The following is a 284,800-nucleotide window of genomic DNA, read 5'->3' as shown; positions in this document are numbered from 1 at the left end:
TGGGGAGTCATTAGAGGCAGTGGGAGCATGGGGATCAGAAAAGGGGCAGCGGGGATCGGAGAAGGGGCACCACAGACATTTCCCAGGCCAGGCCAGAGCAGTGCTCCTGGGGAAGCCCCCCAGGGGCACAGCTCCCCACTTATTTTCTCCTTCTCATTAGATATCCCCTCACCCAGTGCCATCTCTCTCAGTCTCAGCAACTTGCAAAGGAAACAGCACCACCACCCCCACGAGATCCACCAGCTCAGCAGATTCCTCCCCGCCGCATGCCCCTTCCCTGCTCCATCTTCCCACTCAGAGCCTGGGGAGCCCAGGAAAGTTGCAGACAGGCAGGACCCAGCCAGGCTTTCTGGTTTCCTGGAGCTGAGAGTTTGCATTCATTTATTATTTAGCAAATATGTCTTAATCACTGACTAACGGATGTGTAAAGCACCCCGAGGTGGGGGGGGTAGGAGTGTGCCTGTGAGTCTGTGGCTGGGGAGGGGGCTTCTGAGATGAATCAAGGAGGTGGGCCCAGCAGGTGTGCACATGGGGGAGGCAGGTACAGCTGCTGTTCACAGCAGTGGAGATGGAGGGTGTCGTGACGTGCCAGGACCTGGGATCGCATCACCAACAAGACTGACCCCAGGATGAAGGCCCAAGAGTCAACTTTACTAGGCAAATTTGTGCTGTTTCTGGAAGGGGAGGAAATGTGGAAGAGTTTGGTTTAAAGCTTCTTTTAATTTATTTTTTTAAATTGACATTACAGGCTCCGTTTCAAAATATAATACATGTCAAAAGGTAATACACATCCGCCTCCTGCCCTCCCTGTGCCCCAGTTTCTCTGTGAGGGAAGAGGCTGGAGAGGCTTGTCAGTGCTAGAATCCCTTCCAGATGGGGGAGTTTGTTTTAGACCCCACAGGGCCTTAGGGATCATCTCGGCCAAACTCCTTCCTTCCACAGTGGAGAGTGAGGGGAACTTCCGGTTGACAAGGCAGGTTGGGGGTGCAGATCGGCTGCTAACCAGGGGCAGGTGGGGCTGCTAAGGGGTCTCAGGACCCTCATAAGACAAGAGCCACAGGCTTAGCAAGACCTCTGACAGGTGAAGGCCTCTTAGGGTCCGAGCCAAAGCAGGATCCCATGGCTGGGGCCCTAGACAGGGCATCACAGGATGGCCAGGGAGGTCTCTTTCCTCTTCTGTCTCCCCTTCAGACTAAACTCCTTGAACTGGAGACTGAGACGTGATTGGTCATCATTTTTCCAGTCCCTAGCAGAGGGTTGAGATGACATAGGGATCCAGGGGATGTTGGAGGGATGAGTGGAGGAGCCAAGAAATATGTGTGAGTGGGTGGGTGAGGAGTGAGGGAGAAAAGAAATGAGTGAATGAATGAAGGAATGAATGAATGAGTCTGTGAAAGTGTGAGTGGATGGGCAAGCCAGTTGGCCAAGAGCGGGAAGATGTGCCTGCTAAGTACCAGGCATGCTGAAATGGGCCCTGGCTAAGGTGGGGGAGGGTGAGCTGCCAGTGCCCAACCCCTTTGCCATGGCAGACTTAGCACCAATGGCTTCTCCTTTGCTCTCTGCCTCTGCACCTTGGCCACTCACTCGCTTCATGGGCAGCCTCTGGGAAGCTCACAAAGGCCCATCTGTGAGCACAGACCCGGTAGCTTTTCCTCCCCCCCTCCCCCAACCCCAGGGCTGGTCTCAGCCCTTCTCCCTTCACCCCCCATTAAAATAAACATTCATTTACCAGGATTTCCTCTGGGCACCTCTCCCCTCCCAGGGCAGCCCCACGCCTGGCTCTCCTGACTCAACTGGGCTGGCCTGGCTCATAAAACTGCCTTCTCTCCTCTGGATTTCCTTTTAATTGTCCTTTTCCTTTTACTTGCTGGGGGTGAGGGGGTGGGGGAGAGAGTGGAAGGGAAATACAGCTGGGCTGGTCCAGCTGTTTCCCCAGCAGCCTGGAGCTGCTTCGGAAACGAGGTGACAGCCGGCTCCCCCAAGCCCAGGCGAGGATTAAGTTAACAGGCTGCCAAATGTTCTGGGCCTCCACCCCTGGCCCCTGCGGTTTGGGGGTTGGGGGGGTGGGAGTGCGGAGGTTGGTAGATGAGAGGGGAAGTCTGCCCCAAACTCTGGGGCTTCCTACAGCTGCCCCCCCCCCCCCCCAACCTGGTCTTGTTTCTGCTGAAGCATCAGTTTGCTGTCTGACCACAGGATGACTTCGAACCTCTCTGGGCTCCCATTTTACCATCTGGAAGGTGGGGAAGAAATAACGAGGCTGAGAGGGTGTTGGACTTGTACCACTCCCAAAGTCCCTCTGGACTGTGAGATTCACCCATCAGTCCCTGAGTTCACGCATTGGTTCATTTAGCAAGAATTTTCTGGACTTCAGAATGTACCGCATCACATGCACAAGGGCCTACAGGGAGCAGAGCAGGACACTTCAGAGGGGAGCACGGATTGCTGCTGCTGGGCCCAGAGAGGGGTCTGGGTGGGTCCATTCCGGATGTTGAGAGGTCAGAGGGGGCTGACATTTGCAAGACCAGCAGCAGTTAGCTGGTAGGAGAAAGTCCTCACCAAGACCCGAAACTGCCCAAGGTGGGCCAGACAGCTTCTCACAGGGTCCCTCTCATCCTGTGTTTCTGTCTTTAAAACCATCCTTCAGCTTCATGGGGGTCTCTGTGCCTGGACCCCACTATTTCCTTTCTGGTAACCGTCTTCTACCTCCTCTTTCTTCTGCATCTAACTTGGAATCCAACACCCTCCACTCCCTATCTTTTCGCACTGACCTGTGAAATTCCAACCCTACATGAGTTAATTCTCAGCTTTCTCTTTACCTGCACCAGGATAGTTGGAGAAAATCACCCCCTAGAGCAGACTGGTCCCACGGGAAATGGTGGATGGCTCGATGGGCCCTCACAGTGCCCAGAATGCCCCAGAGCACGCTGCTCTCCCACTCTCCACAGGGTCTGTTCCAGTCATAATTGCTGTGTAACAAACGACCCAAAATGAATTGGCTTAAAACGTTTATTTAGCTTTCAAATCTGCAATTTGGACAAGGCTCTCCTCTGCTCCATGCAGCGTCAGCTTGGCAGCTCAGCTGGAGGTTGGAGGATCTGCTTCATCTGGGTAAAGAGTACATGGGTGTTATTTGCACTATTTTCCTTTTCCGCCATTTTGAAATGTTTTCCAAATAAAAAGTTAAGAAAATGGAAACGTATTATGCAAATTTTAATCCTTAAAAAATTTTATAGTTACCATATTGCTGTCGATTTCACTGTGGTCAGAGACTGGACCATACTCTGTATTTTTTAAATCTTTTGAAATTTATTTTATGACCCAGTAGAATCATTTTGACAAATTCCAGGTGTCTTTGAAAATAGACAATTGAATGTGTTTCTCCAGACATCACCTGTAGTTTGTTTGTTCATCTTGTTATTCAAATCATCAATATACTTACTGATTTTTTTGTCACCTTGCTATAAATTACTGAGGAAGGTGTGCTAAAATCGCTCATTAATGCTATTCATTTTTCTATTTCTCTTTGTGATCTTTCAATTTTTGTTTATGTGGCATGAAGCTCTATTTACAAACAAACAAGAATAATGCAACCAGCCTTCCCTTAACCCCACCCCCCCTTCCAGCTACCTTCCTCTCTGACCTTCCCCCACAGCCGCCCGATCTCAAAATATGTGTCACTCTGTGTGACTGTGAAAACCTTGTGGCTCACGCTCTCTCTATCCAGTGTATGCACAGATGAATAGAAAAATGGGAACAAAAATTATATGAATAATAGGGGGGATGGGATATTTTGGGCATTCTTCTTGCATTTTTATTCTTATCTTTATTTTTATTTTTTGGAGTAATGAATGTTCAAAGATTTATTTTGTTGATGAATGCACAACTATATGATGGTACTGCGAACAATTGATTGTACACTGTGAACGATTGTAGGGTATATGAATGTATCTCAATAAAACTGAATTGAAAAAAAAAATATGTGTCATATTAGTGCAACCCAGCGTGGTCTGAGGAAGTGCAGCAGCATCTCCTGGGAGCTTGGACGAAGTGCAAGTTCTCTGTGCCACCCCAGACCAACTGAACCGAAACTCTGGGGGCAGGGCCCGGGAACATTTTAACAAGCTCTCTGGGTGATTCCTAGGCACACCAGACCTTGAGAAGTGTCACGCTCATTGCTTGCCTTGTCCTCGCCTTCCATTTATTCCTCAACTCCATCTGGTCTGGCTCCTGCCCCATCACTCTTCCAAAAATTATGCCCCCCCATGAGGCTCAAAAAAGACTTCCATGCTGCTACATCCAATGGGAATTTTACCCCTCCACCCTCTTGACCATTTCCTCCTTGATTTTAGAGAACAATTTCCTTTATTGTTTTCTGTTAAAATAATACGTTTCTTATAAAAAATTATTACCGATTCCATGGAGATGTGACCCACCCAACTATGGGTGATAACTCTGATTGGATGATTTCCATGGAGGTGTGGCCCCGCCCATTCAGCATGGGCTTTGATTAGTTTACTGGAGCTCTATAAAAGCTCAGACAGAAGGGAGCTTACTACAGCCAAGAGGGACACTTTGATGTATGCACAGGAGCTGAGAGAAGAGCTGAAGCTTACAGAGACATTTTGGAGACAGCCTTTGAAAGCAGTCTTTTGCTCCTGAGAAGCTAAGAGAGGACAAATGCCCCAAGGGCAACTGAGAGTGACATTTTGAAGAGGAGCTGCTGCCTAGAGAGGAACGTCCTGGGAGAAAGCCATTTTGAAACCAGAACTTTGGAGCAGACGCCAGCCACGTGCCTTCCCAGCTAACAGAGGTTTTCTGGATGCCACTGGCCATCCTCCAGTGAAGGTACCCGATTGTTGATGACTTACCTTGGACACTTGATGGTCTTAAGACCGTAACTCTGTAACCAAATAACCCCCTTTATAAAAGCCAAAACAAAACAAACAAAACAAAAGTAATTACAGATTGTGGACCTGAATAATGTAAGAAAAAAAAAGCCCTCAAATCCTATCACCTGGAAGCAACTGTCATTAATATTTGATTAATACAATTCCAGACAGCTCCTTACTCATACATATATACAGAAGGATGGATAAATACCTAACAGATAGAGAGATACATGGGAATCACATGGTATAATAAATATATATTTTAAAATCACAAGTATCGCCTTTAATTTTACTGGCAGTATAAATTTTACTTTAATAGTATAAAGACAAATCAAGTGGAGAAAGGGAGCTGACCTAAGTAACTTTGGAAAACAGTGTTTTGATTGGATTCTGTATGGATAAAGAGGGAAAGAAGTAAACACAAATACTGTATGCTCTATTGTAAATTTTGTTTCTTAGAGGGTCTGGGTTAGCCATCCAAAAACTACTTTTACATATATAATTGGTTTAAACAAATAAGTAAATACACTGTAGATAATGAGAGCCAGGTTTTTCACCGACAATGAAAGAAGTTAGAAATGAGTAAGGAAGTAGGCTAGAACGAGCCCTCTAATACTTTTTTATAGTCAGAGATGTCTGTGTGAACTTGAACTCCTGCTTGTTTTAGTATATATGCATATATATATAATGCATATTATACACATACACGGGTTATTATACATACATATATTTCCTAGCTCTGTCTGCTAAGAAGGCCTGAAAGCAGTGAAACTCCAGTAACACTGAGTACATCTGGTGCCCAGATCTTGGTTTCTAAATACCATTCTCCAATAAAAGTAACAAGGACTCCTTGGAAAAATGGCTGATTCTAAGGCTGAAACCAAGAAAACATAAGATGAGCCTGGGGCATCTTGCAGTGGCAGAAAGGAAGAAAGTGCTCACCAAAAAATTTAAAAAAAAAAAAAAATGATGGAGGAATGATCAAAGGACACAGAAGTCAACCTGAAAAAGCCTCCAATGGCCAAGGCTGGAATAATTTAAGCAAAAAATACATGGCGATAGTATTGGAATATAACCCAAAGTATAAAATAAATATCCATGAGACCACACTGATATAAACAAACGATTGACTAAATAAGTAAATGGAGGAGAAAGGCCAAATCTTCTTTTACAGTGCTCCAAATAAGAAGTAAGGGAAATAGAAAAATCGCCATTAGAACACCACAGTGACAATTGCTGCAGGAAAGCTCCAAAGATGAAGAGCCACAACTTGCCTCTCCAAAAATTGCTTGCCTTACTTATTAATTACTGTGGTGGTTTTCACACATCTGCAAATTCTTTGAGATTCCTTTCTCCAGCAGGTAGAGATTAATTCCCCATCCATGAGTAAGGGCTGGACTTAGTGACTCACTGCTACCAAATAGAGTATGGAAGGGGAAAGATAGTAATTTAGAGCAGAGAAACCTGGCAGCCACCACCTTAACCAAGAAATCAAGGTCATGTTGATATCATGTACCTCCTGATGTGATACAGTAAGGACACTTTGACCTTATAGAATTCTTCCCCCAAATCTATGGTCTCAGATTAGTCATGAGAAAACATCAGACAAGCCAAAATTGAGGGACGTTCCATAAAATACCTGACCAGGACTCTTTCAAAGGGCAAGAAAGCACTGAGGAACAGTCACAAAGTGGAGGAGACTGTGACAACTCAATGCAACATGATGTCCAGGATTGGATCCTGGAACAGAACAAAGACATTAGTGGCAAACTGAGGAAATCCAAATAAAGCCTGTAATTTAGTTAATGGTATTATACAAGTGTTAATACCAGTGACATATACACCATGGTTATGTAAGATGCTAACGTTAGAGGATGCTGAATGAAGGATATATGGGAACACTCTGTATTATCTTTGCAACTTTTCTATAAATCTATAATTATTTCAAAATAAAAATTTTAAAAATAAGTTATTCCTTTGCAACTGAAGAAAATGCTAAATTTTGGATACTTTTTTATTTTAACCACAAGAGATATTAGTTCCTATCGAGCCCTCTAAAGTAAAACAACATAATTATGTAAAATCTTAATGATGAGGTTGGAATAAGTATGTTAGTTTTAAAATGACATTTCCCAAATTTATCCCATATCTATTGACTATTGCTATGAAAAATGAGGAAATTAGTACATTCACATTTCCTCCTGCCACTTCTCCATCTCCTAATGCTTTTTAGGTATATTAGTATTATTACTTTCATTGTTGATGTTTAGAATCTTTACATCATCTTTTATACTCCAAATTCACAAAAAGTTTTCCATCTATACTTACATGGATTAAGCGCTTACCACCAGTATTTTTGCTCTGGCTTCTCCATTCTGAGTTATTTATTTTGGTAAAACCTTTCATTGACTGGATCTCACTGCCCAATATTTTGTTTCAGGGACTAAGGGGTTCTCATTCTCTAAGTTCTTCAATGCTTGAAAATGTCTGTCTGTGGGCTTCACATTTAAAGGAAACTTCTCTGGGTATAAAATTCATACGTCATACTTTTGATCTTCAGAACCTCATAGAAGTTGCCCCACTGACTCTGGCACTGTTCATTTCTAGACAGAAGTCTGCAGCCAGCATGATTTTGTCCATTCAAGTGACTTGAGATTTTTGCCTGAGGACCATATGATTCTTTCTTTAGCCTCCAAGCTCAGTAGCCTCTTCAGATTATACTTGATGCTGGTGGTTCTGAATTAATTTTTTATCTTCAGATTCAAGTCTTTACTTCAGGAAAGCTTTTGCCCCATTATGTTTGAATAGTTTTCATTGTTGTTCCATTTGTTTTATTTTTCTTTTCAGGAACATGAATTATGCAAATGTTATTTCACCTTGGTCTGTTCCTATACTCCTCAGTCACCCCATTTTTATGTAGTTCTTGTCACAAATTACATATTTATACATGAAGAGTCCCAAACCATTGATTTATCATTACATATTATGCATTTGCCTTTTAGATCCCATAGGAAGTAGAAAGTGAGTTATAAATAAAAAATACAATAATACTGGTATTTAAATTTACCCATGTCATTATCTTTACTGGAGATCTTTATTTCTCCATGTGGCTTGTATCAATTGTCTAGTGTCCTTTTCTTTCAGCCTACAGAACTCCCTTTTGTAATTGTTATAGGGCCGTTCCAGTGGTGACAAACTCCCTCAGCTTTTGTTTATCTGGGAATGTCTTACTCCCTCCCTCAGTTTTGAAAGACAGTTTTGATGGATGTGGAATTCTTGATTGGCAACATTCTGCTTCCAACACTTTAAGTAAGTCTTCCTTCTGCCTTCTTGCCTCCATGGTTTCCAATGAGAAATTGGCACTTTATCTCACTGAGGCTTCCTTGTATGTGACACATTGCTTCTCACTTGTGGCTGACTTTCAGAATTCTCTCTTTATCCTTAGGACACAACAGTTTGATTATAGCACGGCATGGTATGGATCTATTTGGGTTTATCCCGTTTGGAGTTTGTGGAGTATCTTGGATGTGTATATTCATGTCTTTTTTTTTAAGTTTAGAAAGTTTTCAGCCATCACTTGTTTGAATATTCTCTCTTCCGCTTTCTCTCTTTCTTCCGCTTCTGGGACTCCCATAACCCATATATTGGTACACTTGATGGTGTCCCACAGGTTCCTGGGTCTCTGCTCACTTTTCTGCATTCTTTCTTCTTTTGCTCCTCAGACTGAGTGATTTCAGTTGCCTTATCTTCAAGTTCACTGATTCTTTTTTCTGCCAGTTATAATCTGCTGTTGAACCCCTCTAGGGAATTTCAATTTCTGTTACTGCTACTCTGTTTTTGTCATCTTCCTCATCTCCATTTCTCTATTGATACTCTCTTTGTTTTCATCTACCATTTTCCCGATTTCCTTTTGTTCTTTGTCTATATTTTCCTTTAGCTCTTTCATTATATTTAGGACCTTTTTTTGTTTTGTTTTGTTTTGTTTTGTTTTTTAATAACTTTTATTTTGAAATAAATTCAATCTTACAGGAACAGTTGCAAAAACAGTACAAACCCCATACACAGAACTACAGCATACCCTGACTCCCCTCCCCCGATACCCCGATCCACCACATTTAACATCCTGTCACACCACCATTTCTTTCTTTCCCTCCCTCTCTCCCTCCCTCCCTATCATCCATCATCTATTGCTCTGTCCTCTGAACATATGAGAGCAAGCTGCACATATCTTAGAACAAACAATATAATTCACGTATACCTTTCCCATGGACAAGAACATTCTTTTATGCAATCTCATTAAGCACAGCTAAGAAGTTCAAGAAATTCAACATTGATATAAAGCTTACATTCTGTATTTCCTTTTTTTTTTCTTGTGTCCCATCTGTTTCCCTTTGAGCCTCCTCTTCTCCATCCTCAGATCCCATCCAGGATCATCCTTGGCATTTGTCATCTATTTAGACTGTCTTTTTTTTTTTTTTTTTCCAATTGTGGAAACATATATATAGCCTAAATCTTCCCATTCCAACCCCTCCCCAGCATTCCATTAGTGGGATTAATCACATTTAGAATGTTGCAATGCTCTCACCTTCCCACCATCCATTTCTAGAAGTTTCCCTTCACCAAACAGAAATCCTACTCTCATTTCTTAACTCCCTGTTGTCCCTTCCCCACTTCTCAGAACCCCTACTCTACTTTTCATCTCTATGGTCATAGTCTCTGACACTTTCTTTGTGTTTACAGTGGGGCTTAAATTTAACATCTTAAATCTATAACAATCTTGTTTTTCTTTGATACCAACTTAACTTCAATATGACACATAAACTACATTCCTAAACTCCATCATTCCCCCACCTTTATGTAGTTCTTGTCAAAAATTACCTATTTTACATTGAGTAGGACCATTTTTAAAAGTCTTTGTCTGGAATGTCCCAGGTCTGATTCCTCACTGATGGTTTCTGATATTTTAATCTTCTCCTTTGCCTGGGTCATCGCTTCCTGTTTTCTTGTATCTTTTTAAATCTTTTTTTGAAATCTGCACATTTTGATAAAATAATGCATTACTGCTGGAATTTAGACTCTGAGGTATCTATACTTAAACATGTATCCAGTTAGTGTTATGACAGAGTTTTCCTTGAATGCCAGGAGCTACCAAAAAAAATATTAGAAGATAAAAAGAAAATACCTTTCCCAGTCTTTGCAGATTGACCTGTGCTAGTGGTTTTGTTCAGAGCGTATCCATACAATGAGTTTAGAAAATAGCTCCAAGCCAAAGTGTAGGGGCCTCCCTGGTCCTTTCTGCTCATGAATCTTGTTTGGGGCTACATGTTTGGCCTTAGGAACTCCCCCATTTACACCGATACAAATGTCCCCTCTTCCCTAGAAAAGTTTCCTCAGGGTCCTGGGCACTACACTCGATGTCCTACAACCAGCAATTCCTTGCTCCAGGCAGCCACTGAACTGATCTCCCATGGTGTTCTGTAGGAGAGCTCTGTGAACAGCCTTCTACATACAGGGCACATTCTGGGGGTGGCAAGTCCCTCAGGGCCACCGCCAGACACGTTGGGTCAGACATACGTGCTCCTACATGTGCATGAGCTGTACTCTGCTCCTTCTAGAACCAGGACCAGGGATCTGCACTGGAAATGCAGGCCAGCTCCGGTGAGGGGTGGCAGAGGGCCAGCCAGGGTGCCATGAGACCCTACCACTTTCAAGTGGCCTTTATCTTGATTCAGCACTAGCCCTGTTGTTGCACTCCTTTAACTCTTTCCTGGAGCTTTGAGAAAGATGTGTTTGCTAGTTCTTGCTGGTTGTTTAAAGCTTCTGTTGGGGGAACAGAGTCCTGAAGCTTCTCAATCTGCCTTCTAGATTGGGGTGGGGCTAACTCCCTGCTTTCGTTTTGATGATAAATTCTAAGAAATGGGTTCATACACTTAAAGTATAAAGTACTAAGAATTGTTTCTGGCACATTGTTCTGGTTTGCTAACGCTGCTGTTTTGCAAAACACCAGAAATGAATTGGCTTTTATAAAGGGGGTTTATTTGGTTACAAATTACAAGTCTTAAGGCCATTAAGTGACCAAGGTAAGGCACTGGAGAATGGTCGATGGGGTCCGAAAACTTCTGTTAGCTGGGACGGCACGTGGCTGGTGTCTGCTTGCTCCAAGTTTGCGTTTCAAAATGGAGTTCTCCAAAATGTCAGTCAGCTTCCAACAGCCGTCTTCAAAATGTCTGTCTCAGCTGCAGCTTGTCTGAGTTCCTTCTGTTTATCAGTTCTTTAATATGGCTCCAGTGATTTAATTAAGACCCACCCTCAATGGATGGGGCAACACCTCAGTGAAAATTATCCAATCAAAGGTCTTGCCCATGGTTGATTGAGTCACATCTCCATGGAAACAATCAATAGTTTCCAACCTAGTCAACACTAATACATCTGCCCCCACAATATTGCATCAAAGAACACGGCATTTTGGGGGACATAACACATCCAAACTGGCACACACATAATAAGCCCTGTATCCATGTGAGCTCTTTTTAAGTTATCAAGCCAATACCTCTCTTTTGCAGTGATAATCCACAAAGGAAAGACGTTTTTCTAGACTAGGATTTTGGTTCTCACATTAGTGTTTCTCAAACCAGGGCCAGTGGACCTGGGAAAATCAGGCATCCACCAAACACATTTTTCTGCTGTAAAGGGAGTCTGCTCAGTATTTGTTTGAATAAGAAACACAGGTCCGAGACTCCCAAAGAGCAGGAAACGTGGGCTCTGGATACCTCTTGTCTCTGCTCGTGCAGCAGCCTTGCAGCCAGGGGGGACTTGCTTTTTCCTGAGGTCGGAGGAGACTTTGGAAACACACTCACCTTTCCCAGGAAAATGAGTCCCTGAGGAGGCCTCCCCGCCTGCAGGCTCACTCCGGCACCTGTGTTCTGTAACGGGGCCCTAACTGAAATCACATTAACATTATGATTCCATTATGGGGAACAAGAGGCTGGCTGCAGGAACGCACCCCATGGGGCCTAATCAGCTGGACTGGATCATTTATAAAGGGCTGTACATCTGCTTGGAGCTTCAGTGTTAAGTAAGGCAGACAGGGGCCTATTCATTATTAACAAGGCTTTATGCATTTGGCAAGGCAGGAGTACAAAGCCGGTCGTGAAAGCAGTCTGAGGGAGGAGAAGTATTAAGGCGCTGATTACAAACACCCCATCAGCCTTGCCCATCATTGGAACCTAAGATGCCTTTTTCACATGGAGATGACTTCCTGTTCCCAAAGCCCTGCCTGTGGCACCCCAACAGGGTGATGGGAGAAGCTGAGTGACTTGTCCAAATGCACATCACTCATATGTGGGGCAGTCAGAATTTGAACCCAGGCAGCTGGGGCTGGAGCTTATGTGCTGAGCCAGTTTGCCATACACAGTCCACCCCTTCGCAGTTTACCCCTGGCCTGAGTTGTGTCATAGGATCATTCAGTATTCCAGGAGCTCAAGGTCTCTGAGGTTGGGATATAAAGGAAAAGAGCACTGGACTTAGAGTCCCTCAACCTGGCTGGAGGTTCAGCTCTCCCATTCACTTATCTCATTTGTAGTGCTCATTCTAAGTGCCAGTGGTATGCCAGGCACTGTGCTAGGAGCCACAGTCCTTGTGCTAGTGGAGTTTAAGGACGACTTGGAAGCAAGGACCAAGGACTCACATGGTCTCATCGAATTCTTAACTGTGATGAATGAACCCTACATTATTATGTAATGTATAAGAACTGTAAATAGAGAAATCAATGAAATAGAAAATTTCATTTTAAAATAGAAAATATAAGCATGTCATTAAATACGCAATTAACTAAATATGACCAGAGACAATATTGTATGCTGGTTAGGAATGCAGGCTATGGAAGCCGATGTGTTGCTTAATTGTAGCACTGCCCCATCATGTGACTTACCAATTCCTTCTGCCTCCCCTAGTCCTGAGTGTGAGGGATGGGTGGGAGGTGGGCACTGGGAGAAGCGATATTGACATCCTGTAGGAAGAGGCATTGCGTAGTCACCAAATCCCACTTTGGAGTGGAGAGAGACATGGGCGGGTGGATTGTACTGGTTGAGAGAGTGTGTGCTGAAGTCTGACTGGACCTGGCTCCAAGTCACAGCTCCACCACCAATGGCTGTGTGACCCTGGGTGCGTAAATCCCCTTAGGACTCAGCTTCTCCATCCACCTGTAAGATGGGGACAAGAGTAGCACTTTACAAAGTCATTATGTGGATTAAGGGAGATGGTCTGAGACATAGTAAGGGTTTAAATACCTGCATATCATTTTAAAGGAATGTAAAGGTGTGATGGGAGCACACCTGGATTTCCACCAGCTGTGACCTTGGGCAAGTCTCCTGGTCCACTTGAGCCAGTAAAATGGGGGTGGTAACACCAGTGCTGTGGGATTGAGGGGAAATAATGAGAATAGATCTGTTTTGTAAATGATAATGCAATGCACAAATGTGCAATTCTCTGCATCAAGCACCTACTATGTGCCAGCCTAGTTCTTGGATCTAGAGAGACATGGTCTCCTGCCCTCAAGGAGTTCCCAGTCAGGGGGTGGGGGGAGGTATTGCAGGAGCTCAGAGAGCCCCACATGAGTGGTATCAACCAGGACCTGCGAGCCCTTGGAGGGCAGAGAATGGACAGAAGGGCAGCTGGCTGAAGTGCCTGGTCCCTTCTCCGTGCCCATGCTGCTTGGCACTTGTGGACTGTTTGTTCTCTGGGGCATGAACATGACCTCACACGTCTGCTCCCCACATTCAAGGGGGTCTGTGTGGCTCCCTTCCCTCCAGGGTACTGGGTATGCTGAACCTGCCTAAGGGATAATTTTTTAAAAACTCATCCTTTATTTTGAGCCAGGCCCTGAGTTAAGCCCTTTGTGTTCAACCATAACAGCCGTGCTGGGAGGAATTTCATAGATGAAGCAACTGAGGTTCAGAGAGGTAAAATGACTTGTCCCTGGGTCCAGAGCTGGTGGGTGTGGCCTGTCTGGTGCCCAAGTGCAAGCTCTTGTTCATGATGCTGATCTGGCCAGCACCTCTTCCTACCCCAAGGATGCAGTTTGTGACCGTGAGAGGCATCATCCCATGTCACTTCTTACTCCAGTAATAAGAGACAAAAGAGCAGAATAGGTCAGGGGTCTAGTCTACAATAGCCCCCTCCCCAGCTCACAGCCCACCCAATAATGGTGACTTGGGACTACTTGCTTTTTCATCCCAATCGTCTCATGAATAATAATAACAATAATTATAATGACCATTCCAGCTACCATGTAATGCTTACTACAGGTTGGGAATCACACATGCCTCATTTCCATTAACCCTCAGCTGCAGGAGGGAGACACAGTTGTTACCCATGTTGGACAGATGTGGAAACTGAGGCTTAGAGGGGCTGAGGAACACACCCAAAGCCCCTTAGCTGATGCGCAGTAGAGTCAGGATTGGAGTCCAGGCAGTCGGTCCATGAAATTCCAGCTCAGACACCTTTAATGCTCTTCAAGCACTTCCTCTCTGCACGTTCTGTGTGTCCTAAACACCGCACATCCACAGTCTCACTGAAGCCTCAAAACATCCCTGCAAAATAGGTACAATTGTTACCCCATTTCTTAGATGGGGCAATTACGGTTCAGAGAGGTTAAGTGACTTGCTTCAAAGCACATAACTGAAGTGGCAGAACTGGGGCCTTCGGAGGTCCCAACCCATGTTCTCCACCTCTCTTGTCTGCATAGGAGGGGCTCCCAGGGACCTTTGTCACGCGGGGACTAGAGAAGAGGGGGCTCCCAGAGACCCCGCCAAATCAGCGCTGTAGGGAAGATCCAGGCAGAGTTCTTTTCAAAGAGGCCCCAAAGGACCCAGTTAGTTGTCTTCACTAAACTGCCCGATTAAAAATAGAGCATGCCAGTCTGGCTGCCCAGCAGCCGAGCCGAGATCAGAAACCATTTCCAGCAAGCCTGGGTCTTTTAAGTTATTTATCCATCTGCATTTTTCATCATTTGCCATTGATTTGCAAGGGCCCTTCCTGAGAGCCCCTTTGGTGTCCACCTGGCAGGGCAGCTGGCCCTGCACCTCCCCCAGCCGTGGGGTTCCTCCTCTTTCCTGTAAGGCAGACTAGCATCAGCTGCCGGCTCAGCAGCCCCGAACCTGATCCTCCAGTACCAGAAAGGCCAGGGCTGGTGGGCCTTTGTCCGTTTCTTCTCGCGACTTGCACCTCCCCACAACAGGAGGGGTGGAGAGTTCTGCAGCAAGTGGATCCGAGCACAAACACAACTCTTGTCCTCCTCTGTCATATCCCCCACCCCATGCATACTCTGCCCCTCCCCCACCCAGCTCTGCCCCTCCCCCATCCATGCTGCCCCCCCTCCCCCATCCACACTGCCCCTCCCCTATCCATGCTCTGCCCCTCCCTGACCTGGGACATTGGCCTCTAAGGATGGCCTTGCTGAGGCAACAAGAGCAACCAGAGAGGGGGAGGATGGACGGGTGGGTATTTCCACAGAGGCTCTGCAAGTGGCTGCTTCCCTCCACCATGGCCCCTCTCCACCCCCCCTCTGTGGCTGGCCCCTGGCTGCCTCAGCCTCCCTTTTTGCTTTACTTCGCCCTGTCCATGCCTTTGTGAAGTCCCTTCATTAAAATCTTAAAATCCAGCTGATATGACTTCTCTTGCCTGCCAAGACCCTGAATGATCCACAGGAACTCCTGGTTCTGTGAAATGCAAATCACAGGCAGAAATAAAAGTTCCCAGGGCAATGCTGCCAGAGACCCAGGAGAGGCTCATGTTTATTTCTGGTTAGATGGCAGAAGCCACACTCCACCCACCAGACACCTTAGGTGAGGAGTCTTCATCCCAGTTTTTCTTTCATGAGAGATAAACAGGGAGTCTCTGCTTCATCAAAACTCTCTTTACAGCTGCTTTGTCTAGAAAAGTCTCTGGTGTGATTTGAGTCTTCTGGAAGGAAGGGGCAGAACCTCCTGATGGCAGAGTGGGCTTGGGTCAAAGAACATGTCCCTAGCCATGGTCTGACTTCAGGCAACTTTATCACAGACCTTACTGAGTACATCATTTGGGATGCTTTGGACTGAAAGTGATAGGAAGCCTAATGAAAACACTTTGAATAATAAGGAAAATATTATCTGATCCAACAAGATATCTGAAATGAGGAGTTCCAAAGTTAGCAAATTCAACAGCTCAACTGAGGTAGGACCCTCAGTTGGCTTTGCTTGGCTTTCCCCCTCAAGGTCGCAAAATGGCTGCCACAGTTCCAAACATCATATCCTCTCACAGCAAGATCTAAGTCAGGAAGGCAAGAGTCCCTGTATTAGGTAAGACACTGGTTTGACTGCTGTAACAAGACCCAAAATAGCAGTGGATTAAACAAGATGGAAATTCATAGTCCAAGACTGGTTCAGGGTTAACATGGCAGCCTGATGGTATTAAGGACAGACTTCTCTATCCCATTGTCCTCATCTGCAAGGATGGGGATGGCTCATCACTATGTAAACATTTTAGTCAGCATGGAGGAGGGAAAAAGGGAGGGGAGGGCATGCCTTGTGCTCTTATGGGTACAACTGCAAAAGCTGCACACATGACTTATACTGACATATCACTGGCCAGAACTTATCTACATGGCTACACCTAGCTGCAAGGGAAGCTGGAAAATGTAGCTGAGCAGGATGTGCCCAGCAAAAAACTCCCCCAACATGGAAAAAAAGGGAAACAGACACTGGGGGGATAAAGAGCCATCTCTCCAGAGTCCCTACCTCTTGTCTTCTTTTAATAATAAGGAAAACTTTCCTGGACACTGCACCCTTCCCCCCTCAACTCCACTTTACATCTCATTGGCCAAGGTTCAGGCCATGCCAGGTCCTATCTGCAAGGAAGCCTGGTCAGGATGCAGGCTCTGCCAGGAGAAAAGGGCAGGGATGGCTAAGTGGTCAACTAGCATTGTCTACCATAAGACACAGCTACTACCTGGAAATCAGCTTCCTTCTTGCATCAAGAAGTTTTGTTTTGTTTTGTTTTGTTTTGTTTTTGTGGCCTGCAAAGAAACTGACCCTGTTTACGTAGGCCAACAGAGAAACTTATTTTATGAAGGGATTTAGGGTGTCCCACATAATGAAAGGAACAACCAAACAGTGAAAAGGCCTGGGGTGTCACTGAATCTCAGGGACTGGAAGCAGAAAATCAAATATCACACAGGCCTCTGGGCTCTCTCTGCAGGCCATCCTCATTCCCTGTCCTTGTAGACTGGATACCCCACCGGTAGGGAACGTGGCCAATGAGCCCATCCAAACCACATCTGCTCCCTTCCTTTTAAAAATTCCAGTTTAAAAATCTGTGGGGAAAAAAAAAAAAAAAAAAAAAATCTGTGGAAAAGCTCTGATTGGCCCAGCTGGGATCAAATACCCACCTCCTGGATCGATCAACCATGATCTAGGGGGTGGGTGGGGTCATGTAACCTAGCAACCCCCTCCAAAAGCCTGATGAGAAGGTGGGGGAGGGGAGCGGTGCCCCCAGGAAGAAGGGTGGGTGGAGCCTGGACAGATAAAGCACTTCCAGTCTTTTCTCCATCTGGGGCCTTCGGGGGTGGGGGCAACAGGACCCTAGAAAGCTGCTCAGGTTTCAGGAAGAACTGTCCCTCATTGAACTTTATGTGGGTCATAGTTTTGCTGTGTTTTCCCTGGTTGAGATACAAATACAGTGTCTTGGATGGTCTGTGTGCTGGTTTTCAAACTGTGCTCCAAGGAACCCCAGGAGGCTGGAGGTGTGGGGTGGAGTTGGGAGGCCCACCCCAGTGAGAGCAGTGTCGTTTTTATCCATCTAATTATGTTTAGCTGCCACATCTAATAAAATAGCAGTAATAATAGTAGCTATTCATAAAGTTGCTTTTAGGATTAAATTAGATAATCCATGTAAAGTGCTTAGTGCAGGGCCTGGCACACAGGAAGGGCTCCAAAACTTTTGGCTAGTGTTATTAGTACTTATTATTGTACATAAGATATTGAGACAAGGGTTCTGCAGCTAAAGGAATTGAAAACGACAGGTCTATTAGGAAAGAGGTTCCAGGAGTTCTAAAACCTTGTTCAAATCCCAGTTCTGCGATCTGGCAGCCGTGTGATCCTGGGCAAACCACGGCCACCTCCTGCCCACCCAGTGCCCTTGTGCCACCTGGAAAATGCACACCCCTCCTGGTGGATGCAGTCCCATCTGACCCTCGAGGTGCGCAACCTGCCTGGCCAGCTACACATGCAGCCCGTGCTTCCACCCTCCGTCTCCCATTTGGACAGGTAGAGGTCACACAGCACCCTGCTAGTCTGTCCGGGTGGCTGTGAATGTCACTGTGGCGGTGGCCGTGCCAGGGTCTTGCACCTGCTGTGGAGGAGGGGGTGGGGTTGTGGCTGCGGTGAGGAGTCTGTCTGGGAAGCACTGGTCATGGGAGGATGGGGGCTAGGGAGGGGGCAAGTAAGAGCCCTGGGGAAGATGAGCTGGGGGAGCTGAGCTCCATCCTGACCCCTGAGAGAAGTGTGGGGGGTTTCCATCTGTCACCCTCCCCTCCTGGCCTCACCCCAGGGGCTGACAGACCCCCGTTGATCTACTAGGCCCCGAGAGCCCCACCTGCCAGGGCCTTTTAGAGGAGGCCTTTGACCTCCTGCTGTGCCCGAGAAGGGGAGGCAGGGTATAACAATTCCCCCACCCCTACCAGCCCCGGGGCAGCCTCCTGTCCACCCTTCCTGAGACGTCTCAGCCGTAGAGACCCCCCTCCCCACTGTCAAGCCACAGCCCTAGAAGCCTGTCCCTGCCGTCTGGGTGATTTCTAGCTCTTTCTGGGGAGATTCCTTTTTCCAGACACGCCTGGTTGTAAGAATCACCTGGCACACTTGTCAGAAATTCAGTTTCCAGAGTCTCGCTCCTCGGGCACTCCAATTCAGTGGGTCAGTGTGGGGCCCAGGAATCTGCATTTTACAGGCAACTCTGATGATTCTGGTGGACACTGGGGTTGGAGAGTCACTGCCCTTGAAATTAAGAGGGTGGGCTCTGGGCCCCTTCTGACCTGGATTATGTACTGTGTGACCATGGGTTCCAATGGAGACAAAAGGGGGCCAAGATAGTACCTCCCCCAGAGGGTCACTGTGAAGCCAGGAACACTTAGGGCTGTGCCTGGTAAGCCGCAGAAGGAGGTAGTGGGGCCTTAGTCCTCTCGTGATTGAAATCATGTCTCACCCCCCATCTGTACCAGGCCGCAGTGCCCTTAAGTGAAGGGGGCAGGGACCTCAGGCGTGTGCCCCAGCGCCTGGCCCTGTGTTAAGCCCGTTCAGTCCTGTCTGTCCTCAGAGCCTGTTAATGCCATTAGCTCCTCGGCCACGTCCCCTCTTGCCACACTCAACACCTTCCCTCCCCAGAGCCCCATTAGGCAGCCCCGTCTGCTTTCCCCATCAAGGCTGCCCCACATGCTGCTCGCTTTGGGGTGGGGAGTCGTCGGCCCCACTTCAGGCGAGGAGTGGAGAGCCGAGGCAGACCCCAGACTGGGGACTGGGGAGGGGACTGGGGGAGGGCAGGGTAGGGGTGCAGTAGGAGGGCCTGCCTTGGTCCTGGGCCAGCCGCTGAGTCCAAACTCTCACCTGGGCTACCTGGAGGCTGGGCTGAGGCTACCTGAGAGGAAGACAAGGCGGGGGTTGGCACAAGAGGATAAAATCCCAGCCCTCTCATCCACCTCCCCCAGCCTGAGGGTGTGGGGTCCCAAGACCCAGAAACCAGATGTTGTTGCCAGCTCCACAGCGCAGGTGGGGACTGCAAAGGCTTCCTCGCTGCGCTCTCACCTCTGGCAGCATTTTCTCAGGGAGGAAGATGAGCAGGTCCAGGCTGGAGTCCTGGCCCTGCTATTGGGGGATATCAACCCCCCTGGGCCTCTACTTCCTCATCTGTAAAATGGGGTCTCAACAGAGCACACCCCTGCAGACTCCGTGAGGACAAATGACAATAGTGGGTAACAGCCCATGTAGGTGTCACCTCTCAGGTGTGTGCTTCCTTCTTAGATCTGCATAACACAAACCTCAGTAATGGAAAACAAAATTGAGTCACAACCCCCTGCTAGCTTGGTTCCCAGGAAATCTAACTGTTCTTTTCCCTGACCCTTTAGTCCTTGTCCATGCTCAGATCTAATGCTTCCAGAGTTGCAATTTGATCTGCAGCCAGTGTTGCAGTCTGGATTTTTTCCCTCTTAACCTCATATTGTAAATTGTTTTCTAGTCACTTCTGTACTTCACTCATTTCATTCAATTCAATAAAACCCTACTGAGTACCTCTCATGCCTGAGGCCCTGGGTTTTAATGTCTTGAAGGACATTAATTCACAAAACACGACAACTCCCTAGGAGCTGGGTGGCTTTATTATTCCCATTTTAAGACAAGGAAAGCAAAGAGCAGAGGGGTTAATGAGCTTGCCCAGGCTGCCCACAGTGAGTGGGGGAGGCAGGAGTGGAAGCCAGGGCTGGCTGTCCCCAAAGCACCCCATTCTGCTTTCCTGAGATCAGATGCAGCCCCTTCCTAGGAATTCTCAATCCTGTAAAGGGCTTCAAGAAAATCTGAGCCCTAGATTTGAACTCAGCATTGCTCTGTGGTGGGGCCTTGAATCATTTCTGGTTGAGTTTTTTGGCCTTCCTTTATGAGTTTAATGATTCTGAACTGCTCCCATGGTCTGTGTCCCTTCCCTACATTGGGGACAGTGCTTGTGTTCGTAGTTTCCACTCAGGCTGAAAGATCAGAGGGAGATGTCCTCTTCGTTCCCACCCCTTCCCCAGCCCTCCATACCCCTACACAGACATGTTCTTCACCTTAATCTGTGTTCCTGTGGGTGTGACCCCACTGTCAATAGGACCTCATGAAGATCTTCCTTTTAGTTAAGGTGTGGCCCAACTGAATGAGAGTGGGTCTTAATATACTTTACCGGAGGCCTCATGAAGAGAACCGGGAAATCAGCGGGAATCCAGAAGAGACAGGAGAGGACATCACCATGTGATGAGAAAACCAAGGGACCTCAAGGATTGCCAGCAGCCAGCACCAGAATGCTGCTGTCTTTGGGGAGAAAGCAAACCTGACCAATATATTTGATTTTGGAGTTCTTCTAGCCTCCAAATTGTGGGCAATACATTCCTCTTGGTTAAGCCAACCCATTGTGTGGTATTTTTCATAGTAGTTCAGACAAACCAAGACAGTTTCACAAACTACTGTTTCTGCCACATGGTTAGGATGAAGATGTGGTGGAGGGGAGGGATAACTGCCTATCTCAGCTCTCAGACTTCCAGCCTCCTAGAGGGCAGGTGTTAAAAGCCCAGATGCTGGAACCAGACTGCCTGGTTCAAATCCCAGCTCTGCTGCTTACCAGCTGTGTGGCCTCAGGCAAGTCACTTAGCCTCTCTGTGCCTTCACCTCCCAATCTGTAAAATGGAGATAAAAGCAGGTCCTCGTCGTAAAGTTATTGTATTAATTGAGTTAATGCGCAGCAAGGAGTAAGTGCTTGATCCTCTTCCTGGGTCCAGCCCTCTGCGGCCAGCCTGGCCATGCCTCTGACCTGAACAGAGGTTCTACCCAACTGGGAAAAGCTGTTGCCTGCCCACTGGCTTCACAGAAGCCCCCGAGCCACCTAGATTCTGTTTTGGCTGCAGCAACATTTCACCGTCAGACAAACACTGTTTCTTATTCTGAATCAGACCTTGACCAAAGCCCATGGAGTTGGCTGCCAACTTTTCTCCCAAAGGGATCTGATTTTGTTTCCTGTTTCCTGTCTTCACCACCACAGCAATGAAAATAGGCCTGGATTTGGAGTTGCAAGTCATGGCTTCCAACCCAGGCTTTTTGATACCCTGTTTGGTTCTCCTTGCTCTCCACCATGTTGATTCTAAACATCCAAGGCAGAAAAGCTCCTCCTGCTTCTCACCCTTATGGACTTCTCCACTTTCGTCTCCAGTCACAGCCTTCCTCCTGCTGTACTCTCTAGAAATACCACATTTCTACATCGGGCTGTTTCTTGCCTCTCTACCTCTCTTCATACTGTGTTCTTGACTTGGAACTCCCTTTCTACTTTTCTGCATTTGACCGACTTTCTCAGGCATCACCTCTTCCTGGAAACCTTTCTGCAATTGCATGAAGAAGGGATACGTTCACGTTAGCACTCAGCATTCTATTGGTTACACATGACAGAAATGCAAACTGGATGAGGCTGATTAATGGAAATGTCAACAGGTGGGGCTTCAGGCACAGCTGGACCCAGGGGTCTGCATTATGCTCTCAAGACTCAGTTCTGGCCGTCTCTCAGTTCTGCTTCCCTCTGGGTTAGGTGTTCTTACCCAGGGGCCAGAGAGTTCCCAGCAGTTCAGGGCAGTTCCTCTCAGCAACTTTTGGCAGAAAGGCAGCTTCTCTTTCCAGAGAGTTCCAACAAGATCCAGATTTTTTTCTGTTTTGGGCTTTGGGTCACTGAACTGGATTGACCATCATCCTCAGTGCATGACACACTCTTGTTCGTGAATGGTTCTCCTTCGTTTGTTGGTAATAAAGACTCAGGCCCTGGCATCCATCCCCAGTATTAGTGCATTTACCAAAACTCGCATCTGTCTGTGGGCTTCCTCCCTATTCCCTCCGTCAACCTCCCCCTACCGGAGAACATGCTCTTCTGAAGCCTGCTCCAGTCCCATAAGCACCCCTAAACTAATCACCATGGCCCCTTGGGGGTCTTGGATCATGTGCCCACACCTGAAGATGGGGCAGAAGAAGATGGGGTGGGGGCAGAATTAGCCCCACTTGAAGCACACAGATTAAGTGGGGGATGGGGGGTTTCCCAAAGGCAACCTAAGGGGGACCGGATACCAGGCAGGATAACAAGAGCTGTCCTCCTCCCTTAGACCCAGGCTCAGTGTCCTGGGAAGCTAGTCCTTCCATGGCACCGGCAAGCTCAGGCCTGCCCCCTTGCCCCAAAGCCAGGACCTTGGGCTCTTGGCAGTGATGAGGGCTGGAGAACAGGGAAGTCCAGGCTTCTTCTCATGTACTGAGCCACTGCCCGGGATCCCCAGCCCTTTGCCCCCACCTTGGCTGATAGGGTGGCAGCATTTGGGATGACTAGTTGAAGAGCGGGGGCACCAGGCTGGAGTGGCCGGGGGTCCTGGGTTCCTGTCCTGACTTCACCTCTGCCTCCTCATCATGTGCTCGGGGACCCCTGAGGTGCTGGTCTCTGCTGTGCCAATTATTAACTGTCAGCTTGGGCAAATTCCTCAACTTTCCTGTGCTTCAGTTTCCTAATGGGGACCATAAAAGTTGCTATCTCCTAGGGCTGTTGTGAAGGCCAAGCAAGTTAATCTCTGGGTAAAGTGCTTTGCGTTGTATCACAACATGGTTAAAGGCTTTATGAGTGGTAACTATTACTAAAAACGCTGTTTATTAGCTTTCATTTTGCAATTAATTATATTTGTAATATAATTATAAATAAAACGGATTATCAAGTAATTATAATTATAAATAAAACAATAATCCAACAGAATTTAAATGCTATTAACCTCGGAAGTATAAAATAAAAGCATAGAACCAGCAAACATTAGGGATTGATCACTAATTGCCTCCCTTTTCATGGAGAGTTGTCTAGATATTGAAGAAAGCAGATAAGTGAAGAAACAGGAATAGATTTTTTAAAGTTTAGCTCAGGAAAACTAAAACAAACCAGGAGTGTTTGGAAGAATAGAGAAATTTACTTTTTATTATTTTTTAACTATATGTGTATATTCATTCTAGGAGGAAAAAAAGGTTTAACACAAAAAAATTTCAAACAAATAAATGAAGGCTCATCCAACAAATGAGTAGCAGTTAAAAGAAAGCAATTTCTCCTTCTGTGCCTCCATAAAAAGGTGTTCACAGCACATTATTTAGTGTAAAAACAAATCATAGAAAAATAGATTCAATCTGATGTGGGCTTTGTGGAAAAAAATATATGTATAAAATATTATATAAAATATTATATAAAATATTTATATATATAAAATATTATATATAATATATAAGTGAGTGTGGTTGGGCATTCAGCAAAAAATGTCTAGAAGGGTCCACGCTAAATTATTAACCATGCCAGCCTGCCTCTGGTTAGTAAGAAAGAGGAAGGAAAAGAGGATTCTACACTGCTGTGCTGTTGGGAGTCCTTTTGACTGCAGGCATCTATCAGTTACAAAGTGAAAAAATGTAAATCAAGGAATAAAGTAGAAGCTAAATGGGATGGGTTTTATTCCCAGCAGGGAAGAATGTGACCCCAAAACCATTCTCCTCGCCCTTTCCCTGACTTTGACCGGGCCTGGGTGGACCCCTGACCTCCATCCTCGGATGTTGCAAAGACACAGGGGCAGTGAGTCCTGAGCCAACCCTGGCTGGGCCTTTGAATCCAGGTCGTGTTGTCTCAGATGCCCCAAAGCCAGGGCGAAATTTACCCTGAGTGTCTTGCTGACCCAGAGAGGGGCCACCTGGCCGCAGGGGTCAAGGAAATCTTGTGCTTAAATGGCCCCGTGTAAGGTTCTAGAACCAGGAGCAGACAGGCCCAGGTAGGCCCGAGCAAGAGGCCGCCATTGTGTGGTGATATGAGGGGCACCAGAGAGCCTCCCTCAGCATGTCTCTAGTCATTCATTCATTCCTCCATCAAGCATATATTGAGCCTTTAATAATAATGTCTGAGTCTTACAACCTCATCTCGCTCCACACCACTGGTTCTCAACTCTCATACCCAACACCCTCTTTTTGTATTAAAAATGTGCACCCTTTAATGCTCTGAAATGAACCCCTTGTATAATCGAATCTAACTACACACATAATTTTTAAAAACTCCATGTATTGCCACAACTGTGATATAAAAGAGAAATACAAAGAGCATCATGTAAAATAAACTCTGAGTGTGAACATGTAAGTGCCCAGCCCCAACTGCTCTGGGCGGTGAACAGCTACAGATGCAGACGGACACGGGGAGCTGAGTGGAGACCCCAGCACTCCAACAGCGTCACGTCGGATGTGCTTTTCCGAAATTGTGAGCAAGTCTTGGCATGTTCTGAATAAAACTAAATATAGACATCTCTTGTTTTTGTCTTTAGCTGCATCCCCGGAAAATTCCATGTGTATTAAAATGGCACAAAAATACCTTGTATTTACATGTGAAGCAGAATTAAAGTCTAGACTCATAATTATAAACAGATTTTTGTCCCCACGTGAATGTCCAGCAGGACATTTGAAGGGCATGTGAACTGTGGGTTAATTCCTCATATGGCAGGACTGTCCCACTCTTTGCTGAGCACCTGCCTTCCCTGCTCCACTTCCTGCTAAATACAGCAGTGCTCCCCACCACCCCCATATCTGTAACAATGCACGATGTCTCTGCCAATCTCCAAAACATCCCCTGGAGGCAGTGCCACCAGTTAGGGACCACTGCACAAATGCATCATCTCATTATCTCAACAACCTGGTTTGAGGGGTACTAATAGGATCCCTGTTTTACAGATGAGGAAACTGAGGGCACCCAGGTAGGAGTGGCTGTTACTGGGCCCCCACCCAGCTTGTCTTCAGTCCACCCAGCCTCCTTCCCTGCCGTCCCTCCCTTTTATCAGGTGTGGGCTTGCACCGAGGACCCAAAAATGAGAAGAGTATAGGTCCTGCCTTCAAGTCACCTGGGGGAGGCCAACACTTAGACCCCCTGTCTCTACAGCGTGGTGAGGGTTTGGATGCAGGAATATGTGAAGTGCTGGGGATGTGCAGCCAGGAGTGATAGAGTAAGAGCTGCAGAGCTGGGCCGGAGCTGGCCAGGTAAGGAAGGTGGATGTGCAGCGGGAACAGTATTCCTGCAGGGGGAACTGCATGAGTAAAGGCACAGAGGACAGGGGAGCAAGCTCAGTGAGAGGCCAGGGACTGGAAGCAGGTCTGGACAGGTAGGTGGAGATGCTGTTGTGACGTGACCGAGGGACCTGGCAAAGCTGCGTGGTTTGGGCTGGGTAGGTGTTCCGGTTTGCTAATGCTGCCGTTATACAAAATACCAGAAATGGACTGGCTTTTATAAAGGGGGTTTATTTGGTTACAAAGTTACAGTCTGAAGGCCATGAAAATGTCCAAATTAACTCATCAACACAAGTGTACCTTCACCAAAGGAAGGCCAATGGCATCTGGAAAACCTCTGTTAGCTGGGAAGGCACATGGCTGGCTTCTGCTGATCCCGGGTTGTTTTCCAGCTCCTCTCTCAGCTCCTGTGCATTCTTCAAAATGTTGCTTTTAAGCCATTTTTGTCCTCTCTTAGCTTCTCTGGAGCAAACTCTAGGCTAGCATCTCCTAAGCATTAGCAAAAGTCTGCTTTCAATGGCTGTCTCCAAGATGTCTATCTAAGCTGCTCTGAGTTCCTTCTGTTTGTGAGCTCTTTTATAGGACTCCAGTGATTAAATCAAGACCCACCCTGAATGGGCAGGGTCCATATCTCCATAAAAGTAATCCAATCAAACAGTTTGCCCACAGTTGATTGAATCACATCTCCATGGAAACACTCAATCAAAGGATTCCAACCTAATCAGCGCTCATACATCTGTCCGTGCAAGACTGCATTAAAGAATATGGCTTTTGACAGGACATAATATATCCAAACTAGCACAATAGGCAATGGGGAGCCATGGGAAGTTGTTGAGCAGGGAAGCTACACGATGATGCTGGTTTTAGAACAATCCCTGGGTGTGAGGCGGAGGACAAACTGGTGGCGTGAGACAAGGCTGCAGGGCTAGTCAGGGAGTGTCCCACGATCCAGGCAGCAGCTGGGAGTGGGTAGAAGATGTCAGACCATTTCAGAGTCGGAATTAGCAGCCTTTGGGACAGATGGCTCTGGATCAGGGTGAGGAGGAGCCTTGAATGGCCTGGGAAACAAGGTAATTGCTGAAGGAGAAACAAATTCTGGCAGCCACAGTCTGGGTTTGGCTGTTTTGACTTTGAGCTCTTTCTCTCCACGCGGCAATCCTCTGCTTGGAACTGTCTCCCCCAGTTTTCAGCATGACCAGAGGCTTCTAATAAATCCTCAGTCTCTTTTTTTTTTAAAAAATAGTTTTATTCACACACCATACAATCCGTCCAAAGCATACAATCAATGGCTATTGGTATAATCACAGAGTTGTGCATTCACCGCCACAAACAACATGAGAGCATTCCCATTGCTCTGAAAACAAAACAAAACTCCCAAATCCCATACCCCAAACCTCCCTATTATTGATGCTTAGCATTGGTATAGTGCCTTTGTTATAGTTGATGAAAGAATATTACAATGTTACTGTTAACTATAGACCTTAGTTTACATTAATTGTATTTTTTCCCATATACCACCCTATTATTAACACCCAGTAATAGTGACATACGTTTGTTCTAGTTCACAAAAGAACTTTCTTATATTTGTACAATTAACCACCATCATCACCCACGACAGTTTCCGCTAAGTTATATAGTCCCATGTTTTATCCTCTAGCTTTCCTTCTAGTGACATACACAACTCAAGTCTCCTTTAAATGTCTACTCTTCAGAGAGGGCCCCCGACTGCCCTGTCTAAAGTAGCCGTCTCCTCCATTTTTCCTTGTCCCAGGATTTTGCCTACATCCTTTATAACACTACTCACAATAGGAATATTACTATTCTCTACCTACTTGTTTTCTGCCCCCTTTTTTCATCACTTCTGTATCCCCAGGGCCTAGCACTGTGCCTGGCATATAGTAGTTGCTTCAAAACGTTCGTTGAATGAATACATGAAATACCGGAGGGAGAAATACCCAGCAAGCACTTAGAGACTCACCTGCTGCCTGAAAACCCACCATTTGAGTCTTTTTCCTTTAATGTCCACCCTGATCCCTCCCCATGCTCCTTTTAAAAGTCAGAACAGGGCGCCAGCACTTCTCTCTATAGCCTCCCCACCAGGAAAGGTGTTATCAGACTACTAGCGGCAGCCCGGGGTTGGGGAGGGCTCGGCAGCCCGGGGTTGGGGAGGGCTCTCCGTGGACTCTCCCCCACTTGCTACAAGAGGGTGGTGGTGGGGAGGAGGGAGGAGGGAGCCCAGAACTGGGGTCTTTCTTGGAAGCTGGAGGCAGGTTGCCAGAGACGCAGACTCCTGAAGCGCCCAAGCAATTCCAGGGTTCCAGGGGAGGGAGCACCAGACCGGAGCCCAGCAGGTCGGAGCTGCACCCCACCCCGGCCCGCCCCCACCCCCTTTGGAGGTGGAGTGGCCCAGCCAGCACCCCCTCTCCCTCCCACAGAGCTCCTCCAGGGACTGCCTGGCCTTTATAATATATGTTGAATGTCCCCAGTAGGGCCTTGACTTCCGTTGTCTCCCCTAAATTCCTATTTCACAGAGAGGGACACTGAGGTTGAGGGAGTTAGCGTGACTGGCCCAGGGGTCCAGAGCCAGGCGGAGGAACCCCACCTGCTCTGAGCCGCACCGGCTGCTGGGGCATCACCCTATCCCCAGGCCTTGTCCCCACCATCACAAACACTCACAGGAGGGTCTGCCTCTTTATCGCTATCTGCTTGGGCAGGAAACCTGGCCAGGGGAGAGATAAGGAGGAAAGAAAGGTGGGGGAAGGCCTCTCTGGAGCAGGGCCTGCAGCCCTCCCACCCCACATGGGGTAGAAGAATAGAAGGAAATGGCCTGAGAAAGGCAAATATCTAGTATCTGTGGCTGGGGGGAGGGGGAGCAGACACGGGTGTTATCAGCTATAAATAACTCTAGCCCTGATCCCCAGCTGAGGGGCGGAAGGGGCTGAGGCCAGAAGGTCTGGTCTCTGAGGCTGGGGTGGGGGTGGTGGCCGTGGTGTCTGTGTGACATTCAGATCAAAGGAATAAGGCCAATGACATGAGCCAGGACCCTCCCTTACCCTCTGCTGGAGACGGCTGCCCTGACCCTGTAATTGGCCAGGCGGGTCATGCAGCCATCGACCCATTCTTGATCCATCCATCTACTCAGCCATCCATGCACCCAACCACCCCTTCCTTCAAGCACACGTTCACCCCACCCACCCATACACCCTGTCCATCTCCCTGCCCCTGAATCTTCCCACTGGCTCTCCTGTCCCCAGGCTTCCTCCTTCCTCTTCACCTTGCAGGCTTGTCCTCCAGTTCCCAGCTAAGATGCAATATTCTCTGGGAAGCCTTCTCAGATCCCCCCAAGTCTGTGGTGAGGAGCGTGGCCCACGGACTCCCACAGCCCTCGTCTTCCTTTTCTGTGGTGTGTATCACAATTACAACTTTATATTCACACCCGTCTTCCCAGCTCCCCAAGGGAGCTGACTATTCTGCAGCACCTAGGACAGCGCCTGGCACATAGTAGGTGACCAATAAATTCAATTAGAATGTTTGTTTCCATGTCTGTCTCCTCCCTCTCTCCTGCCACACTTTCTGAGCATGGATCCCATGCCAGTCCTGATGCTTGCCAGTGCCCTGGAGGATGGCAGCTTCTGGTGGTGAGAATAGAGAGGAGAGAGGGCCTGTCCACAAATCACACAAGGTAGAAAGAGATCCACGCCATGATGGGGGGCAGGAAGGAGAGGAAAGGGGGCTCTTTGGATTTCAGGAGAGTGAACAAACAGCTTTGGGGGTGAAGTTGAGGTGGTAACAAGGAAGGCTTCAGGGAGGAGGTGGCACTTGAGCAGGACTTGACTGTGGAGACGTCAGTGGGCCAAGGGAATGGCTCAGCAGGCCCAGGAGGCTCACAGGCAGGAAAGCACGGGCTGGCTTTAGGGAGCATGAAGTCCATGGAGGAGGAAGCCTCCCTGAAGCCAAGGGAGGCAGAGGGCGAGTGATGAAGCAATGGCCAGGGGACAGAGAGAGAGAAAGAAACATCAGAAAGATAGGGGAGAGCCAAGGAGTCAAAGCTACAGAGAGAGACGGGGATAGATAGAGTGTGAGGTGTCCGCAGATCCCACTCCCTACCCAGGTGTGTGTCGGGGGTGAAGATGGTCCAGATGTCCTGGCTCTGAAGAGTGGACAGACCCTGTGTGTGTGTGTGTTTATGTGTGTGTGTTTATGTGTGTGTGTAGCTGACTCCTAATCTCCTAGGAGAAATGGTTATCAGGCCTTAATGGAGCCGATGACTCATGGCTGGAGGCCGCTGCTGTGTGTGGTGGGGGGTGAGGCCCATGCAGACAGCAACTCCTGCGACATCTCTGGCTCCAAGGCCGCAAGGCTGGAGCCAGGGCCCGGCACCCCCACGTCCGCCGACTGCCTGGATGCCCCTGACATGGAGGGGCTGCCCCCCAAAGGGAGAGGCCTGGCTGAGCCCACTTTTGAGCCTCTGGACAAGCCAGGCCGGACTTCCCTCCCTCCAGCCCCTTCCCCCCTCGGGCTGGGAGAGGGTGGTCTAGAGCCTTCCTCAAGCAGGGTGGCCTCCTTGAGGTAGCCAGGAGATGGCAGGAGGGGGAAGAACAAATCCTGAGGTCACTCTGAGGGTGGAGCTGGGGAAACCCAGATGTGCAGACCATCTATAGAAGGCTGAGCACAGAATCTCCCATGTGCAGACTGCGGGGTGACTCAGAAAGTGAATAATTACAAGCCTAGGTAATTCCTGTGCTTGGTGCATGATGTCTGAGCCTGGCCTTTCTAGCCCAGGTCTTAGCAAACCCAAGGCATCGTTCAGGCTCAAAGTCCAGGGGAGAGCAGACTTCCCATCCACCCTCCAGGAGGACTAAATTATTGAGAATTCACTTTGTGCCAAGCACGAGGTGATGTGCTTTTACAAAACACTGTGTTTGATCCTTCAAATAACTCTTGTGACAGCACGAGAATTACCCCATATTAGTCTTCTATTGCTGTGTAACAAATTGCCCCAAAGCTTAGCAGCTTAGACAGCACACATTTATTATCTCACAGCTTCTGTAGATCAGGAATCCAGGCACGGCTTAGCATTGGCCAGAGCCAAGGTCAAATCTGAAGGCTCGACCGTGAAAGGACCCACTTGCTAGTTCACTCAGTGGTTGCTGGTAGAAAGCAGTTCCTTGTGGGCTGAGGCCAGAGGCTGACCACAGTTCCTTTCCATTATTGGTTTCTCCCACCCACTGCTGGCTTCATGAAAGCATCCAAGCCAAGAAGGCAATAGAGAGGCTCTGCTAGCAAGAGAAGTCACAGTCTTATGTAACCTAATCACAGTTGTGATGTCCCCTTAATGTTGCTGTATTCCATTGGTTAGAAGCTAGTTTCTCAGGGGAAAGGATTACATGAGGCCGTAAACCCCAAGAACTGGAATCATTGGACACCATCGTAGAGGCTGTCTGCCACACTTCCATTTTATAGCTGAAGAAATGGAACCATGGAAAGTTAATCACCCAAGTCTCAGCTAACAAGCAACTTGGCCAAGACTTGTAAGTGGGTCTATCAGACCCCCAGGCTATAGTGATGCTGAGCCCAGGCTCTGGTAATAAGACCGGCTCCCCCACTTTCTAGTGGTTGATCTTGGGCAAGTCAGTTACCACTCAGATCTTCAGTTTCTTCTTCTGTAAAATGGGGGTAACAAAAATAATGACATTAAATTTATATAGCACTTACTGTGCGCCAGGCACTCTCCATGCATGTTCTTTTTATGGAATAACTCATTTTATTCTTACAAGCACCTGGATGAGCCCTCCTAATTCTGCACACAGTGAATCATACCATGTCATTCCCTTTCTAGAACTTGCCAGTGGTTTCATTTTCCATTTAGAAGGAAATCCAAAGTCCTCATGCTGGCTTCCAAGGGCGTGCAGGATTGGTCTTCTCGGTAGCTCCTCTCTAGCCACTGGCTTCTGGCTGTTTCTGAAACACGAACACACCAGCACATTCTCCCTTGGGGCTCTCACACGTGTGGCCCCCTTGGCCTGGGATGACATTCCCACAGATACAGCCCCTCCCTCACTTCAGGCAGGTCTCTGCTCCAGGGCCCTGGTATCTTTCATAATCTGCCCTGCTGCCACCAGCTGCCATGCCTGATGGCCTACACACAGACTGGGGCATCCCACCAATGAGCAGGGGCCTGCCAGCCTTGTCCACTCGCAGGAACTGCTGATTTCCTGGCTGCCAAGCGGCCCCACTCAGCTGGGACCACTGCAGGTAGGCAAGGCCACGAGGCTAGGGAAAGCAGGAACACCACTGTTGGCTGGGTCCCCGGGCTCTACCCAGCAAAGCAGGCAGGAGCCAGGGGTGACAGAGCTTTCCCTGTCCTGGGGAGGGTCCTCTGCCTGAATCTCATAAACAGCCATTGCTCCCTGGTTTAGGAGTTTTGTTTGCAAAGCAATATCCCTTATATGATCTTTTAATTTTGTTTAAACAATTCAGTCAGATAGAGCAGAGACTTCAATTTCCATTGTCGAGATGGAGACTGCAATAATTAAAAAAAAACAAAAACACACACACACAAATGCACAAATGAATGCAAATACAAATACTAATAGCTTTTGTTTACTGAGTACTTTCCAGGGCCAGGCATGGAGTGGGAGCTTGAACGTGTCACCCACTGACTATCTTCTCCATCCTACAGGTGGCCCAATTGGCGAGGCCACTTGCTCAAGGCCCACATCACAGCCCTACGGCGGTGGGACCCAGGTCTTATCAGCCTTCGTTGCAGTGTTCCTACTTGCCAGCCCAGTGGTTCTCAAATGTGGGTGCTCATAAGAATCCCCTGAGAAGCTGGTTCAATGAGGATTCCTGGGCTCCATGCCCTCTGGGTTCTGGGCCAGCAGATCTGAGATGGGAGCACAGAAGCTCTTTGCAGAAAGCACCTCAGGCTGCTCCTGTTGGCTGTTTATCCAACAGCCATTCCCCTTGAATCAGTCAGGACAGGCAAGGTTATGCTGCAAAAGAAAACAACCCCAATGTGTTCGTGACCTAAACCACTAGAGTTTATTTCTTGTTTACGTTACATGTCCATTAAAGAGCAGAAGGAAGCTTTTCTCATTGATGCCACTTAGTGACCAGGATAACAGAGTAGCCACTGTCTGGAGCCTTGCTAGTCACCTTATGGGGGGTGGGGGGCGGGGGGCTCCGGAGGGTCTTACCTTGTCGATTAATTACTCTGGCCTGGAAGTGATACACGTCACTTCAGCTCACAACTCATTGGCCAGAACTAGTCACATGGCCCCACACAAGGACCCAGGGGCCAAGAAGTACAATTCTGTCAGGTGCCCAGAATGGGGAGAATAAAAAATATTTGGCAGGCTCTCCTCATTACTACTACACTCCCTTTCTTCCTGGCTAAGAGGACTCCAATTGTGCTCAGGTGTCAGGAGATCCTAGGGAGGCCAGACCCTGCCCCAGCCCTCAGGGTAATTTGATGGGACAAAGACATCTTGGTAACCTATTGCCTTTGCCAGGTTTGGGCAATGGCGTGAGTGCAATTCTGGTCAGTGAGACCTGAAGGGAGGTCTGACTGGGTGTTTCTGAAAGGGTTCTCTCCCTCTTAAAAAGGAGCAGCAGGAGGAAGGGCCTACTCTCTACATGCCTGTGGACTATTGTTTGCACATGTTCTTCCTGGAGCTGCTGCAGCCATTTTGTCACCAGGAGGTGAGCAAGAACGGGTGAGAAGAAAGACGGAGGGTCCTTGATGCCATCACTGAGTGTTGATTACCCATGCTAGCTCTAGACTACTATTTATATGAGAAAATAAAATTTCCTTATTGTTTAGGCCACTTGGAGTTGGACTTTCTGTTATTTGCATCCACGCTGATGCACCACCAGCATTCCAGAGATGGACGTAGACCAGGGCTCTTCTCTGAGCCTCAGAGAAGTGGAATGACACATCCCACATCATACGAGTGAGTGGGGACACTGAGAGTCAGGCCCTAACTTTCTACTCCAAAGCTTTGGGTGAGGTTGCCTTGGCCTTGATGGGTTGTGCGGGTCAAGATCCCTGTAACCTGAAACCATCTGGCCTCCCACACTGCTACCTCAAGCAGTGAGGACCCAGAGGGCAGACCCAGGGTCAATGAGGGTAAATTTGATGGAAGTGATCATGGACTCAGGGAGAGCCAGGACGCAATCAGAGGCAGGGGCCATGGACAATGGAAGAGGCTGCCTGGAGGCTTCAAGCCTCAGTTTCTTCCACAGTACAATGGGAATGATAACAGTACCTATCTCTTTGGGTTGTTGTGCAGATTAAATGAGAAAATGTAAAATGCTTGGAACAATGTCTAGCCCTAGTATATGGCCATAGGTCTTAGCTATTACTATCATCAGTGCTTGTCCCCTCTGTCCTCTAGGCCCCAGGTTGGGCCCAGCCTCCTCCCACCTGGAACAGCAGCATTAGCTGAAAACTGGCTTTGGAGATGTCTTAGTCTTTCGGTTATAGGAGTTAGTCTCAGGTCATTACAAGTAGCTCTTGTAATGTTGTATATTGAAACCCAAGAGTTCCACAGGCATGAATGGAATTCAGGGAAGGGGTCCCTTGGGATCCCCTGTGTGGCTGCTAGGACCACCCGCTTTCTCCTTCTGTGTCAGCCTCACTGAACTGTGCCGCGAGGGCCCCCCTGGGGTTAGAGGAGCTGTGGTTCCAGCTGATGATCAACCCTGCAGCTACTGTTTATGCAGCAACCACTGTGCACCTCATTTCATTCATCAAGGCAACACCCTGGGTGGTAGGTATCTTATTTCTCTGTTCCAGAAGAAGAAACTGAGGTTCAGAGTGGTAAGGTCACTTTTCCACAATAAGTGACAGAATCATAATCTAGAGCTAGGGCTCTTGGGATCCAGAGCTTGTGTTTTTTCCCCACTCTCTCACACATGCTAGAATGCAGTCATTTGACCTGACCAAGACTAAAATGAATCAAGGGTCCAAATTATGGACTGATCACCAAATCCTGCATTTAATTAGGGGTTCCTGGTGTGTGAAACCCTGTGCAAGGAGCTGTGTTCCAGACCCCTTTTGGTGATTCACAATTTACCTTAGTACAGTAAAGGCTCTGAAAAGCCCTGCTGCAAGGAACCTGTTTACCTTTGTGTTTACCATTTGTTTGACCAGGGAGCTCTCCTCTAAGAATCTCATTTTCATCCCTTGTACAGAACCCACTTTGAGAAAGGCCGGTTAGAAGAAGGGGGTGCTGGAAAGCGTGCTTCCTGGGCCTTCGGAGCAAACCTACCTAGTATGGCCACTTCCTCTCCATGAGCAGATGCTGTGGTGGGAACAAACCTTTACAATATCAATCACTATTTTTTTTTCATGCCCTCCCCACTCCCTCATCCAGGTGTGCTGCACTTATTTGCCTCAGAGAAGCAACGGCACAGAAGGAGCAAAGAGCAAAATGGGATGGGCTCCTGGCTTTGAGGTTCAGAAGGATGAGAATTACTCAGGAAGCTGGATGTTAGATGGGATGGGCGACAGGGAGGACTTGCTGAGGGAGAGGGGTAGAGGACCCCTGAGTGATAAGACAGGACCTAACTGCAAGGAAATGGAAACCATTCTAGGAATTTTAAGCAGCGAGTGGATTAGAACAGGGAAAGAGATGTTTACAAAATTGTTTGGAGGCCTGGAGAAGTGACAGTCAGGGGCTGCCCCCTGGGCTTTTGTTTAAAGGGCCAGAATACCATAGCTGTGACTCGGAGGTGTAGAAGCCCCATGCAGCCACCACAATGGTGCACACCAGTGAGGCCGTGGAGGCGATGCTGGGCCACCACAGCTGCAGGAGATGCTGCTGCCTCTTTCCCTCTTCCACTCCTCATATGCATGCATCTAACTATAGAACCTCATTCACAGCCAGAATCCTAGCTGCAAGGGACTCTGGGAAATATGATCGTTTTAGCTTTCCAACCTCCCCGAAAAGGAGATTGAGAGAGCCCATGCAAGATCTGGCACATCAACCGACAGTGGGTTGACATTACACAGGCAAGGACAGCAAGGAAGTTGGGGGTTGGGCATGATTTGGGGGGAGCCGGTCAGCAATGGCTGCCACAAGACACTGTCCAGCCAGAAAAGATTGGAAAAACCTGGAATGCCTTTTCCTTTTGCTTGCTCCTTTTTTCAACATCTGAGAGCCACCAAATCCTGTCCATAACTCCATATTTTCCTCCCCGTCTGTTCATTCCTCTTCATTCCTTCTAAGCTACGGAGGTCTCTGGCGTGAAGACGGAGGCAGAGATTGGAATGATGAATCTAGGGCCGCCTAGGATTGCCACCTGCCACCGGACGCTAGGAGCATCAAATGGGTTCTCTCTCAGAAGGGACCAACCCTGCAGATGCCAGGATTTTGGGTTTTTGGCTTCCAGAGCCATGAAATAATAAGTCTCTGTGGTTCTAGGACACCAGGTTTGTGGTGATTTGTTACAGCAGCCCCGGGAAACGAATACTCCTACTATGTGTCAGGCACTGATCTGGGCACCTGGAAAATTTTCAGGGCACAAAACAAAGTCCTGCCCTCAGGGAGCTTATATTCTAACCAACGGAGAGAAGCCACAAGCAATAACCATAATAAATTCATAGGTAATCTAGCACGTTGGACAGTGACCAGTACCATGTAAAAAGAAACATAGAGCAGGATAAGGGAAATCAGAGATGGAGAAGGTGAGGGTGTGATTTTAAATGTAGTAATCAGGGTGGGCCTCATTGAGGAGGTGACCCTTGAAAGAAGATGTGAAGGAAGTGAGGGAACGAGCCTTGAGGACATCTGGCAGAGGGAACAGTCAGCGCAAAGGCCCTGAGGCAGGTGCTTACCTGAAGTATTTAAAGAAAAGTAAGGAGGCCAGAGTGCAGGGAGTGGGGAGAGGAAATCAGGGAGGAGATGGGGCCTATAGGCCATTGTACAGACTTCAGCTTTTTCTCAGCATGAGATGGAGCCATTGCAGAGTTTTGAGCTGACGAGTGACATGTCTGCATGTCAACAGGAGCCCTCTGACTGCTATGCAAGAAAAAACTACGGGGCAGGAGGCAGGCCAAGCATGAAAGAAGAAATTTAGGGGCCACGGCACTAGCCCAGATGAGAGCCAATGGTGTATTGGACAAGATGGTGGAGGCTAGGAGGGGAGAAATGGTTGAATTCTAGGCACGTTTTACAAATGTAGCCAACAGGATTTCCTGGCGGATGAGATGTAGGGTGGGAGAGAAAGAGATGAGTCAAGAACAAGGCCAGGTTGTTTGCCTGAGCAACTGGAAGGATGGAGTTGGCGTCAACTGGAGAGCGAAGGTCATAGAAGAAACAGGTTTGGGGGGAGGTAGGAAAGATCAAGAGCTCAGACTTAGACGTGTTAAGTTAAGTGGTTCAAACTCTTGTTCATCTCCCAAACTGCTGCCAGACTGATATTTCTTTAAGAAGAAAAACAAAATGCCCCTACTAAGGCATGGAGTCCCAACTCTTTAGCCTAGGTGGAAGGGTCTTTAATCAAATCTGCCCAAACACCTCTTTCCAGCTCTTCTCCCTCCACCCTCTCCATGCAGCATATGCCTCTAGCCTCCACTGAACCTTTGTAGCACATTCATTCATTCATTCTTCTAGCATTTAGTTAGCATCTACTCTGCCAGACACTGAATTCGGCATTGGGGCCACCAGCTGTTATGGGTTTCACAAATACCCACCCCCACATGGCCCTCTCCCACACCCCAGTGCTTTTCCACAAGCTGTGTCATTTGCCTCAAATCTCAGTCACCCTCTTTCTCCCCCCTTCTTTGCCACTCAAGGCCCAGCTGTTAGCCTCTCCCCTCGGGGACCTCCTTAATGCCTCAGACACAGGGAGAATGGTGTTTCCAGAATCCTCTATGTCTCTCATCTTTGGGGGTTCTCAAAGGCAGGGACCTATCTTTACTCAGCTCCCCACACCTAAGGTCTGCCTGAGACCCCTGCCAAATGTTTGAATGAATGAATGGATGGATGGATGGATGGATGTCAGCAAGGATTTAGCAGCTTTGAGCTTGGCTGGACTCCCACTTGGCTAATGGCGTTGTCCTAGTCAAGGCCCCTGAGATGACCAGCATCTGTGGGTCTAACATCTCCTTTCAAATGAACAACCAGCAGTGTTCTCTTGGGAATTGTGTGGCCCCCTAGAGAGTGGTGGTGGGTTCTCAAGGCAGGAATCCCTTAGGGAGGAGGGAGGCCTGCTGAGGAGGGGCATGGGAGGCTGGGGAGGGGCTCCTGGTCCTGGATAGTCTAAGCCACCAGCATCAGCCATCCCCATGGCCTCTGAGGAGATCTGATGTAACCATGGCAACCAGGCACTGGAGCCAGGAGCAGGATGGGGCCCACCAGCCAGGCAGGGCTACGGGGCCACTCTGTGACTGTGTATGTGTGGGGGTGGGGGGAACCTGGGGGTGTCCCAGAGACAGGGGATGAACTGGATGTAGGAAGAGGAATCTGTAAGACACAGAGTCCAGGCTCTGGGTTAATTAACTATCCTTGTGCTTCACACAGCACAGGGTTCTCAGGGCTTGGCTCCCTTCTCTGTGAATCAGGAAAGAGAGATGGAGACAGAGGTATAAAGAAAGAGTCAGGCACCTGTAAAGAGAGGCAAAGACACAGGGAGCCAAACAGAGAGAGAAGTGGGGGTGGGGGTGGGTGGGTGCAGAATAGGTGGACAAATCACAGAAAGCAAGAGTGAGAGTGAGAGCAAGAAAGCGAGTCAGATCCTCATATAAAGAACATGCTGACAGATGACAAAGAGAAAAAGTGACAGAGAGCCCAAGAGACACACATTGATGGAGAGACTAAATGAGAAGAAGGGAAAGAGCTAGTAAGAAGTGGAGTGTAAAAGTGAAAAGAGAAGGTAAGACAGAGATAGAGAGAGACAGGTACAGAGAATAAGAGGGCTGGGAGAAAACTGTGGCCAGAGAAACAGAATCAACAAGAGGGTAACACAGAGAGAACATAATAGAGAAGGATAAAAAAGACAAAAATGAGAATGACCAAAAATGAGATAAGGAAAAAGGAGAGTCAGATTAGCAGGGAAGGAAGGGAAGGAGAGAGAGAAGGGAAGGGAAGGGAAGGGAAGGGAAGGGAGAGAGGAAAGGAGAGGAGAGACAAAGAAAGGGAGACAGGCAGAGAGGGAGTGGAAGGAGATCTGAGCTGAGAGATGATCAGATTGGCAGAGGCCCCCAGCCGTGCCCCATCGTGTGAAGCACCCCTGAGGGAGCTCCAGTCTGCCCCAGGACATGTCACCAGGACTCCGCTCTTTCCCTGCCCAGGAAAGTGGCCAGGCAGGTGTCCCATCAGATGCCACCGGGCCCAGACACTGTGGGCGGGGGATATTCAGCGGGACACTAGGAAGAGCAGCAGTGGCAGGCTGGCTGCAGAAGTGTTTCCCGGTGGCGACTGCCCTCCCAGGATTTTCCATATGTTCCTTGCATGTGTTGAGCAACTTGCCTCAGAACTACGAACTCTGACTGTATTTACACCTGGGGCTGGTGACAGCCTATTGTTGGGGAAAGGAAGCTGGCAGTATTTTCTTTTTCAAGGTGGTGTTGCCATCTTTCCAGGTTGGGATTCCCAGGCAACTTGCAGCAACTGCTAAGCAAAAAAAAGAGCTGCTGCTTTGCTTCTAGAAGATAAATTTCACTTTTTCACTAAGAAAGACATTTTCTCTTTTGAAGAACTTAATATGTATTTTTGTAATCCTGAAGACAAATAAGAGTTATGGAACCCAGTATCTCCTTTCTTCCTTGGCTGCCAGGAAGCTCAGAGCTAAGTTGCAAAGATTAATAAATTTATAAGCAGTTTCTTAACCAGAGATTCTTAACTTGAAATCCAAGGATCTCAATGCCTTTCTAAAGCTCCCAAAATTGAATGCAGTATTGTGTGTCTGTGTACTTTTTTTCCACCTTTTAAAGGGAGTAGTGTCAAATAATCTGTGGACATATTTTAAAACCACTGTGCACATGTTGTCCTTGAGCAGCCTCGGCTTGTGTTGTGAGAGGGTGACATATACAACCCCCATCACACCTGCATAACCCCCATCCTCTTTCCCCAGGTACAGGCCTCCTGTCCTCTCACAGGGTGGTGGCTAAAAACACAGGCCCTGAAGCCAGTCTGCCTGTTCAAATCTCAGTTCTGCCCCTTGGACGACTAGCCCTCCCCTGGAAGTCACAGCTTCCTTTTATGGGAAAAAAGGGCATGATAGCAAGGCTGCCTGATAGAAACTGTCCATGGATTAAGCGATCAATGCATACAAAGCTCGGAGCAGAGCATCTGGCTGATAGTAGACGCCTGATAGCTGTTGGTCATTGCTATTGTTTTAGCACAGTGCCCTGTACACAGTAGGCACTCAATAAATGCGTACCATCCTGCCCGACTCACTATCCAGAGCTTCCCTGTGTCCCAGGTGCCTCTAACAGACTTCAGGAATCAGAGGCTGAATGAGAGGACATTGAAACGAAAGGGCAGGCGTCAGAGAAGATTTAAGGAAAATAAAACACATGGATGTCTAAACCCCTCTTGCAAACGGTCCCTCCCATGAACACAGATCTAGCAACGCTTGCCTGTCCCGGCTCCTCTGAACGTTCCTTTCCTCTCCTGGAACGGGGAGCAGAGGGGCTCCAGGAATTAAGGAGGAGCCCGTCTCCCTCTCCCAAGAACAGCAAACAGGGTCCAACGTGGGGGAGCTGCATTTGTACTCAGTGACAGCCCACCCTGTGCCCTTCGCAGCAGCTTCATTTATCAGCCTGGGGTCTCATTACCGCAAGGGCACTCACCACACTGCATTTCATGTGTGTTCTGCTTCATTAGTGGATGATATTTAAAAGACTGTCCAGGGCTTAATGGGTCTCCTCCTTGCCATTCCCTTGTGGGAGTGGTCAGAGAAATGGATGCCAGGAGGAAAGGGGCAAAGTTCCATTCCTAGGGAGCTGGGTAAAGGAATAAGCATCATTCATCCATCTGTCCGTCCGTCCATCCATCTATCCATCGATTCTATTAACAGGTAATCATAAAACCCCTGCTGGGAGTCAGGATTTGAACCAGGCACCTTTCCTATCTGCTAGGAATGATCTTCAGACACAGGTCCCAGAACCCAGGCTGGTGTCTGGTCCATAGTAAACATTTTGAAGCTGTTTGTTGAATGAATGAATGAATTCACTACCCTGCTTAAGCCCCAGCCTCCAGAACTTTCCATCATCTCCAAGATAAAGCTCAAACTCTTTAGTTTAGAGTTTTATGAGCTGCCACCACGTACTTCTCCAGCTTTGCCTCTTATTCCTCTCCAAGGTGTATACCATGATTTAATCCTATAAAGCCCTTACAATTTCCAGAGGGCATGATGCTCTTTCACACCCTCCTCCCTTTGACATGAAACACTCTCCCCCTTTCTTTACCTGTGAACACCTACACATCCTCCAAGACCCCAGAGAAGCATCACCTCTCACGATAAGCCTTCTTGGCCTCTCTGGTCATATAGGATGTCAATATCTCCCTTTTGCCTGCTCAGCATGCATGGGCTGCCCCAAGCGAGGCTTTTCTCACATCTCTCTCCTCTGCCACCTTTAGGGCAGTGCAGGCTCTGGGACCAGACTCATGTGTCCAAGCCCCAGCTCTGCCACTTATGACCACTGTGACTTTGGGAAAGTTACTTAATTGCTCCGCACCTCAGTTTCCTCATCTGAAAACGGGAGTGAGAACAGTGCCTACCACTTAGGAATTAAATGAGCACATGCACATGAAGCACTTAGAAGAGTGCCTGGCAGCTGCGAGTGCTGAGTAAGTGTGTGCTCCCGTTGCCGCTCCAGCAGCAGTAGCGAAAGATCAGCAGGATTCCCGGTGCCTTCTGCTGTTCTCAGCACCTCAGTGGTCCTCGGACAGGGTCAGCTGCACAGAAACAAATCTCCCAAGGCCCTGCCCCTGCTCACTCAGAGAGTCCTTGTCCAAGGCTCTCATTCATTTCCCCAGAGTCTACGTTGCACCTGGCTTTGTGCTAGTGCAGGGAGATAGCGGAGGACAAAACAATGACCCCTGCCCTCAGTGAGCTTCCCTTCAAACATAAGTAAACGATTCAGAACCTTAAAAGATACCAGGTGCTGTGAAAAAGAGGGTAGGATAAGTGGGGCTAGGATTGCAGTTTTATGTGGCCAGGGGAGTCCTTGCTGCAACATTGATATTTAGGGGAAGATTTTAGAGACGAGGCAGTGAATCACAGAGCTGTCTGGAGGGAGAACATTCCAGGCAGAGGGAAGAGCGAGTGCAGAGGCCCTGGGGTGCAGCCACATCGGGCATGTTGGTGTTAGAGGAGTGGCGAGGGACCACTGTGGCTGAAGCAGATTAAGCAAGGTGGGGGGACTAGAAGGAGATGAAGTCAAGGCAGTGAGTGAGGGACAAGACCAGGCTGGGCCTGGTGGGTCATCAGCAGGGCTTTTACTCCAAGAAGCAATAAGGACACATGCAGGCTTGTTCCCTGGGTCAACATTCTGCCCTGGTTCTCAGAGGTCTCAGTGGGGAGAGGGTGCTCTGTGCGGACTGCCCAGTAGAAGCAAACTCCCCTGCAGATGATGGAGAGGAAGGGCCTGGATCCCAGGTCTTTGGCAAGCCTCAGGGTGGCTGGAGAAGGAGGGTCAGGGGTCTGCCTGAGCCATGACCTCATGGGCAATTCTAGCATACACCCAGGTGCTCCCTGAGCCCCTGGACCACCCCAGCCCTGCGACTTTCCCTTTAGACTTCCAAGCCCAATAGTGAGGATTGGAGCCTTCTGTGCTGGGCCTGGCCAAAGTTTCCTAGGAAACTCACTCTTTTCACGCCTTTGAGGAAGGAACTTCAGGCCCCTGTAGTTCGGCCTATGGTGGAGCAAGTATCCAAGGATGATGAGACGGTCTCCTCAGAGGAGACACAACCTGGGGCGCAGGTCCTGGATCTCTCCATCTTCAAAGACCACTACTGAAACTAAGCAGGTCTCCAGGAGCCCCCAGGAAGAGGATGAGAAAGGGAGAGGGAAAGAAGAGAAAATGGAGGTGTGATGGGTAGAGTGACTATAAAATTTATCATCCAAGCCTGGACAATTTTGAGCCCTCTTAGGGCTTAACTGATCCCTTGAGTTCTTGTTAGTTTCTTTGTTTTAGGGGGAAGAGGTTCCAGGCTATGGAAGGTGGGGTATGGGTGGTTCGGTTGGATTTCATCTGTAATAGTGCACTGTTACTCGCCTTGGCTTGGCCTCTTGGGAAGGGGGAGGAGTCACCAGGATTCCCACAGGTAGTCCTCGGGGGTCTTTCCCAGGCTCAGAATGTGAGGAGCTGCTGGGGCCACTTCTACATTTACGGGGCAGCTCACACCAAGTGTATCGCACTGCAGACAACCTTTGAGCTCCACAAAGAGGCACCACGGCATTATCTGCTGGAGATTTCTCTAGCACAGTTCCAGGAATGCAGTTGGCACTCCGAAATAATGCATTGGTGATTGAAACTGCCGACTTGAGGGATATAATCCAGAATGTGGAATGATATCTCTGAGAACAGGGCACTCAGTGGCATGGATAATCAAAGAATAAAGTTTTCTTGGCCAGGGAGGATATGCTACTTGATTTTTTTTCTCCTGTAGAGGACTTAACTTCCTAATTCTGTTTTGCTAAAGCTAATCGTTATCGATTATTCAATTCATTCCTTTGTTCGCTGGATATTTATCAGGCTTCTATGAGGTGCCAGGTTCTGTGACTTAAAAACTAGACGAGGCCGTTCCAAAGCGGCTGGCTCATACGCACTCAGGCACGAGCTGCCTACGGTCTGCTCTGTTGCAATCATCCGAAAGGACCCAAAGCCTTGTAGCAAAGGTCAGCCTCTTAGAAAAATGGAGCCAGTAAGCAAACATTCTGGGGGAGCTTTATGGAGTTAAGCTGTTTATGCTGGGGAAGCATTTCTAAAAACTGCACATGGGGCCTTTTATCCACCTTCTAATTGGCTCTGGCTCCTCTGTGACTAGGGATAAATCAGGCATAAGCCTGTCTCTGGGTTTATTAGAGGTTTACATATTTGGAATAAAAAGCAGACAGGAGAGGAAAAGGAAGAAAACCTGGGAAGACCGGAGAGACGAGGGTACCTGGGCTAATGGGCCGCTGCTGGTTCTGCTGCGAATCAGTGGGCAAGTGGTGAGCCTCTCCCTCACCCTGGCAAAATCACTCTTGGTAAACTGTAAAACAACCCTCTTAGTCCTCTCTTCTTGGAGTCCCCCTTCCCTGGCTTCCTTCGCAAGCTCTGGTACATTCTCCTTTGACAGAATGCTTACATGGAGGTCAGCAGGCTTTGCTGCAAAACAAGCAAAAACCAAAGAAAAGCTGATCGTTGTCCAATGCTTGTTAACTCCGGAACAATCTACGCTTCATATTTTTTTTGGTGGAAGGGTCTTGAGGGTCAGTTCACATGTTGGCACAGGGACTAGCTGTTCCCATTAAATGAGTCAGTCAAGATGTGAACATTAATTTGAGTAAATGAATCAGCCTCACTATGGAAAAAAAGAAGCCACTAAGCAGTGCGGATGTGTATCAACACACGCTCAAGCATGAACAAGTAGCATCTCACAAACATAGAGAAGCCTCGACATGTACCATCACCCCCCATGCACGATATACAAGCACGGACACATACCATCACCACACTCACAGATACAGAAATGCGCACAAGCATGGACGTGTACCATCTGACACACATGCACACACATACACACAAGCACAGACACGTGCCACCACACACATGTACACGCACACATACACAGACATGTACCATCTCACAGACATGCCTACACACGTACATTAGCCTGGACATGTATCACCACACCTGGACATGTACCATCACTGATGCACGCACATGGAATTACCATCACACACACACCTACAAGCATGAGGTTAGAAAATCACCATGGTTCCTTCCATCTCCAAGGCTCTGTGGGCTCCATGATGGGAACTAGGACCTCAGTGCGTGTAAGAGGGCTTGATTTTCTTCCTACAAGTCTAAGTTTTCCCATTTAACAGACTGGGAAGTTGCTGTAACAGGTTAAAGCTATTAGAGGCAGCAGATAATGTGGTTAAGAGCTTGGGTTCTGGAGCCAGATTGCCTGAGTTTGAATCTCACCTCTGTCACTCACTTAGCTGTGTGAACTTCATCAAATTACTTAGCCATGCAGTGCCTTAATTTGCTCTCTATGAAATGGGGATAGTAGTAGGTAATGCTTAGAGGGGCACCTGACGCATAGTGAGGGTTATATAATATTTGTTATGTAAATAAAACATTTGTGAGTCACTGGCCAAGCTGGAGAAAGTCTCCAGAGTTCTCTCCTTCTGGGCAGCCACTCTGAGACAGCAGACATAGAGCACAAGTGACAGTGGGTAATAGCATGGGGTAATTTCTTCTGAGCCTTGTCACCTTGAAGAATATGTTTCAGGGGTAGAGGCTAAGTAGGGGTGAAGAGAAAAGGAGAGGGAAGGAAGGGGACAGAAGAGAGGAAGAGAGGCTGGAGAGAGAGGGAGCAGGAGCCAGCCTGTGCAACCAGGGTAACAAGCAGGAGATGGGTCCCACCCCCTCGAGGGGCCTGTGCTGACACACGGCCCGGTCACCGCGACAGCCAGGTGCAGAGCTGTCCTCAAGCCTGGATGGAGATGGCCTGGCAGAGATCCAGTTTCCTCAGCCCTGCTCTCTACTGCTGACACCATCCAGAACATGGAGCAGACATCACAATGACAGGGGTGGACTGGCTTTCTCACCACTACACCCAGCTCGCATCTCCATGGTCACTTAGCTTCCTGGCTGGAGGGGTCCCATAGTCCAGCCACCCAATCTTTGTCTCAAATTCACAGCTCCTGCAATCAGAAGACCTGGGGCTCTTTTTTGGCTCTGCACCAGCTCTGCTGGGTGAGTCACTTTATGTCTCGGAACCTCACTTTGCTCATCTGTAAAATGGGAATGATTCTACTAACCAAAGTGTTTTGGGAAGAGAGAAAGAGATAATGGACATGAGATACTGGGAGTCAGGACACAGTACAGACTCTGGAAAATGGCTGCCTGGGGTTCGAACTCAGCTCTGCCACTCAGCATTCGGAATGACCTTAGGCAAGTTACTTAACCTCTCTGAGCTTCAGTTTCTCTCTGTGTGTAATGGGGACAATAATAGACCGTTCCTCACAGGATTGTTGAGAGGAATAAATGGAGGTACAGGGTTCAGCAACGTGGATGTTATTCAGTTACAGTTCTTGGCTTGTGGCCTTTATCGTTTGCCTCCCTTTAAGCACACAGTAGACTCTCAATGTATGCTCCGAGCATCAGTGAGACTGGGTCTGCTAGGAAAATAGATACAAAGGTCATTTCTTTAATACTGTGTGCCCTGTGCTAAGCACTTTACATGTGTTATTTCAGTTAAACTTCCAGTTCACAGAGGAGGAAATTGAACTTCAGGGAGGTTAAGCTATTTAAATGCCCAGGGTCATGGTGGGGCTGAGATTTTAGCTCAGGTCTAATCTGCTCCCAGAGTCCAATGGCCGCATCATTCTGATACTGCAAGGAAATTCATCTTAATCTTTGTTACTTCTGTGGCTGGAATTTTAGAGACCCAGATGAAGTATCCATTGCCTGGGGACAGGAGAGCCCTTGGCCATACACCTACCTCTGGAGCCTTGGGGAAGGGGGAACTCTTGGATGGTGCCTATAGTCCCTGGTTGACTGATAATGTGTATTTGTGTCCCCATTCCCTCTCCTTGGAAGTTGTTTGCGTCACCGAGCAGAAGGGCCAGATATTAGAGGCTCTCGGGATGGGGAGCAGGAGGGTGGGGACTGATAGTTCACAGAAGAGGGCATCTGCCAGCAACTGAGGCTTGGAGAGCAGAAAATGAGGTAAGAGGTTTGGCCCAAAGAGCGTTCACTTGGGAAGTACTGCCCAAACTCCCCTAAGCTATGGAATCAGCTTGCTGGCAGATCTTAGCTAGATCACCCCTGTTCCGCCCCTGGCTTAACCTCAGTGTTTTCATCTATAAAATGGGAGCACTGCTGCGTAAGGCAAATCTTACATAAAAACTTCTCTGATAGTGTCGATTGTTTCCCCATTAATCATCCTAATGGGGACAGAGACCATATGCATTCTTGGTTCTTATTCGGGTTTGGCTGTTTAGGTACGGAGCTGCACCTTCACAGGTGCAATGACGGAATGCATGACTAATACCAGGTGCCTCTGGAGGACCCTGGGTTCCAAACGTGTAATCTCAGCTGTCTACACGGATGATAAGGGTGACAAAAATATCTTACATATATTACATGCTCTCTGCAAAAGCCCCTTTGCAGATGTCCTGTCTTTCGTGTTAACAACCCTGGGGGATAGCTGTCATATTCCTTTATACATGGTAGGCTTATAGATGTTGGGCCACTTGGCCAGGGCCACTTGGTCAGGGCCACACAGCCAGAAAGGTAAATCCCAGGCCTGACCCCTGAATTTCTTCTGACCTTCTCCCTGCCCACAGCTCTCTCTCTCCCTGTGCTCATGGGCACATGTTTAATATGTACCTGAAAAGACAAAGGTACGAATCCCAGCTCTTTATTAGCTTGGGACTTTGGGCAAATGTCTCAACCTCTCTGAGTTCCCCCTTCCTTATGGGGATATTTGGAAGCTTAAGTGAGCTGGTGCCCTTAAGGCCTTATCACCATGTCTGGCAGACAGTAAGGCATTCATCATGTTAAAGATTAGGAGTCAAAAGCACAGAAAGGCAAAGTGTCTTGCCCAAGGACACAGCTGGTGAGCAAAGGAGCCAGGCTTTAAACCTGGGTCTGTGGAACTTCACAACCTGAGCTTCTACCCAAGTAAGCATTCCATAAATGGTATGACATTGTTATCGTTGTATCATTTACTCTCAACTAATAAAGACAGTGAAGGAGCAGGATGAAGGCTCTGCGGACTGCAGACCTGGCAGAATCTCCCCTTGCTATTCCTGGGGAGCTGCTTTCTGGAAAGTCCAGCCGCAAAGCGCCTGGAGGAAGCTCTGACCCTGGGCCCTTCCCAGCAGAGCCATCCAGACTCTCGCTCCTTTCCTGCAGAGGGGGGAGGAGGGGCGTGCGCACCATCCCTTCCTTTCCCAGCTCACAGCCAGCAGCATTCCTGGGGGTGGAGGAGACCTTGGTGGGCAGGCCCTTGGGCCTTGGGCTGAAAACACTCAGAAAGGCCCGTCCCACTTGTTGGGGGGAGAAAAAGAGAGAAAGTGGAGATCCCCAGGTCCTGCAGGGTCAAGAACATGTCCTTCAAACCTCCAACTGGGTCTCCTGGACTCACAAAGGGTGTTCCTAGGATTTGTGAATTTATTTATATGAAAATCTTTGCCAAGATAAACAAATTCAATCATGCTCAGTTGTTCATTTAATGAAGTGTCATTTTTTGGAAATGATTGCAAATTACATACAAAAAGACAATTCAGAGAAAAAAAATAGGGGAGCAATGATTAAATATTTAAAATGCAGACTGCTTAGGAAAAGCTAGGATGTAAGGTCAACCTGCCCCCTGGGGAAAGGCTCTGACTGCTCGAGCGTCGTCCAGCGAACCCACAAGCCACACAGCTCAGGTTCACCTTTATCGGGCACTTATATGCCAGGCACTGGGCCAAGGGCTTTTCCTGAAATTCTCACAGCCCCCCAGTAGCAGAGGGGTTATTACGATCCCCATTTCGGAAATGCATCCACTAAGGCTCAGAGAGTTTAAGTGACTGGCTCCAAGTGGCATAATAAGGGGTGGCCTCCAATATCCTACAGAGCATCCTGGGGAACTGGAGACGAACAAGGCAGGGCCCCAGCACTTGAGAAGCCACAGTCTAATCAACCATAACGTTACAAATGTTAGAAGTGAGAGCTCATCTCTTCCAGTGCTTTCAAACTTTTTTTTTTTTTTAAAGTGAAGGACACTTTTTCCTTGAAATCTGATGTGAGACACCATCATACAAAACAGATGCAAAGGGAACGTGCTCTGGCTGAAGCTGGAGGGAGATTTTCCTCTCTCTCCCACAGGCCTGAGGGCACCCTACGAGCAGGACCTCCCAGTGCAGTTTGAAACCTGCTGATCTTGCCCAAGTGCCTCATTTTACAGATGGGAGCACTGAGGCCAGAGAGGGGAAGGAATTGCCCGAGATCGCTAGGACTAGAATGCGGTCCTGTCCCAGGTTGGGGCTCTTGGCTCTGCATCCCGGATGAGTGCTCCCAGGAGCACCTGCCACACTCTGGCAGGTTTGGGGCTTTCAGGCCAATTCCAAGTTTTCTAGGTGCTGGAGGAAACAAAGTCTAAGAGCCCCTTCGAGAGAGGTGAATAATTTCAAAACCACCATCTCTACTAGACCACCATCTGTAAAGCAAGGTGATTGGATCACAATAAGTTCTGCATAAGGTTCCTTCTGGAATGAGCAAATGGGGCTTCTAGTACCTTCGAGGTCGGGCCACTTCTGGGTCTAAGCCCACCTAAACTCCAAGCGGTCAGCACTGGCCTTTCACTCCTTTCTCTCCCTCCTCTGGACTGCTGAACCTCATCCATGTCCCACCCCAGCATTTTCTCCCTTCCCCAGCCTCGACCCTCCCCAACCACCACCCTTTATGAAGCCTTCTCCTCCATTTCCTGACGAGCCACTTCTTTGGTTCCTTTCTTGTTTTCAGCAAAGCGCAAAAGGTATCTCCCAGGCCATCTGCTCAAGCCCTTGTTTTACAGACACCGAGATACTGAGGCCAGGGAAAGGGGTGACTTCCCTAAGATTACCCCACAATACCAAAGTTGGACTCTCCTTCGTAACCTGGATGACCAGAACTAAAATCTTGTATTTCCTAGCTTTTGACAAAAAGTACTTTGTTCCTGATACTCCTGAAATTGTGTTTCCCCAAACGTGGGACATCAGAATCTTCAAGGAGATTTTCATTCACTCAGGGCTGGACCTTCAGTACTGCTGACAGGCCTGCCGAGGAAAGGGAGTCCCTTTCCAGTTCTCTTTCAAGCCTTCTGTCTACACAGCAAGAGCCTCGGTTGCTGCCACCATCTTTAACACCTTTCTAGCCCTTGCTGATGTCCCTTTGCAAGAGATAGTGGGGCCTGGGGCTCTCATGTCCTCCCTCAGGCAGGGACATCTTGTTAAAATTTAACAACACTGTTTTATTTTCAATACATTTCTTTTTTACAGTTACCTCCTATTTATAGTAATGTGATGCTGATTCTCCATTTATGGTAATGATAGAACATTTCTTTTTAAAAAAACAAGCACATTTAAGTTTAAAAAAAAAAAACAGAAACAAAACAAGAGTTGATTTAAATGATGCTATTAAGCAGACGTCCCTATCTGCTGCACAGATAGGGCATAATTCTCCCTGGAACAGGGGAATGGCTGAGCTCTGGAGCATCTGACCTGGACTGGAGTTAGCTTCCCAGCTGGATGTCTGAGTTGGCTTGCCAGCCAGCCCTGGCTTCATCTCCCTGGCACTTTCTTCCCCTACTCCCTCCTACCGGTTTTCCCCCTCCTCCAAACCCTCAGAAGCTCCCTGTTTCTCAGTCTATCCACCCTCTGTCTTTTGCCTCCACCTCCCAAGCCCCTGCATCTTCGCTCTATGTTCATGCTTTTTGTTTTTAATTCTTTAAATTTATGTGGCGCCTTGTATCCAGTGAGGCTCACACAGCCAGCCCCTTCCACCAGCGCCAGCCTGGGGGGCTTCTCAGCACGTGGGGTCAGCCTCTTCCTCCAATCCTGTTTTGGCAGCTAAAGGGGTGAAGGTGGAGCCTGCAGCCCTTTCCTGGTCCTCATTTTACAGAAATCCTGCTATCAGAGATTTTCTTTCCTTGAGTTTAAGTGCTGCTTATGCTGGGTCCATAAAACCATCCATCCAAGGGCTTTTCCTCCCAGCCACACGAACCCTCTTTTAGCCCCTCCTCAACTTACCTGCAGATTCCATGAAATGGATGAAAAGGACAGACAACCCCAAAGTCCTTAGAGAGACTCTCCTTTTCCTGGAATGTGGACAAGGAAAGGCAGTGACTTCCTGCCCGTGGAAACTCTGCCCTGAGGCCTGATATCACCAATATTCATAACATTCATATCCGAGAAAGGAGGAGGCTCCTCTCCCATCTGTCACTCACTCAGTGCACATTACCTGTCCCAGGGGACCAAGGTGGGGGGGAGGGTGCTGCCTCGGAGCTTGTGCAGCGTTGAGTGAACTAGGGCATAGGGACTGGATGCGTGAGCTTCGGGTCTGGCACCTAAAAGTGAGCTGCCATGGAAGGGGAGTGGGCAACCAGAGCCCCTATCACCTGGGCAGTTAGTTACCAAGCACTTTCACTTGGGTTGTCAGCTTTGATCTGTTCTCCCATTTTTTCTGGGGCAGGGTGGGTAACTGTTCTGCAGAGGAGACTCAGAGGTTAAGGGTCTCAGTGATGTCAGACTGGGGAGGTGGTACGAAGATGAAAAGATAAGACCCCTTTTCTCCCTCCCCCCAAAACCTCCACTCCTGAGGTTGGAGACCCAGGACTGTGCAGCCAAGCCATTTGCTTCTGGCCTGGGGTCAGGCCCCTCCCCGCTGCAGCTCCAGCCAGTGTCTTCAGCTATCTGCAGTAGTCAAAAAACAGCTCTGGGAAGGCAAATCCCCCAGGCTTTCAACAGGTCCTCCCAGGACAGCTCCTCCGGGCCCTGGGAGCGGACGCCGAGGAGTGAGGTCTGCATGGAGGTGCGTCCCACCCCAGCCCTGTCCTCGGATCAAGGGGTGCAGCGTGAAAGTTTCCCTGGAATAAGTACTACGGCTCTACTGTGCCGCTCTCCGCACTCCCCAAACAGGAGTCTGAATTCAGACGAAGCGAGGCCCCCTGAGCAAAGTGGGGAGGCGGCAGGGGGTCTAGGAAGAGTAGAGGGTGGCCCCAGGGACCCCTCCTGCCCCACCAGGGCAAGGCCGGGATGCTGGACTGAAGGAGGAGACCGAGGCAGGGAGGAGGCGGGGGACAGCTTGCCGGAGGAGACGTGCCTTCACGGCGGCCGCCACGGCAGCAGCGGCGGCGGCGGCGGCTGGAGACTGAAGGGGAGGAGGTTTGGGGAGGGGGAGGGAGCCAGGGGGAGAGGGAGGGACGGAGCGCTGGCTGGGAGGTGGGGCCGGCGGGCGGGCGGCTGCAGCTGCTGCCGGCGTCTCGGGGGCTCCAGGCTGCGCGGCGGACTCAGCTTCGAGTGATCCACAGCCGAGCCGCGCGAGGCCGCCCGAGCCCGGCCCCGAGCCTGGGCCCCGAGCCCCGAGCCCCGAGCCCCGAGCGAGTGCCGCCGCCGCCGCCGCCGCCGCCGCCGCGAGGAAGGCAGCCGGCGCGGAGCAAGTTGCGAGCGCGCCTCTCCGCCCGGGGAAAGTTTCCCCCGCGGCCGCAGGCGGGAGTTGGTGCGGGGTCCGGCCGCCGCCGTTGGAAGGTAAGGGGGATCCACACCTCCCTGCCCTAGGTTCCCACTGTGCGCTTCGCCGCTGCGCCCCGGGGAACTTGGAGACGCAATGCGCTCTCCCCCTGGGAGACTGTTCGACACGGTGGGGGGCGGTGGAATGGAGGGGGGATCCCAGGACAGTCCCGGGGAAGCCCAGGAACCAAGTTCTACTCAAACTAGCGCGCGGGGGGTGGGGGTGGGGGGGTGGGATGGGGAGGGGAGACGTGTCCGCCAGGAATCTCTTCCCCGAATATGCCGTGGGCAAGGACTTTCTCCCAGGACAGGTGCAACACCTGCGAGGCGGAGGGCTCTGGGTGTCTGGGGGCGTCAGGAGAATGGCGTGGGGGTGGCAGGTGTGGTTTCAGGGTTCGGGGTCTCGGCGAGGACTGCGTACGGGGTGGGGGGAGTGCGTCACACTGCCCTGTCGGAAGGCAGGTGGGGACTCGGGGGGGGCGGATTTAGGAGTGGGGGCCGGTGCAGCGAGGACTGTTGAGCCTAGCAGGGGCCTTGAGGGCGGGCCACCTTCGGGCCCCTGGCAGCTGGGCGGGTAGGGTCGCCACGCTTTCCTCCGGAGCCTTCCTTACTCCCAGTAAGGTGTGCGCGGTTTGGGGGAACGGAGATTCCGTGGAGTGCTGTGTGGATCCGCAGCCCGGGCATGTCCGGATTTAGGGAGTCTAGTGGAGAGCGATGGGAGGGTCGTTCCGCCGGGGTGGGTTCGCGCCGGCTCTGGGTTCTGGCTGGATCGAGGTGCCTTGGCTCCCGCCAGGGGGCGCCTTTCCCCGGCCCTTTCACACTCGGGAAGGCGAGTCCTGACTCTTGGGAGTTAAATGCACCGAAACCCAGGACCAGCTACGGACCCAACAAAACACGCGGGTCCGCTGGTAGGAGGCCCCGTCCCCCCCAGCCGGACTGTGAGGCTGGGGTGTCCCAGTTCTAATTGCACCGTGTGTTGGAATGCTTTGTTCCCCTGAGGTGGTTTTTCGGGGAGGCGAAGGTGGTGGTGGGGGGCTGTCAGAGTAGGTGGCTGAGTACAAATTCACCCCCAGGAAAACGACAACAAATAAACTTTACACTGACAGCAAGTGATGTGGAGAAAGTGGGACATAGAATTAACTTTTTGAGGTTTCTTGGAGTTGATGAAACTCAAACCACTGAATGCATCCTTTTTGTAAAAGTTGCACCTTTGTTCCTTGGTTCTTGCTAAATCCTTACTTGGGGTGGGCAGGATGGATGTCTCCGGGTATATCCCTTCTTCTCGTCCCTGCTCTGGGCACCAGTAAACTGAAGCACAGGGTGGGGTGATGGGGGACCCCTAAAGACTTTAGCAGTCTAGGCTGAAGTGTTACATTTCTCATTAATTAGCAAAAGCCCCCACCCCACCCCAACCCCTGGAACTGGGGTCCATAGGCCACATACATCCAGTCGTTCCACAGTTATTGGTGGAAACCTGCTAGGTGGCCCCATTGTCGGAGCTCAGGGCCCCTGAGTGTTGAGTCTGGGTGTCTGCGCTGAGGCCTTGGGAAGCTGGTGTTTGTGAAGTCTTCCTGTCATCTTTGTCACGTGTGGGGCGTTTGACATGGAAGGGACGCTGGAGGGATTGTTGCCTCATCTTTCTCACTAGTTGCCTCTCTCCTTCCTCCCCACACCCCAAATGAGTACAAATGAGCAAATCAAAGAGCGCGCAGTGGTCTAGTTGATGCCAGAGGAAGTTGTCTTTCTCTTGCCTAAAAAATGTGTGCTCCTCCGATAGCCCCTTTCCCCACTCCCACTTCCTCAGAGGCCTCTTCAGAGGTGATGGAGACGGGGTGGTCCCCGAAAGGGAGGTGAGACTCTTGCAGTTCAGATTAGCTGCCAGATGTTTTTGTTGGATGCTACCGAAATGCTCTAGGACGAAGTTATCATACAAAAGATCAGCGTTGTTTTTATTTCAAATGGAATAGGAGGTGTAGAGAGGAGAAAGAATAAAGGGTGGAGAAAACCCACTGTCTCTGGAAGAGTCTTCGAGACATTCCATGGGCCAGAAAACAAAAGGAGTGTTTTGTTTTGATTTTAAACGACTCTTGTTTTTTTTTTTTTGCTGGGAGAAGCATGCTGGTGAACAGCCCTGCCCTCGGAACTTGTGTGTGTGCATGGGGATGTCCAGAAGGCTGGCAGCTCGTGTACGCTGGGTGTCCACTGCTCCTCTCTGCCCCCCCCCACCATGCAGCCCACCTGCCCCAAAGAAGAGAGGGCTTTGAGGTCTCTGAGGACTTCTAATGCCAGTGTTTGGACTTCACGTATCCTGTGTGGACTCAGATTTCTCCCAGGCAAACTCTGAGATCTCTGATTTCAGCAAATTTCAAGTCTTGGGCATTCTGTCTCCTTGTTCCCCCACTGTCCCCATATCCCTTGAAATGGCCGGCCCTCGGGATGTTGCTGAAACGGCAGAGTATAAATGAAGCTCCAGGACACTTTCTAGAAGCAGAAGTTAGTTTGGAGTTGGCGTTAGGACATCTGGGCTTGACTCCAGGAAGGGATCTCCCCCTTTTAAAAAAAGTTCACGTTAGCCTGGAAATAGCTCCCTAAGTTACTGAATGAGATTGCAATGGTCTTGGGGGAGGGTTGGAGACAGGGTGCTGGGCAGGGACAGGTATGAGGAGTTCCAGGGCACTGATTATGGCAGTGCTTTGTGTGAGGGAGACAGCAGATTTGAAATCCAAATCTTCAGGGCTAGGGTGGGTCACTTCCCTTCTCCAACCTGCTATCTCAGTCTGTGAAATGAGAGTTGGCCCAGGAGATGCTGAGGGACCTGGCAACTTAAAATCAGGAGAATCTAAGTGTCTAAGGCACTGGCACTGCCCACGGGCCCCTGAACTCCCACCCAGAGGAGGGCACCCCACCCGGCTGTCTTGCCCCAGCCCCACCACTCTCCTACACAGAAAACTCCTGCCATGAGCCAACGGGTGCATTAAAAAAGCCATGACTGGCATCCTTTTTCAGCTTGTCTTTCAGTGGGGACCAAATGCACGGTGGTTTTGGGTAGAGAAGGTTATGTTGATGGCCAGTTCTGGCTGAGAGCCCCACATATGTCTGCAAACTCCTAAGTTGCCCTTCTTTCGCTGACCCCGCTCCCTCCCCTTCCCTAGGGAGAGCCAAGGTCAGTGGCCAGGCTGCTCGTTTTAGGGACCCTCCACCCCCACCCCTGCACTGCCTTTCCAGAGGGCTGCTCCTCTGGCCTAGTTCATCAGCCATTGAGAAAGAAAATCAGGAACATTTGTTTGCACTCAGCTGGGATGCAACAACAAGAGGGGGGCCTTGGAAATGGGCACTTTGGTCCCCCGGAGCAGATGACGCCGTGGATGGGGTGTTTCTGCAACCTGATGCCATTGTACAAATGTACCAGCTTGGGCTCCTCCTGCTGCCCTGGCTGGCGCTTTGGACCCACATCTGAGCTCAGATCCGAGGGGAGGCTGGGGGGAGATAATGAAACACTTTTTCAAAAGAGAAGAAAAGTGAGATGATGAGCCACAGGGCGTGCAGCTGCCAAAGCAGGCGTTTCATTCTGGCACATTATTTTAAGGTCCAACCCTTGCCCCTTGTCACTAACCCAAGATTCTGGTTCTATTGGTGAATTAAGCAACTTGGAGATGAGCAAAAACATGTTCACTGGTCGTGTGCATTGCATATATGTGTGCATGTGTGCTTGTGTATGTGCTGAGAGGCAGCAGGAGGGCGTGGACAGGTCACTGAAACAGAAGTTAGGAGACTTGTGTTCTAGTCTGGGTCCTGTTAAATGGAGCTATGTGGACTAGAGTGAGTCACTGCCCCTCTCTGAGCCTCAGTTTCCCTTTTTCTTTTGAGGTTGAGCTGCATGGTGGTAGGACTGCCTGGGTACAAATGTTGGCTTTACACTGCTTATCAGCTGTGTGACCTTTGGCGAATCACCCTCTGGTGCCTCAGTTTCTTGGTCTGTAAAGTGAGACTAATAAATAATTCCTCATTGGGTTATTGTGAATAGTCAATGAGATGAAATCTGTAAAGCACTTAGCACTGTACCATGGTACATAGTAAGTGCTCAACAAATGTCCAATTTCACCTTTGTCATTATTACTATTATTATGAAAAGGAATAGACCAGCTTTAACCTTTTCCAGCTCTGATATTCTGGAACACAGGGTGTGTGTGTGTGTGTGTGTGTGTGTGTGTGTGTGTGTGAGTGAGAGAGAGAGAGAGAGAGAGAGAGAGAGAGAGAGGAGAGGGAGAGAGAAGAGGGAATCTGCTGCTTTGAGGTGAGAGGACAGATGAGGGTGAATAAAACAAGTTGCTCTTTTGGTTTTTTCTTCCCTTCCCTGCTTCATTGAGAGAATCCTCCTGAGTTAAAGTCTTATGATTATTCTCATGGTAGACCCATCTCCATGGCAGGATGCCCACTTTGACGTCACTGAAAAAATCCTGGTTTCTGGCACTTGAGGGATGATATTTCATCAGCTAGTATTTGCCCATCCTTTCCCATCCACCCTTTGTTTCCTACACTTAACGAGAGTACAAAGACCATATGTGTAGATAATGAGTTTGAGCTGATAAACAATCCCCAGGTCCACCCGTCTTTCTAGAAGACACTTTTGGTTTTAAAATAAACAACCTGGTTCCTCTGTTACATTGCATTAAGTCTGGGCGGCTGGGCTTCCCCTTTTCTGTTCTGCCCTTTGGTCTGTTGCAGGGTCGTGGGCTGGGCTGGGTCTGTGGTCTAAGATTTTGGGTTTTTTCAGTGGTCCTGTCTATGGCAGCCTCTTCCAGCTCCTTGGGAGGGAACCATGACCAGACTGTTCCCCTGTCTTGTCTCCCTCCAGCAAGGCCATGAGTGACCCCAGGGTGGTCATCACGGTGGCCGACAACTAAGGAGTGCCCACGTGGGCCAAGAGCTAGACAACTCTTCCACCTATAGGGCTGGTTCAGGTGTTACCCACATTTTACAGATTAGAAAGTAAGGCTCAGAAAAAGTTGAGAGTACGTGCTGGGGCTGGGATTTGATCCTAGGTGATGTCACTACCAATCCTGGGCTCTAAATCACTATGTGATATCTCATCTTCCCTGTTCCTCTTGTATCAAAACCTCCTGTGACCCCCAAAGTCCCAGGAAAGATGGCCCTGAGCATCAGTCAGTCTCCCTCTTTTCCACTTTTGATCATTGCCCAGGCTTCGGGTGCCTTATGAGATTCCCTGTTTCCATCCTGCATTGCTTTCTCAGCCCTGCTGGGGACATGAGGGGTAAGAGTTTTTTTGGGCATGGCTGTGTGCAGGAGGGGAATGATTTCATGAAGTGACAAAAGGTTGTAATGGAAAGAGGATGCATGCTGGAGTCACAGATCTGAATCGGAATCTTGTTTCTGCCACTTCCTGGCTGTGTTGCCTTAATTGCCTTATCTGTGAAAATCAGAATAATAGCAACCATGACACTGTTAAGCTAAGTAGCACTAGCTGAGACAGCAGATGACCCCCCCAAGTCTTAGTGGCTTAACAGTTTGCTCATATTCCCTGTCTAACGTGGGTCTCTGCTACTCACAGTTATTCAGGGACCCAGGCTGATGGTGATTCCAACATGCTTTTAGCCGCAGCTTCTGGAATCTGTGGCCTCCAAAATTGTTGCAGGAGAGGAAGGAAGAGATGGAGAAAGCACACTAACTCTTAACTGCTTCGGCCTGGAAATGAAACATGCCACTTCAGCTCCGCTCCATTGGTCAGAACTAGTAATGCTGGCCCCAAACCAGCTGCAAAGGGAGGCTGGAGAATGTAAAGAAGCACTGTTAAGCTAAGTAGCACTAGCTGAGACAGCAGATGACCCCCCAAGTCTTAGTGCTATTTGAAGAGCACTTACTCTTTCTGCATCTGTATTTATCTAATAAAGTTCTTTGAGGATTAATTGAGAAGATGCATTTAAAGCTCCTAGCATAGACCTAGTATGTAGTTGGTCCATAAAACACGGAAGCTTTCTCTAATAATGCCTAATGTGTATTACTCTTTATAGATTACAGATTGTGTATATGGAAATTACTTCATTTGAGCCTCTTGACGGCCGTCTGAGATAGACCAGGTGGACAGACCATGTTGTGATCGTAACACACTGGAAGGAGGGCGGTTCAGAGAAGTCTAGCCACTGGGAAATGAGCATACAGTTTGCTGTTGAGCTTTCTGAAATTTACTGCTGTGAGCTTACTGAAGTTTACTGCTCCGAGAACTTTTCCCAGAATTCTTTCCAGCATCTCCCGGAACGTACCTCCGTCCCTGTCTCCCGCCCCCATTCCCTAATGGTGTGGTGCTTCCATATTCATCGTTCATTGTGTTTGCTGGGGAGGGGAGATTATCTAGAAGGTGCAGGGGAGGGGGGCATGAGGTGAGAGAAGCCATAGCTTTACATATTCCTAGTGAAAGCTGTAGGAATCTGGGCCCCACATACACTGCTTTGCAAACTGCTGTGCATTTGAGCTTTGGGGTATCCCCCAGATGACTCATGGGGTTACCTGTGGTTCCGGCCCCACCTATGCAGCACTTTGCTGACCCTCCGCTTCCTTGTGGGATCAGGCAGGGAAGGAGAGGGAGCTTTATGAGGCTTTCCCATCCCATTTTCCTGGGGACAGTAACACGTCAGGCCTGGGTTCGAATCCAAACTCCTATCCTTAGCACTCATTCATCCCTCTGAGCCTCAGTTTTCTTCTCTGCAAAATGGGGGTGGTGGTGGTCGATATAGGAATGGTGAGAGGCTACGCAAGTGCCCAGCACGCAGTAGGTGCCAAATGCTTGCTCATCTCTCCTTTCCCACTTGAGTAAGAAGGAAGAGCTGCCTTCTGGAGGGAGCAGGGTCTGGGGAGAGGTTAGGTGCAGGCCGACACACCTGCTCCTAACTCCTGCCTCTTGGATGGAGAGGGAGTGGGTCCCCCCTCCCCCCAGCAGCAGCAGCCTCAGGGCTGGGCTCTCACATTAAAACAAATAAGGTTTTCCTTGGAAACAGGAGCAGAGTTTGGAGCCCTGGCTCTTGGACCTAGGCCTGTCTTCTCCTGTCTCATTACCACCTGGAGCGGGGGTCTGCTGGGCGAGGCCCCCGCCATCCCTGCTCGCTCTTGCTGTTGCCTCTTGGCTGGGACAGATTGCAGTGCGCTCTCGCTGGCCAAGTGTGGCTGAGCCTCGTGGGTGAGCGCCCCCGCCACCTGGTACCCGACATTTAGAGCTCCTTCCAGCAGTGCAGGCCCAGTGTGCTCATCAGCCATCGCGTTTCAGCCGCCGAGGAATGAGGCATTTCTCCAGGCAAAATGGAACTGCTCTGGGACAGTTGGGGGGGGGGGGGGGGCGCGGATTAGCTGCTCTCTTGGAAGCACCCCACAGGGACTAGCTGAGGGAGCTGGACACAAGGAGTGGTGGGGCCTTTAGGGGAGGAAGGACTCACTCCCCAAGGCAGGATGCTGTGGTGATCCACTCCCCATCTGGACCTAGTGGACACATGTTCTTGGTGGCACTGAAGAGAATGGCCTTCTAGGAAAGCTGCCTCCAAGAAGTAAGGGAGACATGCTGATATGTTGGGCCCCCTGGGGTCCCTCAACATGCCTCATTCACTCCTGCCCCCAGACCTCAGCTTCTGCAGCCCCTCCCATCTGGAGCCCAGGGCAGGGGCTTCCGAGCTCCTTGGCAAGTACTACTCATTTCCTCCTCAACAGCATCAGAAGCCCTAAAATAGGGATCCAGCCTATTTTACAACTGAGGAAACCAAGGCAAAGAGGTTAAGGCATTTGCCCAAGTTCACACAAACTAAGTGATCCGTGAGTCAATCTCTACATTTCAATTTTCTCATCGATAAAGTGGAGATTTACACGCACCTCCAATTTACTAGGCGTCAAAGGAGGGAAAAGCCTGCAGCAAAACTCACTTTGTAACCAGCTAAGCCTTTGCCAGATGCTGTTACTCCTTTTGATCCCTCCTAATGGGCCTGGAAGGGTCTGGGGGTTTCCTCTGGCCTCAAGAAAGAAATACCAAGATGGAGATCAAATGTTTTCTAGAAGCAATGACTTGAAGTGACTGAATGAAAGGTGTGAAAGGGGCCGTCTGCATACTTTCAACTGGACTTTCTGGAACTGCCAGCCCTCCCCCTGTCCCCTGGCTGAGATGAATTGTTCTTTCCTTGTATTTACCCTGGCTTCGCCTTTAGCGCCTTCAGTACCGGAAGCTGCTGTGCGTTTTGCAAGTTGGGCTCTTCTCCCCGGGGGCAGTGTCTGGGCGTCTCTGCAGTGGGAGGGGGGCCTCGTGGGGCTCAGGAACTGATTTTCAGCTCCAGAGTCTGTCCCTGAGAGAGGACCAGGACAGAGTTGGCTAGAGGGTTCAGATATGCAGCCTTGTGTCCATGCAAGGAAAGCAGAGGAGGCAGCATGTCCTTGAGAGTTAGGAGTGCAGCTTCTGAGCACAACTGCTTGGTTCAAATCCCAGTTCAGCTACTTAGGCATTGCATGGCTCTTGGCAAATTAACTTTTCTGTGCCTCCACTTTCTCTCATAGGGTTTTGGGAAGACTACATGGGATTCAAATGCATAAGTGTATCTCTTAGGATGGAATGCGGCATATCAGAAGTATTCAATGAATGTTACAATTATTATAAGTATTTTATTTATTGTCTGCTATCCCCCAATAGAATGAGGGCAGAGACCCTTTTTGTTCTTCATGAAACATGCAAGGTGTAGCTCAGTGCCTGGGGTTTAATAGATGTTCAATACTTATGTGCTGAATGAATGAATGAATTCTTAGAAATAGCTTCTTTGGGATCCTTGAGTTCTGTTTCACATCCTTCCTTGCTTTGCACCAAGGCACTACCCATAAACCCTTCTTTGTGGGGCCTCTGGGGATACCATGGCAACAGACCAAACGGGGAGCCCTAGGGCACCATGAAAGCATGCAAGAAAGGCACTTCACATAGTTTGGGTTTGGAGGATGAGGACAAGCCAAGGAAGGGGGCCTGGAAGAGTGTCATTACCACAGGGAACAGAATGTGTGGAAGATATCTAAGCCCAGTAGAGAGATCCAGATTCAGTGTGGGGGCTTCTTCCTGACTTATGGGCCAACCAGATGACATGGTCCATCAGAGACACTTCCCCCACACTTTTGACACACCAAACAGAGGCCCATCCTTATTCAGTATAATCACCCAACAGGTGCATCTCGCTTTAGGCAGCCCAGATCTATAGACATGCCAGCTGGTTTAGAGGGTCATCATTCAATAGGCAGACCCCTTAACTTTTAATTCCTGTCGCTCCCTGCTACCTTAAAAATAAAATCTGATTTTCAGAAGTTCAGTGTACATGCTTTGTTAGGGAAAACATCTGTTTGGTAATGTGATCGTGTTTTAAGCCACCTGGCTTAAAACCCTTCAGTGGATATTCAGTTTGAGTTTGAAATGCTTTCAGGTGGCCTCTGCCCTCTCCCTGAACCAAGCGTGAGTCCCTCTGCTGCAGCCCACCTGCCATCTTATTTCCTTCTCTTGCCCCCAAACATGGGGCCGCTGGATGTACTCTTCCTCCCCACTCTGGAATGCTTCTCCCTGCTTCTCTAGCTCCCCAACTCCTCCTCATCCTTTGGATCCCAGCACCTGCATCACCTCCTCCGGGAAGCCCTCCCTGACCCACAAATGAGACAAATTCCCCACTCGTTGGCTCTTGATTGCTCCACGAAATCCTTCTTAACGGTGTTTTGTCACAGTTGGGAGAGTGTATATTTGTTTGTGTGATTAGCATCCATCTCCCTTGTGCTGATTTGAATGTATTATGTCCCCCAGAAAAAGCCATATTCTTTGATGCAATCTTGTGGAGCAGACATTTTAGTGCTGATTAGATTGGAATTCTTTGAGTGTTTCCATGGAGATGTGCCCCATCCAACTGTGGGTGATGACTCTGATTGGATAATTTCCATGGAGGTTTTACCCCACCCATTCAGGGTGGGTCTAAATTAAATCACTGGAGCCATATAAATGAGCTGACAAGCAAGGAACTCAGTGCAGCTGAGAGTGACATTTTGAAAAGGAGCTATAGCCAAGAGGGACACTGAAGAAGGCACAGGAGCTGCAGATGAGAGACAGTTTGAAGATGGCCGTTGAAAGCAGGCTCTTGCTCCAGAGAAGCTAAGAGAGGACAAACAACCCAAGAGCAACTAAGGGTGACATTTTTGAGGAGCTGAAACCTAGAGAGGAACGTCCTGGGAGAAAGCCATTTTGAAACTCGAACTCTGGAGCAGACGCCAGCCACGTGCCTTCCCAGCTAACAGAGGTTTTCCAGACACCATTGGCCATCCTCCAGTAAAGGTACCCGATTGCTGATGTGTTACCTTGGACACTTTATGGCCTTAAGACTGTAACTGTGTAACCAAATAAACCCCCCTTTAATAAAAGCCAATCCATCTCTGGTGTTTTGCATTCCGGCAGCATTAGCAAACTAGAACACCCCCCACTCTAGTGTAAGCCCCAGAGGGCAGGGGCCCTGCTGTCTTTGCTTCTCCCTGTATCCCAGAGACCCAGCTAGTGCCAGGAGTTTGCAGGTCCTTTTCTTTCCTTCCTTCTGTCTCCTCCTCTGCAGACCAGGCATTTTCAGGTTGTTTGGGGATAGTGATCACAGCTAACATACACCGTCACTTGCTGTGTGCCAGGCACTTGTGTGTCTGATCTCGTGCAGTTAGAATGGCTGACAGCGTGGACTCTGGCTCCCCCTGGTTTGATTCCCAGCTTTCCCCCTTACTGGCTCCACTACCTCGGGCACATTACTCGACCTTTCTGGGCATCATTTTCTTGACTATAAAATGGGACTAAAAATAATTCCCAATTTACTGAGTTGTTGTGAGGATTAAATGAATTAATTCACATCAAGTGCAATACCTGTAAGTATTTAATGAGTATTAATTGTCATTATTAATCCTTAACATCCCTTCTAATTCAGGACTCTGATTATCCCTATTTTATGACTGAGGAAACTGAGGCACAGAAAGGTTTAGTCACTTGTCGAAGATCACACAGCTGATAAGCAGAGGTGTAGAAATGTAAACCCAGAGAGTCTGAACCCCAGGCCCACACTGTAGAATTAGATGGTCTAGATTCCGGCTCCATTACTCTGTGGGACACCAGGGTCCTCTGGATTGGAGCTGGTTTGTTATCCTGGGAGGAAATCAGGATCCAGGTATCTCAGAGGCCTCTCACCTGGCCCTCTGCTCCCTTCCAGCCCTCCTTCGTTCCTTATTCATTGGCAGCTGCTGAACCTGGAAGGGAATTGGAACTTCCCTCCTGCTGCACCTGGGCTGCGAGGAAGGCAGACGCCACCATGGTGGGGAAGGAACTGAAGGGGTCTCAAGAAGTGAGGAAGTTTTTTTTTCCCCAAGAGAAAAACTTCATAGTTTTCTTTTTTTTTTTTTTCTGAAGAGGGTATCAGTGACTCATTGAAAATTATGTTTTACTGGTGAAAGGCTTAAGAAAAAAATCAGAGTAAATGTGTAGGAGCCTATGTAAATAGAACAAAAGCAGATTCAATGGAAAATGACTCCCACTCTTCCCCTAGTCCCCTGGCTCAGGGATAACCAGTGCTACCAGCTTCTTACCTCTCCTGGGTGGTTCTGCCGCAAGTGAGCACTTGCATGCGTGTATTGCCTTCTTTCTCCTATACCATCCAGCCATAAGACTCTGCAGCTTGCTTTTTTTTCACTTGGTCTATATTAGCATATATACCTTGTTTTGGTTGAGTGTCTACAAAAGCAGACCCTGAGCAAGGATTTGGGTCCAAATAGTTTATATATGTGGTTGATTCCAGGGAGCACTGTGAGGATGTGGGCATGGGAATTATTTTTTGTCCCATTTTATAGGAAAGGAGGAGAGCCATAAAGAAAAGGTGTGCTAATTAATGAGCAGCTTACTGGAACAGGGGACAAATGGGACTTATTCCCCTGGGGGCCCTCTGAGCCACTCTGTAGAGCACACCTCAGGACCATCCCAACCAGCGCTGATGAAACTGGGAAGTTTGTTCATCAGCTCATTGGTTGAGGGTTGTTTTTGGGGGCATCAGCTTCCGGGTGCTTCCAGCCTGCTGTGTGGAATGGGCTGAGTGCTGTCCTGCAGCCAGGGGGGCAAGAGACTAAAAGGGGTGGGGGGCTATCAGAGTGAACAGAACTGCCCCAAAAACTATCGGGAATCTCCAGGTAGGCCAGGGGATATGGGAGAGGAATACCTCACATGTCTCTTCTTATCCTTTTTGGTGATGGATGGATGTATCATATTTCACTGTCTGGACGGCCATGATGGGTTTGCCTGGTTTCCTAGCCATAGACGGAAATGTTTTTCTTGTGCACACCCTTTTCTGATGCTCCATGAAGCACATAATATGTGGCGACTTCCCTCTGTGCAGTGGCCGGCTGGGTCAGTGGCTATTCTCTCTCTCTCAGTTGCTGGGCCTTCTCCAGCTGCCTCCTGCCCCCTGCCCCGTCCCCACTTGGTCCATGCAGGTGTCATCTTGGCTCTCTCATCCCATCGAGTCCAGGGGCCTGGGCTAGGCAGCGTCTGGGAACGAGCCATTGGGGCCCTTTTGTGGAGGACTGTGAGGAGGAGGCTGAGGGTCAAGACAAAGGGCAATTTCCACCCCCTTTCAGTGTGAGATGGCGTCATTGGTTGGTAGATCAAAGGGTTCTTTGCTGTTGTTTTATTTTGCTTTCTAGAGACTTCTTGCTGGGGGAGCAGGCTGCGGAGCCAAGGCAAACAGAGCCAAGCTCTGTGCCTGCTTGTCCTGCAGGAGGACAGGGCCGAGTGGGGTGGTGAGCAGGGCCCTGGTGCTGCTGAGGGGCTAGGGCTGGGACCACAGGTGGGCACTTTCCCTGAGAGCCCCTTCCCTCATTCCCACCTCTCTGAGTCCAGAAACCAGTGGAGATGCTGGGGCTGAGCTCAGAGCCTGATGGGTCTCCAGGAGGACTAGGAGGCCTGGGAATGTGGATTAGCATGGAATTGAGGGAGCTGTGGTGGGGAGGCCAGAAAGCTGGGCAGCCTAGAACCAGCCTGTGAATCACCAGGCCCCACTGTTTCTCAATTGATGTGATGGAGAGAGCACTGGACTGGGAGTCCAGAGAATCAGAACCAAGTCCTGGTCTAGCTCTAATGCACTCTTATTTCCCCAATGGACTTCTGATTTCTCATCCCCACAGTGGAGGCTGCTGTGTCTCCTGTCCCCTGGAGAAAAGCGCTCAGGAAGCTGAGGCGTGGTTGTTGATGGAAGTGCTGGTGTTGTTTAAATAAATTAAGAGCGAAAGAGGAAAATCCATCAGCTAGCATTATTTTCAATAGCTGAAATGATATGCATAACATTTCCTCCCTTTCAGTTGATAATTTTCCCTTCTCAAAGTAGTTTGAAGAAAGTGTCTGATGATTTGACACACAATGGGCTCAAATAAAAATATTCTTTTAGAAAGCGGTTGCTATGTAATTGAATTTAAATAATGGGCAATTTTTGTTTCCAAGTAGTCCAACCACTCACAAAGGACTATTCAATCCTGTTTGAGAAGTTTGCATGTGTGTTTGTGTAGGTGTGCAAAAATAAAATAAAAAGACCCCACTAATAGAGTCTTTCTGGCAAAGTAATAAATATGATAATAAAATGAAATCAGTTTGCATGTATAAGTTCATGAAAGTCATCTAGTAAGAAATATAACCACCCATTCCATTGAGCATGGGATTAAAATTGGGTACCTTGCTAAAAGGAGGAGTTCCGAAGGCAACTGTTGAGTCCAGGAAGCTCCGAAGTTCCGAAGGCAACTGTTGAGGGGCAGGAAGCAAGGGAGGAGAATTTGGCTTCTGGAGTTCCTCAGATCTGGGTTCAAATCTTGGCTCCGCTACTGCTACTCACCAACCGCTTGACCTTTGGCAGATTATTTATCCAGTCCAAGCCTCAGCTTCCTTATCTGGGAAAAGGGGACAGCAAAATGGGGTCAGGTGCTTAGCCGGGTGCTGAGTGAGCCTGGGAGCAACCTGCCACATGGGCTTAATCTCCTTCCCTTTTCTTTCCAGAAGTCCAGCAGGGCTTGTCCACACCCCTCCACAGCCGAACACATTATCTCCTTTCATGCTCAACCATTGATTTGGGTGAGTTTTTTTTGTTTTTGTTTTTTTCCCATTTTACAGAGTCACAGAATTCTGGACACAGAATTCTGGAAATCACTCAGGAGGTGGAAAGCGGTATGGAAAACTGGAAGGATTTGTCTTGAGCATCGTAAGGCCTGGCCCTTTCCATTGTAAGGGAATTTTTGCCTGTAAGTCCTTTCAAATACAGGAATGGGTTCCTGGTATTGCTTCTTGTAGCATTCATTCATTCTTTCATTTGTTCTTTCATTGTGTGCCCTAGACTTTTACTGAAGATTTGAGGCTGCTGGTGGTGCATTCAGAGGGTGATTACATCACCACCCAGCCCAGCACATAATTTAGAATTAAACATTCGCATTTTCTCTTCTTAAAAGCCCTTGGGCCAAACCCAACACCAGGAAGCCCCTCCCAGGTCCCTGCCTCTGGCTGGGCCCTCACTCCCACTCCTCTTGTCTCTCAAGCGTCTCAGGCCCATCCCTCCTCCCTCTGAAGCCCTCTGAGTTTATTTAGCAGCGTGTTCTGCTCTCTTAATCTCACCTGGAGGCCCCCTGCTCCCTGCGTGGCCACTCCGGCCTGTACTGTCCACACACAGAGCTATGGAGGAGATGGCCGGGCCTCCCTAACGCACAAACACTTTCCCTTCCCAAGACCTTTCCTTACTGCTCCTGTCAGGGGTCGGGGGCTGAGGGCAACCAGGGGGCCAGGCAGGCCGGGGCCTCCTGGGGCAGCACCTGTGCTGGACCTGCAGAAGGATGGTCTCACAGGGCCCTGGCACCAGATCCCACAGTCTGCTTGATGCTGCCCAATTCCCTGGACCTGACCTAGCCTTGGTACTGGGGTGGGGGTGGGGAGTGTCCTTAAAAAACAGTGTCCTTAAGAGCCCTCCTGCAGGAAGCCGCAGATTCTCTTCCTCTCTCACCTCTGTATTCTCGTCTCTCCTGTTGGTTCACAGGGGCTGTGAACGGAAGTAGCATTCCCTGCCCTGCCCCTGGCAGAATTTGGGAGCTGGTAATGGGTGTATGGCACACGCCTGCACTTGCACAGGTTCCAGCCGGGCCCTGAACCCAGGCCTGACGGTGTCACCAAGGGCCATGTTGGAAATAAGTGATGCTGAAGGCGGAGGACAACCGTGGCTTTGGGGTGAGGAGGAACAGGAGCTGGTGAAGGCCCTTTGCGGCCAGTTCAGTGGGTGATGGGAAGGGAGCTGTGTGGTGCAGTGGGTAGAGCTGGAGCCTGGGGTCAGGCCACCATGGGTGGGTGCATCTCGGCCCTGCCACTTTCTGGTTGCGTGACCTTGGGCAGGTTAAGCCGTGGGGCTCCCCTTCCCTCACCTGTGATCCTAGATACCAGCAGTGTCCACCTCACGGGTAGTTGGAAGATGAAGTGGCTGAGCTGGTGCAGCACTGAGCCCAGAGCCTGCGAGGGCTCCTCTGTGGGGCAGCCGGGCCTCACTGTCAGCAGCTGAGTCCCCAGGAGTCTGGGGAGAGGGGAGAGCTGCACCTTCTGGACACATGCATTCCTGGAGCTAGGAACTCCCCACAGTTTGAGCTGCCCTTGTGCCCCTTTTCCATTCTCCTTCTCTGTTTTGTCACCTCTGGGAGCAGCAGGGAGCCTCCAAAACCCTGCAGCCTCTCTGGACCCTGCCTCCACTTCCGGGACCTGAGGGGTGTGTGGGATGTCTTACTCTGCTCCAGGCGGAAGCCCCAAAGCTCCGTACAAGGAAGAGGCTTTGGAGAGGAAGATAAAGCTGGCTCCTAGGGAGGAAATGCCATTGGAACACAATCCGTGGGCCCAGTTTCAGGCACATTTTGCTAATAATGGCCTCAAAAAGGGCAGATTTACAGATGTCCGGGGACTTTTGGATTTTTTTTTTTTTAAGCTTTTATTTATTTATATTTTTTAAAAATTTCCAGCATTTGTGAGGAGAATAGAATAAGGAGCCATCTGGCCTGGCTGAGGGGAGAAAATGAGATTGCTTGGTTTTCGTTTGCGGCGAAATGCACTGTGAGTTTTTCTACAAATGTTAATAGAGACAGAGAGTGGGAGGACAACAGAGGCCTCCTGGGTTGCTGCTGGAGCCTCCTCTGTGGGTTTACAGGTCTGATCACGTCAAAAAGAGCAATTTTCAGCCATGTCAGATCGCCGATCCCAGCTGCATTAGGGGAGATCTCTGGTGCAGCACCGGCTGAGTGTGGGAATGACGCCTCGCCGGCTCCTGGCTCCTGGCTCCTGGCTGCAGCCTTGTCCCTGCTTGAGACCCCAGCCTGCAGCCAGCCTGCTCTCTGTCTCCGCTGTTTACTGCTTAGCAGGGAAGAAGTGAAACAGATGTGATTGGTTTTGAGATGAATGAGTTTACTGTCATGTTTCTGGCCTTTCCAGTGGGTCCTAATTGGTTGCGAGAGGTCCGTGAAGTGGGGATTAGGGGTGGGGATGTGGGTTTGAGTTCCAGCGTTGCCACAGCCTGGCTGAGATGCCTTGAGCAAGGTGCTGGCCCTTTCTGGGCCTGTTTGCCAGCTATAAGACGAAGGCAAAAACGAGAACCAACAAACAAAAACACCCCAGGGCAGGGATTGATAATTATCTCCATCACTAGTTTTGCAGGGTTGGTGTGGGAGTCAGAATCGAATAAGCTGTAGAATGGGGGCAGGCTTGGGTTTGGTTCTTCTGGGTGGAAGAAGGCTGAGCTGCCCATGACAGTGACAAGGGCTTCTGGGGGCAGTGCTGGCAAGGGGGGTGGGATGGTGTGGTACCTGGATAGCAACCACTCTTCATCTCAAATGCCACCTCTGATCAATTAGTAGGGCCTGCCTTGAGCCCAGATGAAGGATGGACAAGGCCTGTTCTCCAGGCTCAGCAGGGAGGGGTGCAGAGTCAATTATTGATGTCTGCCATGGTGGGTGGAGGGTAGTGTGATAGCAGACAGGGTTGATTTGGGGAACCCAGGGGTGGTGTGTAAAGCCTTGATCCTGAGGAACCTGGATGCTCTGTCACTGGCTTTCTTGCTGCATGACCTAGGATGGCAGTTGTCAATTGGGCTGGATTTCAAAATATTCATGCCAGGGCATCTCCCTCCTTCATAAACTCTGCTTGGTACTCTGGAGTTGGGCGGGTATTGCTGGGCATGTGTATTTTGGAGAGGCTGCTCAAATGATTTTAATATCACCTCATCCTGGTAGATAAGCACCGACTAAGGTCAGCTGCTGGCAGCCTGTTTAGGCCTCCACCCTCTCATCATATGGTGGGGTGTTAGAATTTGCCCAGGCTGCAGGATGTGAATTTGTGAGGTGCCAGTGAACTCATAGGAAGGTTGTCTGGCCAGTGGCTAAAATGAATGAAGCACGTGCACCAAGGTTGTAAAATGATGGCCAGAGGCTGAGTCCAAACTGCAGATGTGTTTTGTCTAATTTGCACAGTATTTTAAGAAATGAAATTGACCCAACATTAAGAGATTGGGAAATGTAACTGAAGTGGGCTCTACGCATACCAGAGGACTCAGCCATCCTGCTCTTGGGTATATACCCAACAAAAATGCATGCATATGCTCCCCCAAAGGTACGTGTCCTTGATAGGCGATAACTGGAACAATCCCAATATCCATCAGCAGTGGGACAGATGAAGGAGCGGGATAGCCATGCCATGGCATACCATAGAGAAAGGGAATGAATGAACTCCCACTACCGACAACAACTTGGGGGAATCTCAGAATCATTATGTTGAGCAAAAGACATCTGATCTGAAAGTGTACACAATATGAGTCTATTTATATAAAGTTCAAACTCAGCAAAGTGAGTCTATGATGCCAGAAGTCAGGGTAGTGGTTGCCTTTGGGGCCAGGGGAAATGGGCTTGGAAAGGGACTTGAGGGGCTTCTGGATGTTGGGTTTTTTTTTTTTTTCCTTATTCTAGTTCATGGTTATACAGGTATGCTCAGTTTGTGAATATTCATCGAGCTATCACACTTAACGTTTGTGAAGCTTTTCTGTGTATCTGTTATACTTCAATTTAAAAATTCTATTAAAAAAACAGAAAACGTGAAAGCTGATTCTAAACAGCTAAAAAAGTGGGAGATTTAACGTAAGACTGGATTTCTGCTTTGCTGACACGTGGGGTTCCCTGAAGCCTGAGCCTGTATGTGGAAACAGTGGGCTGGGGGTGAGCTGCGGTGGCCCCCTTTGGCGGGGGCATACTTCTCTCACCCACTTTGCTTTAGGGTCCTCGTTGGGATTTGCACGGGTGTCCCCTGGCCAGTGCTTCCTCCGGGTCTCCCAACGGCCGCCAGAGTGAAGAGCTTTGCAGATGAGTGAGGGGATGAGTTAGAAGGAGCAAAGGTCTCAGGGTCACGCTTGGGTTCAGTCCTGACTCTACCTAGATTTATTTTCTTGATGGCTTTGGGTGAGTTATTTAGACTCTCAGAGCCTCTGTCTACTCATTTGTAAAGTGAAAAGAGTAGCATTCACATCAAAGAATGGTTGGGGGTTAAAAGATTATAATTAGGAAATGCCCAGCCTGCCTGGCAGACATGGATCCTTGGTTGATCTGCATTTGCTGACTTCCCACGACCACCTGGTGCCATCCCTTCAGGCCCTTTGGCAGAGGACACACAGTTACAGGGACATGGCTGCCTTTGCTGACGTTGGGGTGGGAGAAGGGAAACTCGTTTCCTGGGGTCCGGGCAGTACTCTCCTCACTGGCATAGCCCTGCACACCAGGGTCCTGCTCTCATGGAAGACGGCAGCCTTCCCCTGGCTGCCGGGGTCAGGGCCAGGCGAGATGGTGATCACAACTCCCAGCAGCTAGTACTGCTGGTCACGGCACCAGGCACTCCCACAGAGGTGGGCATCTGCTTTGCCTTGTGGGGCAGCCGGTGCTCAGGAGCATGCTGCCTTCCTTCCTAGCTCCTTGGTGCCCTTCCTCCATCCTGCTCACAGCAGTCAGAGTGGCCCAGCCTTAAAGGGGGTGGTCCTCGGGTGTGCAGCGCTTCAGCAAGAAGCTTGCTGCTTGGATCTCGGCTGCCCACCAGGCTGCCTTATCCCAGAGGTCACTTGGGCAGGGAGGTTTGGGGGTTCAGATGACTTCTGGTCTTGAGCCTCAGTAGCCTTATCTGGAAAATGGGTGTTAGTAACACCTCCTTTTAGGGCTGCTATGAGGAGTGTGCTGGTTTGAACATATTATGTCCCCCTGTGCTGGTTTGAATGTGTTGTGTCCCCCAAATGCCATTATCTTTGTAGTTTTGTGGGGCAGACGTTTTGGTGCTGGTTAGATTTGCTTGGAATGTGCCCCACCCAGCTGTGGGTGATGATTCTGATGAGATGTTCCCATGGAGGCATGGCCCCACCCATTCAGGGTGGGCCTTGATCGGTGGAGCCATATAAATGAGCTGACTCAAAGAGAGGGAACGGAGTGCAGCTGTGAGTGATATTTTGAAGAGGAGCAAGCTTGCTAGAGAGGAACGTCCTGGGAGAAAGCCATTTTGAGGCCAGAGCTTTGGAGCAGACGCCAGCTGCCTTCCTAGCTAGCAGAGGTTTTCCGGACGCCATTGGCCATCCTCCGGTGAAGGTACCCGATTGCTGATGTGTTACCTTGGACGCTTTCTGGCCTTAAGATTGTAACTGTGTAGCGAAGTAAACCCCCATTTTATAAAAGCCTATCCATCTCTGGTGTTTTGCATTCTGCAGCATTAGCAAACTAGAACAGATTTTGGTACCGAGAGTGGGGTGCTTTTGCTGCTGAGTCTGCAAATACCAAACATGTTGGAGTGGCTTTTCAAATGGATAAGGGGAAGATTCTGGAAGAATTGTGAGGAGCTTGATAGAAAAGGCCAAAACTGCTTTAAAGAGACTGTTTGTGGAAATATGGACTCTAAAGATACTTCTGATGAGTCCTTGAATAGAAATGATGAATATGTTGTTGTAAACTGGAAAAAAGGTGAAAAGGTGATCCTTGTTTTAAAGTGGCACAGAATTTGGCAAAATTGAGTCCTGGTGTCAGATGGAAGGAAGAATTTGAAAGCGACAACCTGAATACTTAGCTGAGGAGATCTCCAGACTACATGTGGAGGAGGTACCCTGGCTTCTCCTTGCAGCTTATAGTAAAATGCGAGTGGAAAGAGATAAACTTAGAACTGAACTCTTGGGTTCAAAGAGAACAGAAGCTGATTACTTGGAAAATTATGAGCTTTCAGGGGGTAGAATCCCTGAAGCTATAGCCCAACATGAGGATGTAACCAAACACGGAACCCAGCCGCCATTTCAGTACAGGCCAAGATTGGAGATGGAATTATCCAGAAAGGATTTGTGGAAAGTCCTATTGTCTAATGGCTTTGACCCCTGTGTACTTCATGCAAAGCCAACAGAATTTTTGCGAGATCTTTATAGACAGAGCCATTGCCGGTCTGGACTGGAGGAGACGGACAAGGAAAAAATTAAAGAAAAAATCTCTTTAAAAGACAGAGCCATGGAGGTTGAGGTCTGGAGTCAAGAGGTCTCGGGCTGGGAGAGCGGAGCAGCCCACATGCATGGAAAGGGTGAGTTTGCCCTAGAGGTCGAGGGCGGGCCTTCCGCCTCGATGCTCTGGAAGAGTTTTGCCATCTGAGGTCCCAAAGAGGGCGGAGCACATTCCCAGGGAATTGGGGAGAGCCTGGCTGCCACCACACTGTTCTGAAGGGGTTGAGCATGTGCCCTGGAGATGGAAAGGAATCCGGGAGCTGCCCCAATGTTTGAGGAGGGTGGGGCCAAGAAGGTGGTCTCCCCAATGTGTGGATATGTTGGAGCACTCACCCAAGCATTTGGAGAGGAAAGGGCTGCCAAAAAGGCCCTTAAGAAGAGTTAGGCTCCCGCTCTCTCAAGCCCCACAGATGCAACGTCATTCTGTAAATTACTCTCAGACTTTGAAATCTAATGGAGTTTGTCCTGCGGGTTTTAGGAACTGTTTTGCTCCTGTTAACCCTGTTTTCCTTACTGTTTCTCCCTATGGCAATGGAAATGTTTATCCTATGAATGTCTCTCCTTTGTATATTGGGAGCACATAACTTGTTCTAAGTTCACAGATCCACAGCTAAAGAAAAATTATGCCTTAGGACTGGCCATGCCTATAATTGATTTTGATGGGATCTTGTACTTAACTTTTGTTACTGAAATGATTTAAGTTTTTGTGATATTGTGATGGAATGAATGTATTTTGTATTTGGAAAGATAATGTCATTTTGGGGTCCAGGAGGTGGAATGTGCCGGTTTGAATGTATTATGTCCCCCAAATGCCATTATCTTTGTGGTCTTGTGGGGCAGACGTTTTGGTGCTTGTTAGATTTAATGTGCCCCACCCAGCTGTGGGTGATGATTCTGATTGGATGTTCCCATGGAGGCGTGGCCCCACCTGTTCGGGGTGGGCCTTGATCAGTGGAGCCATATAAATGAGCTGACTCAGAGAGGGAACTGAGTGCAGCTGTGAGTGATGTTTTGAAGAGGAGCAAGCTTGCTAGAGAGGAACATCCTGGGAGAAAGTCATTTTGAGGCCAGAGCTTTGGAGCAGACGCCAGCTGCCTTCCTAGCTAGCAGAGGTTTTCCGGACGCCATTGGCCATCCTCCGGTGAAGGTACCCGATTGCTGATGTGTTACCTTGGACGCTTTGAGGCCTTAAGACTGTAACTGTGTTGCAAAATGAACCCCTGTTTTATAAAAGCCTATCCATCTCTGGTGTTTTGCATTCTGCAGCATTAGCAAACTAGAACACCCCCCAAACGCCATTATCTTTGATGTAATCTTGTGTGGGCAGACCTATCAGTGTTGATTAGATTGTAATTCTTTGAGTGTTTCCATGGAGATGTGCCCCACCCAGCTGTGGGTGATGACTCTGATTGGATAATTTCCATGGAGGGGTGGCCCTGCCCATTTAGAGTGGGTCTAAAATAAATCACTGGAGCCATATAAATGAGCTGACAAACAGAAGGAACTCAGTGCAGCTGAGAGTGACATTTTGAAGAGAAGCTACAGCCAGGAGGGACACTTTGAAGAATGCACAGAAACTGAGAGAGTAGCTGCAGATGAGAGACAGTTTGAAGATGGCCGTTGAAAGCAGACTCTTGCTCCGGAGAAGCTAAGAGAGGACAAACACCCTAAGAGCAAGTGAGAGTGACATTTTTGAGGAACTGCAACCTAGAGAGGAACGTCCTGGGAGAAAGCCATTTTGAAACCAGAACTTTGGAGCAGACGCCAGCCACGTGCCTTCCCAGCTAACAGAGGTTTTCCAGACACCATTGGCCATCCTCCAGTGAAGGTACCGGATTGTTGATGCATTTACTTTGATACTTTATGGCCTTAAGACTGTAACTGGGTAACCAAATAAACCCCCTTTATAAAAGCCAATCCATTTCTGGTGTTTTGCATCCCAGCAGCATTAGCAAACTAGAACAAGGAGGAAGTGCTTGTACTGGGCCTGGCTTATCCTCACTGCTCCAGAATTCCCAATATAATCTTGAATATCATTGTTACTCTTATTATTGGTGATGAGAAAGCAACAAGTAGGGCCATTGGGGGTTGGCTTTGGTGTTCAAGGGAAGTGGTCTGAAATAACCTCTTTGTCTCAGAACAGTATGTTTTGATTTATTTAACTGTGGGAATTTGGCCAAATGTTTTTCCTTCTTCTCTCTCTCCCTCTTCACACTCAAATTTCCTCTCACCCACCCACACCTGTATTGCAAATTCATTCTCATTCACTCACTCATCTCCACTAACTTGCTCATACTCATACCCTCACACCCAAGTTAAAGTGCAGGTGGAACTTCAAATGGTCCAAATATTTTTGACAGGTCCTGCTCTCTCAAGTACATATACTCACACACATGCACAGTTGTTCTCACACTCAAACTCGCCCTCCCTCTTCACTCCCCCATCCCCTGTGGGTGTGAGGTCAGGGGACTGGTTCTTCCTCCATCTTTTTTAGCAACCAGCTGTGTGGCTGTGTGACATGGGCCAAATCACTCAGCCTCTCTGGGCCTTGGTTTCCTCTCTCTGAATTGAAGCAAAGCTGCTGGTTTACATTTCTCCTATAGTATTTAAGATGATCTGAGATAAGGTTCTTTCTGCTTCTTAAATTCCATGGCCCTGTGAATGAGTGAGTTTGATCTCATGAGGCAGGTTGTGTGTCAACCTAAAATTATTCTTTAGCCTTTTCCTGGTACTGAAAAGACATCATTTTATTTTAAGCTAGAAATTAATATGAGGTCAAGAGAAGTTGGAAAGTTCAAGGTGATGATGATTCACTCCTGACTTTAGAGGTGACACACATTATAGCATCTCTCTTGGTCTCATTCCTCCCACTTCCCCCTGATGCCCCTGCAGAAGTGAAGGGGTGTTCCAGTTTGCTACAGCCGCTGTTTTGCAAAATACCAGAAATGGATTGGCTTTTATAAAAGGGGATTTATTAGGTTACAAATTTACAGTTCTGTAAAAGTGTCCAAACTAAGGCATCAACAAGAGGATACCTTCATTGAAGAAATGTCAATGGTGTCCGGAACACTCTGTCAGCTGGGAAGGCAGGTGGCTGGCATCTGCTGGTCCTTTGCTTCTGGGTTGCATTTCAAAATGACTTTCTCCAAAATGTCTCTGGACATCTGTCTCTCTTAGCTTCTCTCTGCTCTCTGCTTGGTTCTCCTGGGGTGTTTCTCTCTAAGCATCTGGGAGTCTTCTCTCAGTTTCTCCGGGGTAAACTCTGGGCTTCACCTCTTCTTAGCTTAGCATCTCCAAAAGTCCTTCTGTCTACATCTCCCGGCGCCTCCAAGCATCTGGGTCTGTGTTGGCTCTTAGTTTCTCCTGGGGGCAGACTCCAGATTGCATGTCTTAGCTTCTCTGCAAAATGTCTCCTCCAGTGTCTCTAAGCTCCTTCTGTCCGTGAGCTCTCTTAAAGGACTCTGGTGATCTAATTAAGACCCACCTGGAATGGGCAGGGTCACACCTCCATGGAAGTGATCTAATCAGAAGGTCTCAACTACAGTTGGGTGGGTCACATCTCCATGGAAACAACCTAATCAAAAGGTTCCACCCTAATCAAAAGACTAATAAGTCTACCCCCACAAGACTGCATTAAATAACATGGTTTATGTGGGGGACATAGTAGATTCAAACCAGCACAAGGAGGGAACAGACAGTGGTGAAATTACCGTTTCCTGTGGGGGAAGGGTGGTGGACAAAGACCCTATGTTCTCTGTGTCAAATCCACCAGAAGGATCTGCTTCATTTTGGTGTGTCCCCCTCCCTGCCCCCCAGGTTCCAGAGATGAAGGGAGCTAGCATTTATCAAGAATGTACCACCCACCATGTACCATCCTGTTAAATCCTTGCAACCACCCTGTGGGTTAAGTGTGAATATCATTCCCATTTTATAAATGGTGGAACTGGAGCAGGTTGAGACTGAATAACTGGCCCCATGACACACAGTAGATCAGTGGCACAGCTGGGACTTGTACTTAGATGGTCCAATTTTTGAACTAAGCTTTGGCCACCAGGCCAGGACTCTCCTGCGTGGCCCAGTGGTGCTGAGGTGCAGTGGAAAGACCCAGGATTTAAAGATGGGAGTCTGAGTTTTTATCCTACTCTGCTACAAACTCATTTTGAACTTTGGGCAAGTCCCTTCCCCTCTCTGGGCCCTTTCCCTCTCTGGAAAATGGAGGAGAGGAAGCAGCCAATCTCCAAGCCCATTTCCAGCACGGGATTCGGTGCTCTCTGGGGCAGTATATTTCAGGCAGTGATTAAGAGTCAGGGTGCTGGGGCTGAATCTCAGTTCAGGAGCTGTGTGGCCTCGGGCAGGTTAAACACCTTCTCTGATGCTTAGGTTCTCCATCTGCAAAATGGAGACATGGTCAAGACTGTTGCATAAGGTTGAGCGAGGCCAAGTATCTGGGACGGTGTAAGTACTCCCATGCATGTCACCTCTTGCTGTGGTTTTATGATCTGTCTCAACACACTCCTTTGCTAGGGATGTGGGCTTGCCACCTGCCATGGAGACCCCATCCTGAGCTAGAATAATTCCATCCTCGAGTGACATTCAATATGCATGGTTCACCAGGATGCCTTTGGATAAAAGCCATTTGGCCACTAGTGTGCCTTGGTGTTTTTTGTTTTCTTCTTAAAACAACACAAGTTTATTTTCCGACAGCTCTGGAGGTCAGGAGTCTTAAATGGGTCTTTCTGAACTAAAATCAATGTGTCTGCAGGGCTGCATTCCTCTGAGAGGCTCTAAAGGAGAAACCGTCCCTTGCCTCTTTTAGCTTCCAGAGGCTGCCCTTGTTCCTTGGCTCGTGGCCTGCTTCTACTGCTTTAGATTGTTCTTTAGCAAAGTATCTCCTTCAGCATTGTAAATGCTGAAGAGGGAAGGACCTGGATGTGGCATAGTCGTGTGCTATTCGACTGCTTTTAGCCGTTAGAACTCAGAGAGCATTCAACATGGAACCCAAATATGAAATAGCTCCTAATGGAGCCACCCTGTTGAGGCAATCTGGGGGCTGCATCGCCATCCCCCACTCCCCTCTCCTCGTAGGGATCTCCTGAAGAACGTCTGGGGAACCCATTTTGAAAACCACAGGCTGTTATGTGAGGGATAATGAAACTGAGACCCAGAAAGGAGCAGTCACACACCCAGCAATCAGAAGTGGGCACTCCTCCTAGAATCATTTTCATTAGCATTATTGTTTTCCTCTTTTTATAAGAGGGCTCTCCTGTGTTTCTTTTGGCCATTGATCTTAATTAATCACCTAGAGATGCGTCTTTCAATATTGACACTTACTTAGTGGCTGACGTTTCTGAATTCTTCCTTCTCCTACCTTGCTCATAGCCGTAGGTAAAGGTTGGATGGGTATTTATTGTTAAATGAAGGAAAATTGGGCTCTTTATTTGGAAGCGTTTGAATCACAGTATTTACCCGAATAATCCTGCCTGAGTCTGCAGGTGTTTGGAGACCTAGGAAAATATATTTGGCAAAAAAAAAAAAAAATTGCGACCAGAGTGAATTCACAGATGGGTGGTTTGTAGGGGCTCTCAAGAGCTCTATTTAAATGAAGCATCTCTCTCTAACTCGCTCAACTCCCACCCTTTGCAGCCCCCTCTCCGCTTTGGTTTTCCAGACCACGTGGTATTCTTCCCTCAAAACCTAATTTCTGCACGGATTTAGCCGGCAGTGACCTGCCATGTGAAGAGCTTCAGTGAGAATCAATAAGTGGGGGTCCCTGGTGTGGGCGCCACGCCTGCTGCAATGTAAAACACCCTGGCAAAGACGAGGAGCAGAGAAAAATTGATGTTCGCCAGCCACATCCGGGGTTTCAGCTTCAAAGACGGGGTGACGTGCCCAGAGAGGCTTGGTCACTTGTCCAAGGTCACACAGTGACTTAGAGGCAGAGCCCATATCCCGATTTCCAGCCTGGGGGCCTTTTCTGACACATTCAGCCACCTCTTCTTGCTGCAGCCAGGCTGCCTTTGAGTTATTATCTAGATAATAAACCAGTTCTTTAGTGCCTGTGTGAGCAAAGAGGAAAACGGAGTGAACTGTGAATCCGAGAGGCTTTTGGAGCACATAAGTGCATTTAGCTCGAGGTGACGCTGTCCAAATGGGGAGCGAGGGGCTCACACACATTTGCTGAGGGGACGTTCAAGGACAGACAAGGCCAAGTCCCTGCCCGCGATGGTAGGAGCGACACCCGTGAATTCAATTCCAGGCTGGTGAGGCTTGTGCTGAGCTTCACGGCATGCGCTGTGCGCTGTGCCCCAAATGGGTGGAGAGGCTGACCCGGGCGGCCAGGCAGATGTGTTTATTTCTGCCGTTTCCACTTGGAAGGCAGGCGGCTGGCAGGGTGGGGAAGCAGGCGTCTGGTGGGGTGGGAAACCAGGCGTCTGGTGGGGTGGGAAACCAGGCAGGTTCTCGGCCCAGGCTGCCTGGGGTTCAGAGCCTGGCTCTTAGTTGCATGGTTTTAGGATAAGGACTTATCCTCTCGGGGCTTCCCTTACCTTATCTGTAGAATGGGGATAGTAATTGCACCTTTCTCATAGGGTGGTGGAGAGGCCTTACTGAGATAATCTATTTAAAGTGCCTTAGAACAGTGCAAACCAGGGTAGCATGCAATAGCTGTTAGTTTGGGGAATCTTTGAAGGAGTGTGAGTGTTTCTCCTTTAAAAAAATAGTGTTTATTACTTTTTCTTTTCTGATTACAAAAGTCATTAATGTACATATGCCAACTAAAGATATCCGTTGGTAATATTTTGTCATATTTCTTCCCTGTCATTTTCCCCTGTGCATTATGGGTGTGTAAAACACCCATATATAGAAATATAAAACGCTCATAAATACTGTGGTAAATTCAATCATCTACCCCAACAAAACACATGTTCTTAATCTTTTTTTGCCTCCTTTCTTAGAGAAGTTGTGGGTTTGCAGAACAATCATGCATGAAGTACAGGATTCCCATATACCACCCTATTATTAACACTTTGCATTGGTGTGGAACATTTGTTTCAACTGATGATAGCATGTTTTCATAATTGTACTACTGTAATATAATTGTAATTAACTATAGTCCATGGTTTAACTTAGGGTTCACTATTTGCATAGTGTTGTTCCATGAAATTAAAAAAAAATTTTTATTGTGTTGCCATATATACAATCTAACATTTCCCCTTTTAATCTCATTCAGCTATATATTTCAGGGCTGTTAATTACATTCACAATGTTGTGCTACCATCACCACCATCCATTACCAAAACACTTCCATCATCCCAAATAGGAACCATGAATGGTTCTTCATCTTACTGTGGGTTCCTGTGGGCTTGAAGCCATTTGTAAGTAGGACCCTTTGAAGATGTAGTGTCAGTTAAGGTGTGGACTCATGGTGAATAGGATCTTCCAAAGTCCTCTTTAGGTGTGGCCAGACTGAAGCAGGGTGGCTGTAATCCATATAACTAGAGGCTATATAAAGAGAAGCCAGAAGTCAGTGGAAGCTGGAAGAGCCGACACAAGATTGCCATGTGGTGGGGGGCAGAGAGGTAAGCCAAGAAACCCCAAAGATTGCGGCAAGCCAGCACCAGAATGCCACAGACTTCACTGACAAAGCCTGGCCGCCTTGCCTATGCCTCGATTTTGGACTTCTAGTATCCAAAACCTTGAGATAATAAATTCCTGTGGTTAAGCCAGCCAGTGGGTGGTATTTGTCACAGCAGCCCTGGCAAACTAAGACATACACACTCACACACACATAAAGACACCCATATGTATACACGTAATTGGGTATGTATTGTCAAAGTATAATTTTCAAAACATTAAAAACCTGAGTCTCATATAAATCTAGAAGGAACATGGGTCAGAGATGTATTTAACTCATTAACAAGGGAACCAGCAGATGGTAAAGCTGGTTCTCAAAAAATTACAGGAACAGTGGCTATTTAGGCATGAGGGCAAGAATGCTCAAATCAAGTGGCAGGATTGGATGCAAAACTGGTTAATGCCCCATAGGGCAATAAAAACCATAACCCTAGAGGTTATCTTTTCTACCAGACAAAAAAATCGACATGTTCAGTGTGTAACTTTTAAAAGGCAAGTCAGACAAAGTTAACATTCCTCTAGAATCCTCTAGATAATTAAATAATCCTTGGGTGGGCCTGTTAAACCTCCTCCAGGATGACATTGAAGAGATAGGCCTCCCCTTGCCGTATTTCCAAGTTTGGGGTAGTTTTGCTTAGCAATATCCATATAGTCTTTTGATCATACACTAGATGATGTTATATAACTTGCCTTTTACACGTAATATTATGTCACGTTCATTTTTGAAAGGAAGTCTTGAGGAAGGACCCGGAATCCCCCAAAGGGTGTGACCTGCTCCTAAACCCAGCTCGAGGTTGAAGGAGACGTCCTTCACAGCGCCCCTTTCCTGGGGTCCCAGCCCCCCCACCACATGTTGTAGTAATTGTCAATTTCCGGGTCTCTCTCCCCATCTAGGCTGTGAGTTTCTTGAGACCAGGGATTTGTTGATCTGAGCTGTCTTCCTGAGCCTTGTAGCCCAAGCACCTAATATGGTGCCGGCACACAGCTCTTCCTTCCGGAGGTGCTCGCTGGGTGAGTGAACGCTGACGCATGGGAGGCCTGGCCTTTGTCAATTTTAAGATGAGCTGCCCTGTTCGGAACAGGCAGGGGCTCCTCCGCCTGGGCTGTGTCCTTCCCGTGAGTCGAAGCTCCCAGCCCCCCAAAGCAGTGTGACAGTCTTTGCACCACCCCTCATCCGTGGTCTCTGATTCTGCCATTTAATTACATCTTGAGGACTTGGACACACTCAGTCTGGAGGACCCGTCTCTTTTCCGTGAACTCAACTGAGCTCTCGGATTTCCCAGGAACTTTCTTTCCTAATCAAGGTCTTAAAGGGGTGAAAAGTTCTTGGCTGATCTCACGCTGGGGAATGGAGTAGTGTGACTTGCAGAATTAATCTCCACTCTATGAATTTTAAAGCGCTCTGGTCCCACGTGTTGGGAAAACCCATCAAAATGCTAATGGTTCTGAGGTCTTACCTCCCGCAGACCCTTTTCTGCATTAGAATATATTTACATGGACTGGAGTAGGGGAGAATTACAAGGAGTGGGGTGCTGATTTCCCAGATTCCACCACAACTCTGTCTGAATTAATAGCGCCAGGTTGTGGAGGAAAGGGGCTGTCCCTTTCACTCCACTCCTGTTTTGAGTTCCCAGCTTTTGGCTTCCTTGCTAGCTGCAGGGTGGCCAGATGAGAAACATCTCTATTACTGTCTCGTGGCTTTTGAGGATGCTGCTTTCAGAGGCAGAATATCCTTGGACATGTGTTCCCAAATTTATAAGACTGCATGTTGGAGCCACGTTGAGTTCAGGGTCTGAAATGTGTTGAGGCGCAATTCTTACCAAAGCCAATTTCAACACTAAAACCTGTCGCCGTTTGTCCTGGAACCATGTGCCAGAAACACGGCGGTTCTTAGGGAATTTGGAATCCCAGTGACCCGTGAACCTCTCAGATACATCCCTGGGAGGATGGACTCTACTGTGTTGCCCACCCACGTCCCTAATTTAGGCTGCACTCTGTGGGCGCCCTGGCTCGGTGGACTTTGGCCACAAAATCCTGGGTTCAGGTCCTCCCTCTGTCTGCCTGGTGTAGCTCTGTGACTCTAGACATGCCCCTTAACCTCTCTGAGTCTCTGTCCCCTCCTTGGCTAGCACTGGTCCACTTGGCAGCGGAATTATGGGGCTCACATCTTTTGCTTGTTTGTTTATGCGGATAACACAGTGGAAAGGCAGTGGAATTTGGAGTCAGGGGGCCTGGGCAGGCCAGGCTTCACCTCCAGGAGTAAGTCCCTTAAACTGCTAGGGCTTCTGGTCCCTCCAGTACCAAATGCCCAAGGTCTGGGATTCCGGACCGCTTGCCCTCCTGGAGAGCATGAGTGCGTTTTAGTAGCCATCATTTATGTTTTCTGTTGAAAGAGGAACTCCCTTCCTCTGTGAGCAACTCACCAAAGTTTGGTTACGTAACGATGCTGCAGTTCGCTCTCCTCACCTGTGAAATGGGGAGAGTGATGACACCCCCTTTTATGGGTTGAATTGTGTCTGCTGCAAAAAGGCTCAAGTCCTAACCTCTGGCCCTGTGGCTGTGAGCTCATTGGGAAGTTGGGTCATAACAGCTGGTATTAGGCAAATTAAGATGAGGTCATACTGGGGCAGGGTGGGCCCTTAATCCAATCCAATGTCTTATAAGGACACCATTCTTCTGGTGTCCTTGTAGAAGGGGAGATGAGAAACAGAGAGAGAGAAGACAGCCATGTAATGACAGTGGCAGAAAGTTATGTTGCAACATAAGGAAGGCCAGGGATTGCCAGCCACTGCCAGAAGCCAGGAGAGAGGCAGATCCTTCCCTACAGATGTCAGAGGGAGCTGGCCCTGCTGGCACCTGCATTTCAGACTTTGAGCCTCCAGGACCCTGAGACAATACATTTCTGTTATTTTAAGTCCCCAAGTTCATGGTCCTTTGTTACAGCAGCAATTCCAGGACACGAAGATTCTTCTCGTGCATGTGGAGAAGAGTGGAGATCAAAGGCAGAGGGAGGCCAGGGGATGGTCTTTGTGTTTACAGACAGGACAAAGGGGGGAGCAGATGCGGAGCAGAGCCTGCAGGTGACGAGGGGTCCCCCAGGCTCCCCCCGGGGGCCGCCCGGTCTCCTTCCTGCTCACTGTGTCTGTCTCGTGTGGGTACTACACAGCGGGGTACCGAGGGACCCTGGCTGGCATGTACCATCTGCAGAAAGGCCCCAGACCAGATGGGAGGCGCAGGACGAAGAGAGAGGATTATTAGTAACAGTTGTGCTGAGAATAAACCACTTTGTGTGTTAATTTAAGGAGGTGGCGCTTCCCCTCCTTCCTGGCCTCCCTGCCCTCCCCAAGCCGCCAAGTGCTAACAGTGCTAACGCGCTCAGCTTGGGGGTCCTGCATCCACTGGGCAGACCCTCTGGGGAACCTCCCTAGCCCTGCCCAGAGTCCACTGCGCGGTGTCCAATTTCGGGTGGGGAGCCGCACCCTTTCCCTCAGCCAAAATATATCCGAGTCTTCCTGAGAACGCCTCAACTCCCACCTCAGTCCCACAGTGACCCTGGGGCACAATTAGCACGCTGATTGTAGGACTTGTTATGGGAACAGAGGGTGATGGCACTGAGTGACAGGGTGGGGGCCGGTGGGGTGCGCCCCCACTCTCCCCAGCAAGACAAGCGCAGGTGGAGAGATGATGGCGAAGACCCGCGGCGCTCAGGTGGCTTTGTTAAGGGCCTCCGTGGGGATGGATGCAGCAGGAAGGGGTCCTGAGCACGCCTTGGCTCCTCTCCCTCTCCCCCACCCCACCCCAGCCCCATGCCAACTCCCTGCATTGTTAATTTAAAACAAAGCAAAACAAATCCCCAGCTTTGCTTTGGAGCCATAAACTGTGGAGCTTGTGTCTGTCAACAAGCAATGCATTAGGCTGGCAGGGCCTGGCATCAGCGTGGGGAGAGAGGCTGAGCTGGCCTCCAGGGTCTCTGAGGATGCTGCCGAAAGATGGAGCGTGCTGCTGGTCACAGGGTTCAGAGGAGTGGCTGTTCCACCTAGGAGCCAGGAAGAGATGTTGAATGTTGAGGACAGGGAGTGCAGAGCTGGGAGGCAGGGTGGAGGGAGACAGACAGAGATAGAGAAAGAGTGAGAGGTTGCTGGCAGGGGCTAGCCAGGACAAGGCTTCTCATCAGGCTGATTCCTTCCCACCATCCCCTCCTCCTCCAGGAAGCCTTCCCTGAATACTCCAACCTCCCCTGCTTTCCTCCTCCTCTGAAATCCTACTGAGTTGAGATTCTAGGATGTCAAGAGACTCTATACCAGTGGTCTCCAAAATTATCTGGAAACTTAATATTTAAAACATCCAAAATCCCAGCTGTTGTGAATGAAGTTTTGGAGTATGTATGGGGTATAGGCCCCATCTGTTCTTTGTGTAAACCCCTGATGGAGGGAGGGAAGAGCTCCAAGGAGTGTAACTTGCAACCACTGGTCATGGCCACTACCCCTGTTACAGAAAGCAGCAGTGGTTTCTATTTTACGTAATTCCTGCTTCCTGCAATTCTTGAATGTTTATTATGTGCTGGGTGTGGTAGGAATCGGTTGACATCCATTAGCTCATCTAATGTCTGTGAGGTAGGACTATGTCCACATTTTGTTGTTAAATAACCTGGGGTTTAGTGGAAGAAGGAAGTTTACCAAGGTCTCATGGGTGGCAAGAGCCAGAGTCGAAATTCAAACCCAGGTCCAGGGACGCAAAAGCCTGGTCTCTCACCAGGCAGGTGGCTCTCCCATCACTGCCCACAGGCCGGCCTACTGCACAGAGTTGGCAGACCAACGCTTCTGTGGAATGGGGCTTGATGAGACAAAGGAGAACTTTTGGATTCCTTATGGTACTGTTGAATTCTTCACTGCCTGGACTGGCAAAGGCCAAGGCAAGTGGGAGCTGTGACCACTCCTTCCTGCAGGCCTCATCTTGTAGCTTCACAGGTAGAGCAGGTGGTGAAAGGGGGTGGAGCTGGGGGATGACAGTGTTTGATCACATGGTCTCTACTCAGATCCACAGACTCTAGAGGCACCCTTCATAGCTGCAAGAGTCTCAGCCCCTTGAGGTCCAGAGAAAATTATACAAGTAATTAAGAGTAATCCATTTCCTTTCTTCTGTCCATTAACCTAGTTCTGCCTTCCCACCTTCACTTAACTCATTCTAGTACAGATCCATTCACCTTCCATCTATCCTTCTATCCATCCGTGCAGCTATCCATTCATCCATTTCTGCAACCATCTGTCTGTCCATCTATCCATTTATACATACATCTGTCCATCCACCCATCCCTGAAATCAACCATAACCCAGTTCCTCCTTTCTACCATTCAAGCTGTTTTAAGATCCATTCTCTTTTCCATTCATCCATCTTTCCTAACAACAGTCCATCCACCCAAACTATATTTGCTGTGTCAGGAACTGCAGCTACAAAGAAGAATAGACACTGTCCCCATCCTTGAAGAACTCATGACTGGTGGGTGGGAAAAATCACATCAACAACAAATGTACTCTGTTGTGATGCAGACTTGACTATCTGTACGCAAATGGTTATGGGAGTCCAGAGAACAGTGATTTTTCATGCCTGCTGGGCTCTGTGAAGGTTTCCCAGAAGAGATAATTGAAGAGAGGTTTTGAAGGATGAGTAAGAGTTTTGGGGGAGCAGGGAGAGGGGTGCAGCTCAGGGTCAGGATAGGAAGAGGGCGATTCTAGGCAAAGTGAACAGTACTGAGATTGAGCATTGCTGGTAGGGAGAGTGCGTTCAGGTGAGTTCAGTTTGTGGGGTCCATGCATTCTAGAAGGACCTGAAGATGGGCCTGGAAAGGCAATTGGGGATCAGATGATGAAGAACGCTGTGTGTAAGCACAGGGAAGCCAGGGAACCCATTGAAGCTGGCAAGTGACATGGTGTTCCATGATTATGGGCTCACCCTGATAGCAGGGAAGAAGCTGGCTTGAGGGCACAGAAGCTGCTGGCTGGTGGAGCAGCAGACAGGCAGTGAGGAGGCCAAACGTGGGCAGGGACAGGCAGGGGCAATGGGGAGGGGATGGAAGGAAGGGATGATTTGGGAGACCTGAGATGAAAGAGAAACAATGGCTTGGGAAAATAGAGAAGAATCCTTGATTTGTTTGTGCTCTGTTTGTGAAAATTCAGCAAGCTGTATACTCAGGGTATGTGCACCATTGTGTGTATGTATTTAAGTATGCTATATTTTAATAGAAAGCTTTAAATGTAGAGTAGGAAGAATCACGGTAGATGTTAAAAATCTCTCGTCCGGACCTCATCCAGGACATGAAGTGGCTCACAGAATTTTTCTTATAAATTGAGAGCTCAAACCTTAGTTTGGATGAAAGAATAGGAGAAGATACAGCTTTTGAGCCAGACCTCAAAAAATGGCAGGACTCGGCTCAATACTCCTCATACTCACCACCACTTAGTAAGCTCTTAGTGGATTTTTTAGATCCTAAGGCATTTTTTTTTAATGCTTTACTATCTCTGAAACCAGGATGCACCCTACAAACAATGACATATCACAATAAATTAATAGGTAGTGCTTTCTCCTCCTTAGAAGCACACAGAATACCAGTGTGATTCCAATCCACAGAGTCCTCTGTCCAAGCAATATGCCAGCCAGGCCCTCGGTGCGGTCCTGTGGACACAGTGGTCCCGTAATCCTCTTAGCAGCCGACGAGTTGGCAGCCCTTGTCACTGTTTCACAGATGAGGCGTTGGGCATCGTCAAGGTCACAGAGCGAGTAAGAGCTGGACTCGGGATTTCAACCCCCCGTGCCTCCTTCAACTAGGGAGGGATCTTCGTGCAAAGCAAGAGCCAGTTTGGGGCTGGGAGGGTGGTGGTGAGGTGGGAGACAGACCTTTCCCAAGCCCGAGGCAACCACGTCCAGCGTGGCCACCACCTCCCGCCATCTTCCAACGCTGCCTTTTGTTCACCCTGGCACCAGTCACCCCTCCTGGCCCTAAACCCTGGGAATCGTTCCTCCCTCTCGGGAGAACTCGGGGTCTGACATCCATAGTGACCAACCCCTTCCCCCAAACCCCAGGGAAGGGGGCTCAGATGAGATCTCAGGGCGGGGGGGAGGGGGACGGGAGGGGGAAAATTCCAAGCCAAGGCAGACTTCCTAAATGGGATTTAGGATTAGTGCTGGCTTTTGCCTCTCTTGGCAGGCTGGTAATAAACTAATCTCTCTGGCTGCTTGAAGGCAGAATTCCACCAGAGACAGCTTAAGGCTCCGGAGTGCAAAACCTGGAAAGTAATTTTGTTATCGATGGGCCCTGCCCACACCGCCTGACATGGAGCCTGCAGCGCCTTCCCAGCGCGGCCGCAGCCTTTAATTTCGTTAATGTGTGACATTCACCCAGGCTGCTTGGCTGACGGGCACGCTTGACATTAATACGTGTTCCGGGCTGTCCCCAGAGCTCATAAAAGCTCCTTATCAGTTCTGAGCCAGTAAATGCAGTTCCCCGCTCAGGTGGCCCGAGTTCCTCCAAGAAGCCCCCAGGGAAGTGGGGCAGTGGGTCCTCTGCTGAGCCAAGAAACACATCCCATCCTTTGTCCAGGGAATGCAGTCTCCTAGGCCACCAGGAGGGACCAGAAAAGCTGTTCACCAGGCAGAGCCCTGGCTTCAAATTTACCTCCAAGGAAAGGGGTTCCTTCCACCCTGGTGGTTGAGGTGAATGGATCCAGCACTTTGGGAAGGCAGTTTGCCAGCATCTGTCCAAAGATGGACGGTGCCAAGCTTCTGCCCAGCAGCCCTGCTTCCAGGCATCCCAGCTACGGAAATGCGTGAGCAAGTACCCGAAGATGGGGCACCAAGAGGACCACCGTGGAAGGCTGTAATGGCCCGAGAGGGAAATAACCCACATATCCATATATTATGATCCACACACACTATGGGGAGATCTGTATATTCTCTCACTGATGGTGGACATGCTATTGCTGCTAAGTGACCTTGGAGAATAGGTGGGTTAGATCCCCTTTGTGTGAAAGTCACACCGTCTGCATGTGCACCCACAAAGGCACATACTCACACACACACACAGACATAGAAGAAGATCTAGAAAGTCACATTCCAAAGTCTTTGCAATGGTTCTAACTCTTGAATAGGATTGAAGGGTAAGGAAGAACTTCCACTTTTGTAATTAAAAATGAAAATTATATATGCGTATGTAGATATATGTATTTATGTATGTATACATATACACACACATGTATATAAAATGAATTCCTCCAACCGTAGCCTTAGTCTGGCCCACGATGCACGAGGTCCCCCTGGGCTGACACTAACTGGATGGACAGCTGAGGCAGATATAGCCAAATAAAGCAAGGCCATGTCCTCTGGTGAGCCCTGCCGCCCGTCGGTCAGCAGGGAGTCTTGAGAACCCCTTTTGTGCTTACTGTCCAAGTGCTGTGGTCTGTAAAGTGGACTTGAACTCATTGCTCTCCTATTCATACCTCTCTCCCCACAGTGATAGGCTTGTCTTAAGTTTGACTTCCCACAGCCTGAGTTCTAGTCCAGCTCTGCCCCACCTTAGTGGTATGACCTTGGGAACTTCTTAACTCATGGCCCTCATTTCTAAAGTGGTGGTACCTTCACATGGGGTTGTGGGGGACATCAGGATGATTGTCATCATCATTTGAGACAAAAGGATACTCGATCAGGGTTTCCGCTGTGGGGCCCAGACTTTGAGGGCTGAAGGAGTCTGGGAAGGGAGAGACTGGGGATGTGGCTCCATCCTCACTGCACTCCTGGCCGAAAGATTTGTTTTTACATTTCTCAGTAGTGCAGGTGAGCAAGCCGGTTCCCAGGGCTGGCCTAAGCCTCAGCTGGCAGGTGTGTGTCCAGAACATGGTGCATTTGATCCTTTCCTGTGACCTGGGTCTCTTGGTCAACAGAAGGGAGGGTGGGGGAGTCTGGACTTCTGGCAGTGTTTGCTCTGGAGCTGCTTTTTTTTCCCTCCACCACCCAAGACCTTGCTTCTTACTACTTATCTCCCTGTGGATAACATATTGTGAAAGTGTTGGTTTGCCCAAAGAGCCTGCATTCCTTAAGTAATGATTAATTCTCTTTTCCATTTTCAAGATTACTCAGAAAGCCTTTTTTTCAGCTTAGGAAACCAGAGTTCCCACACCAAATTGATAATATTCTAGCTAGAAGCAAAGAAAAACGATGCCATGTTTTGATTAAATGTGCAATGCCATCCCATGGATATTGTACAGGCCTCTGGGCTGTTTTTGAAAGATTGAGAATATTCCCCGATCCGTGGGCTCTGGGGATCCTGGCCTGGGAACTCTGGTGTGGGTGGGGTGCTTGGTTTTGCTTCCCAGAGTGGGTTCCCCTGCTTGGCATCTGCGCTCGCAAAGATGGAAGGAGGGAGCAGATGCCTCTGAGAGTGAGGTGCACATCAGGACCGAGGTGACCCTCCCAGGAGCCACATGCCCACTAACCTTATCTTTTTAAAATTTGTTTCTTTCTCTTCTCCCTTTAGAGTTTATCCTGAAGCCATCATCACAGAGACCTCGAGAGAATCTTGACACCCTTCAGCTGAAAGGAAAAGACACCAGTTGAAAGAGGTATGTTTGGCAGCCTGGTCGGGTGGCATCTTAACTTATTTGAGTAAAGAGGCTCTGACCCCCTCTCCCCTGCCTGGTCCCCAGCCCCTCCATTTCTGAGTGCGAGGGCTCTCAGAACATGCCCAGGAGGTACAGGGCAGGTGAAGGGCGGCGTTGCTCTCGTCTCCACCCCCAGATGCTTGATCAGGGACAGGAGCAAAGAGGAGGCCCAGCAAGAGTATGGCTGAAGTGGGGTCTCACCAAGGTTGTCTGCTCCTCCATGGAGGGGTCTATAGGTCATGGTGGTTCCTCACGGTTGACTCAGGAATTGAGGGTCTACAGATTTAAGGGAGTGAACTCTTCAAGGGAAAACAGAGTCCCTGGGGGTCCACTGAGGGCCCCGTCTGTGTCAGAGACCCCTCCCCTGCCTCACCCCTGGCCTACCACTGCTTTCCCCCACCTACCACAGTTAGGCACTGGCGGAGGAAAACGCTTTCCCAGGGTCAGCCTCCCATCAATCACCACATTCCGTGATGGGGTTGACTCTGGAAAATCTTTGGTCTGCTTCTTGGGCTCTGGGAAGTCCTTATCTGGATTTCCCTTGATCCCAGGCCCCTGGTGATAGGCTGGGTGGTCTCATAGAAGGTTCCTGAATAATGATCCAGGACCTCCAGCCTCTGCCACCAACATGCCTGGGAGCCCTCAGCAAGCCATTTCCCTCTGTCGGCTTTGTTTGCTCATCCATAAAACAAGGCAACAGGGACTCCAGTCTTTGTTCCAGCCCTTACATCTTCAGCTTATGAGATTCCAAGACCAGGGCTGAACTAGAGGAAATGATGGGTGTGGTGGGCCTGCTGGGATGCAGAGACGGAGTAGAGGCTTCCAGAAGGCCTGGGAGAGGAGAGGGGACGTGAAAGCTCCAAGGAGATCTGATTGCTAGGCTCTGACAGAGAATGGTGACCCAGGGCCTGAGGTGTAGGCGGACCTGGGTTTGCGTCCCAGCCAATAAGAAGAGTAAAATTAAAAACTTTTATAGAAGGCCTTTATATATAAAGCCAAGTGCAATGCTTTATGCATTTATGCTAATGCATCATCTCATTCAGTCCTTTCAACCACCCTGCAATCTTGGCACTGTTATCACCTTCATTTTAGAGAAAAGAAAACAGGGCCACAGAGAAGTTAAGTGACTTGCCAAAGGTCACACAGCAGTGACTAATGAAGTCAGGATTCTAAATCACTGCCTGAATTACCATACCATTCTCACATCCTTTGCTTACTAGCTCTATGACTTGAAGAGTAAGGTTAAAAAAACAATCTTTCAGCCAAATCACCTCTCTGAAACTCCATTTCCTGGGAAAAAAAAACAAAAAAAAAACAAACGTAAAAATGATTTGTTTTCTTGCCTTCCATTTTTTCTTTTTAAACTTTGGGCTCTTCATAAAACCTCTGTGGGCCTTAGTTTTCTGATCTCAAAAATGGGACCATAACTCCTAGCTCACAGGGTTGTTCTGGGGAATAGGTAAGAGGAGAAGGGGCATAAAGCTCCCCACATGGTTCCTGGGACAGAAGGTGCACCTCACACCGACATGCTGCCCCTTCCTTCCCCACCCTTGGCCTGTGGTGGGGTGGGTGGGGTGTGCGGATGATGTTTTCTATCTCAGGTGACTCTGGTGCCCGTGGCTGGGAAGGGCTTGGCCGCTTTACAGCCAATGACCTGATACTCCCCGGTCTCCCTCTCCTTTTTGGAGTGTGCTGCTGACTGCCCCGGCTTACTTCGGGCTGATGGGCACCCTACTCGGAATCCAGGGCTCCCAGCAGCAGATAAAAGGGGAAGAGGCTGGAGCTGGGTGGATAGTGCGGAGGGGCAGGGAGCCCCAGGCCACGCCCACCCAGCCACCCCGGGCCATCACCAGAACCGCAGCCTCCCAGGGCCCCCCCACAGTCCGGATCCCCACAGGAGGCTGCGGCCTTATGGAAGAGCCCGGCTCCCACCTGGTTTTCCTAATGAGGAGAAAGCGCCGAAGCGAGTCAGATAAAGCTTAACTTCCCCAGAACCTTCTTTCTGAGGGTGTTTCTCCATCAGGGGAAGCTGTGGGCCTCGTGTGGAAGAGAGAAGAATCTCTTTTAAGTGCAGGAAAAAGCAGCGACGGAGCTGTTGCTCTTAGTTTGCCTTCAGGAGGGGAACCCAGGGGTCCGAGCGATTTCGCCTTGCCTCTCTTGTTAGCCAGGAAACGGAAACATGTTACCGAGTCACGGGAACGTAGAAAGATGGCCACAAAGCAGCAGGCGGAGAGGAACGGGCCGCTGTGGGAAGTGCTTGTTTGGGTTTGGCAGCCAGAACGCTGGAGGCTGAGTTCCCCGCGCTGCCCCGTTCAGTAGCTGTTTGACCTCAGGGGGAGCGATTGGCTTCCCCACGGCCTCGGTTTTTCATCTGTAAAATGGGCACGTGCGATGCACCTCACTGGGTGACTGTGAGGGCGAGGTAACGGCTGTGGGAGGCTCCCGGTACACTGTGAACACTGGTAGCCCCCTTGGATAACGTGGCCCCCCAAGGTGACCTCCATGAAGAGGCTCAGCTTGCTGGGACATGAGAACTAAAGTGTTTGTGACCAAACAGCAGGTTACTCTGGAGATGCAAACTTTCTTCTGCACATGTCTAAAAACGGGCAGTGTGTGGGGCCTGGGTCATGTCAGCTCCCTGTTCTGACATCTCAGGTGTGAACAGTTGTTCTACTCGCTCCATCACCCTTGCTGTGCATAACTGCTAACCCTCCCCACACTGTGGAAGGCAGGCATTAGTAAGTTCTTTACAGATGAGCACTGCTTCCTGGGGTCAGAGACCAGGCCTCACGTCTAAAAAGCAGCCAGACTACTATCCAACGCTCCAACACTGGGCTCTCACCCTGTGCTCTGTGAGTGTGCCGAGGCCCTTTTATTGAGGGCTGCTCTATGCCAAGTGCAGTGCTCAGCATGCTGCATGCATCATCTCATTCCGACCTGTCAGCCCACCCTGCAATCCTGGCACTGTTGTCACCTCCATTTAGAGCAGAGAAAACTGGGCTGCAGAGAAGTTAATTGACTTGAGGTCATATGGCAGTGACTCACACAGTCCTCGGAGCAGCCTATGGCACCCATGGCAGCACCCCACGGCACCACAGAGGCACCCCTCCACTCATCCCCCATAGTGCTACTCAGGCTCCCCCGGTGTCAGTGTTAGCACCCACCCACCCACTGTGGCTTCCACAGCACCCATAGAGGCACCCCACAGGACTCACAGCATCACCCCTTGGCATGCATGAGGGCATAGCCCCCAAACACACAGCAGCACCTCACAGTGCCCACAGTGGCACCCCTGAACACACAGCAGCACCCCGCCATGCCCACAGTGGCCCTCTTCCTGCATTCCCCACCAAGCCTTGTGCAGAGCTCAGAGCTCGGGCAGAGTGGAAAGTCCCCTGATGTTTTCCTCTCCCCAGCAGCCCTCTGCAGCCACAGGCTGAGTGAGCGAAGGCATTGCCTGTGAAGCATCACAGTCCTCTGGCTGAGGCAGCAGAGGGCAGGGATGGGTGGCAGAGGCTGGCTGCCACGGCACAGCCTGTCCCTGGGTGCTGGGGACCTATTGATATGGCCCAAAAGGTTTTGGCCAAGTGCTTGAAGGGTTGAAGACAGGGGTGGGCTCCCCACAAGGCTCCTATAAAGCAAGTTAGAAACTAGCACATTCCCTGTGGGTAGATGTAGCAAAGGTGTCCTTATGTGAATTAGAAAATGATGTCCTTTCCCCCAGCACCCCAGGGATGCACCCATCCCTCAGCCAGGTGCCCTGGGCTGCAGCCCTTGCTGGGCAGGTGGTATACCATAGAGGGAGTCTCGGAGTTTTTTGGTGACTTCTAGAAGTCACCTCATCCATCCATCCACCCATCTATCCATATTGAGCAAACACTTGCATTTCTAGTGTTTTTTAGAGCAGTGTTTTCTTAGCTATGACACCCAAAGCAGTAGCAACGCAAGAAAAAAAGATAAATTGGATTTCATCAAAATTAAAGATTTTTGTACTTCAGAAGATGCTGTCAAGGAAGTGAAATGGCCACCCACAGAATGGAAGGGAACGGATCTGATTAGGAACATGGACTTCACGTGTGCATTGCTCCGTGCAAGGAGTTGGAGAAGAAGATGTAGATACAGAAATATGTTTGCTCCCAAGAAAATTATAATATACAGGGAAAGCCAGGATGTTTAAAAAAGAAATGTAAACAGAGGCGGTTTCATTCAGCAAACATTTATTTAGTGTCTTCTCATGCTGTCACTGGAGAGATGGTTAAATAAGACGGGGCTCTCACCCTCCTGGAAATTTAGTTTAGCTGGGGAGAGAGAGACACAATCACAACTATGACAGGGTAATTAGGGAGGAGGAACAGAGGATTGGGGCAGCAGGAAGAAAGTGTGTGTGTGTGTGTGTGTGTGTGTGTGCGTGTGCGGGTGTGCACACCCCACCTCATTCCCAAAAGTATTTGAAGATTATGAAGACAGAGAAAACTAAGATGACATCTGACGCAGTTAGTTTTTAGAGAAGGAAGAGTTAAAATTCTGCCTGGTGAGGAGGGTCAGGAGAGATCAGGGAAGGCCCCCAGGGGTATTGATCACCCAGTGCTGGGCAGCGAAGGATGGGTAGAAGTTTGCTGGGGGAACAACTGGGAAGGGGTGAGAGTTTCCTGATGGAAACAACAGCTTTTCCAAGGCAGTGGGGCATGACACAACCCAGTGACTTGAAGACATGGTAGTGTCCATTTATCCCCGGAGCAGAAGGTGGGGTAGCTTGGCGTGGGGGGTGGGCAAGGCGGATGATTCTGAGAAGAGTCTTGTGCTTCAAGCCAGGGTCTCTGGGCTTGGTCTCTGAATCAAAGAAGAGAGAAGAAATCAGACTTAGATTTTTGGACCATCTCCGCGGTGATGGGGTGAGGGACAGTTTCGAGCAGTGGCTCTCAGCCCCAGCCACACCCCAGGATAATTAATTAAATGAGCAGCTCTGGGGCTGGGACTCAGCGTGACTCCTATGTGCTGCCAAGGTGAGAACTGCTGGTTTTAGGAGGAGATAAGGCACAGTTAGGGAGGCCGTTGGGAGGAACAGTCCAGGGCGAGAGGATGCAGCCCTGAAGCAAAGGGGCAGCCATGGGGGTGGAGAGGGGGCGACGGAGCTGAGAGACGTTAGGGAGGGAGGCATCCTGACTCTCCCTAAAGCAGGGAGAGCCTTGCAGAGGCCAAAGTTGGAAACACAAGCCAGTGGTCCATGTGAGCTTGATTAACCCGACCCACCCTCCCACCCAAGTATGAATTGGTGGGAGGCCTGGGTCCCAGTCCCAATTCTGCCGTACTGTGCGGTGACTGTGGCCAAGTCCCTCGACGTCTCTGAGTCCCTTCATCACTTCTAGAAGGTGGATCAACGTTCTCTACCTGATGATGCAGAGGTTGGGTAAGTGTCAAATGGGTCTTGAAGGCGGTTGAATGCATGGCAGGATGTTCTTGCCAGGTGGTCCTCAGAAGCTGCTTGCCCGTCTCCAGGGACGCGGGGTTCAGTACTTGCCTTTTGCAGCCTATGCCGCCACGGGCTGGATCTCCTTGTGCTGAGTTGAAATCTCTCCTCTTGTACCCTCTGTCTGCTTGCCCCAAATCTGCCTTTTGGGCTGCAGAGAACAAGCTCAGTCCCTCTTCCTCCTGCTTACCCAGCCCTCACCTCCTCATCAGTAGCCTGAAGAGTCGCAGCAACCGCTGCATCCCTCTGAGGATGCAGGTCCGGGAGCTTCTCTGGGCGGACTCTGGCCTGTGCTTGGCATTTTATGGTTTGGCAACTAAAGCTGAGGTCAGAGCTCCAACTGTGTCCTGACTCCGGCCAAGGTGGTGGGACCATCACCTCCCTCTGACTGGACTGTATGCTTCTGTTCATGCACCTGGAGATGGTGTTCGGGGCCCAGCGAATCCACATCCTCATTGGAGTCATACTCCCCAACTGCTCACTGAGCGGGGAGAAAAGGGACTCACCATTCCTCATGCATCTCAGTTGTGAATCATAAAGCAGTCGAGCCCTGCAGTCAGAGCAGAGCTTTGGCATTAGGTGAATTTCAGGGCTATTTTGTAGCTGGATATTAGCTTGGGCATGTGAACTCAGTTTACCCTCCTGTTAAATGAAGGCAGTCACGGCTACTTGCAGGCTGGGTGGTGAAGACGAAATGAGATAATGGATGTCACTTGCAGAGCCCACAGCCCTGGAAGGAGTCAACCTTCCAGAAAATGGCGGCTCTCATTACAATTGTCATCAGATGCTGCCTTTCATTTTTCTCCAGTTCTGGCACATGGGGCTCCTGCCTTGAGCCTGAGAACAGGAAGGGGCAGTAGCCCCAGGCCTTGTCACCCTTTCTGGCTGTCCCCCTACCCCCATGACATTCTATGTCTGGGACCCATATGTGAGGGGACAGGATGGACAGGCCAACCCTGTGTCCACCTGTAACTCATAAGAGCCCCCTGGTTCTTTTCTGCCCTTTCTGAATATTTGCCAGTGCAGACCTCTTCTTTCTTTTCTTTTTCAACTGTAGTTTTAAATTTTCATAGGGAGGTTCATCCCAGGACCACCCACCCATCATCCCTGAGAGAGGCTAAGCCAATGGAATTTTTCCCTGGGAAATTCCCCATCTCCCTGACACTGTTGTCTGTGAGAGCAAGGCCAGACAGACCCATTAGCTCTGGGAGGTAACTGCTCCTTGACATCATGGAGAGATAAGAGTACATCTTCCTTCTTCACATCTAAAGAATGAGGAAATCCTTGCTTTTCTCTTCATGCAGCAAAAATTAGCAGAGAGTACCCTTAAAAGACATTATTATTGTTGTTAATAATGGCATAGATTGCATTGTGAATCACAGTTTGAGAAGAACTTTCAAACAGCCAGGTGTGGCAAACAGGGAAGGGAGTAGGAACCCTCTTTTTGGATGCTTCAGCAGCATCAGAGAGGGAAAATGACTTGCCCGAGGTCACACAGCTACCAAATGATAGAGAAATGCCTAGTCTGCAAATCTTCCGACCTAATCTGGTCACGTTCTGCTACACCCAGCCACCTCTATTATTAGTCAAAAGTGTGCAAAATAATTTAGATATTTTAATTATTAGGTCACAAATAAAGAAGAAAGTCAAAATCAGCCGACAGTACCTCTTTGTTGACTGTTGTGGTTTGTTACCTGCCCAGAGCTGCCGACATGAGAGGAAATGGACAATGTCCTTCCCTGTGCTTTGAGTTTGCAAAGGTGTCTCTCCCCAGGGGGCTCGGACAGGGCTGTATTAGGAGGGAAAGGTACTGAGGGGCAGAGAAAGGAGCATGAGCTCTGGGCTCTGATGTTTTAATCATGGCTCTGTCACTGATGATCTGAGGGAGCTTGGGCAAATCCTTTACATTGTCTAGCCTCAGTTTCCATGTCTGAAGAATGGATGTAGTGATAGCAATACCTAGCCCAGAGGTGGTTCGAAGGCAGACGTTAGATGTGAGTACGCATTCATTTATTCCATATGTATTTGTGGAGCCCCTACCATGAGCCAGGTGCTGGTCTACATGCTGGGGATTTCACAGTCCGTTCTGTGCCCTCATGGAGGGTGCGTTCTACTTGGGAGAGGGAGAGGTGGAACAACCAAACCAAGCTGTACACATTGAGTGTCAGCCAGAAGAGGTGCTCTGAAGGGCAGTCACAAGAGGAAGGGGGCAGGGCGTGGGGTGGTGATCAGCTGTCCCTTCAGCAGACATCCAAAGAGGATGAGGAGTGAGCCTTGCCATCATCTGGGGGAAGAACATTTCTGGCCAAGAGAGCAATGAAGGTGAGGGCTGTTGGGCAGTTTTGTGGTCCCTTATTGCAGACCAGCAAGGAGGCCGGGGTGCTGGAACAAGGGGGAGAGTAGAAGGGGAGAAGGTCAGGAGGGAGTGGGAGGCCATGCTGGCAGGCCCTGTGGGCCAGGCTGAGGGCTTTGGCTTTTGATTCTGAGTGTGGTGGGAACCATTGAGCTAGGAAAAGCCAGGGTCACATTTGCACTTTGCCAAGATCACTCTGGCTGGCTGCTGGGGGGGAGGACAGAGTATAAGGGGATGGGAGATGGGCGTGGAGGCTGCTTGTAGAATCTGGGCAAGATGAGAGGTGGTTTGAAAGGGCAAAAGTGGTGGTGAAGGTGCCGAGAAGCTGGAACATTCAGGACCTATTCTGAAAGTAGAGCTGTTGGGATTCGCTGATAGATTGGACAGGGTGTGAGAGAAAGAAGGGAGTCAAGGCCAACCTCACAGTTTCTGCCTGGGATGGAGGAGCTGGTGATGGGCTTTGATGGAGGGTGGGGCAGGGGCCATACTGAGTTTAGTTTGTGGCAGTTTAAGTTGCGATGCCTGTTAGCCATCCAAGTGGAGGTGGCAAGGAGGCAGATGGAGAAGGTCTGCCTGGAGTTGAGGGGTGAGATCAGGGCTGGAGAGACATATTTGGGAGCCACTGGCTCACAGAGAGTATTTCAAACCCTAGGCCTGAATGAGACCACCCAGGGAGGGAGCGTAGATGGAGAAGATGTTGGGGATGGGACTGAGTGCCACTGGCAGGCTGGAGCCTGGGAGACCTGGGGAGGTTGCTCCTGGAAACTGCTGAAACTTCCAGAGGATGCCCATCCAGCACACCAGGCAGAAAGATCTTATTTTCTCAGTGCCCTGGGGAGCTTTGAGTGGCCTGGAATGAGTTCCCCCTCTGTACCTGCTGCCTTTACATGGTTGGCCAAGATGGATTGGAAGACAAAGGTGAGCCCCAGAGAAAGAGACCCAAGGACTTTGGTTCCAGGTTACAACTTAAAGGGGAGAACTTCCCTCCCCACCAAACCACCCCACGGCACCCTCCACCCACACCAGGTCCTGGCAGTGGAAGAGAAGGGCCATCCATGGCTGGATCCTAAGGACGTCCAAGGGCCTGGGCTGGCGCATATTCTAGATTAGTCCTGAATGGAGACCCACCTGCCAGTGGAATTTACTGGGTGTCAGTGCCTCCTTCCTGGGAGTCCAAATCAAGGCCCCCAATTTCTACCCACCATGCACCCACAAGACTTGGGGATATGAAGCCCCACTCTTTCTCTTACCAGCTGAGATGACCAGGTGATGGGCAGCAGTGTCTGCCTCAGGGTCTCAGGGGATCTCTAGAGTCAAGCACTGGAAATGGGCTTTGTGAAGGGCAGTCGCTTGTTGAGTAGATTCTATTGCCAGGGAAGGGCGGTCTTGGCTGTAGCAGAAGGGTGACACTTGGGCCAGGGACACACGTGAGAGGCTTGAGGATGGGGGTGGAAATGAAGCTCTGTGCCTTGCTCCTAGGTCTTCCAATGTCTTCATTGTTCATTCGCTCATTCATTCATTCATTCATTCACTCATTTGTACCAAAGCATTTATCAAGGGCAACTTTGCCCCAGGCACAGAGCTGTTTACCTTTGGGGCCCAGAGGTAAAATGACACTTAATGTCTGCCCTGAAGAGAGCACAGTTCAGCTGAGATGCCCGACATAAAATATAACAGGTGCAGCAGGGGCATACTTGAGGGAGATGATGTTTTAATACTTGCCTCCTTGGAACAAAAACATTATTTTCAGTAACAATGATGAGACAAAATTAATTTTAATAATAGGCAGAAAAGAAATACAGACAGTGAAAATTTTCTTTTAGTGAACTTCATATATATATAAAATGATGCCAGAAAGTAAATGAACAAATATTACAGTACTAAAAATTAAGAGTAATAGATCAACACTTTTTAATTGTGCTCATATATATTTTGAAGAAAGAGGAAAAAATACATGATGAAAGACCTGCGAATGAGTGAACCCCACAAGGTTCAGAGAATGATTTGCAGAGGGAATGAGAGCTTGGCAGTGATTCATGTTCTGTTTCATCACCCGTATAATCACCAGGCTCTCCTTGGTCACTTCAAATCGACTGTTTAAATGCAGGAATATCTAGTACCACAGGGGTTGGAGATGCTATCCATCCTCAAAGAGAATCCAAACAATTCTGAATCCTTATACTCGCCACGAGCACACATAGCAGAGTCTGCGTGTGTCAGGGCTTGACTATATGTGTGGGTGTTCTCTGAATTATCTTCCATGCAGGCACAATGTTTATGAAAGGATGAGTAATAAAAATGTGCTCATTTGAAGCTTGCATACATATTATGAAAACTCACCAGTGACGGCAGCAATTGTTTGGAACTTCGACCCACAAAAGATTGTTTTCAGGGCAGAGTATTTTATCGCTGACATTGTTAGAATTATCTGCTTTTAGTTGGTTTTAGGTTTGTTTTTAAATTCCCTATAGATAATTCTTTCCCCTTTTTGCATGGACCCTGGACAGAGCACTCCCACTGCCCCACCCTTGGATTGCCATCAGCAAGATGTTTCCAGGAGGGTTGTTGCTGGGCGTGGGGGGAGTGGGGTGGGAAGGATGGGGGGAGATGAGGGGTGGAGGGGTCGGCCTGCAAACAGGGTCAGAAGACCCCAAGGAGACCCTGTGGCTGAGTCTTGCATATGACTAGGTGGTTTCCAGGTAGACAAGATGAAGAAGGGCCTTCTGGTGGCCATTCCGAGCTGAGGCATGGAGGCTGATAGAGCCTGGCATCCCAGGGGACTTTGAGTCGGTAGATATTTGGCTCCAGCTCCTGGAAGCTGTCAGGGTTCTGGGCATGGTCAGAGCATCTAGGCCTGGCATTGTGGAGAGTCCAGCACTGAAAGCTGCATCCTTACCACGATGGTCTGCGCGGTGGGCCAGGAGGCACGCAGCTTCCACCTTGGGGAGACCTCCCGCCCTGCTCAGCGGGACCCCTGCCCTCTCCCCCTCCCTCTCTCTCTCTGTCCCTTTCCCTTTCAGCAGAGCAGTCTGTGGAGGCAGCCATTCCAATTAAAAATCTCATAAATACCAGGAGATAAGAATCCAGAGGTTTTGTTTCTTATTTCTGACCAGACTCCCCAGGGAGTCTTTTCTTTAGGAAATGTCGCTTCAGAGCTGAGATTTTCTCCCAGACTTCAAAGACAGGCGTGCAGGGCTTCTTGGGAGCACAACATCTGTTTAAACTGCACTTCAACCAAGAGGCAGGCCGGTCTCCCGGGAGAGGGACAGGGCCATGGCCCAAGGGTGCAGCCCAAGGGTGCAGAATCGCGTTTTCTGTCTCTGGGGGAAGCACCCCAGGCTTGTTCCTGCATCTGCAAATGTGTGCCTTGCTGGGCAAGGATTCTCAGTAAATACAGGGGGTTGGGTTGCAGCGGATCAGGCCAGAGACTTGGTTTTGTGACGCCTGTTGTCTGAAAGAGGCAGCCAGCCTGAGGAAGTCACTTGCCAATGCGGATTTCCCAGCTCCTGGCACGTATACTAACAGATGCTCCTTCACCTGCCCTCCGTCTTGCCCTCCGGTTCTTCTTTGCTTCTTCTCTCACCCATTCACTGAGCATCCTCTAGGATACAGAGATTAGTTTCCCAATCCCTGTCCTCAGAGAACTCACAGTCTGCTGAGAGAACCAGCTTACTCTCAAAAGATAAGGAAAAACGAGCACTTCTGTTGCATGTGTGTGCGCATGGGCTTGTGTGTGCACTGTTATTGTTAAGACAATGAAACAACAGTACAGAGAGCTTGGAAAACTGAGGGAAACATCATCCCTTGGTCCCCCTGTGGGACAAGAGGCCTGTTCATTTCCTGCCTTTGTTCAGACACAGGTGCTTGCTGGTCAGGCGCCCTGCCGCTGGAAAGGATGGTCGGTTTGGCTTCCTGCTTTGCCTTGCTCATCATCTCCCACTGCATGACTGGGCTGTGTGGGATTTCACCCTGGTGGTCACTGGACTGGGGAGCCCCTGCTACTGGACATGCAGTTTGCTTCTTATGCCTGTGGTTATGGGCGTGCCTCTTGGATGGGGTGGTCAGATTTAGCAAATAAAAATACAGGGTGCCCCTAGAGACTTGAATTTCTTAAAGACAATGAATCATTTTTAGTATACATATATCCCATGAAATATTTGGGACAGAGACTAAAACATTATTTGTTATTTCTATGAAAGTCAAATTTAACTGGGCATCCAGGCAACCCTTTGCCTGGAGTATCTTTGGTTGTGATGTAGTCAATGCTGCTTTATTTAATGATAGCAAAAGCTACCTGGCTGATAGGTTTTCATTCCCATGTGGTGGGGAATGACCTCCCTAACTTGCATCTCAACTCCAAATGCCACTGCTCTGCAGCTTAGCAAACTTGGAGGTCACTGAATCCAGTCCCTTTGGGCCTCGCCTCTAGGCACATCCATCCTTTCCCAGCCTCCTTCTTGTGCCTCCAATGACTAAAGGTATTTGGTTTGCTCCTTGTAAGGGAGTTGTTTTCGTTTGCTAAAGCTGATGAGATGCAATATAACAGAAATGGGTTGACTTTTACAATAGGGATTTATTAACTTAGAAGTTTACAGTTCAGTGGCCTTGAAAAATGTCCAAATCAAGGCATCAACAGGCGATGCTTTCTCCCCGAAGAACGGCTATTGGCAATTGTCAGCTTCTCTGTCACATGGCCGGGCACATGGCAACGTCTTCTGGTCTCTCCCTTCTTTCTTGTGTTTCGTTGCTTCCAGCTTCTGGCTTCAGTGGCTTCCTCTCTGAGTTTCTGTATCCTTTTCTCTCAGCTTCTCTGGCTCTCTTAGCTTCTCTGGGGCTTTTTCTGCCTTCTCTCTGTCTTTTATCCTCTTATAAAGTTCTCCAGAAAGAACATTAAGATTCACCCAAAATGCGGTGGGTCACATCTTAACTTAAGATCTTACTCACCAAAAGATCCTACTCACAATGGGTCCACACCCACGGGAATGGATTAGCTTTAATAACATGGTTTTCCTGGGGTTCACAACAGCTTCAAGCTGCCAGAGGAGTGGAAGGGGCTGGTGGGAGATGTGAACTAGCACTCCCCCCTTGAGCCATGGAGCTACCTCCTGCAGCGGCCCGGAGCCTCTCTGGCAGTGATGGAAACAAGAAGTGTGTTCTCACTGCTGTGTTAGAGAACAGCATTTGGGCTTGTGGGTCCTGGGCTGCAAACCACAAGGGTTTGTGGCATCTTTCTCTCCATCAGTGAATTTATGTTTTCATTCCAAAGCAGCTTCAGGGTGCTAAAAATATAAATCTACATGGCAGAAAGTTAAAAAATAAAGCGAACGACTTAAGTCTGGGGAGACAGGGTGTTGCCTTGTGGTTAAGTGGATTTTCTGTTTAACTGAGGGTTAAGTAGAAAACGGGTTTTGCTTCAACCCTTGTTGTTGCATATCTTTCTAAAGTGTATCAGCTGCTCCCTGGTTTTCCTAAGTGCACCATAATGGGCATAATTGAATCTCTCTGCCGGCAGAGGCTCCTGTAGGGCACCCGGCTCACCGTTGTAAGCGTCAGTCTCCAATTCCTGGGCCACTTTTTGCCTTTAGAGCCTGCTGCGTAGGCGGGTGTGCTCTTCAGTGCCCTTTACTTTCACTGCCATCTCCTTCCAGCTTCCCAGCTCCCCTGGGGCAATGACTCAGGGAGGGAATTAGTAAAACTGTTTTATGGACATGGGGATTGAGGACCACTGGGCAAAGGATTTGCCCCAAGTCACATCTGGCTGGTGGAGGAACTGGGCCTGAAGCCAGCAGAGGTGGCGGTGGTGCATTTGTCCAGATTTAAATCCTGACTCTCACTTGCTGGCTGGAGAGCTTGGAAACCCATTAAGCATCACGAGCCTCAGTTTCATCATCTGTGAATTGGGCCTCATAACCTTTGCTTGCAGAGCTGCTGCTGGCATTAAGTGGGGGGAATAATGGGGGTGGGGGGTGCTGCACCCCAGGACCTTCAAATATTTAAAGGGAAAACAGCACCCCCCCCCCCCCGCCCCACTTCCCATAAAATCAAACATACCCTTGTGTGCCCAGATGCTGAATCCGGCTTCTTTCCACATTGCTGTCCTTTCTTCTCTGTGCACCAGTGGATTTGGGCATAGACCCCGGGGTTGGAAGTTCTGAATTTGAATCTTGACTCCACCCCCCCTTCTGATTGTGTGACCTTGGGCAAGTGATCTAGTATTTCTGGGTCTCAATTTTCCATCTATAAAATGGGCATCATAATAGTGACCTGCCTTCTAGGGCGGCTGGGAGGATTAAAGGGAAGGGAGCTGGGCATGGGGCAAATGCTACTTCAGGGTTTGCTATCATCATCCTAAAACTTGTTTAAGCGAGTCCAGGTTAACTAAGCTGCCCTGGATTCGATTCATTTTCTGACCATTTTAAGAGGCTTGAGCTTTGGGTCTGAACTCCCTGTTGGTGCCCTAGGAGTTTGCAGGCCATTCTGGGGAGGAGGAAGGAGATCCCCTGCCTCCTGCCACTGTCTGGCTGATGTTTGCCCCTCCCTGGGTGCTCCCTGGGCCTGATCCTGGGGAAAGACATCAAGAGCATCCGTTTGGCAACTTATGGGGGTCCTGGGTCCTGGATGGAAGCTGCAAGCCCTGCCACGGCCCCTACCACAGGGCCCCCTACCTGGGGGAAGCTGGGCCTCAAATAGCCTCTCTGTTTGGCACCTTCTGTGCCCCCTCTGCCATAAATGCATTTGTAGCGTTTCAAGAAGGCATTTGTTTTTTTCCTTGTTCAGGGATCCAGGGAGCACAGAAGCCTATCTGTGAGCGACTTCTGAACCCTCCATGGGAGGTCAGGGTGGGGATGGGGAGGAAGCTTTGCCAAGCCAAACCCTGGCCAGGGAGGTGGCGTCTTCTGGCCTCAAAGCTGCTGGGTCAGCCACTCCTTGTGTACGGTAGGCAAGTCTGCTTCGGCTCCTGGGTGATCAGCACAGACGCCTGCCCAGCCACCTCTCTGTTTTCCAACACACCCGCTTGCAGACACCCTCTGGGAGTCTTTGGGGAGGATGGTGGCAGCTAAGTAAATAGTCACCCTGGTATTTTAGGGAGAGGAGCGACAGCCGGCATGCAAAGCCCCAGGGCAGAGCTGGTTTATTTATGTGTTTATCTTTAATGGGAAGGCTGAGAGAAATTGCATGGTTTGTGAATATTTACAGGCAAATTACTACAGGGAGGAAATGAATTCATTCTCTCTGCTCTCCCACAGTTAATAGATCACACTGTGGTTCCCCGACGCCTTCCTCCCACCACCTCCCTTTCCTATCTTGCAGTTCCTTGTAGAATTGATGCCAGCTCTGGAAGGGGCAGCTGGGTAGACGCATCAATTTAATTTGCCCTGCACTGATTGAGCACCTACTGCATTCCAAGCCCTGATTCAGGTGCTGGGAGTCACCAAGGTGAACCATACATCTTGCCCTTAGGGGTTTTCTGGTCTAGGGGGATGTGCACAAAGAACAGCAGTGCTCTCACAAGGAACCAGCTGCTTTGAGACCTCTGAGGAGGGAGCAGGACTCTGGAGAAGGCTTGACAGAGGGGTGCCACTTGTCCTGGGCCCTGAAGGATTTTTTTTCCCAGCAGAAAGGGCCATCCAGGCAGAGGGAATAGCACAAGGAAACACTTGGAGGTGTCAAAAGATGGGATTTGGGGGCTAGGTGGGCAGGGAGTAGTGAGGTGTCCTTAGAGCTTAAGATCTATGGGAGGAAGTAGGAGCAGGTAGAGCTAGAAATGTCGATTAGGCTGAACTATTTCTCTTTTTGAGCTTGGGGAGGAGGGTACCAAGAGGGAAGTGGTTGTCCAGGGTTGCCCAGTTTCTGTAGATATCCAGGCTGAATGCACCTCCTGTTGTAAGAAACTGAGCTGGAGAGGGACTTAGGGGAGAAGGGGATTTCTCCTTTGTCTCCCCTTTCCTTGTGGCCGGAAGGAGCACTGTAAGGCAGGATGTGCTCTCCCTCCCACCCTCTCTTTCCAGTGCAGACATCATTAATCAATTGTGGCACAATCAATTGGGCCCCAGACTCTCCAGTAAAGCATGCTGGGCAGGCACTACCAATTGATACGAGTTGGTCCCCCAGAAGAAAGGTGGAAGGCTGTGCCAGTTTGGATGCATTATGTCCCCCCAAACGCCATGTTCTTTAATGTAATCTTGTGGGGGCAGGCGTATGAGTGTTGATTAGGTTGGAATCGTTGGATTAGGTTGTTTCCATGGAGATGTGACCCACCCAACTGTGGGTAATGACTTTAATTAGTTCATTTACATGGAGGTGCGGCCCCGCCCATTCAGTGTGGGTCTTGATTAGTTTTCCTAGAGTACTTTAAAAAGAGCCACATAGGCCCAGACACTAGCTGGCCTAGCTCAGAGATTCTCAGAGTTGCAGACCCCTGACGAGAGCAAGCAGATGCCAGCCACGTGCCTTCCCAGCTAACAGGGGTTTTCCAGATGCCAATGGCCATCCTTCAGTGAAGGTACCCTATTGTTGGTGCCTTACCTTGGGCACTTTATGGCCTTAAGACTGTAACTTTGTAACCAAATAAACCCTTTTATAAAAGCCAATCTGTTTCTGGTGTTTTGCAAAATAGCAGCATTAGCAAATCGGAACAAAGGCCTTAGAGTGGAGAACTAGACCTCAGAGTGGCCTTGGATTTGTGATGAGGAAATTGCTTGTCTCTCTGGGCCTCGGTTTGCTCACCTGTAAAATGGGGAGAGGGATAGCCCAGTCCATCTCTGAGGAATGTTCCAGCTGCTTGTTAATCCAATCATTTCTTCATCCTCTCCCCAAAGTGTTATTGTGGCACCTTCTAGGTGCTGGCATTGGATGGATCCCTGGGAATACCTTGGTGAACCAGGTTGCCGAGGCCTAGCCAGGTGGAGTTCACTGTCCTGGAGTCTCAGAACCTTGAGTGTGGAGGTTGACCATGATCAGGGGCCGAGCTGGCCTTGACTGTTCCAGACAGACAGTGACCAGCAGGGCCAGCCTGTCTGGGGGCTGGAAGGCATGAGGGTCCCCTGGGTTAACAAGCCAGGCAGCCGCCCAGGGAGAATCAGGCACCATTGGATCCAGTTTGTGCAGTCAGAGCCATGGTCCGGGCTCCAGGTCCTGCTGAGCCAAGGCAGGGACAGAAGGCAGCCACCTGTGGGGGCCTCAGGCCACTGTGTCTGGCCTGGGAGCCTGTCCCAGGAGTTGACCTCTTGGTGCTTGTCAGCAGGCAAGAAGCTTCCATTTTGCTCAATTTCCTTGTAGACTTGCATTTCCCCCCCTTGATTCCCACCCCACCTTTGGTCCTGAGGTGTGCCCATGGAGGTTGGAAGTGGTTTTCTGTTGGCTGGTTCTCAGTTTACTCTGATCCTATGAAGAGGCCTGGGAAATTTCAGAACTGCTTAGGGACTATCAAGCCCTCTAATAAAAAATAAATGAAAGTCATAATTAGCTCTCAGATGCTAAAAACACACGAGGCCCTTTTTTGTGTTCAGTGAGGGCCCCCTCCTGGACCTGCTATGGGCAGGAGGGAATGGGACAGGCCAGCTGATGTTAGACTCTGGGGAAGGGAAGGTGACCTTCCTGGGATGGGAGGCTTTGGGATCAGGACTGGGGCTAAAATTTGTCAACCCTATGGAGAAAATGGTGCATGTTGCCTCTGCCTTAAGATGCAGTCTGCCTTAAATTGCTTCAGGTGGGCATGTACACACTTGGCTGCATGCTGCCCTTCATGCTCAGTTCCCATGCACACACCTAAACACAGGCCTGCACACACTTACTGCACATCTGCACATACCTGTACACACCTGCTCACATGCCTGCACACATTCCAGACACATGCACACACCTGCCTGTGCAAACATCTCCACACCCTACACATACCTCCCCTACACCCACCCCCATTCCCTTTCACCCACTCACAGGTCCTTCCTTGCACTCACTCCTTCCTTCACACCAACTCTGTCATTCCAAACTAACGTCCTCCCTGGCCTATCCTCATCACACACTCACACATCCCCTCACATGCTACAACCACACTTCTGGTTGTCTTTGGTGGTTTCCCAGCTCTAGGCCTGCAGAACTCTGGATTATCTGGGAACTTCTCCTGGATCCAGAGCACAGCAGAGTTCTGAGGGAGGATGGGAAGTTTGAATCAGGGAATAATCCTGGGCTCAGTGCAATTGCCCTCTGATGGTGGGTGCCTTTTATGACCCCCCCATTTCATACCTCATCCATCCATCCATCCCTCCATCCCTCCCTTCCTCCATCCATCCATCCCTCCATCCATCCATCTATCCATCCCTCCCTCCCTCCATCCCTCCCTCCATCCCTCCTTCCATCCCTCCATCCCTCCCTTCCTCCATCCATCCATCCCTCCATCAGTCTATCCATGTTTCCATTCTTCCATCCATCCATCCATCCCTCCATCCATCCCTCCCTTCCTCCCTCCCTCCATCCCTCCCTCCATCCCTCCATCCCTCCCTCCATCCCTCCATCCATCCATCCATCCCCGCACATATTGATAGTAACAAACCAGACAGAAACCCTGCCTTTGCCCTCTGGTGCTTACCTGCTTTTACAGTCTACCACCCTCATCGTTTCCTTCATGGTTCTGAGTAGTATTAAGGAGAAAACATTGGGCCTGGATACTTGTTTTTGGAATCAGAAGCTCTGAAACCCAGTCTCTGCTCCTTGCTAGCTGTGTGACCATTGCTGTCCTGTCACCTCCAAGCCTCAGTTCCCCCATCTGTAAAATGGGGCCTCAATCCCAGGGGAGGCCTTGGGTCCTGTGGATGGCAGCTGTGAGCACTGCCTTGAGCATCCATCAACAAAACCTCCGTAAAATGTGGGGAAAAGGGAATACAATAAACTGCCTGCCACTGCCTGCTTCCTGGTGCTCAGGTGAGAACCAGGGGATGTTGGTGAAGAATTTTGCTGTGCTGGGTGAGGCTCTGAGTCTATCTGTGAAACACCTACCTTCCAGCTGTGGTTGTTATCTCAGTTTGCCAGGCAGGGCTGCTGTAGCAAAGCACCACAGACCAGCTGGCTTAGACAATAGAAATTCATTGTCCCACAATTCTGGAGACTAAAAGTTCAAAATCAAGGTATCACCAGAGCCATGCTGCCTCTTAAAGGGGCGAATCCGTTCCATACCTGTGCCCTGGCTTCTGGTGGGTGGCCGGCTATCCGTGACATTCCTTGGCTTGTGGCAGCATAACTCAGTCTCTACTCTGTCACATAGCTGTCTGTCTGTCTGTCTCTCCATGTCTCTTACTGACTGTCCATAATTCCTCTGCTTAAGAGGACACAGTCATATTGGATTAAAGGCCTGCCCTCATCCAGTTTGACCTCATCTTAGGAATAACATCTTCAAAGACCTCTTTCCAAATAGGGTCACATCAAAGACCCTCTTTCTAAATGGGGTCGCATTCCAGACACTGAGCGTTTGGACTTGAACAAGTCTTTTAGGGGCGATGCAATTCAATCCATAACAGTTGGTCAGTTTCTTTTTTTCTGTCTCTTTAAGAGAAAGCAGTTGAGAAAGGACCAGCTTGTCACATGTATTAAGGGAAATAGGATGCTCTAGAGGTTTCTCTGAGTCAGGGGGATCAGCCAGCAACTCCTGGCTTAGTGATAGTGTGTCTGCTGCCTCGGGGAGGCCCGGCTGGCCCTGCCCCTCTGTCAGTCCTGCTGTTTCTGTTGGTGAACACTTGGAAAACCCCCTTGCCGGGCACGTCCAAGTGGAGTGATGCTGGATGGCTGCCCACAAGCACCTGGGTTGCACCCAGAGGCCCTTCCCCTCCTCACCTGGTTCCTGGAGGTGAGGGGAGGCTGGTCCAGATGTAGGGGCTGCCCAGGGCCTGGGGGAACCTAGAGGTGGCTGAGTGCCTCTTTTTAATGTTATAACACCTCTAATTGGTCATCGGAAAATATGAAGAACTTCTAGGGAAATGAAACACATGCACGCACACCCTCACATGCAGAAGGACGACCATTAGCTTCTTGGTGGCAGGGACATCATCTTATCTGTCTTTGTGGCTCCAGAGCCTGTAATAACACGCAATAGGTGGTCAACAGATCTTTGCCGAATGGTGAATAAATGGGCCCTGCCGGCAGTGTGCACCGTGGGTCTGTCTCTTTATTTCCTCAAGCCTCCCATATCCCTGGGCATTTGACTGAACTGTCAGAGCACTTTCATAAACATTCATCTGTCAACTTTTTTTCCTTTTTTTTCCCCCAATGAGCCACAGACTTTATTGAGGTATAATTTATATACAGATCTGAAGTGTATGGTTCAACCCATTTTAGCTTTGAATACAACCATGTAATCCATTCCCGTCAAGATATAGAACTTTTCCTTCAGCCTGGAAAGTTCCCTTGTGCCCCTTTCTAGTCAGTGTCTGTGCCCTCCCGAGGGGCAACCACTGATCTGCTTTCTGTCGCTGTAGATCAGTGTTGCCTGTTCTAGAGCCTCTGTAAACGGAAACCTCCAGTGTGCACTCTTGTGTCTGGCTTCCTTCATGCAGGTTTTCTTGGAGATTCATCCATGTTATGGTGAGATTGGTAGCCTGTTGCTTTTCATTGCTGAGTAGTATCCCACCTTCTAGTAATAACAACAATTAGCTTCTCCATTCACCTTTTGATGGACATTTGGGTTGTTTCCAGTTTGGGGCTTCTGTGTATGTAATCAAGCTGCTACAAGTATTTGGGTGCAAGTCTTTGCCTGGATGTGTACTTTCTTTTTCTCTTGGAAAATATGGTGAAGAACTTCTAGGGAAAGTGAACACAGGCACACACACGCTCACATGCAAGCCAACAAGGATGACTGTTGACTTCTTGGTGGTGGGGACACTGTCTTATCTGTCTTTGTGGCTCCCCAGCCTGTAATAGAGCACAGCAGGTGGTCAATAGATCTTTGCTGAACACCTGGGAGCAGAATAGCCAGCTCATCAGGTAGGTGCACATTTAACTTTAAAAGATGCTGTTGAGCTGTGTTCCAAAATGGTTGTACCAATTTACGTTTGCCCCAGCCATGGATGAACTCCCAGTTCTCCACACCCCTGCCATCACTTGGCTTGGCCAGTTTGTGAAATTCTAGACCTTCTAATAGTTATGTAATGGTATCTCATTGTGCTTTTAATTTGCATTTGCCTACTTGGCTAAGAATGCTGAGCATCTTTCAAGGGCTTATTGGCCCTCTGAATCTCTCTGTTAAGTCTTCTGCCCATTTTTGTATTTGGGTTAATAGCCCTTTTATTATTGAGTAACAGGAATTCTTTAATTTCTAGAGGAAAACATGGGATAATATCTTCATGATCTTGGAGTAGGCAAAGATTTCTTAGGCAGGACATTAAACATAGTAACCATAAAAGGAAAATTTGATAAATTCGATTTCATCAAAATTAAAAACGTCTGCTCATCAAAAGACGTTTAAGAAAATGCACAGGAAGACCGCAGACTGGGAAAAAAATCGTCACAACATTGGTATCCAGGAACCCCCATAACCATCTCGGAGGCCTTGCATTAGGCCTGATCTTATGGGGCCTGCAGCCAGAGGGTTCTTTGTGAAACCTCAACCAGATCGTGGCACAACCCTGTTTAACTCCCAGCACTCTCAGGAAGCCCCAACCTCCTTGACCTGGACTCTGCCCCCCTCTCCAGCTTCCCCCACGACCCCTCCCCGCCACTACTGAGAGGAGTGGCCTTCTCTCAGTTCTTCAAGGCTCTAAGGGCTTTTCTCCTGGGAGCTGCTTTCACACAGGCTGTTCCTCTGGAACACACTCTTCCTGGCTGTTCACGTGGCTGCCTCCCACACCTTCAGGCTCAGCCTCTGGGTGACTTCATCAGGGAAATTTCCTTGGACCCCAGAGGCATAGCCTGGCTCTAACGTGGGGGCCTGGGTGGGAGGGGTGCAGTCAGGGCGTGGCCTGGGTGGTGGGAGGGATTGAATTATAATTTAGAAGCCCATCCTTTGAGATGCAAAGGGCAAAATATTAAGGACAAGTGGAGTGTGGGCACTGGTTGGTTGGAGCTGACATTGGCCATAATAGTGCTGGATCCAGGAGCCCCTGTAGGACCAGATGTCCCCCCTTTAGCTGCTGAGGTATGGGGAGGGGTTGGGGTGGCTACGGGAAGATTGTGGAACTCACAGCAATGGCTAATTGCCAACCAGAACCAAAGTGTATCACTGTCTTGTTACAGTGTGTGTAAGCAGGTGACCGCTTCCTCTTTTACCCCATATCCTCTAAAGTCTTTTTTATTTTTGCCTTTACACAGTCATGCCAACCAATTGCCTCTCCAAAAAGGCAACAATTTTTGAGAATGTCTTTGGGCATTAAATGCCCCCAGCTTTGTCCCCCCCGAAACCGGGTTGGACCCTTTGCTCTTTGGGTACCCTGCGCTATTCATGTCTTATATTGAACACAATCTAAGGAGCTATTGTGGCAATGTTCTTTGTCCACTGTCTTGTCTCCAGCCCTGGACAGCCAACTCTGTAAAGACCAACACCACATCTGCCTTCTTCACTGCTGTGTCCCCAGCACTCAGGCAGTGCCTGGCTCACAGGAATGGCTCAAGGATGCTTGTTCAATCCCTAACGATTAATGAGCAGCCACCAAGCGAGAGAGCCAGAGCAAGTATCATTCTTCCACTTTCCCAAGTTGTAAACTGAGGCTCCAGGAAGTTAAATGGCTAGTGGGATGTCTCACAGCTGCTAAGGGGGAGGGTCAAGACCAAATGCAAATCTTCTGGTTTCGAGTATTTCTGCCCTAAGACGGCTAAAACCCTGACTTTTAAGTTTAAACCCAATAATGCGCGTGGTGAATGCTATAAAATGTGGAGTGCAAGATAGATAAAATGTACCATTAAAAATATCTATGGTGATTTGAGTCATCCTTTACCACTGCAATGAGAGAAAGCGTCGTTCTAAATCTGGGCATGGCTAGTGCTAAAATGCAGACGTTTTACAGGGTCTTGATCTATTTTGTTTTGCAGGTGCTTTTGTTAAATGCCAAGGTATGCAAAAGGATGTCTGTAAAACAAATGAGGGGATAAATGATGACAGTACATTGAACGCTCTGGTATCTACTGCTCAGACCCAGAAACACAGAAGGCCCCTTGAACCCCCCGGAACCTCTCGTGCCGTGAAACCCACCATCTGCCATCCCAGAGACTGTGCTTATTCTCCTCTTGCAAATTTTTCCCCTTATGGCTTTTCTGTATCCATTATTTAATACTTTTTATTCATTTATATATCCATTCAGCAAATACTTGTTGAGATCTGCTGCAACAGGTAGCGTTTCAGAGCTTTTGGATTTTACCCTGCAGCTCTGCAGTTATTAATAGGGGAGAAAAATAGGTGATTTTTATTTCCTCTGACCAAAAAAAAAAAAAAAAAAAATTCTCCTGGAGCTATGTGCCCTCTCCCGCCCTCCCATTGGCCCCCCGAAGTCAGCTTTCACCCTCAAATACCTCCTTTGTGTTTTGGCTGACACTCCAGCCCGCTGTGAGATTTTTCCACAAAGTATTTGTGGCTTTGGCAAGGTGGTTTTTATAACATTTGTAGTTTCCTTTGTCCAGAAGCTCCCCACCCCCACCCCTTTTCTCTTTCACTCTGTAGACATCGGGGTGCTTGGATTTTGCTCTGGGGCCTCACGCTCCTGCCGCCTGATAAATGGTGGTGGTAGGGGTTGCAGCTGCGGTGCTGGGTGTGGGCGACGTCAGGGGGCAGAGGACTGGCTGGCAGCTGCATGACCTTGGAAAGTGACTTGACCCCTCACGCCTCTGGACTGCGAGGCGGGCTCAACCACAGGGTTAGCTCTGAGGGTTAGCAGCCCACGATCCTCAGGCTGAGCCCCGCGCCTCCTGACAGTGAGCGCTCGGCGCTTGGGCTCAGCTGTTGCTATGACCAGGCGAGAGGCAGCACCCACAGATGGCACCCTGCAGGCTGTCACAAATGTTGAGCAGTTTGGGGTGCACGGACCTTTGCACACCCACTGCCAGCTCATTAGGGCATCCAATGATGCTTCGTGAAGGAGGTTCCCATTTGACAGATGGGCAGACTGAGGCTCGGAGAGGGTGGATGGGAGTTTGCCCGAGGTCCCCTTGCTGGTCAGGGGCAGAGCCAAGCTGGGGCCTCCTCTCCTGGGAACTGCCTGCCCCAGCTCTTTTCTTGGTGAGGAACCAGGTGAGCTCCAGGAGTGGGGTCGGTGGGAGAGGCTGGCAGGGAAGAAGGTTCTGTGGTTCTGTGCTTGGAAATCTGACATTGGGTAGGGTCAGGGTGACATTCAGCGATGTCCTCAGCGTGTCTTCTTGTGAATTTCTTGGTGACTGCTGTCCAAGGGGACTACCAGGGCCTTCCTCACCTGGGGCCCTGTTGGCAAATGGAAGCTGCACAGGAACCTGGAGTCAGGGACGTGGTCATTTCCCCATTACCTGTGCACTGAGGTCCACTTACATTTTTAACCCTTGCCCCATTTTCCTCTGTCGTTATTTAGGATGAGTTTAGGAACGCAAACCATTTTTACTGTTGACCAGAGCAGGGCATAATTAGGAAGGTATATGTATGCTGCTTGTGAGGTGGGGCAAGATGGCTGAGAACAACAAATATAGAATGGATTCCAAGTCTAAACAAATAGGGGCAAAATTTCGACTCTTGAAAAATAATAACATGAGCTACAGTATGTGAGTGCTTCCTGTGTGCTAAGCACTTTGCCTGCATTAGGTCATTGAATCCTCACACATGTCATTTTGCAGATGAAGAAACTGAGGCTCGGACAGGGAGAATTAGTTCTCACGGAGCTAGTGAGGAACACTATTGGGAATCGACTGTTGGATTCCAGAACCTGAATTCACAACCCCCTCCCCCAAACTGTGATTCTGATCCTTGCCCAGCCATGGCTGGTGGGGAGCTGACAAATTCACACAGGGGGATCAGGAACCTCGGACCCCTGTGTGTAGAGGTTGATTCTCACCCTCCTGGAGAGAGCAGGAAGGCAGAGGGAGGGAGAAGTGGGCTTGAGAGAAAGAGCCAGAGGTTCTGGCCTTCTTAGCTTCCCTGAGCCTCAGTTTCCTCATCTGTAAACTGGGAATAATAATAATCTGATCTCACAGGTTGTAATGAGGCTTAAGACCGTATGCATGTCAAATATCTAGCGTCTGGCCAGGACAAAGCAAAGACCATTCTTAAGGCTCCCAGAAGCCCCCCACTGCTGGACTAACTTGCAATTCCCAGGCTGTGGGTGTGCCTTAAAGCCACTGGTTAATTTTAGCCCAGGGCAGAGCTCACACTGGCCGTCAGGCACGGTGGACCTACCAAGAGCCTGGCTACAGCCCAGGTCTGTTCACTCATTCTCTTTGGCGCAGCAGGTATCAGTATTCCCATTTTGCAGACGAAGAAACAGTTGTGAATCCACAGCATAGAATTAGGAGCTGGCTGGGTATATTTTCTTCACACCTTGTCTTCCATGGGTCACGCAGGGGCTCTGAAACCCTCTGTATACAGTTGGCCGATTGAGGATTTGGAGAGCCACAAAGCCAGGGAGCTTCCCGTGTCCCAGGACCCCTGCCCCCTAAGTGGCTGTGATTTTCAGCAGCGCATCTGCGGCATCTCGGGCAGTTCTTGAACAGCATCATTCAGTGGAACTTTCTGGAGGATAGGATGGTGCTGTAGGTGCACTGTCTCATATGAGCGCCACCTGCCACAGGCGGTTATGGAATGCTGGAACTGTGGCCGGTACAAACGAGGGACTGACCTTTTCATTTTATTCACAGGAATTTAAGTAGCCACATGTGGTGGGTAGCTGCCGGTGAGATGATGCTGTTTGGAGAGGGGGTTTTCCAGCAAAGGGAAGTGTTTTGCAAGAGCTGTTGGGGCTCACTGGTGGCCGGGTTTCTCCTGTACCCGGAGGAGCTAGACAGAGGAAAGTGGTCACGTGTCAGAATTGAGTTCACCCCAATTCCTGCCCACTGCTCCAAGGAGAGAAGAGAGGGCCAGGCGAAAGGAAGAGGTCAAACAAGTTTGGTCAGGCACCTGGGCTTTGCCGTGCTGCTTGGAGAAAAACACAAGAAGCCAGGCAATCATGCTTTGTGGGGGTCATCTCTCCCCAGCTGTCTGTCAAAGCCACGCCTCACATCCAGAGAGCAATGCGAACAGCAAAGGAAGGAAAACCCGAAGAGTTTCCTTCTGTGGCAACCTCATAATAACATCCCCATGCCAGTCACTCGGTTTCATTCACCCGGGGAGGAGAGCGTGCCATGAATTCATCAATGAAATCTTTTCACAGCTTATGAGTGTTTACGAGAGGTGGAGCTGGGATTACAAGAGGAGCTGGGATTCTCACTTCCCAACAGAAATAATCCACAGGTGGAATAAAGCCACTGTGCAATGCCAGATCTTGTAGGGCTCTGCCCATCTTCAGCCGACAGTGGGATAAAATTGTCCAGTTTGGAACCTTTGGAGGAAAAATAGCTCTATCAGCTTTTACATCCGCTAAGGAAAAAGTGCTCCGTGATTGGTCTGTTCTTTTGTGAACTTGCTGTGTGACTTAGGACAAGTAACTTAACCTCTCTGAGTCTTAGCCTCCTCATCCGTCAAAGGTGAATCATGATACTGTGCAGGGGGTGGTAGGAATTCGATGAGACAAAAAATAAGGCTGGCCTCAGCAAGCAGAGAAGCCCTGTCTGCCTGGGGGCAATGGATGTGATATTATGCAGCAGGCAGTGTGCTCTCAAAGAGGCCCCAAGATTAGGGCCACTGATCCAGGACCAAGCTGGGGGTGAACTGTGTGCCATAAACCTAGAATTATGGTATTTGTGGAACGAAAAGAAAAAAATACCCCAGATCAGTAGGAAATGAGTCTTTATTTTCATAGTCTGTTAGCAGGATACCGCAAGCATTGGAAAAGGAAAAAACAATAATAATTTGTGTTCAAAAGGTATCTCCAGGGGCCCTGGGAGAGAGAGCCTTGCCCATCTCTTCCCAATACTTGGGGGACAGGGGCTATGCCTATGCAGGGGCCCAAAGGCCAGTGCCCTTTTCTGGGTCCTTTGGGGAACCCAACGATGATCTGGCTGGTACACAGGGAGAGGGGTCTCTTGGGGTTTTCTGAACCCATCATGAGGATATCCTCATCCTGTCCCCAAGACCAAGACCCCTGCATGGTGGGCTCACTGGCCTTGGTTGGTCATGGGGCCAGGAGGGCCCACGAGAGGGTTGCTGTGTGAGTATGTGTGAGTGAGGGTGTGTGGTGTGCCTGCACGTGCTTGCACTGAGCTATAGGAGAATAGAAAAGGCTGACAGGCATCGCAGTAAACCTGGAACCTGGACAAGCAGAGCAAGGTACCCCAAAAGGGGAGACCATGGGGTTCGGAATCGTACATCCCCCGCTGAGCTCAGCCTCCTCATCTGCAAAGGGGTCTGCTGATAGTGCATTCTCAGGGTTGGAGAGCAGGTCATTGCAGGGCTGGACACACAAACGCTGGTAGCCGGATAGGAGGATGTGGTGATGTCATCCTAAAGTCAGCTTCCTCTTGTTGATCCCTTCAGGAAACGGCATTTTTTCATCGGAGGCAGAAGTTCTTCTTCTGCCTGAATCCCCCCATTCTCCTGGGGGGCATCCCATGCAGGGTCTTTCTTGGGACCTGTCCCTGAGCCCTCAGGAAGTGAAGGCTGCACTGGTCCCCACTGCAAGGCTTTCAGCCCTTCTGCAGGCCCCAGACTGGTTTGAGTGGCGGCCTGGGGAGGGACTCCTTTCCCCCTGAGCTTTTGGAAACCGGGTCTGGGGGTGACTTTCTTCCTTCCCTTCTCTCCGCTGAATATTCAACAGGGATGGGAGTGAATGCCAGTGGGAGGAGCCCCTGGCTTACTGCTCAGCCCCTGGCAGACACCAGGTCTGGGGTGAGAGCCGTGGGGCCAACCTCACTTTTCCCCTGCTTCTCCCACTCCTGGGGGGAGAGGGAGGACATGCCTGAAATGCATCCATAATAATTGCCATGCAACATTCTCAGCTAATTGGCTCATATGTTTAATTAATAATGGACAGCTCAGGGCCCCTGAAGAGGCTGGAGAGCTTCCATCTGGACCCCCAGTGTGGGGCCTGCAAGCCTTGGCGGGGATTGAGGCACTGGTGGGGATGTCCTTTTCTATGATGAATAATCACTGCACACGCTGCCGGCAGCCTCACCTCCTTCTCGTGGGCACGAGCGGTCACCTCCTCTGGGGACTCTGCCCTCCACCTGGTCCCACTGTGTCCCCAGCCACAGGAGAGCCAGCCACCAGGGTCTGCGTGTCTGCTCTGGAAAGAGGGGTGGGCTCCAGCAGCAGCGAGCTGGGTAAAGCGTTGCTAGAGAAGGTTCCGGTCAGTGCTGGCTGTAAGGCCCCATGGGTCCAGAGTCCAGGACTCCTGAGTGGAGACTCCCAGTTCTTGGCTGTGTCCTTGGGCAAGTAATTTAACCCGCTGAGCCTCAGTTTGTAATAGCACCTTCTGCAAAGGTTGGTTTCTCAGCATTGGATTTGGGGATAGCATTTTATCCATCCATTCATAAATATTTCTTGAGAACTTACAATGTGCAGCAGCAGACCCTGGGCACTGGGGTTACTGCAGTGAACAAAAGTCCCCCCCTCATGGAGCTCACACTCTAGCAGGAGGAATGATTAAATATATATTTAATGTATATTTATTTTTCTATAATAAATATTTATATATGTAAGGTCTAAATTTATTTATAATTATATATATAAATATATATTTATTACTGGCTCATATAGTAATTATATTTAAATATATATATTTGACTGTATATGTAACATAAATATAATGTGAGACAGAGAGACATTCAACGAGTGATGGTTGGGAAGCTGTTTTTGACTGAGGGGTCCCTCTCTGAAGGCTGACGTTTAAGCAGAGACCGATGACCCGATGAAGTGAGGGAGCAGGCCAAGAGCAATGTGGGGAATGAGAGTTCCAGGGGCCGTGATGAGCTAGTGAGCCCAAGGACTGGAGCGGAGGGGAGCAGGGGATGGGGGAGCAGGGGAAAGGTAGTCAGGGTCCAGACCGTGTAGGTCCTGATAAGGACTGTGGTTTGTCTTGCTGGCTGCTTGCATAGAGGAGATGCTACATAAATGGGCTTCCACTTACTTATTCATTGGTCATCAGCTCTTTGTATGTGATGGACCCTGCGCAGGGCATTGGGAATAAAGAGATGAAGACAAGGCATTTGCCCTCAAGATGCCCACCATCGGCTCTGGGAGCTGAACATCCCCCCATAATGGAGCTTTGGTGGAGCTCTGGGGCGGGTGGGGGCAGGGGTTAGGTAATGTGGAACGAAGAGGAAGGTTCGGTTCCACCCAGGGTGAGGACCAGGAAAGGCCTCTGGGATGAGGTGATGGACCTCGGTGCGGGAAGCAGCCTGGAAAGGTTGTGCCAGGTGAGGCAGATGGAGGAGCAGCATGTGCCAAGGCCCAGAGGTTCCAGAGGGATGCTTGTCAGGGAAAGTACAAGCAGTTTAGTGTGGCTGGAAGTCCAGGGTTTGCAGGGAGATGGGGAGTCACAAGAACAGAGCAGGTCGCGGACAGCTCCAGCCCATCCTAGCTTGTGACCTGAGGTCAGGTTGTCCCTGAAGCAGACCCTGTGAGGAGGATGCTGTGAGTGATGTATTAAGGATGCATCCCAGGGGGACCTGGTGAGGGAGTTGGGACGGCGGGGGGGAAGGGAAGGGAGCCAAGCAAGGGTGAGATCTCAGGAAAAGCCTGCAGAGGGTGGCCTCAGCCTGATCCTGGAGGGGAGCTGTGGAGTTTGACCTCCCTGATGCAAGGGACTGGGCTTTTGTATCCCCACGCCTGTCAGACACTGGCAGGGAGGTGGGGGGGAGAAGACTTAAATTCCCAGGCTCTTCCCTACTCCCTACTCCAGGAGAGGAAGGCAGGCTGCTGATGAGTCCCAGGTACGGGCCTTAGAAGCAAACGCAGGGAGCCCGGACAGGTACACAGAAACGGACAAGGGAACTGAGGGGAAATGTAATTAAGCATCCCACTTTGCCAGGCATTGAGGGGCTTCCCAGGACACCAGGCTTTCAGTGCTAAAACCAGGATGGTTGGTCACCTGGAGCACCAACAGTGTCCACTACAATGACCTAACCTCCTTGAGCCTCAGTTTCCTTTTCTGTAAAATGGGGATCATAATAGCACCAACTTCATAGGGATGCCGGTAGGATTTACCACAAATACCCCATGCAGAGCACACTGCCTGGCTTAGAAGCCACTTGACCCATGTCCACTGTCTAAGCCTTACCCTGTGCTGGCCGGGCACCAGGGCCAGAAGGATGAAAGCCGACACTTCCCCAAGCCAGGGGTCCCCGTAGTTCCTTGCCTCCTACCACACTCCTCCCCAGCCCCTCCCCAGCCCTTTGACAACTGTCCATGGACTGAGGCCTCAAAGAGGAGGAGGCTGTGTCTTTAAGTGTTCCGAACAGCGCTGAAATGTTATGACAGTGCATCTCGCAAGGGATGCGGTTTCCACGGCAACCCCACACTAAGATAAGCAAGCCGCCTGTATTTTTTTCCAAAAGGTTCAGGAACAGGGTGGAGGGATTTAGACGATCTGTCAGCGGGTGGGACTTGAAAGCAAGAGCCACGTCCATTAATCCTTGAGCTCTGATTGCTTCATACAGAAGTGAATGTGAGCTATTAGAGGGGGGAGAAACCAGCCTCTTTCCCAGGTGCCCTGTCTCGTGGGCTCGAGCAGGGGCTGCCTCTGGATGCCCAGCAAGAAGAAGAAAGAGAAAGAGCCATAGTCAAGTTTCATTTGAGAAATTGCAGCCCTCTAGACTCCACCAGTTCCACCCCCACCAAGTATTTCCTGGTACCCAGGCATTTAAAGACCGAATGGCCAGGGTGTGTGTGTGTGCGTGTGTGTGTGTGTGTGTGTGCACGCACATGTGTGTAGTTGCACACGTGAGGGCTCTGCGCTCAGGCAGACTTGGGTTCAAATTCTGGCTTTGCCCATGCTGGGATATTAGAAGCTGTTTAACCGCTTGGAGCCTCAGTTTCCTCATCTGTGAAATGGGAATAATAATGATAGTACCTGCCTTGTAGCATGGGCATGAAGATGCAATGAGGGAATGTTTGTAGCATTGCTCAGCAAAGGGCCTGGCACACAGTGGGTGCTTAATAAATGCTAGTTATTGATATTTATTATGATTAACTGAATTAATGAGGGGAAATGGTGCCATTTTGGTTGATGCATGGAAGAGGGGCCATAACTGGCTTTGGGTAGAAATTGGCATTTTCCAAGCCCACACCTAGCAGCTGCTGCTGCCACATCTGCCGTTAGAAACCGTCCGGAGTCTTCCCATCATATTTAAAATCAGATCTAAGCTCCTCACCATGGCTTACAAGGCCCCGTGAGGGCTGGCCCCTGCTGACCTCCTCGCCACCTCCCCCCGCCTTGCTCACTCCTCCCCAACCGCACTGGCCTCCCTGCAATTCCTTCAACACACTGGGCCAGTTCGGGTCCTTGCACCAGCTGCCTGTGCTGGGAACACTCTCCCCATTGCCCACTGCAGTGAAGGTTTGACATCATCCAATAGATGCCACTGCCCAGTCCCCCAGTGCCGAGGCTGGTGTCTGATGACTTTTAAGGTGCCTGCCTTGGAGCCAGGCTGCCAGGGTTCAAATCCAGTGTCCCACTGCCTACACATTTACCTACCTGGGGAAATATGAGCCAGGGGATTTCCCTGAACCTCAGCTTCCTCATCCTTTCATTCTGCTAGACAGGAGGGCAGTGGGGGCAGCAGAAGATAGGTAGGAGGCTACTGCAACAGTCTGAGCATGCAATGGTGGTACCAGCCTGTGATGGACAGGTGTGAAGGTCAGACCTGAGTCTACCTTCCAGTGAATTCACACCTAGTGTAGAAGTTTCCTGTGGCCGTAGTAAAGTACCACAAACGGGGTGGCTTAAAATAATGGAAATTTATTTTTTTATGGTTCTGGAGACTAGAAGTCCAAAATTAACGTGTTGGCCGGACCATGGTCCATCTGAAGGCTCTAGGGAAGAACATTCCTTCCTTCTTCCAGCTTCTCGGGGTAGCCAGCAGTCCTTGGCATTGCTTGACTTGTAGATGAGTCACTTCAATTTCTGCCTTCATCTTCCCCCGTCCTTCTCCCCGGTGAGTGTGTCTGTCTCTTCTCTTCTTATAAGGACACCAGTCATATTGAATTAAGGGCCCATCCTACTCCACTATGACTTCATTTTAACTTACCTGATTCCATCTTAATGACCCTTTTTCCAAATAAAGTTAAATACTGAGGTCTTGGGGCTAGGACTATCTTTTATGGGGACACAGTTCAACCCATAGCACCCAGTAACTGCACACTCCCTTGCTCCTGCCACTTCTGGATGCCCAGGGGTGACCTGACACCCCATCCCTGATCCCGGCTCTAGGAGCAGGGAGAAAGTGGAATCTCTCTCACCAGACCCCCTGGAAGGATTGGTCTCCCCTTTTGAATCCGATTAGTTCCCAGTGATCTGTGGCCTTTGGGGTGTATGTCAGGGCTGGAGGTGGGGCATGGTGTACACTTTCTTAGTGGCGACACCTGGGCCCCCCTCTGTGCCCTGAGCCCGCTGCAGGCTCTGTGTAAGGACCTTCTGGGCCTTTGGAGTGTGCTCCCTGCTCTCAGGCCTGCAGAACATGCTGACGCAGCCACAGATGCTGTCACTATGCACCCCAAACCTCAGGGGGTGCCACAGCTGCAGTTCACTTAGAGATCCCTTTCTGTGTCCCCTCACCCTCTTAGGTGCCCCCTCTTGCCCTCTTCATATCGTGACTGCCTCTCACACCTTTCTCCCAGTGTCCAGGAGACCCTTTGTCAGTTTTTATAGAAAACTGAGAACTCACAGGATGGCAAGGCAGAGGAGAAAATGGAGGCTCCTGGTTCTTCGCTGATTTATTTTGACAACTGTAATTTCATTTTAATTATTTATGATCGTGCTTCAGAGTTCACTGGCAAATGACCCAAGGTGTGTGTTTTGTGTGGTGGAGAAGTGATGGCAATAAGAGAATTGTATTCAGTGTTTATGATTTTTTTGCTGATTCATGGGAAATGGATGTCAGGGTCCTCTGCAAAGCTCCCCCCCCACCTCCCCCCACACACCATTTTTGGTTCCTCCACCTTTATTGAAGAACTATTCCATTTTCACACCATGGAGACCTAAAACAAGACCCTGGCACTCAGGATATGTGAGTTGGCCAAGTTGCTGTCCCTGGTTCCCGTTGGTTTCCTCCTCTTATTGCTAAACCTCTCTGGGGTGTGGCCCTCTCGCAGTGCTCAGAATGGAACCCCGGAATGTCAGAGCAGGGAGAACGTTGGAGATCATACGTCCCACCCCTTCATTTTATCATGAGGGGAATAATGACCAGAGAAGGACACAGATATCCTCAGAGTCACACAGGAATCTCCCAACCCAGACTTGTTCCGGCAAGAACTCATCCACCCTCCTCTATGCTCCTGACCCAGCTGGCAGATTAAAGCAACACCAGGGGAGTTTGTTCAAATTCACCTTCCTGGGCCCCGGCCTGGGCCTGCAAGGGCTTTCTCAAGGAGATGATCGCTTATTCTGAGACGCTGGCTTGGAGGGTATGGTCAGGACTGTGGCTTCGTCAGGGTTGAAGCTGGTGGATGTCTTATGTTATTAGCTCTGAGGTGCCAAGAATATCTCTCTGTTCCCAAACAGCATCCTCACCTCATTTTAAGTGTCATGGGGCCTGAAATTCTACCACTGGAGGCTCTTTCCTTGGGGATAAGCATTGTCCTCCTTATTCTTTCTAGTCCTGGGAGGAGCAGCTCATAATGCTGTGAGGATGTCCACACAGCAGCCCCTCATGTCTGCTCAGCACATGGCACTGCTGGCTCAACTGATTTCTCACCCTAATCTCAGAAGGCCAGCAAAACCAGGCTCACTCTGCCCATTTTACAGATGAGAGCCCAGAGGCTCCTAGAAGCTGACTCCTCCCAAGGCACACAGCCAGGGAGGTCACAAAGCAGCACTTCACCCACAGATTCTGGGCATTTGAGCCCCAGCTGTACCCCAGTGGAGGGTGTTAAGGAATAGAAGAGTCAGGGTGAGGGGGCAGGAGTGGGGGGCAAGGGAATGAGAAGGGGAAAGGCTCTGGTGGGGGCTTGGAAGTTACATTCATCCATCCATCCATCCATCATCCATCCATCCATCCATCCATCCATCATCCATCCGTCCATCCATCCATCCATTCATCATCCATCTGTCCATCCATCCATCCATTCATCCATCCATCATCCATCCGTCCATCCATCCATCCATCCGTATGTCCATCTGTCACAGCCTTCAGTGGTAGACTGGCTTTGGGGTGGAAAGTCCTGTTAGTGACCTGCTGCTCTTTCATGTACTGGCTGTGTGACCTGAGCTGTAAGCAGGGAAGGAATCCTACTTGTCAGGGTTGATGTGAAGGACTTTAAAGTTACCTTCTATGTGTAAAAGTGCCCAGCACAGCACCTGCACAACACATGGTCTCAGCTCCAGCTTTCCAAGTGGTGCAGACTCCTGGCTGTCTTGCTCAGGACACGTTGGCAGAGCCCTGGTCATTGGGCCCAAGCAGGCCTGGTTGGGGTGGTGATGATGTGGTGGGAGTGTTCCCCAGTCTGCCCAGTGCCTGTGACCATCCTCAGTGATGCCACAACCCACCGTCTGCTCCCACCACCCTCTCCCAAGCGTTTTCCTTTATTCCTCCTTCCAGGGAATATTTATTGAACACCCTCTATAGTTGAGCATTATTCCTTGAACTGAGAATAGAGCAATTAATATGGCAAAGTCCTTGCCCTTGTGGAGCTTCTTATATTCCAGTGCCAGGAAAGAAAAAATAAACAAGGAAACATTAAATAAGCAACTTTCCCATGGAAGTAAGTGTTATGTAGGAAATACAAACGGGGAAACATGCTAGTGAGTGATTGCGATGGGAAGAGCTACTTTGGATGGGGGGGAGGTGGTGGTCAGGGAAGGCCTCGCCAAGGAGGTGGACAATTAGGTGGACACCTGGCATCTGAGTACAGATCTAGAGAAAGAAGTTTCCAGGCAGATGGACCAGTAAGTGCAAAGGCCCTGTGGTGAGATCCTAAAGGGAACCAGCATGGATGGAGGACAGTGAGTGATGGGCGAACGGTGGGCAGGTTGGTGGTCAAAGTAGGATCATGAGAGGCATTAGAAGACAGAGCAAAGGAGTTTGGTTTTAGTCTAGTGTGACTGGAAGACATTGGCCAGTTTTAAGTAAGGAAGCAGCATGACATGATTGTATTTAACTCCCTGGAGAGAAGACTCTGGCAGAACAAGAGTGGAAGCCGAGAGATCAGTGAGGAAGCCACCCCAGCATCCAGGTGAGAGATGAGGGGGACTTGGACTGTGCAGTAGCAGTTAGAAACGGGGAGTGGTGGTTGGATTTGGTACATGTTTTGGGGGTAGAACTGCAGTATTTGCTGATGGATGTCAGCAAAGTCAAGCGTGACTAATAGACTTTGGACCCGAGCATCTGGGAAAAGAGTCTTGCTATGAACTAAAGCGAGTAGACACAAGCATTGTCCCCTTATGAGTCTGGAAGATCCTTCAGGGCTGTTTCTGTGCCAGATAAATTGTTTCATCACCCTTGTGCCTAGCACAGGGTCTAGCAGGATGAAGTTCCCAGGAAGAGTTTGAGGAATGAAAATGTGAATTGAGGAAGGGGAGAGGGTTGTTGAAGGTCCAGAAGTGTGAACTAACTAGATAAGGAATGAACACTTCCATGCCTCAGGTGAAGCGACAGCTGGCCTTTCCCTAAGTGGGTGACACAGACCACTAACCTGTGGTCCTAAAGGACCGTGCAGCAGAGAGGTTTGAGAACTGCGTGTCTTCTGTCTCCCTTTCTGGAGATTGAAGGTACATGTTTGGTCAAATAAATGCTCTGATAAGTCCTGCACAAAGGAGCCTATTTAATTCCATTTAAGCCAGCATTTCCCAGATTTCACTGATCACTCTTTAAAACAATGAAACAGTAAAGTTTCAGTGGCTAAGAGATTTCGACTAGAGGCAAGAGGTCATTCTGAAGGTTACTCTTATGCAAGCTTCAGCCAGATATTCCAATTTGCCATGCCCCTACCAACAGTATTCCTGAAAACCCTAAAGAATACCCTGGGCTCTATCTAACACTCTATAGAAGTTTTACTTACGAGCTTTATTTTTTCAGAAACTTAAAACCTCCAGATTGTTCCCATGCCAGATAAGCCCTGAAACCCAGAGGTACCAGTCTCTCCAAGAACATCAACCAGTTTCATTTCACTACCCCATAATGTCGACACCCCTTTTGAGCACAATTTGGAATGGTCATGACCCAGATATCCCTGAATATTGAGACAATGATCAAATGAGAGGGAGGAGTTGTGATGGAGAAGTTCGGATTTAACAAATGATTATGACTACTGAGTCATTATATAGATATTTCTTTTTAGTTTCTAGAGTGTTAGGATAGCCAAAAGAAAATACCTGAAACTGTTAAACTGTAATCCAGTAGCATTGATCTTTGATAATGATTGTATAAGTACATAGCTTTTATCTGGTGACCATGTGATTGTAAAAACCTTGGGACTGACACCCCCTTTATCCAGTGTATGGGCAGATGAGTAATAAAATAAAGACATGCATGAAAGAAAAAAAGTAATAGGTTGGGAATATGGGGGAAAATACCCTACATAAACTATGGACAATAGTTAATAGTACTACTTTAGTAATCTTTCACCAATTGTAACAAATGTAAATACTGTTAAAAAATTGTAGAATTACAAGAAAGTGCTATCATCAGTTATAACAAGTTTTTCACACCAATGCAAGTGTTGGTGGTGGGGTGGTGTATGGGAATCCTGTATTTTATACATGATTGTTCTATAAACCCACAACTTCTCTAATAAAAATAAAAAAAATAAAAATAAAAAGAATGGCTCTTTAGGCCAGCCCTTCTCATGTCTGCGCAGAGGGGCTGGCAGTAACTGAAGGGGTCAGAGGGGCCCAGCACCCTCCCACACTCAGCTCTGGAAAGACACGTCTGCTGTACTGATAGCTATCGGTGACTCCCCCCTAACCCTGGTCCAGGCACTGTTGTAAGCCCTTTCCAGCATCTTTCTTTTAAGGCTCCTAACAGCATGATAATGTGGGTACTGTCATCAGCATCCCTGTTCTACAGATGGGGAGAGCAAGGCTTGTTAAGATCAGGCCACTCACCCCAGGTCCCATCACTGGAAAGTAGCAGAGCCGGGATTTAGTCACAGGAAGTCTTCAGAGTATCCTCTCCCCCAACCTAGCCACTGCCCTGTCCTGCGGGGGCCTGCTGTCCTCCCTCATCCATCCCAGACCCTGGCCAAGCCCACCCTGGGGGCAGCCTGGACCCCCCTGGGCGGCCCACCTCCTGCCCCACCCCCCTGCCCTCCAGGGCTGATGCTGAGCGGATCAGAAACCCGTGGAATGGGAGCATTTTAGACAGGAAACTGGTATGATTTGGGTCAGGAGCTCAGGCAAGAGGGGAAGCCCTGCCAGGCACAGCTGCATCCAAAAGAAATAACAGAGAGGGGGTTTAGGGTTTCAAGTCCGTGCATTTAAGGCATATGAGAACAAATGAAGGAGTTATATTCAGCCCTGTCCGGGCTTGGCCGTCCTTGGCTTCTCTTCTCTTCCACGTCCCCTTATTGAATTGAGGGGGTCAGGATGGACCAGGGGAGCCCAGCAGAGGGAAGTGCCCACCCCACCTCCCACCGGGCCTCGGGGACTTGGCACATCACGCCCCCCTCCCCACCCCCTCCAGCCCCTCTCCCAGGCTTGGACCCAGCCAGTGCCTCCCTCCTCCTCACCCTTCCTCTCCCTTGTTCTTTTTTTTTGTTTTTGTTCTTCTGGTTGCTCCCCAGAGATTGGGTCATGATGGGGGCTGTCAGCTCAGACACACAATGGAAGTCTTGTGGAGCTGCGGACCCCTCCCCACCCCCTCCCCAGGGGCCTTGTTGAACATTCCTGAGCCTTGCCCAAGACTTCCCTGAACCCTGTCCCCTTGGAAAGCCAGACTAAACTGGTCTGGCAGGAGGACACATTGTGTGGGCCCTAGAAACCCACACTTCCCCACCCAACCTTTCGGGTATCCCGACTGCCCTTCCACATCCCAGCCCCCTGTGCTAAAAACACACGCACAAGGCAAAGTCAGGCTCAGGTCTAACGGATTCATTAGATTCGCCAGTTCGTTCTTTCAGGCTTGCATCCTGCCTCCCCAACCCCCATGCAAATGCATTTCAATTCCACAAATATCTGTTGAGTCCCTTCAAGTGTGAGAAAACAAGCAATGGTTCCTGTCTGGGGAGGAGGCACTGTGGTGGTGGTGGGGTGCATGCAACCCAGCACCCCAGGCCCGTTAAAAGGAGCAGCATTTGTTGAGTGTCTGTTATATACCAGCTATGATCTATCTACCTGACCACAGCAGCCCCCTGAGATGGTAACTACTGTTTTTCCATCTCTGCAGAAGAGGAAATGCAGGCAGGGGGAGTGAAGTTCCCTGCCCAAGGTCAGGCTGTGCTCTTAACCACCCACTGCATCTATTCAGTTGCTTAGTATCCATGGAGCCCTACTATGTGCCAGGCGTTCTCTTCAGCACTAGAACATTCTCACCCAGGGTACCTGCTTTGAGATTTTCAGATTCACTTTCAGATGGCAGTCTTCAGGAATGACATGCAGGTGTTACAACCCCTTTTGGGATGATGCAGAAACTGAGGTTCAGAGAGGTGAAAGCAATTGCCGAAGGCCCTGGAACTCATGGATCTGGCAGACCTGGCGTTCGAGCCTTTTCTGGCTCACTTGAATTTCTGCAAAGCTCTCAGCTCAGCGTCAACACATAATAAATATGCTGTGAGTGTAAGTCCAGGTAGATGCAGGAGACCAGGCCCAGGTCGGGATGAGACCCTCTGTCCGTGTGAGAGCTGGGTCGCCCAGTGCACAGCTTTTCCTGGTGGTGCTGAGTCCCCTTCGGCAGGGCTTGTATCTGCACGGCATTGGGAAGCTTTGTCCAAAGTGCGTTTATGACTGTTCTCCCAGAGGGGTCTTTCCCTGGGCTGCCCAGCAGGATTCTGGGGGATACCTGCTTCCAGAAGTTTCTGGAAACTTCCCTGGAGCCCCTTGTGGCAACCTCCCTGAAGGGAGGGGGGCTTCCCAAGATTGAGGGAGAGTGGGGGCAGGGACTTCTCAGGCAGTGGGTCTGGTCATAAATCTGGGCTAATTGCAGTTTCCTGCAGAGGCCAAGCACTGCAGATGCCTGCCGGGAAGAAGTGTGGAGAACACAATGGTGCTTTTCCAGGCAGGGACCCTGCCCGAGCAGGGGCCGCGAGGCTGTGAAGGGGCCCCACGGCCAGCCAAGGGCCCAGTCGGGACCAAAACCCACATCTTCTTAACTCCCAGTCGGACACTTTTTAAACTATGTTTCTTTATTTATTTCTAAATAGCCTCAAAATAAGAATGGCAGGATTGTTGAAGCTGTGCGATTGGTACCTGGGGTTCCCTGTGATATTCTCTGTTTATGCGGATGTTTGAAAATTTCCAAAATTAACAGTTTAAAAAAATAAAACACGTTACTTCCTCAGAAAAGCTTTCCTGAATGAAAATGAGATCGCCGTTCTCCTTTGCAGCCCCTTCTTTGCTTCCTCCGTAGAATTTATGATAACTTGCAGTTTTATTTTTTGTTTATGTCTGTCGCTGTCACTGGAGTGATAGCTTCCGTCTGTGTTTGCTTTGTTTACTGGTGTATCCGTGTCTCCCAGCACGACATTGGGCATATAGAAGGTATGCAATAAATATCTGTGGAGTAAGTGAGAAAAAAAAAAAATATAGCAGCTGGAGAAATCCCACTGACTTCGGGTAGTCAGTGGGGGATAGTAAGAAAAAGAAAAAAATATCTCCATGAGTAGGGACACCTCTGGGCGGTGTTGAGTTCGGAGGATGGAAAGAAAGTGCCTGGTTTGAATCCCAGCACCAGTCTTTCCCCATGACCTTGGGGAAGTCACTAACCTGCTCCAAACCTCTATCTCTTCACCTGAAAAGGGCGATAGTAGTGGTTCTGTCCCATCGGCTTTGGAGGAGGCAATCCCAGGGCTGCCCCCATGCGGGCTATGTAGTGTTGCTCTCCTCCCCACCTGCCTTTTAAGCTCCCTGACCTCCTCTGCCACCCTCACGAAGCAGGACTGTTCATGCCCTGTTTATCTACAGGAAAGAGCTGGACTCTGCTGCATCCTGGGGTCCCTTCCAATCCACACAGCCCTTTATTCTCAACCCCACTCCCTGCTCGTGGCCCTGGTGGGCCGTCTTGAGAGGGGGTGCCTGGTGTTGTTGAGGTGCAGCTTTCCTCCCCACAGGATTTTATCTCTGCCTTGGCTCTGGCTGAAAAGGACCTCTACTCTGCTTCCCAGAATCCCGGGCCCACCCCCAGCACCCGCAGATAAAGGAGAAGCTGGGCCACAGGAGTCCCTGGCCAGGGTGGGAAAGCAGCCTGCGGAGCACCGGGCCCCCGTGCCCGGGTGCTGGACCACACAGGCCCTGCAGGTCCAGACCAGAGGCCGCCTCTGACTCTCCTGCCAGGTGGCTTGGGGCCAGTCCCCACCGCACCCACCCACCCATCCTCGCGTCCTCCCTTTCTCAGCCTATTCTGAAGACCCTGTTGCCCTCACTGTAGACCTGAGGGACCCTCCCCGACTCCCATGTGGCTGAGAGAGAAGGGAGTCTTGTGGGTGAAGGCTGGGCCCTGGGGAATGGAGCCTGCAGAGTGATCTGCCTCCCCCTTCGCCCCGTGCCCTTTCCAGTACGACCCAGGGCATGGTGGGCTGCAGGGGGCCCTGGTCTGGTGGAAAGTCTCTAGTGGCAGTGACCCTTGCCGAGTACATACGATACACTCTATTAGCACTGTCTCATTCATGATGTGGGTCCATCTTGATTCCTATTTCATGAGGAAACGGAGGCAGGAGAAATGAACACACTGGCCTGGATCACACAGTCTGTGTCAGAAGTAAAGCTGGGATTTGAACCCAGGCACCCGGATCTAGATTGGAAGCCTGATCCCTTCTTGACACCCAGTGAGGTGTTGGGCAAGGAGAGTCACCCCTGCCCCTGCCTTTTCCATTCAAAGCCCACTTCTCTGTTGGGTCTCGCAGCCGCCTTGTTAGGAAGGGGGCAGAGTCCCTCCATGGGGTGCGAGCAGGAGCATTGGCCGTGGCGTTGGGCAGACCCTCGGTGTCCTTAGTGGGTCAGGAACCCTCCAGGGGAGGGAGCGGCAAGTGCAAAGGCTCTGAGACGTGTTCAGGACCCAGAGGAGCAAAGCCCAGTGTGGCTTGGAGGGGGGCAGGGGGCGTGCTGGGAGATGAAGTGAGGGGGTGGGGGCTGCAGGGCCTTGGAGAGTTTGGGGTTTTATGCTAAGAGCCATGAGAAGCCTTTGGAGGTTTTTTAGCCTAGTTGTTCCAGGTTCTAATTTGCATTTTAAATAGATCCCTCTGGCTGTCGCGTGCAGAATGGATTATAGGGGCAAACACGGGAGCAGAGAGAGAGGACAGGAAGGAGGCAGGTATTGGGGGATGTGCAGAAGTCGGAGCTGCACCTCCCCGCATTGGATGGCTGGTGTGGGGTGCTGCTGTTGACACACACACCTCGCTTCTTTTGGGGTGGCCTCAGGAACCTAAGGGAAAGGAGGCTGGGGGCTACAGGTGAGGGCTACAGGTGGGGCCCCAGGACATCTAACCCCGATGTAAGGAACCTCAGTTTGTCCGGGCTGCTCCCCAAAATAGGGGAGACAAGAGGAAATGGGAAAGAAAGTGATATTGAGGGTGTTACTAGGAAAGCCCTCCCCCAAGTCTTTACAAACCTATTATTTTTTATTGTTCATATTATTATTAGTGGGATGTTTAGCTGCTATGGTAAGCTGATACCTGTCAACATGCCTTGTCAGTAGGGGACAGTGATGGGGTCTGTGTATGGGGAGAAGAATGGTGGAAGCATATGGGGCAAATGATTAATTTCATTTACTATTAATTGGATACCTGATGTTTTTCCAGGCCCTACTAGGCATTAAAAGTCCTTTGTTGTTCTGTAAGACCATGTGTCTGCCCCCTAGGAATTCAGTTTAGTAAGAAATAAAGAAAGTGAATACCGTGTTACAGAAGGTGGATATGAATAGTGCCAGAAGCAAAACCCACCAGGCTTTTTAGAGGATGAAAGTTAGGAGAGGGGTCAAGAGAGCCTTTATAGAGGTGGCCTTGCCGGACAGGGTTGGGGAGGATAGCATTCCAGGTAGTGGGTATAGCATTTGCCAGTGCTTGGAGGTGGGAAAGCATGGGGTGTATATTTTCAGCAAAAAGGGAATAGTCCCTTTGGCAGTAATCCTGGGGAAATGTAGAGGAGTAGTGAAGTATTAAGTTGGAAAGGTGGGTGGGGCCAGGTTGTAGAAGTTCTTGAATGCCAAATTTAGGCTTAATTGTTCAGCCATGGGGAGCCATTGAAGGTTATGGATCAGGCCAGTGCTCTGGGGATCTGGCTTTGATAGGGGTGAAGAAGCTGCCCTGAAAAGGTGAGAAACTGGACCAGAGAGTCTCCTGCACAGATCCAAGCAATAGAACATGCAAGCCTGAAATAGAACAGGGACACTGGGGTAGAGAGAAGAGGGACAGCTGCAGAAAGCAATAGGAAGACTCTATAGGACTTTGGAACAAATGGGATGGGGCAAGGGCAGAAATGAATTTGTCTCTGAGTCTTTGAGCCGAGGTGCCTAGGACATAGTTGGGGCTGTTAAGAAAAATGGTAGAAATTCAGAGGAAAGGGAAAGAGCTAGTTCTAGGGGCCAGAGAGATGACAAACTCAGTTTAGGACAAAGAAGTTAGGATTCTTACTCCATCACCTCTCTTGCGTCAGAACCCCATCCCAGCAGTAATCTCTCAGCCCTTGAGTAAAAGTTTGACCAGTATTTATTAAGCCTTGAAAATAAGAATAGAGTGTTACCCGCCCACAGAGCCTGTCTGTGCAGTCTTTATCGGGTTACATTGTTACTCATCTTCACTTTGCTTCCTCTGCTCTTTCTGCTTATAGATGGTGAATTCCTTTAGGTCTACAATAAGGAGCCACGTCATTTCTGTTTACTCCTGTGTCCCTAGAATACAGCATAGTGGTTGACGATAGAAAAGTACAACAAATATCTGGAAGGAAAGAAGGGAGGGGGGAAAGAAGGAAGGTGAGGAGGGAGGAAGCGAGGGAGGAGGAAGGGAGAGGGAAGGAGGGAGGCAGTGAGGGAGCTCCACCTTATTCACCTCAGTTCAGCACAGGGCCCAGCCCACGGAATCCCCTTAACTAACATTTGTGGACCCCTGAGCTGTGGGTGAATGATTCTTTGCAGGCTGACGTTTCAAGAGCTCCCCTCTGGTAGCTGCAGCGCTTGCAGTGGTGTGTTTATTTTTAAGATTTGGACCTAAATTTTTATTTCAAGTCCAAAGGCATTTATAAACCCCAGCCTAAAACAACAACTGGATTGCACTTTTGTGGGGTGGGGGTGGGGGGCAGAAAGCAAAAGAGCTCTCCCCCCACCCACCCCCTAATGATTTCTCTGGTCGGAGGTTAGAGCTATAAAACAGAGCGGGGTGTTTAAGTGGGGTAAGCAACAAGCAAAGTCCCCAAGGAGTGCCTGGGGCTGCCATAGGGGAAGAAATCAGTTTATGGAGAAATAATAGACCTTCTCTTGGTTGGCTGTGTGTAGCAGCAAAACCGCGGCTGCCCTGGGCGAGGGAATTGGGAGTGACTGGCTGGCACCGTGGTGTCTGCCACCTTGTTAGCGGGAGCCAGATCCTAACCGCAGGCTGAAGCAGCCCAGCGCTGGACACCGCCCAGAAGAAACAGCGATGGTTATCGCTTTTTGTAAATCTGATCAGTGCCTGGGGGAGGTTCTTTGGCAGAAGAAAAACCAGCTCTAAATGGGAATGGCGGATGTGTGCATCTGTATATTGAAAATGTACAGAGGGATTTGGCTAATGACAGATGGCACTTCTGGCCACTTTGCACAGCTCTTCAGGATGCAGCAGAACAAAAAAGCTGCTTCCACCAAGGCAAATAGAGTCCCAGGGATTTTCCCAACGTTAAAGTTAAGTTCGGGAAGGTTTGGGGGTTAGGATCTTGAGGTCTACCCGGTGTCTGCTGGTTTCTAGGAAGCTGCTGTTCCTCCAGAGAGCAAGAACCAGTTGTTGATAAATTGTGGGATCTCAGCTCAGTCCCTTGAGTCTCCATACTTGCGTTTGTACTTTAAAGGGTTCTGTGCTTTATGAAGTAAAACACATGTGGTTCATAAATGATTATTAAGTGCCTGTTAGGTGCAGAGGGCTGGAGAAGGGAGCTACAAAGATTATTAAGACACTGGTCTGGATTTGCAAGTCTCTTTCATGCCAAGCTGACCTCATGCGCTAGGCCTGTTGGAAGGGTGGGGATGGTTCCAAGAAGCCAGGGTTCCCCCGAGAAATGTTGCTGATCAACTGTTACACCTGTGGTGTTTGTACTGGACAACCTCAAACATACTTGGATATCTAAAGAAAATTGTCAGAGCTGTACTTTATATGTCATTTGTTCCACCGTAAAGCTTTGCCTAACTTGGGATTGAAAGAATACCTTCTGATTCCACAGACTCTCTCCAACAATTGTTGCAATATTGGTCAAATAATCTCAGACGTCTTTAGCAGATCTAAATCAAACATAACTTTGCAAGGCTCGTTCCTTCAACACCTCCAGAACGGGGAGGAAGTACAGCAATGATCCATGGCATGTAGTATGTGAGATGATTCTAAGGGGAATGCGCATGAATGTTTTTCATTTTACTGGTAATAAATTAATTTGAATGGCTGTTCGATAAAGCTTAACTGGCACATCAAACTTCTTGGTTTCCTGGATAGTATTTCTTAAGACGAGGTAAAGTTTAAAAAATGAGTTGGTTTTTAAGTCAATTTACAGGAAGGGATTCAATAAGTAATAGTACAGATGGGATATAGATAAGGTAAGGTGAGTGAAGTAGTATGCAGAGGGTGTGGATGTTGCAAAAATCAGGAGGGGTTTATGGGGGTAGCTCAAGTTTGGGGAATCAAGTTGAGTGGATTAGAGAGTTTGGCATTACGTATACCTGCTCAGCCGCCTCCTGGCCGTATGACCTAAGGCAAGTCATTTAATGCCTTGGAGCTTCAGTTTCCCTAGCTGTAAATTGGGGGTGGTGGGAGCCCCTGTGGCCCAGGCAGGCATCGAGGGAGAGCTGACATGGGCTGGGTGTGGCTATCATATCAGAAGAGCTCCAGTGGGACAGTAAGACCCCAGTGGGCTGGGTCCAGGGCTCTTAGCTGTAGGGACCCCTGGAATGCCTGACCGTAGAGTGCGGTCCCTGGAGGCAGCTGCCTGCAGGGCTGAGGCTGGAATGGGACCAGGAAGAGAGACTGTTTTAGTAATTCAGGCAACTTTGGTTTGGGCTTTGATTTTTTTAAAATCTCTGCCTCCATCTTCCCCCGCCCTTCTCCCTGGTGAGTCTTGTCTGTCTCTTCTCTTCTTATAAGGACACAAATCATATTGGATTAAGGGCCCATCCTACTCCACTATGACCTCATTTTAACTTACCTGATTCCATCTTAATGGCCCTTTTTCCAAATAAAGTTAAATACTGAGGTCTTGGGGCTAGGACTTCAACATGTCTTTTACGGGGACACAGTTCAACCCATAGCGCCCAGTGAATTGTAATTGGCTCCTGCAAGAACTTCATGAGGAAGTTGATATTATTCCCATTTTACAGATGAGGACACTGAGTCCCAGAGAGATGAAGTAACTTGAACAAGGTCACACAGCTGGAGGAGGTGGAAGGAGGACTGGGAAACTCCCATGTCTTCCTCTCCTACCACCCCAGGGGTGGACGTTTCTAAACCTGGGTTCAGAGAACAGCTGTGATGATGGACAGATGTGGCTCAGGAGAGGGACAGGACATTGACCAGAAACTCCTACTCTGTGTATAAAAAGTAGCCTGAGAACAGCTCTTAAGGATCCCCTGGGTAGAGGCACCCCACAGGCTAATGTCTGCACTCTACCTGGGTTTCTAGAAAAGGGAGGCAGAGGATCAGCACCTGATCCGTGCCTGCCACGCTTCTTTGCAGTGAAGGAGTGGGTAACATTGTGCAAAGGCATCGCTCGAGATAAATCTCCTGGGATTAAAAAGCAATTTGAACTTGAAATTACTCTCTGGGGTCTGGCAGCTGCGGAGGGAGGGGGATAGAATTTGACATTTCTTGGATATTGATTGGTATTCTCACTTCCTTATGGCTCCAGATTTGTGGATAATCTTCTGGGTTAGGGCTCCCTCACCATGGTTGGGGTAACTGCTGATGGCCCTTATTCCAACATCTCACATTTCCATATGGACTTTTCACTTGTAGCAGGCCTGAGTTGGTTTGGCATTTGGATTCGTTATGGTTCACCTGGTATCTTGAGCTTTGTGCCTTAACTCTTTCCCAGCCCTTCACTCACTCAGAGACCACAGTAATATGAGAGCTAACAGTAATTATACAGAACTTACCATGTGCCAGGCCTGTTCTAGGCACCTCACATATCCAAAATCATTTAATCCTCTCCATGACTCTTTGAGGTAGAGACAATTAGCCTTGTTTTACAAATGAGGCACAGAGAGGTTAGGCGACTTGCCCAAGGTCACCCAGCTCATCCGTGATAGAAACAGGCTTAGAACCAGACTGCCCTCTTAACATTATATCATATTGAGTTTCCCATGCGTGCTTTTTACACACACCCATCATAGCCAGTGCAGACTTCTATTACTGAGTTTATAATACGTGGTCGTACTCATTTATTTTCCCATTTATCTTCACCGTCAGTTCTTTGAAACTGGCTGGTTGGCTTATCCAGCACTGCGTCCTCAGAACCCAGCACAGTGCTTGGCACATGAGAGTGCCCCATCCTGGTGTTCTTGTAACAAAAGGATTTGAATTTGAAATCCACTTTTAGAGAAATTCACATCAGTGGGTGCCAAGGAATCAGGAAGAAGCAAAGAACCACCAGCCCGTAGAAGCGGCTGGTTGGTGGGACGTGGGGCAGATTGGCCCGGCTCCTTGCTTGCTGCTGAGCACTATCGTGAAGGTGAGGCGGGTCCCTGAATCTGGAGCAGGTCGGAGCTTGTTGTTTATCTCAAGGTGGGCTAAGCACAGTTGTCAGGCAGCTCTTCTTCTGAACTACAGGCATGAGTGTGCTGCAGGTGAGGCTGTGTGGCCTTGTGGTTAGAGCAGCTTGGACTTGAACTCTGGCTCCACCACTTATTTTCTTTAAGCCTCGGGTTCCTCTTCTGTAAACCATGAAAAGGGTTCAGCACATCACCAGTCCTCCATAAACATTAGCCTAGTGCAGCCTTATGTTTTCAACATTATTTTCCCATCCAGCTTCTGCTGGATCCTCATGTGCTCTGGGTGTGAGGAAACTGAGGCCAAGAGCAGGAAAGCAATTGCCTTAGGCCACGATAGGCTTAGAAAGTGATGGAGCAAAATTGAATTCATAGCTTCTGACTGGTAAGCCAGCCCCTTTACCCCGCGTCACCCTGCAGCCATCATATAGCTGCGAGAACTCAAGCTTTTAAAAGTCCAGGCAGATGCAGGTTGCTTAGTCATTTCTTAATATTGCTAGAAAAATAGCAGATATTTATAATTAAAGAATTTGGTTAGTATCTGTTTCATTCTAAATAATAGCAGACTTCCTATTCTACAAATTGCTGTTTAAATTCTTCTACTTCCTTGGTCAATAACTGGGGTTTTAAACATACACACCGACACCCTTGCACACGCTTATACCCTTTTACATGGCAGCCATGGCTTTTCCATGGGCTGCTGTCCATTTGGAGGACTGTGTCTCTGTTGATGTTTGTTGACATAATCTGATGTTTTTGTTTTTGTTTTAACTGCCTCCATTAGGCACTCATTCCATGCAAAGGATGTGAAAAGAGAGGGAGAGAAAAGCACCCTCGACAATTAGCCTTGGAAGTAGAATCAGAAATACAAGCACAATTAGTCTTCTAATGATAAACTCCTTGATGGCATGGCGTGTCATATTTTATGTTTTAAAAAAAATTTCCTTTAGCTCCAAGTGTAAAGCTGGGGCTCTGCAAATATTTGTTCAATGAGTTAATCACATCTCACTATTTGGATGTGCTGACAAGCTCCTTAATGAAGACAGCTGCTGTCGGTGAAATAAGGAGGCACAGGAAAGAGAGAACAGAAGGGCCACCCCACTCCCTAGGATGACGACTGTCGTGATGAATCCTGAATGGTCGGGGCTAGCGGCACGATGTGCTGCTTCTATTACTCCTTCTCTGTGGTATGCCTGGTGGAAACAGGCTCACTGGTTTCCCTCTTCACATTGTCCTTGGTGGTTAGATCAAAATGAGCCTCCCAGGTCTCCACCAGGTGGGCCTCCAGTCTGGGGACATTTTCTGTCCTCCACAGACAGGCCAAGCCAGGGCAGAGTGCAAGTTCTTTGTGGATAGGAAGACCTGGGTTCAGATCCCAACCTGGCCACTTCCTGGCTGTGCAACCTTGGACAAATTACTTAAGCTCTCTGGGTCTCTGTTCCAAATGAATCCGGGCTTGTAATGTGCTTAGTGAGGCGCGTGGCAGATACCAGGGGCTCGGGTCCGTGATTGTCGTTGCTCTGCCCTTTCCTTCCTTCCTTCATCCTACGGACATCGTCTGTGTCTTGTTCACACTGGATGCTGTGGTTACACGGAGAACTCAAGGACTCCTCTGCTGTCCCAGGGCACACAGTCGAGTGGGGATGATAGAATATCCAAATAAGCACGGTTGCAGCGGGCGAACCTCATGCTGTGGGGATGCAGGGGCAGAAGCAGCAAACCCTGATGGGGTTGTGGGCCCGTCTTCACAGAGTACAACCCCCTAATCTGGTTCCTAGAGAGTGAATAGAAATTTGCCTGGTGGAGAAGGGCTGGCATTCCCAGGGGAGGGTCCAGAGTGGACAAAGGCTGGGAAGAGGAGCTTCAGACAAGATGAACAGTGTGATCTGGGGTTAGGCAGCTCAGACTCCAGGTGTGCTGAAAGTGTGTTTGTGTTTAAGGCAAAATCTAATGATGCCGTATTACATAAAGCCTAAGGCGAGTAATAAGTTAAGGTCCAAAGTTAGGGTTTGCCTTTGATTGGGAGTAGCAGTTACTTTGCTCTTGAGCCCTTCAGAATTAGCCAGTCACAGCTCAAAGGGGTAGGAAGGAAGCTCCGGGGGTGAGGGTGGGATGTGGTGGGGGGGTGGAGCTCAGCAGATGACAGAACTGCATCCTCAGCTGCCTTCCCTCCAGCCCCAGCTCCCAGGGAGCTCAAACATCTCAGAGAGCTCGTCATTCAGGCACTCTCCAGAGTTCATTAGATACAGCTTCATCGGGCTGGAGCGGGGTCCTGCTGGAGACTTAGCCAAAGGGGGCATCCCAGGGTGGGGAGAGGGGATGCCACGAGTGGCCCTCAGCCCAGCAAGGCTGTTGTGTTGGCACCAGCTGGGCCCCCCTAGAGATTGTGAGAATCAGGGATGCACCAGTGCGCGCGCGCGCGCGCACACACACACACACACACACACACACACAGCACAAATTACTTATTTTGCTCTGTGACAGAGATAAATACTCCGCGTGTGTGAGTTAATTAGTTAAATGACAGAGCACAGCCCTGTCTCTCTGTGTAGCTTCCTGGCACTGTGCCTGCCCTTTCAAACACTCGACAGGCTCCCCACCTCGCTGCCGCCTGCTGGGTGTCCATCTGTGCCCAGCTCCCTCGCTCTCACAGCGGACAGGGTGGCTTGAAGATTTGTCTCCAGGCCCCGATGTAGTCCCGCCACCCCGCTCCACCCCGGGCCTCGGCAGCCTGCAACGTCCTTCTTTGCAGCTGCAGTTCGGAGCACACCAAAGGAAAGAGTGTGATCTTGGTCGAGTTACGGGACCTCTGTCTGAGCCTCAGTTTCCATAGGGGAATGTGGGGACCATAATACTTAGCTGCATTCGTGGGTTTGAGATAATGTATGTAAAGTGCCTGGCATAGCCCGGGGGCTCAGTACACAGTAGTTATGAGCACAGAGCAAGTAAACTGATCACAGGCTTGCGTTTCTCATGCCCGGGAGAGGCTGACAAAGGACTCTAGAAATTTCTGCTTAGGGAGTGCTGCTGTTATTTTGCCTTTTTTATGAGATGCACAAAACCCTTCAGGGATCCATCCCTGGGCTCTGGTACATGAGCACCCAGGACCCAACCATGCCCCAACCTGGGGAAAAGTCTGAGAAACGCAGGAGCCAAAATGGGAAAATTAAAATAATGGGCTTGGGAGTGGGGGCCTTAGACCCATCTCCTTTAGAGATTGTCAGACTTTATAAAGCAGCAAAACCACTTTGTCAAAGGAAACAAAACAGAAAACAGACAAAAGCAAAAAAAAAAAAAAAAAAAGTCCTCAGGCGGTTTAATTCTTCATTGTTTGGCGGAAAATGCCTCATTGTTTGTGGCATCTCTGCAGAGACCCGGGTAGAGGTTCCCAGACTTCATTTCCTTTACCAATAAAATTTGAAAAAAAAAAGAATTGGGACTGACATCTGCATCTGTTTGCCAACCTTTTCCTGTCGCAGAATAAGGATGTTTTAAAAAAGACAATTTCCATCTGCAAACACCATTCCATAGGAGAAAGCATATTTGCAGCTCCTTTCCCACAGGAAGGTTACAATAATGGCTCAAAAGACAGGGCTCCTGGCTCCAGGAAGACACACTGTCTTGTCTTGACTTTGCTCCATTTACTTGCAAATCCTCAGGAGCAAAGCAGCAGTTGGGAACCCCTCCCATGGGATTTCCAGCTGCCTGTTTTGAAGGGCGTTGACTTGCCCCAATGCCTCATTCTACGGATGTGGAAACTGAGTCTGAAACTGAAGCTCATTCATTTGAACACATTTTGTATCTGTTCTAAGCCATACCCTGGCCTTAATCCCGGGGCTATGGAAAGAAATATCGACCAGGACTAGATCCCGCAGGGAGTTGGCAATAGAATCCTTTCATTCATTCATTCATGCATTCATTCATTCATCCATAACTCATTAAGCCACTACAAGCTATGAACAGGGCCTACAAGGCCACTGCCAAGTGGGCTTGACACTGATGGGGTGACAAATAAAAGGAAAACTATAGGAAACAGGTAAGATGATTTCAAAAGTAGTACAGGGTAACTTGAGGGACTGACAGCAGGGGCGGCCAGGTGGTTCTCTCTGATGAGGGGATAAGTTGTGTGAAGACCCGAGCTTGGTAAGGAGCTGGCCATGCAAAGATGTGGCAGAACATTCCAGGCAGAGGAGATGGCAAGAGCCAAGCCTTTGAGGTGGGAATGGGCTTGGTATTGGGGAAAAGCAGCACAAAGGTTCCAGACTCATGGGTAGTGGAGGTGAGGGGAGGCATGGGCAGGAGAGAGGGGGTAAGAGCAGGCTCCCAGGCTTGCTGCAAGCCCTCAGGTGAGGGAGCCCAGGGGCCAGGAAGTGACCAGAGGCCTCGCCATGGAGGGTCTGCCCGGGTGTGGAGAATGGAAGCCCACCTGGGCTCAGGCCTACCAGGTGGGGGGCAGGCACTCCGGGGGGCTTCCTGGGTCCCTGACTGAGACCCACCTTCCCCCTGGACACATGGGTCCAGGCACAAAGTGGGGTGAGTCTGGAGCTGAACATGTCTCTCCCACCATCTCAACGCCCTTCCCAGCCATCAGTGGGGATCCCTCAGGTCTGAAACCAGGGGACCATAAGAAACCTATCCCTGCTCCCAGAAGGTGACTGAGAACAAAGAGGCCAGAGGCTCAATCCCCCAACACCGCTTCTGACGGATGGATTCCATCTGCAGGGGCTGCTGGTCTCTGGACTGGAGGGGGCAACCCTCAGAGTTGGGGTGAGGTGGGTCTGGAGGCTTGCCCAGCTGAGGCTTGCCTCTTGTTCCTGGTGTGTGTATGTGTGTGTGTGTTTGTGAGTGTGTGTAAAGGGGGCCTGGGTGGGTGTGGGTTGATGGGATTTATTCATTCTTTCAGAAATATTTATTGGGCACCTGCTCTATGCTGGGGATTGTTCTAGGCCCTGGAGATACCATGGCAATGATGATAAATATATACATACTTAAGATAAGCTCGGGTTGTGATGAGTCCTCTGAAGAAAATAATACAAGATTCATGGAGCAAAATGATGGGGTGGGGTAAGGAGCATTTCAGATAAGGCAGTCAGGGAAGGCTTTACTTTGAGGAGGGGGGCAGTTGAGAGCTGGGCTTGAGAGCTCACCAGCCATGTGACATCAGGAGGAAGAGTGTGCCAGAGGGGCTAGCAAAGGCACTGAGGTAGAAAAAGGCTGCGTCTTAAGCTGGGTGGCTGGAGCAGAGAAAATGGGGGTGGAGGTGGGGGTGGGGGGGAGAGGAGAGCAGATGAAGCGGGGCCTCTGTGCCAGTTTGAATGTACTATGTCTCCCCAAATGCCATGTTCTTTAAGGCAGTCTTGGGGGGGGGGTGGGCTGACGTATTAGTGTTGATTAGGTTGGAATCTTTGGATTAGGCTGTTTCCATGGATATGTGACCCACCCAACTGTGGGTAATACCTTTAATTCGATTATTTCCATGGAGGTGTGGCCCTGCCCATTCAGTATGGGTCTTCATTAGTTTACTGGAGCCCTATAAAAGCTCACAAACAGAAGGAACTCAGAGTGCTGCAGCCAAGATAGACATTTTGGAGATGGCTGTTGAAAGCAGACTTTTGCTGATGCCTTGGAGGTACTAGCCCAGAGTTTGCCCTGAGAAGCTAAGCCCAGAGACATTTTGGAGAACGCCACTTTGAAATGCAACCTAGGAGCAAGGAGATGTTGGCCATGTGCCTTCCCAGCTAACAGAGGTTTTCCGGATGCCAATGGCCTTTCTCCACTGAAGGTATACTCATATTTATGCCTTGGTTTGGACACTTTTATGGCTATAGAACTGTAAATTTGTAGCCAAATAAACCCCTTTTATAAAAGCCAATCCATTTGTGGTATTTTGCATAACAGCAGCATTAGCAAACCAGAACAGCCTCTCAAAGCCTCGAGTCTGAGACCAGGAGATGAGGAATCCCTGCCTCTTTCCCAGTATGTCCAGAAAACAATACTGGTTACAGGTGTGAAAAACTCTAGTGCAGTAGGGAAAGCACCAGAATCTAAAGACCTGAAGTTCTTGTCGTGCCCACTAATGTGACCTGGGGCAAGTCACACTGCCTACTCTGGGCCTTATTGTCTCCTCTGTGAGATGAGGCTGGTGGACAAGAGTTGGTAAATATGTTTTATTGTTAGCACCGATTCTGAGCCATGGCAGCTCTGGGCTGAGAAGAGTTCTGAGGTCATATCTGGGTGGATCAGAAGAGAGTGCTGTAATCAATTAGTGATGTCTGCCCTGGGTGGGAAGAGAGGGTGGTGGTGTGCATGCCACACATTTGCCATTCCTGGGTCACTTGTGACAACGGTTCTCAGGAGACTACATTGAGTATGTGTGTGCCTATTCTATATTCAGCATCCGTGTATTTTTCCCTTGGTTTGTCACAATTGCATGCTGTGTGTGCCCCTGGCATGGACCAACATCAGAGAGTAATAACTAGTGTGTTAAGCTGCCTTAGAGTTGACACCAGGCTATGGCACCCATTACCCATGCAGTTCTTAAAACAGTGCCAGTGGTGGGTCTTAACTCTCCTCTCCACACTATACACAGATGTTGAGACCTGGGTAACTTGTTTCTGGCCATTCAGCCAGAAAAGGGCAGAGCTGAGGTTGGAACCCATCTCACTGCAAACGCTGCCCTCTTTCTGCTCCACCAGGCTGCCTCCTCAGAGAACGTAAAGGCCCTGCACACATTTGGAGACTGCACCTTGTCAGAAAATCACTTGGGAGGGAGTGGATGAGAAATTCATGCTGATTGCCAGCTTTCTCTGTCCCTCCTGCTCTCCCTGAGCCTGCCCATCTCCAGGGAATTCTGCCGCCAATTCTGCCGCCAAGTCAAAGTGAGTCTAGACTTACTGGAAGGATCTGGCTTCCAAGCTGCCTGCACTTTGGGTGTGGGAGGTGGGTTGTGGTGGGAGAACAACCAGCAGGACCACCCGGAACCAGCTCAGCCACCCAGACTCCCAAGCAAAAGCCTGTGAGCTTTCCCTTCTGAGCTGTTGTCTGCTTCTCCCCCTTTTCATCCCCCTCCTACCTTCCATTTCACTTAAGTCTGTCCCTGCCAAGGAAGTCTGAGAGGGTGAGAAATCAGTGTGCAGACCGGGTGAGCGTGACCTTCAAGGGCAGGGGGTCCTGTTACCAGCTGAGCTCTGGGGCCAGGGCTGCAGGTGAGCTACCCCAGTGCTGCCCACAGAGGAGCTCCAAGGAAGGCTTCCTCTCAGGGAAGTGTGACATGGGAGGACCAGGTCTTCAGAGCTGCTTAGAGACCCCCCCCAGGGAGCACCTGGTGAATATCCCTCCTCACGATGCTGGAGAAGCAGCTGAAGGTGGGCCCAAGGGGGAGTCAGGCCTGGATTCCAGCCCTGCCTCTGCTGTCTGCCAGCAGTGTGAACTTGGGCCAGCCACTTAACCTCCCCGAGCCTCAGGTTTCTCATATGCAAAATGGGAGTTGCATTTGTTAGCACCACAGTGATGCCATTTAACAAAAGACACCACCCCCCACACACCCGAACCCACACACACCAAAGCTCAGTGGCTTAAGGCAGCAAGCATTTATTCTCATGTTGCAGAGCTGGGCTGCAAACCTGGCTGGGCTGGGCTGGACTCCAGACTTCGGCTCCAAGCTCTGGCTCTGTCTCTCACCCTCCGTGGACCAGCAGTACCTGGGGCCTGCGGTCAGTTCTGCTGTGTTTATTCTGGGCACCTGGCTTGTTCTTCTCATGGCAGTTGACAGTGTGCAAGAGAGCCCTCACGGCCATGCAGGCACAGTTCATACCTCTGTTCTGACATCTTATTGGTCAAGGCAGGTCACAAGGTCAAACCCAAGGTCGAGGGGTGGGCCAGTGACTCTCCCCACAGGAGGCTACAGCAAGGGTGGGACGTAATTCTGTCCAGGCTTCGGAAGGACTTAGGTGCCCACCAGGCTCGCTGAGTTGTCACTATGTGTCAGGCTCAGGGCAAAGGGCCTCACAGGCAACATCCGGGAGGTGACTATCCCACCCCCTCCCTCTTCAGCCATGAGGAAATGAGACCCTGGGAGCTGAAGTAGCATCTTCAGGGTCCCACAGCTGGTAAGTGGCAGTGTCGGAATTCGCACCCAGGCCACCTGACTCTGGGCCCCAAACCTCAGCCGCTCTGGTCCCAGCACTTCCACCAGGGGTTCCGCTGGAATCCAGCCTGACAGCGGTCCTTGGAGCAGTTACTCCTGCTTTGTGGACAGGTAGTCTGAGGCTGTAGAAGAGAGTACATAGTTCCTGGATCACTATCCAGGAAGTGCCTCCGGTCCTTTCCACGCTGATGCTGATGTCTGTTCCCTTTAGCCTTCAAAACTTATCAGGCCAGGAGAGCAGGGAGCACCAGCCCACAAGTCAGGATATCCAAGTTTTGCAACTGGCTAGCTGTGTGATTTGGGCAAGCCTCTGTTGTTGAACTTGGCTAGTGTAGAAATGACAGGGAATGACAGCAAAGCCCATTTCTCTCTGTGAGCTCTGCCCCGTGCAGCCCTCCCTGGGCAGGGGACACTATTTCTATACATCCTCCAGGACGCAGCCCTCCCGGGGCCTTGACCCTCACCTTCCGCTGTCCCCGGCCCTGCGGCCAGGGAGAGCCTGGGACCCATGGGCCGGAGGATTTCCTGGCTCAGCACCCCCAGCTGGCTTGAGAGCCCGAGAGCAGTCAGTGGGGTCCCACCCATCTTGCTGGGGGGCTTCAGGGAAGGGGCCGTGTTGGGACTTTGTTGAGGGGGTGGTTGGCCCAGTGTCCTGTGCTTGTCAGAGCTCCCTTCTTTCCTTTGAGAAGTAAGAGAGGGGATCATTGTCCATGTGACTCTGGGAAGAGCTGAAGCACCCCCACTTCCCCTTCTTACCACACTGTGCCCCACCCCCAAATCCCCAAGGCTGGGAAAGATGGTAGCCAGTGTCGGACTCTTATTTTGCAGGGGAATAGAAGAGGAAGCAAGCTGTTATTTATTGACCTTCTTTTATGTGCCAGACTGGTATAATAGTATATAATATAATGTGTCCTCTCATATCATTATGTCGTTAGAAGAGCCTTGCCTGACAGGGACTCAGGAAGCCTGAACCTGAGCCCCATCCTGCCACTAAAAGCACATGGCTTGACTTCCCCAAGCCTCAGTTTCCCCATCTGTCAGGTGACCAGGTGTTCTCTAGCATCCCTCCTGACCCCTGATGTTCCAGAATCAGGCTCTTAAGCAAATAAATACCACAGACTTTCTTGCTTAGCTGAATGGGGAGAGCCATATTCTCAGACTCAGGTTTTTTGGCTGGGATGGTTTGGTTCTGAAACTGAAGACAACTTGTTCCTCATCCTTCAGTGTCATCTTAATGCAAGCCATTCTCTTGAGTGGTTTGGTCTAGTCTTGCCTGAGGCCGGGGGCTGTACAAGATCACCCTTGCTCATTTTCTTCTGGCTCCAGTTCTGTGCCTCTCTGTAGGAATTTGCACCCAGACAAGCTTCTTCGTGCTAATTAGAGAGTCGAGAGGAGCTGGTAATTATAGGGAGTAGTTGGGGTATCTTGACTAATAGGGAATGGGGTGGGGATGGCAGAGACAGCTGTGTTTCATGCCATTCAGCAGGGCTCAGGGAGCCTGGCTCTGGGTGGGTCGGGGTGTGTGTGTGTGTGTGTGTGTGTGTGTGTGTGTGTGTGTGTGTGTATTGAGTTCTTTAAAACTGCTAATTGTCGGGGTGAAAATATTTTCACACATTTGCTCTCCAAGAGAATATTATTCCTGAGCATACTGGCAGCGTCGTTGAAGTCAAATGGCCACAGTCAACACGGAACTCCTAATTAATAGACGTTCATGCTGCGCTCGGGCAGGCAGCAGAAGTAATTATCATGATTTAATTGACTTTTCTCCCCTCTGTATGCACTCTGCTTTTTCCATTTTCTTGAGCCGGAAGGTTTAAAAAAAATTTTTTTTTTACTCTCTTTATCTTTTTTTTTCTTTTCTTTTATACAGACTGTGTCTCACATCAGCACTCTATTCGTCAAATCCTGTTACACTAAATATTGTGACAATGGAAATCTCTGTATTACAGAAAAGTCCAGCGCCTGAGCCAGTGGCATACGTATTATAAGCCACGGTGGCTTTGTAAAGGTGCAGGTGGATCCAGCGAAGGCATCTGGTAAGGGCAAAGGGAATTGACTTGGTTTCATCAGGTTCCTTGGGACCATGGAGGACAGTGGGCCACCTGCACTAGTGCTGGTCAAGGGAGGCTCTGTCCAGATGCATTCAGGGCTCCAGGAAATCCAAGGAGGCATCAATGGACCCCTCCAAGCTCCTGGGGCCTGGAAACCATCTGGAGAATTCTACCTTTCAGGCGGGGCTCCCTCAGGGTGATTCATTGCTCTCTCTGCTCTGACTGGCATGGCCTGCTAAGTCGTCTTGGCCTCAGCATGCCTGGTGGCTGTCTCCACAGCTTTCGGGTCAGCTCCTCACAGCCATCTGGCCAGTGCCCTCTGAGCCTCTTTGTGCAAGCCCGAATGTCATGGTCCTCAGGTGGGCTGCCCTAGATGCAAGTAACCTCCTAGTCCAATCAGCTGTGGTTTGTGGGTGGGATCATGCGGGGTCCCCTGCTCACTATGGAGGAGGAGTTTGCAAATAGATGGTTGGAGGATCCCACATAGCAAGAGCTAGCCTGCTTGGATTTGCATCCTAGTTCTGCCACTATTTGCTGTACATCCTTGGGCAAGTTACTTAACCTTTCTGGGCCTCAGTATCTTCATCTGTAAAATGACAGCTCCTACTCCATAGGGTTGTTATGAAAGATACCTGATTTGAATCCTGTGATGCACCTGGTAAACACTCAATAAATGTTAAGAGTTATTCGTAGGACACAGGATGACAGATGAGGGAGCCCCCAGTGTCTGATAAGCAAGTGAGAATATTCTAGTTTCACAAACATTGAGGACTGCAGTGAATCTAAGTGATGATCTAGTTCAGCCCTCTCATTGTACACATGGGGAAACTGAAGCCCAGAGAGGGAATTTAGCCTTTTTTAAGGTCAAATAATTTTGGCCAACATGATATTGGACTATTTCACATGAAAAATTGACCAAGACATTTCCTTGGATTTCACTGGGCATTTCTGAGAGTGCTTGACTTTTCATGAGAACATTACAGGTAATAAAATAAGTTTGAAGAGAAGATGAACTTGGAATTGTTCTTTTTTTTTCTTTTCTTTTCTTTCTTCCTTTTTTTTTTTTTTTTTTTTTTTGTCCCCATATGGGAATTAGGGATTAGGTTCATATAAAAGGTTTTAACCTTTTTTTTAGATGATTCCTATGTCAAGTCAGTGAGCAAATTTTCACTTTATCAACTGTTATTTTAGACACTTAGTTCCTTTGAGCCTCAGTTTCCTCATCTGAAAATGGAGACTCATCCTACCCTACCTGAACTGAGATCTTCTCAAGAACAGGGACGCTTTCTTCTTTATCTCCTCTTCTTCTCCTTCATCCCTGACTAGGACGGTGTGAGTGAGAGTTTCTGGAAATGAGCTGAATGACCCCTCAAGGTAGTAGTGAGGGTCAGAAGGAATCAGGCATGTTATTGGCTGTAACAGAGGAAGGGTGACCTTAGCTGAACCCATGAAATGAATGAAAGGGCAGAGGGCACATTGCTTCTCGATCTCATTGGCTGGTAAGGGCACACGTCATTTCTATTCAGGATGGTGAGAATGAATCATGTGACCACATAGGTGCAAAGGAGCCTGGGAAATGTAGTTCCTGGCTGGGCAGCCCCTTCCCAGGCCCAGCTCTTCATTTTGGAACCGGATCATGAAAGTTTAGTGGACAGCCAACCCTCTCTGCTCTGTAATTACAACCCCTTTTAGCTGTACTTCCTAATAGCCTGAGGAGACATTGTCCAATTCAGGGAGAATGTCAGACCCAAAATGGAGAACACAACCCTGTTCCTGAAGCAAAAGAGAAATAAATCATTGATCCAAGCTTCAGTTTACCCAGTTTACCCAGTGGTAAAGGGGATTACCCAAGTTAAGGGGATTAAAGGACCTAAGGCTTGTCACAAGCAGTGGGGGGCTGAGTTTGAGTGCTGGCTTCTTCACCCACTAGCCGTAAAACACTGCTCAGGCTTCTGAAACTTTAAGTCTGTAAAAATCACCCCTGAGTTGCTATGAGGATTAGCCAGACACTCCAGGCACATAGTTGGTGGTGATAAACGGGAGCTGTCGCTATTAGTGTCCATGTCATCTCCTCGATTACAACATCAGAAATTAAAGTCACACAGGCCCTGACTTAGATTTAAGGCCGGAGTGGATAGAATTGACATGAGATATATCTCTCCGCAGCATTTGACATCACTCCCTGGGACAATTGGAGCAGCTCATTTGAGTCAAGTAGCTGGTGGAGGGGGAGAAGAGGAGGCGAAAGAGGTCAGCTGCTCTAAGCTGGGTCTTCGTAGGCCACCCAGACACTAGGTTAGGATCATTAGGGCTTATTTCTTCCATGTCTGCTCTGGAGCCAGCTGCTGCAAATCAGTTCAAACACAATGCTCAGTCCTGAGCCCTCTACCACCCCCCAGCTGCTTTCCAGGGTCCCCCACCCCTTTCATTATTTAGCATTCTATAACCACCTTGGCTAATCAGTTGGCCTCTTTGGGGGCTTGTGACGACCACTCATCTGGGGATGGGAGCAGGGGCTGTGGTGTCCTCAGTGTCTCTGCGGAAACCAGGCTTTGGGGGGGTGGGCAGGGAAAGATCAGAAAGGAGTGTTTGCTGGGAGGGGAGTTGGGCCATTCCTACTCCACTAGGAGCAGGCAGCACTGGGACCTCCGAACAAAACCGGGTTCTTGGCCTGGGGCTGTGGGAAGCCAGGCAGGACAATGGGAGGAAGGAGAAAGGATAAAGCCACGGGCCCACAGGTCTGTGCCTAGGATCCCAGAGGCTGGCTTCTTGGCCCACAGTGAGTGGAGCCTTCAGCATAAACGCAGGCTGGCCTTCCCGCGGCTCCGGGGGCCTGTGCCATTTTCGTTGTGGCTTCTATTGTTGAGATAATTATTACGTTTCAGTAGAAGTCTAAGCAAGGACAGACTGCCATCTGATGCATCCTCAGGGATACTGTCATCCACTCATTCATTCACTCGCTCATTCATTCACCCATGCCACAGAGATTTACTGGCATCAGCTGGTGCCAAAAGCTTTGCTTGGTGCTGGGAATATAAAAATCAGCATCAGCTCATTCCTGTCTTAATAAACTCTTCTCTGGTCTGGGAGACAGATGCTAACAGATAATCACAGTTCAGTGTGGTAAGCGAAACAATAGGAGCATGTATGAGGGTTTGGAAGTGGTACTGAGGACTGCCTGCCTTTTGGAAGATGGCCCAGTGCTGGGGGGAGGGGGGGTTTCTGACCTGACAGAGCGCCCTTGACCACTCGTGAATATCAGAGGTGGACAGTGAGTTCTCTTTTGATCTCCATTCTGACTCCAAACCAAAGAATATTTATAAGGCAGTCAGGGAGAGAGCTGACATTTATCCAGAACCTTCCATGTGCCCGAAACTGTTGGGGGAAGCTTATACAAATAATCCAAGTGATCTTTTAATTCTCTGGGCACAGTAAGTGGTAGGGCTGACCTTTATCCCCATTTTACAGATGTGGAGACTGAGGCCCAGCCTGGTTAAGTAGCTGCCCCAGTTCACATGGCCAGGAAGTGGACAGCTGGGTGCAAACCCAGCTGTGTGACTCCAGCGCCCTCATTTCTCATTGTCCTGCTGCCTTTTGTAATGTTCACCCCATGGTGGTCACTGCTGCGGGGCTCTCGGACACCAGGAGAGGCCGAACTCCTCTTGGGACGAGGCTGGCTTGCCTGACTTGACGCCTCCGAGCAGAACCCCGTCCTGTGCGAGGCCTCTTGACGGACTTGAGCTGGAAAGAGATTCTGAGTCAGGGTCTGGCTGTCTCATTAAAGGTTTTAAGAATGCCTCTGGAGCAGCACTTGAGATTTGACAATAATACCTCAGAGGTTTTTCTGGGTTTCCAAATCGCCTGGGTCTTGTATTCTTTTACTAGGCAATTTCATGGATTCTCAGACTTCCCTGGTTTGTACGGAGACCCTGGTGGGCTGGTTTTCCCATGAGTATATTTTGGGTTGGGTGTTTGACATGCCTCATGGCACATGCGAGGCAGGGAGGCCTTGAACACTGGGGTGCATGCCCTTCGTTCTGCCCTTCCTGGCTGTGGAGCCTCGGACTGGTAACGTCTCCTTTCTCAGCCTGTTTCCTCATTAAAATGGAACAAGGATGATACCTATCTTACAAGGCTGGAAGAAAGACAATGGGAGTTAGGGGATATAAAATACTTTTTACACCACAAAATTAGGGGGATATGGTAGAAAGAAGGGCTTTCCTGGAACAAGGAATGCTTTAAAAACTTGGCCTCTGCCTGTGCACAAACTGCAGGTATTTCTTGGTTTGTTTGTACGTCCACTGGCTGCTAGTAAGACCATTATCAGCATCTAGGCTCCTAGTGATCAATTGCTTTGTGCCAGGCACTGTGCTCAAGGCTTTGCATGCCTGTCTCCCTCCACCTGGGTTAGAGATGAGGAAATGATGGACAGAGTGGTTAAGTATCTTGCCCGGGGTCACACAGCTAGGAGGCAATAGAGATGGGGTTTGAACCAAGGACAGTGACTCTTAAAGCCAGAGCTCTCCATGATATGGGTCTGCCTCTTAATGCCCGTGTGGCCTGTGAACAGACACACCCAGGTGCATGTACTCTGAGCAGAGCAGGAGTCAATGTAGTGGGGGAGTTACACTGGGTATCTGGGGGAGGGGCATACTTATACTCTCTCTCTGCATAATGTCATTTCCCCTGTGTGACCTTGTTTGCTCCCTCCCCTGTTGGCTCTTGTACCCAGCTTGCCAGGACCTTACCTGGGTAGGGGTTTCTGTCTTGCTACTATGGCTGGCCCAAGAACCTTTGGCTCACAAGGGCCATGCATGGGTGACCAGTGCCTCTGGACCGGGCTGGAGCTGATGGCAGAGCCATCCAGCTCTGCTACTGTGTCCCCTCCCCTGCCCCCAAGGTCCCCACTCCCACCTAACCTTTCCAGGTGGTCTGATGACTTCCTCAGCTGGCTGCCTAAGCTGTCCTCTGGGAACTCCAGGTTCTGGGGTTGCTTTTTCAGATCCCTGATGCTTCACATCCTATGCTGGGGTCCCCCATGTGGGAAGCCAGTAGAAAGACCAAGACTCACAGGCCTCAGGCGCCATTGCCAAATGATCTGAGAGCTCAGAAAGGCCTCATCCTTAGAGGACTTGTGTCTTGAATGGCTTCTGATGATGAACTCATGTTGGGGAACAGAGGAGGGGGCAGTGCTGGGGAGAGAAGGGGGACTTGGCATCTGAGATCTGGGCTCCAGGCTCAGTGTGTGACTCTGGAAGTCACTGACCACCCCTCGAGCCTCAGTCTCCTCATCTGTGAAATGGAGAGATGGGGTAGGGCGAGTTGAAATAGATGATGAACGTCTCATGTGCCTTCAATTCTCCCATGCTTTGACTCTCTGGAAGCCACGGGGTAGGATTCACCACGGAGAAGTAATGGGGGAAGAAGCTGAGGCAAAAACCTTAGCCACGTGTTCTGGGAATGTGATCCATATAATAAGTGGGAAATAGAGCAAGAAATGAGTGTTTATGATCCATTAATCTACCCTGTCGTCATCAAGCCCTGCCAATATGCAAAAAATGGACTGGTACATGCTCAGCCTGTCACTTGCTCCAGTTCCAACCTGTCCCAATTTCTGCTCTTATCTCTTTGGGTTGTAGCTCCATCTTCTCCCTCAGTCCCTGCTGAGTCTGGGTCCCTCATTCCTGTAGGCCAGGGGTGCCCCACTGCCCCACCCATGACCAGTCCCTGGAGGATGTTAGTTGAGTCTGCAAGGGGACTTGGAAAAGGGATGGAATCCGGGAAGGAGCATAGCCAGGAGGGGCCACAGTGGCCCTCGGGTTGGGGACTGACACAGGGTGCATCAAGATTCAGCTGGAATAAAGGAAAAGGGTCATCTTTGTCACATCCTGACCAGAACTGAGGCTAAAATTATCCATTTTCAAAACATGGTGTATTTTCTGCATGATTTTTCTATAAGCCTACAACTTCTCTAATAATAATAATAATAAAAAAGAGGATGATGACAACAACAACAAAATATGGTGTAATTGAATCGCATGTGCTTTAGCATGCCTTTCAAGAGATGGTTCCTGCATGTTGTGGCACTACAGAGGACAGCTTTCCAGTTAGGAAACTCACGTGTGTGCTTGAGAGCTGCGGCTGGGGGATTTGGGGACAGGGCACGGGAAAAGGTCAGTGGGGAGTGGTGGAAAAGAAGATGCCGAGTGCCAGAAGCCTCATCCTCACTCTGCCACAAACTGGCTGGAGGGTCTTTGGCAGTTCTCTCCATTTCTCTGGGGTTCAGTTTCCTCACCTGTAGTCACCCCTGGGTAGGGGGTTCTGTCGTAACCATGGATAAATCTGCAATGTGATACAGTCTGTGACAGGGGCCCCAGATTGAGCTGACAAATGGGAGCTCATGTCCATGGCTGCCATTGATAAAATGTCGATTCCTGAATTTCTTGCAAAACCTCTTTCCTAAGCTCCAGACCTGCATTTCCAGTCTTTGGATGTCCCACAGGTGCCTTGCTGACTTAGCAGCTTCACTCACCCCCATCCTGTACCCTCTCTGTACCCACCGTTGGTGAATAAAGCCTCAGTCCCCCCACTTGCAACTGGAATATCCTTGAACTGGCCTCCCTGCCTCCGCTCTTGTCCCTCTCTACTGCAACCCAAACATTTAAGAAAAATTAATAGCCTCTCTTTTTTGGAGCAGTTTTAGGTATACATGAAATTGAGCAGATAGTACAGAGTCCCCATATACCCCTGCCTCCCTCTCTGGCAAAGTTTTCCCTATTTTCAAAATCTTGCATGAGTGTGGTGCATTTGTTACAATTGATGACCCAATGTCGACATGTTAGTATTAACTACTGTCCATAGTTTACATTAGGGTTCACTCTGTGCATTGCTCAGTTCTGCGGATTTTGACAAATGCATAATGTCATGCATCCACTGCTGCAGCAACATAGATAATCGTCTCACCACCCTGAAACCCTCCTATGCTCCATCTACCTACTCAAACCTCGTCCCTCCCTGCACCAATCCCCTGGCAACCACTGATCTTTTTACTGTCTCTATAGTTTTGCCTTTTCTGGCATGTCATATAGTTGGAATCAATATGGTATATATAGCCTTTTCAGATGGCTTTCTTTTCACTCAGCAATATGTATTTACTCCATGTCTTTGATAGCTCATTTCTTTTAATTGCTGCAGTTTGGATATACAGTATGAATATACTGCAGTTTATTTATCCATTCACCTTTTGAAGGACATCTAGGATGTTTCCAGTCTAGGATGATTATGAATAAAGCTGCTGTGCACATTCACGTGTAGGTTTTTTGTTTTTTTTTCAGGTCATCCTGGCCTATTTCTTTTCTTTTCTTTTCTTTTTTATTGAGATTGTTCACATACCATACAACTGTCCAAAGATCTAAAGTGTACAATCAATTGCCCATGGTACCATGATACAGCTGTGCATCCATCACTACAATTAATTTTTTTTTCAATTTTTAGAACATTTTCATTACTCCAGAAAAGAAATAAAGACAAAAAAAGGAAACTCCAATCGTCCCATGCTACCCCACCTCCATTACTGATTCATAGTTTTGGTATAGTACTTCAGTTACTGTTGATGAAAGGATGTTAAAATACTACTAACTGTAGTATATAGTTTGCAATCGGTATATATTTTTTTCCTGTATGCCCTTCTATTATTACTTTCTAGTTATAGTGTCACACATTTGTTCTAGTTCATGAGAGGGATTCCTAATATTTGTACAGTTAATCATGGACGTTGTCCACCACAAGATTCACTGTTTTATATATTCCTATCTTTTAACCTCCAACTTTCCTTCTGGTGACATGAGTGACTCTGAGCTTACCCTTTCCACCACCTTCACTCACCTTTCAGCACTGTTAGTTATTCTCACAAGGTGCTACCATCACTTCTGTCCATTTCCAAATGTTTAAGTTCACCCTAGTTGAACATTCTGCTCATCATAAGCAACTGCTCCCCATTCTTTAGCCTCATTCTATATCCTGGTAACTTAGATTTCATGTTGATGAGTTTATATATTATAATTAGTTCATATCAGTGAGATCCAGCAATATTTGTCCTTATGTATCTGTCTTATTTCACTCAATATAGTGCCCTCAAGTTTTCTTCATCAATCCATTTTTTTAAAGACAGTTTTGTTCACACACCATACATTCCGTCCTAAGTAAGCAATCGTTGGTTCCCTGTATAGTCACATATTTATGTATTTAGCACCATCACCACTATCTATATAAGGACATCTACATTTCTTCCACAAAGAAGGAGGAAGAGTCAAAGAAGGTAGAGAGATGAAAGAAAAAGAAAAGAGAGAAAGGAAAAACATGACAGCTAGAAAGCAACAAAAGAAAAGATAGCATTAACCTAAAGTAGAACACAGACTCAGACAACATCACCAATGCCAGGAGTCCCATACCCTTCCCCTATTCTCCACCACCCCCCACCCGCCATATGCATTTAGCTTTGGTATACTGCTTTTGTTACATTAAAGGAAGCAATAATACAATGTTTCTGTTAATTATAGAATCTAGTTTGCATTGACTGTATTTCCCCCATCCCACCCTATTTTTAACACCTTGCAATGTTGACATTCATTTGTTCTACCTCATATAGAAAAATATATTTGTACCTTTTATTACAATTGTTGAGCATCCTAGGTTTCACTGAGTTATACAGTATCAGCCTTTATCTTTCATCTTTTGTTCTGGTGTCCCACATGCTCCTAACCTTCCTCTTTCAACCATACTCACAGTCATCTTTGTTCAGTGTACTTACATTGCTGTGCTACTATCTCCCAAAGTTGTTTTCCAAACCTCTCACTCCTGTCTTTTCCCTTCTGTTTGCAGTGTTTCCTTTAGTGTTTCGTAAAGGAAGGTATTTTGTTCACAAACTCTGTCATTGTCTGTTTGTCAGAGAATATTTTAAGCTCTCCCTCATATTTGAAGGACAGTCTTGCCAGATATAGGATTCTCGGTTGGTGGTTTTTCTCTTTCTGTATCTTAAATATATCACACCACTTCCTTCTTGCCTCCATGGTTTCTGCTGAGAGATCTGCACATAGTCTTATCAAGCTTCCTTTGTATGTGATGGATTGCTTTTCTCTTGCTGCTTTCAGGATTCTCTCTTTGTCTTTGATGTTTGATAATCTGATTATTAAGCGTCTTGGCATAGGCCTGTTCAGATCTATTCTGTTTGGGGTACGCTGTACTTCTTGGATCTGTAATTTTATGTCTTTCATAAGAGATGGGGAATTTTCATTGATTATTTCCTCTATTATTGCTTCTGCCCCTTTTCCCTTCTCTTTTCCTTCTGGGACACCCATGACATGTACATTCCTGCATTTCATGTTATTCAATTCCTGGAGATGTTGCTCATATTTTTTCATTCTTTTCTCTATCTGTTCTTTCGTGTGTAGGCTTTCAGGTGTCTTTTTCCCTAGTTCCTGAGTGTTTTCTTCTGCCTCTTGAAATCTGCTGTTGTATGTGTCCATTGTGTCTTTCATCTCTGGGTTGTGCCTTTCATTTCCATAGATTCTGCCAGTTGTTTTTTTGAACTTTTGATATCTACCTTATGTGCACCCAGTGTTTTCATTATACGCTTCATATCTTTTCCCATATCTTCCCTAAATTTTTTGAATTGATTTAGTATTAGTTGTTTAAATTCCTGTATCTTGGTTGAAGTGTAGGTTTGTTCCTTTGACTGGGCCATAACTTTGTTTTTCTTATTGTAGGTTGTAGTTTTCTGTTGCCTAGGCATCTGGTTTCCTTGGTTACCGCAATCAGGTTTTCCCAGACCAGAATGGGCTCAGGTCTCAGAAGGAGGCAACAGTATCATGTCTCCCTGAGGGTGTATATTAGAAGATTGGTGCACCCTGTGAGGCCTCAAGTCACTGTGCTTTTCTGCCCAGCAGGTGGCACCTGTCAGCCCTAACTCTGGACTGGTGTAAGGAGGTGTGGCCCATGGCTGTTTACCCCCAGGCTCTGGGGTCTGGTTCTGAATGGAAGGTGGGTAGTAGAACTTGGCAGCACCTTCTTCCTCTTAGGGAAGAGGTCATTTACACTTGAATAGTTTCTCTGCCTGTGCTATCTCCACCCTTGTCTGGGTCAGAGCACTGGGAACTGAAAATGGCTAAGGCTTTCTCCACTGAACCAAAAAAGGGACAGAAAGCCCGCTTCAGGGCCAGTCCACGGCCACCCTCTGGCTCTGCAAGGTCAGTCGTCACCAAAAGCCTCTGTCTGCTTGTTGGGGATTCATATCTTGTGTTGAGCAGTCCAAGTTTGTTAATTAAAACCCCAGTTGGATTTCAGCTGAGCTATATTCACTTGCTGGGAGAGAGCTGCTCTGTAGCACCATGAGGCTTTGCAGTTCGGGCCATGAGGGGAGGGGGCTCCTGGCTTGGCTCCTCAGTTTTTACTTATAGATTCTATGGTGTGATTTCGGCTTTCCTCCCAATTCAGGCTGGTGTATGATGTGTGAACAGTCACATTTGTCCCCCGCAGTTATTCCAGATTATTTACTAGTTGTTCCTGGTTTTTTATTAGTTGTTCCAGGGGGACAAACTAGCTTTCACTCCTCTCTATGCTGCCATCTTCTTAGGTGTAGGTTTTTGTTTGGACATCAGTTTTCAATCAGTTGCGTAAATATCTAGGAGTGCACTTCTTGGTACTGTGTGTAAGACTATGCTTAGCTTTGGAAGAAACTGCCAGACTGTCTTGCAAAGTGACAGTACCAGTTTGCATTCCCCCCAGCAATGATTGAGAGTTCCTGTTGTTCCACGTCCTCATCAACATTTGGTATTGTCAGTTTGGGGGATTTTAGTCATCCTAATAGGAGTGCAGTAGCGAATCTCATTGTTTTAAAGCCTAGACATTCTGAAAAATGTCATTTGGATCAGTGTGTTGCTCTCAGCATCCTGTGGCTCCCACTGCAGTCAGAATCAAATCCCCACTCCTTGGATAGCCTGCAAGTTGCCGCATGATCCAGCCCCTGCCCTCTTCACCCAGGCACAGCACCCCCTGCCCCTCACCCATGCCATATCCTCCACACCAGCCTCATTTCAGTTCCTTGAACAGTGTGAATACTTTTCTGCCTCAGGGCCCATGCACAGGCTATTCCCTCTGCTTGGAGCACTGGGTCAGACCTTATTCCAGCACAGTACTTGGCATAAAGGTTGCTCAAAATTTATTTGCTGCATGGAGAATGAATGACTGGGCCTGCTTGCTTTCCTAAGCAGGAAAGAAGGAAATATTATTGAGCATCAATTAGGTACCAGCCATAGCCTGGACACAGTTCTCCTTTGATCTTAGGAGGGAAGATCATCTGTCCCTTACAGGTGAGGCGAAAGCAGCTTAGACCAGGGATTCACTCAAATTCCTATAGGAGCCAGGCAGCTAACACAAATATGTGAGCAGATTGCATAAAAAACAAAAACTAAACAAAACCAGCAGCCAGGCCTCACCATAATCAGCATTTAAACCTTGGTGGTTCTCTCTGGGAGACATAAGGGAGTGGTGGGGACTGCAGTAAACTTGGATACGTGCTCCATCTAAAGAGAGTGTCTACTTTTCCGATCCTGTATCTGCAGAAGTTCTGATTTGTTTCAAAGAAACTGGGAACTCAGATTTTAAAAGAGATATTCTTAATGCTAAATATTGCCAACTGATATGCAATTTAAAAAAATGCTTTGTGCCATTGCTGTATTAAACCAAGGGTGCTATGGTCCACCAGTGATTAGTTTTCAACTCTGGGTTAGACAGAAAGGAGAAAAACAAGAGAGGTCCTCTGGGCATCCTAATCTGTCTAGCCTCTGTCAGGCCTGTCGAAAGGTTGTCTCCTACCTCAAAGAACTGGTGAATAAATAATGTCTGCTCAGAGCTCTGGATTCAGTCAAGAGATGTGGCCCAAAGAAAATATGTCAGAACTCCATGGTACATCAGAGCTGAGGAGTGTTGCTATATTTCTTTGTGCCTTGCTTTCAAGGTCCCTCACCCAGGCCTTTTCAAGCCCCAGGGGAACCCAGAACTTGACTTTAGAACAAGCAGGTGCACAGATCCAAAGTCAGACATGATTGTGCTTATTGACACAGCCCATTGACCACTCCCTGGTCCTGTTGGAGAAGTCGGGGTAGTAAGAGTGTGGGGTCATTCATTTGCTCATGCCCAATACCATGCAGTATTTTACGTGCTGGATAAACCGTGGACAGAACAAAGTCCTTGTCCTCCTGGACTTTACATTCTAGTGGAGAGTATCAAGGAAAACAGATGAACCTGTAAAATAATGTCTTGGTTAGGCTGAGAAGTGAGACATCAAGAAGTGACCCTTGGGGGTGGGGAGCTGCCTTGAACCAGGCTGGTCAGGGAAGGCCTCTCGGAGGAGGTGGCGTTTGAGCTGAGGCCTGAATGAAATGACAGAGTGAGTGAGCCAAGATCTGGGGTAAGAGATTCTAAGCAGAGGGACTAGCTAGTGCCAAGGCCCTGATGCTGGAACATCTTGGGGTGCTCCAGGAACAGCAAAGAGGCTGATGTTCTTTGCTGAGTGTTTGCTAGATGCTGGCCCCAGGCCAAGCACTTGATCTATGTCACCTCATTTGATTCCCCACTTTATCCATAGACAGCATCATCTCCACTTCTTCAGATGAAGGCAGTGAGGCCCAGAGGGGTTAAGCAGTTTGATCCAAGTTGTCCTCTGATTCCTAAGTGGCCAGCGAGTAGGATCTGAACCCAGGCAGTCTGGCTCCAGTCTGCCCTCTTCATCAACAAATATTTTCTGCATCTCGCCAGTGTCTGAATTTCTGGCACCCAGCACAGGGCCTAGCCCAGTCCGTGCTATGAATGAATGAATGAATGAATGAATCTTACAAGTTTTCTCCCTCCATGGGCAGAAAGCCTCAGTTTCATCCTCAGCTCCCTGCTCCTCCTTCCCGCCTCATTCCTCTCTGCTCCTCCTGTCCCTCCCCAGCCCAGCTTCTATTTCTAGTTTTCAACCTAGGGCTCTCAAATTCCATATCTCAAGTCTGACCCTTCCTGGCCCCCAAAGAATCTTCCCAACCCTGAGCTGCTTCTCTCTGGTTGAAGACTGGAACTTACCCCTGGAACAAGCCTATCAGATTTCCCCCAAACCCCCACGGTCCCAGAGTGATCTGTTTCTCTCTGTGGCACCATCACTCTCCCAGGGACCCCAGAGGGGAGCCTCCCCGAATCTCCCCTTCCTCTGGCCCCAGAGCTGATGGCTGCTGATTCTGCTCTTGCCAGCCCTCCCAGAGCTGCCTGTCTTCCTGCCTCGCCACCCCCTCTGGCTCAGGTCCTGCCCACACCTGCTTTTCCCTGGTCCCTGCAGCAGCCTCAGCCTGGCTCCTCCTTCACCCGGCTGCCTCCCCACCGGCTTCGGAGATGCTCACTTATCCAAAGAAACCTCCGTGGCTCCCTGGTGCCAGTCTTCATGCTGTGTTCCGAGGCCTTGTAAGAGAAGATGGACCTGAATACCCTGGATGTCACTGGGACCTTGTTTTCTGACAGTGCGCCTTTGATGTCTGTCAGATTGCTGTTCACTATCACCACCCTGCACTCCCACTGCTGTGCCCTTGCCGACAGTCTCTCCACCAGGAATGTCCTTCTTCCCTTCTCTGCCTGCCTAAAGCTTCCACATTTTGGAGACACCTCCTCCAGGAAGCCTGCCTCCACTGCTCCAGCAGAAACACCCTCTCCCAACTTTGAGCCACCACAGCAGTTGTTACCTCTGTGCCTGGCTGCTGAGACTCAGTGGACAGGGCATGTGGACCTGGGTTCAGTCTGAGATTTACTTCCAACATATAGGCTTAGTGAGCTTGGGCAAGTAGCTTAACCTCTCTGAATCCCATTCCTTCATCTGTAAAATGGAAATAAAACTTCCTTGCTGGACTGGTTAATCCTGGAGACAAAGTAAAGCCCTTCTGTGCTGGTGGGTGGCAAATGGTAATTAACTCCTCATTTGACTCGAGCTGTCTAGACGCTAAGGGCTTTAATCTTCCACCTCCTCCAGGAAGCCTTCCCTGACCGTACTCCTGCCTTCCTGTTATCATCCCAAAAGCACTTCATCAATAGCTAACTGCTTTTTACTTCTTAGAACAGTTATTTGAATGCTTTTATCTTCCATGCTGGGCCAGGCTTATGAGGATGAATGACATATTCTTACCTCAGGGGGTTCACCTGCTGGGGCTACATTTCACTGTGGGTCATTGTTAATCTGGAAGGGTAGCTGGGCAGTGAGGCAGTGCTGGTAGGTACCTCTGGCCTGTGTGCACACACCTCCATCTGGGCCTTGATTTCTCCCTTTTTAAAGTCACCCCTGTGGATCTGGGTATGTGTATGTGATAAAGAGCACACACACATCCTTACCCCCACCCAGTCCCCCCACACAGCCCCATCATTCCTGTTTTGCCCATAACCTAGAGAAAATCTGCTGGGCAGGTAACACACAAGTGAGGTCTTCCTTTGAAAAGGAATTTATGATGGTGCTTCGAGATAATTAATTACCACTGCCCCCCTCAGCCAGGCCCCACGCAGTCCCAGGGATCCACCTTTGTCTCCAAGGCTTCACCCCAGGCAGGAGTGGTGAGATTGCTGAGGCCAGGAGCCAAGCGGGGGCTTTTGATGACGTTTCTTTCTCCTTTTCAAAAGGACCCATGGGGAGCTGGAGGGAGGGGTGGTGACTGGGGCGCACAGTGGCGAGTTATTAGCTCCTTTCCAGCCACACCTCAGGCAGCTCTGGCATAAGAAAGTGCCGCCCCTCGCAGCCCCCTGGAGCTTCTCTCCTCCACTTAGAAAACAAATCCCTGCCTGAGCTGGGCTTTGTGTTGGCTCTGTGGGGAGAGAGCAGCGCGGGTTCCTGGAGAGGGTTTGGCGGGGAGAGAGAAGCAGCCCAGGGAGCGGCCCGGCAGGTTGGGCTTCAGATCACAGCATGTGTGCCTGGGCTGGGGACTTGGCAAATGATGAATCTTCTTCTTTGATGAAACCCAAGGCCCTGTAGGAGTTTTCACCCGTCCTCCCTTATTAAATGTGTCTTCCAGCACCCTTTCCTCCTTTTCTCATGTCTCCAGGGAGTTGGAGAAGTCAGAGAGAGAGAGTGAGAGAGAGGAGGTTAGTCAGAGCAGGCATGGTGTCAAACTGATGTGGTTTCAAATCCTGCTCGGCCACTTAACTCACTTGTAATTGGGCATATTGCTAAACTTCTCTGACCTCAGTTTCCTCATCTGAAAAATTGGAATAATCACAGCATGCACCTCAAAGGGTCACCGTTAAATGGGATAATGCCCCGGAAGTAGACTTTGAGGCAAACACATGTGGGTGGGTGATTTATTAAGGAAACATTCATAGAAAAAAGCAGTAAGGGGCTTGGGGTTGGGGGTGAGGGACAAGACAGGAAAGGGGAGGAAGCCAAGCAAGGATGTGAGGCGCAGTCCTGCAGAGGGTGGCTTTTGCCTGACCCCACAGAACTCTGAGGTGTAAGTTGCCCCTCAGGCTTTATCTCAACTTGAGATGGAAGTTGGGCCTTCCTCCTCCCACATCTACCAGACCTTGGCTAAGTAAGGGCTGCCTAAGAGTGGGGGAAGAATGTAAACTTCCAGGCACTTCTGTCTCCCTGCACATGGTGGGGGGATGGGTTTCCAGTCGCCCAAGGGTACTATCCCGGGACAGTGGCAGGTGCAGGCTTTCAGAGGAAGATGCACACGGAAAGGGGGGCTGGGAGGAGGCTTGACTGTAGGGTTCCTAGACAGGCACACGGCACTTAGTGAGGACACGGTACATGGTGTCTGTATGATGTCACTGGGCAATTCATAAAGATAAGGATCACAGAGAGCTTAGGACACTGACCTGCAGATGCACAGCATGTCCCATAGGGCTGGAGTTGGCATGACCTTTGTCAGACAGGCTTAAGTCTCCTGAGGTCAGAGTTCTCCAGAGTCCTAAGCTGGGGTCTTCTTCCTCTTTCCTGAGAGTCCATCTTGTGCCCTCCCTGGAGGTCTCCCTGAGTGAGGCTTTATTGGAGCAGATCTGATTGTGCTGGGCCCAGCTCTGATGAAGCCCCTCCCAGGCTAGCTGTTCTCATGGGTCCACCATATCCCACTGAGGGGTGGTACCAAGACTGATCCACTCCCCTGATGAGCATTTGGGAGGTGCGGTAGGTGGAATAATGGGCCCCCAAAGAAGCCCATGTCCTAATCCCTGGAACCTGTGAATGTGTTTCCTACATGGCCGAAGGGACTTTGCAGATGGTGAGATTCTCCTGGATTATCTGGGTGGGCCCAAGAGGCAAAGGGGATTTGACAACAGAAGAGCAGTGCCAGTTGATGGAGTGGGAATAAGTCTCAGCCAGCCATTGCTGGCTTTGAAGAAGGAATGGGCCATGAGCCAAGGAAAGCAGGCAGCCTCTGGAAGTGGAAAAGGCAAGGAATGGATTCTTCCCTAGGGCCTCCAGAAGGAACATGACCCTGGTGACACCTTGATTTTAGCCTGTAAGATCCATCTTAAAGGACTTCTGACTTCCAGTCTGTCTATAAGAGAATAAATGTGCATTATTTTAAGCCACCGAGTTGGTGAAGATTTGTTACAGCAGCCTTGGAAGCTAGTGCAGGTGGCTTTTCCTAGTTTTGGCCATTATAAAGAGGGATGCTATGAACATTCTGGTACATGACTTCTGGCGGACATGCAAATATGTTTCTGTTCATTTTACCTGAATGGGGAAGCAAGGAGCAGAGATTAATGATTTGCATCCTGCTCTCCCAGCTGCCCGCCCTGTGGCCTCCCCAGTAAGGTACCTCCCTGGGCCTCCTGCAAAAGTGAAACCATTCCAAGACAGACTCTCTAGGGTAAGGACAAATAAAGGAGCCCATGTCTGTCTGTTTCCCTCTTGCAAGTTTCTCTCCCTCTCACTCTTTCTTTCCCTTTTCCTTGGGTCTCTGTTCCCATCTCCTTCCCTGCCATGAGGTTTGGTATGTCCTTGTATCTTTCTCTGTTTCGCCTCCACATCTTCTCTGGAATCCAAATCTCTCTGCCACTGTAGCCTGCCTCCATCTCTCCCCATTCCCTGAAGTCTCTCAGCCCCAGGGGTCTCTGTCTGTCAACTACCCTTACCAGCCTGCCTTCCCTTTGCATGATTAAGCTTGTCTAATTGCTTTCTGGAGCCAAGACTGGCACCACCACAGAACTGAGCATGCAGCTTGGGAGGAGGGAGGGTGTTTTCCCAGAGCAATGAGGAACTGAGAAACTCAGGGGCCATTTAGGGGCCGAGGGGGCTTGGGCTAGGGCAGCAGCCAGAGAGTAGGGAGGGCGAGCTAAGCCTGATGAGTTGATCCCGTGGTGCCCTCCCAGGGCCTGACGTTCTCCGAAGCACACTTCCTGTTCTGTGAGCATGCTTCTAGATGCCACACTCTGGGCAGGTGGCCGTCCTTGCCCCTCCCAGAGCTGTGACTGGAGCCCACCTCCAGGGACCTCCCTAGAGTACATGGCTGCCTCAGGAATGAGCATCTTCCAGGGTCAACCTGGGCTTTGTTCTAGAAGACACAAATGTGCTGTCTTGGCCAAATCCTCCATGGGGAGGACGCTCTGGAGACCACTCAAGGCCCCATGATGATGGCCAGGGATCTTGAGCAAGTTAATTTTGAGGCTCAGTTTCCCCATCTATAAAATGGGGCTGAGAATGAGGCAGAGCTCACTGCTGTGAGCATTTAAGGAGACTGCTCCTGGAGCACTTTCTGGAGGGCCTGGCACGGTGAGGGCTCCATAAAGGCTCCTTACGGTGGTCACCCAGGGGGTGGGAGAGGCACCCTCGGGTGTCCTTGAGGGCTTCACCTTTCTCCCTTTTTGGGGGGAGTTGTCAGAGGACATCAAAAGAGGAAGCAACATTTGCACAAGGCTTTGGAAGGAATAAGCCCTTTTCATAGGTGATCTGGTTTAACACTCCTAACAGCCCTGAGGTGAGAGAATTATTCTTCAAAGGAGTGAAGTTGCATGCACGAGGGCACCTGGCTCATGGTGGGATGGAGGGGGACTCCAGCCCAGGGCAGGCTGGCTCCAGAGGGCCTGCTCTTTCCCCTCCCCTGCCTGCTGCTTCCCCGGGGGGCAGGGCTCAGACTAGGATGGGGCACAGCAAACCCCGGGCTCTCTTCCCGTTTCAACATGAGAGCAACTGCGCGCTGCTTAATGGTACCATGTTAATTATCCTTGATCAAGACACAGCCTGCAGAGCAGGCAGGAGTTCTTAGTCCCATTTTGCAGATGAGGAAAAGTGCAGCCTGGAGGGACTGAGTCCTGTATCTTGTTCCTCAGCCAACAGGTGGCACACAGCCCTCTTCCTCCAAGCCCAGGGCTCCTGGTTACTGGTGTGAGGCCTTGGACACTTCTCTTCACATTTCTGATCCTGTTTTCCCATCAATTCCTGCTTCCAAGGGTTGTAGTGAGAATTAAATGACTCAAGAAGCAGAGAGCCTGGCGGCGTCATCCCAGGACACGTGGGCCCCCAATATTTGAGCATTTTTTTCCCTTTGGGAAACTTTTACCTCAACCTCTGAGAGCAGCAGGAGCTGTGGACTACTGCCTGGGAAGACTGAAAAATGCACAAATATTTATTGAGTGCCTACTGTGTACCAGAGGACTTGATGGTAAGCACAATAGACACAGTGGCTACCCGCATGGAACTTTCACTCCCGTGCAGGAGACAGAAAACAAGGAAGCCAGTAATTCATCAGATGACTGTGTTATAATAAGTGATATGAAGGCAGGAAAAAAAGGGAGAGGAGGGGCTGCTTTCCGGGGTTGTCAGGGAACCCAGAAAGAGCACTGAGCTCTGGGCTAGTGCCCTAAAAGAGCCAAAAGCCAACCATGCAGGACTGGGGAGAGGAGGGTTCCAGGCTGAGAGGTCAGTGTGTGCAAAGGCCCTGGGGCAGGAATGAGTTTGGGGTGTTCAAGGACAGAAGGAAGAGCTGGGGCCTTGTGGGAGATGGGGGAGTGGTTCAAGCTCAGGTTGGGGAGTCAGCAAGGACTGAATCACCTGGTCCTGGTCATGGGTTTGGATTTTATTCTAAATCTAATCTGAAGCCATAAATAAGGTTTTGAACACAAGCAGGATATGATTTAGAGTTTAATAAGTAGGCAATTTGTAAGTTCTTGAACAGAATTGGAAGGATGCATAAGTATTATTTAGCCCACCCCTTCTCTGTGCAATGGGGAAACTGAGGCCCAGAGGTAGGAAGTGTGTTGCTAAAGTCACAAAGCAAGTCAAGGCAGAAGCAGCCCTTAAACCCAGGTCCTTAGACTCCAGCTCCAGTGATCCCTTCTTCGAGAGGGTGGCAGAAGCCCTGGGCTGGACATCACCTGGTCTTTTTCAAGGATGGACCCTGCATGCTTCTCCTAGCCCAATAGACCAGCATTCCTGCCTTCCCAGGTCAAACCCATAAATTTGCTTTCCCATGACAGCTTTTAACTCTGTGGCCACTGTCCTAAGTCCCCACATTCCAAATAAACACATGCGCTCCAAGTTTGAATTTAGACCACACCCTCACCCTAATATGCTGCAAATCTGCCTGAATATATTTGACCCCATGCAAAGATACATCTGTTAGCAATTCTGGGAATGTATTTAGCATTTTTGCTCTGTGATGCACAAAGCATTTTCCATGCATGACCATATTTCTCTCCCTTGGAGGGGAGTCCAGGAGGTATGACCCCCTTTTTGCAGATGGGGTGATGAGGCCAAGAGTGGCTGATTGACTTACTCAAAGTCAGGGAGGGAGGGTGGGCAAAAGAAGGAGCCTCTTTTGTAGGCCAGCCAAATGACAGTGAGAGTGAAGAGAGAGAAAAAAAAAATGAGCAAACAATCTCTGAATCCTAGCATTAAAACCTGAGAATCAGACTCCAGAATCTGAGCATCACAGATTTAGAGTCATAAAATGATAGAGCTGGTAGGCCTTACAGTTGGGTTGATCCAATCCATCCTCTAGTCTGGTAACTAAGTAGAAATTCTATCAAGGTATAATGTATTACAGTAAGGTACATACATTTTCAGTGTACAGCTTAGTCAATTTCTTTATATTCTATGTGAACACCATCCAGATCAAAATATAGAACATTCCGTCAGCCCAGGGGCTCTTGTGTTCCATCCAGTTCAATACTTACTCACCTCCCGCCACACCCCAGCTAATGACTGTTCTGGCTTCTGTCACCGCCAATTAATCATAACTGTTCTTGAACTTCATATAAATGGAATCATGTGGCATATACTCCTCTGTCTGGCTTCGTTCACTCAATGTAATGTTTATAAGATTCATCCATGTTATATATAGAAGTAACTTTTGTTTATTGCCTTGTAATATTTCATTGTACGGGTGTACTACAGTTTATCTGTTTTTCTGTTGATGAATATTGTTTCCAGTTTCAGAATAAAGAATGAATGGTCCGGTAATCCATCTTGTTGTCAGTCTATGTTGACAGGTCTTTCTCTTGGGCATGAACCTGAAAGTGGAATTGCTGGGTCCTAGGGTAGTTGCGTCATAGGTGGGTAGGTATGTTTAGCTTTGTGCCAAGCAGTTTCCTAGTTGTACGTGAGGATTCTAGTTACTCTCTCTCCTCGCCCACACTTGGCACCATCTGTCCGTTTGGTTTTCAACTTCCTAATGGATCTGTAGTGCTATCTCATTGTGGTCTTTAATTTGCATTCCCCTGATGAGTAATGATGCTGAGCACCTTTTCATGTGCTTATTGGCCATTTGGATAACTTTTATAAATTGCCTGTTCAAGTCAGACCATTTTTAAACTGGGTTGCGTTCTTTTTCTTATTGACGTGTAGAAGTTCTTTATATATTCTAGATACGAGTCCTTTATCATCTGTATGTATCGCTACTACTTCTCCCAGCCAATGGTTTGCTTTTATACTCCTTAATGGTGTCCAGGGTTAGTTTGAGAAGGAAGAGAATTAATGTTTATTGAGCCGTCCTTGTGCCAGGCCTGGTGTTGTCCATGTCCATCTCCCTGACCTTGCCTCACTCTCAGCACCACCAGACGAGGCAGCAGCATCACCCTCCATCCCTCCAGTCCCCGACCCCCACCCCCCACCCCCCCCACCCCCTGCCTAACACCTGACAATAAGGGATTTAACGAACTTGCCCAGGATCTCAGAGTTGGCAAGTGGCTGGGCTAGATTTCTCTGATCCCAAAGCCCCTCTTTCCTCTTTGGGCATCAGCTGGAGAGAAGTGTCCTGCCCTTACCATATCTCACCATAGGCAGGCAAGCAGGGGAGGGGAGAGCTGAGAACTCTGTGTCTCTGTATCTGGAGTTGGGGCTTCCAAATCTGTCCACTTTGTTTAGTTTGCAGTGAACTTCTTGGCATCTTTAGCCAACATTCCATTACAGATTCAAAAGAGCCTGTTGAAAAGGTTGGCACTATCTGGTGTTTGAGATTCTGCTTAATGCTACTTCCTTAACTGTATGCAATCCCTTTAGTTTATAAAGTGCTTTCATGATGGTTGTCTTATTGGATACTTATTAGGTTAAGCCAGTGGGGTAAGCAGGGCAGTGATTATTAGAGAGATCATGTTCAAAACACTTCTGCCGAGGATTGACCCAGTACTGGGCAGGGGACACAGTTGAGTGAATCCTGTCTTTGGGGAATTCGAGGTCCAGTGGGAAAGACATACAGGTCAGCAGCCACTGTGGGGACCAGTAATAAAAATCCATGTGTTATTTACTGTTTTTACTATGTGGTTTGTACATGCCGAGCAACATGCTTTGGATGGGTGAGGATCCCATGCTGAGATTACTGCAAAGAACAACCCAGACACAGTCCCTGCCCTCACAGAGCTTGCACAGGTGGAGAAAGTACGATGGGAGCACCACATAACAGTGGCCACCTTGCCCTGGGAGAGGTGGGGGGATTCACATGGAAGGCAACATGTGAATTGGGTCTTGAAGGATGAATAGGAGCTCAACAGATGAGGGGAGAAGGATGTGGCATTCCAGACCAAGAGAACACATGAGCAAAATCCTGCATCTGTGACTTACCCAAGAATGGGCGATCTCCTGCCTGAGCCCAGGTCTTCAGGTTTCCAGCCCTGGTTTCTTTCTGTCCTCCTTATTGTTTCCCTTGACACTTCTCAGCACACATGTTTGACACAGAACTGAGTGGTAAGCTCAGCCAGTGGCATTTCCACCAAGCAGGCTGGGCCACCACCAATACCAGACCCAGGGGCCGTTTGCCAAGGCAGCAGGGGACCACTCTTGGTGTCTCATCGGAAATATTGGCTTGGTGAGGGGAGTGAAGCATTAGCTCAGGGATCCTGTGACTCTCATAGACCCCAGCTTGCTGCCCTGGGCCTCTGTTATCACTCTGTAAAATGAGACTAATAATAGTAACAATTGTGGCTACACCAAGGGAGCTTTTACTTCGTGCCAGGTGCTGCACTGACGCTTTGCATTCAGTATCTGCTTTAATCTTCACAATGGCCCTGTGAGGTGGAGGTCCTGTTCTTCCTACTTTGCAGATGAGGAAACTGAGGCTCAGCGAGGTTAAATGACTCGGCCAGCACCTCACAGAGCCAGGAAGTGGTGGACTCCAAGTCACTCCCAGCTCCACAAGACCCCAGATTCCATCTCCTGGCTAATGTAGCTTCCGACGATGCCCACCGGACCTCCCAGCATTAGTAGGTGTCACACGAGTGTCTGTCGATGTCCATTCCAGCTGGGACATCAGGAGGGTCTGTGACTGCATGCAGGAGGGCAGGCGGCGGGGGTCCGGGGGTCCGTCTCCCAAGAGGCCAAAACACTGTGACTCAGTGGGTGCTTGGCAGGTCCAAGGAGCCCCAGACACTTCACAGAAACAGCTGGGCAGGGCCAGGCTCTCATGAGGACCACCACGGACAGACATGCCTGTGTGCTGGGGCCACCCCCAGCCTGAGAGGAAACGGGGTGTTTTCATTATAAACTGTGAAGCTCGACAGGCTTCCTGCCCTGCAAGGAAACGGTTCCCCAGGTAGGAAGGGGCCCCTGGCGGGGGAGTTTGTCTCTCTCTCCCCTTCAGTTCCGCCATCCTTTAAGGAGTTCTGCTCTCATGCCAGGGAAGCTGACATAAGTCAGCAGGACCCAGCTTCCCTGGAGCCAGCCCAGCCGGCTAATGACCGCTGTTCGTCGCGAGTGCCAAGCAGAGAGCAAGCACTTTGCCGACATCGCTGTCCCTTACCCCTTGCAAGGCCCCTGCGGGGGGTGGCGGCTCCCTCAGGCTGCTGGGGAGCAAAAGGAAAGCCCAGTGCCAGGCAGAACCATGACAGAGACACTGGGCAGGGGGTGGCCCCAAGGCATCAGAACTCCGAGGAGACTGGGGTCGGCCTCAGGGGTGCGGGTGGCTTATGACCAAGGTCCTCAAAGCCTGGGTAGGATTTTTTTTTTAATGCAATTTTATTGAGCTGTAGTCACATAACATACGATCATTCAAAGTGTACAATCATTTGTTCACAGTATCGTCATATAGTTGTGCATTCATCACCACAATCAATCTTTGAACATTTTCATTACTCCAAAAAATAAAATTAAAATTAAAATAAAAAAGAACATCCAAAACATCCCATTTCCCTCCATCCCCCATTGTTCATTTACTTTTTTTAAATACAGTTAAATTGACATATATTCATACTCCTACAGTCATCCACAGTGTACAATCAGTTGTTCACAGCAGCATCCTACAGTTCTGCATTCATTACCAGAATCAATTTTTGAACCTTTTCCTTACTCCTAAACAAAAAAAGAGAGCAAAAAAGAACACCTAAATCTTTCCATCCCCTCCATTCCACCCTATTCTTCATCTAATTTTTGTCCTCATTTTTCCACTCATTTGTCCATACACTGGATAAAGGCAGTGTGAGCCACAAGGTTTTCACAGTCACGCTGTCACGCTGGGCAAGCTATATAGTTAATGCAATTGTGTTCAAGAATCAAGGTTGCAGTTCAACAGCTTCAGGTATTTCTCTCTAGCCATTCCAACACACTAAAAACTAAAAAGTGATATCTATATAGCACATAAGGATACCTTTCAGAGTGACCTCTTGACTCCATTTGAAATCTCTCAGCCACTGGAACCTTATTTTGTTTCATCTCTTCTCCCCCTTTTGGTCAAGATGATCTGGGTAGGATTTTGTCTGCAGACGTGGGGGAGATGGGGCTTTCCTGGTGGAGGTGACAGCAGAGGCCCAGGCCCAGAGGTGGGCACGCCTGGAGCGGGCGACAGGGAATGGCGCCGGGAGAAGAGGCCCTGGGGTCAGAAAGTGCATCTTGGCTGCCTCCCTCTCCAGCGCTTTGCCCTTGGCTGAGTTTCAGCGTCTCTTTGAGCCTCTGTTTCTACATCTGTAAAATGGGGAGAATAATGATAGCCATCGCATGTGGGGTGGGTGAGAAGGAGCTTGAGGATTAAATGCAGGAAAATGCTCAGGGTAGCTTGAGCTCAGACCTTAGTGCGCTCAAGGCTGGCAGATTGTGGGAAGGCAGGAGGAGGGGGCAGAGCTCACGCTGTGCCGGGCTGGGCTGGTCGCTGTCTCTGAGCCAGTGGCCCTTGAAGTAGGCTTTCTGCCTTCTGCAGAGAGAGCCGGTGGCTGGGGCCTGGGGACCCGGCCCCAACCACGTTCTTGCTGTTGGACCCCTGGCCCCACTGGGCCGCCCTCACCTAGGGTGTTGGACTCACACCTCGAGGGAGGTCCCGAGCGCCTCCTGATGTTTCTCCCCTTTTGCTGCTTGCCTCTCTCTCCCTTCCTCTCTCTCTCTTCCTTTTCTCTCCCCTCCTTCTTTCCAAGCCTGCTGTGGAGAGTTGTTCAGGCTTGGCAAACAGCAGGGGTTCAGAAACCAAATTAACAGGTAGAAATTCTCCTTCCCTGCCTGGCTGAGCCGCAAAGTCGGAGACATAACAAGAATAGGGGGTGGGGTCCAGTGTCTGAATCACTGCAGAGGGAGAGCCCAGAAGACACTCAGGGAAGCACTTACCGGGTAATTCTCACCCCTCCCTTCTTTGGAGTTGCCTCTTCCTCTCTCAGTCCCCTGATGCCACACGGCCCATGGGTTGCAGGAGGTGGCAGAGAGGGACAGTGAGCTTTGCCCAGGAGATGACCCCAACCACTGGACTTTCCCTTCCCCCTTTTCCTGCTGTATTCAGGACCCCTTTTTTGGGGGGGAGGCAGGTTCCTGGGGCCCAGGAGAACTGAGTTCAAATCCAAGCTCAGCCACTCAGGTGTTGCAAGTGGCCTCAAGTGAGTTATCATCTCCCTGAGCCTCGGCATCTTCATCTATCAACCAGGAGCTGGCAGACCCTCCTTGCTGGGTCAAGGCTGGTGTTCAGTGAGCTCAGAAGGGGACTTGCATTGCCCAGCCTGGCACCTGGTGAGTTCTGATTAGAGGGGGTTGTAGGAGAGATGGTCAGAGTTGAAGGGATGTGTCTTTATCATTTTTTGTCTCAGGTTTGACTCCCGCTGGGTGTCCAGCGAAGTCAGGGACCGTGTCCATCTCCTTTAGGAACCTTCCATGTCTTCATTTGGGTTCCACAAAATAGAACCTGCACAGGCTTCTTGTGCAAGTGAGTTATTGAGAGAAGATGCCCAGGAGAAACCTGGAAAGCAGTGAGGAAAAGGCCAGGCAGGGGAGAAGCTCAGCAAGGGTTAGGTTTAAGAGATTCTGGCCTCAGCCCAGTCCCTCAGGGAGGGTCACTGAGTTTGTCCCCAGCAGAGGAGAGGGGCCTGGGCTCTCACGCCCCACCTCGGGCATGGCTACGGGCTCTGCCTGGGGTTCCCGGTAGGGGGCTTCTCGGGCTGAGGTGGCACCAAACAGCCAAGAGCGGTCCCTCCAGACAGGGGTGCCAAAGGAGACTTCGGCAGCCAACACTGCTGTGCTGGGGGAAGGGAGCACCATTCAGCCAGGGTTCAGGATGTGGCACCCACGGCCCCTGCACACCTGGAATTCCTCACTTTGGAATATGAAGAAGGCACAGGCTTCGGTGCTGACAGACCTTGGCGTGAAGCCCCTCTCTGCCATTTCCTGGAATCCCTGACCTCCCCGGGTCTCCTTGGACAGTGCATGGGTTCCACGTGAAATGCATCAGCTGACACAAGGACGGAGGCTCCAGGGTGCCTGGGCACAGCAGCCCCCCACTCCCTGCACTCGCTGGGCGGGTGGGGTCAGGCTGGCTGCTCTTGCTGTCTCCCGCCTAGCCTGGCCTGGATGAGGTGAGCACCTTCCTCCTAAAGGCAGGAGATGGACTGTGTGACGGCCAATAATCCCTGTCCCCAGAGATCAGAGAAGGCCATTTCTCTCAGCTCCCTTCTTCCAGGAAAGAGAAACACAGCTGGAGCCTTCTCCTGGGTCAGCAGAGGCCTGGGATTTCCCCAGAGGTGTCTGTCTTCCAGATGATTCATTTATTCCCATTGCTATTTAACAACTGATATATGAATATATTCTGCTTGCAAAAGTGACGCATCTCAAATGTGGTCATAGCCCCTAATGCCAGGCTCTGCCCCAAGGAGTGACCACTATTTGCCCAGAGAACTGATGTCAACCCTCGAGCAGTGTTTGGCGGGCGGCTGGGCTGCGGTCAGGGAAGCTCCCCTTCAGGGCTGAGCCTGCCAGGGGTCTGGGACAGCTCCCACCATCCAGATGAGACCAGGGCGAGGGCAAACCAATCCCCAGAGTCCCTGCCAGCCTGAGGATAGCACAGAGGCAGGCATGAGCTACTTGGCCTAGCCTGGCCAGGTTTTTCTCAGGAAAGCCCATTTCCATTGTGAAAGGGGCTATAATTGTCTTGCTCATAAGAGCTTCCATTTAGTGAGGTTTATGCTACTTCAGACTGTGCTGGGCAATCTCCTTTTATCTTCTCTTTTAATTCTGCAAATGAGAAGTGTTATTGTCCCCATTTTCAGATGAGGAAACTGAGGCTCAGAGAGATTCAGATAAGGTGGCCAAGGTCATATGGGGAGTGATGAGGCCAGGGTTCAAATTCAGCCTCATCACCCCATGGGGCAAGGTTCAGGAGGCCCCAGTTCTTGTCCAGTTGACACCCAGCTGGCTTTATCCTCAGGTACACATAACTTCATTCCCTGGGACTTAGATATTTCAGACTGTCCTCCCCGAACTATCTTTATGCAACCCTTCGGTGCTGGTGTCCCTGCCCCACTGGAAACCCTGCAGCATTTCCCAGTGGTCACAGGATGGAGAAGTAGCCCCATGGTCTCACCTGCAGCCCCACCCACCTGGCCAACCATCAACTTCCTGGCATAGAGTAGGTCCTTATTAGATGTTTTTGAACCAATATGATTAAATCCAGGTACATGAAGGTCTCCAGGTCAGGAGCAAACCTGCTGGTATTATTCAATAAACTTAGAGAGCTGCAAGAATTTGGATGGGCTTGGCCAGCTCCGAGGACCAGCAAGGGTTAATTTTCCCAGTGTAACTGCTGCCTTTTGCCCCAGAGGGAAGTTGGCCTCACCTTTACCCATCTGTGGGGGCTTAGCCCTCTCCTTCATCTCTGATGGTTGAAGATCATTGAATACTTCTATCTCCTTTTAAAGAGGAGAAAGTGGAAGCCCAGAGAGGGTGGGTGACCTGCCCCAGAGCACACAGCAAAGCCGTCCCAGAGTTGTGACTAGCTCTTGGTTGGCATTCTTAAAGTTTTGACTTTTTTGCTTTACTCCATCACCAGACGTTGCTGTGTGGAGGGGGTGGCGGGGGCGGGGTGGAGTGCAGAGCCTGAACGTGGAGGGCAGCAGGCCTGGGAGGCCCACGGGGAGAGGAGGGAAGCTGCTCCTCCCCTCCGTGGCCTTCACCTTGTGCAGTCTGAGCTCCTCCAGGGGAGGGGTGGCCGGCCCAGCCAGCTCAGAGTGAAAACAACTGCATCCTGGCATTGTGCCTCGGCATCGTGCCCCTCACCACTACCCGGACTGGTCGTGCTTCCCGTTTCCCAAGGTTGGAGTCTGCAGCCGGCCCTGCTGCGGACCCTGCCCTGTGGCTGAGCAGGGAGCTTTCTGCCAACCCCAGACAAGAGAACTAGATCCCGTGTTGCCCTGGAAATGTTTCCATCAGCTTCCTGGGAGGGGGCTTCAGGGCTCTGAATTTCCAACAAAAGGGGAAAGCCCAGGAACTCGAGCAGCCCCCGTCACCCCCTCCAAGAGCTTCCTTCAGCTCCCTGATCAGCCCCGGCTTCTGTCTCGGCATCCGTGGCCCACCCCCACCTGGCCCCACCCGCCCCTCTCCTTTCTCGCCTGCATGCTGCCCCTCATCCGGCCGGCCATGCAGCCAGGGCCCCTGGCCTGGGATGCCTCTCCCTCCCTTCCATCTCCTGTTGGAACTGCACCTGCCCATCTAGGTGCTGCCAGGTGTGAGAGGCAATTCAGGGCCTTGGGGATACAGCAGCGAGCGGTTCAGAGGAGTCCCAGGCTCTGCCTTCTCCTGGCTGTTTGTGAACTGTGTATCCACTTGGTTTTGCTGCAAAGACAGTGCCAGAGGCTCTTTATGCTCCCCCAGTTCCTAATGCAGCGCCTTACAGAGCAGGCACTCATGAGTGTTTGATGAATGAATGGATGCATGAATGAACAAATGAAGGCATGGATATCACTTTACTGCCTTCTATTGTAAGTCTCTTCAGGGACTTCTCCTCCCACTGGTCTAGTTCTGTGTGCCATGTTCTGTCCTAGGCACCAGCATCTCTATGTTTCCAGGCTTTGTTGTCATTATCATTAATAGTTAAAAAAAAAAAAAGCTTATTCCGGGCAGGATTGGGCAGGCTCTCCCCACGTGCCAGGTACTGATTAAAGTGTGTTACATGTAGTAACATGTTATCCTTACAGCTAAGGGTAGGAGCTATGGGTGAGAGTTAGGATTATCCCCATTTTACAACCAAGTATTGAGGCTCAGAGAGGTGAAGGCAATTGCCCAAGGTCACACAGCCAGGCAGTGGTAGAGACAGTGGTTGACTCCAAAGCCCAACATTGTAGGTTTATTGAGTGAATGAACGAATGGCTCACATTATTTCTATTTTGGTAACTGAGAGAGTTAACTTGCCGTCAGAAGAGGCTGCATTGGCCCTCCTTGTGTGAGTGGGTAGGCACCCCAAGTGCACATGCGCACACACACACTAACACACACATACATGCTGTGCTCTCTTTCCAACATGTGCTGCCTGGGCTGGATTCTGTCACTGTCTTCCTGATGCTCACTTTAGACCATGCAGGGCTCCTGCTTCCCAGGGCCCATATAAGGTCTCTTTGCTCAGCGGGATGTGTGGTTACTGTGCCCTAAAAGATCCATCATTCTTAAATGCAGATGGGTTTAGGGAGGACGTTTGTCAGGGGAAGGGGAGGGTACTGTGCTGGTTTGAAGCTATTATGTACCCCAGAAAAGACTATGTTCTTGTCAACCAATCTTGTGAGGGCAGACCTATTATGGGTGGGACCTTTTGATTAGGTTGTTTCTATGGAGACGTGACCCACTCAGTTCAAGGTGGGTCTTACTCCTTTACTGGAGTCCCTTCAAAGAGTTCTCAGAGAGAGAGTTCAGAGAAGCTAAGATACATAATCCAGATTTTGCCACTAGGAGAAGCTAAGAGAGAGAAGCTAAGACAGAAGCCCAACGACTTTTTTGGAGAAATCCACAGAAACCAGAAGCTAACCCCAGGAGAGGTCCAGCAGACTCCTGCCATGTTCCTTCCCATGTGACAGAGGAACCCCAGATGCCATCAGCCTCTCTTCAGAGAAGGTATCATTCTGTTGATGCCTTAATTGGGACATTTTCATGGCCTTAGAACTGTAAATTTGTGAACTAATAAACCCCTGTTTAAAAGCCAGTCCATTTCCGGTATATTGCATTCTGGCAGCATTAGCAAACTGAAACAGGAACCATGTTGGTCAGTAAATAGTGGTGAAGTATAAACTCAATATTCCAGGTGGCTCCCACAGAGATGTGCAGGCCTATAAAATGCTCTGGCTTGTGGGGCATGGATGCCTCTAAACTCCACTGGAACATTTATTCATTCAATCAGTCAATCATTCATTCATTCCTTCAACAAAAATTCAACTGCTCATGCTATGCTGATGCCCTAAGAAATAAAGGTGAGAGTTGGGGCATTAGTGACTTCCCAGGGCCTAAAATGTCAGAGGGAGAGGTGGACCTTGTGGCATAGGTGATGGGTTGCTATGGAAGGTTGTTGAGCAGGAGAGGCACATGGTCCAAACTCTACTCCTGAAGGTCTGTCTATCTCCTTGCCAGATGGAGAAGGAGATGGAGGGGAAGCAAGGAGACTGTGTGGAGGCTATGGCCATGGTCCAGGTGAGAGAGGATGATGTCTTGGATTAGGGGAGAGGGGTCCACGGAGATGGCATCTAGAGAGGAGGGGATAATATAAAGAGATGGTTCCAGGTAGAAGGGACTGAACAGGCTATGAGGGAGGGAGAGAGAGTAGAATCCAAGAAACCTTTAAGTTTGGGAGGGGACTCTGTGATTGTGGGGTTCTTGGAGGGGCAATTCCAAGATGAAATAACAGTACTATTTATAATAGGCCTTCCTGAGGCCTCACTCTATGTCAGGAACTGTGCTGGGTACTTTATGGATTTTATTGCATGAGAACCCCTGAGGTGATTAATGTTATTGCCATCTTTCACATGGGGGAAACTGAGGCACAGCAAGCCAAATTAACTTGCCATAGATCACACAGCCGGTAACAGATAGAGCCAGGATTCAGTTCCAGGCAGCTGTGTCCACGGCTGCGGCATGTAACCACTGCCCGGGGCTGCCCCACGCTGCCCCCTCCACCCCCCGTGCTGCAGAAGGCTGTCTTTGTTTCTGGCAAGGACAGGCATTTCCAAGCTGAAGAGCTGAGTAGGAGAGGACTCACCAGGGGTTCTGAGTGGTTTAGGGTTCACATGAAAACCAGTGTTGTGTGCAGAAGCAGCACCTCTGGGAGGAGACCCACAACCTGCTCAGGTTCCCTGGTTGGGGGGTGGGGCATCAGCAGGGGAGAGAGCAGGAAGAAGAAGGAAGAAAAATTGCTGCCCACTCTACCTGTCCTTTGGCAAGGCCGGGCAATTAGCAAACCCTCAGCAATAAAATATTTCGTTTTGGTGTAATTGCAAAGTAATTATGTGGTATGGGTTGTGTGTATTAATCGTATTGATTAATAACACTCAGGTAGTAATTAAACATCTGCTTCATGATTGCATGCAGCCTGAAGTCTAACGCACACAAATACGGGGGCTCAGTATACAGACACACACACACACACACACACACACACAGGAGCATGCATTCATGTGCCATATGCAAAGCTCACTCACGTCCGAGTGCTTGTTCAGGTGAGTGTGTGTGTATGTGTGTGTGTTTGGCAGAGACTGGCTGTGTTAAGAGGCCCTCTCCTCCCCCATACAATGAGGCCTTTGTATCCCCAGACCCCCCTGGGGCGCAGGGAGGACTGACCTGCACCTGGGCTGTGTCACCCTGCAGCCCCTCTCAGAACAGAACCCGATGCAAGGCCAAGCTGGGTTGGCACCGGGGCTCAAGGGCTCCCTCTGGGGCAATGTGCTGTAAGTGTTAGAACGCAAGGCAAACTTCGCTAATCAGCCCCCTCCTCTACCTGCCTCGCTGTGCTTGGCTTTGAGGGGCCTTTCTCTAGCAGGTTACTTTTTCCCCAGAGCTGGGAGAAAGTTCCCATTGCAGGACCAGCTCAGGCTGTAACGCCCCAGCACAGCCATAGGATGGATTTAATGGCCCGATCTCCCGGAAAGCCAGGAGCAGCGCAGGATGCTGGCCTTGATGCCTGGAGCCCTGGTTCTGGCCTGGCTCCTGTCCTCGCTTGCTGTGTGATCTTGGGCCAGTTGCTGCCCTTCTCTGTCCTTCGGGTTCCAGGTCCTTAAAACAAAGAGAACTGAACTCAGAGGCCCCCAAGGGCCTTTTCAGTGCCTTCGAACTCCGATTCTAATTTGGTTTGTCCTAATTAGGAATTGCAGACAATTTAAATTCAATACACATGATCCTCAGTGAGTAAACAATAGGAGATAATTCCTTCCTTGACGACTTCTCAAAGACCCACTCATGAGCAATGAGAGCCCAAGCTAAAATCAATAGCTCTTATTTTTCAGACAGAGAAATTGCGGATTCCTTGAGCTGCTGGATATTGCAATTCATTCTTGTATTTTAAAATTTTATGTTGATGTTTATGGACCACCATTAGGTAATATGGATCCATCAAGAAGGTTGATTTTTTTCATTAACTTAACTCATTTTACTTATTAGTTCACATTTATAGCTTGGGTTTAATAAGCACACGGTGTGAAAGTCATAAAGCAGTCTTCTCTTTCACAGTATTTTAAAATCAAGACTCTTCTGAGTCATCCCAGGTTTATTTGCTCATAACTTGCCTTGCCTGTGAGTCAGGGCCCAACGCTGCCAATGCCAGCTGGTCATTTGACCTTGAGCTTCATTGTCCTCATTTGTAAAACTGGAAGGGCATCACTAGTTAATAAAAATAATAAACACTTACAAAAAAAACCTACAAGCCTTTAACAAACACTTTCTGTGTTCAAAGTGCTTCGCATGTATTATGTCAAGTCCCACATCCCCTCGAGGTGGCTTTATTTTTTCCATTTTACAGGAGGGGAAACTGAGGCCCAGAGAGGCTAGTTGTCTTGCCTGAGGCCACACAGTTGGTGACAGTGGCAGAGCTGGGATGGAAACCCAATGTGTCCAAATTCAGAGTCAGCATCTCCCCTCCCACACCTGCCCACCCCCTGCCCCGCACCCGAACCTGCTGGACTTGGTACCATCCCTCTTAGCTCCTCCCACTCCTGCCATCCCTTTACCTACCCTACCAGGTCCTGCCTGTCCTCCTTCCATCCCCTCATCTTGTTCGCACTTGACTTGGGTTCCTTGCTGCTTTTAACCTATCTGAACCACACCTCTGCTCTAAGACCTCCAGTGGCTCCCCATTGCCCATGGATAAAGCTCATCATCCTTGCTGGACCTTCAAGGACCTCAGTCGTCCTGCCCCTGCCTTTCCTTCCTACTTTGTCCTGAGACAGCCTTGGCTTGTGGTCCTGAAGGCTCACCCTGGACCCTCTGTCCACCGTGCCCTCCTCTCAGCTCCACAGATACAAATCTGCCACCTCCTCTAGGAAGCCTTCTCTGGGCCCAAGAAGGAAGGAGCCCCTGCCTCCTCTGAACTCCTTGAGTAACATGTGAAGCTTCCTTAGCTGCCATGAGCTGTGGAGACGTGGGCTTTGTCTCTTCTCTCCCCTGTAACAGTGAGCTTGTTGGAAGGTGTGATCTATGTCTCAGTTGTCCCTGGCATCCCTACAGTCCCAGGGATTCAGCAGGTGTTCAGTTAATGCTTACCCAATGAGTGACGGCTCCTATTCCTCGAGGTCTCTGGGAAACGGAGCTCCCTGCCTCTTCTCTTAAATTCTGAGCCAGCCCAGTGCAAACAGAGGGCAAGATTTCATCCATGTTCTACTTTCAGTAGCTCTGTCTGCTGCCCTCCACTGCATACTTGAGAGTCCTCGGTTTTATAAATAGGGAAACGGAGGCCCAGAGGGAAGGGAAAGGTGTTGGCTGGATTCTCAGTCAAGGCTTGCTGGTGAAGTCTCTAGACCTTCCTGGGTTATCTCAGCCACTGGGGTTAGAACCGTAACCCTGTCTGTGGACATAGCCTTTGCAATGTACATGCACTTCCTCTCAGGTGGATATCTCAGTGGCTTTGTGAGGTTTTCATGATGTGGCTCAGAGAGGTGGGTGGCACACTCGGATCACACAATCAGTTGCGAGGGTGGGGGGGGGCTCATCCATGATCTCTCCACCTCCCAGACCCAGCATTGCCCCTCGCCTGCCATGTGCACACGTGCACGTGTGTAACGCATGCACTCCTGAATTTCTCTAGTCCACATTCTATTTGAAACAGGCTCGAGGGGCAGCATCCTTCAAGAGCTTCCACTCTGAACCCAAATGCGGGTTCACATCCAGCCTGTGCTATGAGATAGCCGTCTGTCTGCCGAGTTAGGTGACCTCTCTGAGCCTCAGGTTCCTCATCAAACGATGAGGGAATGCGAGCACCTAAATCCTAGCACTTTAGGAGTCAATGGGGAAATGCACGTGAAGCAGTGATCACAGGACTCAGTCTCGTTTCCCACTCTGCACCCCTCCCTTGCTTCATGCTCCAATCCCTGCCATCTACTCAGGTACCTCCAATATCTGGCTCACCCTGATCTATCTGCCCACAGCACGCTCCTTTCATCCCCACCCGTATCCATCTGCTGCCTCCTCCAGGAAGCCCTCATGGGTCTGCTCTTGTTATCGGAACCTCTTTATGAGGGAAATTCGAGGAGGAGGAGCCTTCTCTTGGACATCTCTCTCTGAAGAGAATCCTGGGCTTAGGACTGACAGCCCTGACCAATTGTAGAGACTGACTGTGGGTCCAGCCCCCCTTTCACAGATGGAGATCCGGGGCCTCGCACAGGAGAGGGGATGCTTGAGTGCTCACAGCCGGTTAGGAGTCCAGGGGTCCTGTCCTTCTAGGAGGGAAGCTGCACCTGCCATGGGTCTGTTAACTGGGTGGGTGATTTGCTTCTCTTCATAAGTTTCAGGGAGTGAGGATGGGGCGGAAATGAAAGGTTGGAGGCTGGGGGACCCCAGAGGAGCCTCTTCATCAGTGTGTGTGTGTGTGTGTGTGTGTGTGAGAGAGAGAGAGAGAGAGAGAGAGAGAGAGAGAGAGAGAGAGAGAGAGAAAGAGAGAGAGAGAGAGACCCAGGTGTCGAGGTGGAGGTGAGAGGCAGATAGACACACCAGGATGGGGCGACTGGGGCAAAGACCGTGGGGGACCATGGCAAGCCTCGAGGATGGCACAGCTGCATATCCTGCCCCTAAAATGATCTCCACTGTTGCCTCTTCCCTGCAGCCGTTTATTTATTTCTTTATCACACCCTTTTGGAAAAAGCCTGCGATAACACCCCGCCTGCCTGGAATGCGCCTGCCGGCCCCTCCCCAGCTCAGGCGGGCTGGCTGCCTTCTGGCGTGACATTAGTGCTCACCGGCTTGCAGAGCGCTAATGACATTTGCATTTTGTTGCCTGGTGAAATGCGGGCTGTGCTGTGTGCGACAGCCCGGATGCAGCTGTGGGGATCCCGTGGGCGGGTGTGGGGTTTGCAGCCCAGAAGGAAGGGCCACGTGCTGGGGTGGGGCCTCACACTGGTCATGGGAGGCAGAGAAGGGGGAGCAGTTGGAGGCAGAGGGAACGAGTTTAGAAATACCATTTGATTAAAGAATTGCCAAGGACACAAATCAGCTCCCAGGCCGGTGCTCCATCCTCCTGCCCACCCAACACACACACACACACACACACACACACACACACACACACACACACACACACACACACACACACACACACACTATCCTCTCCTGTGTCACTTCCCTAATGTTTATCGAGCAATTGCTATGTGCTAAATGCTCTGCTGGGGGCTTCACACACTTATGAAAGTCACTTGACCTCGCAGCCACCCTTGGAGGGAGGTACTGCTATTATTCCTCTTTTACGGATGAGAAGACTGACACTCTGAGAGGATCCCTGACTTGCCCAAGGTCTCCCTTTTGGGAAGATGCTGCCCCAGCATGCAGCTGAGGTCCACCTGCCTCCAAAGCCCACGCTCCTGACCACTCCGGGCACTGCCTCCCGCACCTTATCCAGACTTGAGCAAGGCCAGGAACCCATCCTCCTCTCTGGCCCAGGTCTGAGCAGAGGTGGTGAGCATTCCCCGCCAGGCCTGGGCGGGCTCCAGCTGTGTGCCAGGGGCCGCAAGTCAGACATCTACAAAGGAGAATGCGGCCCTGGAGAGAGATTTTGGCCAGAGGCAGGAGAGACCCAGGATTTAGACCTTTCTCCGCCACTAACTTGCCGTGTGGCTTTGGGCAAGTCACTGCCCTTCTCTTGGTGTCACTTTCCTCATTAGTAAAATGAGGCCACTGGTCTAGACGGGTGGAGCATCCCAGGAATGCCTTTTTCTCCAATGTACTTTTGGACTCTGGAATTCTCTCCCACTCACTCAGATATACAAAATTATGTTGCACCTCAAAGCCAATTGTCAAACTTTTATAGAGCTTCCCCGCTCTGCAGAGGGCACTGTGCTAGACACAAGGACATGTACACACAGCCATATGAATGTACGTGTATCTTAGAATTGTTTCCAAGCCAGAATCTCGATGATGGCTCCAGGTCTTGATGCACAGCCCCAGGCTCCTGCCGTATTTGCCCTGGCACGCTGCCTCCTGTAGGGCCCCGAGAGCATTTCAGACAAAAGGGAGAGCCGCCAGGTGGAGAGAGCTGATGTGCTCTTCCCCCACTAGGCAGTAAGGCTGGTCTGCTTGTCTCTGGCAGGTTGGCATTTTCTGGACAGCTTTGAGCTGGCATTGGCATTTGATGCTGTGATCAAAGGAATTTGAACCCCTTGAATTCGACTTCTAGAAACGTGGGCACAATTCTTTTCCAGACTTCCCAACGCTGCCACCCAGGTAAAGGAGTTGGGGCTTGCTCCGCAGGGAGCAACATTTTTCCTTGTTGTTGCTAACAGTGGCCATCAGCAGGGTGCCCTGTTATTCTCTGTCACAGTGTTCTGTTGTATCCCATCATTAGCAGGCAAGCCTAGTGGTTAACGCTCTAAAATCCAACAGACCTGGGTTCAAATCCTGGAACCACCACTTACTAGCTGTGTGACCTTGGACAGGTTACTCAACCTTTCTGTGTCTCAGCTTCCCCATTAGTCAAACCAGGAACTCTTGAGTTTGTGGTAAAATAAAATAGGGACTCTATGAAAAGGGGTTAATATAGGACTGACACACATTAAATCAAGAGCCTAACAAATGTGAGCTGTTATTTCTAGAATCCTGCACTCATGGCAACCTGCAATTACAACCTGCAATTAATTCATTTACACGCTGATGGTCTATCTCCTGTGCTAGAATGTGGGCTCCAAGGGGGCAGGGGTTTTGTCTGTCTTGTTCTTATTTAAATCCCTAGAGCCCAGTGCAGTATGCTGACCCATTATTTGTTGAATGAATGGATGAGTGTGTTCCATTGCTTTACCTACATTATGCAGAAGCCTCAGAACCATCCTTGAAGGTCCATGTATAAGCGAGGATGCTGTTTGATTGTGTATGACAAGATTTATCTGAGCTGGTAAGGCAATACTTCTAAACAAAACATTAGTATTTTTAACATAGAAAAATAATTTTATAATTAAAATAGTAAGTAATTCCATTTATGACTATGATTTACCTAGGTATCATTGTAACATATGCTGTCTGCATAGGGACACTCTAACTTGTGCTGTGTGCATAAAATATCCAAGTAAACACATTGCAATTTTCCTTCAATGCATAGAAAAAATCATCTCATCTGAGTCAGTCTGTTGACAATGACTAGATTGGTGATGTGTTTATGTGTAATACTAGAAACAATGCATGTGCCTGTACAATCATTACAACACAACAATATCCTGTGTGATGCAGTGGTTAAAGTGAATTGTACTTCTATCAAAACAATAAAGTTGCATTTAATGGGAAAAAACAACAACAACATTGGGGACCCAGGTTCCTTCTGACTTATGCCTCCATCGTTTTGGTATCTACAGAAAAGGGAAAATCAGAGGAGGCGCATGCTTCTCTTGCTTTTAAGAGGATGCACGCATTACTTCCATGCACGTCCCATTGGCCAGAAGTCACTCAAGTGGCACACCTAGCTGCAAGGGAGGCTGGGAATTACAGTGTTTATTCTGACAGCCATCTGCCCCCTTGCAATTCTGTTACCATGGAAGAAGGGGGAAACAGATACTGGGGGATGCTGACCACCTCCATGATCCCCACCCCCCCTTTTTTTCAACCTTTCCTCTTTCCCCTCTCTCCCTGGCAATTTGTGATCTTTTGGCTTTCACGATAGTTTCATCTTTCTCAGAATGTCATATACTTGGAATCATACATTTTGTAGCTTTTTCAGACTGGCTTCCTTAATTCACTTAGCAATTAATGTTTTTTCATGTCATTTTGTGGTTCGATAGTGCATTTACTTTTTATTGCTGAATAATATTCCTTTGAATGTACCATGGTTTGTCTATCCATTCACCTATTGAAGGACATCCAGTTTTTGGTGATAATGAATAAAGCTGCTTTATTCATTATAAAGGTTTGCATGCAGGTTTTTGCATGTGCATGTTTTCAATCATCTGGGTAAATACCTAGGCATGTGATGTTTAGTAAGCCCATGTTTAGCTATGTAAGAAATTGCTGAACTGTCTTCCAAAGTGGCTGTATTAATTTTGCATTCCCACCAGAAATGAATGACATTTCCTGTTGCTCTGTGTCCTTGCTTGCCATTGGTATTGTTGGCTTTGTGGATTTTAGTCCTTCAATTAGGCGTACAGTGGTCTGATCCCCATTCTAAAGTTGAGGATACTGAGGCTTCAAAAGCATGACTTGCCCAAGGAGATACAGCAGGTAAGAGGCTCAGGAGTGTTTCCCAGCATTGCTCAACATCAGAGCCCAAAACGCTCTCTGCCACACGTGTGGCAGGTTTCTCTTGAGACTGGATCAAGCCCTCAGTGGTCCTTCCTACACCAAGCTCAGGAAAGGCTGGATTCCAGGACCCTCTTTAATGTTTAGTATCCGATCCACAGGGCAGGACAGTGAGGGGTGGGGACACAGAGAGTGGATCTGAGCCAAGGTTGGTGGCAGGGCTGTTACCAGACAGACGTCCTGCTCATTTCAAATCCAATGGAAAGAGAACTTCTTTTTTTCCCAGAAGTTCCAACAAAAGCCCCAGAGTCGAGGCTTACTGGCTGGGCTTGGCCATGTGGCCATCTCTGAGCAATCAGTGTAGCCAGGAGAGAACAATGTGCTGATTGGCCGGCCCAGGTCAGTGCTGGGCAATGGTGCTTGTGTTGTGGAGTTAACCCCCTTCTCAATCACATGGCATGAAAGTGAGAGGGCTGGTACCCCAAAGGGAAACCCCGTTCCACGCTGTGTTCAGAAGAAGGTGAAAGGAATGCAGGGAGGACAAAGTCACTGGTGCCAGGCAGGGGGTGGCAGGTGGGGCTGGAGCCACGGGCAGGTCTGATTTGTCCAATGTGGGTCCTTCCTGTGGTTTCTGGTGCCAGGGTCAGCCTCTGGCAGCTGTGCCTAGTCTCCAGTAACTCCAGTAACTGAAAGCCTGACTTTTGCACGTGGCAGAGCTTCACTTTCCGAAAGGATTGCCCCAGAAAGTCCTTCCCACGGAGAGGCCCTTTGCTCCATAGTGGCTGTCTACTGTTTCAGCCCATGCCACTCCCTGGCTGCCTCGGGTTGGCCTTTGCTTGCCGGGAGGGTCTTTTCCTTCTTTCTCCCACCCCAACTTCCTCCTTGCTAGGGAAGATTTCTGGAGCCACGTTAGGGTTTATTTTCCCGAAAGCACCTCTTGGAAGACTGAGGCTTATGATGGACCCTCTACCCAGAGGTCCAGCCACAGCCCTCCAGCCTCACCCACCACTTTGGAAGCTCTTGGAGAGGAGGGGATGGAGGAGCAGACAGTTGCTTGTGGAGAAGGAGCGCCGCATCCGAGGTGGTGTGAGGTTGCCGTGCGGGGTTCCGGGGTACACGTGAGCAGGCCGGCCTCCCTGCCCCAGCTGCCATCCACCCCGGAGGCTCTGTTATGCCTTTAGGGTGCGGTGTATGATTTCATTTTAAAAAACGATTGCTCTGCAGGAAAAAGATCGAAACCACAGCTTGGGAGGCTGCCTTCCAGGCCACTGTGGCCAGGCACCTTTTAAGACCTGCTCTTTGCTTGGCTTTGGTCAACCACAAACCTCTTGGCCCTTCCCCAGGCCTGCTGTCTCTAGCCTGTGGATGCTGCGACTCTGAGTCACCTCCCAGGCCAGCTCAGCGCCCAGCAGCTCCCTGCCTTATATGGTGGGCTCAGCGTTCCTGGGTAGACGTGTATTGGTGTTTATTGAGTCCGTGCTGTTGAGCTCCTACTGTGTGCTGGGCCCTGTTTCATGTGCGGGGAATTGAGACTGAGCAAGGCTGAAGACCCCTGTTCTTGGGGGTTCCCTGCCCTGGGTCCTCTCCCCTGGGAGATCCGCTAAGGGCAAGAAGCCCCTCTGGGTGTTAGCTTAGTTTCCCGTGAGAAACGTGGCGGTACCAAAGGACCACAAACCTGGTGACTTGAAACAATAGGAATTTATGGTTTCACAGTCCTGGAGCTGCAAGTCCAAAATCAAGGTGTCGGCAGGGCCATGCTTCCCAGATTCCCTAGGGGAGAATCTGCTCCCTGCCTCTCTCCTGGCTCCTGTGGCCTGGGGTTCCTTGCTTGTGGCTGCATCTGCCTCCATCACCACATGGCCGTCTTCCCTCTGTCTCTCTGTCTGTCTGTCTGTCTATCTGTCTGGGTCTCCCCTCCCCTTCTTACAGGGACACGAATCATATCGAATTAAGGGCCTACTCCAGTGTGACCTCATTTTAACTTGCCGAATTCCATCTGTTATGGCCCTATTTCCAAATAAGGTCGCACTCTGAGGTACTGGGGATTAGGACTTCAACATATCTTTTTGGGGAACACGAGAGATGTCTTGCCCCAACCCCTCATTGGATGCCTCATTCAGTGCTGAACCAGGCCTGGTGGCTGTTTGTCAGCTGATTATTTTTCATGTGATTTTTTTTGAAGCCCCCACCTATGCCCGATGCTGTAGAAATACTAGAATGGACTTGGTCCTCACCAGTAGGGCTTCGAGTTTGAAATGCACAGAAAGGAAAGGTTGTTACAAACCCGGTCAGGGGCTATGTAGACATGAACAAAAAGAACTTGGCTAGCCTCTCCGGTCCCCCATGCCCAGCTCAGAGTCTGATGTGTGGGGGCATCGGTCAGTGGTGGGTGAATGGATGGACAGACAGATGGATAGTGGAGTCACTGTAAGGCTATGTTTTCCCAGCCTCAGCCCAAATTTCCAAGGTGGCTGGAGATATCAGTCTCTTTGTTTTCCTGTGACAATTTGATTTTTGCTTCTGTGGAACTTCCAATCCCTCTTGGGCATCTCAGAGTTGTCCTATCAGAGTTCTGTCACCTCTTGGGGGACTGTTCCAGGGAAAGGGCACTTGAGCCTGTTGCTCTTGGATCCCACAAAATCCCCTTCTCCTTGCTGGTCTTGGAAGATGCTCTCCAAGCCTGTCCCCAGGCTTTCCTCCCTCTGGGGCTCACACGCCTTCCGCCCCACACCTCTGCAGCCTCCAACCTAAGGCCACTGGAGGAGTTTCCACATCCCAGATTGTGGGCTGTCTTCATAGGCCCAGAATCTTTGGTATCTGGCTTTGGAAACCGGCATCCCCCACGGTGCAGGACCCAAAGACTTGGCTACCATCTTGCGAAAGGGGAGGGGCTGCCCACAGCAGAGCAAACAAATCAGGAAAGATGGTCTCAATAAATTATACTGCCATCCACAGTGGTTGCAATGAATGAATCAATATCTTTCACTCATTTTTTGTCATGTATTTACTGTAAATCAGACTCTATCAAAGACTGGAGGTAAAAAAATTAAGCAAGACATACCTCAAAGAACTCAGAGTTTAACCAGCAGTTCTCAAACTAGGAACTTGTTGGAAATGTAGATTTTTGGATCTCCCCCCCCTCCCTTATTCAGACCAAAGAATCAGAAACCCTGGGGATGGGGCCCTAGCGATCTGTGTTTTTATAAGCCCTCCAGGGGATTCTGAAGCAAGCAAAAGTTTGAGAACGACTTGAAGCCAGCAGGCAGGTCCAGTCCACTGTGATGGGGCAGCAGGAGGAAGGGGAAGTGGGGAGGTGCTGGGGAAGGCTTGGTTTATGAGCGCCTTCAGGTGCACAAAGAAATCTGTGTGTGAGTTGGGGGCAGAGATCAGCCCACCCAGGCGAAGGCCTGGAGGACCCATAGGAGCTGAGATGGAGCGAAAAGAAGGTGTGGGGGGAGGGAGGGGATAAAAGGCCCCTTGTGCTGTGAGTTTAGATTTTTCCCCAGGAGCCCGAAGAGGAGGGGGAAAGATCTACACCCTGAGGAAGGGGTGGGAAGGTGGGGGGATGGATGAGGGCAAAGCATCCCAGGACTCCGTTGTGGTCACTGCGAGAACCATAGCAGGTGACCGGCTGTCTTCCAAAGAGCAGGACAGGTCCAGCGGGTGGAAAGGGGAGGAGGCAGAGTGGAGTTCGGATAGCTTAGGTCATGGAGGAGCCCGGCTTGGTTCTAGAACATTCCGCCAGGGGAGCTGATGGAGGCCTGGTGCCCAGGTGTGTGCCCCAGCAGCTCGGAAACATTCAATAACCGTCAGGCACTGCAGTTATTCTTCAGAGCGTCTCCTTCCCAAGAAGATGTCTCTGAGAACATACCTTCTGCTCCCGGAGTCTCCCGTTGACTATTTCTGGGGTAGGGGGGACTGAAATGCCATCTGCACATCTGGGTTCTAGTCTGGAAAGACTTGTGCAAATCCTGACCCCACCTTGCGTGTGCAGCCAGGATGGCCCCCCAGTGAGGGTCTGGGGAGGGGGTGGGAGAGCCCAAGGTGGGAGGTGGGGTGTGGGTCAGGGTGTGAGTCTGAAGGGATGGGTGACCCCCTGGCCTCCCTATCTCAGTCCTGGATTGTGGAGCCCCACAAGGAGGAGGTGGTGGGCAGAGCCCCCCAGCCTGTCCCTTCCTCAGAGGTCCCAGCCTCCCTCGCGGCTTTCCCAGGGCCAGACAGACCTATCAAAGGGAAACATGGGGCCTTGCCCGGGCCTGGGGCTCCCATTTGGTAAGGGGCCTCTGATGAGCTCATCCTGTAGTGAGTGATGGGAACTTGAAATCCGCAGCCAGAGCTCCGAGTCATTGGGCCAGAACTGGGGATAGGGAGGGTGGGGTCCCCGTGATGCGCAGAGGGTGGGGCAGATATGAAACAGGCAGCCGGCTGAGAGCTGGACACAGGGCCCATTTTACTGGGTGGGCAGCAGCTTTGCATTTGGCAGCCATTGCTTCTTAAACACCCACCACCGGTGCCAGTTTAGGCTAAAGAGCGGCTGCTGGGAGCCCGTGATGCCCACCCTCCCCTCCCCCCGGGTATATTCAAGTATCAGATTAGCCCCAACCAGCAATCAGTGCTGACTTGTGGTGAGCGCTCAGAGGAGCTGCGGTTCCAGCTGAAACAGTGCCAGCCAGGATCTGCCCAGCAGGCCTCCTCCCTCAAGATGGCTCAGGCCTCTTTTTGGCTTTGTTCTGAGGACAGAATTACCTTTCAAGGGATATGATCAGCATGGATTTGTGGCCTCACAGACTCACTGGACTGAAAGGGGATTTCAAGCTCATCTGTTTTGACCCCCTGGTCATCAAGCTTCTGCTTACATACCTCTTGCAATAGGGAGCTCACTACTGAACATGTGTGCAGTGTTCAGACTGCTCTGAAAGTACTTCCTCTGCTTTGCTTTGCACAGGTACTGGGTTCAAATCCTGCCCCAACCACCTGCTGTGTAGCCTCAGGCAAGTGACTTATCTTCCAGAGCTCTGTTTTCCTTTCCTCTAAAATGGGTTTGATAAATACCTGCCTCTCACTTGTTGAAGGGTTTAAACCAGACATCTTTATAATCACCAGCAAATCAAACCTCTACCCGGTGCATAGATCCTGAACCCGACAGGTCCCCTCTGCTATCTCCAGGTCCCACATCCAGATGCGTCACCAGGATACATGTAAACGCCTCCCCTGGGCTGTGGCACATAGTAGGTGCTCAGCACATCCCTCAGATGGATCCAGTAGTGCCTTAGAGATAAGGCCAGGCCTGCCCTTGGTTCTTTTTTTTTTTTTTTTTTTTTTTAGGATCTTCTAGCTTTATTAAGTGTTTCATGAATTGTGCCCCTGGCTCTTCTCCTTTTATCCTCTTTTCGAGGCTGGAAACCACAGGATTCCCTAATCTCCGAAGGCCCCAAATGTACCTGTGTCTTCTGTAGGAGTTTTCCTTGGGCTGTCCCCTCCCCAGGCCACCCTGACCTGAGGCAGGTCCGTCCATCCCAAGCCCACCTTTCTGCAGAATCCTGCCCCCCGCCCCCTCCTGGGGCAGCACAGCCTGGGTGCCACTCAGCTAACTGGGAACCCTGGGCATTGGGACCCATCACTCCAGGCTTTGAATGAGGTCAGCTGGGGCGTCTGTCCCATTTCCTCACATCGCACAGGGAAAGAAAGGACAACAAAATGCTGAATAGGAAACTGCAGGTAACAGAGATGGGAAACTGACACTGCCCTCTTGCCGCCTCCTGCTGCTGCCACACGTCCCGCAGGGCATGGGCTCCCCTCGGCCACACCCTTGGCTCCTCGGGACTCCTGCTCTTAAACATATATCTTCTTTCCATTGTCTTTCCTTTTAAAAAAAAATAAACCATACTTTATCTAGATATAATTTACATACCATAAAATTCACTCGGTTTATGTGTACGAGTCAGTGATTTGTAGTAAATTTACAAAGTTGTGCAACCGTCACCACAATCTAATTTTAAAACATACCCATCATCCCCAGAAGAAACCTGGTGGCCACTTGCAGCCAGTCCCCCAATCCCACCCCCAGCCCCAGGCAACCACCAGTCTATTCTCTGCCTCTGTAGATTTGCCTTTTCTAGACATTTCGTATAAATGGACTCATACAGTATGTGTGGGCTTCTGTTTTTTACAGCCTGTTGGTGGCTGGGGGAGACTTTGCTCAATGATATGCCCATTTTTCCCACAGCCAGCCAAAGTCCAAGTTGTAGAGTGTTTTTTAGAGTTGGAAGAACTCACAGAGGCCCCTGAGTGCAATCTTCACTTTAGTGCAAGAAAGAAATCCTCTGCATGCAATCCCAGACTACTACTCCTCTGACCTCTGCTTGAGTACACCTAGGGCCAGGCAGCTCACTCTCCCACAGAGACTGGAGGAAATCCATGTGTCCTGATCACATGCTAGATGCCAGGCCTGAAGGAGGCATTTGATCTTTGATTTCATCCTCTGAGATGGAATCATTTTATAGCTGAGAAAATTGCAGCTCAGAGAGGTTGAGGCACTCACCCAAAGTCACACAGGTAATCAGTGAGGGAAGCCAGGATTTAAACCCCGATGCTCTCTGATTTCAAGTCCATCTTAGAACAGCTGCACCACATTTTCACCCACTGTGGGACTGCTCATCTTCATATCTGGATAAACTCTGTCTTTCTGTAACTTCTACCCATTGTTTCTAGTTTGCCATCTAGACCCACACACACCATCAATCTGGGCATAGGGGTTGGAGTGGGGCAGTCAGGAAAGACTTCCCAGAGGAGGTGATATCTGAGCAGGAATTTGAAAAATGAGCAGGAATTAGTGTGTGGTGCTGGTAGGGGAAGTTTCCAAGGACTCTTAACTAACAGCCCTTCAAATATTTCACAGCTTCTTGAGCCTGGAGGGAACTGTTGCGAATATCTACTCTTACTGTTCATTCACCTGCAAACCTCCCCACTAAGTAGTGACCTAGCAGCGGTGCTTGAATACCTCCAGGGACGGGAAGCTTACCACCTTAAGTGAGAACGCGTTTCCATTGTGGAGCAGCTCTGACTCTAGACTGGGATGAAGGCTGCCTCACTATAGCCACAGCTAGCTGGAGGCCCCACAGGATATTTCCAGTCTGTCTTCCCACCAACCAGCCTTCAGGGAGCTGAGTACAGCAGTTGGTCCTGGAGGCAGCCTTTAGGTCTTGGCTGAAATGTGCCCAGTTCCTTAATCCATTCTTCATGTTGTAACAGACTGAAGCTGCCACTCAGGCCTGACCACCTGCCTCTGGGATGCTCATCCGATGCCCCTGGACTTGGAGACCAGTTCAGGGTAGTGATGAGCGTGGACTCTGGAGCCCAGGCCTGTTCACATCCCGGCTCTGCCACTCCTGGGCTGTGACCTTGGACGAGTCCCTGAAGCTCACTTTGCCTGACTCAGGTCATGAGTGAAATGGGATAAGAGGAGAACTGCACCAACGTCACAGGGTCATTTCAAGGACTGAGGTGATGCATGTAACACACTTAGAGCAGTGCCCAGCACACAGGGCTCTATCAGTGTTCACTGTTGTTGGAGTGTTTAATGTTAAATGCAGGGGGTGGGAAGAATCCACTTTCCTTCCTTACCACAGGTCTAGACCCTGGGAAAACCTAATGAATACACCATTATTTAATAATAGCTAATATGTATATTGTGTTTACTAGATGCCAGGCTGCATTTGAAGTGCTTTACATGACTTATTCAACCCTCACACCAGCTTTATGAGATAGATACTCTTAGTATCTAAGATCGCAACTGTGCATGTGAGGAGACTGAGGCTCAGAGAGGTGAAGTAACTTGTCCAGTGTCACTCAGCTACCAAGTGCCTAGTACGTTAATAGCATGTAGCTATTCATTCAAGTAATATTTGCTACGTGCCATCTACCCATGCTGGGCACCCAGTTTCCAGGAGTTCACATTCTGGTGGAGGGCACAGACACGTGAGCAGGCAATTGTAATTGTGTGTGCTGAGGGCTCACGTGGGGGAAACTCAGAGAGCTGCCAGGGAGCACATGATACATATGCCTGTAGCACATAGCAAGGCCTGGGGAGACACCAGGAAGGGCTTCCTGGAGGAGGTAACTTTTAAGCTGAAGTCAAGAAGAGGGTGGGGCCGAGGCAGCTTGAATGAAGAGCTGGAGGTGAGAGAGTGTGTGACTGTGAGCTATTGGAGAATTCAGTTTCCATCCTAAAATATCCCAGCCTCCCATGGCAGCACAGGTGTTCTTTGGTGGCCCAGGGTCTGCAGCTTCCCAGGGGTTCTCCACAGCCTAGAGCTCCTGTGGCAGCCCAGCACCCCTGGCAACCTGGGGTTCCATGTTGGTTCAGGCTGTTTAATGATGGCATAGAATTTTTTTCGGCACCCAGTGTCCTGTGTGGTCTTGCCACGCTGTGGCAGTGCAAGGATTCTGTGGCATACCAGGGATTCTCTGGAGGCCCAGGTGCCCTCTGGTACCCCAGGGGTACTGGGGCAGCTTGGGGGCTTCCAGACTTTTCCAGGATTTTGTGGCAACCCCAGGGATTGCATGGCAGCCATAAGGATCCCATGATGTGCTAGGAATTCTATGGCAGCTCCAGGCTCCTATGGCCTTAGTTCCCAGGGTAACTCTGTGGGCTGCAGCTGCAGAAAAAGGAATATGCAAACTCATAACAGACAAACTGCTTGACTGGGGAAAGAGATAGCAGTGTGGAAGGGGGCTGTACCCAGAGGCACACTTACAAGGCTGAAGCAGGAGAAAAGTCTAAGGAGATGCGACTGGATGTTTCCCTCCCTCTCAGCCGGGGCCTGGGGAAGCTGAGTTATCTGGACTCCTTAGGGTTGATTTCCTGCTAGAAAGCTGAAAATTAGCCACCTCGGGGAGGTCTGCCGGGGCGCTGTCCTGACTTGTAGGCACGTGAGGCAGGCAGGACAGGATGTAGGATGGTCCTGTTGCCTGGATACGGAGGCACCGTTGCTCAAGCCCCCCTCCCCCCTCAGCAGGCAGCAGGATTGGCCCCGTGAGGGGCTTGGATGAGCTGGGCCTTTCCAGACTGGGATGGTTGGGTTCAAGCACGGCCCCACTGCACTGGACCAGCTGGGTGGCTTCCCATCTCCGGGCCTCGGGTCCTGCACCTGCAAATGGGGGTGGTGCTACCTGCCGCCAGTTTCACAAGGAGCTTGAGGTGCCAAGTGGGGTTGGAGAGAGCCCTGTATAAAAGCGTGAGAACAAGTTACCGCTGCACCGCGGGCCAAGGCCCTCATATCCCCTGAGCCTCAGTGTCCTCGTCTATAAAAAGGGGATGAAGTTGAGGTAACCCATGGAAGGGGCTACGCAGTGTAGGACACACAATTGTTACTCGGAGCCTGGTTCCAGCCCCAACACTCCTGCCCCAGCAGAGATGGCAGCCAGGTTGCCCTGGGCAGGGGAAAAAGGGTGGTTCTCCAGAGGAAGGGCCCATCGGGCATGGCCAAGATCAGTGGTCTTTGTGGCTTTGCTCAGAGTGAAACCCCCCTTTTCTACACAGGAAAGCCAGGATAATAGTTAGTGTGCATGATTACCCACATGATCTCATCTTGTCCTCCCTGCAATGCTGTGAGATCATACTATTGTGGTCCTCTTTTTACAGACAAGTGAACTGAAGCACAGAGAAGGCAAGTAAGTTGTCCAAGATCACACAGCTAGAACAGAGTAGGATTCACAGCCAGGTCTGTCTTGATGGCAAAGCCTGCACATTAACCACCTCTCCTCCCAGATATCCTTCTAGAAATGCCCAATGAGGAAAAAGAAAAACCAACCAGAGAACTATTGAATGTTTGGCACATGGGTGGGCCTGTGCTGTTTGTGGTCCTGTGGGTCTGTGTCTGGCTGGCAGATCCCAGTCGGCTGCCGTCCCCAAAGGGTATGAGCAGGAGAGGGTAAGCTGGGGCTGGGGTCAGGCAGCTCTTCGAACCATTTGAGGACAGCCCTCCCCCTCAACAGCATGGAACCTACTGGGATGGGTCCCTTTTCCTTTAGTGGTCCTTTTCTAGAGAAACTGTGGGTGGGATTGGGGATGGAGAGTTTGGTCTGGAAGAACCAGTTCTTTCCGCAAGTCAAAGGAAGAGGCAGGAGGGAAACAGATGTGGTCACTGGAAGAGAAGGAGAGGTCCAGAAGCCCACTGACCCATTTTGCTTTTCCAGCCACCTGGGGATCAGCATTAAACAGGAGAGGAGCACTAATCCCACTTCCCCACAACTCTACTGCAGCGAGGTCTCCCCTGTGGCTGGGGAAGCGGGCTCCGCCGGAGGGGGCTCCTTCAGATCAGCCCCTGCACCCCTGGCCTGCATCTTCCCCGTGGAGACCCCCTGCCCAGCGTGTGCCTGGAAAGCCAGGCAGCCAAGCCCCAAGCCAGCTTCTCTGATGCCTTTGCCAGAACACTTACCAGGCGTTTCCAGGTTGCTTGTGTCCCCATACGGAGCTCCAAGCCAACAATGAGGAAGTTAGCAAAGGGCTTACCTTTCTCCGGGCTGTGGACTTTTCAGTGGGAAAGATTAAGTTTGGTATGGATTAAGCTGGAAGGTAAAATAATACTTATCTTCAAACTCTCTGATTAGGAGCAAGCCTGGATCCGGGGGCTTAGGGGGGGTGGGGGAGAGGGGGTAGGTGTTGCCCAGGGAGTCTGCCACCTATTGCCCAGGCCCCAGGAAATCTCACCTCCCCACCCACCCTCTGACAGGCTAGTTCCACAGCCCACACTTGCAGCATTTGCTCTTATTACAAAGTGAAAATGAGAAAAAGCTAGCGGTGAATGTGTTATGTGCAGAGTACTTGGCCTGTGTGGTGATCTCATCAAATCTGGACAAGTCGCTTGGGAGCCAGGTTTCTTATCCCCAAATGGATCCACACTCAAGTCCCAGCTCAGTCACTTCTAGCTCTTGACCTTGGAGAAGTGGTTTCATTTCCTGTGAGCCTCAACTTGGTACCTGTAGAATGGGAGTAATAACTACCTCCAAGTGTGGTTGTGAAGATGAGTGATAGTGTATATAAAATGCTAGCCAGTGCCCCAGCTACATAGTGGAGCTTAATAAACAATAGATTGCATTAAAATCAGTATTGCAGGTAAAATAAGCTCAGATATGTGAGCAGGTTGCCACACAGTTATTCAGTGGCAAAGCTGAGATTTGGACCAGGGTGGTGTGGCCTCGTGTGAGACAGACCTGCCTCCCACCAACCGGGGAGGGGCTGAGGGTGGGAGCCGGTGGGTAGAGAGGCCCTGCCTGACCCTCAGAGGGGGTGGCCATTCAGACATGGCCTCCAGCTCTGGAGCTGGGATGGGGTGGGGGGATCCCAATGCTTCCTGTCCCCGCTTCCCTTTGTGAGACAACAACCAGGCCATTCTCTTCTCCTCCTTCTATGCCGAGTGATTTGTGCCCCTGGAGGCTGGGAGAAGACAGCCTTGGCACATTCTCTAAGTGAACAAAGAGTGGGGTCAAAGCTGACCCCGACAGGGCAGGCGCTGGCTCCAGGGAGGGGCTGAGGAGGCAGTGACAGTCATTAAGGGCATGCGCCAAGCTCCCCAGGCCGGACACTGTAGACAGAGCCCCTTCTAGGGTCTTCTGCAGTGTTGGCCTCCTGCCAAGATGATGTGAGTTCCCAGGAGGTCACTGCCCTTGTCTGGGTCCCGTCTCCCCATCTCCAAAATACAAACTTTGGAACCCGACAGAAGGGACTTCCACCAGGCTGGGGAAACCAACCGGGGAAGGCTTTATGGCTAGGGAGACACCAAGCAGGGCCCTGGGAAGTGGGAAGGAGTTGTCCAGGTGGATCAAAGGAGAAAAAGTGTTCCAGGAAAGGACCTGGATGCCTCTGCATAGAATGTGGTGTTAGAATGACCCTTTATTTTTTTTTTTTTAAATTCAGTTTGATTGAAATATATGCACATACCATACAATCATCCATGGTATACAATCAGCTGTTCACAGTACAATCATATAGTTATGCATTCATCACCACAATCTATTTCTGAACATTTTCCTTACATCAGAAAGAATCAGAATAAGAATAAATAATAAAAGTAAAAAGAACACCCAAATCATCCCCCCATCCCACCCTTTTTCATTTAGTTTTTGTTCGCATTTTTCTACCCATCCATCCACACACTAGACAAAAGGAGTGTGATCCACAAGGCCTTCACAATCACACTGTCACCCCTTGTAATCTACATTGTTATACAATCATCTTCAGGAGTCCAGACTACTGGGTTAGAGTTTTCTAGGTATTCTGATACATTAAAACCTAAGAGGTGTTATCTCTATAGTGCATAAGAATGTCCACCAGAGTGACCTCTCGACTCCACTTGAAATCTCTCAGCCACTGAAACTTTATTTTGTCTCATTTCGCATCCCCCTTTTGGCCCAGAAGATACTCTCAGTCCCACAATGCCGGGTCCAGATTCATCCCTGGGAGTCATATCCTGCGTTGCCAGGGAGATTTACACCCCGGGAGTCGGGTCCCATGTAGGGGGGAGGGCAGTGAGTTCACCTGCTGAGGTGGCTCAGTTAGAGAGAGAGAGAGAGAGAGAGGGCCACATCTGAGCAACAAAGAGGTACTCGGGGAGACTCCTAGGCACAATTATATGCAAGTTTAGCCTCTCCTTTGCAGTAACGAGCTCCACAAAGGCAAGTCCCACAATAGAGGGCTCAGCACATCAAACCACCAGTCCCAATGTTTGTGACAACATCAAAACCAGTCCAGGTGAGGAAGTCCAACACTTCTGCACCTTCCCCCAGCTCCTGGGGGGAGAGGGGCGCTGTAAATATATTTTTTATAGAATGACCCTTTTAAAACTATCTAATTACATGAAAAATATACATGATTCTTGTAAAAAAAAAAAAAAAAAAAGAAAACTCTATCACCTGAGTATAAAGAATAAAATAAAAATCACAGTAGTCCCACCACCACTAAGAGATAATGTCAGTTAATATTTGGTATCATTTCAGCCCTTTTTAAAATGCTTAAGAAAGTGGCCTTTAAGCTCCCTAATAAGCAGAGCTTACCAGACTCTGGGCAGATGGAAAGAACAAAGAACTGTCTTTTGGAAGCGGAGCCAGCCCCTGGATTTCCTGGGAGGGGCCGGGGGAGATCAGACCCAGAGGCTTAGGGACAATATTTCTAGAACAGGGTTATGCCCCTCCTCCCCACAGGCCTGGGGGCAGGGGTTTGCCTCTGAGCAGGAGGGCGGTGGCAGGGTGGGGGCTTTGTGTGTGTGTGTGAATGGGGCCTTGGAGGAAAGTCCAAGAAGTCCCTGGGTCTGCTAGAGGGCGAAAGTGTCCGTCCAGGCTCCCCGTATTGACTTAACTGTGGTTTCCTGAGGTGCCTGGCTGCAGGCTGGGGGGGTGTCCTAATGACACTGCGAGGTCACTGCAGTGAACTTGCCAGTTCTTCGGCTCTGCCATTAAAATATGGGCCAGGAGTGGGGAGTGGGCAGGGCAGCGAGGGACGGCTCAGGAAGGGTGGCCTGAGGCGGTGGTGGGTCAACGTTGTCCCGTCCATGAGAGAGGCACAGGCCACAGGCTGCAGAGGTCTCAGGCCCATTCCCTGACCCTGAGTTGGCCCAAGGCCCAGCTTAGTGTCTCTTCTGAGGTAGGTCCCTGTGCTCCTTGGTTCCTGCCCCAGTGCTCCCAGCCCCAAACATTGGTGAGTTTTCCCCAGAGGCCTCATCCAGGCCCTCCTCACCTGAATGAGGCAGCTAAAGCCTCACACGTCCATGAGACCACCTTCCCGGACATCTGGGGGTCCATGGGGAATCCCACTGCCTTGGGTTGGGGCAAAGGTCATGGCCACCACCTGAACCATCCTCCCCGGGAGCGGGAGTTCCATTTTACCAATAACAGACTTTACAGTCTGTTAATGGTAATTATGAAGTTATGGGGAATTCCCAGTCCTCCTAATTAGTGTTAATAGGGGCTGGGAGAGCGAGTCCTGGGGAAACAGCTGCCTTTGTCTTCTCAGGGTTAGACTGCGGCTTTCTACCTTGCTGCCTTTAGGTAGGAGATAGCTGGATTCTCTTCTGTCACCCCACCTCCCATGGCCCCGCACACAAAAACTCTCACCCACCCCTGCACCCTGCACATGCCCACAGTCGCACACACCCACTGAACTTCACACACCCCATGCACACTCGCACTCAGCTTCATACACACACGGCATCACGGACTTCAAGACTCTTACTCCTAGATTAAGACATCTTTTTGCAAAGCAAGCACCAGAGACCCCAGTGCACCGGCCTCCCCAAATTAGACTGTATTAACCAACCATTGTGTGTTCCAATTAGAGTGGCAGAGGGAACCTGGCGGGCTGGGCAGGGTAATAACACATCCCTCTTCCTACTACCAGGCTGAGCCTCATTTCCCCAGGAGGGAATCAGCAAAGCCGGCTTCCCTCTCGACTCTGTTGGAATAATGAGATCCAGTGTCTCCACCCAGGCCCCCCCAGAAGGCTCCCTGCTATCTGGGTCTGTGGCCATCCTGGAGGGTGTTTCCTGTGGACCAAGCAGGAGAGAGGGAATGAAGGAGGAAAAGAAACTAACATTTATTCTGCGGTATTTGCACAGGTTCTTTTACATAGGATGGTGCGTTTTATACTGAGTTATGGGCATCTCTAGGGCCCTGGGGCTCTCCTCCCTGAGCCAGGGGATACACAAAGTCACAGTGTTAGCCCTGTGCATCCGAATCGTACATCAATTCCCCTTGTAGATTTTGGATGATAAAACGTTATTTTTATATTAAAACGCTTATGGATATATATTGAAGAAAACTGCAAAAATAAACTGCGTGAATAGGTAAGATAAAACAGGAGATTTAAAAGCAATTTTTCTCTTGCTGCTCTTTCCTCTGAGCTGGGTCCCCATTTTTCCAGGTATATGGGCAACAGATTTCCTCCTGTAGACACTGCAGGAACTAAAGAGGGAGCGTTTGTGAGGCTCTAAGTCATAAAATAATGGCCTGGCCACTTCTATGCTGTGTGATGTTGGGTGAGCCACTGTACCTCTCTGTTCCTCCTCAGCAGCACAATGGAAATGGTAATAACACCTCCCAGGGTTGGCTTCATGGGCACACAACCTGTGCAGTCTCACAGTGCCCCAGGCTCGGAAGGGCTCCATGCTCGGTTCAATGTACTGCTTTCACCATCTGGAAATTCTCAATTTTTAAACAAGGGTTATGTAGCTATTCCTACTCCTCCCAGTTGAGTTTTAGCAAGGGTTAAATCAGAAGGATGTGTAAGAGGCCCACACAGAGATTGCTACTTTCCCTTCTTCCTCCTTCCCTCCCTCCCTCCCTTCCTTCTTCTTTCCCTAAGCATCCATTATGCACTCCCTCGAACAGGCACTGTATAGACACTCAGACTCAGCAGAGAACCGGAGACACAAAGTCACTTGCATTCATGTGGAGAGAGATCATAAACAACAGGAAGAAAACATTGTTAGAGATAAGTGTCAGCAATTAAGGAACAGACAGTGGCTGGGGAGGGGCTGTTTTAAGCTGGGGGGTCAGGGAAGAGCTCTCCGAGGAATTGATCAGAGACCTGAATGAAGTGAGGGAAGAAGCCTTGGGATTCCTGGGGGAAGAGAGCCCCAGGCAGAAGGACCAGCAGGTGCAAAGGCCCGGAGGTAGGAATGTGCTCACCAGGTGGAAGCACAGCAAGGGGTCCCGTGTGGCTGGAGCTGGCGTCAGCATGGGGAGGGCAGAGGAGGATGATAGGAGATGAGCTCAGCGAGGTGCTGGGGGCGGATCGTGATGGGCCTTATAAGCTGTTGTGAGGATGTGGCAGGGAGAGAAATTGCCATGGGGGTAGAGGACTCTTTCTTCCAGAGCTGGGTGGTTTTGGTCCCCCATAGTTAAGTGCTTGGAGGGACAGGGAGAGAGGGGAGAGGGTGTCCCATGATCCACTGGACACTCAGGAGTCAAGTTGTCTCTGAACAGAAGATGCGCAGCAGCCTCTGGGCAGGGCCCCCTGTTGTTGGGAGAGAGATGGCTCATCTCCCAGCTCTCTCCACACTCCTCCCGTTGGACAAGGACTGTCCGGACCCTGTCAGCCAAGCAGAGCCTCCTGTGGGGTGCAGTTGGGAAGGGGACGGATGGTAGAGAGAGGGGCTGCCTAACATTCTGGAATCCCCACATCCCTGGCCCTCCATCATCTGTGGCTCCATCCTGGACCAGCTGTGCAATCGAAAGGCCAACCCAAGGCACTTTGGATAGTGCGCGCCCTGGAGGAGCTCCCAGGATAGTCATTTCAAGATGCTCATGCAGCATGAATACTGTCAGTAGGACAACTGGACAGCATCAGGCTCCAGGCCCCGGGTCCAGGCTGAACGCTGTTCCATCCTGGTTCCGTGCTTGTGGGTTGACCCTCCTTCCCACTAGCAGCCCAAGCACCGGGAACCACAGCTTCCTCTCTTCCAAACGGTGTGACCCTGGGAAGGGATGTCTCTCCTGGGACCCCATTTCCTCATCTGTGCAATGGAAGTATTCATAGTGCTGTGGTTGGGATTGAATGAGACTGCATGGGGAGCACACAGACTATCTCCCGGCACATGGGAAGGATTCACTCAACAGGAGCTCTTTGGTGCAGAAGGCCAGGCCTGAGTGCCCTCTTGGAACCACGAGGACCTGTCGGGCCAGAGCAGTGAGCTGCAGAGAGGGTGAAACCCTGTAATGCCAAAGACCTTTAGAACCTGCTGAGTGATGGGGGCACTGGGGGAGGCAGGTCCTCAGAGCTGTCATCTATACAACGAAGCATTTGGATTCAGTGGCCTCTGGGTCCCGGTCAAGCCCTGTCATTCTCGAAGACGGAAAAGTAATTGGTTCCTTGTTGATAACGCCTGTACCAGGGCACCACCATTCTATTCTTTGGCCCCAGAAAGCTGCCCAGTAAAGGGACTGGCCTGCAGGGGGAGAGGGAGGCAGTGTCAGGCAGTTGTTCCAATCCCAGACTCTAAAGATAGATTGCCTGGGTTCAAATCCCAGTTCTAGCCTTTTCTAGCTATGTGACCTTGGGAAAGTAACTTAACCTCTCTGAACCTCAGTTTTCACAACTGGAAAATGGGAGTAACAATAGGACCTATCACATAGGTCTCTGGCACATGCAGCTCTGTGTAAGTGGGAACTGTTCCTAGTAAGCTGGTTCCACAGCTGAAGGCAGAGCTCCTTCCCAGACCCTGCCTTCTCAGACCCCAGCTGCCTCTGAAGGCCTGGGTCCACCAGGAGCAGCGGGGCAGCCCCTCCCTTGTGACCAGGATTTCTTTGAGCATTCCTGAGGGAGTTGAGCAAGGGATCACTAAATCCACATTTCAGCAGGAAATGACCTTGAAATGGTGTGAGGGAACGGAAAAGAAACCAAGAGAAGGGCAAAGGGCTGAGGCTTTAGAAATCACACAAGTCAGTCTAATTTCAGCTCCCACTGCTTTCGAGTCCTTCAGCATCTCAATCCTAGTTTCCTCACCTGTGCTACGGGGATACTGAAACATCGCAAGGTTGTCACAGGACCTCAATGAGATATATGTGGAAATACGCATGGCACCGTCTGGATGCTGCACAATTCTAAGAGTGCTCCGTATATTCCAATTATCCCGATTGACAGGCAGGCACTGAGAGGTCACACAGCCATGGGGTGGTAGGTGCTGAATTTGGAGGGGCCGACCACCCTTCACCACCACCCCTGTTGCCTCCGATCATAGGACCTTGTAAGCCGGGTTCTCCTCCAGGTTTGCCTCTTATGAGAATGTTTACTTTGGAAAGCCTGAGCTGATGCCCACACAGAAAATCTGTTTCCCATAGAATCTCTTCTCTAATAATATTTCCTATTCAGATTTATACCCTGGAAGAAATATTGGTGGAGTGATAGCCTTGGGCAAAATTCAGACTTGTCTTCTCACTTACCCTACAGTGTAGCCAATGCTCCTTAGCCGTGATCCGGCCCTGCACAAGTGGCAGTCTCTGGAGCCTCCTTACCGGTGACTTGCCTCAAGGTCTTACATCACCAAGGATGAGGTCCCACTGGTTCCAAAGCTTCGTTCTAAAGCTTGTTCTAAAGCTTTCTCCCCACCCCACCCCCAACAGGGCATGCCCACGTGGCCCCTGTGAACCCCTGCCCCTGCCCCCTGGCACTTGCTGGGTCTTCCTCTTTCTTAATTACTGGGCAGCCAGGGGGAAATGAAACACCTGCCAGTTTCTTCCTTTTCCCAGCAAGGAGGATCCGAGATCCGCTGCTCCCAGTAGGAGCCCCACAGTCCCGAGGCTGCCTGGGGCAAGCACGCTTTGTGCAGTGGCTCGCACATGCAGAGCCTCTAAATTAAAACGTGGCCACCTCCTGCCGAGGGTCACCGTCTCAGGGCAGGGCTGGGGATTTATAGCCAGATCCCTGAGTGAGGTGTGTGTGTGTGTGTGTGTGTGTGTGTGTGTGTGCATGTGCGCATGTGTGTGTTTTCAGAGAGGGGAGAGAGAGCAGATGGAGACAGAGAGTAAAGGAGAGTCTGACTTGCTCAGAACCCAAGGCTTGGAGGGTCAGGCTTGTCTGAGCTGCAGAGCTAGCTGGCTGGCCATGAAGCCTAAACTTGAACCCAAATCCCCATGCCTTTTGTCTATCCATCCACAGGAACTGAGTACAAAGTGCCAATTTGCTGACATATGCCTGACCTGAGGCCCCTCCCACAGCCCTCTTCTCAGCAGCCATCTCTGGCCACATAGGGAACACTTCCCTGGGGGCTGGTTACCAACAGTCAGAGCTGCGTGCTCTGCAGAGTGGCTTGAGTGTGTGTGAGTGGGTGTGTGACAGTCATCACCAACCCACACACACCCCGTGCCCAGGTGGCATGACAGAGTAAATTTCCATAATCCGGCTCTCCTAAGGGGCGATAGGCCCACTTCACTCTGCTCCTGAGAGCCTCCTTTTGTGGGGCCTCCTTAAAACCTGACCCTTTATTCATTGACTTGTCTTAGCTCTGGGTTTGCATTTTTAATGATGAGGTCAGCTCATCAGCCATGCAGAAAAAGGACAATACCTAAAGCCTTTCCACCCAGGAAGGGAGTCAATGGTACCCAGATGTTTCTGCAGCCTTGGCATCAGGAGCCACGAAACCAGGACACGGTGGCACAGGCTGGATGAGCAAATGGCATGGCTTCTGAGGGGATTATAGTAACAGCCAGTGCTTCCAAAGAGCTTTCCGTGTACCACATGGTGTGCAGAGTGTCCACGTGGGGTACGGTCTCAATTGACTTCCTCAGCAGGGTGCTGAGCTTAACGGGGTGCACCGAGGCCCAGAGAAGCCAAGTCCACATACATAGCAAGTAGGTAGCCAGGATTGAACCCCGGTCACTCTGCTGCCCCCGGCCATTCTGCATACTGCCTCCCTAGAGAAGACCAAGGAAGGCAAGTAACTTGCCTAGCATCATTTGGCTGGTTAGGGGCATGGCAAGGAGCAGCACCTGAGCCCCCCAAAACTCAACTGCAATGCTCTAGAGAGTTTCCTAAGTTTTGAGAGTTCCAAGGTTTGCTCTACCAGCTTTGGGACATCTTGAACATCCTTTGAGTACAGATGCTGGAGCAAGATTCTTAATAGCTGTGTGACTCTGGGGACGTTACTGCACCTCTCTGTGTCTCCGTTTCCTTATCCATAAAATGGGTATAATTGTACCTACCTCATAGGTTGTCATAAAGGTTAAATGAGTTAATAGATGCCACACATTTAGAACTGTGCCTGGCACAGAGTGGGCACTATCTAAATGTTAACACTATCATTGCCATCACCACCATCACTCCCGCTTCCCCAGGGATGGAGAGGAGATACCTTGGCCCATTTTCTGCCAGGGCCCCAGCCTCCTCTGGGCCCCAGATCTGCCCACACTGCCCTTTGCCTCTCTGCCCCTTCTAATTGATATTGGGCTGCAGCAGAGCAGGGAAGAGACCTTCCCAGGCAGAACAGGCTAATCAAAGTACACATCCTTGGTTGGTAATATGCTCTGAATGGGCCATTTGTCATCCATTATGGCCTCAGAGAGGGGACCACGGCCTGCAGCAAGTCAGCAGAACAAGGCTCAGCACATAATTGTTGTATATACCAGGCTCTGCCCAGTAGCCAGCACTGAAGGGCCAGCCTCCCCTGGCCCTCCAGCAACCCTCATGCAATCAAAACCTGCTCTCCAGAGCTCTCAGCAAGGGATGCAGTCTGTGGGGGAAAGGGGGCTCTTCCTGGGTTCAGCCAGGGCAGCAGGGTCAGGCCATGGGCCTCTGCAGGTGACTAGCTCTAGTTCCTCCAGGTCCTTCAGCCACTTCTATTGCAGAGAGCCTCCCTGCGCTATTTGTTCAGACTCTTACATTATCCACTCAGTGCTGTTAGCCATGCCCCACCGGCTCCCAGAAGCCTCCCCCAGAGCCCCCACCTGCTCTGGTTTAGGTTAGGCACCACTCACCCCGCACCCGGGTTTCCTGATTGCTGAGGGCATTGCCCATTACCCCCAAGGGTCTCCTTGGACCCTCACAACAACCCCAAGAGGTGGCTACTGTCTTTATCCCCATGTCCCACATGCAGCAGCTCAGGCTCAGAGAGGGCTGGGACTTGCTAGATGTATAGCATGAACACAGAGCTTGAATCCCCAGCTCTCCAGAACCCTGTTCTGTTCTTTCTCCCATTCTCTGATCCCTGCACAAAAGGGGAAAATACATTCACTCCTAACCCTCTATTTCTGCTCATGACCACATCGTTTAGCCTAAGGTGACTCCCAAAATATTCCCCAGAGTCAGGGATAGCAAGCTACATACAGCCTGGGGGCCATACCCCACCCAGTCATTTTGTGTAAATAAAGTTTTATTGGCCCACAACAACCACACCCATTCTTTTCTGAGTTCCCTCTGGCTGCTTTCACATACGAGGCAGAGTTGAGTGCTAGTGACAGAAACAAGATAGCTGCAAAGTTTGAAATATTTACTGTCTAGCCCTTTATGGGAAAAGTTGGCAACCCTGCTCCAGATCAGATCCTTGCAAAGCCTCTGGTGGGTTCCTCATATCCAGCCCAACCCCAGCCCATGGGATCAGCAAGGTGGGATTTCTGTTCCCATTTTACAGACAGAGAAACCAAGACCTGGAGAAGTTTTATTTTTTATTTTGCCAAAAGAAAGTAGAGACCTTCTCCTGGAGCTCTGTAAGACCCAATACTTGCTTGTCCCTGGGACTTCCTGGAGGGACTGCCGGCCTCCCTTCTTGGCCTGGAAACCAATGCTGTTGGGCAGACTTGGTGGCTGGGGTCTGGAAGAGGATGGAGCCCTTTCCTAGCTCCTCTTTGTCCATCCAAGCCCAGCCCCACCCACCCTCCCCACACACACACCTTTATGGTTCCAAGGAGCAGCTGGGATGTTTTCTCCCATGGGGAGGAAAGAAAACAGGACACTGCGACTCCAGTCTGTCCATCTGGCCTGCCCAGGCCCCCACACTCTTCCTTTGATTCATTTCCTTGTGGGCTTTTCTCTGTTGAGGTAGGGCGTGGCGCTTCCCCACAGTCTGTTTTCCCATTGTTTGCCCTCTATAACCTGAGCTCCAAATACCTGTAGTCATTCCTCTTATGAGAAGGGGTTGTGGCCTTCCCTAATTCAGGCCAGATGATGAGAATCAATTGCAGTTGCCCTGAGAAGACCCTCTGTCTCCAGTATTTATTACCAAGCACATGTGAGGGGGTGAGGGGTGCGGTGTGCTGCCTGCCGGGTCAGGGCGAGGCTCCGGCTGGGCTTGATTTCTGCTTCAGACGACAGTTCCTGGGCCCTGGAGGGTGTGGGAAGCCCACCGGGGAAGTGGAGGAGGCTGTGAAGAGTGGAGGATGCCTTGCTGGTCCGCCCTCAGCTCAAGACACCTGCTGCCTCTAGGGCAGGAGGGTGCTGTCACCTTTGGGTCCAGGGGCTTCTGAAGAACCCAGGGCCCGGGGGTCGGAGAGGCCGTCCCGTCCCTCCTCACGGCTCCCAGGCATCCTTCGGGGAGGAGGGGCAGTGAGTGAGCCAGGCCGGTGACGTCCATTTGCTGACCACAGACTGAGGAAGCTCCTTGCAGAAGAGGAGACAGAGTAAAACTGGTGGACACTGACAGCAGCCTAGTCTAGCTGAATGAGCTGTGAAACCAGCAGTAAAGCTGAAGGCAAAACCTCTGGGTTGAAGCCCAGCTCAAACAGTAGCTGTACCAACCCAGGAAAGTGCCTTAACCTCTCTGGGCCCATTCCCCATAAAATACAATCATCTCCACCCTGCTTGCCTTGCCGAGTGGTTGTGAGGATCTGCAAGAGCATAAAAGTGGAAGGCCTTTAGGGGCTGGAAAGCAGTGAATCGGTGGAAAGAGTTGTGTTGTGAGTGATGTAAAGCAGGAGGGAATCTGGACAGATGCCAGGAAGAACTTCCCTCTTAAGGAGGAGACATCCAAATGAGGCTGTGGGGTTTGATCTCCTTGCTGAAGATCTTTAATAGGGTCAGCTTTACTATTTAGAAACAGCCTTGATTTGGCAAAGGATTGACCCATGAACTTTGGATATCTTTTTCATGACACTTTTGTTAATGAGCTCACTCAGGCAGGAAAGTGACCAGTGGCCATATGTGAAGTGTCTGTGTAGGTGTCTGTCTGTGTCTGTGTGTATGTGTATGTGTGTATTCTGGGTCAGTATCTGTGTCTCTGTGTGCCTGCATGTACATACCTATGTGGTATCTGAGTCATATCTGTATATTTGTCATGTCTGTGTATGTCTGTATTGGTGTTTGTATCTGTACCTGGGGGTGTCTGTGTGGATTTGTGTATATGTTTTATGTGTGTTTGTGTGCGTGTGTCTGTGTGTGTATCTGCATGGGTGTCTGTATATGCACCTGTCTTTATTCCTGTGTCTGTATATCTGTATTACTGTCTGTGTGTCTGCCTGGGGGTGTCTATAGGGACGTCTGTGTCAGCGTCTGTAACACACAATGTGTCTGTGTGCCTGCATCTGTATTGTTATCTGGGTGGGTTTGTGTATGTGGGTTTGTGCGTGTGCATCTCTGTGTGCAGAGCAAGTTTGCTGAAGCCAAACCTTGGGCTGACTCATCTCTTACTAAGTTACAGGAAGAATTTCCTCTTGCTGTCCTCACCAGCTCGCGAGGACTTGGCAAAACGCCAGGGTGAAAAAGGATTTAAAATTTCATTTGTGTTTATTTATTTGTGTCTTCCAATTGTACTCTGGTTAGAAGAGCTTTCTAAAGGTGGGTAAGGTGCACTGGATGAAGAGTAGTGGCTCTGGGGTGGACTGCCGAGGCCTGCACACAGGCTGTGCCACTTACCTACGATCTTCGCATCTTCCTCTCTTGGGGCCTCAGTTTCCATGTCTGTAAAAGGGGGTACCTCCAGCCTGGGGTCCTCGTGAGGGTTAAGTGAATCAGATCAACCCGTGGGCACGGTGCTTCCCACCTGCGGTCCTTACTGTTCTCAGCCGGCATCAGTGTTTCCCACCCCAGGTCCTGACTTGGGAGCCACACCGCCCTGGGCCCAAGCCTGCCACCCTGCAGCTCTGTGTGCGTTCCTGGGCGAGTCACTTCATCTCTTTGCTCCCCAGTTTCTCAGCTGTAAATTGGAAATAATAATAATATGCCTGCCTCTTAGGATTAGTGTGATATTCAAAGGAAATAAAGTAAGAACTTGGTACAGTGGTCTATTATAATTAAATATAAATCAATTATTAAAAATAATAAGAGTAAATTTCCTTTGTTTACCTCCAACAGAGAGCTCCCCCCGGGACCTCCCCCTGCCCTGCTCCCGAGGTCCCGGCCTTGGGGTTCTGTCTCCCTGACCTCCCTCACTCCCTGTCCAGCAGTGAATACAGGAACAGAAGCCGCATGTCCTTGGGAAACCGGACCTTCTCCACCCCGGCCCCTGGAGGCCCAGCTGGTGCGCCCCTCCCTCGGCGGCACCCTTCCCTGTGGGGTCGGGGGCCCTGCTCTGGCAGGAGTTTCCCGGGATCCTACGCTCCTCCCCCTGGCTCAGACCTGTGCCCTTTCCCTCCGGGTTCCCAGGCCCCCTTAACACCCGTGAAGCCATTAAATATTTAAATCTGGGCTGTTTGGTAGGCCAGGTTGCCTCGGCAACGGCCCAGCATATTTGGGGTGGATTATCCAGCTTTTCAAATGGTCTCTGGCTGGTTGCTCCAGACCGGGAGGGGGGTGGGATATGAAATAAAGAGGGGGGGATTGGGGGCTCCTGCTCCCCTCTGAGGCTTATAGATGCAGTTGACCGTGAGAACCAGCAGGAAGGACTGGGGTTCAGACGGGGGTAGGCCTGCCCCAAGTTTTCAGAGTCTAGACTTGAACCCAAGACTCATGCCTCCCGGCCAGTTCTCTTCCTTTGCCACTTGCTTCCGCCTTGTTGGCCTGGTGTCCGATAGCCAAGCCAGCCAGGAGATGTCACAGCATTAGCAGCCTGGCTTCCGGGGTCTGACAGATGTGGGACTGAACCCCAGTGTTGCCCCTCACCAGCTGGGCCATCTTGGGAAGCTAACTCACCTTCTCTGAGCCCCTGAATGACTCTTGGACTCCTGAATGACTTCGGGATGATTCATACACCTTCCGATAATGCTGGAAATTTACTTCCGATGGTTCCTGGCACACATGAAGCAGTGGCAGTTTTTATATTGATCGCATTACATTTATTGAATCCCCACTGGGAGGATTGACCAGTACACCCTGTATCTGTGAAAGAACTCCGAGGAAGTAGGAGATAAGTCACCAAGAGGTTTACACTCTGGTGGGAAAGTTCAGACAGCAACCGTAATTTTCCATGTTCCCAAATCCCTGTTCCCTCCCACAGGGCGTTTGGCCCTTCCACTCTGAGCATCAGTCTCCTCAGCTATAAAATGGGAGTGCTTTCTAAATGGGGGTGCTCTCTAAGTTACTTTCTGGTGCAACTCCCTCTTCCGGGATTTGAATTGGAAGGCAGCCTCGGGGCCCAGCTGGAACAGACGGGCCAGAAAACCATCGTGGTGGCCTGTTTCCCACACACAGCATCCTGCAGGTGCCCCTTTTGGAAGTGGGTCCACTCGGAGAAGACTTGTCCTGAAGTTTTCTCCCGGTCTCAATTTAAACCCTTTGCCTTGAAGGGGGTTCAGGCTGGGGTTGGGCGCTGAGAGACCCACAGCCCACCCCCCTACCCTGCACTCCCCCACACACCCCTGGCCAGGGGGACATGTCAGCAGTTCTCAAAACACCCTCTTTCCTGCATGCAGTTCCCAGAATTTAAGTGCAAGCAGACTCCCTGACCCCATCACAGACCTCAGAGAGGAGCAAAGGCTGCTCCCTCCCACCCCATTCCCAGGCTCCTTCCAAAGGCAGGAGGATTTCTAGAGAATTAAAATCTCCCAAGTGTCTGGAGTGAAGATTTTAATTCTATGGAAAGAAGCCAGTGGCATCTTAAGCAGCTGTGAATTGTCATTGAACTTTGGCTGCATTGGAGGGGAGTGGAATGGGAGGTGGGGAAGAGGCCGTGAGCCAAATGTGGGGTACCGGGTGACATCGGAGGACCTTGGCTATGCTGGGAATGACAGGACAGGGGCCTGTGTGGGAGGTGGGGGGTTGGCTGGCACGTGGGCCGTTGGCCAGTTACAAGGTGCCCACCAGCTTTGGGATGCACATAATTTTCAGCTTGCCTAGAGCCCCAGACAGACCTCAGAGACCTTCTCACCCTGCGGTCTCTGCACCTGGCCATGTAGACTCTTCTGAGAATCCAGATCTCAGGGCTGGCATCTGGAAGCCTGAGGGTTTAACTGCCCTCTCCCACCCCCAGGGCGGGTTTGGATACTGTTCTCCCCTCCCCAATCTGGCTGGGCCTGCCCCGGACAGAAAGAGGGGCACGTGTACCCCAGGTGGCCTCACCTTTCAGGGAGGGCTCCTTTCCCCTGGAAGATGCAGGATCAGGCTCTGTGATCAGAGTTGAGGTTCCCTTCCCTGCCCCCATGGTCACCATGGCCCCAGCTGCAAACTTCTCACCCCTCTACTGAGGGTGGGGGCTGTCTTTTGCTTGGGAGGCAGGTTAGACTGTTGAGCCACGGATGGGTTGGAGTTCTCTTCAGGATGGACATATGTCCCAAGTCCATGGACCCCACAGAATTCAAGGAATTGGTGAACTTGAGAAATAAATAGTATCTTCATTTTCATAATGTCTAACTGAGCATTTCTTTCAATTATGAACACGGGCAACAAACTATGGTACTGTTAGCAGTACTTGTGACATGGTCATCAACAGGTATAAACAGAGATTTTCCTAGCACCTAAAAATGGTTGCAGATTTCTTGAGTTACCAGACTCATCACTAGATCTTGAGTCTAATGCCTTAATAAAGAAGCATTTGCATTACTCTAAGACATATTTGTTTTTTCTCTTAAACACTTTGGTAATTGTAGTTCAATATAATCGGTTTCCTTTGTATTGCTATATATTTTATTCTATACATTTAAAAGGGGTCCATAGACTTCACCAGACTGAGAAGGGGGTAGGGGAGAAGGTGAGGGATCCCTGCTACAGGGTTAAGAGCTCTGCTTTGGAGTTTCCCTGTGGTCTCTGAGCCCTGGTTCAATCACAGGTCAGTGGGGAGCAAACCCATCTCCTAGGATTCTTGCAAACATCAAGTGAGCCTGCATGCACTTAGTGCAAGGCCAGGTATAGAGTAAGAGCTGAATAACCACATGAAGTTTAGCATAACCTTCCAGGTGGTGTCCTGGAGACTCAGTGCAGGTAAAGCAGCATCTGGTGTTGGAAGCCTGTGCTTGTGCAAGAATTGGCGAGACTTGTGGCCTGTGAGTCCCTGGGGGCCTCTGGACAACTGGGACCCCAATGACACAGCTGAGCAGCTGGGGCCAGAGCAGCTCAGAGAGGCCAAGGTCAGTGGGGCTGTGGGTCAGTCCTTCCAGTCTGTCTGTCAGTGGGGTTCCCACAAAGGCCGAGGGTGCTCACTAAATGGGAATAAGTGAAAGAACAGATGTAGGAGCAAATGAGTGAATGAAATGCATCAGGGCTGAATGACCACTGTATTGTGATTGGGGAGACACGTGTTCTTTGCAGAGCAGTGTGCTTGGCATTCCTGGGGGACCAGGGGGCGGACGCTCTCTGAACCGCGTGGGGAAGCAGCCAGGCTGCCTGCCCCTGCCCGCACCACCTTCCCCAGGATCTTGGACCACCTTCCCCAGGATCTTGGACTTGATTGTGGGGTTGTCTGCTTCCCCCCACCCCACCCCAGCAGGCCAAGTCTGCCTTTTTCCCTGCCCTCCGGTGCCTGCACCATCACCCAAACCCAGCTTTTCCTGCCATGATCTAGACGGATTTCCCAGGCTGTGACCTGCTCTGAGCCTGCCCCCCACCCTGAGTTCTGGAGACCCCATTGTGTGCCAGGAATGTCTGCGCATTTCCTCGTCACACCTACACGTCCTCAGCTGGCAGGGGTTGGCAGTCAGGGAGGCTTTCCTGAAGGGCTCAGCTGGGCTGGAAGGATGGGGGCTTGGGTTGGCATTGTGAGGAGGGAGGGTGTCTTCCCTGTCCCCTCCCCTCCTCTCCCCTGACCCTTGAACTCAGTCCCTCATGCTGCTTCAGCAACCCCTTGCTGTGGAGCACCACACTGGACATGGACTCTGGTGTCCAGGGGCCAGATCCCATTCCTGATACAGAGTAACCTCCACTCCTCTGTGCTCACAACTGAGCCCAAGCCGCCCGGGTTGCTTTGCCCTCCATGCCCTGCGTGTGACAAAGTAAGTGTATCACAAGAGGGTGCAGGGCCCTTGTCCCCAGAGACTTTTGCAAATGGGCCACCTCAGTGCAATGCCTGGTGCCAAAAGCAAGGGGACGGGCACCTTCTGTGGCTTACATCTAGCCCAGGTCATTGGGGATGGAAGGCATGGATTGTAGCAAGGGTAATTCCGGGGGAGCAGCTGGGTCAAAGTCCCTGAGGCCATGCCTCTGGACAAAGCCAGGGCAGAAGTAAAAGAACCCTGTTTTGTCCCAGCCATTCCTCCAAAGTACTGAATGACTTTGGGCAAGTGATTTCATTTCTCCGAGCCTTGGTTTCCATATCTGTAAAACAGGAGTACCCACATCATGGGGTGTTTAGGAGGACTTAATAAAATCATGCACATAAAAGTGTTTTCAGAAGTCAAAATAAATTAAGATGTCAGTCTTAGGAGGCCACCTTGAGTGGTATGAAGAGCTTAAAATCAGGAGCTTCTGGCTCCAGCCCTGCTGTGTGACTTTAGATAAGACCCCTCCACTCTCTGGACTTCTGCACCCCAGCGCAAAATGAGCACGACAGTACTCACTAAGGATGCTTCCTTATTGGAAGATTCTCTGATGGAAATGGCGCTGTGGAAGTTTTGGAGCAGAAGAGAGGGCAGGTAGCAGGTACAGAACACCTGGAGCTGGCTCAACCCACATCCTAGAGACAGGGCCTCCCCAGACCCCTTGGACTGCTTCCTGCCCCCTCAGCGTTCACAGTTCAGTGAGTCTGGGCAGGAGGAGGCTGTCATTTAGCATCTCACTGCATCCACGGCAGGCTCTGCACATGGCACCGTTAACCCCCAACACCCACCCCTCAGGAGCCTAATTAGATGTTATCTCTGCTCAGCTGTGGCCACGTCCCTGCATCTGTGCCATCGCCTGGCACGCCAAGATTCCTGGCCAATTGCTTGTTTACGAGACTGCCTTCAGATGAGGCCCAGCAGGCACAGCCAGCCAGCAGATCGGTCTTTCCCCTTCTCAGCCTCCGAACCTGATTGCAAGAAGCATTGTTATTCCCATAAGCCTCAGCCCCCAAAGTCCTGGTGAAGGAGAAGATGAGGGCTTTGGAGTCGGGCAAAACCCGGGCATTGAGTTGTGGCTGCAGCCCTTTGCCACTCGGGCACCTTCCCTTGCCCCTTGAGCCTTCGTTTCCTCAACTGTAAACAAGAGCATTGGCAGCCGTGAAAATATCGCCTGCTTTGCAAAGCTTTTCGGAGGATCAAGATTGCTTGTATATAACTAAAGGCTCATGACACAATGCCTTGCATTATGATTGGGGCGCAGTACATATTGATCGCTTCCTTGTCCTCCGCTCACCCAAGCCACCCGGGATTCTGGGCTCCCCTTCTAGGTCCCACCCTAACAGTTGGTGCTTCATTTCCCTGTCTTGCCTGGTAAGCCCAGCACCCTTGGCTGATGTGGCTGTTAACAGGCTTCTCAGAGGCCTGGGGCTATTGATTCTCACCAGACTGTGAGTCCTTGAGGGAGGAAGCCGTTAGCCTCTCTGCCTTGGACCCCATCCAGGGCTGGCACTATCAGGCGCTTGGCAAGCAGGGGAAGGAACCGAATGTGCAGTCCGTCAAATGCCTGCACCCACAGCATCCTGCTTGATCCGCACAATATCCCTGGGAGTTAGGGCAGAGAATCCCCATCGCACAGAAGAGGAAATGGAGGCTCAAGGGGGTGAGGAGGCTGGCCCAGGTCTCACAGCTTGTCTGCGGCAGACTTGGGGATGGCTGGAATCCAGGTGGCTGGAGGTGAGGTGGCCCTACCTGTGCGGCTCCACCTGGGACCACGGCGCCCCCACCTGGCCAGGGTGGGAAGGAGACGTTCCATGGTGTTTGCTTCCCCAGATGGGGGCTTCTCCATCCCTGGTGTCCACCTGCCTTCTTTTCTTTCTCTCTCCAGAAAGCATGCCCGGGGGCTGGGGATGGTGGAATAAAAGGAGTGATTGATGAACTGAGCTGTTCTTCTTAATCAGAGAGCCCCTCCGGGGTGCGCTCCCTGCAGATGGGCTGAGTCGCCATCTGGACCCGTGGGGAGGGGCGAGATTAATAAAGCCGTCTGGCCCAGGCAGGGGCCCACTCAGGAGAACCCTGGGGCGCTGCATGACCTTGGCCCCTCCTCTGCCCCTCTCTGGGCCTCGGGGCTCCCATCTGTCAAAGGATGAGCAGCACTGGGCCATCTTGGAGGTCCTTGCAGCTTGCACAGGGAGGATCCCAGCCGGCTTCCCGGGACTCTGCCTGATGGCCTGATCCAGGAGAGCGTGGCTCTGGGTTGGAGACTTGGAGGCTAAGGCGTACAGAGGCCTCTGCCTGGGGTCATGCCTTGTGGACTGGTGTCATGTCAGCAGCTCTGGTTTGGGCCTTACCAATCATGTGAACTCAGGCCTGTTCATTTCCTTCTCCCAGCCTCAGTTTCCTCATCTGTAAAATGGGATAATAATGGTACCTCCCTTGTAGGTGCAAATGAAATGAGAGAATGCCTGAGAAATACCTAGCAGAGTCTGGCACAGGGTAAATGCTCAATACTATTAGTTATTATTAGACTTGGTTATTAAAAAAGTATAGCAATTAATTTGAATTGGGGGTTGTTGAAGTGAAAGATGTTTGTATCCATCGTGACCCAGATGTATGTCCCTGCTGCTTCTCCATGCTTGCCTCCATTGATGACTGGTGAATGTGGGTTGGGTGTCCACTTATTTGCAATATATGATGATGAAAGTAATAATAATAGATCCCTCCCCCCGCTTCCGCTGCCAAGGGAACAGCCTTTACACATTTCCAAGTCTTTCCATATCTGTGATATCATGAGTTCTTACAACTACCAAAATGGGTATTCACATATTTCAGAGGAGGACGTCACATCGCAGGGAGAGGAATTGACTTTCCCAAGGTCCCAGGGGAACCGGCCGAGGCCAGCTCCATTCCAGCTCTGCAGAGGCAGTGGTGAGGGCCAAGTGTGGCAGGCGTGACCCAGCTGTCCTCTTCCAGCTTCCCCTGAGTGCAAATGCTCCCTGTGTCAGAAATAAAGAGGAGCCAGCTCACGGACACGGGGAGCAAGGAAGACAAAGAGAAGGAAAAGGAGGTTGGGACTCCAAAGAGGAGCAAGCCTGGTGCAGGCCAGGAGACCCAGGAGATGGCATTCAAAGGGGTGGAGCCTCCCGGTGAAGGGGAGGTGGGCACACCGGCCAGGCCCTCAGCTGAGTTCAGGGCGGATGACCCTGGCATCCAGCCGACTTCAGCTTCTCCTCTGTCACTGGCTGATATCTCATGTCACCCATCTGTTTCATCCCATCCTCAGTGTCCGGAGGAAGATGGGCCATGTCACATAGCCACTGGCCTGAGATGCCAGGCAGGGTGGTGACACTGGGGACCAGAGGAGAACGAGGCAGGAGAAAGCCATCACCCCCTCCCTGCTTCCCCAAGCCCTGGGTGTGGGGTGCAGACCCTGAAACAGACTTCAGGGCTCCCATCCCCAAGGCTGCTGAGAGCCACACTCTCAGGACAGAATGTGAACAGGCTCCATTTTGAACCTCGCACCGCACCTGGACAAGCTTCCAGCCCAAAGCTCCGCGGGTCTTGTTTAAACCCAGGGGACTTCTCCCACCTGGCTGTCCACCCAGAGTACACAGAGCCCCCTCACTCCCAGGGCTGGTTTCAGGGGATTCACCACGATGCCCAATGGGGCCTGGCTGCTGCCCCTTCCCTACCTCACTTCCCTAACACACAGTTTCTCTGACTTCCCGCCTGGAGTTGTAGAAGGAATGTAGACTCAGAAGGACTCGCAGCTTTGTCACTTCCATCTCTAAGCTTTGGTTTCCTTCTCCAAAATGGGGCCATATTCTGCCTATCAGGGCTGTTGTGAGGATTTGGTGTAACCCGTGGGGGCAAAGCATTTCCCATCAAAGCTAGTTCTGATTCTGACTCCTGGGTTTGGATTCCAGCTCCAACATGCAATAACTGCGTGAAGTTGGACGAGTCATTTCCCCTTTCTAGGACTCAGTTTCCCCATTGTAAAATGGGGATGACAGGACCACTTCTATTTGTCATGAGCGTTTAATGAGCTGGCACACCGCAGATATGGGGGCAGGCAGAACAAAAGCCTTTCATGTGTTTATTTTCAGACCAGATATGGGTTCTCATCCCAGGGCTATGGCGAGCTCTGGAGAGGGAGGCTCTCCTTCTGCCTTTCTACCTGCCAGCTTCCACCTGTTCCCTCCCTCAAGACTCACCTTGACTCCTCCAACTGCCCCCAGTGGAGTTAGTCCCTCTCCTGTAGCCCTACAGGATTATATGTTTATCAGATGCTTACTGCAAATCTATTGTTATGTTTCCTTTTCTTCTCCTACTTCCTAATGTTGCCACCACCCAATAGCCTAGAATGTGCCTATTTAAATCTCCATTTCATAACTTAATGCTTGGCATGTAGTAGGATCTCAGTATATGTCTATTGAGCAAATGGATGGGAGGGGTGGGTGGGTGGATAGATGGATGGATGGGTGGGTAGGAATCTTGCAGACACTACCGCTTCATTGACCCCATTCTGGCTTGCGCTTTAATAAGAGGGAATCTGAACAGACATCTTAAAACCCAGAAATCTCCCCCTCCCTCCCCATGGGAATACCCACCGCTTTCCCTGGATCTGTCCTCCAGCCCAGCATTTGAGCAAGATCCTGCTGTGGAATTCCCTGCAGGTGGGAGAGAATAAGAGCTGCCATATGGGCCCGTTTGACTTCTGAAATCAAACCCTCATCTCCTATGCTGGGAGTTGGCTCTCTAAGGAACCTTCTGGCAAACTCTTATGCAAAACTAGGGAACTCTCTCGAACATCACATTTCTCTCTCCTGGGAGTTGGGGTTTCTGGGGAGAGAGTCTGATGAAACGGGTCCCACTGGCACAGGTGTCACTGCAGATGCCCGGGTGGTGTCCAGGTGTGTGGACCACCCGTGTCTGCCATCTCCTCCTGGGTTGTCAGCCACACGCAGGCACGTCAGTGTACATCAAGCCTGTGCCAGGAGCTAGCCACAAGTTTCTCGAAGAAGACATGGTTTCCATGCAGCCCCGACGAGGGCGCTCAGGAGCTGCCTTCTTGGCAGAAGTTGGGCACCCTGGGCAGGGCTCCCCAGCTGGAGGGGCCCCAGGTGCTGAGAGCTTTTCATTAGCGCTAATGGGCCCAGATTAGCAGGGCACTTAGGCTGAGTGTGTGCATCGGAAGGGTGTGTGTTCATAAACAGCTTCTTTAATGTGGCTGCACCTTATTGACGTACTACAGTAATTAAATATTTTCTCTTACAGGACAAGCTGGGAAAATAAAAGAAATAGATTGCGGCCCCTCTGACCCCTGGGAGAGGGGACTCCTGTCCTGCTGAGGCCCAGAGACCTACGCAGGTGAAAAGTCGGTAATTGCCTTCCCTCTCTGTTACCTCTGCCCTGTGCCCTGACACTGCCCCATCTCCCTGGCTGATTCTTCTTTGGTCTGTCTGTCTGTCCCTTCCTGTGTAACCTCTTACTCTAACTCTCTGTCCTTCCCTGTCTGTGTTCTGTCTTTCTCCATCTTTCCCTCTTTCCAACTTGTCTTTTTCTATGTCTCTGATTCTTTCCCCACTGCTCTCTGTTTCTGTGTTCTCTTTTCCCACTCTGCATTCATTCATTCATATTCTTTGATCATATTATATCATCCACTATGTGTGCAGAGCTGTTCTAAGGACTAGGCATATGGCAGCGGACAAAACAAGTCTCTGCCCTTATGAAACGGAATTTTCAGTAAGAGAAGAGGTGTACTATCGGAATAACAGTAAGGTACAGAGTGTGCACTGCGTCCACAAGGCCCTGGGCTGGGCTGCAAGAGATAGGGCTCTAGCCTCAGATGCATCACAAATTGGTTTTGCAAGTTGACCAGGCCCCCTTTCCTTCTCATTTTCAAAATGAGGGAGTTGGGCCAGATCAGGGCTCCCCAACCTTTCCATGACCAAGAGCATCTTTTGTTAACATGCTGGTGACATGCATCAGACAAGGCTGGATTCTAAAGGCAGCACTTCCACAAGCAGCAGTGTTGGATCAAAATGTCCTAGCAAAGCTCTTAAACACTTGTTTTGACATGCACGGAACAGCTAGTTGCATCTGGGGGTCATGTTGTATTATAAACACCCGTCTTTAAACTGGGACCCTCACTTGGCAAGGAGAGGGGCTGCTGTAAGAGACACACGGGCCTTGAGGCCACAAGATCTGTGGTGGCAGCTCCGGGGCTCCTGTGCACGCTCTGGGGCAAATGCCTGCATGGACGGGCAAGTGAAAGCCACCGCAGCACCTAAACTACCCCTCTCCCTCGCTTTCCCAGTGCACGTGTGGAGATGAGCCCACACCACGGCAAGCTTGCAACTCATCCCTCTGAGCCCCAAGACTTAAAAGATCTTATCTACCAAACAGGGTTGCCTTTATCAAGCCATTTGTCAAGTATGTGTTAAACTTTCTCCTTATTTTTTGTTCCACAAAATCATACAAACCTACTGGCGAGAGTTTCTAAACAGGCTGAGAAAACAGTGTCCCCACCCCAGGGTGGTTTAATTGTTCCAAAACCCAAGACACACAGCCTTTGAGCCAGTCTGTGGTGAGGGGGTGATTTCTGAGATATTATCTGAAATAGTGAAAATACGGTAGTTTAAATTCTGGCACCTCTTGTCCTGGGGAACCCAGATTGAGAACCACTGAGCACACATCACCTCCCTACTCGGAAGTCCTCCACTTGAGTCCTCCCCTCCCCTGTGGCTAATGTACCTGGGGTCTGGGAGGGCAGGTGAGAGGAGACACCTCGGGGCCAGGCAGGAGGGAGGAGAGGTGAAGTGCTGACCCACAGGTGGCAGGTGCTGCGAGGACCACTCCACATGCATCCTGGAATCCTCAGTCCATCCGGTGTCCTGAGGAGGTCAGCATTCTGGCCCCTTTTTGCAGACGTGAAAAGAAAGGTCCAGAAAGCTTGCGTGAGTTGTCCATGGTCAGTCACGGGGCTTGAAGGTAGAGAGCTGGTGTTGGAACCCAGGTCCGTTCTGACTGTGCGGCCCCCACCCACACTAATGCTCCCCCTCCAGGTCCCTGTCGACTCAGTGGAAGGGGAACATTGGTGGGTCTTTCTCCGTGACCCCCAGGGAGGGTGTTTCATTTCCATTCAGTAGAGACCCCCAGCCTCCTCCATAATGACCTTTTGAACATCTTTTGTTGGGGAACAACAAAGCCTTTGGACCTCATGTTCTCAAGTTTCCCCTCCAGAGGCTATCCCTTTTCCCACTCCCATCAGAGGCAAGTTTGGGAGCTGTGTGGTGATGCACTTAACTTCTAGAAGGCTCTGTGGGTGAGTCGTGCTAATGGCCAGATCAAGGTAGGGATCAGAGGTTCCATGCGCTGTCACTCTAATCATGCCAGTTGGCTGCGGTGTGAACCACATTCAGAAGTCCTCGTCAGGATGGTCTTTTCGTCTTCAGCCTGGCCAAGGATGATGGCCAGGAAGCTGCTCCCCCTAGAGTAGGAAATAACATGGCCCCGGAGGCCTGAAGGCAGGCTTGAAACGTGGAGGAGGAGTGATGGGGCAAAGCATTGTGGCTCCAGATTAAGACAGACTTGGGTTCAAATCCTGGCTCAGGGAGTTCCTTGCTGTGTGACCTGGGATAAGGGACTCTACCTCTCTGAGCCTCAATTCTCTCAACTGAAAAACTGGGGTGACAATGCCTGTTTCCTAGAGCTTTATGAGTAGTATATGAGACTATGCCTGGAGGATAGTAAGAACTCAAGATGCACTGCCTGTTACTGTTATCAGCTACCACATGCCAAGTGCTGCACTCAATATGTTCCATACGTTAGGGAGAAGGCATTATTTTGATCCTAACTTTACAGACAAGGAAACTCAGAGGTGCCTGGTTCAGGAACTTGGCCCGACCACCAGCTAAGTCTGGCAGAGCTGAGATCTGATCCCCTCTTGGGCACCAAAGCCCCCTTTCCACTTGCCCACCTTGCCTGGAGCTGGAGCCCAGAAATCCACGTCTGCCATCTGCCCTCTGGCTCACATCATCTGACTCCACCTGACTCTTCCCAGGAGACGTGTCTCCTTTCATTGCATTTGTCTGGGAGTCCACAGTCCTCTAGCCTGGCCCATTAGATGCCATCTGTAATGGAGTGGCATATAATAAATACAGGTAGCCCATTTATGAGCTGCAGTATTTATTGTGGCTCAATTGCTAAACAGCCAGAGCTGGGTGAAACCAGACCCTGCCCTGGAGAGAAGCGTTGCCTTGGCGGGCAGAGGGGAGAGATGCCACAGTCTCACCTCCTGTACAGCCCTCTCAGCATCTCACTGGGGTAGCCACTTCTGCCTCTAAGGTCCCGTCAAAGTCAGAGCCTGATAGATTGTTGGGTCTCAGAAGGAACTGCCAGGTCGTGGAATCCCTGCTCTGTCTTTTTATGGATGAAGAAAGAGGTTGAGGCCAGAGAGAGGAAATGACTAGACCAAGGTCACACAGCAGTGACTTGCAGAGCTGCAGATTCCCAGTCCAGTGCTCCTCCTGCCTTATCTCTCTGCCTGAACATCTGTCCCCTGGAGCAGACAGAGTGCAGGATCTGGAGCCAGCTGACCAGGAATGAATCCCAGTCGAGGCTTACCAGCTCCGATGCTGGGCAGGTGCCTTCATCTCCCTGAGCCTCCGTGCCCTCACCTGTAGAACAGACACAGTGCCTCTGCCTTCTGGGGTTTGTCTAAAGTTTCCTGAGGCTGCTGTAACAAATTACTTCAAACTGGGTGGTTGAAAACAGCAGACATTTATTCTCTCTTAGTTCTGGGGACTTGAAGTTCAAAATCAAGGTGTTGACAAGCTCAGCTCTCTCTGGAGGCTCTGGGGGCGAATCCGTTCCATGCCTCTCTCCTGGCTGTTGGTGGCTGACAGCAGTCCTTGGCTTGTGGCTGCATCTCCCCAACCTTTGCCCCCATCTTCACATCACCTTCTCCCTGGGTGTCTTGCCCCTTCTCTTCTCTTCTCAGGATACTTGTAATTGGATTTAGGGCTCACCCCAATCCAGAATGATCTCATCTTGAGATCCTTAACTTAATTATATCTGTGAATACTCTTTCTCCAGATAAAGTCACAGTCACAGGTTCTAGGTGGACATAGCTTTTGGGGGCCACCATTCAACCCATTAGAGGGGGTGTGGCTGGCCAGGAGTCAGTGCTCGATAAATGTTCTTTCTGTTCCCTCTTCTCTTTTCCAGAGATGAGTGGCAGATGGGTGGAGTTGAGGTAAACTAGGTGCCAAAGGGAGAGAGTGGTCCAGCAAGCAGAGTCCTTAGGGGTTCCTGGTCTAATAGGGGTCAACAGCCAAGTAAGTAACCCACGAATGCAGTCAGGTGTGGTCGTGTTCACCTGTGCCAGGTGCAGTGGAGAGCCCTTGACCTGGGGCTTCTCACTTGCCATGATGCAGGTCACAAATGCTCATTTTTACAGATGAAGAAACTGAGGCTCCATGCAGTTAAGTCGCTTGCCCAAAGACACAGAGGCAAAAAGGTGAAGAGCTGGGATGCAAACCCAGGTGTGTCTGACTTCAGAGCCTGTGTTCAGAACCCCTATGGTCAGAGGCAGGTTGGATGCTGCTTCTAGAAGGTTGGAGATGGGAGGATAGACCAGTGGGGTGGCCTGGGGATGGCGTCACAGGGAACTTTCTTCTGGAAGAAGAGAGCCTGGGCTTGGTGATAAAGGAAGGGACGAGGTTCCCATAGCCAAGGATGATGGTCAAGATGTTTAAGAATCAGTAGGCACTGGCTTGGGCCAATCAGAAGAGAGGCTGGCTAAGCAGTGGGACCTGCATACCCGTGAAGCCCTGACTCACAGCCCGCTCACACCTGCTGGGAGAATGGGGCCTGGAGCAAGGGAAGGGGTAGGTCCTCTTGGTCCCTCCCATCCTGTGCAGCTCTGGCCTCTCCCAACTCCAGAAGATCTGGAGAGAAGGGCAAGCAAATAGGACCACGTGGGGACTATTCTCATCCCGGGGAAAGCAGAGGAGGGGGAAAGGAAACGCAGGAGTCAAGAGCCCCATTGCTGGTTTGAATCCTCAGATCTCTGTGCTTTCCAGATCTGGGTGATGAGGGAGGCCTAAATGCCCTAATGCATGCAATGGCCTTAGTCCAGCACAAGCCTTACTGTGGGTATTGCATAATTAACATTTGTTCTGTGTCGAGTTTTTATTCCATTGTAAACCATGTATCAATCCCTGCTGTGTTCCAGGAGGATTCTGGAGGCCCTGAGGGCACAGACATGACCCCACACCTCTGGGAACTCACAGGAACAGCAGCTGATGACCTTATGGGCACACAGTGTGGTGGGGGCAGTGGTGGAAGTCAGCAGAAGCCATGCATGGGCATGGCATGCTAGGGAAGGCACCGAGCTCAGCCTGGTGGAGACAGGAGGGGGAAAGCAAGGAAGGCTTCCTGGAGGAGATGATGCTTGTGATGCATGTTGAAGGATGAATAGGAATTAAGTAGGAAGAGGGTAGGTAGAAAGGTAATCCAAGCTGAAGGGACCACCACAAGCAGAGTATCAGGGAGACAGGGCTGGGGAAGGTGGCTGATGGGGAGGTCAAGGCAGGGAGTACAAGAGGTGGCCATGAGAAATCTCCTGGGCCTTGCAGTCCACAGTTAGGGGATGGGCTGCTCTCCTGTAAAGACTCCTGTTGGGTTTGTGGCTGGGGAGTGACGTGGTCTGATGTGCCTTGTGGACGGACCCCTCTGGCTGTCTCCAGATTCTGGCTCAGAAGGCAGATGACATTTCTTGAACCTGGGCCACTGCTCACCTCAGTAAAGAAGAATCCTCCCCATCCTTTGTCCTTCCAGAAAGGACTGCTTACTTCAGATCTTGGTTTCATCATTCACTAGCTATGACTTCAGGCAAGTCATCTCGCCTCTCTCTGCCTCAATTTCCATCTCTGGAAAATGGGCACAGTAACAGTGCTTGTCTACAGGTTTTGTGACTTATACATGGAAAGGCCCTAGGATGGAGACTGGCACACACTGAATGCTCAGCGAATATTATTATTTGCCAGGCTCCATCCTAGGGCCTGGCTTATCTCCCTTCTACCCATACACAATTCATGAGAAACCTTTGGGGCACCCCTGGAAGGACAAATGCTCTAAGCCCAGAGCCCCAGGTTCAGGTACTCTCTGAGATTTTTTTTCTTTGAGTGCCCTTGAGTTTGTCACTTGGTGACTCAGGACCCCAGTTTCCCCCTAAAGTGAGAAGTGAGAAGGAGGTTGTCCAAGGTGGGCTCATGTGATTTGGGGCTGGGAGGGGACCAATTTGCTGAGTGCCCCCAGTAGGCCATGGACTTTAGGGCGAGACAGACATTGGTTCTGGTCCCTGCCCTGCCCTACAAGCCGTGTCACCTTGGGCCTTAACCTCACCCCTTTGCCCCTCCGACCTTACCTACATTACGCTGGTTGAAAGAGGAATTCGTGATGGTAATGGTACGTGCCCCATCTGTTGTTGCAGGAATTAAATGAGATAATACATGTAAAGTACTTGGCACTGTGGCTCCTGTTATTAAAATTAATAATTATAAGCCTCACAGGCACCCTTTGAAGTAGGACTCATTAATCTTTTTTTATGGATGAGAAAACTGAGTCCAGCTAAGTCCTTTGGGAAGATGTGTAAATTATTGAAAGTAATCAGGTACCACCCCCACCCCCAATGTCCATCCCCACCCCAAAACCTACTCCCAGAACTCTGTCATAGAGGCAAAAAGCACCCGCTAGGTGCAACAGAAGAGAAACCCAGGACTGGTTCAATTTCTGGCTTTGTGTGACATCAGACTGCGTGGCTTTGGACATGTTATTTTCATTCTGAGCCTCAGTTGCCTTACCTCAAACATGGATCTCCAATCCCTGCCCTGAGTCCTTCCAGAGTGTTATGGAGAAAAAGTGAAAATAACAAGTAGAAACATGGCTTGTGCAAATTGGGGTCTGTTTGACCCCTGATGGTGGCTGCTTTCTGCTTCACCTGGGGATGGGGAGGGGCTATATCTCACTGGTTGCAAGCCCCAGTGCCAGGCAGACAGTAGGTGCTCAATAAATGTTAGCTGGACGGAACCTTGCTCATGACCTGCTGCCATGGGCTTACTTTTGGGTGGGGACGGGGAAGGTTCCTGGGGAGGTGGAGAGCTGCCGGGCCCACACGGAGGGGGTCAGGACTTGGGGTGGGTTTAGCCCCAGGAGGAGGGCTTGAAGCCCCAGGCAGGCACCTGCACCTCCTCTCCCCTCCAAGGCCCCTCCTGACGGTGCCACAGAGCTGCCCGGGCCAGTCCTGCAGTCTGGAGCATGTGTGGGGTGGTGGGAAGTCTGTCAGGCATGAGTTCCGATCCTGGCTCTGTGACCTGGGCAAGTCCCTCATTACTCTGACCCTTCATTTTCTTGTCTATTACATGGAATGCCCACCCCTGCAACCAAGCAATGACATCGAGTGACACCACTGAGTAGCACACACCACATGTTACTGCATCCTTTCAGGACATCTTCACAGCATCCTTAGGGGGAAGGTTCTGGTGGTTTATTGTTTGTTTTTTTTTAATATATATAAATATACTTTATTGTGATGAACTACACATAACATAAAATTTACCTTTGTAACCATTTTAAAGAGTATGATTCAGTGGCATTAATTCCATTCACAATGTTGTGCAGCCATCACTGGAGATTTGGTTTTTAATCTCCATTTTAAAGATGGAGCAAGCATGACACACAGAAGTAGAGTAACTTGCCTGAGGTCACACAGCAAATGAATGGTAGAGCTAGGGCTCACTCAAACCCAGGCCAACTAGGTTCTCACCCCTAACTCCCACCCCACAGGGCAAACTGATATTCCTGTGAGAAGGATTATTATCAGCCTCCCTCTTTCTCTACCATCTGCAAGGGTGGGGCTGGCGACTGGGCCCCCATGGGGTGGGGATGGGAAGGGGGGCAGGGGTTCTTTCTAGGTGGGGTCCCCCAGTGGGAAGACTGAGGTGGCTTGGCTCTTTTGCAGGTGAAGCATCATGGAAGGTGACTGTCTGAGCTGTATGAAGTACCTGATGTTTGTTTTCAATTTCTTCATATTTGTAAGTCTTCTGCAACTCGCCCGGGGTCTCCCTAGTCTCCGCTGGGTGGTTGGAACCGGCTGCCTCTTTGAAATAGTCACAGGTGCAGACCCCTGGGATAGCTCAGCTCTTTGTGCAAAAGGGGTCCTCTGTCCCAACCACTTGTCTTGGGATCTGACCCTCGTGAAGAATGGGGGTAAATGTGGGATGGGGGGGTGACCAGAGGGCAACAAGGGGAGCCCACCCAACCCTGACGCTCCAGAGCTGGAGAGCCTGAGCTGGCAACGGAGCCACTTGGTTTGGGCCCTCATGAAGCTGAACTCGACACTGAATCCCCAAAACCTCCAATGGCCACCATGAGTAACACAGAAGTTTGCAGAAGTTTTATAGGGACATGCAGGAGGGGTACTTTGCAGAGCACACATGGCAAAAATATAGATGGTTGCCATTGAGATGTTCCCTTTTGCACTCCCCCACTGCAGGGTTCCTTGATGGCACTTAAAAATCTTGCCCTTTGCCCCTGGCCACCCAGCTCAGCCCCCTGGCTTGCAGACCCCTCTCCACCCAGCCAAAGCTTGAAGCTCGGCAGTTTGTGGGTAGCCACCTCAAGCGTGCCTCTACGGGCCTCAGTTCCCCCCACCACACTGAACAGCCCTCAAAAACAATGATGCCAAACTTCTCTTGCCCCCGCAACAGATCTGCATCCAATGCTTTTCTGTGCCCAGGAAAAATGGAACAGACATTTAGTGAAACCTGCCAAGCACATTCACATCCATTCTGTCCTTTCTAACCCCAGAGCTGCCTTGGGAGGTGGGAATTAGTATCTCCTTTTAACCATGAGGAAGCTAAGGCTCAGAGGGGTTAAGCCACTTACCCAAGGTCACACAGCTAATAAGGGACACATCCCTTACCTCTTTACTAAGCTGTCTCTCTGTAAAGATAAATAGGCATGGAGAGAGATGGGCCATGCAGACCCAGACGCAAATAAGAAGGCTTTCGAGCCTCAGATTGGAGGATGGGAGCCCAACCTGACGGAATGTCCCTCAGGACCCGGCAGGGCCCAGTGCATGATCCTGGAAGGGACCTTTGTTCAAGGTCCTTGGGGTTTGGAGTCAGGAAGCCTGAGATTCAGCTCTGGCTCTGCCATGGACTCACTTTATGACCTTTGGCAAGTCGCTTTCCCTCTCTGGGCCTCAATATTGAATGGGAGAGTTGGATTAGACACCTCATAATCCTATAGCTCTGGCATTTAAGGAGATTATAAAAGTGGCAGATAAACTCCACAAGGTCCTCAGCAGCCTGGGTGGCAAAAGGTTGGATTTGGAGGATGCATGCTACACTTAAGGTCAAGCTAGCAAGAGAACTTCAGATCAATTAAAGGCTCTGCTGGGACACTGGTTCACGCTGCAAATGGAATCCCTGCCCAGCTCACCAGGCACCCTGAGCCTCTGCCCCTGGGGCCTTGCCTGGAGAATGGAGTGTTGTATGGGGTGTCTAACCTCCACATTTACCTATTTCTTCTCTTCCCCCTCTTACCTGGCCCTGGGAGCAGCTGGGCGGGGCCTGCCTGCTGGGCATCGGCACCTGGGTCCTGGTAGACCCCACCGGCTTCCGGGAGATCGTGGCCGCCAACCCCCTCCTCGTCACAGGCACCTACCTCCTCCTGGCCATGGGGGGCCTGCTTTTCCTGCTCGGCTTCCTGGGCTGCTGCGGGGCCGTCCGCGAGAACAAGTGTCTGCTGCTGCTGGTGAGTAGCCCCTCCCCCACCCCACCCGTGGGTGCCCCAGAATTGGGGGAGAGCTGATGACTCCCAGGCCCTGCCTAGCATCCATTTAGAAGCTGACACGTTCTTCCCAAACTCAGGGCTGTCAACGCCAGAAGGGACCTGCGAGACCAGCTTGCCCCACCCCCTTCACTTTGTAGTCAATGGTCTGGAAGCCCAGAGAGGTTCAGTGACTTGCCCAGTGTCCCTCAGGGAGTTAGTGGCAGAGAAGGGCTTAGGCCCATGCACCCTGCACGGCCACACGCCACACCCTCGCCATGCTTTTGGGGGAGCTGCACCCCTTCCTGCCCCTGCTAGACTTTACTAGCATGCATCCACACTCCAGGGAACTCACACTGTCCACCAGGAGTGGGAAGGTCACCAGCCTTTAGCATTTGTATTTGCGGCCCCCACTGCCGGAGCCTGCTTTCCGCACTGGTCCATGCCTGCAACTCAGACGACCGGTCCCCAGATGGCCTCCAGGCCCAACAATCAGCCTCTCTCAGACCTGGTGCACTGGGGATGTTGACCACTCTGTGATGCTTTGCTACTTGCTTGCTTTTTTTTTTTTTAATCCAGTTTTATTGAGATACATTCACATACCATATGGTCATCCATGGTGTACAATCAACTGTTCACAGTACCATCATATAGTTGTACATTCATCACTCCGATCTATTTTGAACATTTTCCTTATACCAGAAAGAATCAGAATAAGAATAAAAAATAAAAAGAAAAAAGAAAACCCAAATCATCCCCCCATCCCACCCTATTTTTTCATTTAGTTTTTGTCCCCATTTTTCTACTCATCCATCCATACACTGGATAAAGGGAGTGTGATCCACAAGGTTTTCACCATCACTCTGTCACCCCTTGTAAGCTACATTGTTATACAATCGTCTTCAAGAGTCCAGACTACTGGGTTGGAGTTTGGTAGTTTCAGGTATTTACCTCTAGCTATTCCAATACATTAAAACCTAAAAAATGTTATCTATATAGTGCCTTAGAATGTCCACCCAAGTGACCTCTCGACTCCATTTGAAATCTCTCAGCCACTTGCTTGCTTTTAGGACATCTCTTGTAAAAGAGGTAAGATGCTTAGCTGTTAGAGAAACCACTTCACCTCTCAGATCTCCAGCTCTAAATAGAAGATGATGTGATCTCTGAAGTGTCTTTATTCATTAAATAAACAGTCCTCAAATGCTTAATACGGGCACATAGTTCACTGGGTGCTGAAGTTGCTTCAGTGACCAAGAGGGACTCTTTTCTCCCTCTTGGACAAGAAGGAGGCAGCCAAGTAGAGTCTGAAGATGAGCCAGGCAGCGGGCAGGCATGGGTTTGAATGTGTACCCAGCTCTGTCTCCTGGCTAACCGTGAGACTCTGGTCCAGCTTCCTAATTCTCCAGGCTTCAATGTCTTTGCCTATTAAATGGGAGGTTGACAAACTCAGGTCTGTGTTGGAGGCAGACCAAGAGAACGTTAAAGAGCCACGCAGTGGATGTTCTGTTTCTCCTCTGGGTTCCCATGTGCTGTGGACCTCTGGGCCTTTGCTTGCTCTCCTGGCCTTGCTGGACGGGTCATTTCTGCCCAAGGGGTCCTTTGAGCCCCTGGGCTAGAACTTCTGAGCTGACCCCGTCCTGCTACAAGGTACATTAAAACAGCCCTGCTTAGAGAAGCGTGTGAGTGGATGCTTCAACTCACAGATGCCCCTCGTGCGTGGGTGGCTGGGTCTGGAGTTGAGTGATGGGGACACCCGGGCTGATCGGTTGGAGGGTTTACTTTCAAGACGTCTTCACGTTCTGTGGATGAGCTGGCACCCAGAGAATGTTGGAAGGCAGAGGCTTGGCACAATGCCTCCTTCCCAGATTAGAACACACCGCACCTCCCCCTTCCATCTCACAGTGAGAAAGTGACATGACACAGGAGCCCTGGGTCCATTTGTCCTTCAACAGTGTGAAGTAAACACCCCAGACTTCTCCTTTAGAGAGAAACAAAGAAAACCTGTGCATGCCACCTGGTGGACAGTGCTCTGCAGTGCCGGTGCCACTGGCATGGAAAAGTCTTGGCACATAGGAGCCCATAGCCTTGGGCTTTGGGTCCCAAGGCACTCCACATCTCCCTTTTCCCCTCTCCCCTCGGCCCCCGGGGGTTCATGCCTTGTTAATGGGCTCATCTCCCAAGCCAAGACAGGAAGCCAGGCTGGCACTCCCGGCTGGGAACGAGGCTGGGGGCCTCTCAAGTCTTCTGCAGCTAAGTGCCTCCCTCCCAGCCTGCCAGCTGGGTGAGGACATCCTCTCTCCCCAGCACTTATGGAGGAGAAGACGGAGACCCAGGGAGAGGGAGAGACGTGTCTAGATGCTCCCTGAGACGGTGCTCAGGTGGGGCTGCAGCTGCCCTGGCTGCTAGGTCTGGTCCTTTCCACTCATTGCATTCCCCTCCCCTTCTCTTTTGTCTTTTTTCTCCCTCTTGCTCTTTCTCCCAGTGTGATTATCTCTGTGTCTCTCTCCTCGCTCTCTCCCTTTCTCTGCCTGTCTCCCTGTCTTTCTCTTTCTCTGCTTTTCTCTTGATCTCTTTGTTTCTGTTCCCCTCTCCGCTTGCCCTCTGCCTCCCTCTCTCCTTGCTGTCTCTCTCTTTGCAGTTCCTGCTTTCTCTGTCTTCTCCCCTCCTCTCCTCTCTCTCTTTCTCCAAGGGCCAGACAGAGCCCACAGACAACTTGCTCAGGGTCGCAATGTGGGTCAGAGGCAGGGGACGCTGGGACCCGGGTGTCCTGTCTCCCAGACCAAGGCTCGTTCTGGGACTTCTAACCTGGAATGGACTCTGGAAGTCCAAAATCCACCTAAAATCACATGCACAATATCACAGGAAGGCCTTGTGTGTGTTTGTGTGTGCCCTGCAGCTTCTAGAAGGTTTTCAAAGAGGTTCATGGCCTAAAAATTAGGAAGAACCACTTCTTGCTTCCAACCTGGACCTGGGTATGTGGTGGTTTCTGCTGAAGAGGGGCACAGAGTCTCATCCCTGAGGGCTGCTGGGGTCCTGCTAGAACCACAAGATTGCCTCTTGAGCCTGCTGGGAAGGAGGGGAAGCTCGTCTTCCAAAGGGCTAAGAGAGAGAGCACCTTTAGCCACCTCAGGAACTCTGGTTTAAAGGTCTGCAGAGGAAGCAGCCCTGGAGATTGGGATTAGCTGAGCATTCTCCTTCTGCTCTCAGGCTGGAGACTCACAGTGTCCCCACGACCCTTAGCCTGGGACATTCAGCCTAATGACCAAATCACCTCATGATTAATTTATCTAAGGACAGTTCCCAAACACTCTTGCTGATCCGTTTTATAGTATTGTCACATACAGTAGGACAATTTCAGCCCAGCCCATGATGGAAATGTGGTGGCATCTCTTTTCCCTTACCTTTGAGCATTTCAAGGAATTTTTTTTTAGCCAATTTATCTGAAGAGTCTCATTTTTTGTTATTATACAACAAAAGCATGCTCAATGGAAAAGCAAACTGCAAAAAGAGATGAGTGTTCTGAAAAGAGGTAAGTGAGCTGCATTGTACATGAGATATGTAAATTTGGTAAATATTTATTAGAAATGAGAACTAAAAGCAGATGTACGCATAGGCAGATGGGTTAGAAAAGACTGGAAATGCTCACGAGTAACAAAATAGCAGTTTCTGCCCTGATGTTAATGTTTCCATCCTAAGCAAAGGGTTGTCAATTTGGTGTTCAGGAATAACTGAAAAATGTGTACCTATGCAAGCAGAATGCAGTTAGGTCAACTCTAGGTGAACAAACCCTGGGGAAGGCTGGGGGAGGCTCCAGGAAGCATTGGGACAAGCCCTGTGGCCCGGCCCAGTGGTAACTGGTGTTTAGCTCAAGGAAGAGATTTCATGCTGGAAAAGGGCAAGTCGGTAGAAGTTGCATGGTTACCGAGACTTGCATGCCACAGCCCTCCCGTTCCTTCAGGTGACATACTCCCATACACTTGGGTCACCCCTTGGTCTCTGGGCTTGGGGAGACCATGTTCCAAGTGGAAGCAGTGGAAGGGAGATGTACAGAACACCTGCCTCTGGGGGTCCCACTCTCCCCAGTCCGTGTGTTACCAGTTCATTCTCTTATTTCATCTCCTGGTGCTTCAGCTCAGTGTAAACTCTCTGCCTTGTGTGCCTTTGTTTGGCAATGCCTAGCAGGATGCCTGGCACTGAGTAGGCACCCAATTAACAGCTCTGGAATGAAGGAGCAGAGAGGAGGCAGTATCAGGTGTGGGTAAGAGCATGCACGGGCTCCAGAGTCAGAAAAGCTTGGGTTCCGATCCCTGCTTTGCTACTTCCTGGCTGTGTGTCCTGGGGCCAGTTACTTAACCTCTCTGAACCTCTGATTCCTCATGTAGAAATGAGAATAATAGTACCACCTTCCCAGCTGTCTTAGTTTTCCAGGGCTGCTAGAACAAAATACCACACACTGGTTGGCTTAAACAACAGGAATTTATTGGCTCACCCTTTGGAAGCTAGAAGTCCCACATCAAGGTATCGGCAGGCCATGCCTTCTCCAAAGTCTATACTGTTCTGGTGGTGCCTGCTGGCCATCGATCTCTGCCTCCGTCACATGGCGATTTGTCTCTTTCTGTTTCCCCCCGGGCTTGACCTACTGTGTCCAATTTCCTCTGCTTATAAGGTCTCCAGTCATACTGGGTGAAGGCCCACCCTGGTTCAGTTTGGCCTTCACATCCTCAAAGACGCTGTTCGCAAGTGAGTTCACAGCCACAGGACTGGGGGCTGTGGCTTGGACATGTCTTTGTGGGGGTGTGCCAGTTTGAATATATTGTGTCCCCCAAATGCCACTATCTTTGATGTAATCTTGTGTGGGCAGATGGTTATCAGTGTTGATTAAATTGTAATTCTTTGAGTGTTTCTGTGGAGATGTGCCCCACCCAACTGTGGGTGATGAGTCTGGATAATTTCCATGGAGTGTTGGCCCACGCATTGAGTGGGCCTTGATCAGTGGAGCCATATAAATGAGCTGACAGGCAGAGGGAACTCAGTGCAGCTGTGAGTGATGTTTTGAAGAGGAGCTACAGCCAAGAGGGACACTTTGAAGAAAGCACAGGAGCTGCAGATGAGAGACAGTTTGAAGACGGCCATTGAAAGCAGACTCTTGCTCTGGAGAAGCTGAGAGAGGACAAATACCCCAAGTGCAACTAAGAGTGACATTTTTGAGGAACTGCAGCCTAGAGAGGAACGTCCTGGGAGAAAGCCATTTTGAAACCAGAACTTTGGAGCAGACGCCAGCCACGTGCCTTCCCAGCTAACAGAGGTTTTCCGGACACCATTGGCCATCCTCCAGTGAAGGTACCCAATTGCTGATGTGTTACCTTGGACATTTTAAGGCCTTAAGACTGTAACTGTGTAACCAAATAAACTCCTTTATAAAAGCCAGTCCATCTCTGGTGTTTTGCATTCCGGCAGCATTAGCAAACTAGAACAGGGAGCTTGACCCTATCAACCATACCAGCCATAGTGCTGTGATTGTGAGTCACTGAGAAAATGTATGTCTTGCTGAGCTCTGTTCCTGGCACATGTCAGCACTGATAAAATGGCAACCTAAGGCCACTGGTGTTACCTGCAAGAGACCCTGCAGGCCATTTTCAAGTCTTAAGACCTGGAAACTCGAGCAGATTCCAGGATAACTTGGTGGTGAGAGGCTGTGGTCCGGAGTCCAGGTCCCAAGTGTCCCACCTGCCAGCTGGGACATCTAGTCCAATTGCCAGTCCCCTCAGGGCCACGGTTTCCCCGTCAGTAAAATGGGGATGATGACAATAACCACTCCCTCCTCACTGGACTGCTGAGAGCTAAATGGAACGATTCACGTAAGATCTGCAGGGCCTCCGTGGTCAGCTCTTGGTCGGTGGCCGCTATGGCTATTTTTGCAGAGAACACCGGCGCCAGCCCTTGTCTTCCGGAAGGCCGTGCTTCCTCTTGGTTCTGAGCCACTGTCTGAGGAGCTTTTACGTTGTGCCAGCCTCGTGCTAAGCCCTTTCCCTGCATTATCTTACTCAAGCTGTGCGGAGTCATCCTGGACAGCACAAACACTCTCGGGGCAGTGAGTTCACAGGGTGCACAAGGCTTGGGACCTATCTTGACCATTAGTCGTAACTGTCTAAGGCACAGTCAGTGGCCCAAGCCAGCTAAACCGCCTGCCGTGGGCGGAAACCATTTCCAGGGCTGCTGTTTGCCTGTCTGAGGATCTTCCAGCAGCTCGGAGAAGGCAAGGAGATAGGTGTTCCTCCTAGAAGTTGCATGAAATGGAACAGGATAATAATCCATCACCAGCCAAATGGAAGTGCCAAGACCTGTGCCAGGGCCTCCGTCACTGTCAGGAGAAAGGAGAACACACCTCGGTGGCCACACAGCCCCGGAGCCAACCAGCCTTGGAGGAGGAGAGCTGTACCAAGAGTCTGCAGACGTGGAGGCTTCAGGGATGGAGCAGCCCCTTCTGTCACACTCCTCCCTGATCGGGAACTCTGCTCCCCAGAGCTCAGCCCAAGGGCTCCCCAGTCTTTGGGAAATGCTGGAGCATCTGACCTGGAGACTGAATGGCCCCTCCAGATGCTCCAGGCAGGGCACACAGCTGACCCCAGCAAGGGGGCCCACTGACATGTCGGAAGCAGACTCCCAGTATTCAGCCACACTCTTCATCAGTCAGAGACAAGAGTTATGATGCTGCGGGAAGAGCACTGGATTAAGGGCACAGGATTTGCTCTGAAATTTACAAGCTGGGCTCCTTTGGGCTGGTCCTTTCCCTTCTCTGGGCTTCAGTTTCCCCAACTGTGAAAAAGAGGATGAGCCGTAAAAGAAACTATGGAAAAAAGCATCCAGCCCCAATACCAGACAACCTTCTGAGACCAAAAGCCTGCATCATGGGCAGCTTGAATCTGGTGAGACCCCCGTGAAATCTTGAGGGGCAGTGGAGCACCAGGGACAGCCAGGTGCTGGAGCAGAGCTTGGCGTCATGGCTGAAGACGAAGGCCAAGGGACAAAACAAGGGATGAGGATGTAACAACCCATGCCTTGAGCTCACTGTTCTGTTTAAGCAAGGTGTTGTCCTTGGACAGTTTAAAAAAAAAGCAAAACTGTGTAACAGGTGTAGGAGATGTTTAGTGTCCACGTTCCAGGCACAATGGAGTTTTTCTAGCTCCATCCTTTGGCTCTCTTCTCAAGTGGTCCAGAGCCCAAGCAGTTGGGGGAATGGCATGGTCTTCGGCACAACTGCACCATCTAGAAAAGGAAGGATCCTAACTGCAGTCTTCCCAGGGTGGGGATAAAGTGACGGAGAAACCTTCTTCTGGTCGGAAAAAAAGTTCCAGGAGAGGGACACCTGAAGGCCCACAAGAATGTCTTGGTAAACCAGCACTAAGTGCACTATGGAGAACCGGGCTCCTGGGGGCCCATTTAACAAACCTGCACATGAGCTGGTCTTGAGTGTCCTTCCTACACTTAATAATAATCTCAACACAAGCATTGCTCAGGCTCTTTGACAGTATACGAAACACGTTCACATCCATCATTTCATCCTGCCCCACAATACTGAATTCCCCACAGTCCCACCTGGCAGGTGGGTGTTGTCATCCCGTTTTACTGATGCGGGAGCCGAGGCTGGGGGGCCGGTTTGAGTGGCTGTCCCAAGTCCCACCCGGCAGGGCGGGGTTGGTCCCCAGGTGGCCTGACGCTGAGCCCGGCGCCTCTGTCGCCTCCCAGCCCCTGCACCATCAGCACAGGCTGGCGAGTCCCAGGACCCTGGCCCCAGGGTGCAGGTCTCGGGCACGGCCAGTCAGGTGGCTGAGAGGGTGTGCCGGAACCGGTGCCTGTGTGAGCACCGGGGATTAAATCGGCTTCCACTTCTGGTGGTTTCCAGGTGGGCTGATGACTCAGGGTTGTCATGGAATTTGTAAAGGTCAAGAACACCATCCATGCTGAATAATGAAGCAAAGCCATTTCCTCTTTCTTCTGCCGACAGCTCTGGCCCCAAAACAGCGGACTAGAGGTTGAGATGTAGCCAGGTATCAAGGTCACCGCTGGCGTTATGGGGAGTCGTTCATTCGCCTAATAGCCAAGTGCTGACACCTGTGCTGCCCCAGGCGTTTGGGATGCAGAGGGCTGAGTTACAGCCCCTGCACAAGTTAGGGAGCTGCTGGGGTCTGGCATCTACCGTGTGGACACCTCCATTGGACACTGCGATGTGGGGGAGCCCAGAGGAAGGAGGGCTTCTTTCTGCCTGGGGAATTCAGGAAAGGCTTCTCACCAGGAGAGGGGTTGGGGTTTACCCTCCTCTGGGAACACGAGGAGCTGGTGGGAGGAGGTAAGGGCAGGGCATTCCTGGTAGAAGGAACAGAGTCTGCAAAGGCCCTGAGAGAAGAAGGGTCATGGTTAATTTGGGGAGCATCAAGAAATGCAGTGAGTGGATCGGGGGTCTCTGTGCTAGATTTCACACAATCTTGCTCTTCAATCTTGCTCCTTTATTGTGTTTGAAGATCAACATTGCCTTCCCACATCCCATGGGAATGAGGGGGTGGCGAGCAGGAAGGCAGAGTGGATAAGCAGCATGCCAAAGACCCAGCTGCCCAAGCCTCTGAGATGGCAACACCTACTTTGGGTCCCCTAAACATCAGTGGAGCAGGGAGAGGTGGCCCTGGTGTTGGTGGCATTTGGGGCTAGGGGAGCCAGCCAGGGATCCACAAAGCACCCAGGATTCCCACAGCTTATAATCTACCTGGAGGGAAATCCACCTGGAGGGGGAACAAAGGGGCTTCAACTGCGGTCTCCTTCCAGGGCTGCCTGGTAGGGTTGTTCAGATTGTACACTGCACAAAGGTTGCCACATCAGAGGGATACCATTTGCACAGAAGGCATGTTTATTTGTTTACTTTTTCCATGTTTTTATTACAACTTTGTTAATTCCAAGGAGAGAATGTTGTTATATTTATTTTGAAAAATGTGGCAGTGGAGTGTCTTTCAAGATCAGTAAATTACAGCAACTGTGTGACGGATGGAAGGACACCAGGGCACCGTGTCGGTGAGCGACTGCTCTGACCCCTTCCTGCCGCGCCTTGGTTACTCTGGAACGCCCTAGGGTTCACGAGCCTGCCCTCCTCTCTTTGCAGTTCTTCCTGTTTATCCTGGTCATCTTCCTGGCAGAGCTCTCAGCTGCCATCCTGGCCTTCATCTTCAGAGAAAATGTACGTACTGGGTCCCAAGCATCCCACCCTGCTCAGAGGGTCTCGCAGAGTGGGTGGAGCAGCCTCTATCCAGAATGCCACCCCAAACCATCACCCACCACCCCAGCAAGACCCCACCTCTCACCCAGTAAGGGAACCCAGCAAGCCTCTTCCTGAGAGGGCTTCTCCAGAAGCTCACAGAGTCAGGGGCCATTAAGGGTCCCAGCTCTTCCAAACCTCTGGTACAACCCACACCTGATTCTGGAGTCCTCCCGTCCACATCTCGCCCCATGAGGGTCCAGCAGTCATCCTTTAATGGTTTAAGGTGGTCAGAGGGGCTCTCCCCTGAGCCCCCAGAATGCAGGAAGTGCAGGAGGACAGGACAGAGAGCCCTCAGAGAGGCCTGACCAGCAGCCTCCTTTGCCTCACAGGCCGTCTTACTCCAGGGGCTCAGACACACCCAGGGCACAGCCCCCTCCCCGAAGGGCAGCCCAGCCAGAGCAGGGGCAGGAGACACCGAGCTGGCCCTGGGGAGAAGGTGGCACCCTTTGGGCAGAGAGTGGTGCCCAGGGAGTCTCTCTCTGCTGGGCATCAACCAGGAGGCCGCAGCCACTGCAGCCTGAAGGAGGGTGGCAGATTTTGAGAGTGGGGAATAACTTCTGAGGACATCTCTGGAATCCCCTTCTCTGGAACCTGGATGTACAGAGTCCCCACCCCATACCCTGGCTTTTTTAGGGCCTGGAAACTCAGGGCCTCTGCTTGGCTCTGTCTGAGGAGTAGCCTAGGGTGGGGGTGGGTGGGTGGGGGGAGGGGCAAGCTGCCCACTCTGGATAAACCCAGTCCCCTCCGAGAGGAGCTGGCAGGGCCCGATGGGGTTCCCAGCGTGCCCTGGCCTCAGGTTTGCCAGGCGTGTGTGGACTTCCTTCTCTTGGAGAGGCTGTCAGTGAGCGTGGATGTGGGCCCTGGGGGGTAAGGGGACCCCTCAGGTTGGCATCTTAGGGGACTCCCAGGACACTTGGCAGCAGATTCCGAGGCCCTCCCTCTTACTCCACCTCCCCCCCACCCCCAGGCAGGTCAACAGGGAGGCAAGGGCAGGTCGGGGCTGCACCAAGCCACCGGGTCTCAGCCCCCCACTTCTGCCCCCAGCTCACCCGCGAATTCTTCACCAAGGAGCTCACCAAGCACTACCAGGGCAATAACGACACAGATGTCTTCTCCGCCACCTGGAACTCAGTCATGATCACAGTGAGTGACCCCCAGGGCCGTCGTGAGCTGTCAGAGCGATGTTATCAGTGTCGCCTCCGATATTTGGCCTCCAGAGCCTTCTCTGCTCCCGTGCCTGTGGCAGATGTTGATAACCAGTGAGGGCACTCGCCCATGGAGCCCAGACAGGGCTTCAGGATCAGCAAGGGCACGGTATTCCGGGCAGACGCTGCCAGGCAATCCAAGTCAAAACTCAGGATGAAACCTGAGACTTGGCTTCTCAACAAATAATAATTGTCGTGGAGGATAATATAATCATGGCTATGGTTTATGGAATGAGAAGAGTAAGGTAGAAGTTGCTATCGTCATCCCCATTTTGCAGATGAGGACACTAAAGGCTCAGAGAGGCTGGGTGACCTTCCTGAGGTCACACAGGAGGAGCCAACAAGCACCTGGGTCTCCTGACTCCACTTTTAGTGCTCAGCTTGCTCTGTGCTGCCTCTGCCGTGCCCTTTGCATGGCTGTCCCTCTGTCCCCTGACCAACCCCTGCCCTCCTCCCCCAAACCTTTGACCTTCTTCTCCTCCTAGTTTGGTTGCTGTGGAGTCAACGGGCCTGAAGACTTTAAGTTTGCGTCAGTGTTTCGACTCTTGGCTCTGGACAGTGACGAGGTCCCGGAGGCCTGCTGTCGGAGGGAACCCCAGAGTCGGGATGGGGTCCTGCTGAGCAGGGAGGAGTGCCTCCTAGGAAGGGACTTGTTCCTCAACAAACAGGTAGGGGCCCAGCTCCCTCAGCAGGAGGGTCTGGTGCTTTGGGACTTGGGCGACCAGTCCTGGGGAGACAGGGAGTGATGTGGGCACCCCAGGAATCCCACAGGAATCTTGGCTGTGGTCTTTGAACCGGGGCTGACGGTTGGCACCTGAGATCCAAGCAAAGCAGGTAAAGCATGAGGATGGCAGGTGGTCCGGAGATGGCACAGGTCAGAGGAGTGGACATTTTGGGCTGGGATCAAGGGGTGAGTAGGAGTCGGAATTCCATTTTTTTCAGACAGAAAACTCCCTGAGCTTCCCATAAAGCAGACTGGGGACCAGAACCAGAAGCAGGGGGGTCTTCTTCCATTTTGGAGACTCACAACTGCCAAGTGGGGGAGGGGGGTGCCCCCTGGTCCCAAGGGAGCAGGGTCTCCCTGACCTAACTCTGCAAGATCAGAGCAGCTCCTAGACTTCTCTGCGTCTCTTGCAATCCAGAAACTTCATCTCAGCCTTGGAAGAAACCCTTTCCTTCCTCTGCCACCTCTGGGAAAACCAAGGGCCCTGATTTTGCCCCTCTCTGTGAAACCGACAGTGCCCTTTTATTTGAACCGTCCCCTCCTCAACAACCAGTCCTGCCCTGAAACGTGTGTGTGTGTGTGTGTGTGTGTGTGTGTGTGTGTGTGTGTGTGTGTGAGAGAGAGAGAGAGAGAGAGAGAGAGAGAGAGAGAGAGAGAGAGAGAGAAAGAGAGAGAGAGCGACACCAGGAGGGGAGGGAGAGAGAACAAGGGTGAACTGAGCCCATACCCCGAGCTGCTTTAAGCCTTTAATGAGACTGTCATGGGAGAGTCACAGATGCAGGGGACACAAGACAAGGCCCCTCTTCCCATGGGGGCTCACAGCCTAGTTAGAGAAAGCAGATGATAAACAAGCAAGACATAAACCCAAAGTAATCATTACATGTGACAATAATTGCTGGGAAGAAAAGAAAACACGCTGATGGGCTAGAACTGACCCAGGGCAGGGATCAGACAGAGCTCTTCAGGTCCCAGAGGAGGTGACAAGGAGCCGAGGCCTGGCCCTGGCCATCTGTTGAGGCCCTTTCCAGCTTCGTCTCTGCCTCCGTCCCCTGCCTGTGCCCACGTCCTGTCAAGGGACCCAGCTGGCCCTGAGAGCTGCATTCCTCTGCCCCTCACAGTCTGGCCTTCCTGGATTGGGGGACAGAGACATAACCAAGGAAATGAGGGTTCTGGAATCCAGCCACTGTGGGCTTGGGGCAGGGAGGGCCAGGCCAGGGGTTTGGTCCACAATCTCGGGGAGACCTGCCTGGGGCAAGGCCATGGGATGCGGTGGGAACATTTCAGGCTTTGATGTCAGGCAGCCTGGCTGGATTCTCAGCCCCTTCCCTGCTGTGTCACCTTGGGCCGGACACCCTCTTAGGACCTCCGATTCCCATATGGTGGCAGTGACTGCTGCCTGGCCCCATGCTCCTCTTACCCCTTCCTCCTTGGAAAGGGAATGCTTATCAGACTCCATCACCACAGGTAAAGGCTGCACTTCCCAGCTTCCTGGTATCCAGGTCATCAGACTAAGTTTCACCCAAAGGGAGGCGAGCAGAAGTGGTTTGTGCAACTGGAGTCACATCCTTAGGAGAAAGCACTTCCCCTCCCTTTCCCCCTGGCTGGAATGCAGCCGGGGTGACAGGCCACCTCAGACCTTGCAGATGAGGGAGGGTCCCCAGAATGGCAGAGCATCAGGAGGGAAGGGGCCTGGGCCACTGACAACTGCATGGAGCAGGACAGCCACCATGGCTCAGGTGAATTTACATGAAAGCCAAAAAAATATCTAACTTGTTTAAGGGGTTGCTATGTGGGACACCTGTTGCTCATAGCCAAACACATGTCCTTCCAATGCTGCCGGTAAATTGTTCAGGAAGGCTTTTTGTGGGGCCCTGTCCCTTTGGTGCTTTGTCCTGGTATGCATCCCTTTTCTGGATTCATCCTTCATTAGGACGCCTCTTTCCATCTCCTGGGCACGGCTTTGAAATCAAAGCTCTTCAGAGAGGTCCCTGCAGAGCCACATTAATTCTTCATGATGTCTCTTCCTCTTTTCCTCCTGAGGATCATATGAGATTGACTTCTGGGATTTCTTTTCTGAGACACTCACATCCCTCCTGAGCATTCTTCCCTTTTAAAAGCTTCTGCCAGGGGACGATCTCTATCTGTTTTTTCCCAATGCCCACTTCCCTAAAGCCCAGGATGCATTTCCGACTTTGTCACACCTCCCCATCACAAGTCCTGAGTCAGTGAGCAATACATTGACTGCAAGGAACTGGAACCCCAAAGAAAGGGCCTAAAGTAACTGCTGGATTATATTTGATACATGGAAGGAATTCTGGAAGAAGGTGGTTAGTCTCATTGTATTAATGGCTCTGTCTTATCTGTCAGAGTCTGGTCTCTGTCATCCTCATGGCCTTTCCTTGTACTTAGCACTTCATGGTGGCAGAATGGCTGCCATGGCTCCAGACTTCCCATTGATGTTCAAGGTAGGGAGAAAGGAAAAGTGTGGCATCAGCTACTTTCCCAGAAACCATAGGAGACTTCTATTCAGGTTTCACTCTTGGCCACCAAGAACTAAAGCAGAGGGCACTTGTCAGTGGGTGTTGAGTTAGTCTACCAGCCCTGTTTACCACTGAACTCCAGTGAAGAGAACTGAAGAAATCCTGAGAAAAAGGTGATCTGTGGCAAATGCTCAGGCTCCCCCATTGCTGTGAGTGGAGCCCACCATGGCAGCTTCTCCGGCTCCCTCCCCCAGCCTCCTCTGGGACAAGACAGCCATCCAGGCAAGTCAAGAATGTGTTCTCCCACTGCAACAAATCCACCAGTAGATAGTGACCTTGCTAGACCTTGACTCCAGGCTGGTCCCGTGACTACCAATAGGAAGTTACCCATATTCTCCATTTGGCTGGGTGGTCTTAGTCTTCTCTCCCACAGCAGCACTCCGTTTCTCTGCTTTAATCCCACCCCAGTGCTCCCCACCTGCTCCCTGGTGGGGTTTAAGTAACACAAACCACTATACCCTCATCCTCCTAGCAAGAAAAGAGTACTCTAGCTGAAGAGTGCAGCATGTACAAAGGACCTGGGGTGGGAGGAAGCTCGCTGTGTTCCAAGAACCAAGAAAGACCGCTGTGGGTGGAGCATGGTGAACAAACAGGGCAGGGCTAGCTCGAGGTGAGGGCACCAGCAGGGCCTGTGGGCCATGGCCAAGATGCTGGAGGAGCACTGGAAGCCAGGACGAGTTCTCTGTGGGGAGGGATGGGGCCATGTTAGCACTCTGGCTGCTCTGTGGCCAGGGATTAGAAGTGGTCCCAATGGACAGGAGGGATTTTTACACTGGTCCCAATGAGAAAGGACAGGGTGGTGGCAGTGGAGACAGGAAGGGGTGTATGGATCTGGGAAATGCTCAGGAGTTAAAACCCACTGACCTTGGGGATAAGTCAGCTATGGGGGTGAGGGTGAGGAGGTTTTGAGGATGACTCTAGGGGTTCTGGTTGAGGAGAAGATCTTAAATCGGGATTGGGGCATGCTGAGCGTGAGGTGCCTTTGGGACAGCCAAGCCAAGGTACGGAGTGGGCAGTGGATAGGTGGGGCTGGAGCTCGGCACAGGCACCTGCTGGAGATAGAAATGAGGGAGTGATTACCTGTGGGTGGTTGTCTTAATGACCTGGGGCTGCTGCTGTAACAGAGGACCCCAAAACGGGTGGCTTAAAATGACAGAAATTGATTGTCTCAGTCCTGGAAGCCAGGAGTCTGAAATCAAGCTGTCGGCAGGCCGTGCTCTGTCTGACGTCTGTAGGGGAGGATCTGTTCTGTGCCTCTCTCCTGGCTTCGGGAGGTGGCCACAATCCCTGGCCTTCCTTGGTTTGGAGCAGCAGAGCTCCAGTATCTGCTCCTCTGTCTGCACCTGTGTCCACACCTCCTCTCCTAAGGATCCCAGCCATACTGAATTATTTAACCAGTTTGGTTTCATCTTAATTAATAACATCTCTAAAGACCCTATTGACAAATAGGACATATTCATGGGATCAGACTTGCACATGTTTTTTTTTTTGGGGGGGGGGCACAATTCAACCCATAACAGTGGTTTTATTGGTGGCCCCTCTGGCCTATCTGCCCTTTGACAAATTAGGGCAGGAGGGTGGGAGAGCTCGTGGCAGGCTGGGAGAGGTGGTCCCCTCCCTGTATCTCACTGGGCGGGGTGGGATAAAGGGTGGGAAACCATCGTGAAGGGGAGGGCAAGATAATACCCGGGGGTGTGGACCCAAACTCCAGGCTCTGAGCCAGGGACTTGGCCCAGGTGAGTGAGAACCCAGCCTCCCTGATGCTGGCCGAGGGACACTGTCCGTGATCCCATTCGTCCTCCCTTCTGTCCTGCCTCCTCCCTCCGAGGCATCTCAGTACCACACCCAGGGGCGCCTCCGTCAGCCAACCCCGTCTGCTTGGTGGTTCCATCCAGGGACCCAAACGGTCTTTTGATGCCAAGAGGAAATGAGCAGTCAAGGTCCCAGGTGCTGCAAAGCAGAGGAGGGACCCGGGGATGTCTTCTTTCTGCTGGACAAGGGCCCCGGCGTCTTGTCAGTCTCCTACCCTCCCACTCCCCATGAGGCACGTCAAAGTCAGTGTTGTGCTCAGGAAGGGACATGCTGCCTCTCCTGTCCCTTCTGATATAGATCAGGGGAAGGAGCTAGCAACATGATGCATCTGTTTGAGGCTGTGTCTCTTGGTGACACCCAGGGAAGTCCACATGCCCAGCTCTGTGCTCGGAAACTTCTTGCTGCTCAGGATATGCTTCAAGAGGGGCACAGGGCAGGAGAGGACACTCCTAACAGGGACTGATGGCTTGCTACTTGCCAGACACCATTCAAAGTGCTTTACCTGCAGAATCTCATTTTCTTCTCACACCCACCCTATGAGGAAGTTTGTTCAAACAGCCCCATTTTACAGACAGGGCAACTGAAGGACAGACAGAGGAAGTGAAATCGCCCGAGGTTGCACAGTAAGCGAGTAGCAGGGCTGGGCTGTGAGCCCAGACGGGCAGGTGGGCTCTCCCTCGGTCATCGCTTCTCCCATCTGGACAGCCCCTTAACCCACGAGTGCTGTGCACACACAGAGTGCGTGTGCCGGCCCCAGGTGACAGTCGGCACGCCTGAGGGGATGATGTGAGACAAGAAGCATCCTCTCCCAGGGCTGCTCTCAAAGTGGCCCTCCTCCTTCCACAACCCCGAACATCCCTATCCCTACCCCCACCCCGAGAGCAGGTCGACTTTTCTTATTCTCCGTATCAGGGTTGTGCTGCTTTAAAAAAAAAAAAGAGCTAAACGGAGCTGGGAGGTTGGCTCCAATACAGATCTGCAGCCAGGTCCAGGATGCCCACTGGGCCTGGCTGGGCAGAAGGGGCTCCCCTGCCCCTGGGTTCCTGACCAGGCCAGCCTGGGGTGGGGCCTGCTGGGCCCCCTTGGGGCACTGTCATAACCACACAGCCCTTGGTTGTGCTGCCAGGCGCAGGGGCACAACTGCAACAAGGCCTGGTGTTCATCTCGGGTCTCCCTCCTTTTCTTGTTGACTTCCCGGGTCGTGGCCATGGAAACCACCTGGGGCGTATGCTCACAATGCAGATTCCCGGGCTCCATGCCAGACCCACCAGTCCAGAGCCTTGTCTTGGGGACAAGGCCTTGCAATATGCATTGTCAGCCACCTCCCCAGAGGGTTCTGATGCACAGCTGGCTCTGAAAGCACCACGGATTCAGATTATTACACGGTGCGGTCTGTTTGTCTGGGTCTGTCCTCTTTGCTCCATGGGGCACAAACTCTCAATCATCTCACCGTCCCCGGAGAAGGGCAAGCCTACCAGGGGCCCTCCTGCCCAGCTCCCGGTCAGCCTCTACTAGGCAGGCTCCATGAAGCCCACCCTGCCGCGGCTCCCAGATCAGACCCTGCTGTCAGCCTGCCTGGGTCCCACCTCCTCATTTGCATTTCCAGCCAAAGAGGCAACGCTCCTGGGGCACAGAGAGCAGGTGGGAGTGCCCAAGAAACTTGGGTATCAACAGAGAAACAGTAACAGTCACCTAACAAGGACCGTGCATGATTCCCCACTCCCACACCCCTAGGGCCCCTGCTGGGCCAAAGAATTTGCAAGTTCTTCTCCCCTTTTTTTAAAAAGCGACTTGCACAAATATGTGAAAGTCTCTGTGGTCAACCTGGGAAGGGCACGGGAAGGATGGACGCAAAGGTGACCAGGGCATGAGACACTCAGTTTCAGGTGGGGTAACAGCCATGGACTGAGAGCTCCTGGCTTTGCCATTTCTCTCTGCCTGTTTGTCTGTCTCTTTCTCTCTGTCTCAGTCTGAATATCCACGGGACTGCTGAAGAAAACAGTAATAGTCTGAGAATCAAGTCCACTTAGGGGGGGTTCTGTGGGTGGGCTGGTCGGGAAGGCTGCCAGAAGGAGGTGGGATGTGAGCTGGGTTGGGGGCATGGGTTGCATTTCTCTGGGGTGGGGGCTGAAACCAGCAAGCCAGGCTGGTAATGAGAATGAGTAAAGGGTGGGGGGCAACAGGGAAAGCTGGGGTCCCTGGGGAGCACTTGTCCCATCTAAAGGGAACAGCTACTGACAGTGCTGGGCACTGCCACATGGAAATGACAGCTCACCATTGCTGCATCTTCTGATTTTTTTGAGAGAAGCAGGAAATCCAGATTTTTATGTTGAATTTCCCAATTTTCCAGTCAGTGGCAGCTGCACAAAATGGGTCTGTGGCTGGTTTGGCCCTGGGGTAGGCAGCTTTCATCCCCCCCTTAAGGGGTACAGTGCTGCCCATTCACTGTGTGTATGGCCCCCTGGCTTTCCCTCAGGGACCCACCACCCTCCCAGGACCCGGTGAGCTCTGGGGCCATGTGCCAGTTCCCAGTCTTGCACCCAGTTCTGTCCCCAGCCCCTGACCCCAGATAATCCCTCTGGCTGTGGTCTCACCTCTGGCCCTTCCCTCCCAGGGCTGCTACACGGTGATCCTCAATGCCTTCGAAACCTACGTCTACCTGGCCGGAGCCCTTGCCATTGGGGTGCTGGCCATCGAGGTAAGTGCAGGCCCCCCACACACGGCCTGGAGAAAAGATCCCCCATGGCCTGCATCCCCAGCTTCTCCCCATTGCCATTTCCTTAACCTGGGGCCAAAACTGTCCCCTGCAGTGGGGAATCTGGGTGGTGAGCCTAGCTGTGACTTTCCACTGCCTGAAAGTCATCACTGCACTCTGGAGATGACACAGCTGAACAAACATCCAGGCCATGGTGGTAGGCAGGCCCCTGGAGACTCCAAAGCACAGGCAGCTCGAGGGAGGGCTGCCGTTGCTAGATCAGGCCCTTTCTCCGTGGGATCGTCAGGGCCTCTGCGAACTTGTTAATCTCACAGTGATGGTCTGAGCCCCACGCCCTCTCAAAAGGCAGGCAGCTGCAGTCCTTCACAACCACCACCAGGTGGTGCGACAGCCACGGGGAGGAGCTACCGCCTCCCCTCTCCTGCCCTCTCCTGGCTCCCAAATTGGCAGCTCCAGGACAACGCTCCCCATTTCCAAGAAGGGGCACTCGGGGTGAGGGGGCATAGCCAGTCCACGGTCTGCAGGGAAACTAAGTCAGGCAGCCTGATCCGCAGCCTCCCGGCCCCCACCCTGCAGGGCTGCCTTCGGGGCCCCCCAGAATGCCCGACACCTTGAACATGGCCTTGCTCTGCTTCTCACTGTACCCGGCAACCCTGCTTGGAGCTGTTTCCTGGAATTGGGGATGGGAGAACTGGAGGGGTCTTAGCTTCATTCAGTTTTTCAAAAAACGTATCTCGAGCCCCTACCATGTGCCAGTTCTGTTCTAGCTTTGGGGATAGAGAGGTGAGCAAAACTCCTCCAGCCAAAAGAAACAGTGAACAAGAAACAAAATAAACCTGTGCCGGGACCCGGGGGAGAATCTCAGGAGCAGCTTCCCGTGCGGGGAAGAGCGTGGCTTTGGAGTCCAACTCCCGGCTCTGCCTCTCCCCAAACGCAGGGTGTCTGAGCCTGTTTCCTCATTTGCAAAATGGTGCTAAAAACCCTGCCGCTGGGGCATTGTGGAGACTGCAGACGAGATGGGGGGACAGCGTGGCTCGTGCGGTGGGGGCTCAGCAGCACTATCTGCCTGCATGATCCCCCCAGCACCTGCTGCCCTCACACCCAGCCCGGCCCACGAGCCCCTACAAGAGTTAGGAATCCCACCAGTCCTGTCCTGCCCCTGGGTCCAGCCTGACAAGCCAACTCCTGCTTTCTTTGCAGCTCTCCGCCATGATCTTTGCCATGTGCCTGTTCCGCGGCATCCAGTAGGGGGTGTGGCCTGAAGACTGAGCGCTCGCCCGCCCACCACTGCCCAGCACCCCCACCCCTCCCCCCACCCCTGCCCTCTCGGCTCCAGGGGAAGAGGCGAGGGTCCCCTGGGTGGCCAGGAGAAGGGGCGGGAGGAAAACAGCTATTTTTTTAACAAAACAAAATGAAGACAAAAACAGGGACAGAGGTAGCCCTTGTCTGGACTCTGGGATGGGTTCCCTGGGCCTGAACCCAAGATGCAGTCAGCACTGGAGACCAAAGGAACACCAGTCCCAGGAGCCCTCCTCGGGAACCGGGGCCCTGTCTCCTCACAGCTTCAGGACCTGGTGCCAAGAAAATGAGGATTTAGGCAATGAAGAGTCAAAAGCAAATCTCAGAGAGAGAAGTCGCAAAGCCCAGGGGGCCGCCAAGGAGACTCAGTCACCATGTCCTTGAAGACTCGTAACCTGCTGCGTGATCCCCGGTCCTCTGGGATAGAGTTGACCACACGAGTGGGCTGCAGACACTGGATCCAAGAATGGCCCAGCTGGCAGGGCCCTTGCTTCCCCCATCTGTTGGACCAAATGATCTCGAAGACTCAGAGAGGGGTATGACTTGTCCACAGTCACACAGCACACACATGACAGTCACAAAAGCCTGGGTCATCTCCGGGCAGCCTGTCACTTCATCCAGGGCTCTGTGGGTCCCAGCAGATCTGCTGGCCACACCCATCCCTGGCCCCAGTATCCTGGTTTCCTGGGAAGACAGGAGGGCAGGCCAGGTGTCACCTGCTCCTGGCTCTAAAGCTGAGGAAATTCTGGACTTTGTTCTCCTCTGGCCTCCCTACTTCTCCCTAAGCCCCCACCAACACACACGTGTGCACATACCACGTTTTCTTTTCCAAACTGTACACCTCTCCCCACCACCCCGTTCCCTTCCCTGTTCTCCCCCAACTCTATGGCTCCCAGAGCTAGAAGGAACTCCCAACTCATCCAGCTTTCTCCACCATGACCTCCCCAGAACCGAAGCTCAGAGGTCCTCCACAAGATCCCTGCCAAGAATTCTCTATCCTCTGCTTACTCACCTCCAGGGACGGGAAACTCACTACCTCCCAAGGCAGCCCTCTGCATTTGAACAGCTCTGACTCTGGCCTCAGCTCAACACATGGAAGAGCTTTCTGTCTTTCTGTGGTTTCGTCCGTGGCATCCCACTTGAGCTCTCCTTCCCATTCAGTGTCTTGCCGTGAGCCCTTTGGTCTCCAGGCTCAAGAGCCCCCTGGCATCTTAGTTGTTTCTGCTGTGACATGGTTTCCTGTCCCTTCACCAGCCACGACACATTTCTGGGTGTTCCCTCCAGGCCCAGCAGGGGGAGGTCTTCCCACCGGCTCATTAACACACTCAGCAACCAGACATCAGCTCCATGTACACAGGCCACAAATTCTAGATCATTGTTGAGCAGCTGTCACCGGCTTTGCTGAGGAGCCCGAGGGGTGGCCTGGGCTTGGTGGGAGAGGACAGTGTGATCCTAATTGGTGATGTCTGCTGCAGGCCTGGGGATAGAAGGAACAGCACCGTGCCTCATCTCTCTCTCCACTGTCCCACTGCAGGGTGCTGGGGGACTGGCAGTTTCCCCTTGTGCCTTCTAGACACCTGGGGGGGGGGGGTGGTCAAAGCTGCAGCCTGGAGCTCGTGCTCCCCTGCCTCCGCCACCTGCCCCCTTCAGAGTCAACCAGAAGCTCTGTGCCTGCTGCAAAGCTTCAGTTTGACGCCCACCCACCTCCCCCTGGGCCTATCCTGGCCTCCAAGCTGGGTCTTCTCCAATTGTCCCTGGACCGGCATGCCCTGACGACTCCATAGGTAATAACCTTGAGTTCCCTAAAGGCCGGACATCCAGTGGAGCCAGGAGGAGCTGCCTCTGGTGCCCAGCCCAGCCTGAGAAGGGCCCATCTCTAGACCCAAATCACAAACATTGCTCCAGCTTCCTAGGAAAGGCAAATCTGAGTCTGATTTAAAAAAAAAAGCCCAGGCTAAGTGGGATTCAGGGTCAAAATGGGCAGCCTGAGGCTCCAGCCCAGGGGCATCCCAGCCTTCTGGGCCGCATCTAGTCCCCCACTGCCCAGGTGAGTCTGGGGCTTGCAACATAAGAGCACACAGCGTCTGGCTCTACGCACTCTCCTCTGGCCTCTTCTCCCACCCCCTCCTGTTAAGAGCGAAGAGGAGAGACTTGGTGGAAGCAGGAACATCTGGCTGAAAAGGGGTCAAGGGTGCATCCAAGACTCATCTTCAAGGGTTTTCTTCAAGTTATCAAAGAACAATGAATCAGCCCGACTCCCTTGCCATCTGATTGCATCCTCAGGCCAGGAAGGGAAAGCAAGCGGTCTCTGCTCCCTATACCAGCCCAGGCTGGTAGCTGTTTGCCAGGCTGCCTTAGGCCATTCCTAGAGGGCGATAAAAAAAGAAACAGGCTCTCATAGCAGCTGTTTGGCTGCTTTGGGGTGCAGCAGGACCTCCTCCTTCACTTCTCCCACCCAGGATTCAACTGAGTCTTCCTCTGACCCCACTAGCAGGGAAAAAGAGGGGCAAGACCTTAAGATGTTGGTTAAACGCGTCACCCTGTACTGAAAGCCCATTTCCTATTCCAAAGCTGCTTCCTCTTGGAGAAGGGGGATACATCTCACAGGCCGCAAGTGGGGGCTATTCCCTCTCCTGGGGCTCCATTAATATCCAGTCTGTTGCTTGGGCCCCCCTCCCCAACTTTCTGCCTCTCTCTCCTGCCCTCACCTGAGGGGCCCAGATAGGATCCCCCAAACCAGCTGTGGCCTCAGCGCCCCCATATCCCACTGAGCCCACCCCTCCCTTCTCTGTGGGTCATACATTGAAAGTCTATTTTGAAAATTGTGAATGTTCCTTACCGTAGATAGAGCTAATTTATCATGTTTATCTCCTGTGAGCCCCCCACTTTTATATTATATACAAGAGGAGTTTTTTGTAATATAAAACAGGACACCCACACTGAAGGTTTTGCACTGGCTTTTGTGACTGTTTCTTACAAAAAGAAAAAGGACAAAGAATAAATAGTGACCGCAAAGAAAGATGGTCTTGACTTGGGGTGGGCGAAGGCTGGGGCTGACAAGAGCTCAGAAGGAGGGTGCTGGGTTCCAGTCGCAGGGGTGGATGAGGAGAGAGGTTGTCCCCAAACCTGCAGAGTGGAGAGCTGGGACCGTACATGGCAGTCCTCACTGGATTTGAGGGTCCCTTTGTCCCTCTCCCCTTTTCAACCATGAATCCTTGCTTCATGTCCCCCAAGCCATGAGCTGTCTGTCCTCTGGGCCTTAACTGATCCACTCTCCTGAGAGCCTGCCCCTCCGAAGGCCTCACTCGTGTTTCATTAAGCAGTGTGGCATTCTACAAGCACATCTTTCCACCAGAACCTGGACACAGTTGAGAAAACAGCAGCCTGGCAGGTTCAGCCCAGAACATTCCCAAATACAGGGCCTGACTCCAAAGCCCATGCTTTCCCCCGCCCCCGCCTGCCCCCTCGGGTGGAATCTACCCACTGTGCATGTCCAGTGGCTTTGGGGAGGACAAACCGTCCCTCACCTATTAGAGAACTAGCCAGACCTTACAGGCCATGGCTCAGAGGGGGTGTTATGTTCCAGGGGTGGGGGTTCTGCCCACTGGCAGTCAACACCTCCCCTAAGGAAAGCACTGGGTGCCTGGCCTGCCCAGGGCTCAGCAACAGGGGCCTGGGATTCTGGGGACACACACAAACAAACTTAAGTGGTAAGAGATGGACACCAGTAAAGAGCAGAGCCCTTTCTTAGAGCCCAGGCTCCCACTGCAGCTCAGCCAGTTTCCTGCGGCACAGCCTGGGCCCAGTGTCTGCATGACAGGGGTGATACCACCACCCAGCCGGGCACAGGCCACATCACTGGGTGTGTGGCTGCAGAAGCATGTGAGCAGGACAAGTTCCCTGGTCAGGACCCCAGGTAGAGGCCACCCTGGGCAGCAGCCAGAGCTAGATTGAACCTGAGGGCCATCTTGCTCAACTCCCTGTTGTTCCGACAAAGGAAGCAGCTTTGGGCACCCAGGGCTGCCTCTTTCCACCCCTCACCCCAGAACATGGGGTTGCCTTTGCTGAGGTGGGCACCCGAGTGGTAGAAGCATGGGCTATGGGGCCACGCTGGCTGCGGCCTGCAGGGAGTAGGCAGGGGGTCTGCTGTCAGTCAAGGACTCTTGGTGGGCTGCTGGGTCCCGTCTCAGGCCTCCCCACAGGGCCGCCAGTAAGGAGGGGGCAGGCGAGAGGAGCCAGCCTGCTGAGACACTTCTATTGATTTCCCCTGCTGGGCCACGGGCCACCAAGTCCTACTCAAGACGGAGATCCAGAGGACAGCCCCCTGGGGAGGGGACCCTGGGTGGGGGTGCAGGGCTGAGCCAGGTGGTCGTGAGGCCCTAGAGGGGATTCCAAGGAACAAGGAAACACCAAGGCCTCTTGCTTTTCTTCCTCCATCTCCAAGCCCTGTCACTTACAGGAGCGTCAGGCTGGAGTGACTTGTGTGTCCCTTTGCCCAGAAGGGCCTGTGGATGTATCTGATGGCAGCCTCTGGACCAGGCTGGTGGGAGGGAGGGGGCTCCCTTTGGGGGCCTGGGGCAGAGGCAGCCCTAGAGGCAAAGCAGCCTAGAACTGAGGCCTCAGGAGAGCTTGGGGTGGGCCAGGCCTGGGGGGCCCAGGTTGGGTGGCCCAACCTCAGACAGGCTGGAAGGGATGTGCCAAGTCAAAGAGGGCCCACCCCTGCCTCCTCAGCCTGCAGCGGGGCCATGGGAAGGGGTGTGTGTGTGTGTGTGTTTATGGTGGGAGGGCCCAGATTGAAGGGTAGGGCTGCAGGGTCAAGTTCTCAGGCTTTCCAGGTGTGGACAAAAGCCCTTCTCTCAAAACAAAGGAGGGCTTCCTGGCAGAGGGGCTCGACCCCTGACTTTGCCCAATACCCCCACGACTCAAGACTTTCAATGCCCACTGAGGGGATCTGAAGACCAAGAGACCCAAGAAAAGGAGGTGTCACTGTGTGAGCAGAGAACTGGGGAGCAAACACCCCTGTGCCTCCACAAACCAGCATCTGGGACTGAAAGCCCAGGAAAGCACAGCATCCAGGAGCCTGAGGAGGAAAGGAAGGCCTGTGCCCCTGCCCACCAGGTGCTGGGCAGGGCAGGGTCCTTCCTGCCCTCGAGGAACCAAAGGGAAACAGAGGCCCCAGTGCCACCCTGCCCCAGGCATCGGCGGGGGCCAAGGCCCGGCGGCTGCTAGACTTTCTTGGGTCTTCGGCCAACTTGGTAATAGTAGTAAACGCTGATAGCGACGAAAAGGAGGCGGCTGGCCAGGAGCAGCAGGACCCCCAGGGACACGAGGCCTGTCTCAGCTAGCGAGGCAGTGACCACTGTGGGAGAAAGGCCAGGATGGAACAGAGGTCAGAGGTCAGAGGAGGGGATGTGCCCTCACCCCCTACCAAGACATGCCAAACAGAGCTGGAAGCCCCAGTGTGGCCACCTCAGTGAACAGCTCGGAGCCAGGTGGTCCTGCCAGCTAGAGGAGGGGGGCATTTTTGTTTTGATGTCCCCCATGTGGCACATACCACAACAGACTGTGTGGTCTAAATGTGCCAAGTATGTGAGCGAGCAATGGGTGGTGGGAAGCTGCGGTGCACATGTGTACGGGAGGGTGTGATGCTGTGGATGTGCATGTGTGTGCTCAGGAAAAGACAGGTACGTGAGCAGAGAGGTGTGCAGACATGAAGGTGCACAGGTAAGTACAGGTAAGCACAGCCACACCTGCCCCTCCCCTGGGCCCTCCCTATCCCCTGGAATAGATCATCATCACTTCTAGAAATCCAAATGGCTGGAGCTGGCAGGCTGGGGGCAAAACAGCCCTGCTGGCACCCCCTTACCGCCATCAGCCCCCCTCACTGCACCACAGGACTCACCCAGGAACTGGACCCCAAAGTAGCAGGCTTCCGTGAGCAGCGTCCACCGAATGATGACTTTCTCGGCCGTGTACAGAGCGTTCCACATGATCAGGGAGACGCCTAGGGTGGGGGACAAAGAGCAGGCTGTGGGGAGGGGCTGCCTGGACCCACCCACCCCTGGGGGCAGGGAGAGGGGACCTGTTCCATCTTCCTTTGGCCCCTAGTCACCTCCTCAAATCAAAACCTATCAGTCCCCACCCTGCCCCCTCCAGGTTCAACTCTGCTGCTTCAGCCAATAAAGTCCTCCTGGCTCCCATTATTTCCAAATCACTACGGGACAAGGGGCAAGTCACCTCCCCTCACTGGGACTCAGTCTCTTCCTCTGTGGAATGGGCATGTTGGGCTCCAGACTTCCTGCCCATATCCAGTTTGGTCATTGTACAATCTTGTTGATGGAGGCTATGAGTTAATAGGTTACCTGATCCTATAATCGTATTTTGTTTGCACATGGACTCCTGGACACAGTAAACCCAAGATCACTGAGGAACCACTTAAAAAAATAAAACCCTGGGGGGAGGGAGGCAACCATATATTTAGTGGAATAACCACCAACTTGGCCTCTACCAGGCCAGCTTATTCAGAGTCCCATGGTCTGCTGGCTCTGAACACTAGATATGTTCTCATTTTATTTCAATAAACCTAGACCCATAAATTTAGCTCTCCCACTGTGTAGGTGATGTGCTTGAAGCTGCCCTAACCCCCACCACCTGCTACCCCAATCCCTACCACCCCCTGCCCCAGACATAGTTGATCTGGCTCTTGAAGGTTGAGTAGAAGTGCAATTGATACAAGACTTGGGGAATGGTGTGTGCAAAGGCATGGGGGCCTTTTGAAACTGGGGACAAAGTATCATCAGTTGTGGTTGGAGTCCACGACCCACTGAGGGACATGGGGGGATAGGCTTGGGAAGGTAAGCTGGATCCACCAAGAATCCTGAATATCAGGTGGAGGAGCTGTGACTTTATTCTGCAAGCAACAGGGAGCCATAGAATGTTTTAGAGAAGGGAAAGGAGATGACCTGTGTGCTGAGTTCTAAAAGCTATAATCAGCTTGCTAACAGGCACTATGGGCAACTCATATTAGATAGGAAATAGAAGTGGTTCAAAGGAGAGGCCTGGGAGGGCCTGAACCCAGGCAGTAGCTCTGAGAATAAAGATGGAGTAGATAGGAAGGGTTTTGCAGACGGTATGTGGATTCTGCCTCATCTAGGCTGTGAGGCCAGGGAGGGCTGGGCCTGAACCTCATTCATCTCTGTACCCCTATGCCCAGAACGGTGCACAGCATACAGCAAGCACTCAGTAAGTGCTAGTCCCAGATGATGGGCAAAGACACAGCCCAGTCCACTGTATGCATTCTGCTAACAGCCACGAGATGGCAGTGCAGGCCCAGGAGAAACAAATAGCTAAGGGTGCTTGGGATCTGGGGCTGCAGCCTCTAGCCAGGGAAAGGAAGGGGAGCCCCCTGCACAGACAGAGGTGCCTCGGTGCCCCCTCGGCCCTGGTTGCATCCAACCAGCTGTCCACCCCCTCCCCCCGAGTCCACCCAGCCACACTCACTGAGGAGAGCACCGCCATAGAGGCGGATGGGGGTCTTGTTGGTCACCTCTGCTCCATCAAAGATCGCATCGTAGAGCTGGTCAGGGAAGGTGAGGGCCTGCGGACAGCAGGAGAGGGCTCAGGGGTCCGGCTCTTGGGGATGCTTGGCGGGGCGCACTGTCAAAACATCCCCTGGACCTCCTCCTTCCCCCAGGGGCAAGGCCGGCATCCTTGGGGCAGTCCAGCACTGGCAGCCCCTCCATGCCAGGACAGAAGGCTCTGGGGCTCCCCGGAGCAAGGAGTCGGGAAAAGACCAGGGAATCTAGGACACTCCAGGGCAGGGCGCGGGAGGGGATCGGTGCCAGGAGCAGGGCCCAGGGTTGGGGCCTCAGTGTGGTAAGAGGCAGCCAAGTCTCAGGGCAGGGCAGGGGGAGCCAGACCCAGGGCCAGGTGGCAGGGGCTCACCATGACGGCCATGCCGGAGAACAGCACAGCAGACACGAACTGCCAAACCCTGGAGGGGAGAGTGGGTGTGGAGAGGAAGGTCACAGCCAAGCCCCCACTGCCACCCCCAGACCCCAGGGAACCTGCCCCTCTCCAACCAAGAATGTTAGGTGATACAACAGGACGGAATCAAAAAGCAAGATGATCCAGGGGCAAGACAGAATGAGGTGAGAGGTTTTCTGCAGCTCCCCACTCCACAACCCCCAGGGTCCCCCCCATCCCACAAAGCATAGTTAAATGCTCACCTGAGGCCCAAAGGCTCCCGAACAGTAAATTTGGTTTCATTGCCCAGGACCTGGCTGATCTGTAGACACAGAGGGGTCAGAGGCCACGTCCAGTCCACCCTTCCTCTCAGAGCTCCCTGGCATGCCCAGGGATCTACCTGGGCACCTCTGTTTGACCAAGGACCATCCAGGCTGGGGCCCACACTGCACCTGCCCCAGCACCTGCCTCCCCCTGACCCTGGGGTGTAAAGGAAGCTGAAAACATGGGGGACAAAAATGCAGGCTCAGCAGTCTGCCAGACGTGAGCTTGAACCTGACTCTGCCCCTTCTGGCCTCAAATGAGTCATTTAAGCTATCTGAGCCTCAGTTTCCTCATCTATACGGTGGGTAATAATTGTATCTACTTGTCCAGAGTCAGCGAGGTTAAATAATGCTTGTGAAATACTTGATGCAATACCTGGCACATGTTATCAAAGACTCAATTAATTCTAATTAATTCTTTTGTTTTCATTACTATTATTCCCCTGACATCGTCATTAAATTTCTAGAAAAATAAGCTAGAATCCGGGCATCTTTAGTTGCATGGGGCCTCAGCTACCTTTCTCCCCACAATGGCAGGCCGGCCCGCGGCCCCTGCCCGGAGGCCCACCTTGGAGCGGTGCACCTCGCCGTCATCATCCTCCCCGCCCACGCCCAGTATCTTCCGCGTCTTCAGACGGCTCACGAGGTCCGTCTGGCTGTGCTTCTTCATGAGAGGTGGGGGCTGCTTGGCCGCCATCGTGTCCGTGAGCCCGGCCTCTGCAGAGGAGTGAGGGGAGACACCGGCCTCAGGCCGCTGGTTGTGCCGGCTGCCAGGGCACAGACTCTCCCAGACCTCAGGGGATGGGTCCCACAGGAGGGCGCAGACCCCACCCCAGGGCCTGCTGAGCCCCCACCCCTAACGACCATCAGCCGGAACCCTGCCCAGGAATCTGAGGACCCAGCTCTGCAACCGCCCAGTTGAGTGACGCTGGGCAGGCCACGCCCCTTTCTGCCTCAGCTTCCTCAGCTGTAGAATGGGTGGGGCAAATGCTCCTAAGGTCAACATCCAGCTGGCTAAGTGGACACCGCACACGCCCAGGCTGGAGGGAGCCTTTCCGATGGCCCAGGAGAAGTGTACAAGCTTAGGAAAAGGTGGGACGGCCAGGGAGGGGATATTGGGGGGAAGAACGAAGGGCAGGGGTCGTGGGTGCAAACAAACTTAGGAGAGGGAAGGACCTGTCCAAGCCTGGGGCGGGGACTCTAGTTCTGGGTCCAGGCCCACCACTGAAATTTTAGCAAGACAATCGCTGCAACCAGCAAGGCCCCCTTCTGCCCCACATCTCCCCAACAAACTCCTTCAAACCTGCTTGGACTGAGGAAATTGGCGGGGGGTGGCTGCAGGACCCAGCTGGGCCAGAGGAAACATGCCAAGGGTGCTGGTGGGGTTCTGGGGAGGCAGACCAGGCCCCTGCTGAGCCGCACCCCTCCCTGCCATCAGGGTCCCCCACTAATCCCTCTACCCCCCCACCCCATGCTTGTCCAGGATCCTCCGCAAAGTCCCCCAATCCACAGGCAGCCCCCAGGCCCACCTCGGCCAGGACTTGAGCACCTACTGTTTGCTGGGCACTGCACCAGGTATCAGACAGAGATGAACCGCTGGTCAGTCCTCACCCTCACGCAGAACAAAATCTAAACGGAGGAGATGGAGCTTCAGCGGAGAAGGACCACGAGGTCCTTTAATCCCAGCACCCTGAGGGATGGTGCTACATCACCCCTTTTACAGATGGGGAAACCAAGCCCAACGAGGTCGGACAGATCGGATTGAGTAACAGCATTCTCCCAGTACCCCATTTCCACTCACAACCACCCTCTGGTGAGGCAGGGAAACGATCCGCATTTGGAGAGAGGGCCCCAGAGACTGAGCAGGAGGTTCCTGGCCCTCCCTGCCGAGGCCTCTGACCCAGCTCCATCCAGGGTGCCCGCCTCACCGCTGTGTGGCCCGGGCAGGTCCCCTCTTCCCCAAGCCTGGTTGGGGCTGCCAGAGGCGGGGTGCAGAGATGTCCCCGGGACATCCCCAGTTCCCGAACCCCCCAGGGTCTTAAAACAAAATGAAGCACCCAACAAGTAAACATTAGAGCTGAAAATAAAGCTAACAGAGCTGGGGTATTTGAAAATCGTGGCCTTAGACTTTGGATAAACTGGGGAAGTCGTACAGCAGCTCACGGTTGAAAATAACAGCAAAAGTCTATGTCGGAGGCCTTCAGGAAGGTTGAGGTCCAGGCCAAATGGCTGCCCTAAGCCCCTGGCCTTATTTCACCTATAAAATGGGGGTAGCTGTACCCTGGCCCCAACACGTGCCCACAGGTACTGGGAGAACCGCTGGGGGCACTGAGGAAAGCAGAGTCCTGACACCCAGGGAAGTGGCACGAGGTCAACATGCCATGTCCCTGCCCTGGGAAGCCGGGCTTTCACAGCACTGCTCTGTGTGGGCCCGGGAGCAAAGGCCACCACCTTCTCTTGGGTGCAAAGAGAAGCTATAATTAGCCAAGCGTCCCTCCCGCTGCCAGGCAGACCTGCCCGAGGCCACCCACAAAAGCCAGCGTTAGCCACTGCTGAGAAAGTCGAGGGCTCCCCCTCCTCACCTGCCACCAGCAAGGGAAGCACCGGGCCCTGCCTGGCCCTCACCCTTCCTCTACCAGCCTCCCCTTTGGCCTTTGATTTTTATTTTTCACTTGCATGTAACAAAACTGATTTTTTTTTGTTGCACGGTGCTATGAATTTAAACACATGTATAGACTCACATCATCACCACCTCCCAATCAGGATATTGAGCAGTTCATCACCCCCAAGAACTCCCTCATGCTGCACCAGGCCCACCCCCCACCTCCCACCCCCCAGAGAAACCTGTTGACCACTGATCTGGTCACAGGTACCATAGTGTTTTCAATTATGTCATATAAACAAAATATAGAGCCTTTTGAGACTGGCTTCTTTCATGCAGCATGACCCCTTTAAGATTCATCCAAGCTGTTGTATGCATCAATAATCTATTCCTTTTGATTGCTGAGTAGTTTTCCAAGGCCTAGATGTACCAGTTTGCTTATTCACTCACCCATGGAAGGATATTTGGGGTGTTTCCCATTTTTGACGATTATGAACAGAGCTGCTATAAACATCTGTTTACATGTTTTTTTGTGCATGACCAGAAGTTTTCACTTCTTGAAGGCAAAACCCAGGAGTGGAATTGCTGGGCTGTACAGGAAATGTGTGTTTAACTCTAAGAGAAAGTGCCAGTTTTCCAGAGTGGCTGTACTATGTTGCATCCCCCTGCCCGCCCCCAGCCACACATAAGCATTCCAGTTCCTCCATGTCATCGCCAACACTTGGTATGGTTGCTCTTTTTATTCTACCCATTCTAATAGGTCCCCTGGCTTTTTAAGCCCTTCCACACCCAGGCTGGCCATGCTATCTGGTTCGGTCCTGCTTCACCCCCTGCTGGTCATGTGACCTTGGCCAAATTGTCTCACTGCTCTGAGCCTCAGTTTCCCCATCTGTGAAATGGAGCTGTAAGCACCACCTTCTAGGAATCTTGGGACAAGATAAAAAGACAACCTTGATCAGAGCACCCAGCACAGCACTTGCACATTTAAATGAAGAGCATTTTGTGAGGAGCTGCTGTGAGCCAGGTGCCCAGTGGTCAGGGCCCTGCCTTTAAGGGGCTCACAGCTCCGGTCGGGAGGAGGAGGCTGATCTGTTAACCACCGAGTCCAGCAAGTTACTCTTCCTCTTTGAGCCCTGGAGAAATGGGAATAACAGCCCTTACTTTTCCCCTGGGGCTGGTCTAAGGAAAAACAGAACAATAGTCAGTCACCTCTGTATCAAGTACCAGCTAACTGCTAAAGCCGGAAGGCTCAATGGTTCAGAGCTTAACTGCTAACCTCAGACTCTCTGGGTTCCCAGATCTCCCACTTCTAAGCTGTATCTACGGGCAAATCACTTAGTCTCTCTGGGCCTCTGTCTCCTTTACTGTAGTTGGGAAAATAAGAGGTCCCATCTCAGGAATGTTGTGAGCATGAAAGATGCCCTCTTTATGAGGGCATGGGGTGGTGCCTGGCCGTGGAGTGTGCCCAATGAAGATGAGCAATTACTAGTTGCAGAGCCCCACCTACCCAACTCATATGCAGCAGTGGCTCTGGGATAGAGGTGGGGGCTGCAGCAATCAGGAGAGGGGCCAAACTAGAATTTTCTATCTTGTCTGCCCCCTTGGGCAAAGCCCCCAGAACTGTCCCACCACACAGGGCTGGAACTCGAGCCATAGCCCCCAGGCCTGAGTTGTATCAGGGACCCCAGCTCAGAGGGTGGGAGGCTCCCAAGCACTGGCAATGCTGACACCACCACCGCCACCACCAAGCGGTGCTCCCCTCCGCACCACAGGCTTGAGCCCATTCCTCTGGCCAACAGCAGCTGCCCTTGCAAAGCAGAGGCTGTGGGGCATGGAGAGTGCCAGTTGTGCCAGAAGCATGGGGGAGGCAGGCTGGAGGGTCAGGGTGCTGGGGGTGGGTCGTGAAGTGGGACTGCAGTGTCCTGAGCTCCATGTGGCATCCAGCGTCATTCATGGGAAGGACAAGTGTTATCTGCAAGCACAGCCACCAAGTACCAGGGGCTGGTGGGACCCACTGTGGCCCCCAGGCAGAGCCCAGCCCCAACAGTGAACTCATCCCCCACAAAGGGCCCCTATGGCCTCCCTAGGATCTTGAACCTTCACTCCAGGGAAGAGAAGTCCCCGCCCCGAGCACAGCTATCTGCTCCAAGCACCAAGTCCCGTCTCTTCTTCACTCCTAGGACGGGAAAACTGCTGGAGGCTGGCAAGCAGGCAGCTCCACTACTCATAGATACCCCGCTACCCTCTCGACATGCCCCACTCCCAAGGCAAACCACATGTGCCCGGAGCCACACCGGGTGCTTCCTTGAGGCCTGGCACCATTTTAAGCTGACAGTACCCACACGCCTGCACAGCAAGGACACAGAATGCCTCCCCCAGCCCAGCCCCTGCTCCCTGGCCTGGCTCTGGCTTTGGGGCCGCCAGATCTGTGTTCCACTCCTAGTTTTGCCCTCTTGGCAGCCGCACGGCCTTGGGCAGCTCACCCCCGAAATGGGGTAATGAGAAACCCGCCCTGTGGTCCTGCTGGTGGATAGAGGGGTGCGTGGAGGTGCCTGTGGGCAAAGCACCCTGCCCAGGGAGGGGCCGGGCTGCTCCTTCCACCCCCCCTTCTTCATTCAGCTGTGCACAATGGAAAAAGCCTGTGTGCCCGGGCTGTCACGCTTCCTTTCCTGACCTAGCTGCCTTCTGAAGGGCCCCCAGGGCTTCCCCCGGGTGCCAGGCTGCCAGAGGCTGGTGGGGCGTGGGGCGGAAGGAACTGCCAAGCAAGGAGTAGGGAGAACATGGCTTGCAGCCCCCCCAGCCCTGAGTTCATGACCCCCGATATTCCATTCCTGGCCAAACCCCCTGACCACACATCCCACAACTCCCCAACTGAGCCAGCAAATCACCGTCCTTTCAACAGCTATTCCCCCTTCTGAACCTTTGCCCACACCATTCCCCTGGCGGGAAGGCCCTCCCTGCCACTCCACTGTCCCCATCCTAGCCCTCCAGTTCTTCAAGGCCATCCTCTGCACCCCGGCACAACCCCCTCTTCCTCCTCTGGAATCTGATGAGGGGTCTCAGCGCCGCTGGCCCCGTCCAGCCTTATCCTCCCCGAGGCTGCGGCCGTGCTGTTGGCAAGCCTGCGACCGTGCTCGTCCTGAACTTCCCCGGGGCCCAGGCCTTGGGCACGCCGGCCACACGGGCGGACCACATGCCAGTCGGGCTAAGGGAACCAGGCTCCCCACCCCTCCTAGCACACTCCGAGTCAGGCACCCTTGGACCCGGCAGGCCCGAGGGGAGGCTCTGCTCCCTCACACACTTTACAGGGCAGCCAAGGAGGCCCAGAGGAGGGCAGGGTCTGTCCCGGGTCCCAGGCAAGCTGGTGGCCCTGGAGTGCAGGGAAAGGGCTTTGCAGGAGGGCAGAGCTGGCCTCCAACACTGCCCCTATTAGGTGGGTAGCCTTGGGCAGCAATTTCCCCTCCTGGCCCTGGGTACAATGGGAACCCTACAACAGTGCTTGATTTAGGGGGTTCTGAAAGACTCCAGGAGAGTGGGTGCAAGCACTCTAGGCAGGGTGCCTGCTTACGGGGGGAGGGGGCAGGAAGTGGGGGAGGGGTTAAAAAACTGGATGAGAACTCGGGGCGCCAACATCACCCTGCCGGCTCAGAAAGCTCCAGCCATCACTAGAAAGCACCACAGTCAGGAATTTCAGTTTTGTCTATTCTATGTCTTTGTCTATGTTCCTGGCACATAATAGGAGCTCAACAAATATTTGTCGCCCAAACCAGTGAGTTATGGGTGGGGTGGGAGGTTTGAGAAGCCCTTCTGCTGCCAAGGTATGACTCCCCACAGACCCTTCCCAGCTCCCCATCTATAGTGGCTTCTAAGGAAGATGCCAGGGAAGAGCTCCCAATAGTCCCCAGGGGCAGGGAGGCCAAGGAGGGGTCAGGATTGGACAGAGGCCAAGCAAAGTTCCATGCAGTGAGGAGGAAGAGTCCTGGTCAAGAGAAAGAAGCATCGGGGGTAGGGAGTGTGTGACATTGTGGGTTGCAGAGGATACAAACTTAATGACTGGGTGAGCTTGGGCTCAAATCCCAACTTTCTCTTAATTGCTGTGTGACCTCAGCAAAGTTACTTAACCTCTCTCTGAACCTCCAACTCCTCATCTGTTAATCCAGACTACTGTGATGAGAAATAATGAGAAAATGCAGCTGAGGAGCCTGGCACCTGGATGTGCTCCATAAAGGACAGCAATTAATAATATTCACGGGACGGGGACTGGGACATCTTCCCATGAAGAGACTGGAGGACCCTCCCCCACCCATGTCACCTTCCCAAGAAGCTTGGTTTCCATAGAAATGGATGGACCAGAGCTGTCCCTCACATGGAGACTACTGCACCCATGGGGGCTGGCTTGGGAACCTAGCCGACAGGGAGAGGGGGCAGGAGGGAAGGGGCCTTGGGGCCCAGAACACCCACCAACTGCTGAGCCTCCCAGTGATTCAGGGGAGAGTCACAGCCGCTGAGCATCGCAGCCAAGGAACAGCTTCCTTTTCAAGCAAGACTATGCTGGAGGGGTGGGTGCCTGTCCCTGCCCATCTGGTGATGACAGCGCCCCCAAGGGCACCTGCCCCAGGGCTGGGGGGTGGCATGGAAGGGGAGCCAAGCACATCCTGGCCAGAAACCTCCTCTAATCCCCACCACAACCCTATGAGAATGGCCGTGTTATCACCCCCCCCTCCCAAGTTAATTGTACTTTAACTGGACATCCTGAAAGGAGCTGGGGGGGGGGGTGGGAAGGAGGAGGAGGTGTCTGTGAACTTGACCCCCCTCAAAGCCATTTACCCCATTGCATCTCTCCAACTAGATTTACACTTTAAAGGCTGCCAGCATCTAAACCCCTCCCTGGAGTCCAGCCTCCCTTGGAGCTAAACCTGGAAAGGGCTGCAAGATTCATTGTTCTGTTATCACACTGGTGCAAAATAGCTGGAAATGGGGTCTGGGACAGGGCAGCCCAAGGAGGGGGGCAGTAAGCAACAAGCCTTGGGGCTCTGGCCAGAGAGAAGAGGAAGCAGGGAGAGAACCTGCAGGTGGGCCCCAGAGTGGGGGTGATGTGGGGGAGAGAGGGTCTGGAGCCTGCGTCAGCTTCCCTGGGGTCCCTATCTGGGACAGCCTGGGTCCTTGGACAAAGGGAACTCCACATCTCCAGGGCTGTAAGGGGCTTGGGGTTAAAGGGGTCTGTGTTCAAGTATCAGCTCAGCTCAAAGCCTCAGTGGTAAATGGGGGTGATAAGGTCGAGGAGGCTGTCAGGAGGGTCAGAGCTAAACCAGAAAGTCCCAGGTGCAAAGCAGGTTTGGCCAGGGGGTTCTCAGGGCCCTGGGGCTGAGGGAGGAAGCAGAGGTGAGGCTGCTGAGCGGCTGGGCCTTTGGCTTGCTCCAGCGGGCTTGCCTTCAGCTGGTGCATCCCTCGTCCCTGGAGAGCGAAATGCTTCCATCCGCCAAGCCCGCCTTAGTCAGACTTGTCTCTCCAGGAGACGCAAGCCAATTGAGGCGGGGCTGCGTCACCCATCTCTCATCATCCAAGCATCACCGCTGGGCTCGTCCTCCATACTGCTGAGGACGACAAAGGGGCCAACTGGTGGGGGCGGGCAGGGTGCATGAGGCAAATCCCGGCAATGCTGCGCCAAGCCCACCCCGTGACAAAGTCAGGTTCCCCGCCCCTGGGATAGGACCTCCAGGAACACAAACCATGGGGGGTTGGGCCCTGGGAGCTGGCCCCAAAAGGGGGACCTTGTGTGCCCTGAGTCACTGGGCTGGGGGACAAGACAGCTGAGGTCAGCCAGATTCTGCCATCACTGCTCAACTGAGGCCCCTCTTTGTGACTCCGTGTCCCCTTTGGAAAAAACAGGAGTCTGGTCACTTGGGCCCCTTCCAGCTCTGAAATCTGTGACTGGGCTTCCAAATCCTGCCTCTTGCTCCCCACACAGGGCCCTCACTCCAGCTGCCCACCCCTGAGGCCCCCCCACAGCTCTCTTTGCCTCAGTGAGTACACACGCTGCTCTTTCTACTGCTCTACCAAATTCTCTTGAATGCACTCAATTACCAGAAAGGCAGAGGAAAGCCCAAACTCACACCAAACAAACAAACAAATCTGAGACTTCTCAGACAAAAGATAAACACTCCCTGCTGAGAGGAGAGGGTGAGGGCAGGAAAGGGGCATAAAGGGGAGACATCCCCGGGGGGTCCCTGCCTGGGGTCTGAAGCTGTTGCAGTGCACACAGCGGGGGCTCCAGCCTCTGAACTCTGTCCCATCACCATTCAGAAGGAAGGTCACGGAGAGGGTCTTCCCCAGCCCAGTGTCACACACAGAGGGCGGGGCACATGAGAATCCCTGTCCCTTTCCACCCAGGAGTGACCATGTCAGGGCCCTTGAGGACAGCTGGCTTCCGGATCCAGGGCTTGTGCAAGAGACAACCCCCAACTCCCGCCCCCTCAGGAACTTGGAGCAGGGAGGAGGGGAAGGGAAGGGAATTTCCTTGAAGGGATGCTCCCCAACTTTGAGCCAACTTTTTCAGATTCAAGTGGTGAACTGTCCTCGGAGGGGGCAGGCGGAAGCACCCTGTACTTTTCCCAGGATGAGATGCGCCAGAACCACAGTCCAAGACCGATCATCTCCCCCAGGGTTTGGGACTCTGGCTTGGTGGTTAAAGGAGTAGGTCCTGACTCAAAAGTCCTGTGCTTGCATCCTGACTCTACCACTTCCTAGCTGCATGGCCTTAAATCAGTGACTCCGCCTCTCTGTGCCTCAGTTTCCTAGGCTGTTAAATGGATGTCATAATGACACCTACCTCACAAATGAGAAGATGCACAAGAAGCACCTAGAACACTACCTGTTTTGTACCAACCTCTCAATAAGAAATGTTGCTGCTGTTATACTCAGAATTGGTGACTTGGTTTTTTTTACCTCAGTTTCCCCTATGACCAAACCAGCTCCAGAAACAGGCTACATGTTGGTACAGAAAGCGTGCTTAGAAGGGGCTGGCTGTAGGAAAGAAGCAGGAAGAGAGAGAACAAGGGTCATTTTGGGTCAAGAGGAAGACGCTGTTCTCGAGTGCACTCCTGCCAGGCGGGCAGGGCAAGCCTGGAGAGGGGGCTAGGAATGGGTCCCAGGAGACACGTTCCCTTGGGGGCACTACCCCGGGGTGGTGCACCTCCATGTCCCTGGCACTTAGCCAGGCCTGGCCCCGGGAGGGAAGAAGCCAGTGCTGATTGATTGAGATGCAGGGTACGGGAAAAGTGCCCTGAACACCAGGCACCTCACCCTGCTCCCACTCCTTGGCTGTGTCCTGGGGTGACTAATATACCATTTCTGAGCATTGCTTCCCTCACCTGTAAAATGAGGGGACTTCATCCCTTCCCACCTATCTCTTCCCCACCCCCTTGCTCCACCCCAGCTGCACTGGCCTCCTGGCTGTTACTCAAACCTGCCAGACACACTCCAGCCTCAGGGCCTTTGCACCAGCTATTCCCTTTGCAGGATCTTTCCTTCCTGCAGCTGGCCTGCACAGCTCACTCTCACCTCCCTCAAGTCTCAGCTCAGAAGTCACCTCTTCAGGGAGGGCTCCCTGACCACACTCTGCAAAATGGAGACCCCCACATCCAGCCGCAACACCTCACCCCACCCAGTACACTGTTTAAATTGCTTGTTTATTTTACTAGTCTGCCTCCCCTGCTTTAAATGTCCACTCCATGAGGGCAAGAATTCTTACTGCATTCACAGCTGTCTTCCCAGTGCCTGGAACCATGCGTGGCACTTTGCTCAGAAGTCCTTTTTGGCACAGTGCTCACATTTTGTTCAGTGAAAGTAAAGAACAGTCCAGGAGTGCGTAAGTTATCAGGGGTTGCTATTAATTCCACACCCACCTCACCCCCTCACTCCCCCCACCCCTGGCAGGGGCAGGCCCTTCCTCTAGCAGAGGGGTGGCACTGCTGAATGTGGGGTTGGGGAAGCATAGGGGGCAAGGGGCCTGGAGGCAGGGCCATGCAGCCACCTGGCCAGAGAGGTGGAACCAGCAGGTGGTGACAGCAGGTGGTGACAGCCAGGCATGGGTGAAGGGGCTTTAAAGGATGAAGGATGAGGAAGTTGAGGACATGTGGGCAGGGGAGAAGAAAGGCTGGCTGTCTCTCAGGATGTTGTGGACGGAGGGGAACGCAGGGACCAGGCAGTCCATTTTACAGATGGAATAATAGAGGGCTGCAGAATACCCAATATCTTGTTTCCTAACAATCCAGCAAGGAAAACCTTTTCCTCCTCCCACTGGGCTGAGTCTGTCAGAACTGAGTGTGCAGCTGTGGTTAAGGAGACAGTGCCCCTCCTCCTGGCTCTTCAAGAAAACGACCTCTGGGGTCTGCCGGCTGCAGGAAGAGGGCCATGGTCCGTCTCCCCTGGCTGCCAGGGGTGGCCCAGGAGCGACCACGGTTGGGGTGGGCAGCCCTGCAGCCACGGGGCCTTCTCTCCTCAGGCAGGTCCCACGAAGAAAACTTTGTCTGAAGAAAATGAACCAGGAAGTGGCGGGGGTGACGAGGGGGGTCGGACCGGGGGACGACGCAGCCTTGGCTGCCAGCGCAGGGCTTTGGAGCGGCCTGGGGTTTTCCGCCTCCGCCCTGCTCCTGCCCCGCCCCCACCGCTCCCGCAGAGAAACCCCCTCTCCCAGGGCGGAGAGGAGGCGGCTGCAGCCTGGGACTGGGTTAGTGGGGAGCCAGCGGACCAAGCGCGCAGGCGGCGGTGGAGCCGGGGACTCGAACTGTTCCTCCAGACCCTGATCGCTCCCGGGGCGGGTGGGGGCATTCTGACCAAGGCAGGGGGGGCCCAGCCTTCCCAGTGCCGGGCCAGTAGCCCCACGCTGCCCTCTTCCTGCTACACGCGCGGCTTGCGGGGCGCGGGGTGGGGGGAGTCTCTCTCTCTCTCGCCACCTGTGCCCCGTCTCCAACTGGGGTTAGTCGCAGCCACCGTTTCTGGCGGCTCTTCCGCAGCCTGGGGGCGGGAGGGGTCTCATCCTGCCTTGCCCCTCCCCCTCCAATCTGTTCCTTATCTCCCGGCTCCAGACACTCACCCACTTTCGGAGACCAGGGGCCTGAGGGCTGGGATCCCCAGGCGGGGAGCTCCAGGTTGTGGCCCTCCCCACCCCCAGCACCCAGCACCCCGCCCCCGCCGCCTGGAACCAGGAGGTCAGGCCAGACTTGTGGGCAGCGGGAACTCGGCCACCTCCGTTCGCCTGCCTGCGGGGGTGAGGCGGGGGCGCGCAAGTTTATACCGCGCACTCCTTAGACCCGGGAACAATGGCGGGGGGCAGCGGGGAGAGACGGAGGGGGGAAGGGACAGGAAACCGAGACGGAGGGACAGAGTCGGACCCCAGAGAGAAAGAAACTGCTTTTCGCTCTGTGTCTCTTTTGCTCAGAGCTGGGAGCGCAAGCCCGAGAGGGGGAGGCCGAGGGCAAAACAGACAATGCAAGAGAGACGACACAGTGGAGGAACAGACGGGGGGAAAGGGAAACCGAGTCATGGGGAAGGGCAACCAAGGGGAGTACAAAGGACAGAAACAGAAGGGTCTGCGGGACAGCGCCTTGGCAAGCCGGAGAGATCATCTCCGGTCCCGGCGGAACCTGCCGGTGCCGAGAGATCCTGGGGCGCCCGGCCGCACGCACGGGGTCCTAACTGCCCCCCAAGCAGTCCCTGCGGCCCCAGGAACCGCGCTGGGCCGCGCTGCGCAGGCACCGGCCGGCGTGCGGCAGGAGGGGAAAGTGCGGGGCTCCAACGCCGCGGCGGCGAACAGAACTTACGTTCCTAGTACATGCCGGCGCCGGCGCTGCGCGGAGCTGGCGGGCAGAAGGACGGTCCGGCCCTCGGGCTCCTCACATCGCGCCGCCCGCGCCGGGCAGGGCAGGGCAGAGCAGGGCAGAGCAGGGCAGAGCAGGGCTCGAGTGCGCGCGGCACCCTACGCGGCCGGGGTTTACCCGAGTCTGGCCGCCCGCGCTGGTCCCTCCTCTCGGTTCCGCGCAGAAGCCAATGGCGCGCCGTCCCCTCCCACGCGCCGGGCTGCCTCGCCCCCGAGGGTGGCCGCGGGAGCGGGCGGGAGGTGGGGGTTGGAGGGGAGTGGTGGATACTGCGCTCCCGGGCTCCCCAGCCGGGGCTTTCTTGGAGAATGCCTGCCGGGGGCGCCCTCACGCCCCAGAAGAAGGTGCTTACGAATCAAAACAGGGCAGCGAGAACCTGCGCGCTCCGCGCTGCCTAGAAAGAGTTTCTCGGCAAGTTCTGAAGACTGCGCCCCTTCCTTGGAGTATCAACACCTCCAGCACCCCCAGACCACACTGTCTTAAAAATATCACTGCGGTAATCCCCAGGGCTAGGCCGGGCTGTAAAATGGGACTGCTTTGGTTGGTAGTGATACCCAAGTGTGTAGTAACTCAGTTACAACAGAGGCCGCGCGCCTGTTTGGTGTCTGGCACCGGGTGCTCAGCGAGTTAACGCGTATTAACCTAGTTCTCACAACCGCTGTCTGAGGTCGGTCTGATTTCGCCCTATTTAACCGATGGTGGTCGTTAACTGTATTTCATTTAGCATCGGGCTTCCATCCTAAGCCCCCACTTCCTGGAACACCCTATTTGGTGGGACTTTGCCACGTAACGTGATCCCCTCCACCCCTTCTTCTCCATCCTCCACACTAAATTATAAATAACCTCGGGAATGTTGCTGTAAATTGCACTGTCCAGGGACTAAGATTTTATCAGGGCTCCAGGATGCCTGGCAGGGAACCACAGTTGTCACACCTTTTATCTCTGCACATCTGGGGTGTAAGGATAGTGGGAAGAGAAGGAGGGTGGAGGGTCCTGGAGGCTGGGAGCCTGCCAGGCTGTCCCTAATGTTGAACCAGGCTCCTTCAAATAACACGCACCCCCTCCCTACAATTCTGGGTTAATTTCAAACCCACATGGTCAGTAAGTACTCTCCCCGGACCCTAACTCCCATCAATCTGCACCCTCCTTGGAAAACTGCCTTCTTGTCTGATGCTCAAAATGGGAATGGGTGTGTGTGTGTGTGTGTGTGTGTGAAGGCTTGGCATGCTCTATTTCACAAGATAAGTAAATAGGGCAGAGAGAGATGAGTGCTCCATGTATCTAGCTAGGTGAGCATTTTGGTCTGAGCTCTTTCTCCACCAGTTCACTAAGGACTCATGGCACAAGCTCTGGATGCAAACTGCCTGGGTTCAAATCCAGAATCTGCCTTTAGTGGCTTTGGACAAATTGTTTAACCTCTCAGTATCAAGTTTCTTCCTCTACAAAATGGTTCAGTAGTGCGAACCGCCTAGGGTTGTTGTGGAGATTTAGTGAATAGCAGCAGCTAACACTAATTGACTGTGGCCAGGCACTGAGAGCAACAGAGCCAGCCAGACTCTTCAGACAGAGCTGGGACTGGGCAGGAGAAGCTGAGACTTTTCCACGGATGTAAAAACCCATAGCACAGTTCCTGGCATATAGTAAGTGCTCGGTGACTAAACTCTGATGCGCACATACCACTGTGGCCTACAGTGCCAGTATTGCTGCACCCAGCCCAGCACCTGACAAGTAACAGTATTGTATGAATTAATGAGTGGAAGTACGTGACTCCAGATCAGGATTGTTCCTAGATGTGCTGAGTGGAAATAAAGACCCAGGATCTTCCCTGATTCTGGCTCTGTAGTTGTCTTCACAACAACTCTGAGCCTCAGCTTGCTGCCTAAACAGAGCTGGGTCACACTGGAATATTGAATTCATATGTCACTCTCTCTTCTGCCTTCCCAGCATGCAGGGCTCTGGATTGCTGAACGGAGGGCACCAGCCTGACTTGGAGACACTAAGCATGCTCACCTTGGTGTGACCCCAAGGACCAGAAGAAGAACTAGAAGTGACTGGAAGTATTAGGTAGCCTGACCTTAGATCAATAGGAGGGACTTTGTAACAGTCCTTCCAAGATCTGTGACATAGAATGTGCTGCCTTAATGGTGGTGAGTACCTTCTCACTAGCAGCATGCAAGCAGAAGTAGGGGAAAAGTTGATGAGGGATGCTAGAGGAGGGATTCATGCAGTAGGTGGTGGTTGGTGTGGATAACCTTTGAGCTCTGGGTATCTTGATTCTGTGTTCTCTCAGTCTCCCAAGCCTTTCCGCTGGGCTGGGACTGCAGGCTGGGAAAAGGCTGCCCACCATCCTTCACAAAGGAGATAGTCTTGACTGTGCCCTTCTTGGGTGCCAGGCAAGATGCGGGGTGCTGGGGCCCCATGGGTGAACAGGACACAGTCTCTGTCCTTGGCTTACAGCCTCCAGGGAGACAGGTGTGTACTCAGTCAAGAGCAGCATGAGAAGCAGATCACCATCATAGGACAAGCCCAGAGAAAGTGCTCCGGGGCTGAAAGGGGAGACTATGCATTCCCCCTGCATCCATTTTCCCTGAAGCACCCATCAGAGGCTCTTGTTCTCTTCCTTCCTAAACACGTTTCTAAAGTGAAGTGCATCTAGTTGGGGAATAATCCTTAGACAGCCATTCTAAGCTATTCTTAACTTCTTGGAGATACCTCCCGTTTACGATGGGGATAATAATGATCTTGGCCTCACTGGGCTGTTGTGAGATTTAAGCGTGTGTAGTGTACCCCCGATGCCAGGCAGGAATAGGTGCTTGGCACATGAGCTGCCAAGAAGATGGACTGTTAACTGAGAGGGCAAGAGAATGGGGTTGGACCCGGATCACGCCCCTAACTGGCCACGTGACCTCGGCAGCACCGTCTGAAAAGTGGAAATATAAAAAGACGTGCCTCGCAGAGCTGGTAAGCCTCAAGGAAGTGTTTGCTGGGAAAGGTTTGCAAACTGAAAATGCTGATTCCTATTATTATCATTACTGTTATTCTCATCATCTCAACATTGTGAAATGTTTCCTCTCAAAGCCCCCAGGAGGGTGAGGGTGGGGATGGAGCCAGGAGCTGGGGAGCCTCCCACAGGAGCCTGGGAGCAGCTGGGGTTCCATCTGCCCGTCTCCCTCAGCAGGGGCAGTGGCACTGCCTCTGTACCCATGTGTGAGTGAGTGAGTGTGTATGAGTGTGCCTGGGCACCTGGGCATGCACCAGTGCAGGTGCTGGAAGGTGGGGTGGGGACAGGGACTGCCTGTGTCTGAGGTCTGAAATCATTTAGGGAGTCCATCTCCCTGGGGAAGACTGCAGGGGTACTGTAATTGCATTTCAAAGATGCTGGTGGTGAGACAAGTATGGCACCAGGGAAACAGGAGGAGAGAGGTTGGGTGAGGGGCCTCAAATCTTTGGGGCTAGAGGTCTCAGCAGTGACCCCCTCTCCAGGGATGGGGGTATGTAGAGGAAGAGGATGGAATCTGAGGCCCATTGTGGTTGAGTCCAGGGGGTTGAGAACTGACAGACTTGGGTTCAGATCCTGGCTATGGGACTATGAAGCAGTAATTTCCTTCTGAGCCTCAGTTTCCTCATCTGTAAAATGGGGTTAGCGCCTCCTAGGAGTTACTGGAAAGTTAGCAGAGAGGATGCATTTAAAGCCCTTAGGATGGAGCAGGCACATAGGAAGCCCTTGTTGCCAGTGGTGATATTGTTAGGCAGCCCAGAAGAAGAGGGGCGAGCCTCAGGGGAGGTGCTTGTGCTTTGCAAACTGTAAAAGGTAGCTCTGGGGTGAGAGTTGCCAAGCCAGGGTTAGCTGGCACTGCGACAGGAAAGGCCTCTGCCCCAGGTCAGAAGAGTGAGGCAGAGGAGCTGGGCTTTCACGATTCCTTCCAGTTCCACTTCCTGGTTTCCACTTACTTTCTCCGAAGCTTTCTTCCATGTGAACATGCCTGGTGAGAAGGACTTTGGGGCTCTCTTCCCCATCCTTGGTAGTCCCTGTTGAGCACAGCTTTGTGGACTGGGAGGAACGGCTGGGAGCATGACAGGCAGCCTCACCCCCACCCGGCTTCCTGGGCCTGCCCCCAGCCAAGGGAGACTGGCCAGGCCCCTTGCCTGCCCCTCTCTTCCTGCCTGCCTGTCCTGCTGTGAATCACCCCTACCGCCACTGTTGCTGTTCCAGGGCCATGAAATATCAAGCAGCTCACCTGTGGGGGGGGGGGGGTTGGGGGGGACTCAGGTGGGTTAGAAGAAACAACATGGCTTAGGCCTCCCGAAAGCAAGAAGCCAGAGGACAACAGCCAGCCCTTTCCCACTTCTGAAGGTGGGGAGGTCCAAGGGGGCAGGTAAGATCCAGACTTGGGAATTAGACCATCCTGGATTGGGGTTCAAGACCCTAATCCTCTGCTAGCTCTGTGGACTTAGACAAGTTACTCAGCTTCCCTGAGCCTCCATTTCTTCATCTGACAAATGGAAAGAGGAAAGTCATGTGACACACAGGCCACTTGGAGTATGGAGACTGTACTTATAAACCTTGGGCTCAGAACCTGGCTCACAGTAGGTGCTCAATAAATCTTCATGGACACAATGAATGAGGGAATGTGTGGCACAGGCAGTGAGGGGAGGGGCGGGACAGGGATGCATGTGGCTGTCTGCAGGAAAGCTGCCCCTGACCAGCCAGGAGAGTGGGGGATATTTGGGGACCTTGTATACTCCATCCAGGTTGCCCATTGCTCTGTGCCTATGCTGGAGGGGACAGCTTCCCAAACTCAGACAGAATATGAACTGTCCGTTATGGGCACAGCTGACCCTTCTGCTGGCCATATAAGGGTCTCTTTCTAGGTCCAGATTCTCTCAAAGAGCTGAGCCCTGGCCGAAAAAATAATTGCTATTGAGGGGTGGGGATGGCGGTGAGGGAGTTGTGCACAGACATGGACTTGGATGACCCCTAGAATCTCTTCACAGTGAGAGCCACTCTGGGCAGTGGGGTCAGGGCCTTGGACCCTGGGTGGCCAGCTGGGGCTGTGGCCAGCTCCTGACCTCTCTCCCTCCTTATGATAGGGTACCTGGACTGCATGGATACCACACCCCAGGGGACTTTATCATCATCTCAAGAGACAGCTTTCTTGAATCCTAACTATGTGCCAGACCCTAGTCTCCGGGCTTTACATGTATTTAATCTTAACAAATCTTACCAAGTTGGTATCACTTTTAGCCCCATTTTATAGATGGAAAAACTGAGGCCCACTGAGTTATATAACTTGCCCAAGGTCTCACACTAGAAAGCTGTGGGGTCAGGCTTGGAGGCCAGGCAGATGACTGTGGCTGTGCTGCTGCCCAAGCATCCTCATGTGACAGGGTGGCTCCCTGCTCCATGCCCTCCCCAATCTGCCAAGTGTGGGGGCAGGAGTCACCTGTGAGGCCCATGGAAACATATACCAAACAGATTCCAGTTCTCTCATAAACTGCTTTAGAGAAGTCATTCTCAAACAAACCATGGTTGTGGGGGACGGGTTATAAATGCAAATTTTCGGCCCCACTTGGGTCCTCTCCAGGGAGGGGGTCAAAGAGGCAGCAATCTGTGTTCTAGTGAGCCCTCCAGGGGATGCTGATGCTTGCTAAAATTTGAAAGCCATTGCTTTAGAATTTGCAAAGCAGATTCCTAGATTCCTAGAGCTCATTTAAGCTTTCACATTTGGTGTTATCTTGCCCATTTTACAGGCAAGTCTCCCTTTGCCCGGTATCACGGAGCAGGGAAGTGGAAGATATGGGCCTGGAACCCCTGTATTTTTTTGGTTCTAGAATAATTTGGTTTGCCTTTCCGGGACCAGGCAGCTGACCAGGGAGGGGGTGGGGAGACAGGCGCCGACCTGCGGGGCTCTGAGGGACGGGGAAGCGTGTTTATTATTCCTTTAGAGGCGCCGCAGCCCAAATCTACATAAGTAAAGCCCATCCTGGCATTTTGAGCGATCGGTTTATTAATAATCGCGGGGCCGCTGCTGAGGCGGATCGCAATAACAAAGGCGGCCTCTCCGCCGCACACCGGAGGCATCATTATGTAATTGCTCCGACGAGAAGCTGCGGGTGGAGGACTGGGGCGCGCCAGAGGCCGCGCGCTGATGGCAAGCTGGGGGTTCGAGCCCGCGCGCGACTGGGGCATTCGCGCTGCGCGGGGTCAGCAGGAACCCTGCGCTCCGAAACCGGGGGCGGCGCGGCCGGTGGAACGAGCACCTGCGGGAGAGTCCTCACCTGGGTTCACCCGGCTCTCCTCCTCCCACGCCCGCCCAGGCCTGGAGGCAGGTTAACGCCTGCGTAGCCGGGCTCACCTTTCCGCTCCTGGCGAAGGGGCTGCCAGCGTACATTCCTAGTCCCTGGAGACCCTGGAGGCTGAGCCGTGGCCTCCTCTCACCCCTACATCGCCCCTACCTGCCCCACTCCCACCTTAATTGGGGAAGAGGGAGAGAAAGGAACAACAGGCTGCCGGCCTTCTGGGTGCTAGATCCGTGGCTTGTACATCAAACTCATGGCAATCTCTGAGATGGCCCATTTTACAGATGAGGAACTGAAGCCCAGAAAGGACTGGCTTCATGCACTAAGTCCCCAAATCTGTATCTTCCCCTTGTACCCACAAGGGGTCTTTATAACCACCCTGGATCAGGTTTGGCCTCAGTTTCCCCATTTGGAGTCAAAGTGCCAAGATGATGTTGATGGAATAGAAGGTACTGCCTGCATCTCCTTAGGGGCATGGGGAAGGAGTTCAATACAGGCAGCGCTGCAGCTGGGACGCTGGTGTCCAGACCCAGTAACTAGTTCCCAGGACATGCCATGGCTGTTTGGGATAGCTGAGGTCAGCACACTGGGCCCTGCCCCCACACTCCCGACCATGCTCAGACTCTGGGAGCCAACCCCTTGCCAGACCCCAAACCACTCAGGTGCTTAAGCCCTGCTGACCTTTGTTCAGATGGGGTCCTCTGCCGGTAATGCCCTCTTCCCATCCACCAGGCAGTCTCAGATGGGAGAAGTCCTTCCCACACCCCACCAACACACACACACACACACAAACAAACACACACACACACACACACACACACACACACACACAAGGAAGCCTTCCAGGCTGCCTCATCAGGCTCAGGGAGCACCTGGTGACAGTACCTGCCACACTGCATCACAGCAGCTATTGACATCTGTCTGCCCCTATTAGACTGTGTGCTCTGCAATGGTGCCCCATGTCTGACTCATCTCCACTGAGCCGCCCCACCCCTCTGTGCCAGGCCTGGCACACCATGGGCCTTTCACAGCACTGAGTGCATTTGAGGGGGACTGCAGGTGGATTTCAGGCTCTGTGACAGTCTTCAGACCCTGATCTCAGAGCTTTGTAGACATACCTGGCATAGATTCTGATTCTGCCAACCCCTAGCTGTGTGGTCTTGGGCAACTTCTGTAACCTCTCTGGGCCTCTGTCTCCCTGTCAGTAAAACAGGGATGAAAGCAACCCCAGTCTCGTAATTATAGTGTTAACTGAGCACTTACTGTATGCTGGGCACTGTGCCAAGCACTTGTGGGGGTGATATCATGGACTCTGCACATGCCAGCCCTGTGGGGGTAGCTGCTGATATTATCTCCATTTTATGGGGAAATAACTCGACCAAGGCACAAGCTGATAAGGGACAGAACCTGGATTCTTTTGATAATTAGATGAGAAATAGTTAAGGATGAGCCTACAGTAGGGGCTCAGTAATGTCTGTGTCCTTCACTCTGCAGCTCTCAGGGCAGCTCTCCTTTTGCCCTTCAATTCTGCACACACACACCTGCCCCCACCCTGGGCATTGTCCATGTGGGTGAGGCTGAGGGAAGGGGATTCAGGAAGACTTGGCAGAAAAAAAGTGTTCTAGTTTCTGAGTATAAATAAATAATTGTTTTATATCCCAATATGAAGACAAGGGCACAACCTGCCTTTGCCAGTCTAGCGTGTTGAACTGCAGTGTCCCTGTGTTTTGCCAATTGCTAAACCATGTTTTCAGCCCAAGGGGGTAAACAAAAGCTCACTCCGCTGGTCTGGGGAGGCCTGGTTGCTCCCACAGTGCTGGACTGGGGAAGGATGTCTCACCCCAGGGACTCTGGGGTCGGCCAGCCAGGGCAGAGAGAGTGGGTATCAGTGGGGCTACTGAGGCAGGGAGAGAGTTCCTGTGAGTCTCCTGTGGGCTGTGAGAACTTCACCTGGACTCTTCACTTCTCTGAGCCTCAGTTTACGTAGCTGAGAAATGGGACTATTCCTATGTCTTGCCCATTTCACACGGTGAGAGAAGTAGAGCTGTAAAAGTGCTCTGTACTCATGAATGATCATGATTGGCATTATTAACAATTATTAATTTTCATTATCTACAATTATTATCAGTGGTTATTATTATGGAGAGCAGTAGTAAGAATGCCAGCTCGATTTTGCCCTGTATGCCCTGGCCCCCTCCTCACGGTCCCTCCGCTCCAGCCACACCAAAGCCACCTTCCTGTTCCTTGCATCCACTGAACTTGTTTCCCCTTGGGCCCTTCGCACACAGTTATCTCTCTCTCAAATGCTCTTTCCCAGGCCTTTGCATGGCCTCCTCCCTCTTGCCACTGGTCTCAACTGAAAGTTCACTTCCTCAGACAGGTCTGCTCAGAGCACCAAATCACTGGCTTCACCCTGTTTTGCTACCCTTGTAGCAGGTCCACCATCCAAGACTACCTTTAAAATTTTAAACTTACTTGTTTGTTTTCTTTGCCTCTAGAATCTACCCTCCTTGAGATAGAGACTTTATCTGTCTCACTCACCACTGAATTCCCAGCACCTAGCAGACACTCTGTATCTGTTACATAAACAAAGAGAGAACAACTCTTTCTAATAGATGACAGTGTAGAACAGGGCCACAGGGTGCCACTCACATCACACATGGAGCAGTGCAGTACACAACCTGTGCAGCAGTACATGGTGGTCCAGAGGTAAAGGCCTTCATAAATCTGGCACTTCATTCTGCAAGATTTGTAATGAACTTGAAATTGATTGCTCCAGCTAAAATGAAGAAAGAAATGCATGCATACGCATGTATATACCTGCACAAATGATGAGCAAAACCTTTTTGCATCAGAGAAGCTCATAATCTGGTGGAGATAGACATGGGAGCAGCTGCTACTCCCAGTTCTCCTCTTGCCCTGTGTCTGCGCCTGTTTCCTCTCCTAGGACTCTCTTCCCCCATCATACTTCAGTCGTTAGCAGCCAGCTCTTGCTCACGCTACTGTTATCTCAACTTAAATATCATTTCCTCTGGAAATGTTTTTGACTGCCATCCCCCGCTTCTCCCCTATACATTCTCTAGCCCATGTTTGGGCCGGGGCCTCATCTCTGGGCATGCACAGAGCTCCCGTGGGGCACTTTCAGGAGACCTGCCAGCTAGGTTCCCAGTGCCCTAGAGGCTGGGAGCTACTTCGGGTCAGGACTCTACTCTCTGCCATATCTCTGTGCCCAGCACAGTGCCAGGCACATGGTAGGGGTCCAGAAGGTGTGAGAAGAGGGCAGGCAGGGAGGAAGGGAGACTGCGCGAGCACGGCAAAGGAAAAAGAGATGGACATGGGCTCAGCTCCCGATCCCAAGCACTGAGCCCAGGAGTCAAGAAGCCTGCTGAGGACTGCTTGTGGTTGCAGCTCATCTCTGAACTCCACCCCCCACCCCCAGCCTGCTGGCACCCCCCCCCCCCCCCAATCTCCCACAGGTTCAGGGCAGCCTTGCAGATGGTGAGAAAGCCCTCAGCCAGCCAGCCTGGCCTCGCCTTTGTCCAGCCCTCTGCCCCCCACCCCTTTTCTTCCTCTTTCTTCTGCTTTGCTTCACACTCAATCCCCTCCCCCAGCTTGGTGAATGCAAACTGAAAAGGGGAAAAGAAAAGCCCACATGGCGTCAGCAGTGAAAAATAACCAATTTAAGGAGTGATCGCTGCTGTAATGATTGGCCAAGTTCTGAGTCACTGCAGAAAATCGGCTGAGGCTCTGGGACTCCCAGGCTACGGCTCCCAGGCTCCCTGAGCTGGGTTGCTGGGTTGTTTAATATCCAGGACCTCAGTGTTTCCAACTACAAAACGGAGGGGGGGATGATATCAGCCCAAAGGAGCTATCAAAGTGTCCCCTGAGTCTCGTGATTCTCCCTGGGACTGGAATTCGGTGGTTAAGATGGCATCACAGCCTGGCCTGGGAATCATCACGGGATTCGATCCTTTAGCCTGGAGCCAGGGTGTTACCCAGCAAGACTCCCAGCTCAGGGGATCTTGGGGAGGCTTCCCGGAGATGGTGACATTTAACAGAGCTGGGAAGGGCAGATGGGAGCTATGAAAAGTGATAGAGTGATGGAAAATCAGCCCTGGAAGGGATCAGAGACATCAGCTGGTCCCATACTCTCTTTTTACAGATGGGGAAACTGAGGCCAGGAGGGCTGCTGTATTTGTCCTAGTCATCCAGCCAATTAGTGGCAGAGCCCAGGTAAGAATTTGGACACCGTGACTCCTGTTCCAGTGCTCTTTCTTAGGATGTCAAATTAGCTCATGTTGAAAACTCACTGTGACCAGGCTCTTGTGCTAACTGCCTTTCATCCTTGGTGTAATTCTGAAAAGTAGGATTAGGATAGAGGTTCTGTTTTACCTTAATAGGTTCAGAGAGGTTAAGTGACTTATGTGAAGACACACAGCAAGGCTTTCTTGACAGTCCCAGTTTCTCCATTTTCCAGCATCAACAAACACCCATGATCCCAAGAGGAGAGAGCAGCTTCTGGGGTGCATCTCTGGGCAAGGCTGCCCTTCTCAGGTCTGTCTCATCCCTCAAGAGGGTTAGAGAGGGGGCCCCTGCTCCAGAAGGGCAGGGAGAGAGCCTGGGCTTTCCCTTGAAACCCCCACAGGAAGGGAAACTAGGTAGTCAAGGAGACAAAAGGCAAAAATTTAAACTACCCATCAATAAGAGTCTGCCTTGCCCAGGCACATCTGAGATGCCAGGCTTGCCAGGTGAGTGCATTCCAGCTGAAAACCGAGCTGCACAGGAGGAGCTGGGGGGGTGCCAGGCCCAGGGAAGGAGGAGGGGGCTGGGGCTAGGGCTGGGGGAGGCAGCTCTCAGTGGCTGAGCTGACACGGGATTGGGTACCAGGGCCATGGGAAATCTCCTAGGAGACTGGGATAGAACTGGGTTAGGCAGAAGCAAGGCCACCGATAAAATGAGGAGTTTCTGAAGAGAACTTAGTATTAAAAAAAAAAAAAACAACAACCTCATTAAAGTACTGTTGTCATCATGGGATTTCCTTACAGTTATTTTAGAGTTTAGTGTTTTTATTTAGGAATGCATTGGGGATGAGGAGAGAGGCTATAATTTTTTCAGGACTTGGGGCCTTGTAACTGTTGTAACTCAGGGGTGGAGGGCAGTGTGGAGGGTCATATTTAAGGGTCATCTCTGATCTCTGAAGCTGGCATCGAGCTGGGGAGATCGCAGGGGCTGTTGACCACGGGCCAGGTATTGGGTACTAGGCCTGGCTCTATCAAGAATTGACTGTGCAATGTTGGGTAAGTCGATTTGCATTTTGGGGCCTCAATTTCTTCCCCTGTTAAATGGGAGTCGTTGTTCCTGTCCCTGCTGTGTCACAGACCTTTAACTGACGTTGAAGCTAAAAATAAACAGAGACCTCCTGTGAGGCCTTCTGGGAATCGCCTGCAAAATGTATTAAGAATGCAGATTCACAGGCCCCTCCCCAGACTGGCTGGGTCAGGAGCTGTGAGGGTGGGGCCCAGGGATCTGCATTTTAACTCCCCCTATGTGAGCACTCACCCGGGAGCCTGAGAAGGCTCAGATTCCAGGCCCAGCCTAACCCCTGTGGAGCTTTGTGGCCTCCGGCAGGCCTCTGATGCCTGGCCTGGGTGGCATCTAAGGCAGTGGCCGGGTGCTTCTCTGAATAACCAGGGGTGGGGCTGGCTGGACTGCAGTAGGGGAGTGGCAGAGGGCGTCAGGCCTGGTGCCCGGGGGCAGGAGCCGGGTGAGATCAGGGCCTGGGACTGAGGACTCCTGGATGACAAGGGCAAACCCACCCCCAGCTTGGCCTGAAGTCTCCCACGCCTCTGTGAGGGAGGAAAGGCAGGTGGGCCATCTGCTTGGGTCTGGGCGGGGAAAGGGGACAGACACAGGCCATCTCTGAGGGCTAAATGGCCTCTCTGTTGGAGCACAGCCAGAAGAACAGATGGCCTGGGGGCTGCTGTGGGGAGGGAGTGGAGTGAGACTCTCCCCATTGCCACCCTTGGCAACAGCAGCCAGGAAGTAGCGGGTTTAAGGGGGGATTAGCAGGCCCCAGTAGCAAGCTGCCGGGGAGAGGCCTCAGAAGCCAGGCAACACCTGCAGCCTCAGCTGGGGCTTGAATGAAGGCTGCCCAGTCACTCCCCGGGGGAGGGAAGGGGCTGTCAGAGCCACAGCAGGCTGAAGGGCGCCTGGAGTTCCCTCAGTCCAAACCATTCCCTGCAAGTTTTGCGGATGGGGAAACTGAGGCCCGGGACAGGGCAGAGACTTCACATCACCCAGTGAGTCAGTGGCAGAGCTGGGACTGAACCAGGGTCTCTGGATTCCTTGTTTGAGGGTCTTCCTACCACACCTCCTTCTTTGCTGGTGACAGCTTCTGATGACCGTTGCCTCCCTCCTCTTCCCTCCCCTCCCCTCCAACCGGGCTCCACACCTCCTCTCCTTACACCTGGCCTGGGCTTTCCCGCCTCCAGGCCTTTGCCTGAAACACCCTCCCAACTCTTCAGCTCCTGAAAATCCTTCTCTTCCTTCATGACTAAATCAAGCCCCACCTCCTCCTGGAAGCCTTCCAGCCCATCCTCAGAGCCTAAACATCCAGAATCCGAGGTGTGTACACTGTCATCTTTGGAATGCCAAGGAGGCCAATCCCTTCATTGTAAAGAAATAAATGAGATCCAAAGAGGGAAGGACATTTAGAAATATCCCCCACCCCCGACCTCCTTTGCTTCCTTTTAAAAAATACATATTATAAAAGGCTTTGGTTCACAGAACTGTCAAGGAATCTGGTAAAACAAGGGTCCCTTTGGGGCTCTTTCTTGAAAGGAGATATTTTCTCCTGCTTTCTCTCCAAGATTTCCCAGGGGTCAGATTTCCTTTCGTTTCAAAGGCAGGTACTAAGAAGGAGGCATTACCTGCCAGCAGAGGAGATGTTGCACGTGCCGCCACCTGTGAGGCTTGGGATTGCCTGCTGCCCTGCAGAGGAGTTAATCGTGGGCTGATCAAACTCTGCACATTGCCTGGCTCCAGGCCTCATAAATCCTACCGGGCCTGAACACCTGGGCTGATGGGAGAGCTGGGCAAGGGGACTGCTGTCCCCTTGTGCAGGTTTGGATCCAGACTCTGCCCCTCACTGGCTGAGTGGATGTGGACGAGTCCCTGCGCCTTCCTGGACAGGCTGTGGGGAGGTCCCTGGGGGGTGGTGCAAGCACAAGTGAGATGCACAGGTAAGGGGGAAATCAGGCCACAGCCCAGGAACCAAAGCTCCTGCACCCCACCTCTTACACCTCTTACACACCTCACAGGCTGTGCAGGCCACCTGGAGAGCTCCTGACTCCAGCCTCTTTGCTGAGATCCTGGCAGTGCCCTCTGCCCTGCACTTGCCATGTGTCTTTAGATACGACCCTTCCCCTCTGACCCCCCGGGATCTCAGCCCTCAAAGGAGGAAAGTAGACACCTCCATCTCCATAGACTCTCCCACCCCTGGAAAATCACTGCAGGCTTTTTTCTGAGCCCCTTGGACCTATTCATCCACCCCACTCACCACCCCCATTGTAAGGGAGCCTGGAGAGGCCAGAGGCCAGGGAGATGGAAGGCAGCTCCCCACCTCCAGGAGCCTCTAGCTGTGGCCAAGAGACAAGACCAGCCCAAGTAAACATTAGTGTTTGATTATTCATGGATTTATTGTGTGCTAGAGTATACCAGGGCCATGCTGCACTCTGGGGATACAGTGGTGAAAAAAGCAGGTGGGGCCCTCCCTGGTGATCCCCAATCATGGGGGAGGGGACCAGGAAAGAGTACAGGAGAGAATTACATAGTGATGAAATGCAAGGTGGCACTTTAAAGGTTATGAAAGAAGTACACAGAGAGCGTAATGGTGGGGGTGGGGGGTGATATCCTTTAGACCAGGGGTGAACACTGAGACCCGAAGGATGACAGGGAGAGAGCTGCCACCTGCCATGGGTTTGGGGAGCGTGACCGGGCTGCAGAGCTGGAGCAGGCCATCGTGGGTGAGGCCGCAGGGGATACCCAAATTCACCAAATTCACCCAGTAAGAAATTTTCCTTTTCCCCCAGGACAAATGGGAAGCTGTCTTAGTTTCCCAGGGCTGCCAAAACAAAGTACCACAAAGTGGGTGGCTTCAAACAACAGAGACCTGTTGTCCCACAGTTTGGGAGACTAGAAGTCTGAAGTCATGTCAGCGGGGCCTTGTTCCCTCCGAGACCTGCAGGGGAGAACCCTTCCTTGCCTCTTCCAGCTTCTGGCGGTTTCTGGCGGTCCTTGGCGTCCCCTGCTTGCAGATGCAGCAGGTCAGTCTCTGTCTCATCGTCACACGGTGCTCTCCCCTCTGTGTGTCTCTTCTCCCCTTATAAGGTCCCCAGTTGTACTGGATTAAGGCCCACCCTACTCCTCTATGACCTCATTTAATGTAACTCATTGCATCCGCAGTGACCCTAGTTCCAAATACATTCACATTCACAGGTACCAGGCTTTAGGACTTCAACAGACCTTTGTGTGTGCGTGTGTGTCGGGGTGGGGGGGGCTTACAATTCAGCCTCCCTGGGCAGCAGGGCAGGGACAGACACTTAGTCAAACCCCCATTTGATAAGCTCCTGCTGGCTCCTGTGTAAGATACCCTCAGATGGTGAGGAGCTGGACAGAGCTCCAACCGGGGGTTCAAGTGCCCCAGGAAGGGTGTGGGGCAGTTCTTTGGGGACAAAGGAATATTAATTTTTTTATTTCTATGCACAGTAAATAAAAAAAGGGCAAGATTTCAATGTTTATAGATTACCCATGATTATAGATTGACACTGATGTTGACATTTGTTCTCTATGTCAAAAGTTATTTGAGGGAAGCATGGGAACTCAACCACCCAGAGGCACTGGCAGCCCTGCCCTTCACACTTGCTTTCAGAAATATTTTCAGAGCTTTTCTATTCATGTGAGACAATTAGGCAGATTTATAGATTATAATACCCTTCAACTGATTCTTCACCAAATAGTCAAGCAACTTAAAAAGAAAGCAGAGAAAGGGAGAAAAGCAAAGAAAAGTGAAGACACTGAGCATCACGCAAGCTCGGCAAATCACACCCTACGGCCTACTGTGGACAACTCTTTCCTAGGGGTCCCAGCTCCGGAAAGCTGCAGATGGAGCAAAAAAACAGTGAAGGTACAGTGGGAGCTAATAAGAAAGTGATTGAGGAGACAATTTGAAATAAAGATCTATCTCCTCTGTTATTACTACTGAGCTTAACCATAAGTATATATATTTTTGCCTTGAAATCTTAGCTAATGATGGCATGATCATAATTTACAATTATTAAGACATTTAAACATTATTTTATCTTTCTTATCCTCCTTTTAATTTTATTTTTGATCATGCTTGATGTTTGTAATATATTAATAAAACAATGTATGCTTATTATTTATAAGTGACTAAATGTATTGAGGATAAGTGATCAAAATGTTTTTGCTGTTTGAAGAGCCCAGGGCTGGGGTGCTTGGCAAAGGCTTGAGGGGGCTGAGCTGGCTTCCTGCAGAAGATGAAGGCTCAGGTGGTGACACAGCCCCTGGGCCTGGCCTGCTGGGGCGAG

The 284,800-nt window shown here is 50.9% G+C and overlaps 2 protein-coding genes across 6 annotated transcripts; one reads left to right on the top strand and one right to left on the bottom strand.

The window, feature by feature from the left end:
• Positions 1 to 51,910: 51,910 nt before the first annotated feature.
• TSPAN18 (tetraspanin 18) lies at positions 51,911 to 251,071 on the top strand. 3 transcript variants are annotated; one of them, XM_037838697.1, is made up of 11 exons: positions 51,911 to 52,192; positions 66,234 to 66,308; positions 89,903 to 89,987; positions 218,964 to 219,056; positions 226,714 to 226,786; positions 228,318 to 228,512; positions 237,676 to 237,750; positions 238,876 to 238,974; positions 239,522 to 239,704; positions 246,727 to 246,810; positions 248,029 to 251,071. In XM_037838697.1, the coding sequence occupies exons 5-11, from the start codon at positions 226,724 to 226,726 to the stop codon at positions 248,074 to 248,076; spliced, it is 747 nt and encodes a 248-aa protein (XP_037694625.1). In that variant the 5' UTR covers positions 51,911 to 52,192; positions 66,234 to 66,308; positions 89,903 to 89,987; positions 218,964 to 219,056; positions 226,714 to 226,723; the 3' UTR covers positions 248,077 to 251,071. The 3 variants fall into 3 exon arrangements, with proteins under 3 accessions (XP_037694625.1, XP_037694622.1, XP_037694624.1); XM_037838694.1 differs by lacking the exon at positions 66,234 to 66,308; XM_037838696.1 differs by lacking the exon at positions 66,234 to 66,308 and having other exon boundaries at positions 218,964 to 219,067.
• TP53I11 (tumor protein p53 inducible protein 11) lies at positions 251,068 to 268,905 on the bottom strand. 3 transcript variants are annotated; one of them, XM_037838698.1, is made up of 8 exons: positions 268,839 to 268,905; positions 257,969 to 258,044; positions 256,984 to 257,132; positions 256,356 to 256,414; positions 256,072 to 256,120; positions 255,628 to 255,724; positions 254,030 to 254,131; positions 251,068 to 253,486 (listed from the first exon to the last, which is right to left on the bottom strand). In XM_037838698.1, exons 3-8 carry the CDS (start codon positions 257,110 to 257,112, stop codon positions 253,353 to 253,355), a joined length of 570 nt encoding a protein of 189 aa, XP_037694626.1. In that variant the 5' UTR covers positions 257,113 to 257,132; positions 257,969 to 258,044; positions 268,839 to 268,905; the 3' UTR covers positions 251,068 to 253,352. The 3 variants fall into 3 exon arrangements, with proteins under 3 accessions (XP_037694626.1, XP_037694627.1, XP_037694628.1); XM_037838699.1 differs by lacking the exon at positions 268,839 to 268,905 and having other exon boundaries at positions 257,945 to 258,044; XM_037838700.1 differs by lacking the exons at positions 256,984 to 257,132; positions 257,969 to 258,044; positions 268,839 to 268,905 and having other exon boundaries at positions 255,705 to 255,724; positions 256,356 to 256,395.
• Positions 268,906 to 284,800: the final 15,895 nt, after the last annotated feature.

Source organism: Choloepus didactylus, chromosome 6 (assembly GCF_015220235.1).
Source record: "Choloepus didactylus isolate mChoDid1 chromosome 6, mChoDid1.pri, whole genome shotgun sequence".
NCBI classification, from domain to species: domain Eukaryota; kingdom Metazoa; phylum Chordata; class Mammalia; order Pilosa; family Megalonychidae; genus Choloepus; species Choloepus didactylus.
The sequence above is the reverse complement of the archived record's forward strand: the minus strand, read 5'-3'. Positions and strand labels throughout refer to the sequence as shown.

Excerpts from the sequence above, each read along its gene's own strand:
- TSPAN18 (XM_037838694.1), top strand. The coding sequence starts at position 226,724 with ATGGAAGGTGACTGTCTGAGCTGTATGAAGTACCTGATGTTTGTTTTC. Across the intron at positions 226,787-228,317 it reads TTTTCAATTTCTTCATATTT|CTGGGCGGGGCCTGCCTGCT; the intron begins GTAAGTCTTCTG and ends CCCTGGGAGCAG. Across the intron at positions 239,705-246,726 it reads ACTTGTTCCTCAACAAACAG|GGCTGCTACACGGTGATCCT; the intron begins GTAGGGGCCCAG and ends CTTCCCTCCCAG.
- TP53I11 (XM_037838698.1), bottom strand. The coding sequence starts at position 257,112 with ATGGCGGCCAAGCAGCCCCCACCTCTCATGAAGAAGCACAGCCAGACG. Across the intron at positions 256,415-256,983 it reads GCGAGGTGCACCGCTCCAAG|ATCAGCCAGGTCCTGGGCAA; the intron begins GTGGGCCTCCGG and ends CTGTGTCTACAG. Across the intron at positions 256,121-256,355 it reads CGGGAGCCTTTGGGCCTCAG|GGTTTGGCAGTTCGTGTCTG; the intron begins GTGAGCATTTAA and ends TCTCCCCTCCAG.